The 220,752-nt window shown below is 46.2% G+C and overlaps 5 protein-coding genes and 3 long non-coding RNA genes across 16 annotated transcripts; 6 read left to right on the top strand and 2 right to left on the bottom strand.

Annotated features, from left to right (window-relative positions):
- Positions 1 to 3,795: 3,795 nt before the first annotated feature.
- CCDC77 (coiled-coil domain containing 77) lies at positions 3,796 to 24,948 on the bottom strand. Its single transcript, XM_055808373.1, has 11 exons — positions 24,565 to 24,948; positions 22,984 to 23,200; positions 21,554 to 21,696; positions 19,480 to 19,576; positions 18,094 to 18,160; positions 17,223 to 17,317; positions 11,606 to 11,754; positions 11,086 to 11,308; positions 10,063 to 10,188; positions 9,825 to 9,977; positions 3,796 to 8,020 (listed from the first exon to the last, which is right to left on the bottom strand). The coding sequence occupies exons 1-11, from the start codon at positions 24,615 to 24,617 to the stop codon at positions 7,874 to 7,876; spliced, it is 1,470 nt and encodes a 489-aa protein (XP_055664348.1). The 5' UTR covers positions 24,618 to 24,948; the 3' UTR covers positions 3,796 to 7,873.
- Positions 18,318 to 19,469, top strand: LOC114013372 (uncharacterized). The gene is made up of 2 exons (XR_003556300.2): positions 18,318 to 18,888; positions 18,922 to 19,469. It is a non-coding gene; the product is annotated as an uncharacterized LOC114013372 (long non-coding RNA).
- A 2,510-nt stretch (positions 24,949 to 27,458) lies between the features above and the next one.
- Positions 27,459 to 77,142, top strand: KDM5A (lysine demethylase 5A). Its single transcript, XM_055807294.1, is given in 29 exon segments — positions 27,459 to 28,124; positions 28,126 to 28,158; positions 30,049 to 30,126; positions 31,184 to 31,306; positions 33,459 to 33,629; positions 34,116 to 34,250; positions 39,467 to 39,572; positions 40,120 to 40,208; positions 42,242 to 42,400; positions 44,764 to 44,883; positions 45,992 to 46,150; positions 47,754 to 47,935; positions 49,706 to 49,868; positions 50,689 to 50,808; positions 52,045 to 52,239; positions 52,361 to 52,542; positions 52,797 to 52,921; positions 53,175 to 53,325; positions 56,168 to 56,285; positions 59,497 to 59,852; positions 60,363 to 60,501; positions 61,431 to 61,610; positions 63,020 to 63,181; positions 64,207 to 64,758; positions 65,545 to 65,688; positions 69,006 to 69,165; positions 69,460 to 69,680; positions 71,843 to 72,253; positions 74,447 to 77,142. Coding segments are annotated over 29 exon segments (5,079 nt in total). The 5' UTR covers positions 27,459 to 27,992; the 3' UTR covers positions 74,660 to 77,142.
- Positions 77,143 to 79,614: 2,472 nt separating this feature from the next.
- On the bottom strand, positions 79,615 to 87,164 carry LOC114013377 (uncharacterized). Its single transcript, XR_003556304.2, has 3 exons — positions 86,023 to 87,164; positions 82,868 to 83,043; positions 79,615 to 79,699 (listed from the first exon to the last, which is right to left on the bottom strand). It is a non-coding gene; the product is annotated as an uncharacterized LOC114013377 (long non-coding RNA).
- Positions 87,165 to 87,452: 288 nt separating this feature from the next.
- Positions 87,453 to 123,561, top strand: LOC101916279 (sodium- and chloride-dependent GABA transporter 2). 4 transcript variants are annotated; one of them, XM_055807296.1, is made up of 16 exons: positions 87,453 to 87,536; positions 90,839 to 90,903; positions 92,436 to 92,657; positions 97,125 to 97,259; positions 98,248 to 98,388; positions 98,999 to 99,083; positions 102,039 to 102,171; positions 106,087 to 106,221; positions 115,174 to 115,277; positions 118,161 to 118,285; positions 118,875 to 118,987; positions 119,134 to 119,271; positions 120,405 to 120,507; positions 121,153 to 121,253; positions 121,692 to 121,862; positions 123,055 to 123,561. In XM_055807296.1, exons 3-16 carry the CDS (start codon positions 92,441 to 92,443, stop codon positions 123,172 to 123,174), a joined length of 1,821 nt encoding a protein of 606 aa, XP_055663271.1. In that variant the 5' UTR covers positions 87,453 to 87,536; positions 90,839 to 90,903; positions 92,436 to 92,440; the 3' UTR covers positions 123,175 to 123,561. The 4 variants fall into 4 exon arrangements, with proteins under 4 accessions (XP_055663271.1, XP_005241822.1, XP_027648840.1 ...); XM_005241765.4 differs by lacking the exon at positions 87,453 to 87,536 and adding an exon at positions 87,895 to 88,103; XM_027793039.2 differs by lacking the exons at positions 87,453 to 87,536; positions 90,839 to 90,903 and adding an exon at positions 88,004 to 88,103.
- An 8,028-nt stretch (positions 123,562 to 131,589) lies between these two features.
- On the top strand, positions 131,590 to 171,552 carry SLC6A12 (solute carrier family 6 member 12). Of its 6 annotated transcripts, XM_027792963.2 has the most exons (17): positions 131,686 to 131,767; positions 137,576 to 137,694; positions 140,076 to 140,187; positions 140,978 to 141,174; positions 144,776 to 144,910; positions 146,277 to 146,417; positions 147,970 to 148,057; positions 149,659 to 149,791; positions 152,639 to 152,773; positions 154,874 to 154,977; positions 156,510 to 156,634; positions 156,928 to 157,040; positions 158,372 to 158,509; positions 159,865 to 159,967; positions 166,293 to 166,393; positions 167,481 to 167,651; positions 168,852 to 171,552. In XM_027792963.2, the coding sequence occupies exons 4-17, from the start codon at positions 140,982 to 140,984 to the stop codon at positions 168,993 to 168,995; spliced, it is 1,824 nt and encodes a 607-aa protein (XP_027648764.1). In that variant the 5' UTR covers positions 131,686 to 131,767; positions 137,576 to 137,694; positions 140,076 to 140,187; positions 140,978 to 140,981; the 3' UTR covers positions 168,996 to 171,552. The 6 variants fall into 6 exon arrangements, with proteins under 6 accessions (XP_027648765.1, XP_027648763.1, XP_027648762.1 ...); XM_027792962.2 differs by lacking the exon at positions 137,576 to 137,694 and having other exon boundaries at positions 131,664 to 131,767; XM_027792960.2 differs by lacking the exon at positions 140,076 to 140,187 and having other exon boundaries at positions 131,684 to 131,767.
- On the top strand, positions 141,352 to 142,554 carry LOC129784692 (uncharacterized). Its single transcript, XR_008747691.1, has 2 exons — positions 141,352 to 141,477; positions 141,946 to 142,554. It is a non-coding gene; the product is annotated as an uncharacterized LOC129784692 (long non-coding RNA).
- A 12,199-nt stretch (positions 171,553 to 183,751) lies between the features above and the next one.
- Positions 183,752 to 220,279, top strand: LOC101916548 (sodium- and chloride-dependent GABA transporter 1-like). The gene is made up of 15 exons (XM_005241767.3): positions 183,752 to 183,957; positions 192,900 to 193,243; positions 197,997 to 198,128; positions 198,823 to 198,923; positions 201,172 to 201,281; positions 201,686 to 201,818; positions 203,028 to 203,162; positions 205,022 to 205,125; positions 205,430 to 205,554; positions 206,374 to 206,486; positions 211,818 to 211,949; positions 212,683 to 212,785; positions 213,208 to 213,308; positions 214,087 to 214,254; positions 217,073 to 220,279. The coding sequence occupies exons 2-15, from the start codon at positions 193,003 to 193,005 to the stop codon at positions 217,175 to 217,177; spliced, it is 1,803 nt and encodes a 600-aa protein (XP_005241824.1). The 5' UTR covers positions 183,752 to 183,957; positions 192,900 to 193,002; the 3' UTR covers positions 217,178 to 220,279.
- Positions 220,280 to 220,752: the final 473 nt, after the last annotated feature.

The following is a 220,752-nucleotide window of genomic DNA, read 5'->3' as shown; positions in this document are numbered from 1 at the left end:
CTTGGTTTGGGAAAGTATATCTGGAGAGTTTTATACCTCCATGTGGAGGTGGAAAGACAGTGACGTTTGTCAAGATGGAAACACATCCTGTAGTGGGGGAGGCCGGTGAGCAGCTCTGCCCTTGGGCTCCCCTGCCTCCCTGGGGTCAAGGTCCATTCTGCAGCTTTCAAAGATGCAACACATTGTGTTCCTCCTTCCTACCTTGGTAGAGGCTGCAGGTTGCCTGTGGCACTGGTCCCAGCACAAATCAAGGTGCCTTCTCCTCCAGTGCAAACAGCAAGGGCCACCAGTGCCCAGCCACCACCAGTGCCCATGCGACTGAAAACTTGAAGCCGTGCACCAATTTAATCATTGTGCAGCAGAAATCTCATGTAAGGGTATGACGCTCATTGTTCGAGTTTTTTTGGTGGTGTGCTGGTTTGTGATTTTTTCAGCATGAGAAAAATAAACCAAGTTTTTTATATTTGTTGAAAAAAAAAACTAGGAAAAATTATAATAACTATAGATCTAAATTAAACTTTACCATTTAAAGAATGAGAACTGAATGATGTACTCTTAGCTGGAAGTTGTCTGCATTTCTTAAACGAACAACCTTAAGTCTGAAAAATGACGACTGCACTTGGTTGAAACTGTTGGATATTAAAATACTAAAATAAGAAAGCACATTTTTCTCTTGTGAACATGGTACTAAAATAGAGGGGAGGGGAAAATGAAATTATAGGCTAACAGGAGTATTGTTGACTCTTAAAGAAACAATCTTTTTTCTGATAGAACTATGCTATAATGAAGACACAGAAAAGCTCCTCTGGCTGGAGAAAAAGCTTAAGGAAGTGAGTGTGGTATGTTGATTTCTGTTACAATGTAGTTACAATAGAACAATATTAAGGAAGAAAATTAATCTGGATGTAATAAATTGTGCAATGAGGAATTTGCCTAGCCCTACACTGTACTTGAAGTAACTTAGTTTGGACCACTTACTCATTGCAGCAAGCAGTGGTGCCCAGGAGTAAAATCATTCACAGTAATGTTTTAAAAACACCTCACATAGATGCTTTTACCCCAAGTTGACCAGCAGTCTTGTATTCCTAATTTCTCAAGCATCCCAAGTCACACAAGTGCATGCCCAGACCTCCACATCTTCTCATCTTCACTGGGTGCAACACAGTAGTGGTGGAAACCACATCATGCAATCATGCCATACGCTGGAGTCGACCCAGTCAGGGAAGGAAACGACAAGCGAGCTGGAAGCAAGTGATGCAGGAATAGGGTCTGCGCCATATTTAGATGACTCAGGCAGGGAGCCGACACTGCTGATTGCCCCGATGACCATCCCTGAACATCTGACAGGTTGCTGCTTGCTTCAGGATACACCTCTCCTAGCCTACCCTAAATACCCGCTTCAAAGAAACTATTTGCCAGATGTGCCAACTGGAGTATTTTTTGCTTTATTGGGGCTTCTGTTTGTTTTGTATTTCGGCTACATTTCCTCATGATAAAAGCAGCCTTTGATATGAATGCAGCACTTAACGATGCGCATCTCCTGTCCCTCCCGGCTCCCCTGTCTAGCTCCATCTCTGTGCATCCCTGCCTCTTCTTGTTATGCTTTGCTTCTAGTTATCTAACAACTGTTTCTCTGTTCTGTAAATTACTTTTAGCTCTGTGCCAACATCCTTTCTCTGTAGGCTCCCCAAAGGTTCAATTATCTGCCACTTGCTCCTTCCCTTCTTTCTTCTTGTGTAATTTTAATTTTAACACTAATTACCAGCTCCACACCAAAGATACCCAACTGTCCCTAGCTTTCACCACCCCGGTGGCTCCATACCCCTCTTCCTGACCTCAGCCATGCTCTGAAGCACAAATAATGACTTCATCTCAACATTCATCATCGAAACGGCTCAAAGGCAGAAGTGTTTCTAAGAGAAAAAGGCAGTCTCTGAAGACACAGTTCCCCATTATTTCCCTTTTTGGCTCCTCAGGAACAGACTGGGCTCTAAAAGGCATTACTGGTGGAGCTACCCCAGAAACGTCCCTGTCAGTGCTGCAGTTTAAACCACAGTAAAGGAATCGGCACGGTCCCACAACAACTGCTAGCAAAAGGACCTTCTTGCCCAGTTAAGTTGTGCTGATATGGTGTGTTTTGCTAAAATGGTTATATTAATCAGCAATGGGATTTTTACCAGTAGTTATGCTGCCAACATTTGTGTGAACTGGCCTGAGCTGGGGTTTGAGACGTCCTCTGCTCACATGGCTATGCTCCCTCAGCTCCAACTTTGACTGACAGCACCATGGTCACATCTATTACTCTCCTACAACTTACTTGTCTGGGTGGAAAGCCTAATTCGTGAGTCTGTCTTTTCACTGTGTAACTCTTCTCATAGCTCTCAAGCCCTAGCTGTCCAGATAAAATTACACAGAAACTGCTGCCCACCCTTTCAGCTGTAAAGACAACACATTTTTACGTGAACACCACCCAGTACCTCTAGCAGCACCTTCCTACTGCAGGTCCTGCCCCACAAATTGGCCTGAATTGCTTTCTGCACATGAGAACAATCTCTCAAGATCTAAAGCACACATTGGCACTTCCAGAAAAAAAAAAATATTTTAAGTTGTAAACTTTCAAAAGACCTTTCAGGGTTTAGACATTTACCATAATGAAAGATATATCTACATATTTGAACATTCTGGAAATCTATGTTTTCAAATCTGACTGAAGTTTTGCCTAAATTTCCTCATTCCCCTATCATAAAGGTACCAGTACTTAGTTCATATTTTAAGTGACTGTGCTCATAATCCTTATGGTTCACAAAGTTCCAAAGTTGTGTCACAGTCATTTTATTAGGGACACTGCAGAATACAAATCCAAGCAGCTCTCCCTGTGATGGCACTGGGCAGACTTCTATCCACCAAACCCAGCACTGAAGAGGAAAAAACCTGTTTTACTGGACAGTTTAGAAGTGACTTTATACCGAGATAAACGTTTACAGTGAAAGGCAATTTGATCTCTGCATCAATACAGGAGAATCCAGCCCATCCTGGACGTCCTCCACCAGGGTAAATCCAGAGTGCCTCATTCAGATCAAACCCATTTCAACAATGAAACCCTTCATGCCTGCCTAGTTAATCATTGTCTTAACATTGAAACACTTCTGGGCTGAAGGCCTCTCTAGGTTTTCTGAAGTAAAAACAAATAATCCATATTTACACATTTGCAATCTGTCCCCAACCCAACAGCATCGCAAGTCTTAAAACATGCAATGTAGCGTAAGTGAATAGTCAACCGCACTGAGGGCTCTGTTTATAAAACTGTATTTTTGGAGCTTACTTGAAGGGCTGCCACTCTAACTCGTATTCAGAGATACCCTTTCTCCAAACAGTTCATTTGGTGCTAAATGGGAAATATCCAAAGTCCACCCCACTCTTCTCAAATACTCCAGGAACAGCCTGTTTCAGAAAAAGTCCTAAAACTTTTAATGGAGCATCAGAATCAAAACAAACTTTTTGTTCTTTGTGCCTAAGTCCTATGAATACAGCAACCAAAAGGAATCATCACAGCTTTCACCTCTCTCGCCTTCTGCACTGTATCTAAGCACGTTTTGGTACATAATCCCAGTCCACATGCTAAAAAATGTGTATACTTCTACAGCTAGACTTGCACATTTAAGAATAACTGTTTAGGGAGTAAAGGGGACATTTCTTACAATTCAAAGCAACTTGGGAAGATAAATGCAAAACATTATGGATAAATTAGGAAGAAAGCTCCTAAGTTCCTTAGATACAAATGACCTTTGATGCCACTTTGCATGGGGACAAATGAGACATCTTTATTAGGATTTTGACTGAGGAGGCACAAATACATTCATGGTGTAGTGGTATTAAAGGTGTTTGAGCACTGTAATTAAAAATCTAAATGACATAGCTTTTCATAAATATGAACTGATCTTCCAGAACAAAGTATACACAGGAATGTTGCTCCCAGCTAGTCTCAAAAAAGTATCTGAATGTTGCTCCCAGCTAGTCTCAAAAAAGTATCTGATTAACAGATAATTACTTCTTGGCCTACACACCCAGACATTACAATTCCAGAATATTAGGCTGCCCACAGAGTCCATCCATACTGGTAAAATGTGTGTGTTTCTGAATTGATACGACTTACATAAGCTATTGCATACAAGTATATAATATACTACTATTCACATTTATTCTGACAGCTATCAGAACTGTGGCTACTGTTATTCCACCTTTTAAGTGCAGTCACAGCGTCTTATCAATTTGGGAATTACTGCAAGTTGTGGTATAGGAAGATCACGAGGGATTTTTTTTTGGTTTTTCTTGGGTTTCTTACCTTGTGTAACCTTGCTGTGTAGGGTGAGCTGACATAGCATACATTCCTATAATTAAGGCAACTGCACAAGTGCTGAAAAACCCCTACAAATATTGCATCTAATTAAATCATAGGTTTAAAGCCAGAAGGAACTATTAAATGATTTCCTGTTCACTCATGTCATTATATTTCATTAATTTCTAACGTGTCAAACTCAGTAACTTATTAAAACAAGCCACCTTCTCCAGAGGTGCAATCATTTTTTGATTTGAAGGTAGAGATGGAAAATTTGTTACCCCACAAATAATTTGTTATAATGAGGAAAAAAGGCACAATCTTCCTGTTAAAAATGTGTCCTTTTTTTTATCAACTTCAGGTTCAGGCTACTCGTTCTTGCTAAGACTTTGCTGGGATAGAAGACCTTCGGTAGTTTTTCATCTTCAAAATACATGTATATTAATCAGTCTTCTTAATGTATTACAATACGAGTGCTTGCACAACCTTTTCTGCTGTGGTTCCATGCCTTACCCAGTATTTCAACATCCTTTCTGAAAGGCATGCACTCCCTTCCTTACCTAAATAAGGCTACACAACAATAAAGTTTATTCTACTGCTCATTTTTCTCCTGTTTACACAAGAAACACGTTAGTACCTTGGCTCACAATAAGAACATTTGTCCAGTTCTAACCTTTAATCCTCTGTAGGACAGTCTCTGTATTCCTAGAATTAGTCACCCTGGAGATCTTGCAAATTCTGTGCTCCTACATACATAACCTGGCATTTAGTTGTATTGAAAGGATACAGATCACACACTACTAACTTAAATTAGCAAAAAAAGCTAGTCAGTCTTTGGAGTAAATGCCATTTCTTGTTTTCTCCACAAACTGTGGAAGAAAATTGACCAATATAGGTCTTGGAACCTTTCCCAGGAAACCCTTTTGGAAATGCCAGTAATTCTTTACTGACATCTTAAAGGGTAGTTGTCAGTGGTAGAAAGCACTTGGCTTTCTAAAGCAGTTCTTGGCTTGAAGGTCCACATTTGTTTTGGCAACATAAAGCAACATTTCACATGATCACATGGTATCACACAGAAAGAACATGTACAATACTTGGCATTTCTTGCCCTTGGACAAAAATTCAAGCTTCCAAAGAAAATGGATTTTCAGATCAGTATTACCATCATTTCTCTACCACCACCCCCTTGAATAGGAAGTGTTCATAGCCTAGTGACAAATCAAGAATAAATTTCAAGCTGCACTTTGATTTTGACACACCAGCAGATAAATTAGGAATGCTGTCATTTTATTGTGTTCAGTCTTTCATGTAATAAAGAACACTGGTAAGGAAGACAGGAAATTCAACATTTACATCCTTCTTCCCCCAATACTTCCTCCCAATCTTACAAACCTGATTATCAAAGCCTATAGGCTTTATCCAGACACGCTTCATGGCTTTCAGGTGAGGAAAGTGTAATTTTCATAGGCAATTCTTTAGCTCAGAAAAGCTGAAAATAAACAGAAACCCATTTATTGATATAGGTTCAAGAGATCTTTTTGCTAGCTTCCCATCAGCTGAATCTAAGTAGATGGATCCCACTGAATAAGTGGCTATTACTTCATTATGTAGCATTTTTCAGAAGTAGTTTTCCAGGACCTGTGATAACTTTGATATCTCATCTTCAAACCAGCAGCATGTTATTTCAAATACAAACTCACTTTAATTAGCTAGACTTACCTGAGAAAGTACTAGTCAACTAAGAAAGAGTGAGACTAAATGAAGGATAATATTATTTAATAACAACCTTCCTCAACTGTCCATGTAGCATCAGCACCAAAGTTGTTCATCAGTCAGTTTCTGAGCAGTTCAGCATTTTCAGCTAAACTAATCAGTGCAATGTACTTTAAAATAGCCTCTTGTAAGCTGTAGTAGTAGTTGAGCGTCTAGGTACAGACTGTCAGCCACCCCCACTAAAGCCTGTTTGTGATGAATTTGACCTCAAGAATACAAATAAAATAAAAGCCACAGTACAGGACCATAAAGGACAGCAAGCTTGTCACAAAAAGGATACATAACTGAAGTGGGCATGGACTTCTTAAGGGAATTTCTTCTCCTGCATTGCTTTAGCTAGTGGAATAAAACCAATTCTTTCTCCAAACCTTGACAGCACAAAACTGTCGTTTGCGTATCTCCCCCTCCCAAACTCTGAACGAGGAACTCCATGGCCACTACCACGTCCAAAAGAAACTGCCTGCTTTCACGCACTAAGTTCTTTTCAACAGGAAAGGAAGTGCTGGAAGCCTCTAGGTGTACACTTCAGAAAAGTATTATTCCACTTTTGTCATGTCTAACAAGGTAGGAAAGGTACAGTAGGAAACAGAGGCACTGAAATCCCTTTCCCAACACAGATCTGCTCTCAGTCTACAAGGTGGACATGATTTGCTGATGCTACATTAAAAGCACAAATACCTGCAATCACAAACTGGGGTGAAGCCATGTTGTAAACCTTTTTTATGATTTCATCTGTTTCCTAGAATTGTCATGTCCTGATATCTGGTATGAAGATAATCACCATATAGCCAGAGTTATATTTCTCACAGAGCCACTAGGCACCTGCTCTTCCACCCCTATTTTAGTTACAGTTCAGTAGCAACAACTGCTGTAGCAAAAGTTGACCATGGTGTGTTGGAACATAACCATGACATTGTTTAAAGCTACAAAGATAGAGAATATGGTGGTTAAGGAAGATGCTAGATAACTTTTATTATGGGCTTACTCTGTGTGTTAAGATAAACTGGGAGAAAGGGGACAAGAAGATGACACTAGATAGCGTGGTATTTCTCTCCCCCGTAAACATTCAAAACAAGTGTAGATGTTGCTGGTTCTCACAGATGAGTTCTAGAACAGGTTATCTGTTTCCACTGTATTAGATCTGCCAGGTTTGTCCCAATTAGGTTAGAACCAAGTAAATGGTAGCCATTTAAAAATAATTATACTGTCAAGGGGAGAATCAGAAGTAATAACACTTTAGTCTATACTTTCTACATGCAATCTTTTTCAAAGAAAATTTCCAGTTACATCCTGAAGTGCCTAAGCACTAAAATAGCAATCATTAAAACCATTTTAAAAGCTGCTTCTCACATAGGAAAAGGTCAGTCAAGCAATTCAGATCTTGAACTAGATCCTTCTGTGATTAGTTTCATTACAACCATATATGTGGTTTATAGTACGCTCCAAATAAAGGTGAAGGCCAGTATACACTGATCCCTACCACACATTTGAAGGTAAGATGAAGTCATAAGCATATTCCTGATATATTGGTCATCATGTACTGTTTATGCTGGTCTTATCAGATGCCATCTTCCAGCTGAAACAGCAATATAATCTGGCACATTAGGAACAGCTCATGTACAATGCTGTGACATTAACTGCAGATTTCCTCAAGCCTTTTGTCACTGGATGCCAAGAAACAGGCAGGACCTGTTCTTGCACATGACTATTCAAGCCTAGCAATGTATCATTCCTAAAACTAGAATACCAGCTAATACGCCAGCTTCAGCAGACCCGTAGTTCATTCTCTAAGCCATATATTTTTGCTTTTAAGTTTTTTAGTTCTCCTTGAATTTTATGGGTTAGTCTGTTTCCTTGGCAGACCTCATGTAGAATTGCAAGATCCTGGTCTGGTCCAATATTCAGAGTCACCTAAAAAGGAAAAGAAACACAGATGAAGAAAAACAAAGCTGTACAGAATACAATTTAGAGAGTATTATGATGAGGATATGAGGGAGAGAACTCTAAAGGAGAACCTTTGTAGCTAGCAAAGAGGATGCTTAAGCTAATGTCACTAAGCTAATACATATCACCAATAGAAAGGTACTCCAGAACTAAAAATCAAGAACAAAGCTTGCATACATTACGGTGTTATATTACTGGCGAGGAAAAAAATCTGGAAATCTGGACACAATATAATCAAGTTTACCCATAACCTGTTGACTCCTTTCTAAGCCTTGTATTATTTAGAGACCCACAACAAAAAAAAGCAAGTTAAAATACTTATCAACTAACTTTTACCTGCTTCCAAGTACCTCACCTCCTATGATGACATATTGTCATCTTTTGCTACTAGAGGTAGAGGTGGTCCAACTGCTGTGGCCAGCCTGCTGCCTTCTGAACTGCAAATGATTCAAAAGCAGTTCAAGTGCAACGTGTAGTCTCAGGCCATGCCATATGGCCCATATCGAACTGAACAAAGGCTGCTGGATAATCACAATTCCTGATGGCAAGCTAGCCAGGGCTGCCATCCCCTGTCACCCTGGAACTGGATAGCATGCCAGCCCAGTCACTCAACGGCAGAGCAGCACAGCCTTGGAAGCTGCTCTCAAAGCCCTCTTTTCTCTCGATTCTTTAGGGTGTCTCATTGTCATCATGTAGTTCTTGTTCAAAGATTTTAATATGCAAATCAGAAAACCTAGTCATCTGTAGTCATTTTCACTTCAAATGATGAGGATTGAAAGATCACTCCGGAGACTTCTAGCAAGTGTTTTCTTCCTCCGCCCTCTTGTGGTTAAAAGCATAAAGAAATTCAGAGTACAATTAAGAGCACACTCACAGATACAAAATATACAGGCCTGTAGTGGTAAAGGTATCATAGGCAATTTTCCCCCCATTCAAATATGATGATTAGTACTTGAAGAATGAAGTTTCAAAACCCACAGCCAAAACCCAAAAACAAAACAAAGAGAAGCCTTTAGTGAAGACAAATGCGTTACTCCAAGTAAACTGAACTGTGTGCCAGAAGTACAGAAAACAAGTGAATTGGTGGTACTGCTGGACTACTGAGAGAGAGTCAGTTGGACAAAAGCTATGCCTAAGATCATCCTCTCAAGCATGTCTAAGATAAGTATCTCATCCTAAATGCAAGTGACATCAAGGCTGTGGCTTCTCTTCTAAGCTGTTTCTGATGCTCATTTACACAGCTGGAAGCTACCCCAGAGCACATGGCTTCAACTTCCAGCCAGTTTTTCTGCAGTGATTTTTGCAGAGGTACAAACGAGAGATTAATGAAGCAATAAACAGAATATTCACAATACTCAAGTCAATGATCTATCTCTTACTGGAACAAAGCCAAACACTATGACCCCTAGAAAGAAAACGAACCATCATTTACTTTGCTGGATATACTTCTGAAACTAACCACTGCCTTGCGATTTTGACACAGCTAAGTGAGCTACAGTATCAGCTATGAACTTAGTTGCAACAAAAATACACAGCTAATATATACAGGACAGTTCCTGGCAAGCTTGATGCCTGACTGATTAACAAAGACAAATCTTTGGCTTCATAAAGTATGTAAGAGGGCACGTTTTGTCAAATATTAGTATCTAAAGGAGCATTTAGCAAATAAATTCTTTCCTTAACTTTAGGGAAAGATTGCATTTAAATACTGAGAATACACCTCTGTAGGGTAAGCCCATAATAGTCTGCCTTGGAAATGCTTGACTCTTACCTTAAAAAGCTGGTTCTCTACATCTTTCAGCTTCTGCCGAAGCTGTTTAATGTCATTCATGTAGCCTTCCACTTCCATACGACGACGTTTTTCCAAGGCCTCATATCGCTGCATCATCAGCTTCAGGCGCTTCCCCATCTTTTCTGAGCGTTCCTACGGAGATGAAAACTCAATAGGGTATACAAAACAAAGGCTGCAAGACCATCACATTGCTACCAGATGATTACAGATGAATTACCTTGAAGAGTTCTCTGCCAACATCTCCCTCCTCACGAATCCTAGCCAGCTCACCTTCCAGGGTTATACACTGCTCTCTATACATGTTTGATAGGCGCTGTTCCTGTATTAGCTGTTCTTGTAGTGACTAGGACATAGGAGGAACAGAAAGAATCAACCCAAAAGCCAGTGCTCCGAAAATTTCCCCTGCTCTGGAAAAGGAAGTGTGATAAGACTGACAATATAACAGGCAAGTGAAAAATAACTGGAGCTACAGCTAACAAAATTAGTAAGGACAATATCCCAACACCACTTCCATTACTAAAACATTTTACTTAGGTTATCAGTTCTGTATGACTGCTCATCATCAGTTAAAGAATTCTCAGCTCTTCCCCTTAAAAATAATATTCAGCTACTGCTGTGATTTTTCTTTTCACAGCTGCTTGCCCAATACTGCTTTTCAGAAGCATCTGCATTCAGTGGTAGACAAAACCAATTCCCTATTGCTTGTTTACTGTCCAATTCCTTATTGCCTGTTTACCCACTTAAGATCTCCCAACTTCTCACTGAAAGTATGCTAGAAGCGGAATAAATATCTTAACTACTATAGAAGAGCTGGGGGGACACCAATTGAAAGGACTTACTTTCGCCTGACAGCAGCAAGGAAGATACAGACGCCATTCTAAGTCGATGAGCTGAGAGCATTTACACTCAAAGAAAGTCATGTGCAACAAGCAGGTTAAGAACTGTTGGCCCACACATCACGTGCCTTGCAGAAGTAGGGGTTTATTTTAGGCATAAAAGAAACTTGACAGTGAAGTGCTACCATAAATCCTAACTACACATTTTATCTGAAACTTGAAAGCAATGTTGATTTTGAGGCAGGAGGGTTTTTTTCTACACTAGTGCCAAACCCAACATAACATGGTGAGCCAGTACAGCTATGAAACAGGTACTAGCTACTGCCTATCCTGGCAAAATGAAGATGCTTGCAATTTTCTAGACAAAAACTGTAAAGACCCTCTACTTATGACAAAAAAATTACCTTTATTTCTCTGCTGTGGCGTTTCCAAGCTCCATCATCTGCTCGAAGCATCTTCTTGGTATCTCTCTGCTTCTTTTCCCTTCCTGGCTCCAGATCTTTGTCAAGTTTCCTCAACAGACCATCCTTCTCTGCCATCCATGCTTTCTCATTGGCTCGTGCATCAAACTTGAGCTGGAGAAAGTCACGGGTACTCTCATATAAGAGATTTTGGGTCTTATGGAGTCTGTAAAAAGGGATCCCAGTGGAGTTAATTAACTTCTTTCCTAGTTTTTACCTTAATTTCTTCAGTCATCACTGCAAGTTGGAAGAAGCATGGAAGATAAAGATAGGTGCTTTCCTAACAAGTTTAGCTCCTCTCATCTAATGAAATAAGTGATATTCTTCCAATGTGAAATAGAACTTTTAATATGTAGATTAATCCATTAATTTTCTTCCGTACACACTACCAGACAGACAGCTGCATATTATTCCCCTGTCTTCCCATCTCATGACTACATCATGGTCCTTCTCTCACACTCACTTATCTGTTATAGTTTTGATCTTTTCCTGGTCCCTCTGATGCTGGACCTGGGCTTCCTCCATGTGAATCCGCCTGTCCTCTAGTAGTGCCTCAACCTGTTCCTTGGATAATTGTGTCTGTTCTTCTATCTGAGCTTGCAGGGCTTCCACCTGAAAAAGCAAACAAAGACATTACTGAATAAGACCTCACAGCAGCTCTGCTCCTATCCTTGCAAGTCTCTTAAATTTCAAGATTCAGATCAAAGTCTCTGTAATCACAGAAGTATAGAATCATGGAATGGTTTGAGTTCAAAGGGACCATAAAGATCATCTAGTTCCAGCCTCCCTGCCATGGGCAGAGACACCTTCCACTAGACCCGGTTGATCAAAGCCCCATCCAACCTGGCCTTGAGCACTTCCAGGGATGGGGCATCCACAGCTTCTCTGGGCAGCCTGTTTCAGTGGCTCACTGCTCTCACAGTAACGACTTTCTTCCTTATAGCTAATTAAATCTACACTCTTTCAGCTTAAAGCCATTATTCTCTTGTCCCATCACTACATGCCCTTGTAAAACGTCCCTCCCCAGCTTTCTTCTTGGCCCCCTTTAGGTACTGGAAAGCTGCTATAAGGTCTTCCCAGAGCCTTCTCTTCTCCAGGTGGAACTACTCCAACTCTCTCAGTCTGTCTTCTCAGGAGAGGTGCTCCAGCCCTCTGATCATTTTTGTGGCCCTCCTCTGCACTTGCTCCAACAGGTCCACATCCTTCCTATGTTGAAGGCCCCAGAGCTGAATGCAGTGCTCCAGGTGGGGTCTCACCAGAGCAGAGCAGCAGGGGAGAATCACCTTCCTTGACCTGCTGGTCATGCTTCTTTTGATGCAGCCCAAGAAATGGTTGGCTTCTGGGCTCCAAGTGCACATCGCTGGGTTATACTGCGCTTCTCATCAACTAATACCCCCAAGTCTTTCTCCTCAGGGCTGCTCTCAATCCATTCTCCACGCACCCTGTATTTGTGCTTGGGATTCTGCATGTGCAGAACCTTACACTTGGCCTTGCTGAACTTCATGAGGTTCACACAGGCCCACCTCTCAAGCCTGTCAAGGTCCCTCTGGATGGCACCTCTTCTCTCCAGTATGTCATCAGCAAACTTGCTGAGGGTGCACTCAATCCCACTGTCCATGTCGCTGACAAAGATGTTAAACAACACCAGTCCCAATACCAACCCCTCAGGAACATCACTCATCGCTGGTCTCCACTTGGATGTTGAGCCATTGACCACAACTCTTGTGACCATCCAGCCAATTCCTCATCCACTGAGTGGTCTGTCCATCAAATCCATGTCTCTCCAGTTTACAAATAAAAAAGTCACGTGGGACAGTGTCAAATGCTTTGCACAAGTCCAGGTAGATGATGTCAGTTGCTCTCCCCTTAACCATCAATGCTGTAATCCCATTGTAGAAGGCCACCAAATTTGTCAGGCACAATTTGCCCTTAGTGAAGCCAAGCTGGCTGTTACCAATCACCTCCTTATTTTCCATGTGCCTTCTCATAGTTTCCAGGAGAATCTGGTCCATAATCTTGCTGGGCACAAGGTGAGACTGACTGGCCTGTAGTTCCCTGGGTCTTCCTTATTTCCCTTTTTAAAAATGGGGGTTATGCTTCCCCTTTTCCAGTCAGCAGGAACTTCACCGGACTGCCACAACTTCTCGAATACGATGGATAGTGGCTTAGCCACATCATCCGCCAGTTCCCTTAGGGCCCCACAGACACATTTCATCAGGCCCCATGGACTTGTGCACCTTCAGGTTCCTTAGATGTTCTCAAACCTGATCTCCTACAGCGAGCAGTTTTTCATTCTCCCAGTCCCTGCCTTTGCTTTCTGCAATTTGGACAATGTGGCTGCAGCACCTGTCAGTAAACACCAAGACAAAAACACTGAGTGCCCCAGCCTTCTGAATATCCCAGGTAACCAGGTCTCCTGTTTCCTTCCAGAAAGGGCCACCATTTTCCCTAGCTTTCCTTTTATCACTGATGTACCTATAGAAGTTTTTCTTGTTGCCCTTGATGTCCCCGGCCAGATTTAATTCTATCAGGGCTTTAGCTCTCCTTACCTGCTCCCTGGCTGCTCAGACAATTTCTCTGTATTCCTCCCAGGCTACCTGTCCCGGCCTCCACCCTCTACAGGCTTCTTTTTTGTATTTTCATCCAGGAGCTCCTTGTTCATCCATGCATGCCTCCTGGCACTTTTGCCTGAATTCCTCTTTGTTGGGACACATCACTCCTGAGCTTGGAGGAGGTGATACTTGAATATTAACCAGCGTTCTTGGGCCCCTCTTCCCTCCATGGCTTTATCCCATGGTACTCTACCAAGGAGATCCCTCAAGAAGCCAAAGTCAGCTCACCTGAAGGCCAGGGCAGTGAGCTTGCTGTGTGCCCTTCTCACTGCCCTAAGGATCTTAAACTTCAGCATTTCTTAGTCACTGCAGCCAAGGCTGCCCTTGAGCATCACATTCTCCACCAGCCCCTCCTTGTTGGTGAGAACAACGTCCAGCACAGCACCTCTCCTCATTGGCTCCACTATCACTTGGAGAAGGAAGTTGTGAATGCATTCCAGGAGTCTCCTGGATTGCTTATGCCCTGCTGTGTGCCCCTCCAGCAGATATCAGGGTGGTTGAAGTCTCCCATGAGGACCAGGGCCTGTGACCTTGAGGCTGCTCCCATCTGCTTATCAAGGGTCTCACCTGCTCGGTCTTCCTGATTGCTGGCCTGTAGAAGACCCCCACTATAATGTCATCTGTCCCTGCCTTCCCTTTAATCCTGACCCATAAGCTGTCAGCTCCTCATCCATCCCCAGGCAGGGCCCCATGCACTCCAGCTGGTCACTGACATAGAGGATGACACTCCCTCCTCATCTGCCCTGCCTGTCCTTTCTCAAGAGCCCGTATCATTCCATTCCAACACTCCAGCCATTGCAGCCATCCCACCGCATCTCCACAATGCCAGTAAGTTCAAAGCCCTGCAGGTGTGTGCACAAAGCTCCTTTTGTTTATTCCTCATGCCTTTATGCATTTGCATAAAGGAATTTAAGTTGGGCCCCCAGTGAACCTGACTTACTGGCTAGAGTAGCTGGAACTTCTCTGTCCTGCTCTTCAAGTGCTCTCCTGCTGACCTGCGATCCCCCTCCAGGCTCTGGGCAGCTCTTGCTGGCACTGGCATCAGACTGGTAGGAGTGGATGGACTGAGGTACCCTTCCCCTGGCAATTCATTTAAAGCCCTCTTCACCAGCTTGGCAAGCCCATGACCAAAGATGCTCCTCCCCTTTTCTGACAGACAGACCCCATCAGGCCCTGGTAGACCAGGTTTCTCAAAGTGACTCCCACGGTCTAAGTAGCCGAACCCCTGGCTGCGGTACCAGCCCTGTAACTATTTCTTGATTTGCCAGATTTGACCAGACCTTTCAATCCCCCTTCCTTTAACTGGGAGGACTGATGGAAAAAATACCTGCACTTCAGAGTCCCTTACTACTGCTCCCAGGGTTCTGTAATCCTTCTTGATACGCCTCAGACTGCTCTTGGCTGTATCACTGGTGCCCACATGAAAACACCACCAGTAGGTAACAGTCAGTGTACTGTATGAGGATTGGTAGTCTCTTGGTGACACCCCTGATACGAGCTCCCGGTAAGCAGCACACCTCCCCAGAGAGCACGTCAGGTTGGCAAAGGGGTGCCTCTGTACCTCTCAGAAGTCGCCTACTACTGTCAGCCATCACCTTTTCTTAGTCGTGCTGGTTGTTACACAGGGAGCAGATCAGGCTGCCTTACTCAGATTCGGTGTCTCTCCTGATGTGATGGGTCTTTCCTCTTCAGTCTGCAGAGTGGCACAGCAGTTCTGCAAGGCCGCCTCAGGCTTTGGGGGAAGTCTCTTCCTCTTGCAGGTCCATTCTTCTGCATTACTGGCCCTCCTCCCTTCTGTGTGTGCCGTTGGGGAAGATTTCAGCTGTTTGGCCATGGGCTGCGAGTCCACTGCAGACTGTGCTTGGAACGAACTAATTCCTTCTCAGTCTCCCTGATGTTATGCAGTCCTCTCACTGCTTCAGCCACCTGCTGCAGGAGGTCCTCCACCTGGGCACACCTTTTGCAGGCAGGTCTGCCGCCTGTCCCTGCCCGAAAGTCTTGGCACTTCCCACAGCCTGAGGTCTGCACTGCGGCCTCTCCCTTCAGCAGCTCCGTCTGGGTGGAGGCATCGGCCACCACTGGGGTAGATGGTGCCAAGCCCCCAGCCAGAGCTGCAGCCTTTGCTCTCAGATGGGTGCCCACCATTCTGCCTTGGGGGGCAGGTAGGATGAGTGTCCTTGACCTGTGCAGATGGTCACAGAACTGTGCCCGATCGCAGGGTTACGTGTACTCAAGTCTCTACACTCACCCAGTGGAATGCAGCTCTTGGAGAGCTCTAATTTCTCAAATTTTAATTTTTGTTTTAATGATAAATATTTGAAATAACTAAAATATTTTAATAAGAAAAAACACACTACAGGCAAGACAGGCATACTAAAAGCACCAACAATAGATTGAAGATATTAGAAAGATTTAAATTCCACACAGGATATGACATATCCGGTGCAATATGTGGAGATGGTTTTGTCCCTATACCACCACCTTCCAGTGAAATGGTGATATAAAAATACCTAAATTCTAGGAAGGCAGCTAGTCCACCAATCTTGAACAAAAGACATTACTCAATTGGAATCAATTACTAAATGTAAGCTAGATGATGAGCGAAGGAGAGGGATGCAAATAATCTTGATCTAGGGCACAGAGTCAGTGAGACAGACTGGAACAAGTAATTGAAAAATGCGCATCCGGCCTGTGTGTAAGAAACTATCTGAAAAAAATTTGGCACGTATTTAGGTTGCTTATTTTTATGACAATTTTGTATGACACTTTTGCTCCAGAAAAAATGTTGTTAGACAGCTAACTGGCCACTAGGTCAGTCACCACTGCCCTTGAAGGAAAAAAACCCAAAACACCCCAACAAACCAAAACACATCTATCTGTTGCCTAAGTGTGTTCTTTAATTTGCTTTTCTTCACTCATTCTTCCTCATGTTTTACATACACCTGCTGGTATCTTCCCCAGTTCATATTCTGTACATTTTATCTTTCATTCTGTCATGCCATCTACACCCTTATCTTACACTGAAGTCTAGTAAAGAGAACATCTCATTGTAGTACTGCTTCTTACCAGAACTGCCTTATTTCATCTCAGACACATTGCTTTTGACAATGTGTCTGACTTCCACAAAAAAGACTTCCACAAAATACCCAACCCTGCAGATCTTCTGTGGGCTTAATCTAAATTCATAGCCACAATCAAATTATGGGAAACAAACAGACAATGTGTGATCGATGTTAAGGGTGACACATTCCAGTTGACATTACTGGAACATATGCTTATGTAAAGCTTCCAGAATCAGATCCAAGTTCTTAAATCTAAGCCTACTGACAGAAAGTGGGAATCCATAGTAAGATGTGGCGACTGATAAAATCGGTATGTCTACATCTTATCTAAGCAGGCAGCATATTTGTCTATCGTAATTTCCTGGACAGCCAGGAATTTTGTCCATTCATTAACAATTGTTTTTACCTGAAGTAGAAGTGTTTGATTATCTCTCCGATACCTCTCAGGACTTGCTGGTTTCTCTCCTTTTGCTGCTGGTTTTGAAGTGCTCCTCTTGACACCTATTGCAGAAATTTAACAGAAGTTAGAAAGGTTTTTGCAATCTACGTACAGTATCTTTCCAAATATGAAATAGTGTATGTTCTGGCAGGCTTACAAGAACAGGAAAAAGCTTGCCACTGCTACAGTGACAAGGACTTCTAGGAGGGCTAGCTGGAAGAAGAGTTTCAGAACATATAGTGATCGCATACCTTTATCCCATGCTATCACACCACTATATTTAGACAACCTACTACTTTTCTTAGCATATACAGAAAGCAAACAAATTTTCTTAGATAAATGATGAATAGGTAGATGACACAGCTGCACAAGCTTCAAGCGTTGAATGAGTTTTGAGCTTGTTAGCTAATTTCAGTCAATTTGGAAGAGACAGTTCTTTCAAAAGAGAAAATCATTAAGTAGGCATACAGACCCACACTACTGTCTGCAATAAAGGCAGGCAGAACCTCACCTTGGAATGGCTGTGGCTAAGGATGCCAGTCCATTTGGTACCTGCATAGTTCCAGAACAGCCATTCCATGGTCATACCAACCCCTTCCTTACCTGAACAGATCATGGACATGAGAGCCAGTTGAAGGTTTTTTTGAAAGGATTTTGAAAGGAAGATTTTGAAAGGAATCCAGGAGTAGTGCATGTCTATGTATGTACACATGGATACATTCAGGGAACTTAACGGAGGTATGTCAAAGCATTCACAGTAAGGAATTATTTTGGTATACCAAACACAGAGAAACAAGTAGCAATAGCTGAGCTGCTGTTAATCAGCTTGGTGCGGTACCTGTTCTAGAAGCATCATTTCGTTCATGTGACTCTCTGGATTTAGCTGGCCTTTGCAGAACAGTAACCTGTAGAAACAAGATTAGGTATCTGCGCTGAACATCTGAATTCTCCAAAGTTGCAATGGTCAGGAACAAATCTTAAAAAGTAAAATGAGATAGCCAAAAGAACAGCATTACCTTACTTCTACCACAAGACAAGGAAGACATTCACAAGTGTCTTGTGTTGAAAAGTTTCCTTTATCATGGCTGAGTTTTGCCATTGCTGCCTCTATTTTTTTTTTTTCACCGAAACAACTGGAAAGTAATCCTGCCTTTGCTGGCTTCATTAGGATGAAAATCAGCACCCTCAGCAGGAAAAGCAGCATTTTGGGGACAGAGAGAAGAGGAAGGTGACGATGAAGATGATGTTATTTCCTTCTTTCCTATTCCTCCTTGCCTTAGCAAGACAGAGAAACATGAAGCTTCATTCATCAGCACATTCACTCAAGCTACTGAACAAGCCTGGAATAAAAGCTAACCAATAAAACTATGGAAACAACTCAACTGTTGAACTGAAACCCACTTAAAACCAGGAAGCCATGAGGGAGCAGGTTATAACCCAAATGCTTATCTTGAGGTTGATGCTATATAATAGACTTAATTTTAGAGCTACCCTATATCAGGGAATTTTAAAGCTTCTGCAAGATTTTAACTGCTTGAGCAGGGCAGAGCAACTACAAACAATATAGCATATCTCAGCCTTTTTCTGCACCTTATTCTAAGATAAATCCTATATTCCATCATAGTCTCTGTAAGTTCAAATCATTCATGATTCGTGACTTAAGTAGGTTCAACTACACTGCACTTCACCTGCAATGCCATGTAATCAATTCAACATTATTCACTGTATGTGATACAATATTGCCTAGAGGAGATGGCTCTTCTGCAGCCTTCTGGCCAGAAAACTCAGCTGCAGCAACCTCAGCGCTGCTTTATTCTTTACTAACAGGTAGGCACTCTGAGATAGCTGATTTTCAAACACTGTACCTGGGCATTTTCTGCACTTCCTTTTTTTCTTTTTCTCTTTGCAGTGTTCTCTCCAACTTCTTAACGACCATTTGTCAGATGGCTTCAGATTCCTCCTACTTGACATTTAGGAGGCTGATCTGGAAGTATGTTTTGAAGATACAAGGTGACAGCTGCTAAGAAGACCTACTTCCAGTGTGCTCGTTCCTACTTACCTGTCAGCAGCTATACTAAAACCTGATGTTGCTACAGATCCCTCCTGCTTTCAGCTCATTTAGAAATTTTTGACTTGCAGGACAGATTTGATCTGTGGTCAGCTCTGGGGTACAGATCTTCATATTACAATCAAAAGCAGACTTCTACAGAAAAATGGAACTTGCCTTATGTGGAGGCTCCTTGTGAAAATACGTAACTTCTCCTTTGTCTGTTCCCGCTAAAGCCAGGAGATGCTGAATTTTTTTTCTATCCTCCAACTCCCTGGAATTCAAAGAAAGTGGACAGCACATTGCTATTTTTAACTACATCAAGACATTGTGACACAGTCCTTCTTGTTAATTTACTCGTTAATGCTTACAAGTTTTCCAAACTGTTGCAGTCTTGAGAATACTGCTTTAAAAACAAACTCCCCAAGACATTACTGATAGAACACCATGATATAACACCACCACCACCACTTCTGCTGGCATTAGGGAGCATTCCTCTTCTCAAATATCACAACACTACATCGGCTGATACAGCAATAGCACATGTGGTAAAGAATTTGCATTCCAGAGTTACAAACTACCCAAAATCTTTTCAGCTATTTCATTGAACAGATTATAAGCATCCATTGTTTTTAAAGCAAACTACATTGAGGACTGTATCAAATACTCCATCACACTCCTGAGAAATGCAAGAACACACCAACACACATTTTGACTTAAGTTCTTAAAACTTTAACAGAAAACTTGGTATTATCATCCAGAATGTTCTGAAAGAGGTTGGAAACTCCTTTGTCAATGGCACCTAGTCTGGTACAGCAGGTTATATTCCAGTTCATCAACTAAATAGTAATAAAAAGGAGTGGCTGTCAACACTATCTCAGAGCCAGGGAAAACTATTCACTTTGATCTGTATTTTCTATTTGAGCTTAAGTGTTTTTAGGGCTGAGGGAATAAGTTTTGCCAGTCAGGTACAAGGTCTGCATATCGGGTTTGCGTGGCAAGGTTTTGGTAGTGGAGGGAGCTACAGGGGTGGCTTCTGTGAGATGACAGAAGTTTCCCCTGCGTCTGACACAGCCAATGCCAGCCGGCTCCAAGACAGACCCGCCACTGGCCAAGGCAGGGCCCATCAGCCATGGTGGTAGAATCTCTGTGATAACATTTAAGAAGTGAAAAGACAGAAGAATACGTGAGAGCAACAACTGCAGACACCAAGGTGAGTGAAGCAGGAGTAGGGTACTCCAGGTGCTGGAGCAGAGATCCCCCTGCAGCCCATGGTGAAGATCATGGTGAGGCAGGCTGCCCCCCTGCAGCCCATAGAGGACCTCACAGCAGAGCAGCTGGATGCCCAATGGAGGCTGTGACCCTGTGGGAAGCCCAGGCTGGAGCAGGCTCCTCTGGCAGGACCTGTGGACTCATGGAGAGAGGAGCCCACACTGGAGCAGGTTTTCTGGTAGGACCTGTGAACCCCTGGGGGACCCATATTGGAGCAGTCTGTTCCTGAAGGACTGCACCCTGTGGAAATGACCCATGTTGGAGAAGTTAATGGAAGATTATGTCTCACAGGTGGGACCCCACACTGCAGCAGGGGAACAAAACAAGGAGGAAGTAGCATCAGAGACAACATGTAATGAACTTGCTGCAACCCCCATTCCCCAACCCCTGTGCTGCTCAGGGGGAGGAGGCAGAAAATTCAGGAGTGAAGTTGAGCCTGGGAAAAAAGGAAAGGTGGGGTGCAAGGTGTTTTAAGACTTGTTTTTATTTCTCATTATTCTACTCTGATTTGATTGGTAATAATTTAATTTCCCAAAGTCTGTTTTGCCCATGACTCTAATTGGCAAGTGATCTCCCTGTCCTTATCTTGACCCAGAAGCCTTTCATTGTATTTTTCCAGCCCTGTCCAGCTGAGGAGGAGAGTGACAGAGCAGCTTGGTGGGCACCTGGCACCCAGCCAAGGTCAACGCACCACATTCTGCTTAAACCAGAACCTCCATATTCAAACTGGCAACTCAAAACCGAATCTATATGCAACTTCTTCCTTCTATCAGCAGAATAGGAGGAATAATAAATGGAAACATATTTAGCAGCCCAACAGACTGCATTCCACCTCCAAGATTGGTACAACTCCATTGGAGCTCTCCATGGGAAGCATGGCATAATTGCTTCTCTGAAGACTCCAGATCTGGATAAGAACTAGAACATAATGCATGCAATTGCTACTGCCAGTGACCCAGCCCACCATCTAAGACAGCACCTGATTTTCAGCCGGTCATTCTCAGAGTAAAGACGAAGGACATGTTCTCTCTCCTGGAAGAGGTAGACTTGCATATCACTCAAAGCCTTTTGCAACTCTGCAATCTCCTCTTCTCGCTGACGTACTTCCCATTGCAATTTGTGCTAAACAGAGAGAATGAGGTACTTGAAATGATACAGAACATTGCGCAACACTTACAAACTTCGAACTGCTTGTGCCCTGAGCGCCTGTAACTGGTATAGAACAACTGCTAGTTCAAGTGAATTATTTTATTCTCTTACAAAATTTGACCAGATGAGGGCACTATTGGAAAAATTATTCAAAAAAGAAATGTTTCAGCAGGGAGTTCAGAGCCCTGGGAATCACTGTCACTACACAACAGCCAAATAAGGCCTAAGCTAAGGTCTCCAGTTTCCAGTGGTTGTTGCACTTCTGCACTGACAGTCAGACTGGCAACAGGTATGGGAGTCTGACATCAACAAAAACCTAGCAAAGCCTCTGTAATAGCACTTATTTTAATTACTGAAGAATAAACATTAAAATATCTGTATGGTTTAGTTGTGAGAAATCTGGCTAGTTACTAAGTTTCATTAATGATTTTCTACCTGGTGTGGAAAACTAACAAACCTTTTAGAAAACCATTCCCGCAGCATCAAAGGCACTATTTTTGGAGCCTGCTCCTTTTCCCCATATGTTGAATGAAAATAACTTGTAGGCCATGTATGTTCTGAGGTCTTTCAGGCTGCTTCAAGCATGGCCAGTACTTAAGGAGGCATTTCAATCACCTCAGAAGTGATCTTTCTATTCCCAAAGGGTTATTCACAATTACAAAGATGACAGGCTACTAGACAAGTGTATGCTGAAAGGTGTATCAGAGCACTGAGTATCTTACACATACTCTGTAAGATTTCCTCCTCTTAAAAGGCAAAGATTTTTAGATTTTGGAGTTTCTTTTAAATTCACATTTATTTGCTGTGTAGTATACAGCTTAATAGCCTATGGCCAAGCTTATGAATTTCATTGCAGTAAACACAAACTATATCTGTACCTCAAAGCCCATTCAATTTGGAGAGAAGAGCACTCATTCTTCACTATGAGAATCAAGGGGAAAAAGTTGAACAACATGGGAACTGAACATCTAAACTCAGGATTTAATTTTAAAAAATCCAGAAACAAATAACCCACTGTGAAGATGTAACCAAACTGTAATAACTTAAGAATAGAAGAATATCCTGGAGGCATGTTTCAGTTTGCTTTGACAGAGGACAGACAGCTAGATTTTTACAATCACACTCTGACATCTCCTTATTTCTTCTTACCACATTACTGGTAAATCTCAAGACCATCTGTGCTAGTTTTCAATTGAAGAAAAATACTAAGTTTCTGTAAGGATACATAATCCATCATCATTCAAAACCTCTTTTCCTAACCTGCTCATCATACGTTTCTTTGTATCTCTCCAGCCTTTTTATCAGATCTTCATGTTCCTCATCAAAGTCAGCAATCTTCTTGCGGTAGTATTCCAGCAGCTCCCGGGAGGGATGGAGAAAGGCCAGGCGCTCACTGATCGAAGGGAGAGGAGTGAAGTCCTCCTGACTTGGTGATTGAGAACTAGCGTATCTGGATGAGACATGGGGGGTTGCCAGCCTGGACAGAAACAGTTTCTAATGACATGTAAGCTTCAGACATTAAAATAAGAAAACTTTCCAAAATAGTTAGAAGTAGATTTTCAATTTTAACACAGGTTCAATTCCAAACACAGTTTAGCTTGTCTGTGCTGTGGGTTCAACAGGAGATCATGGCATTTAGGAGAAACAAGAGCTTTGATACAGAACAGCTTGCATGCTTACTATACTGTGGATATGGGGCCCACTGATGGAAAAGGGAGAAAAGAAAAATGTTATAAAAGGAAAGTCTCATAAGATATTTGGGAAGGGTGAAGGTGAAAAGAAGGAGAAAGGGAGAGAACAAAGGGGTCAAAGTCCATTGCTGTGCAGCAAAAAAAAGCAGCAGCCCCTCTAAGAAAAACAGCAAGACATATCTGTGACAGAATCACTACCTGATATCCAGAAAAAAAGCACTTTCTAAAGAAAGACTGTTGAATAAAGACAATAATTCATGTTAGCTGATGCACCAGCCATCATAATTTAAGGTGTGCATTTAGGAATCTACATGCTTTCCTTTTGGGTGTATTTAATGTTCTTATCCACATAGCTTGTCCACCCCTGTTAGTGAAGTACAATATTCCAAGTTCTTCAATCTTAGGTTGAGGTATTAGATGGAAAACACACTGATATTACATAAATCAATAAAAGAATACGCATGTTAATTACATATTTCTTTTAAGCAATGTTTCCTGCATTCAGACATTTAACCTGCTCAAACAAACACCAAATTTGCAACAGCGCTGCACAGAGACTGCAGAATTATCTTGGAAAGAATTATTTTCATTATTTATGTTGATCTAACAAACAGGCTAAGTGGTAGCATGACTAACAGCATTCAAGAGAAAAAGCCTCTTTACTGAAGATCTGTTAACAGAAACACAGCCCAGGGCTGAGCGTGGAGCCTGTGCCTGAGCCCTGACGCAGCGTGGCCTGGCAGGTGTGACCTTCACGGGCCAGCTCACCAAAGCCGCTCAGATCCCAACCGCAACGCGTGGCAGCCACGGCCACCTGCCAAGCTCCTCCAGCCCTGGCACTCACCACGGGCAAGTATCAGCCACGCCGGGATCACTTCGTGTAGGAACCTTCCCACCAGCTGCGCCCAGAAACGTCTTAAACACCACACTTGGAAAGATGAGTAAGAGCAAGAGAAGGAAACGGGTAACGGAGACACAAAGCGAACGCTTTATTATCGGACTAGAGAGCAGCAGAAACGGAAAGGCCCAAGGCTGAAGCCGCAGAGCGCTGCGAGAGGGGCACACGGCGGTGTTAAGCCCGGCCGCCGGAGGGGGAGCGGGAGCCGGGGCAGGGCCCGCCGCGGGGTGGCCGGAGGCGGCCCCACGCTACCTTCTGGAGCCGGGGCCGGGGCAGGGCCCGGCAGAGCGGTCCGTCACGCTCATGGCGCCGCTGCGGAACGGCCGGGCTCACCGCGGGCACGGACAGGCGCTGCGAGGCGGGGCTCGGCGGCGGCGGGCCCGGGTACCCCGGGAGGCTGGCGGAGACGGGGGTGCCCGGCAGAAACACGAGCTAAGCCTCGCCGCGGGCCCCTGGCGAACAACCCAGGGACGAGGCAGCGCGGCAGGGGGCCGGTACCACGACACGGCACCACCGCCGTAGCGACCCCCCAACGGCCAAACTACCGCCTTAACCGCCACGCCACAACTTAAACGGCGAGGCAACCGGCCGACCGCCGCCTCCTCCAATCACAGGCAGCCTTCCATGCGGCGCCGACCGCCTCTACCAATCAGCGCTCGCGACACGGGCGGAGGGGCTCCGCGCGGGTGCGCCCGGGAGTTGTTAGCCCTTGGGTCGCCGGGGGCCGAGGCGGGGCGTGGCGTGGCGCGCTGCGCGTGCGCGGCGGAGGGGGCCCCTCGCCATACCGACCATCCGCGGGGGGCGGGCGTGTGCGGTCTTGGCTTCGTGTCCCTGTTTTTATGATGACAGGGCTTAGGGCTCTGGGCAAAATAAATGCAGCCTGTGGAGGGAACTCGTTTTATCAACAGCGTCAAGAAACCCGCCCAGATACCCACTTCCCTTCGAAAATGAACTGCAGGAAACAGAGGGGTTGCAAAGCAGCCACCAGAAGGTTCTGGTTCAAATTCTGGCTGAATAGCCAGGTGTATTTTTTAGGTCACCTTTTCATCCTCCCCCATGTATCTTCCCATATCCAGCAGTGCTTAGGAGTAGTCTTACAATTTACACTATACGTGAATTCCCAATTTACTTTCTAAATGTGCTGGGAAAAAACCTGCATGCTAACAAGTAAAGTTTTTTTCTCAGCAGCTTGTCTGAAGAAATGGACTTTTCATATTACCAAAAAAAAAAAGGCTTACTTACAAAATTATGAGGTTCTTCAAATCAATTTTCTCAATAGACTGAGAAAAGAGGAGGGTAGATAATGTCCTGGGCAAAGTCCCGAAGAGAGGCTGCTGTTATCCTTGGTTAGACTAGCTGCTCTCTCCACTACTCATAAAGCAACTGAATATATTGTACAAAGGGCTGAAGTTTTCTCTCAAGGAAGTGATAAATACTTCCAGATGACCAAAAAGGATTAAGATTGACAAGTCCCAGCATGGCCCAGTATTTCAGAGGCCAACAGCTCCCAAACCAGAGGAGGCAATGGAGAAAAGCGTGAAATTCTGTTTCAAAAAGGACATTTTGCAGATCTGATAAAATGAAAAAATGCCCCCTCACAGGTTGGCTGAGATTTTCAGCTTTTTACTCTTGGGAAAACCTTCACCCTTCCCAGCATCACCTTCCAGAACCCTCTGCTAGCCCAAACACACTAACACAAAACTGAAACAGCCTTGAGCAGTCTAAAAGGAAATCAGCAAAAGACTGGTTCCCAAAACAAAGCTCTTTAATGAATTAGGTCATTTCTACCATAGAGGTTTTTTTGCCTCTAGCATTCCTAGCTAAATTACTACTTATCTTAGAAACTGGGTACATTGGTGATTCTGCTGTTGGGAATAGAATACAGATACACATAACATACACATACAGATGCATTTCCTCAAATCTAGTAAAGCTTATCAGAAAAGACACACAACCAAATAATTAAAGAAAAAAAAAAAGGAGTATGTAGAAATAGAATTTCTAGATACTGGTAAGGAAACATCTGCATTCCACATGCTTTTACAGCCATAAAAGTATCAAGCATGCCAGGAACCCCCTGCAAAATGTAAGAACACATTTCAATAACACAATAATCACCGGTGAAGTCACTCAAGGCTTTAGAAGATGGTTTGCTCCTACCTATAACTTTTGTCAAAATTAACCATTCGCATTGGAGCCATTTGTTTCCCCTATGCACAATGTGGGCAACACCTCTTCAATCTGGCAGGGAAGCAATGCAGATAAATCTATTAGTCTGAAGTGGGTCTTGTAACCCTCATGCTAACAGGAGGATGAAATTAACTTTTTCTGAGACTGAAATAGGGCACCAGGACCAAGGCTGGAATGAACAGTAAGCATCAAGTGACATGTGGAGTACGGGGAGTGCTGAAGGCAGGGTTCTGGTTAAAAAAACCACGCAGTATCGTTCTGGAAGCCTGTGTTGTAATGTATGAGTGCTGAGGTATGGCGTCAGTCCCAGCTTTCAGTCCCAGCTTGTGAGTACTTGACGCTGGGAAGAAAACACTGTCTGGGGAGATCAGTAGCACATCTGTACGTAACGCAGAGGCTGGGGCTGGCTGCGGCGTACTGCACACCGCCTTGTTATTAACTACTGACGGGGCTTCTGAGATCGTAATGGAGGGGCAGCCAGAGGGACGCTCTGGGTCAGAGACCGTAGAGCTGCCAACAGAAACGGGTGTTGGTAACCGAGTGAGATTAAATGCCAAAGCGGCCCGGGCCGCCGCCTGGCGGGGTCACAAGGGCAGGCCTTGCGGGGGGCAGCCGGCGGGGGCCCCAGGGGCGGCTGGCGGCCCGTTTTCTGCAGGAGTGAAAAAATGGAAGATTTTGTATGAAAAACTGAAGAGTCCGCGTACACTCAGCAGCTGCCGGGAGACACGACCCGAGGGCTGGGGCAGCGCTCCCCGGGCAGCCCGGCCGCCCGCCCCTCCCCCTCCCCGAGCCCAACAGCCGCGGCGGGGCGGGGCCTGCGGGAGGGGGCGGGGTCTGTGGGGGCGGTGCTCCCGGCCCTGCTCCTGACGTCCGGCTCAGACAATGGGCGAAACGGCCCTTCAGCATCGGAAGTGAATGGCTCGAGTTTCGTCGTACATTCCTCCGCGGCGGAAGCGGAGGCGACCCCGCCCTCCGCGGTCCCCGGCCGCCTCCTCGCCCGGCCGCGCCGTAGGGTGCCCAGAGGGGTGGCGGACGGAGCAGTTTCGCTCTCGGCTCAGTCGGAGGAGTGTCTCCGAGAGCGGCGGGCCCAGGAGGCAGCCGGCTCCTCAGCTCTGGGATCCACCCCGCTAGAAGAGTGGCGGAGGGACTACTTTTTGGGTCGGAAGGCAACGCGTCTCCTGTTTCCGGGGGAGGGCTCAAAGAAGGACGCGTAACTTCCTGCGAGCTGGAACGCGAGAGAGTGGGGCTCGGCGCGGGGGGAGGCAGCCCCGGAGGACGGGACAGCAATACTCGGTAGGGGCTGTCCTGGCCGCCCCGCCGTCCTCATCCGGCAGCCGTCCTGCCCGGCAGCCAGCGTCGGAGGATGCGCCTCGGCCACCGGCCCAGCCCCGCCGGCCGTCCCTGAGGGCCCCCCGGCCGCACCTCTCCGCCTTGCCCCGCCGCGGCCCTCGGTGCGCTCCCCCCGTCGGCGGCGCCCTTCCCCTGCGGCCATGTCGGGGGGCGGTGGGTCGCGCTATGCGGCCGAGTTCGTGCCCCCGCCCGAGTGCCCCGTGTTTGAGCCCAGCTGGGAGGAGTTCAGCGACCCGCTCGGCTTCATCGGCCGCATCCGCGGCCTGGCCGAAAAAAACCGGTATCTGCAAGATTCGGCCCCCCAAGGTACCGCCCGGCTGCGGCCTGCGGTGGGGGTAGGGCGGGGGTTGGGGGCAGGGGGGCCGGGGGGGACTTGCCGTGTGCCTTGGTCCCTCCGGGCTCGGTGGTAGCGCGGTGGCGGTGGGGGCCCGGGCAGCCCCTTGTGCCACGGCCGGGGCGCGCTTGGGGTTTCGCGTGTCGCCTTTCCCAGGCCGCGGTGTCCGCGCCAGGGACACCAGGGAACCTGTATGGCCTTTGATCTTGGAGCTGGGTTGTGTGGAGGTTACTTTGGAGCAGGTGAGAAGCCAGCAGTGCACAGCGGTGCCCAGGACTTCACGCTCTTTTTACTTTCAAAAAACCCCAACAGCCTACTTAGAAAAACCTGTGAAAACATTGTAGGTGAAATCAGGCGTTTGTTCCAGGAGCGGGGGCAGGGAGGAGGAAGAGTATCTCTTTTTAATGGGTCATTGTTTATAAAAAAAATTTTTCTAAAAATAATTTTTCAACTGTTCATAGAAGTGCGGCCAACCTGTTTGTGCAGGGCAGTGATGTTTATGCGTAGCAGTTTAGAAGGTAGAAGCTTAATCTCTCCTGTGACTTGATCATTATTTTATGATGGCTTGCCCTGTGACCTGGTAAACCGTTTAGAGGAGAACATCAGGCAATTTGGCAAAAGGTGGTTAGATCGCTTAATAATTAAAGTATAAATAAACCTTAGATATAGCTGTAAAATGAGAGTTGAAAATACTGAGAGAGGACAAAACCTGAAAAGCAAGCGTGTAACTGAGAACAACTTGGATACAGGGGTTGCTGATTAGATTTCATGATCCTTCTTCTCCTGACCCGTCTGGGTTGCTGGAATCTGTTTAGTTAGTTTAATGACATGGTGAAAACTTGACCTCCAAGGGGCTGCCCTTTCTAAAATAAGCAGAATGGCTTAGGTTGAGAGGCCACAAGAAACTGATCCAGATCCTGTTCATTGAGAATAACTAGAACTTTCCTGGCCGTTGAGCGCATTTGTATCTCTCCATGATTGCTTAGCTGTTTGCATTGCAGGGTTTTGCAGGATGCATACGTCAGGTTGATTTGCAACCTGCAATAATGACTAAATCAGACACTTCATACTACCTGTACTGATTTGTCATTCTTTTCCATTATTAGAAGCTGTAAATATTTTACGATTGTGCTTGAAGCTTTTCTATGCTGCAGCAGTGCAAATAGTAAACATTGTGTGGCTTGTCCACTTGGAATGTGGTGTCCTTAGTTGTGTTTTCTGCCAGATAACACAATCTGCTATAACTTAAGGTTTCTTAACAAGTATCAAAAAGCTGAATTATACTTATTTTGATGTGGTAACACAGTTTTGAGAGATGAGGCTAGGAAGCACTTGTGGTTGAACTGACTGCTGACTGGGTTGAGAAAGTGACCATTGAAGGCTGCAGTTCTGTTAAGAACTGGACTCCTAACTGGTGGTCTTATCTTTATTGAAATGACTGTAGACAAACATGAAAAAAGTTAGATGTGTAATAATATGCTGTATTTCGTGTTTGTTGCTGTTGATGGTGAGAATTTTGCAATGTGCAAGATATATGGAACTTTAAAAAAGTAAATAATCATTAAGCTACAGGGTGATCTCATTTAAACTCAGTATGAGATAGTGCATACTGAAATGCTTTGAACCATATTTTCTTTTATATTTGTAATTTGTGAGGATCGCCTCCTTCAAACAAAAATATTGTGGGAAGAGTATTAAAAGCACAAGAATGTCATAAAGTGGGAAAAGCGTATTACCAGTTGTACAGAGAAGCTCATTTACTGTTGAGAGTTTGTTTACTTGCGCATTGTTAGTGTCTTCTGTTTTGTGCATTTTTTGAGAAGTTTCTGGAAGCAATAAAATGTCTTTCTGTCTCTGTTTAGGACTGGCAGCCTCCATTTGCATGTGAAGTACAAAGTTTTCGTTTCACTCCACGAATTCAGCGCCTGAATGAACTGGAGGTGAGCTTTTCCACTGCTGATACAATTTTGTGTTTGCACTGAAAGCAGTAGGTCTCCTTGCTTGAGATTTGTGTCTTGGCAGGTTCTGGATGGGGGAGACTTCATAGAGACCCATAGACCTCATCAGTGTTTATACTTGGCAGTGACAGAGTTCATATGAAATAACTCTCCATGACTTTGAGAAAAGTCTGGTTTTTATTTTATTACCCAAAATAACCACAAGTTTTTCACATTCAACTGGAAATGTCTACAATGAATGCCAAGTACCATGTTGTGTAGTAAGAGCAGCCAGTATCTAGCCTTCAGAGCTCCACAGGCAAAGAATTTTTTTTTCTTAAAATACTTGCTGCTCTTCTGAAGCCTCTGGGTACCTAATAATGTCTTAGTAATGCCTTTTAAGCCTTAAAATGAATGACTTTTAAATAAGTTTATTATAATTGGTTAATTTTATGATTCAAAAATGTATGGGAGCTTTCTGGAAAGCAGTATGAGTTCCATTCTGTCCTGTTTTTCTCATGGTTTTTTTTTTTCTCCCCACAACATTTCTCAAAGCCTTGCACTGTTCATATACCACAATGTCACGTATCATTTGGCTTGTAAATAGGTCTCCTTATGGAAAGTGACTTGAGTACTCCAAAAATACTCAAGAGAGGAGGCCCTTCTGCATGGTTAAGGCATATATAAAAACTGTTTGTAACTCTCCCCCTCCCCCCTGCAATGTATATTTTAATAATTGCTCTTGTGTTTCTCCCTGGAATGCTGATTTTTCATGACTGTGCATTTTGTTTTCAAACCAAGAAGTTGTTAGGTAGGCGTTTGGTTTATAGGGCCTTAAATGTGGAGAGAGAAGCATATACAATTTCCTATTTGTAAAGATTTTTTTTTCCTGTTTGTATTTCTGAGGTTTTTTTTACATGACTAAGAAATACCTCACTTGCCAAGTGGCACATTGAAAATGTAAACACTATAAGAACTTGTCATGTTTTTTCTCAGGACTGTAAGGTATTGTCACATTTGCTCTGGGACATACGTATTTGTTTTCCTTTATTGATTGCAGGCAATGACGAGAGTGAAGCTGGACTTCTTGGATCAGTTAGCAAAATTTTGGGAACTCCAAGGATCCAATTTAAAAATCCCTGTGGTAGAGAGGAAAATACTGGATCTTTATGCCCTGAGCAAGGTAAGCCGTTTTGGGCCTTAGTCAGACAGGGACCTCATTTTTTGCTCAAGCTCAAGAAGCCAAGCAACAGGGAGGACTTGTTTTACAGAATTAATCTCATTAATATGTTCATTAAATGACAGTGGGGAAAAAAAACAGTGAAAGAAAATTTCTAAATTAATGGTTGTGGCAGACATGGCAGACAGCTAAATCGGTTGTCTTTGGTTCTATTCTATACAGCATGCATTTGTTACCTTTTATACAGCTTGAACATCCTCCTGTCAGCTGACCGCTTGCTTTTTAGTTCTGTTTTACATATGGTAGAGCTGCAGGAGTTTGAGGTGGTTTCTGAGAAGGTAGTGGTATACTTGCATGCAGTTCAGCTCCTGACCTAGCAATTCTGTAATAAATTGTTGTAATTGCACCCTCTTCTCTCCCAACAGAGGTTCTCCACATTACATAAACATGCACCATTGAGAGTTTATAATGTCAGCTTCTGAATAATTACTTTTATTTCCAAAACAGGCTAGGTTTAAGGCTGGCTAGAACTTTATACTACTACAGTTCCTTGTGTTGTTTTTCAAAGTTTGCACACAAATAAAATCTGTTGGAATTTGCTTTTGCACTGGGAAGTGTACTATTATAAGCTTACCTGCTAAGGATGGATTGTTAATATGAATAGGTAGAACTCTTCCTGCAACGTAAGGAATTGATAGGGTAGTTTTAGTGCTTCTAGGTTAGAGCATCAGTTTCCATTCCCCATCTTTGTCTTAGGTAAGTAAAAATGTAAAGATCTGAGTAAATTTTATTTTTAAAGAAGTCTTTGTGTTTTGGACAGTCTGAAATTAAAAATGCAGAGAAAAGGGATAAAATACTAAAAGATATTTTTCTTTTATGTCTGTGGTGGTTTGCTGGAATATAGGGAATAGTGGTACTAGGAAATACCTGGGTCACTGTTATGAACTGGAACATATTAGTTGATCACAGATAATGTAGATCTAAGGTTATTTAGTTACTTAGTGACTTCTCTAGCCAATGTTCATGTATAGATAACTTCAGAAATTATTTTTTTGTGGACATTTTGAAGATAAGTTGAGATTTAGGAATAGTTTCATTTCAAATGGCTCTTCTAGTACTTTACTGTAAATATGAGGAAAAATAGTGATCAATAATATTTTATTTAAGTGTAGATATCTCTGATTGTAGGAGGAACCAGAATTAACTATTTTTTTGTCACTGTCACAGTTAAACTTTGAAATTACCTTAGCTTCAAAAGTAAGCCATAAATTTCACTGCAGTAACAAAACGTTTTTGCGTTGAGGTGTCTAACAGTCTGTGAAACATTAAGCATGAAATTTGGTCCTTGTGTAAAAAATGTAATGCAAAACTACACGGTTGCAGAAATGTTGTTAGTTTTACAATAACATAATTGAAATTACAATCTATTTGGGTTTTAATCTACTTGGCAGTGAAACTGTAATGGGAATGGAGGCAGTGGAAATGTGGCCGGTGTTTCTGAGGAAGCAACTCAGGCTGTTATGATCATTGCTTAGAGGCAAATGGTCTGTTTTGTTTCACTCTATGTATGTATTAGTTACGTGTAAGCAATGATAGTTCTGTATGCCAGTTACTAGACTCAAACCAATTGAAGTCAGGTGTAAAAACTGGACCGGGTTAATTGAAAGGTAAATTCAGTTTCTCCTCTTTTCACAATAGTCTCTTCCATTCAGGGCTTTGTGAGAGTTTTTGTAACTCTGAAGTTGTGAGTTTCCTTCTGCCTGGGGTCTGTTAGAATGGGTTTCACTTCTGGCCAGACTTGTGTTTTGCATCAGAGTACAAGTCTGGTGAGAGTTAACTTTTCAGTTCATTCTGATGGTGGGGTTTGTAGTCTTTCCAACACATCATAAATTTTAACTGTTGGACTCCTCCTGCCTAGGACAGTATGCAATTTACATTTACTAGGAAAATTGTCATGTTAAATATATTAAGTAATGAGGACAAGTAAGTGCTTAGTTATTAAAGTACTAGTCCTTCAGGAAAGAAAAACTTAATTCAGAGTTCTGTCACTTTTTAATAGAACCTTTTAACATTTAATTGGTTTAAAGGATTCCTGGTTTATGTGAGGTGGTGAGAGTAGCTCAAAAGCCTTAACTTTTTTATTTATGTGTTTCAGATTGTTGCCAGCAAAGGAGGCTTTGAAGTTGTCACTAAAGAGAAGAAGTGGTCTAAAGTGGCAAGTCGGCTTGGCTACCTGCCAGGAAAAGGCACAGGGTCGTTACTCAAGTCTCATTATGAACGAATCTTATACCCCTATGAACTCTTCCAATCTGGGGTCAGCCTTATGGTGAGACGCTTCTCTTTCACAGTGTGAATAGGGGACCCAGACTGCATATAGAGTGCTAGTTATTGCTTACAAAACTAGAACATAGTGTCTACACTTTTAGAAGCTTTAACTACGTAAACAAAGCTAGAACCACCCTCAGTATTTACTTGTGACACAGTAGTGCTAGAAGTTGTAATGTGACATTGTGTTGTCATTTTCTGGTAGCCATTTCTTTATAGGACTGAGGCCAACCCTACTGGGAAGGAAAAAAAGGCAAAAGATGATAGAGTTGATTGGAAAGGTGTCTTTCTGGATAAACTGGCAGTTGAGATTCAGTTTCCTTATTTGAAGGATGCATGGATTAATTGGCCTCTTGTCCAAATGGCATGTGTAATGCTGTGGGATTTCACTTGTCCTGTTTCTTAGCAAATAGAATGATTCACAGAGCATGGGATGATTGGCACTGCCTGATCAGTCAACCCAGCGTCTTGTGCTCTGATCCTCTAGGGCATCCAAAAGGCAAACTTGGACCTTAAGGAAAAAGTGGAGGCTGAGGACATCAGCTCAGATGCCCAGGCTTCCCCAAAGCAGGCTTCAAGGATGAATGTTGTGCTGAAGAGAACCAGGCGTGTCAAATCCCAGGTACCCCTGTTAATTGGCTCTTACGGACAGAGGACACTTAACTCCTTCCACCAGCACAGCAACATTGGCTGTGCACCAGCCTTTGTCTGGTTGTGGAAGTCTGCTGAAAAGCACTACCAGGGAGCTGTCTTCATTTAAATAAAACCCAGAGAAGGGTTTCTCTCTGAGGCCTGGTTTGCTTATGGTGAATGCACTATTTATCTGAAAACTTTTAAAGCTGTTTTTTGTTTGTTGGCAAGTGGGTCTGGGTATGTTGGTAGTGAATTTATCTGTGAAAACTAAACAGATAAGACATTTGTGAAATGGTGGTTGAACCTTCTGCTTGTGCAAAATTAAAAAAGTTTTCTAAAACTTTTTCAAATATGCCTTTTAGTTACATGAATACAAATGTAGTAGTATATAGATAAGTCTTTGTTAATTGTGGCAATTGCACTTGGGACTGATTACCTCAAGCTGGACAGACTGTTTTTGTGAAGAAATGAAATAGATATGTAGGGGGATGATCAGTGATTGCTGGAGCTGTATAGGATTTCTACAGTTTGTCTGCTGAAAAGCAGTTTCTTTCTGCTGGATTATTGGTGTTCTAGGAACTTCTAGTATTCTACTAGGCAATACTAAATCCTGGGAGAACACCACCCCCACCCCTCCCCCCAAATCTCAATTCAAACTGAATCATCACCATTTTAAATCTCTATTATTAGAAACAATGTTGGAGGCTTGTCCTAATGGCTCCATTGCTTCTCTTGCACTGTTTAAAGCAGGCCTGTGCCCTTTGTCAAAGATACCTGTTGCAGCCAGTATCCTAAAGGTGGTCTTGTTGAGGTCTAGTGACTCCTTGCTGGCCCATCAGCGCAACATGGATAACACAATATGGAACAAACTTACTACTTGCTTCCTGCCATTCTAGACTTAAACACCACAAAGTTTTTTTTTTTTCAGATGCTTTTAAACTGCTCTTTTTCAAATCCATCTTTCTCTTGTCACTGAGATACTTGAGTATCCTTTATAAATTTTCATGTTATTCTCTGATGTCATGATTGATTTAGAGTGAATTGTCTTTTTTTAGTCTGTTTTCTCAACATACTGAAGCTGACTTGACATTATTTGTTGTAGCCATATAACAATGCATCACACAAACAGTCCCAGGATGTGATCTTAACAGATCTCTCACATTGTGTATTGTTAGTGAGCTGACTTACGTAACTGTGCTTTGCGTTTGAATGAATCTTGGAAGATGCCAGTATGACCTTTTTCTCGTACATGGTGTAGAAGTGTCACCACGTTACTAAGATCCTGTGGGATCTTTTTTCCTGCTGATTTCAGTAGAATAGTGGTACTTCTCATTTCTCCTTGCGGGAAAAATGATTCTGTGGTGATCCTGGCCTGCTGTAGCTGCTTAATTTCATTTAAGGGGGCTGCATTTCCAAAATGAGAGAGACAATTTTACTTGGATAATATGCAAAAAGTAAATACATATTTAAATGCCTTTTATTAGGCCTATAGCTGTGCTGTCTTTTAAACGTTACAGTTACTAAAATGGCTGAAACAGGTGCTTTAATACAGGAAAACCGACCTACTTGCAAAGCCAGGAGAAGTATTTTTTGATTGTGTTTGAAGCTATGTGTAACTCAAGTAATCTCTGGAACTGCATTTAGAAACAGATTTGTCTTCAGTAGAAGCGTAAACATCTGGGGAATGCTGAGAAATTGTTTCAGATTTCAGTGCAGCTCCTTATTGTAGACAGGACTCTGGTCATTGTTTGAAGTGTATACTTGGAATTGTACCAGAGATTGTCTTCAGAGAACAGGTAATACGCAAGTAATGTAAAAACCTGTTAAATAAATGTCATTCTGCTCTAGTTGAAACATCTGAACGATTTGTGTGTGGTGTGCCCTGTAGTCCAGTGCCTGGGTTAGTGAGCACAGATAGCTACGCTGACCTCTGCAACTCAGTAGACTTTTTCCCAAGTGCTAAAAGTACTTTCCAAAAATGCTCTGCATCATCTTTTTGCAGATCAGTTACCTAAGAATGGGTGATAAATAAAAAAGCATAAAGAGAGTAAACAGAAATTACTGAAATAAACGAAGATCCTTAGCAGTAGAAGGGGGTGGCAGACTTTTCAAAAGCAAGTCTTTGAAGTTTTAGAGAAAGTGAAGAATGGAAGAGAACAGGGAATGAGAATTCTTCTTTATGAAAGATGGATTGGGAATTTTTGGCCGCTGTAATCAAATGTCATTTGAATAAATTGTCTCTGAATAGGAAGAGGTTAATTTGGTGATGAGAGATCCTGCTAAGAAAAAAAAACTTTAATGTTTTGCTCACTTCCTCTTTTCTCTGAAGAAAGCTATCACAAATAAATACTGGAGAAGGGCAACTGAATTCCTAAAGGCTTGTAAAGAAAATGGCAACAAAAAGTAGGATGAATTCAGATTAGGAAAAGAGAATATCCTTAAGGAAATACTAAATTTAGAAGAATACTTTTTCCTTAGAAAAAAGCAGTATATCTTCATAGATGATATGTTAGGGTATATTTTAACTGGCAAGGGATTTGTCTAGTGAGGTTACATCATCATGATTTCTGGTAGAGAAATGCAGTACTGTAACAAAAAGATAATGAAAAAGATGAAGTGCTGTCTTTTCAAAGGATATTAACCAGGGAATTTTCTGAAAAACTAAAACAAATTCTAAGTATATCAGTTTTCAAGTTTTTTTTACAAATTTTGTTGATTACAGAATAACAATTAATAAAATAAGCTTCCATTTTTTTACTTTGAAAGATTTCCTTCCATGGGAATAATTGTGTGAAACAAAAGAACACTGGGAGATGCTGACAAATGCCCAAAACATGTAAATATTTTGATTCTTTGTTGTAACTATTCTGGTCTTGAGCATTGGGGGTGCAGGAGTGGGGATGCAAATGTTCCAAAATTGGTGAGGGTAGGACAACAGAAAAAGGTAGTGTGTGAAGCCAGGGTAGCTGGTTCATGTTAGGATTTGCCCATATATGAGAAAAGCCTTAGGTCTGGACTTTCAGTGTAGAAGGTAAAAGAAACAAAAACATGCCTGCACCCTTCAGGATGAAGAGGAGCCGAGAATAGACAGTGGTTTAATCAAGTTCATTTCACTTATATGGAAACAATATAACGCAAAAGTGTGTTGGTTAGCAATGAGAAAATGGCAAGGAATGCAAGGTTTCTGCTTCCATATGCTCACAGTTTTAAGTTTGGTGGGTTTATACAGTCTTAAAGGACACCACAGAAAGGTGATTCAATGAGGCTTCTGAATGGTTTTGGTATTTACACCTTTAACAATATCCTGGCAGTGTTCATAAGGTTCTATAGGAATCTGATCTTTAAAAACTATTTCCATTTCAATATGCAATCTGTTCTTCTTGAAAACTGTATAGGTTTTTCCAGCTGAGCATGAACAGATTGAGTCCACTTAGGTTTAGTGGAATCCAAGTAAATACGGGCAACGGAGTTAGAAAAATACATTTAGGTAATATATTTTCAAACAATGCTGTAAAACTGGAGAGAGGTTGCTGCATGTTAATGATTTACTTTTAGTAAATATGATGGTAAAATTATTTTTCAGCTATCACTGAGAAAATTGTCTTAGGACAATAGTGGGAAAGAGAAATTATGGAGATTGTTCATAAATGTTGCTGAAATGATGAAAAATTGTACTGTGCTGAGAAGTGTAATGTGGGTTGATTCTGTCAGGTTCTATTAGTTGAGAGAATGGATGAGCTGTTAATGAATTTCAAATGGGAACTGAGGGACTATGTAGTCTCCAGGTGGTAGGCATTCTTGTACAGAAAAACATCAGTGTTTCCTTATGACTTGTTAGCCAAAAAGTGAGGAATTTATGAGAAAAATTTGCAGTTAGTGTGTAATTTGAGTGGGCTTACAAAGTTGGTAACATAGATCTGAAGTGAAATTAATTTAATAGCAAAATAGAATTATTTAATGTTCAGAATTAGGATATCAGCAATAGACAGTTTGCAAAGATGCCAGCGCACTGCATACACGGTTCAGTGGGAACAGGGACTCTTAAATATCACTAAAAATTCCTTAGAGTGATCACGCCTAGGAATCAGCATTCTTTTCTTGTTTCCAGATCACATTAAAAAAGCCAACTGATTTAGTCTGAATATGTGGAAATAATTTTAGTTTTTTGCTTTATTGCAAATGCATTTGAACTTACTTAAATGCTTTTTTGGAAGTTTTTTTTTTGTTTATTGATTAAAAACTGTGAAAGTGTGTCACCCCAAGGAAGCTTGTTTCATGCACGATATATCAGGCCATAACTGTGGACAATAAAAGATGAAGTATCATCAGGAAGTTACTTGAAGAATAACCTCTTTAGAATTAGATATCTGCCTTCAATATTGCTAGATTTGCTGAGGTCTTTTAAGGTCAGTGAATTTCAGGAGGAGGATTGCGAATGGTGGAGAGTTCAGAGGCAACATAAAGAAAAATAGTGATGTGTTTGTGTTGTAGATAAAAATAGAAGATGCAGGTTCTTTTTATTGTTAGGTTAGTGGCAGCCATATGGGAAAATGAGGTAGGTCGGTAATGGAAAACAGGAAGAAGTTCAGTTGAACAGATCACTTCAGGAAACAGCACTGGCAGGGGCATGGAGCTCTCACCTAATGGGTCTTTTCATCTCTGATTTTGAGGTTGCAAGGGCAGCAGGAGTAGCTGTCATCTCAGAGTTGTATTTATAACATCTCATCACAAATAAACCCAGGAGCAGCCAAGCTTAAGGAAGTAGGTTGGAACTCATTAGTGTCATGTGTATGTGTCTACTCAAGGAAGCCGATAAAAAAATCCTGTTGAAACAGTGTATATGTTAACATCCAAGCACTTTACTGAATCATGGTGATTTTTAGAAAACACTGCTGTGGCATTCTTACTTATTTTTTGCTTAATGTCAAACCTAGTTCTCTTAATTGCTGTGTAGGTGACTTTCTGTAGTTTTAGCTGTAATACTAAATGGGAAATAATTTGGGAAGTTGGGTCAAAAATGCTGTCTTTTATTCCATTTGCATTTTTTCGTAGGTTTTAGCAACAGAAAATTATGTCTTTGTGCCTCTGTTTCCTTTCTTTTGTTGAACAGATGTCGGAGGGGAGTGGAATATAAACAAATTATGAACAGACCTGGAGGGGAAATATTGATGGTTTGTGCTGATGTGGTCTTATTTTTATTTTTAGGCGGAGACAGGAGAAATGAGTAGAAATACTGAACTAAAGAAGCTGCAGATATTTGGAGCTGGACCCAAGATGATGGGACTGGCATTGGGAGCAAAGGATAAAGAGGGTAATTAAATCTTGAGCTCATTGCTTTGTGAAGTAATGAGACTTAAATCTTTCTGACTGTCTCTAGAGACAACATTAAGAAGTAAGCAAATCATTATAACTGGAAAAAGAAAGCTAAGTGTTCTAGGGTTTCATTCATGAGAAAGATTTACAGGGTGCTTCATGTAACTTGGCAGAGTTTCAGCTCTTTATGTATTATATTGTAACAATAACAATTAAGCAGCTGTTGCATGAGCTGAGTGACTGGAAGGGAAAACAGAATTTGACAAGACTCGAACTGATCCTGCAAGCTAAGTGCACAAATTACGGGTCTAATTCACTCTGTTTTGTGAGGCAGTTGGGATCACCTGTGAGGATTAGCAAAATAAGTTTTCCTAATCCCTGTTGATTTTAGACTGGCCAGGTATAACAAGGCATTTTTGCTTTCTCTAGACTGTCAGGTAGTTGCTGATATGAAAGGCAGGGTACCAGGCTGGATAGCTACATTTTTGCAAGTAAAGTCCACCTTTGCGTGATATTAATACAATTCAACTTTATTTTACTTCAAGATGAGGTGACACGAAGACGCAAGGGAACCAGATCAGAAGCATTTGGAATGCAGATGAGGCAACGCAAAGGAACTCTTTCTGTCAACTTTGTAAGTTTGATTTCTTTGCTGTGATTTCTGATAAGAAATTCATGAATTTACGAAGATTTTTTTCGTAAAACAACCCCCACTCCCACCCCACCCCAAATAGATGAAAGGATGGAAACTGCAGCAGATGGTACTGTTATGGGAAGACTAAACAGTATTTTGAAAAATAATCTATGCTCTAGGTTTCCTTTTTAACCTTTTGGACAGGGAGGGTGTTGCAACATGAAGATACTTGCTGATCATGGGTTTGTGGGCTTGCTTTGCCACAGGCTTCACACTTCTTGCATGCCTTCAATAGCTCACTTACTATTTGAGCTCTCCTTCGTAGAACAGTTACAATACTGCTTCCTTAAACCGTATTTTGAGGTGCTCCAGTACTTCAGTTTGTTTAAAGCAATTCCAGCCTTTGTGTCTTTTGAGTTGAAAGTAGTTACAGAAGTCTATGCAAGAGAAACCCCTAAGGGGAAAAACGGAATCTTTACCACTCTGATGTGTGACCATGGAAAAGCAGTGTATAGTAGTTCTTAACGTCTTCCATAGCACATGACTTTTTTTACTGTTAGTGTCATAATTTAGCAACCATGAATGGATATGCATGCTTTTAATGTCTTAAGAACTAGTCTCTTCAGTAATAATTCAGCTGTTCTTTTTTTATTAGCTTGAGAACACTTACAAGAGCTTATTTTAAATTTCAACCATAGAAGGCCAAGGCAACCCAAAGTCTCTAGTAATCATATTTTCTATGTGGAAGTGCCTCCTGGGGGAAGAAACGTGAGAGAAGTTGGATATTTAAAAAACAGATCATTATGCTGTTGCAACTAAGTTAGAATTTGTGACTTGACTGATTAATTGTGCTACTACATCTGAGTATATGGTGTTCCTAGGTTATGTGTTGTGACCATTCTGTTTAAGTACTTTAATGTTTAAATATTTTGTCTAGTCTCTGTTTCTTAATAGAAAGCTATATTTGTTTACTCTTTCCATTTACTCATATTTGTAAGAGAAGATGAAAATACTGTAGCAATAGAATTGCTGTTTTCAAATTGTATTGCTGTAATCTTGTGTAATTCTGTGACTTAGTACTATTTGGTTGCACACTTTCTTAATACTTGGATGAGAGGTCGTCAAGGAAAGAAGTCTTTGAAGTGCACAGGTGATACATTAGCCTTACATAACTTGTCTGAAAAATACTGCGGTACAGTTTTGTTTATATTTATCATTTATCTTTTTGTGAAATGCTAACTGTGAAATAAAGTACAACTTTTTATCTCCTCCCCTCTTGATACATAACAGTTGATACATACAGATAGTATCATCATAGTCTTACTTACATCTTACTTACATGTTTTATTACGTGACGAGGAGGCTTATTTGTGGTTATTGCATAATTGCGGATCTGCTTGTTATGAATATATTTCAGTGCAGTCTTTGTATCTGACAGATCATCACTTAGGCTAGCGTCAAGATTGCATATGTTAATATGAATTTGGAGAGGAGGTATTATCAGTGATAACTAGCAAGTGTCACAGAATAGCCTTCTCTTACGATCACCATTTTAATGCATTTTTAGTTTTGAGAAGAGAACCTGAAAATGTCTGCTAAGGTATCCTCCCACCTGTATATATACTTGCAACAAAACCCAACTAGTTTGGTGTTTTAGACATGATATTTCATGAGGGTGAGTTTGTGGATTTTTTTTTTAAAAAGGGAAAATGATATGTTGCTTAATTGAACTGCATTATTTTTTAAAATTAAGAGACCTGAAGCAATCTTTAGTATATTACTGTATAGCTAGGAAGCAGCATACTTAAACTAGACTAGTGTGGCTGAGATGGGGTTGACAGCAAGTATTTAACACAGCTATGTGAACCTAATCAGCTGAAAAGCACATCCTTCATTATCAGTGCTACTCAAGAACCAGGCAAGACTGCGTTGATGTCTGACTTCAGGATTACATCCTTTGTTTCCTTAGTTTAAGGAAGGCAGGTTCTGGATGAGGAAACTTTTGTAACTTTTTTCCTATTTTTTCTCCACAGGTTGATCTGTATGTTTGCTTATTCTGTGGCAGAGGAAATAATGAGGACAAACTGCTACTGTGTGATGGATGTGATGACAGCTATCACACTTTTTGCTTGATTCCTCCTCTACCTGATGTACCCAAGGGTGACTGGAGGTGTCCAAAGTGTGTTGCCGAGGTACAGTTAAAGAACTGCTCAAGCTTTATATGTATGCTTATGTTCCTGGAAAGGTCAGAAGAAGAGTAGTTTAGCATATAGCTGTTCCATCTGGGTAGAAGCTGTAGTTTTGTTTGGAATATTGTCTAAATAAGGGGTGAATCTCCAACTGTTCTTGGTTGATGAGCCATAAGGAGAGAGAAAAGTTCCTTCTAGAGCTTGGGCATAACCTCTGTTTATTATACAGCCATGTGACAGCTAAAACTATGGCCTTTGCTAAGAGCTGGTAGTCGGAAATTAGGGTGAGAACTGGGTTGTGATAGGTGCTTCAGCATAATGATGAGACATTGTTAACTATGAAGTAATCAAAGGATGTCATTTGGGCGTAACACAGAGCTTTGATTATTGGGAAGTAATTATGGCATTGTTCAGAACAGCTTGTAGCAGAAAGTGAAAGAACTAATTAAAAATTTGTAGCTATTTTAAATTTGGTTTAAACTAAAAAAGGAGTTCTTGAAGCTTTGAAAGTGTAAACCAGTTGAATTTCATTGTTCAAGAAAGGATTGCTACCAAGTTCCAAGACATAACTGATCAACAGCCTAAAGGCAGCAAACATAATTTGATGGGCTTGGTATTTGTCTTAAGAAAACAAATTTTGCAAGCTCAGGAAATCGGTAGATGTAGGATTCAGAGGAGGAAAGTTTACTGTTTCTAAATCTGTGATTTCATAACTGGCTTTAACTTTTTAGATTTTTTTTCAGAAGTGGCAGTTGCACACGTGTATATTATGCCCATTTCCCCCCACATCCTCCACACCCTTCCCGGCTGTAGGCTTCTGCTATTTTTTTTATAGTGATGTATGAATAGTTGTGCAGCCGCATAGTGAGGTGGATGAGCTCGCTGCTCTCTAACCCTTCACCAAGAGAGATTAGGTTGTCAGATGAACTCAGGCAAAGGCTGTTGTGAGAGAGGTGGAAATTCGTAGTTAACAGGCAAGGGAAAAGATGCAACTAACCCTTTGGGCTTAACAGAATGGATTAAGCTGCTTGTTTGTTGTTCCCTTGAGAAAGCAATAAAGGAATATTAGCGAATTACAGCAATCCAATGTTGAGTTAATTTAAAGAATATAGTAGTAAATATAGTGATTGCAGTGGTTTAAAAGTGTGGAAACTCACAAGAAATCTCACTACTACTACTACTAAAAACACGAATAGATTGTTCCCAAGGGAAAAATATGCATGTAGGGAAAAAAATCAGGAAAGTTAAGGTGCCAAGTAAGTTGTTACTAGCAAATTATACAGGAAGTACTTGAAAAATTGTGGAAAAGCATTGAAAGAGGAAGAAGGGAAAAAAATAGCTATATTATGTAGTGGAGAGTAAATAAATAACAGCAGCAGGATGTTTGAAATAGTGCTTTTTGTGTCAGTCTTTAAATGGTAATTGTGCACAGATGCTTAATACAATGTTAGCAGGGTGTTGAAACAGAAGCTAGGAAGAATAGGGTAAGAGTTCTTTGTATGTATTCAGGTCAACATTGTTTGACAGTGTTTACAGATGTAGATTCTGTTGCAGGCTCCATTTAAGAACTACTTTGATAAATGTTGGGTATAGTCTAAGTATAGTTCCTCTTGCAGAAAAAGAAACTACTGATCTCTTGAATTTCTTTCCAGTCCTGTTTGTTTATGACTGAACAGCTGACTATCAGATAGCTACGTGTCATGTTTGTGTTCAAATGTCTTGTATATATACACATTGTGTCAGATGCAAAGGAGCTGAAAAGGACACTGTAGAAATGGGTGGGGAGAGTAGCTGAAATGTGAACAAGTATTTGTTGTGCTCTTGGGATGAATGGGCACAGAACAGTGGAAGACTCGGAGGTTTTCTGTCAAGTGGATCATGTTTGTTGTTAGCTGTGTTGCACTGTTTTAATTTCATTCTTCCTCTTTCCTCCTGCATGCTTTCACAGTGCTAAATCCGTAGATGATTTGCTGACTTGATAAGACTGAAGCACTTGCAGGGTTTGTTCCTGTGCAGTTATTCTGCAGGTGCTTGAATCAGTGCCTCTAAGAAATGTTTTATGGTTGTCTAAGCATCTTGTGTGCTGTCTTACTCTGTGGCTGGCAGCAGTAGATGACGAAACTTAGTTTTGGACAGGAAAGCAGAAGTGTGTAGCGTTGGGGTTTACCGTGTTAGATTAGCTTCTGTACAATTAATTCTGTTCTGTTTCTGTTGTGGCAGGACTTCCTCAGCTGAGAAAAGCATTCAAAACTGATAGCTTATTGTGTTTGGTAAGGACTCAGATGGACACTAGGGGTTTTTTGCTCAAAATGTAACTGTGTCATAATGTGCTGCAGGGAACAGTATTTTTATGTTCTGTCTCCTAGGAATGCAACAAACCCCGTGAGGCCTTTGGATTTGAACAAGCTGTCAGGGAATATACTCTCCAGAGCTTTGGTGAAATGGCTGATAACTTCAAGTCTGATTATTTCAACATGCCGGTCCATGTGAGTTTCAACTTTTGTTGTGATTCCTTGTAGGGGAAAAAGAGAAGAGGTTTCAGCTGATCCTGGATTTTTGCTGAGGCATCTTAGCTTTGTTTAAAAAGGCACCATAAGCTTCAAACATGTAAACAAATGATTTAGCTTTCTGGCATCTGGTCTCATTTCAACTTCATTTCACCCTTTTCCTGTAATGAAAAGATAGCTTTATTTCTTGTTAGGGTATGCCTGATTAGCTGTATTCTTAAGTTCTTGCCCTTTTTGATTAATTGAACCAAGTATCTTGTTCTTGTTTGGCAAAGGGGTCTTCCTCCTGTCCTTCCTGTGGCTTTTGTTTTGGTTTATTTTGTTCAGAGGATAAATCATTGTCTTCCTCCCTTGATACATTGTGTTTTCTTGTAGACAAGTCAATGCACTGAGTCTGTCTGATAATCACTTTTTTTTGTTCTGCATCTTAGCACTGTTTTTAAAACTAGCATTTCTGCTTTGGCACACTTCCATGATTCCACTGTCCTGTAGATTGCATGTTAACACCAAGCTCCTTCTCCTCTCAGGGTTCTTTGGTAATTTATGGGCATTCGTGCTAAAACTTCTACCTTTTAAGGACTCCAGTTTCTGACACAACTTTGGGACATGGAGGAAAGCAAGGAACAAAGCTTATTTTACAAATAAACTTCATAAATGAGTATAGGTCATAGTTGTAGTAAGCTATATGAAGACTACACTCTTGAACACAGTGCTTTATCTGAATTTCCTTACTGTTACTCAGAAGTTCTGATAATTATCCTCTGAAGTAGTTTGGTTCTGTTCGTTCTGTTTGCTTCTTGGCTTCTGCTGGCTGTCTCCTTAGCCCCTTCTTTTTAGCTGTACTTCTGGTAACCCCATCTTGTTTTATTCATTATATCCCTTACGACGTGGCATCCTATTTCTGTTGTATTGCAGCTACCACTAAGGATACAGACTCAACTGTATGACTTTGAAGAGATGGAAGGGGGAGAGGGAGTGGCCTTGGTGTCTGAAAATTCCTGGGCGATTAGTAATGATTTACTGCTTGAATGATAACTTTTATGTTGGGTCTTACCTGCACATACACTGACATCTTTTCCACTTTCAGATGGTTCCCACTGAACTTGTGGAAAAAGAATTCTGGCGATTGGTGAGCAGCATAGAAGAAGATGTCATTGTGGAATATGGGGCTGATATCTCATCCAAGGACTTTGGAAGTGGATTCCCAGTGAAGGATGGCCGACGAAAGCTGATGCCGGAGGAGGAGGTGAGGAACAGGATATGCAAACTGACCCCATTCTTTGCTCTTCGTAAGATTTCACAGGAAGAATTTAGGTCAGAAATGAGAGTGGATTTTTTTCATGAAGAAATTACTTAAGGCTGTTGCATGCACTTAACGACATTCCTTTTTGGTTGGGCATTAACCTGATACTTTTGGTTCTTTTACAGATCTGGTTGCTGATAGATAAGCTACTTTTCATGATTTATGTCACACCTGTTTTGTATTACTTAGCAGGCAAAGATGTGCAAGTTGTTACAGTATGTTCATGTATGAGTGGATAAGATTTATTTTTTTCTTGTTCTGAACCTTTTCATTACATACTTGATTACAGAAACAGGATTCTTACCTCCTTAGGAGGTTCATAGTAGGTAAACCGAACTAATTGGATTTAGCTTCTGTCTCTGTATACTGTAAGAATGAAAAGATGTAGACATAGCATCCTATTATGAAAAATTCTATACAGAACATCTGGTAAATATATTACCTATTTTCTCCTCAGACCTTACTGTAGCATATCAATTTTATGGCTGCTTATATATTTTAAATTCAGACAAAATGAGAGTAAAGTTGTTGTTTTGTGATTGCACAGCCTCAGATCAACTTATACTGCTTACTGGAAGAGGTAATCCTGCTCATTATTGTCTTCCGTCCATACCTGCATCTTCCTCCCTGTACCTTTGTTGGCTATACAGTGATCGTGTAGCTGCTTAATGAGTCAGAACTGCTTGTGGATCTACTTGTATGAAAGCAGTAATTAAAAAAAGTATTTTCTAGCCAGATCACTTGAGTCATCTGAGCCACTGCATTGTCTTTATAGTGTCAGAGCAAAGGAAACAGCAGGAATATGTGGCTGAGTGTGTGACCAGTCCTTTCGGCAACTATGGGATATGCCTAAGATGACTGTGAATCTGTGCTAAAAGCTTTTTTTAAGGTGGAAAGCAGACTAATGTTGAAGCACAGTTGTGAGCTTTTAAGGCAGTCTATTTGGATTCTCATTTTTTTAGGTACAAATTGTGTGTATTTGAAGGTAAGGTGGGATCACTTGACTAGTGATGCTGTCTTCTCAGAAATGAGTGTGTAGGAATTACTTTTGAGAAAACTTTCTAAAGTAATATATAAAGAAGATAAGATAAACTGCAGTGCAGTAAAGCAGGTCTTCAAAAAGCTGAAATAATAACATAAATTTCACTGTGTTGTTTAGCATGTTAAGTTATCCTATTTCATTGAAGACTTCTATCCTTCGTTCTTCTGCTACTAGCATTGCTGGCATTTTGTTCCACCAGAAAACCATGAAACCTATAAACTTGGGGGGTGGGAATCAAAGCCTGAGTGTATTAGCCTTGGTGCAAAGAAGATGAGCTAAGCATGTTGAAATACTAGGACTGGCTTTAAATCTTAGTCTGATTAATTGCTAAGGTATTTAAGGAGTTATTTCCTAGTTTTGATGCTTCATTGTTGCAGAATATTGCCCACTATCTACTATAGAAATGCATAGGCTGATCTCTTTCTTTGTAATTTCCTTTTCTGGAGTTGGTGTCCTTACATTCTTCTTATTTGTTCAGAATTAATTTTCTTCTTTTTTTGGCAGGATTATGCGCTGTCTGGTTGGAACTTGAATAATATGCCAATTCTAGAACAATCAGTCCTTGCTCACATCAATGCAGATATCTCTGGCATGAAGGTACCTTGGCTGTACGTAGGGATGTGCTTCTCCTCATTTTGCTGGCATATTGAAGATCACTGGAGCTATTCCATCAACTACTTGCATTGGTATGGGCTCTCCTTTCTGTGTCTACCTTACGCTGCCCTGTTTGCTGTTATTAAATTTTTAGTTCTACTTCAAAGTGCCTATGCATGCTGATGGCGCTTTTAACCAAAAAGCTAAATGTCATGAGTGGTCCATATTCTGAGCTGAGGCTTATTAAAAGTGAATACAGATACTGTTTAAACATTCCAGTGTTTTTTATTAACTGATTAAATATTCTTATGTTGCCAAAAATCCAGAGTCACTATAAAATCATGTTGTACAGGCTCACATCTTTTCTAAGGAAGCTTTTGGTTTTGAACTGAGTTAACAGTTCACTGCTTTATGATTTAAAGTTGGTATGCTCCTATGCTGGAAATAGAGACTTCTGGCTTACACAGGCATTTGAGCTGACAGTTCCGCAACAGATCTATCTATACATAGAAATACTAGCCAAGCGAAGAGAAATTTGAAAGTAATTCTGAGTTTCAGAACAATCCTAAAAGTGTTGTGGTATTCAGCTTTTGTGTTTGAAAAGAATCCTGAAAGATAGTAACTGTTTGCAGTGCAGTCTTCCCAGTTCATCAGGCTCGGTCACAGTGGATGGAGCAGGGGGAAGGAGCGGAGAAGCTGTGTAAAGCACATTTTTAGAATACAGTTTGTTGTATGTCTGGTAAAGATGAGTTGATAGTCTTTTGACTGTGATTGCACGTTTCTGGAGAAGCATGTTTTCTAGCAAGATCTGATCCACAGACTCTGGCGGGGAATTAATTTTGTTTTGAGCTCAGTTCTTGTCCTCAGCATGCTGTTAACTAGATTAGTATGTGAGGGTTTATGTCAGCTGGTGAGTTCCAGCAGCCCAGATGCAGAGTAGTAGTAATTACTCACTGGAGTTTACTGGCTGTAAACCACTGTCTACCAGCAGGTGTCACTGAAGCCTGTAGGAAGCACAGAAAACGCTGTGCTGTGCCTCATCGAACTTGTGGGATGGTTAGTGACAAGATTATTAGTACAGTTAAATAGTGCTATGTAAATGGTTTCAGATATTTCAGCAGACTACTGCTTAATAAAAGTACTTCTTAATAAAATAAAATTATAAAATAAACCTCAGCATTATAGATACTAGATTATTGCAGTTTATTTTGGTTAAGACAGGACTGGAATAGTATGTTCTCAAGTAATTTTGTGTTTATTTTTGGTTTTGTTAAGTATGAGGGAAGAAAAAGATCAACCATTTAGGCGTCTCTTTTTTTTATCTTAAGAGTCCAGTGGGCCACTGGTTTTCAGTAATCGGTTATGTAAATTAGGAGGATTATTTCACTGCGCTGTCTGGTGTTTTATTCTTTCCACTTCTGCTTAGCTGGTATACTGTTCCATTGGTTTCAGGAATGTTACTACTCCAAGCCTGAGTGGAGGAGTACCATGATCTCTTTTCTCTTAAATGTTAGCTGTGACGGCCAAGGTTTTGTTTAAGCTTGCTTTCTTCTTCCTAAAGGAAAATAATTGCCCATTCTGTCTGTGTAGAGCATGGTAAATGACAATCATCTTCCATGTTAGGCTTTTCACGGCAAATCTACTGTCAGTTATTTTGAGAATTGTGTTGTAGTGTAATTGATTTTTCAGATCAGAATAATACATCCTGAAGATGATGTTTGTTGATTAAAGATACTTTTCTGTCTATATGCAAAATATTTGGCTTGTGTGGACAGTGGTGCTAGGTTTGAGGTGTACTTTGCAGTTGGATGGCATTATTACTTTCCTTTAATATATTTATTACTGTGGTTGTGTTTTATTAGGGGAGAGCCAAAGACATGGTATGGTGTGCCCTCTCATGCAGCAGAGCAGCTAGAAGATGTGATGAAGGAATTGGCTCCTGAGCTATTTGAATCCCAGCCTGATCTCCTGCATCAGCTGGTCACTATTATGAACCCAAATGTACTGATGGAACATGGTGTACCAGTGAGTAGCACATGAGCATTTTTTTACATAAGTACTCCTATGCACTCTTCATTCTGTGCCAGGTTCATGTAACAATGGTTTGGCATACTCTGAAGAATTTTTATGGTGGACGTTTATACATACTCAGTTCATTAGCTATAGGGTGTTTTTTCAAGCTGTTTTCTAGCGTCTTCCCTAGACTCACCACAAGATTTATATTATCTTATATCAGAAGTGAGTGTGCCAAGTTTCTTACATATAATATCTTACAGAACAAGTGTATGTGTGTGTTAAATTTTAATTAAAAAAGCCCTTACCCCACCATAGCAGAAAATTTGTCTGTGAAATGCTTTTAATATCTTTTGGTAGTAAAATACTTGTCTTGTGTTCATTAGAAATCTCAGCATTACAAAATGCTTTCCTGACCAAACATAAAATTGACTGCAGACCTTATTTAAGCAGCAGTCACTATCATTTGCTTTTGTCTTAATATAAATTTGTTCCCCTGGCAAATACCCCAACAAAGCAAACCATAAACTGTTTCCAGAAGCTTATGTACTTTGTAGTGCAATGGACTGAATGATGATAGAGAAACATCCTTTTGGGGATTTGTAAAGAAAATTTTCAACTGTTGGCTTATATATTCAGCTTTTTTGAGTAAGGCTATAAATTGAGGATTCACTTCAAGGATTGGTTCTGTCTTCTTACCACTGTTGGTGTAGCTGTATTGCCTATGGTGTTTTATAGGACGAAGAAAGAGGTGTTCAAACATCTTGTAATTATGTCTTAAACTCTGTTGTAAGTTTCATGGGGTTTTTTCCTTTCTCTTCACTTGTATTAGGTATACAGGACCAATCAGTGTGCTGGCGAGTTTGTTGTGACCTTTCCTCGTGCCTATCACTCTGGATTTAACCAGGGATATAACTTTGCTGAAGCTGTGAACTTCTGCACTGCTGACTGGGTCTGTTCTTTTGTATATGTTTGCTGTATCTCCGTGGTGATCTTCTCAAGAAGTGTGTTAGTGACTTAATTATCTGAAGAACAGTCTTAACTCACATAGCATGTTTTATGTTTATAGTTCCTGATACAATGGTTAAAGACTGATGTAAGTTTGCATTATGCAAAATAATTTTGATAAGCACGTAATTTTTAGCAGCTTCAAGCTGAAACTTTGGCATGTGATCTTATTTTAGGTATTGATCTAAGCAAAAAAGTGACATCCCACAGTGCCTTTAGCTAGTCCTTCTGTGATGCCTCTTTCTGAATTTGATACAGATTAATGTGCTATCTTGAATAGTCGTTACGTGAATGTTGGAGGTAGGCATAAAACAGTCTTTTGTTCTCCTTCTGTGCCAGCTCATTGTACATTTTAATCGTGTTAGTTCTTGTTCTAATAGCTGTGCCACATCAGAGCATAGCTTATGTGGACTCTTAAGTTGTCAAAAGTGCGTCCTATCACTGTCCAGGGCTTACAGCTTGAAGTTATGATCTCATTTGTAGTTTATCTCTCTCTAATGTCTATTTTGCTACTTTCAAATGGGAATTTCAGTCCTTAATCAGAGAAATTTATTCATTTGTCGGAAAAGTTATCTGCAGGACTGACAGTGTGTCAGTGTTCTTTTTCTCTCCTGTGCTCATGATGTAATCTGTGCATAACTTCTGTGAAAAATTGCTAAACTCACACCAACTGTGTGAAGTTCCCTTTGTTTATGCAAAATGTAACCAGAAATCTGTATAGCAAATTCATGTAGCAATTTATATTTTTTATTTTAAAAGGACAAAATAAGTAATATTGATTTTGGTTAACTCTAGGCATCTTGCGTTAAATGTTGATGTCCATGTGTAATATCCAGAGGGCAGTGCATTCACCTTAGCATAGACTAGATGACTCCTTTTTGGTGCTAGTTCTTTGGACTGGGAGTAAAAACAACTTAGGACAACTCTTACACTTGTGACTGAAAGTTAGGCACGTAATACGGTAGATGCCCCCACAACATGGGTACCCTGTTTGTCCTCATCTGTAACATGATTTAAGGTTGTTATAATTGGCTTTGTCCCATAAGATACGTCTCTTGGTCTCAGTCTTTTCTCAGATTTTGTCAAAGGAAGGAAAGTGGGAGGTAAGAGATCATCTTGAAAGGAGATCATCTTGAAAGGTCTTTTCCCAGTATGACAGATGTCGGGATTTTTTTTGTAGCTTCCCATTGGGCGTCAGTGTGTGAGTCATTACCGAAGGCTAGGACGTCATTGTGTTTTTTCCCATGAAGAGCTGATCTTCAAGATGGCTGCAGATCCAGAGTGCTTGGATGTTGGGCTGGCTGCCATGGTCTGCAAGGAGATGACTCTAATGATAGAGGAAGAGACACGGTTAAGGGAGTCTGTTGTACAGATGGTGAGTAACAATAGACAACTCTTACTTTGCTTGCAAAAGAACTTTTGGCTCCCTCCTGCTCCCCGCCCCCCTCCCTGGATTAGAGTTTTTATAGCAAGTGTCTTGCCTGTTTGTTTATTAGGGTGTGTTGATGTCTGAAGAAGAGGTGTTTGAACTGGTTCCAGATGATGAGCGTCAGTGCACAGCTTGCAGAACCACATGCTTCTTGTCAGCTCTTACATGTTCCTGTAATCCTGAGCGTCTGGTATGCTTATACCATCCGTCTGATTTATGTCCATGTCCCATGCAGAAGAAGTGTCTAAGGTACACAGAACTTTTTTCCCCTGCTTTTCTTCCATATTCAGTAGTTTGCTGGAGACCAGTGACCAAATACAACATTTGGCCACACTTCTGTCTTTACGGAGTATTTTTATCCTCTTTAGTTTCTTCATTCCAGGGCCACAGGTATTATGTATGTTCTGTCTTTCTGGCCTGGTTGTGGCTGGAAAAACGCAATATAAGCAATATCCTGGCTTTTGTACGGGCATTAATACTTTATTTTCCTTCCACATCTCCAGGTACCGTTACCCACTAGAAGACCTTCCTTCTTTGCTGTATGGAGTGAAAGTTAGAGCACAGTCTTATGACACCTGGGTCAGTAGAGTTACAGAAGCTCTGTCTGCCAGTCTCAACCACAAGAAAGGTCAGACTTCTGTTGTTCATAGTAGGATGTCCTGAAACTCTTACATTTCTTCTGTGTTACATTTAATGAGATAAATGCTGTGTATTGTTTAGTGGAAAAAAGAAATGAGCTAATCTGAGAGTGTAATGCAACTAATTGTGTGTTTCAAATTGAACTAGCCTTGAATGAGTTGGAACCTTGATTGAAGGCCTTTAAAGCAGTCTAAAATCTCTTTTGTTTTTGCATACAAATTATTTCTGTACTGTTATTACAGATGTGATTGAGCTGAGAGTAATGTTGGAGGATGCTGAAGACAGGAAATATCCAGAGAATGATCTTTTCCGCAGGCTCAGAGATGCTGTGAAAGAAGCAGAGACCTGTGCTTCAGTAGCACAGCTGCTTCTGAGCAAAAAGCAAAAACACAGGTAGGACAGGCATTTTTTTCCAACAGTTTCCATCTGTCTGTTTTGTTACTTGATTGGATCTGGAAACGTAAGAATCCTGAGGTGTCAGTGCCTACTAACTTCTGTCAGTGTTTCCTGTCTGCAGTGCTGACTCATTGAGAGGTAGAGGAGGCAGATACAGTGGAGCAGGCAGATACACAAGGGGCCAAAAAAGTGGACTTGGTTGGAATGTGTTAAACATATTCAGCTGACTTGGGTACTGAAATGTGAAAGCTTTTGGAGGAGGTGTTTGATCACTGATCAGGTGTTTCTCTGAATGTGTGGGAGAGTTGTAGGAAAAGACTAGAGAAAAAAATGCAGAGGAAGTCTTGACATGAATATATTTTAAGTAGCATGGCTAAGTACATAGCTTAAAGCCATGGAAAGAAAATCTGTTAAGACATTGGATTGCAAAGCAAGATGCTTGAGAACTAGGAAATACCAGTTATGGTTGATAAGGCAAGTGCAGCTGTATCTTACAGTACAGCATTTCTCAAAAATACTTATAAATTTGCCAGCTGTTCTCAAATTGCAGAACATGTTGTGATGCTGATGGAGTTACTGGAAGATGCAAAGGTTGCCAGCATTGACTGGAACAAGAGGATCTTGGGGAGCAGAGCAGTGTAGCAGAGCAAAAAGCCCTCACAGTTTGAGCTAGTCTTTTACTTCTTGGGAAGGACCATGGGAGGCAGTGATGTGTGGTTGAAAGTAGTGGCTTGCCTCAGTGACTTTGGGCAGTTTAGTTAGACTCCCTTGGTTCTCTGTATTGCCTGCCTAGCCTGTGGCTGTGTCAGTGTTACTCTGTCCCCTGACCCTACCTCAGCAATCTGCTGGATGTGTCCCTTTGTTCTGCTTTCATGAGCCTTCAGCAACATGTTCTTCCTTCTCTCCTACACGTTCTGTGCACTGAATAGAAGTCCCATTAAATGAATACCTTGTTAATTATAATACCCAAATTTGCTACACAAAACATAACACATATCATAATTGCTTGAACACTGAAATGCTAGAGTTACACCACAGATCCAAGTATAATACCTGATATGATTGGAAGGCTATTATAAAAGAGAGAAGCATTTTTACTATGTTTGAAGGGAAAGGAAGGCTGTCCTGTTTGGTTTTTATTGCTTGTTAGGATTCCACTACCATGGAGGTATGGTCACTTAAAATACTGGTCTGGGTGAGGGAAATGTGCTACAGGGGTTGCATTACCCTGTTCCTAATGTGGTTTAACTTTTTTGGTAGCTCGCAGGTGTTCCTGCTCTCTTGCTGCCTGCTCTTCCCTCTGCTGTGGTTGTTGGCCTTCTTTCAACAGACTTGCCTTCAGTTAATTATTTCCAGCACTACCCCAAGAAACACAAGGGGTGGAAAGATCTGACGATTTTCAATGCTGTGTCTTATCTAAAGCTGAGAGAATTCTGTGGGGCAAAAAAAAGGACTTTTATATACATCTGAGGGCTGTTGTATGCCAAATAGCAACATGTTACAAAATGGAGGTTTGAGAAAGATTTTTGAAATCTTTGAACAGTGCTAGGAAATTTAAATATAAGATCATGTTCAGCTTCTTTTAACATTTGTGTTCGTATTTAATGCGTTGAGAAGGATCACATTTACACAGAGGATAAGGTTATTAAAAAAGCAAAATAAAAATGAGTGCTCAAACAGAACAATTTGGCAGGGATTAAAGGAGCAGTAAACTCATGCTCAAATGTAGCAAAAGAAAATCTATTCCTTGTGCATCTGATAATATATATTAACCTGAAAAATAGGTGATGCGTACCTGTGAAGATGTATCCAATATTCCAGTTCTGTGTCTCTCTCCACTGTTGAAAGTTGAGTTTCCATAGGCAGGGACAGTTGTATCATTTTGTTTGTGCTGTGGCAGTCCATGGTTGGATTAGGGACACAACACCAGTGCAGTGTTTCAGAGGGGTGCCCTCCTACAGTGGTGTCTCGGAGCACCACACCATTCACTCTTCTGCAGGAATATTGGAGGCACAGCAGGCTCAGCGCAGCTACTACTCCATCCTGTCTGTCATCAGTGTTTTTTTCCCCTCTGAGTTTCAGATAGGCTGTAATTATATTTAATCATTAATCTAAATTTTACTTTTACAATTACATGTAAGTCCATAGTTTGAAAGATGAAGTTTTATTTTTCTTTAATGTTTCTGTAGTAATAAAATGTGGATTCACTAGCAGGGAACAAATCTTCAGTGTTTTCAAATCTGTCCTGTTGTGAAGTTGTGCCTGCCAGCGATATGTATACCAAATGTTTAGTTTGTGCAGTGTGTCACTTGGAAGTCTTTTACCACACAGAGCGGGCTTGTTATACTTTATTCAAGTGATACTTAATGGAAGTGTCTTTGCAGAGCACATCCTACTCAGTAGCAGTCTTCTCCTCTTGCAAGGCCAGTTTCTCTGGCTACAAGAGAGAGCACTCTAGAACATAACACTACTTTCAGAGCTTGTTGCTGTTACTTATCTCAGATGTCTTGTCAGTGCTTGTCATGGCAGTCAACCTCTTGAGCTGCCTAAAGGAGGCTTTTTGGAGCTATGTTCTACCTTTTTTGAACAAACTCAATTTGAAAGACAATGCTACATCTGAAAAGCAGGGTAAATTCTCTTGAAGATGCTTAGAGGAATTACGTTAGACTTAGTTTTCAAGATTTTGGAATACTTGTGGAGTTTGATTTCTTTAAACTAAGTGATGAATTTTTTTTTTGTAACTTCTCAGTAATCTTGTTAGTTTTGTCACTGGGAGTAAATCCAGGGATTATAATCTTAACTTTCACCTAATATTGTTTAATTATGTCCATTCATACAGCAGACAGAGCCAAGATAGTGGAAGGACACGGACCAAGCTAACTATGGAGGAGCTTAAAGCTTTTGTACAACAGTTGTTCAGCTTGCCCTGTGTTATCAGCCAAGCCCGACAAGTGAAGGTAAGTTTGCATCTGCTCCTCAGATGATGTCGTGCTTTTTACTTTGTTCTGTTTTTGTGGTTTTGAGATTTATTTAAACAGATAACGTTGCCTGGTGTAAAGGATGAAAGGCTTTTTTCTTTAAGAATCAGTTGTGCACTGGCAGAGGTGGATTGAGTGGGGTGTTTAATGTCTAGCTTCTCATGTAAAGCAGATAGCTGCTTTGCAATGATACCCCTGGCCTCAAGAAAATAAAAGACTCTGGAAAGATGTAGCTCAGTGTCTCCCTGCTTTACTGGGTAATCTTGCTGGTGTTACTGGAGTTTTGCTGATGATGTTGCTGCCTGTCCATAATGGAATGGTAACATCCGTTTCCAGTTCATTTATAAGCATGTCGCTAAGTGGGCAATGACAGCATTTGTACTTTCATGCCAGTATAGTCATACCATTGAATATGTAGGGCTAAATTTGGGACCTTAAGCGTGGGTATCTAGTGCCCTGTGAGATACTCTGAAGTATTTCACCTGGCCTCTGTTGCCATCTTCAAAGAATACCTTAGCTCTTGTGTAGCAGTCTCAGACAGTGTGGGGTATTGATGGGGTATTGCCCATGCAGTTGGCATTTAGGCAAGCAAACAGAGCACTTTAAGTGACAATGCATTCGTTTTCTAAGCTGCCTGTTGCAATGGGCATTGTCAGATGTAGTGGTCTCACTTCAGTTAAACCAAGGTAAAAGATCCCTCCCACCTGTCACTGTCCAGATGGCCCAGTTTTATCTCTCTGAAGCAGTTACTCCTATTCCAGCACTGTTAATGCTCTCTATAGTGGTGGAATTCCTGATTAAATCCTACCCTTTATATTTTTTGTGGAAACTTCTGAAGATTACATTGATGTGTTTCTTTAGGGGAGAGGGAAAGCAGTACCACATTGGCAATTGTTCTGTAAATACTTCTCAGCCTTGTTTTCCAGGTTACAGCCTCCTTAATCTGTATGCACAGCCCGTGTTTCTTGTCCTTCATGTATATATCTTTGCACCTGTCTTTGAATGGATCTAGACTAATAAGTAATCCAGATCGTACTGATTCCCCTGGCTGCTATTATCGTTTATCACTCTGGCAGTCTGTATCGTAGCAAGTGTTTTCAGCAGCAATCTTAATTTGTTTCTCTGTCACTGATGATGAAATGTTAAATAGTGTTTCACCTACTAACCAAGTTCTAGAAAACTCCTTCAAGAAACAATAAAGATTTTTCAGCTTGAGAAATGGTTCTTGATGTATGTTAATCATTTATTAACACACATGTTCTCTGTCAATAACAATTTCAAGAAGAACGTTCTATTGTGCTAGATTGAGGGCCTAAAATTCTAAACATTACCATATCTGCAGCAGCTACTAAATAACCAAACATACAGTTTAAAAATGTTAGTCTTGTTTGAGAACGCCTCTTTTCTGTGTTTACTAGTGTTAATTATCTCCATCTTAATTAATGAATTCTGTATTAACTTTTCCATGGTAACTCAATGTTGGTGTCACAGAGAGACTTTATATTGGACTTCTTGTCTTTACAATATTGGCATGTTGTTGCTGAAAAGAAGTACCTTCAGAAATCTGTAGGACTCCAGGATACAGATTTTCCAGGCCTGTTGATGATAATCTTTTCCCAGCAGCTAATAGTGGAAAGTATGTTGTTATCCTCATATGATAGGATGATTTTACTACACTTCTTTCCACATACAAACCAGAAATATTTACTAGTATTTACTCATGAAATTTTATCATCATCTATTAATAGATCTATACGATTGTTCTCAAAGGAGATTTTTTTTCTAATGTATTTAAAACCTTCTTATAATTAAGACATAATTCTTTGATGACAGAGCTGTGGACATGCAATAAACTCTTGACAGTTTTAATTGGTGTTTTTGTCTAAATATTTTCTCCCAACTATTCTCTTTTCCCACTGCTGCTCAGCCTTAGGAAACTGGTTCTGTTGAAGTATTCTGTGCGTGTGTATGTTCTTGAAGCTTCAACATAATCACTAGCCAATAAAATAAATATTATCATTTTACTGGTTACAAACCATAGTCTCCTAGTTTCTGAATGAAGTCAGATAATGATCATTTATGCCTAAGCACTCACTAACTTTCAGCATGGCATTTGAATGCAATTATCCATCATTATGAATTGCAAAATAATTGTCATGTTGGATGATGAGTATTTTCTAACATAAAAGGCATTATAATTATTAAACTTAATAATTTGTCACTATAAAGCATTCAGCATATGTTCCCTGAATCAAAATCTTTATAATGTGGATCTTGTTCTTTTTTGTAAATGCCTTCTGGTTTCCAGTCATGAAAAAACAACACCAGACAATAAGGGCAGAAAGCTAAGGGTTAGGTCAGGAAATGCAGGTTTTGCTCCTTATTGTGCCATTGACTAGCCATGAGAAATACCTGCCACTTTGTAAGAGACTCAGGAGTTAATCAATTGAGTATACTGGTTGAATGACCTTGAATGAATCTCCTGCAGAGATTTTCCTGTCTGTTTGCTGTCTTTGATTTTTATCATTGCAGTGCCAAAACATGAGGATGGGGAGAACTGCAGCAGTGCAGTTGGATTTCTCTGAAATTGTCTCCTTTTATTAGAGGATTTTGCATTTTCACTTCTTTCTTTTGTGCAATAAAATCCTGATGTGCTTAAGTGGTGGGCCTGCTTTAGGAAATAGTAATTACAAATTTGACCATCATTATTTTAATGATCTTCTGGTATTCATGTCCGTGTGCAACTCTGGTGTGTTCTTTCTCCTCAGCATGTGTTGTTCTGTTGTGTATTACCATCATTACTGTAACGTCATAATGCTAGATTGAAAGGATGATCTGCTTGCAGAGGTCTGCTTTCCCACCACTAGTTTGAAATTAACGTTGGTTGCACAACACTTAATACTCTGTTTTGTTGGGAGCTGTAGGCAGTTGCGGTCGTACTATTCTAGGTGCAGGGTTTGATGCAGCTAATGTGGCTAGTGTATGAAACAGGCCACCGAATGAGTTTAGAGGGTCTGTTACTTAATATGTGTCAGGCTTGTGACAGCTAGCTGGCATTGTATGTAGAAGCTGTGACTGATTATGTGATGATCACATACAAATTCACAGCTGACTGCTCCCTCAGTCAACTTTCCCTTTTGGTTCTATGGACATTTCTTTTCTAGTTGATTTGTACTGTTTGTTACTTCAGAATCTGCTTGATGATGTAGAAGAATTTCATGAGCGTGCTCAAGAAGCTATGATGGATGAGATCCCAGACTCTTCCAAGCTGCAAGAGTTGATAGACCTGGGCTCTGGCCTTTATGTAGAACTTCCTGAATTGCCAAGGCTGAAGCAAGAACTGCAACAGGCACGGTGGCTGGATGAGGTGAGATCCACCCTCTTGGATCCCCAGAGGGTCACCCTAGATGTGATGAAGAAGCTGATTGACTCAGGTGTGGGCTTGGCACCGCACCATGCTGTAGAGAAAGCTATGGCTGAGTTGCAGGAGCTGCTAACAGTCTCGGAGAGGTGGGAGGAGAAGGCCAAAGTCTGCCTGCAGGCCAGGTGAGTGTTCCTTTGCAAACTGTTCTTATATGTTACACACTTCTGGGATTCTCAGCCTCTTTTGAGGAGTGTGCTGAGAAGCTGGGGGCTTTGAAACTAGTGTATTTTGGTTTTTTTACCTTCCAGCAGTTTAACTGCTCAAGAGTTGGACTTGATGAGTTGCAGAAGAGTTGATTCCTTATCATGTTGCACAGTGGTAGGAGGCTGTGAGTGTTGCTGCTGTCTTTGGTATTCATCCCCCTCAACTAAAAACACTTGAGTATGCTACACAAGGCAGCTTCCTCAATGTTAAAGGAGCTCTGATGCTGTGCCCTTTTGAACTTGATTGTGCAAAGTCCGTCAGCTTTCTCACCTCTTTGTTCTTTGGTAGCCAGTAGCACCCTTGAAGAATAGAGCCATGGTATCCTGCACTGCAGTATAGTGATGAAGTTGCATTACCAGCCTGTCAAATTCATATGGATGTAGTTGACATATTGAGAGAAGGCTGGAATTGGGTTTTTCTTACCCTAGGCCGCGCCAAAGTGTGGTTGCTCTGGAGGGCATTGTGAATGAAGCAAAGAACATCCCTGCTTACCTGCCCAATGTGCTGGCACTGAAAGAAGCCCTGCAGCGGGCTAGAGACTGGACAGCTAAAGTGGAGGCCATTCAGGTAGGGGTTACAGCCGGGACTGGAATCTTCTGCTTGCATCCTTTTATTTAGATGTTGTTTATTCCTAGCCCCTCCATTCACAAAAGGTGACCTGAAGGGAAGCCTTGCTATAGCTGTTGAATGTGCTTACCGTAGCTCATGTGCTTGAATTTCTCTTTCTTTTTGTGCTTGTGTTTCCCCATTGGCTATCCAGTTTCTGTTTTCCTTCCTTTTATGCGTTTCATGGGGGATGTAAAAGCCGGCAAATTCATTATGATACAAATGTAACTCTTAAAGGGTGGGTATGTGGTATTGAAACTGTTCTGCGTACTGTCACTGAAAATACTTGGCTGCAGCAGAAGACAGTCTGCTCACAGATCTTCAGCTTTGGAGCTGGCTATGGAAATGGTTTGTTGTTTGTGATGTTCTCCCCAATGGCAGTGATGGCTGAAATTTTCTATCTGAAATAAAGTTATGACATCGTTAGTTCAGTAGCCTCCCCTTCTATCAGTAAACCCACTTAACTTGATCCAAAAGGGACATGGCTTCTGTCATACTTACAGGTGTTGATCTCTGGACTGCAACTGCTATCCTTATATAAGGTATTTGTTGGGAACTGAAGTGAGAATCCCAATTGATTTCACATCAGTCCCTGTACAATTCTCAGATATAGTAGCTTGCTGTTAAGCAGACAGCATTTAAGGCAGCCATCTAGAAATGGAATGTTATCTTACTCCCTAAGCCAGCTGGCCATGTCAGAATGACTTTTAAAATAAAAACTGTATGAGATGGGTTTTTTTAAATACCAGTAAGATTGAAACATTGCCCTCCTTTCCTTTCCTATGCAACTCTTATTTTAGTCAGTGACAAGATAGTGTATGGCTTGAAATTAAGCTGGCTACTGATACAATGGACGAATTGTTGGTTTAGAAACATTTCTTTTACTCCAGAATGGGAGCAACTATGCCTACCTGGAGCAACTGGAGAGCTTGTCTGCAAAAGGCCGCCCAATACCAGTGCGTCTTGATGCCCTGCCACAGCTGGAATCACAGGTAGCTGCAGCACGTGCCTGGCGGGAGCGCACAGGAAGGACCTTTCTGAAGAAGAACTCAAGCTACAGCCTGTTACAGGTGAGCAACAGACACTTCTGTATCAGCCTTCAGAAACTGGTCTTAATGGCCCTCTGTGGTCTGGAAGGAGCAGCTGGTTCAATTACAGTAGATTACAGATCCTTTTGAGAATAGAATATAATAAACTTCAGCTGTTCTCAGGTGAAAGGGGTGAAAAAGTCTGCTTGGCTAGTCTTGTTTTACCTATAGACAACCTCAGCTGTTACTTGTGCAGAAACAAATTAAAACTCTCCTTTTTGGGAGGGAAAGAAAAGGATTTATCTTTTTTGTGTAGTTGTAGAAATGGAGGCCTGAAATGGTCATAGAAACTGTCTTTGACAGGTGAATATTTTAACTTGTTCCACTGCTTAAATTCTGGGAGAATAGATATTTTATAAGCTGTAGTCACTGTCTTTGTTTTAATAAAAATCATTCATGTGTTTGAAGATTTATCATATCTGCTTGACAAGCTTCCCTTTTTTCTATGGAAAACAATTGAAGTTCTTCCAACTCTTTCTTGTAGTTTGTATTTTTCATACTCTTATCTCATTGCTGTTTCCTGTGGTTTGTCTTCACTGTTGGTGTGGTGTCCAAAACCAGACAGAATCCTCTCACTGTGGCTTCCCTAGTGCCACATGAAATGCAGTGATTGCATCTTGTGTCTCAAAGGCGATACTGCAGTTTAAGGTTTCCCATGGGATCTGCCCCTATTGCTACAACATCACATTTATTTCTGCTCAGTTTGTGATGCACTCCAGGTCCAAATTTTTTTTGCTGTATTCTTCTGCCTAATATGTTCTGGTTTTGCATTTGACTGTTTTTCTAAATGTATCATTTTGAACTTTCCTATATTGAATTTAATTTGTTAGATTTTGATTCAAGTATGCCTTTCAACTAATCAAGATGACTTAAAATTTAATTCTTGTTCTTAAAAATGCTTTGCAGCCTCTCATGTTTGATACCAAAAGGCTTATAGCATATTTTTTTAGTTTTTACATCAGCCAAATTTCTGATACAAATCGTGGCAGATCTTTAAGACTTGATGAAGGTGCTTGAAGTGAATGTTAAACTACTGATATCTGTGTACAGTATTTCAGTTAGCTATAGGTATGATAGTTTAATAGATATTTTAATTTAATCATGAAAACAGTGGCTTTCAGATTGACCTGCCACGTCATGCTGATTACATACAAATTCTATACTTCTGAAATAGTTGTATCTTTTTCTGTTTTTCTGCTCTTCCTAGCATTAAGTGACAGATATCAAAGGTGTTAGATTGCTGAGTATTTTTTGCTCTCTGGTGACTCTCTTGTAATTCCTTTAGTAGATGTTCTCATATATGTCCCTGAAATCCATAATTATGGATTAGAACTTTTTTCTCTTCTTGGCATCCTTGATTCTGATGCTATAAGTTTGCTTGGTGGTTACAGGTTCTGAGCCCTCGGACTGATATTGGTGTTTATGGGAGCAGTAAGAACAGACGGAAGAGGGCAAAGGAGTTGATGGAGAAGGAAAAGGAGAAAGATCTTGACTTGGAATCCCTAAGTGAATTGGAGGATGGGCTGGAGGAGGCCAGGGATACCGCAGCTGTGGTAAGGAGCAGTGAAAAGTATTGCCTCCTGGTAACGTGGATTTAATTTGTCTCTGATCTGTGGAGAAATCTTATGGAAGAACTGATAAATTAATTTCACTGAAAAAAATATGATGTTTGACATAAGAATATAGTTCAGCTTTAGCTGTAGTGAAAGTAGAGGGAAGCACGGTTCAGAGTAAGTGCTGCTATTTAATGTATTGGGCTATGGGTAAGACTTAAATGGTCTTGTGTTAATATGTGTAGCTGCTCATCTGATATTACTGGCACTCATTGACATCTCATCAAAATAATGTGGAATGAGGGACAACTCTCTTGAACAGTACCAAGGTATATTTGGTTAGGTTGATTTTGAGGGCAGCCTGTAAACGCTTGGCCATAGAAACTGGGCTGGGGGGAATGTTCTATTTGATTCCTCCTTGTTGGGAGGATATTGATGCAGCTTATCAGAAGAATTTGCTGTCATCTGGCGGCCCTTTCTCTGGGAACAAAGAAAGTATAAGCAGGGTCATTAACGTGGCTTACACACAGTCTGGTTTACCTTAGTATGCTTTGTTACAGTTACTTGAATGGAGACCCTGCGGAAATGCGAGTTGCTTCAGGAGATATGTGGCCACTCAGATGCTCCTGGTGCTGAGTCAACATTGAAACAATGCTCAGCTGCATTTTCTTGGTAGACAAATAGATGGAACCAATTCTGACTTCTTTCCTGGAGTCAAAACGCGTTCTTCAGGTGGCCTTATGACAGATTTAATTATGAACTTCAGAAACATTGTAGATGCAAAGAAGCTTTTCTAAAGTTTACACAAAATCTGTCAGAAGGACTCAGGGGAGTAATGAGTAATTGAGGAGAAGGTATTTTAGCTGAAGTTTTAATTAGATCACACAATTCCTAAATTTTGGGCTAATATAACTAGGAAGATCCCCTGATAATGTTTTTGTCTTTTTCTTTTCCTAGAATGCTAATAAAATGTAATCTCTCTTAGCTGTGAAAGTCATGAACTGTTTTTTGCCTTTGCTGGGTAGGTGGCCGTATTCAAGGAACGGGAACAGAAGGAGATTGAAGCTATGCATGCTCTCCGGGCAGCTAACCTGGCCAAGATGACTATGGTGGATCGAATTGAAGAAGTCAAATTCTGCATCTGCCGCAAAACAGCTAGTGGATTCATGCTACAGTGTGAGCTGTGCAAAGACTGGTTTCATAGTGGCTGTGTGCCCCTTCCAAAAACAAGTTCTCAGAAGAAGGGCTCTAGTTGGCAGGCCAAAGAAGTGAAGTTTCTGTGTCCACTTTGCATGCGTTCTCGAAGGCCAAGACTTGAGACAATACTGTCTCTGCTGGTGTCCCTGCAGAAGCTGCCCGTACGGCTGCCGGAAGGGGAGGCATTGCAGTGCTTGACAGAACGTGCCATGAGTTGGCAGGACAGAGCACGGCAGGCTTTGGCCACTGATGAGTTGTCCTCTGCTTTGGCTAAGCTTTCTGTGCTCAGCCAGCGAATGGTGGAGCAGGCAGCACGGGAGAAAACAGAGAAAATAATCAGTGCAGAGCTACAGAAAGCAGCAGCTAACCCAGATTTGCAGGTAGGGATATCTTGCTCTTTACTGTGCTGCTTTGTTCTTAGGTGTGTTGAAAAACCTTCTCTTTCTTAGAGAAGCTTGGGGGAGAGGAGAGGGAGGGCAGTTAAAAGCTGAGAGTTAGACATGTCAAAATTGTGTGGTTCGGTGCTCCTCAGTCTCGGGCAATGGCTGGCTTCAGTTAATGTGCTGTGCCAGGAACAGGTCTGTTGCTTTGTACTCATTGTCGATAGCAACTGCTGAAGGTGCTTGCAAGAAATGTCAGTTCAGACATAGCAGCTGGCTAAAGACCTGAAGATGTGTAAAGCAGTGGCTAGTTTGGTGTCCGAGTTCCATTTCCCTCTTGACAGAATCAGAAGTCTGTAGTTCCTCATGGATTGTCACTCTTAGGCATTTGGTGTCTTGTTAATAAATTTCAGTGAGGTCTGTAGGCAAACACTGGTACTTCCAGAGGTGGCCTTTTCATTTCTTTTCATTTTGAGATTGAGATTAGGTGATGCTGTGGTGAAGGAGCTTGTATAACCACAGGCTATAATTTGGTAGCACTGAACAGCAGTATCTAGATCTTTCTAGTCACTATTATTCAAAAACATGGAAATAAAATTAGAACATTTTCCTTGGGTATTTCCCTGTCTGTCTTCATGTCTTGCTGTAACTAGGCTTTTCTGTGACTGCCCAGGCAGTTACCCTCAGGCCAAAATAACTTTTCTTTGTTAGTAACTCTTTAGCCTTTTTATAGATTGTTTTCTTGAAAATTTATTGTTTCATTCCCATGTTCCATTTTTCTTCTAGGGACACTTGACTAGTTTCCAGCAATCAGCCTTTAACAGAGTGATAGGGAGTGTCTCCTCATCCCCACGGCAGACTTTGGATTATGATGATGAAGAGACAGACTCTGATGAAGACATCAGGGAGACATATGGCTATGACATAAAGGTGAGTAATCCAGTGTGGTTTGTCTGCATAGAATTAATCCGGAACACCTGGTTTTCTTATTAATTCAATTTATTTCAGACTATTTTTTTCTATCTTAAGCTATCTATGTACATTTTTCCCTGGCTCCTGTTGCAGAAGAGGTGGTACTTTGATTTTTATCTGACTGTCTCAGTTCTGGACTGTTGGGAAGTTTCATAATGTTTTTATTCAAAATTTCCGAACGTCCTGTTTGAGTTTCAAAAGGTGCTTTTTAGTGCTAAGTAAAAGGATACACTTCTCAAGGGATTTGTATTTATAATACCTTGGGAGGATGAACATTGCCTAAATTGCCCCATTCAGAGATACCATGAGTCATAAATATGAGTAAGTGTCTATATGGAGAGCTCTTCAACAGCTTTTGCTACAGTGAAAAATTAGTCTTTGAAAACTACATGCCCTAAAAGATGTTTCCTGATGCCAGTTTTCATACCTTTCTCTTCATTCAGCCCTCATTTAGAAGAGGTACATGTGTTCAATTTCGGATGTGTGGAAATAACTCAGGACTAGATGTCTGGATTCAGTTCAGAAATTTTAATTGCAGTTAAATGTTTAAAACACTTTAACCAGAGAAGAACTGTCATGAGGAAAATGCAATTGTAGAGATAACCAAGTGTTTTCAATATGATGTATTTCACTTCAGAACTTCTGAAATATCCTTCTGATACATGTAGAAACAAAAGCAGTGCCACTGTTCCTTCCTGTACAGTGTTTCCTTTTTAGCAGTAGTGTCATGTCTATCTTAAAAAAATTTGTAACTTCTAAAGCAGATTTTCTGGTTTATAAAGGAACAGTAAATTTTCCAGATACGATTTGCCTCAATCTCCTGTTCTTAGTATTTTGTTTCTAAGGAGCTTTATGCTAATACATACATTTGTCTTAACAGTCCCATGTGAAATGCCAACAAGAGTACATTGCAATTGGGTGTTAACTGCTGTTAATTAGATTAGCTTTATATTAAAAAATCCCAGTAATTTCCAAATTGTTCTTTACATCAGTGTCATAATAAAGCATTTCTGAAAGATGTGGTATTTTCTGAAGCTGTGATAAAGCGTATGTCAAGAAAGATGGCATATGCTTGTCAGGATATGAGGGTTTTGCAGGAGTGTAATTTCATTTGTTTAATGATTCTGCTGTCACGATTTCAAAATCTGTTACTTAACCATTTAGATTTGGGTGCCCACTACTATATGTAATTGTAAAAAAAAAAAACCTGAACGTAAAAATCTGTCGAAGCAAAGCTGATTGGGACCAGAAATGTCCTTTGTCAACTAACATGGTTGGAATAAAAGACAAATTTTCAGTCAATCAGATTTGTCAGGTTTAAACTAGGAGCAGCAATGTTCAAAAGAAATATTAAACTCTGAGAAACTTTGCATATTTTTAGACTGTTGGCTTTCAAGGGCTGAGTTTTTTCCAGTTTATGATCTATAAGCATTTTCCAGTCAACTAATGTGTTTACAAAAACCAACCAAACAACAAAACCCTGCCATGATGCCTCATGAATTTGCTCTCAGTAACTTCAGAAGTAATCCTTGGATCCCTAAGGGTCCATAGGCTATTTCAAAACCCATGGTCTTGGACATCTCAAGTACAACAGTGGCTATAAAAACAGGTGTGAAAAGGCCTGTTTGATTATATTGTGCTTTTTCTAATTAAAACATGATTCTTCTCATCAAATACTTCGTTATGACTGCAATAGCTAGACACTTGTAAGATTTGTTCCAAGCAGACTGATTCACTGATCAAATTTAATGTAAATTTTCTTCACCTTTAGTTGCTTTGATTTCTCACATATTTTTCCTCGTTCCTTTGCACCTGTTGCCTATGTCCACCAAATGGTGATATTTTTTTATTAATTGGTCTGTTGCTCCTGAATTTTCTTTAATGTAGTATAATACGATATCCAGAGCAAGATACTGTATGATATATAAACTTTACTTTGTAGGGGGAAATATCTTCCTCTTTCTGAATATACTTATTCTGCCTCTTCATCTGGGCAATTTAAATCTCAGTTTCCCAATTCAAGTTCTGTACTGAAATCATTAGTGTGCACTTCACTTCCTTTTAAACATGTAACTGAAAGCCAGAGAGAGATTACCATTCTTAAACTCCCTTTTTATGTCATGAAATGACAGTGTGTCTGGGTGGTACAATTTCCTGAGTTGGCCATTTTGGGACCCACACAGCTAATCTCCAGGTAAATATTGTCAATAACTGCTCTACAGCCTTTATCTTCTTTTAAACCAGCTTCTTGGGTTTTTTGTTTTGTGAAAGATTTCAGTCTTACACGGCATGCTAAAGGTGTTTAACCTGTTGGCCAGATTCATCACAAATGTAATGGGGCATCTAAGTTCTGGAAAGTGCTGTGGAAATAGGCAGCTGGTTGAGGAGATTATCTTTAATAATTTCACCTGCAGGGGTGAGGAAGAAGAGGGAGAAGTTAGTACTAGGAGGTGTCAGGGAATCTACTGAGATGGGCTTGTGCCTTCTGGATTCTCTGCTTAAGTCAAACAAAGCTTCTCCCACTGCTAAGAGATTTCTAATCTCCCTTCTTTAATGGATCCACCTGTACCTGAAGGCAGTGTTTCAGTGTGTGATGTATCTAGAAAGTCAAGCATCCCAATCCCATCCTGCACAATGCATTGAGCTGAGTGCAAGTCAATGCCATCGCTACTCTGTTCATGGAAACAGTGTCAAATATTACAGCCCTCTTCCTCCCACTGTTTGGTTCTATCTTAATATGGTTCAGGACTGCCGTAAAAGTCCCTATCCCAGGGCAACATTTGATTGTTTGCCATTATGTTGATATTTGTGCTGGAACACCCTGTTTTTTCATCTTCCATAAGATCTTCAATTGTTTCTTCCTACAGTAACTATTATTTACTCAGCGTACTTCTGCTTTACTAAAGATACCACTCATTGTGGTCTTGCAGCCAAATTTTTCAAGGAAAAAAAAGTTACGTAGGCCAAGAGTAAGCCTTTTTTCATTATGGTGACTTTTGAAGACCATACTTGAGGGACTGGTGAGTGAGGAACCTTGTCAAGCGTTTCTCATGCAGTAGCTATAAACCTATTGACCTATCTCCGTAGTTGCTTTGTTCATCCACTATTTAAGTAGGGATGTAACTTGTACCTTTTGCACATGGTCTTGTTGTCTCTGGTGGGGTGCTTCAAATTGTAGGGTTTTAGGAACAGTGAACTGATGAGTCTTAGAATTTACTTTGAGGTAGGTATTTTCTGGATCCAGATATTGCATGTTTTCTGTGGGTCTTTTTCAGGACAATGCCAGTGTAAAATCTTCTAGCAGCTTGGAGCCCAATTTGTTTTGTGATGAGGAAATCCCCATTAAATCGGAGGAAGTGGTGACGCACATGTGGACGGCTCCCTCATTCTGTGCCGAACATGCATATTCATCTGCTTCTAAAAGTTGCTCTCAAGGTATTTGCTTTTGTATACGTTGAGATAAAATTAAAAAGATAGCTGGGACGAGCAGTCAGTGAGGAGGGGAACCGCTATGTTACCTGGCTAGCTGTAGAGGATATGTTGCCTGTGAGAAGGTACAGTAGAGTTACATTGCAACTAGTTTTCCTGATGTCTGATATATAAACCTTTGTCAATGTTTTTTGCTTGGAATTGTCTCCCTACTTAGATTGTTGCTGTAGAAAGTATGCAATTTCTTTTGGGTTTGGTCTCTTGCTTTTGTCCTTACATGACTTGCCTCCTGTCTAAAAGGTTCTAGCACTCCAAGGAAGCAGCCTCGGAAGAGTCCACTGGTACCTCGCAGTTTGGAGCCCCCTGTATTGGAGCTGTCACCTGGAGCGAAAGCTCAGCTAGAAGATCTAATGATGGTAGGAGATCTACTAGAGGTATCACTGGATGAGACTCAGCATATCTGGCGGATTTTACAGGCTACTCATCCACCCTCTGAGGACAGGTTCCTTCATGTCATGGAGGTATGGAACTTAAGAAATATTTTGGTATGGCAAAAGCCCCAGCCACTTCTTTTTTTTCTTTTTTCATTATTATTATTATTATTATTATTATTATTATCATCCTGGGTAGTTGAGTGCTTAGTTACTTGACATGTTTGGATTTCAACTGGGGACTAGTAGATTCCAGAAAAAAATAATTAAGAGATCCAAAAATTCAGTTCTTGATCACTCATACCGTAGCACTGTCCTCCACAATTAACCGTATTTAGAACAGTTTTCTCAGGCAGTTCCATATGCAAACCTTATTTTAGGAAATGTAAGGTTAGGGAAGGAAATGCTGTTCTTGATTATATAACCAGAACTGATCTGCAAAAAAAAAATTACAAGACACAAGAAACGTTTAGGAAGATGGAAAGTCTACACTTAGCTTGTATGACCTGTATGTTACTGAACTTTTTGTTGTTACTGGGGAAAGAACATTTTTTTTTCAACAAAACATGGTTTGGTAATGCAGGTAGTAAGATTCCTATTATTCCTCAGGATAACATAGACATAGTAATTTTCTTATTAATATACTCTTCAGATGCACTGATCACTTTGCTCGGCTGACAGTGAATGAGGCAGGTTTATCTGCTGATTCTGAGGTCCAGTCAGAATCACTTGGCTTCATTCATGCGGTGGGTAAAGGATGTGTGCTGGAAGAGAAGGTCAACTGTTGTGCTGAAGAGCTGTACTGGAACCCATCCTTCATCATCTGTCAGGTGAAGTTAGGGGTCAGTTTGACCATGTGTGGTTAGGGAGTATATGATGGCTTTTTGGATTACTGAACTGCACAGGAATTGAAGATGGTTCCTTCTTGACTTTTTTGTAGTATACAGTCAATGTAAGATGGTTACATGCTGTGAGCAATGAGGTCAGATGTGCATATTAACCAGTTGTCTCATTTTCTTCAGTGCCATCCTTATACAATGGCAAAGTCAGTGTTGCCAAACTGCCATTAGTTAGGACAGTAGTATAAAGCAGACCCTGCCTCCAAAGTAGTCTGCTTTACCATGTTTTGAGCGAAGTGCTTCATAAGCTTAAAGTTCTTATAGTGGTTTAGGCATGGAATTCACTGAAGAACAGTTTGAATGCCAGCACATAGCAATTTATAAACAGCATGCCAGACTGTTACATTAATAGTTTTAAGCACAGCTTTTTTTATTCAGGGAAGGGGGCTAAGAGGGTGTGTGCGTAGTGACATATTCTGAGTAACCCTTATGAACGCTTGTTTGACCAGTACTGCTCATTTTTAATGGAATACCTTTCTACTTACACGGAAAACAGGTAGACTTCTGTAAAATCATCTTCAGAGGATTTGTTTTTGGGTGGAGGAGCTATACTAAGTAATTTACAATAAACAGAGTCTTTCTTTACTGGCTTATAGTATGTCCTTAATCTACTAATAATTATGAAGGTTACAGTATATAGCTGGATTAACTGAAACTGAGTCAGTCCTGTTTGTAAAAAAGGAGCTATACATGTGAATCTTCCAGATATATATAGGTCTTGTCATTGTGGATGATACCTGCAGCAACAGAATTTGCCAATTTTAAGCCTCGCTTCTGATCTGAATCTGCTATGTAAGAGTTGTTAATGATATTTACGATGTGCGTCAGTTTGGAAGCTATTCAAATAATGGATGTTACTTTCCCTTCTCTTGCTTGAGTTGATGATACATTTTAAAAATTCACCCATTGCTTTTTCTTAATCTCCAGAATAGCAATTGCTTTCTCTCAAAAATAATTACAGGCAAGACTGACCTAGGATGAAAAATAAGCAAGAGTATCTAACAAATGATTAATCTTCTCAACTTTTATTAAAAAGCTGTGCGAGAAGGGAGTTGTAATTACTGCTTATTCTGCATCCTTACCCTTGCTGATGTTTTCTTTTTCCACTGGACATTTCTGATTGATTTTACTTTGAAACAGTTCATGCCACTTAGGGTTTGGGTTTTTTCCTAGTATGGTGAAAATAAATGTGAGGCCCTCTTTGTTTAGAATTTGTAACAGTATGTTGCTGAATAGGTTTCTTCATATCATGTCATGGTAATTGGGGTGGTAAGTACATCTTCCAAATCACAGATTTGCAGTATATGAAAACTTGCATTAAAAAAAATTTTTCTTCTCACCCTTTCCATGAAGGATGACAGCATGGATGAGAAACCACTGAAAATGAGAGGGAGAGACTCTTCTGAGAGGAAGCGGAAACGAAAGCTGGAGAGAGCAGAGCAGTTCTTTGGAGATATGAAGCAAAAATCTAAAGAGCTGAAGAAACTTGAAAAACCCAAGAAGAAGAAGCTAAAACTCACCATGGATAAGACAAAGGAGCTGAACAAGCTGGCAAAGAAGCTGGCTAAGGAAGAGGAGCGGAAGAAGAAGAGAGAGAAGGCAGTTGTTGCAAAGGTGGAACTAGCAAAAGAGAGCACAGAGAAAAAAAGAGAGAAGAAGGTTCTAGATATTCCTTCCAAGTATGACTGGTCAGGAGCAGAAGAGTCAGATGATGAGAACGCTGTGTGTGCTGCACAGAACTGCCAGAGGCCCTGCAAGGACAAAGTGAGTTTTTTTCTTAGTACTGTCATAGGGCAATTCCATGCAAAGTCAAAAACCCTAATGCAGTTAAATAATTATGTTGAATAGCACAAGTAACAAAAGTGTTATGATTTAGAAATGAGAGAGAATTGAGTAGTACTTGGGTAGGTACTTAGACCTAGTAGGAAAAACTATAGCACTTCTTAATTCTCTTAGGTACTTTAAACAGGAGAAGATGATGGAAAATTAGAATCTGGGAAAAGGTGTTAGTGGGGAAGTTTAACCTCTCCAGGCTGTGTAATTTTTTTTTGCTGGCTATGTGGAACATGCATTGGCTGATTCAAAGGATTAATTCTTTGACTCAACTAGAAATGTTCCTGACTTCATTGTGTTTCTGAGCAGAAGTGGAATATGCAGTGTTCCTAAATGAAGTAAATTTTCTGTATTTCTTACATACAGTCTCTGAACAGTGATGCTGCAGACTGAGTGATCTACAAGCTGCAGTACTTAATTTTTCTTGTTGGGGATAAATAATCAGTGATTTTAGACCTAACTGAATTATTACAAAAGAAACTTGATCTGCCTGTGGCTGTGGTACTGCTTATCCTGATTGTCATCTTTTAGCAAGGACTAATCGATGATGAAAAAAACGTTAGTGTTGGAATTTTTTTCCTGTCTCTTAGAAGAAAAAAATTTGTTCTCAATGAAAGCTGGGATTGACACTCTACTGTGCTGGCTTGCACAAGAACGTAGCTATTACCATAAATATGAGAAACTTATTTCTTTTTTTGCAAAATTGAAACACGGAATTGAAGTAATCATCTGAATACTTAAAAAGACCAGTTAAAAGACCAGTTTAAGTTTAAAAGTTAAGTCTTAAACTTAGACCAGGGTTAGAAATTACCCTCAGTTGCTCTAAAGAAGTTTCAGTATTTATACCGTTGTTCTCTTCACAGATGATACTTAACTTATACTAGTACATTTTTACAGAATATGAGGTTGCAATAGGGAGGAGAGTGCCTTTAAATTCATATTATAAAGAAGGTTGTACTATATTTGTCAAATTTCCATAAATGAAACTGAGTAAAATTCCTGGTTGTATAATCAAAGCTTTTAATGGAATGACTGTCTTGCTGTGAGATTGGATGTATTTTTGTACATTTGACAGGTGAATGCCATACAAGAAAAAATGGCAGCTGTAAGAATGTAATGGCTGAAGCTGCAGCTGTTAGTGTCTGTTACTGGTCACTTTCAAAAATGAGTTCAGCAATAGTTTTCCTATGAACTAAAGTAAAATCTTGGGATGGTAATGTTTCTTCATTTTAGATAGGTTGCCACTACTGTCATTTTTCTAGTATATTTTCATTTTCACATGCCTCTGTAAGGTCAAAGCAGAACTACAGCAGTAACAATTTTCATAGCTCTACCAGTGCATGCCATTAAAATTAAGAATCTGTGTTCCTTATCCTGCAGATCTCTTTCTGCCCACTGACTCAAATTAACATGTACTTTTGCTCAGGGAGCTAGAGAAATCTAATTCATCTTTTTTCCTTCCTAAGTTTTAATTTGCTTTTTATGCCTTTTCTAATTGTTCTATAGCAAGTTCAGGTCAAAGTTTGAAATATGTTAGCTTAAACGTTCTGACACTTTGGAGTTACACTTTGTGTGCATTTTTTTGGCATTTGGTGGCCAGCTGTATACCCAATATTCAGGTGGTCGAAAAGTATTAAAGCTGCTGATGTCATGTGGCTGTTTTAGCCAAAAACATTACTCAAGTTCGTCTGTTTTCTGCAATTTTTAGGTTGCAGAAGGTACTGTTTGATAATGCATCGTAAGGGGATATGATTTAGGATGTGTATTTGTAGACTCTCTATGCTGAAATAACTGTCCTTTAGCATGCTACTATTTTAAATGTGTTCCAGTATTCGTGTCTTTCATGTGAGGAGAGCTGAGTGTCATCTTCTTCAACAGTAGTAGGGTGTTTGTATTGTTGCAGGCTAAGGATGCAAGAGAAGCAAGGTTTTTTGGAAGTGTGTTATTTTTTATTAAACTGAGGCAGCTTGTTAAAACAAGCTCTGTAGGGCATGATTTGTGCCAAAAGCTTTTGTGTTCTAGGTGTATCAGGTGGGTTTAATAGAAGGTATTTTCTTCATAGAAACAATGCCTGTCTGCCTTTCCTTGTAATAAACTATGTGTTGCTGATCTGATCTCTTGCAGGTAGACTGGGTGCAGTGTGATGGTGGCTGCGATGAGTGGTTTCATCAAGTTTGTGTTGGTGTCTCTCCAGAAATGGCTGAGAACGAGGATTACATCTGTATAAACTGTGCAAAGAAGCCAATGCAGGGACCAAGTAGCCCTGCTCATGCACCACCACCTCCTTTCTTACTGAGCTACAAACTACCAATGGAAGATCTTAAGGAGGCAAGTTAGCAGCTACTCGATGCCTGGAACTTGTTGGGAAATGGACCACTGAATCCCTACAGAAAGAAAGGGTTTGAAGCTAATGTAGCCACTGAGCTTCACTTCCAGGGATGTACAGACCTGCAGCAGAGTTGGTCCCTTCCTTACAGCTGGCTTCCTTCATAAAACGGGGATGTCAAGGCACAGTGGTACTGACTCATCTATGCAGACACCACCTGATTAGGAGCTCCAGCCAGTGTTTTTTGACTTGAGTATTTCCATCTTTGAGTGTGGCTTTTGCTCTTAGAGACTGAGCAAACCCGAGGCTGTTAGATTAGACACTTCAGGGTGTTAGAAGTATATGTTGGCAGTGGAGCTGGCCTGGAATTGGTGGGTGTAGGCTGGAGCTTTTAGGCCCACCAGGTTACCCTAAGGAGGTAACTTAGGAAAGTTCTTTTGCCTCCCCATGCCAACCCAGTGAGTAGGGCAGTGTCTTGGGAGAGGTAGGTTGCCTCCATATCCAGGCAGCTAACACTACATTATAAGGATGGGAGCAAGTGGATGAATTTTTTTTAAGTTCTCTTTTGTAGCTAAAGGGCAGAGGAGCTCATGATCTCAGAAATCAGCAAAGGTTCTGTTTACCAAAAAAAAGAAACCCAACTCTACTCCACTAAGCAAAATTTTCCTTAGTGGGGAGCATCTGATCTTCCTGTCCTGAGGAGGGCCAGAAATCATTGATAATGTCTAGCTAAATCAGAGCTTGGAAAGAGCAGAGTGCTTCCCTTCCCACAGGGGTGCCCTCTCCTGTTCTAGGCTTTGCATAGAGTTATGCACTCCTGCACATTAAAGTTGTCTCACGCAGGATGGAGCTGGCAAGGAGGTACAGCGCGCAGGGCACCTGCTTCTGTGATCTGTACTGAGGGATGGGAAGAAAAGAAGACAGCCCACTTACCTCAGAGGTTACACTGACATGTGCTTCTGTGAAAAGTTTCACTCACAACTGTTTCCAGTATCACCAGGCTACGGGCATGGCCTCAAGCAATACCAGCAAGCAGTCTGCAGATACTGTTCGCAGCGCAAATCCCCCTCCCTGCTGGCTTTGCTGGATGTGTACCAGTGTACAATCAGCAACAGTTCTTGTTTGAAGTTGCCCCTGGCTTTGCCAGAGGACCAGAGGGCTTGGGGTCATCCTGGGTGACAGTTGTTTTAGTAAATCCATTTTTAAAGAAGGACTTGTTTTTACTTTTTTCTAAATGTCTCAGACTACTGACTTGTTCTATAAATAGATTATTTTTCTTTGATTTTTTTATACTTACCACTGTTAACCAGCAGCACAGACAGAGGTTCACAAAGCAAAAACCTGCCCCTGGGCTTGGGTTTTTTTACTCCATTCCTTCCTTGTAGTACAAGGAATTAGCAGTTACCTTCCCCATTCTAGCTTGACCAGCTGCCTGTGTTTAAATAGGTAAATACATTTCATGTGCTACCTTTGTGTTTGGGTTTGTTCCTATTAGTGGGGCATCTGGGCCTTAACAACTCCAGTGGATGCTGGCTTTGTGTATGTGAATGTCTGAAGCCAGCCGCTGGGCTGTCTTGTCCCCCTCTCCACTCGCTCCCTATTGTGTTTCCATTCTTCTGCAGTTCTAGGAGTGTTGTAAGTAGTGTCCAGTCTTACTAGGAGCTGGATTGGGATTTAAAGAAATATTGACAAAAACAAGTGTTCTGTCTTGACTGTTCTGACTGTTCTGTGTCCCTTCTCTTGTTCTCTAATATTTGGAAGTTTATTTATCTGGCAGAATTATCCATCCAAAAAAAAAATCCAGCTCAGGTAGACAAACTTTATTGGTTTCTTTTATTTGTGCCTGCTACCTGGGAAGAGGAAGATGTGTAAAAAGGAAAATAACTAAGATGGAAGGCAGAAGACAACAGGGTCTTAGGAGCTTTGAGTGCAAATTTGGCACAGACTTCTAATTCCTGCTCCTTGAAGGCTAATGTGATGTTAAAAGTGAAAACAAGCAGTGATTAAGCATGTGGCTGAATGGGCACCCTAGCGAACTCAAGAGTATTATTTGTTTACTTATTTATGAAGGAGTCTATGCTATAGCTAGACATACCCTCTTTTTGCTTCCAGTTACTTTTTTTTTCTTCTCAATGTATGCTTAGTTTTGGTAAACTGATTTAAACAGATGTTACTTTCCTTCAAGCTTTAACTGATGGTACTACATAAATGTTTCCCTATATGGAGTGGATAGACTATCTGTCACAGATGTTTAATCGTTCCAGAAGTAGACTAGTACAAGATTTCTTAAAGAATCCCAGTGTTCTGTATTCTTTCCTGACTCCTAGAATCCATGACACAACAGGGAAAATATGGTTAGCATATCCTGTTAGCCACTGAGCATACCCTCTTAACCATTCCTACATTTTCTGTCGTGATAAAGTCATTGTTACATGTAATTACCATCAACTGGAAAAGAGATCCTTTAGTAAATCTGCATTGAGTGTTCCTGTTCCTCTTGAGTAGAAGTTGTGGTGGAGAATGTTAACAGTAGCACTAGTTACAATGAGACAAAAGCAAACCGCTATACCATGCAATGGTCAATCATGCCACTTATAACAAGCATAGAAGAGTAAACAATGGAATGAAATGTGCAGAAGGTCACACTTCTAGTAGCTGTTTTTCATATTATCATATGGAGAGGCTCTTTATTACACTGTTGAAAGGAGGTTGCCACACTTTTTCTAGTTATGGATCTCTCATCTGCTTTCGGGTAAGATGTTCATAAACTGAAGACCATTATTAGTTTTACATCTTATTGTTTAAGCTTATTTTTTTTAAGAGCATAAATCCTATCAAAGGATTGCTGATAGTGTGAACTTATGAATAAATGTTAACTTTTGGAAAAATCTGTAGATATGTAGTTAGTGGTTGAAAAAGCTAAAGCTGCAGCTGTGGTATTGTCTCTAGATCTTAGAGGTTTGAATCTTTATAAAAAAAACATGCAAAGAAGCAAGTTTAAGGAAATTTTCTTACGGGTCTGCTACAGCTGTAGGAAAAATCTCATGCTTTGGGGACAAAATCTCAGTATACACAAAATAATAGTTCATGTGTATCTATCTTAGTGCTATATTCTACAAAGGATGCTACCCATTGTTACTGTTACTTCACTTCAAGTATCTGACACAAAGAAATTACTTGAGCTGTTGTGAGGGGTTAAAAATGGTCAGGACTTGAGTTGTGTGTCTTATACAAACCATGTGGTTTCAAGTTTTGTTTTTTTTTTTAAGAACCAGGGCCTGGAATTGGGCAGCTTTACTTGCACAGAGGTAAATGTCACTCCTAAACTTCAGTACTGTTACTATTAGAATTTATGCTTTTGACAGATCATCTGTAGCTGAATGCTTGTGCAGCCTGGACTACTTGGTAGTGAGGGCTTAAGGTAAAATTGATGGTATTACGGAAATTATCTGAAGGGGTTGGAATATGGTCACACAGCGTAAGATAACAAATAGTTGTCTGTGTGTTATGTTAGCCACACTGTGAAACTGGCATTGACCTCTTCAGTTTTTAGAATCATAATTTAGTTTGAGGGGGACTTCTGGAGGTCGTCTGGGTCAACCTCCTGACCATAGCAGGGCTGACTTTGAAAGTAGGTCAAGTTTTTCAGGGCCATGTCCAATCAAATTTTGAATATTGCTAGGAATGGGCATTTGACAACACCTCTGGCTTCATGTTCTGGTTTGTAGCGTCTTCAGGGCAAACTTGTATAATGCACACTCAGATTCATTTGCTGTAGCTTGCCAAGAGACTGGCTCCGTATTTTCTGTAACCATCCATGAGGCAGTTGGAGGCTGTGGGTCCTGCAGCCTTAATTTCTAAGCTGAACAAACCCAGCTCAGCCTCCCTTGAGCCATGTCATGAGCTGCAGCCTTCTAAAAGTCTTGGTGGTCCTCAGCTGGACTTGTTGCATGTTTGTCAGTGTCTCTTTTTGTACTGAGAACCCCCAAATGGTGTGTTACTCCAGATGAAGTTGACAAGTGTTGAATACAGTGGAAGAAGAATTTCCTTTAAGCTGCTGGCCATGCTTTTACTATGCAGCCGGGTACAGGGTTGGCCTGTACAGCTGCAGGGGCACACACTGCTGACTCCTGTTCGTGTCCATTGTTAGCCCCAAGTCCCTTGGTTTATTATTTCTCAGGTGTGGGACTGATGAACTTAACACGCTTTCCATCAGCACATCACTCCAGCCAGTCAAGATCCAACTGAATGGGAGCCCCCTCCTCTCATGTTTTGGGTGGTCCTGCTGCTGTCCTCCTCCAACATATGGTTTGGTGTCATCTGCAAATTTCAATGTGCTCTATCCCACTGCCCAGGTGGATAAGATAAAACAGTAGTCTCCAGTACCAGCCCCTGAGGCACTCTGCTTGCAGCAGGCCACCTCCTAGATTTCAAATCTTTGACTACTGAAGTCTGAGCACAGCAGTCCACCCCATTTTTCACCCCCACTGTAGGTTGTCCATCCACTCTGTGTTTTTCCTGTAAAGGGTAAACATCCACTGCTCTCCGCTTGTTCGCAGGGCTCATCACAGAAGGCACCCAGACTGGGTTAAGATGGTAGTGGTGAGTTACCAGTCACCTTATCCTTCATGGGCCTGGATGTGGCTTTGAGGAGGATTTGTTCCATAATCATCCCAGGGACCAGGGTAAGGCTAGCTGCCCTGTAGTTCCCCGCATCCTCCTCATTTCCTCCTCTTTGAATGGGCATGACTTGCAGCAGTTTATCACAATCCATCAAGAAAGCGATATTCCATACAGATGTTTGCCTAGGCTTTGTTCATCGTTGTGGCACGTAAGATTCGAAAGAGAAAACCCAGGCTATTTGGATTGCTGTTTAAAAAAGGCATGGAAAACTAAATGGCAGAACCAAGCTCTTTTCATACCTCACACCTGAACTCCATGTGGGCTGGTGAGCAGTTACGTCAGTCCTATAAATGTAGATACAAGTCCAAGCTGGTCTGGTGGAAGTCAATGTTACTGATGCCTGGTCCTTTTGCATGCAGTTCTTCACACTGAAAGAAAGAAGTAATAAGAATGACTGTGAACAGGGGCATCTCTTCTTCTAGGAGTGAAACAGTCTACAGCCGTTATCATTCAACAGTAAGCTGTTTACCAGGCAGTTGTCCAAGGAGAGCTATCACCTTTTTTTTTTGTGGTGTTCTAATAAGTTACTGGAATAAGTTGAACACAGAGTTATTAGCAAAGTAAAACAAAGTATTCAAGATGCATCGTTGCTTATTGGACATTCCTTGCTGTCATTCTAGGTGCATGTTGCATACCTTTAAAAATAGTGACTGAAAGAACCACTGTACGCTAGCAGTCATTTTGTATGTTGGAAAAGGAAGATTTTTTAAAGGGTGGAAAAAGTTTCTTAAAATCATTCCTGAAATCACTGTTAATGCCCCTGTAAGAAGTTGAGAGTTGTGGTCTGCTAAAAGCAAGATTTGAGGCTTCCTGGAGTTAAATGGAAATGAAAAGCAGGGAGCTCCTTCAAATCCTCTCCAGCTGCAGTCACCAAGAATGTGTTTGGTCAGCCTGCCTGAACCAAACAGGAACTCCGCTTGGAGCGCCGAGGCAGCGGGGAGATGCAATAAATCCAGCTCTTATCAAAATTCTAGCCACACTGGCTTTGGGAGGGTGATAAATGCATAGGACAGCTGGAAACTGCACAGCAAGACATTGAGAGCATCGAGCCTTATGTAACGAGATGGCATGGTACAAATTAAGTTGCAAGGTAAAGGCAATGAAAGTAGCAAGGATTTATTGAAAAATGGAAATACTTGTTAGGAGACACGCTCTGAATGCCTTTGAAACAAAAGCCCTGCTGTAGTTAACAAGTTTTAATCCTAGATGGGGCATTGAGTCTCAGCTGGAGGCTTTTCAGAGGCCAGTTTTTGGCATTCTGTATATTGCTCTCCAGTCCGCCCAAGAAAACTTACAGCCAAGTGCCAGAGGGAGCTGCAGTGGGTAGCAATACCTGAGGAGAGCAGCCATCTCTGAACGTGCACGTCCCGAGACAGTTGATGTCACTAGCCAGCCTGGCATCTGCTTTTAACGGATGGGTGATGTGCCAGCATATCAAACTGCTGCGTCCGATTCCATGTTGATGCAGCCTTGCAGCAACCCGAGTCACCTGCCAGGCAAGGGCAAACTGCGTCGCTCCCCAGAGAAATAAGGTGTTTGCTACTGCTGTTACGTGGTAATAGCAGGGGAGCCTAACAACTCCAAGTTACGAATTTGAGAAATAGCTCAGATTTTAGTGGGATGTGATATGAGTAGCACATTCTGTTTACTTCTGTCAGCCGATGGTTTAGCTTTTGCCTTTCTCCAGCTGGAAATTTAGTTCACCAGGTCTTGTCTGTGTCTCTGTGATGGCATTATCAGAGAAAAATACTGTAAAGGTCAAAATCTGGACATTGTCAGTGTATTGATAGTGTTGCATCCATTATTTCCTTGCTAGCTTTCCTGATTATCTCGTGCAGGAGGGAAGCAGGAGATAGATAGATGCTTTAGCTTTGCCTAGAAACATTCTGGGGAGGGACAATCCCTGCACACCAGTGTCTTGGAATACCTGGTAAAGAAGTGGAATCATCTGGTAGCAACCCTACCTAATGCTGGTGAACCCCCAGGTGAGTGTGTGGTACCTCTGTTCTTCACCTGCTGCTAGAAGGTGGTGATCTACTGGTGCAGCTCTAAACCATTATCCAGGTTTGTATCGGTGCTGGTAAGGTTTAAAGACAGCTGGGTTGCTTGCTTTCAGGGCGTTCCCTCGCACTGCAGCCTTCTCTGTAGTTTTAAAGGGAGACTGGTGGATCATCAGCCCTGGCTGCTCTTTCACACAGTTACTGTTGCATGAAAGGAGACCTGTGGAGCAGCCTGCCGGAGCCTTTGCCCTGTGGAGTGGACGGGCTTCCTTGGTAATGAACGTGTGTGTAGAGCACCTGCTGATCAAGAAAGGGAAGAAACGTGACGTGGTCCAGCGATGATGGCCCCTTCCTTGGACTATCACTCCCTGCATCTGCAGGGAACGTAGGTGCAGAAGAAAGTAGATCCTAGTGGTTTTAAGAATTAAGGGTTTAAGGGTGTGCCTCCTATGATGGTGATACTTCAGTGGCTTTTCATATCTCTCATATTTTTCCAAGCGGCATTTGTTAGAAGGGAATGGGTGACTTGTAATGGATTATAAAGTAAATATGCAATAAGAGTGCTCTGAAGGGATCCTGGCCTGTTCCTGAATGTGCATGTGTGCACAGCGAATTGGAGGCTGGAGCACTGATTTCCCCTGGCCTCTGGTAGGAATATTCTTGAAATGGTCATGCCCTAGGATTTAGCGATGTTAAAAAATTGGAGAATACACAAAATTGAGCAAATATATTGGAAGAGAGTATACAGCATCAGAAAAGCTATTCACAACTGAAAGGTTGGGGCTTTTTTTTTTTTTTTATCTTGCTGAGTGAGGCAAGTCTAGGAAGCTGACGAGTCAGATTCCTGTTTGGAGCAGAAAGCAGACATGTTCTTTATGTAACTGCTGTTTACAGAGTGTGCAGAGAGTGCTGCTGCACAAGCAACACCTGAGGTTTCTGCAAAACCAAACTTGCTTTGCTTTGTTCTAAAGAACATCTGTTCCAAGTCCTTGTTTCTGTCTCTGCTCCAGTGTCCTCAAACACAATTGCTTCCTGTGCTTTTTGCTTTCTTCCCCTGGGGCCTTCCCATTACACCCTGGGAAATCTCTGCTCCCAGGGAAGTGAGGCCAAAGGAGATCGGAACAAATTCCCTTTGCAGGCTCTTTCTGCTCCTCCCAAACTGCTTTCCCTTCCTGTTAGGGGAAGTCTCACCTACCACCCTTCTAGGGCTGCCTGTCTACTTGCAGAGAAGCTGTGGGACTCCAAACTGCCTCTCCACACCCTTTCCTACCTTGAAGCTCAGTATTTCCTTACCCCATGACAGGGAAGCATGGAGCTGCCATTTCCCACCTCCAAGCTGGCGCATCTCCATGCAGGCTAGCACCTCGCTGCTGTCCCATTAGCCCTGGCTGATCCTGCGGCTTCTACACCAGCTGGTTGCTGGAAGTGGAGAGGCTCTGTGGCTCAGCCTTCCAGGCAGCCCCAGGCTGAGCTTAGGAATGGCATGGGGCCATGTGCATCTTCAGACTACTTTTGACAGCAGCTGTGAGCTATTACCTGTGCTGCCCATGGCCAGTGGGCTGTGTAGGGCATTCCTCGTGTTCCTCACTGTGGTTGCACAGACAAAGCTCAGGTTTATCTCTTTGCTGAGTTCCTCTCTCCTGCGGTCCCACTGGCTTCTGTCTTTCTCCCTCAGTGCTATGTTCATCAGCATCGTTGGGACCAGATTTGGACTGCAATAAAAAAAGAGCTGTTTTCTGGTTTGTTCTGGTGTAAATCCACAGCTTCTGTTCTAGCAGTAGGGCAGATGCTGATACTGCTACACAGTTCAAATGTTGCGATAAGAAACTTGTAGGATAAATAAGTATATCAAAACCTAGTCTCCTTTTTCTCCTGGATCCTAGTTACAGTGAATACCAAGAGTAAAGGTTTAATTATTTCCTGCATCTGGATGCATCACCATGGATGCTTGCATTTTTTTTTCTTTGATCACCATGAAAACTTTACATTTGGGCTGTGTCTGACTTAATGAAACCACATTAATAGCACTCATCAGATGACTGGCAAGCAGTGCCTGACCCTCTGCCTTAGCTTGCAGTGGCCAGGAATGAAGTGTCTTCTATCAAAAAGCAGTGATACTCTGAGCCTGCCTGGCTGAAGGAAAGAAAGTAGTTAATTCATGTTCACGGTGGAGATACCTTGTGTTTGTATGTATCTCTCCCTCTGACCTCTTGGTCAGGTCAGCCACTGTGTGTTTTACTTCAAGTGGGCATCAGTGTTTGAATTCCTGGTGACAAGAGGGTAGCATGGCTTCGAATTTGATATTAAAAAATTACAAAGAGTGAAGCACATGAGCAGCAGCACCCCTTTCATTCCCTCTGGAGAAGGCTGCACTCAAGCAGTGCCAGGAAGCCACCTTCTTTATTTAGTGTGTGTGTGGTGGGTTGACCCAGCCAGACGCAATATATCTGGCCCTGATCTCTGTGCCTAGGGCCTGGGCATGAAGCCCCTGCTCTGCTGCCATTCCTCCACTGGAAGGGTTAGCTTTCTTCAGGCATCAGTGGATCTAATTTGAGGCTTAGCTTTTTAATCTCTGGCACTCATGAACAGAAAAGTAAGATTGCCTTAAGTTACCAAAATTCGCTAATGACTTTTCACCTAAATTTTTGAGGAAAAAAAATGTCTAAGCTTGAAAGAAAGAGACTCAGTGCCATGATATGTTACAACTGACCACCAGAACAGGAATGACTTGTAGACAGGTCAGCTTTGGAGTGCAGCTTTCTTCAGGCAGAATCTCTCCCATCTGCCTGGGAAGATGTCTAAAGGCTTGAGATCTTGCTCGTGTTATGTCTCAAAGCCCCACTAAGCACTGGGCCACTTCGGTAGGTGAGTGGTAGGGACCACGTTGCCAGTATATGAGCTCCTTTTTGCTCTGCAGAGGTAACGGCGCCCTGGAGCACCTCCCTCCACTGACCTTGCAGGGACCTCAGCAGAGTGGCCCAGGGGAAGGTTGGAGAGGATGGGCAGCACAGGTCCCTCTGCTTCTGCCTGCCCTGCCCGAGTCTGCCGGTGATGGCAGAAGCAAAACTTGACACACAAAATGCTGCTGATGAGCAGGAGCTGGGAGCTGGCATGCTCTGCAGAGCCTTGCAGGGGTGCTTCTGACCAGGTAGCGTTTCAGGGATGAGCTCTGGACTCCCAGGTGGTGCTTCTCCAAGCACAGCATCCCTGCATGCTGTGTTGGCCCAGGAGGTTGGCTGGGACACTCCTTGTGCTGAAGTGAAGGCTGCCTGGATTGTTTTGAAGAGGTAACAACTCCTGGCAGTGCAGGGGTTTTCTAAAAATCTGCTGTATTTCTGATTTTTGGAAGCTGGAAAAACTGAACCCATGTTTTATTTCTTATTGACGTTTCTTGAAATACCAAAGTTTTCACTTTGTCATCTCTTAACTTAGAAAACTTACTTCTCGGAAGCTTTTAAAAACTTTCTCTCATTCTGTCCACACGTGACTATCCAACTATTGGATTGTCTCCCAGAATGGAAACTTTGTATTCTGAGTACTTACCAGCCCAGTAGGTCTCCTAAATTAAAAAGTATCCATTTACTTTTTTTAGAGTATGTAAATAAGTATGAACAGATGTTCTGAGAATACTGCCCAAACCTTGCCTGTTTAAAACCAGATTATGGGTTTTCTGTGGAAGCATCAGTTAAGCGGGTGCAACCCTGTCTCACCTCTGAGAAAAGCTTTTACTTTTTCCTGCCAGAACATCCCCCTTGCAGGCAGACAGTGCAGGGGCATGTAAATTCCAGAATTCCAGCCTTATCAATGGCTTTGATTTAATTCGTTCTGCAGACAGGCTGTTTCAGATTTATATCTTCACCCCAGAGAAGCAGGATGAGGAAAGACCATCATCCTGCTGATATACAGCTTCTTCTTGCCCCCCTCCCCAATCTACCCTGTACCTAATCAGTCTGCTAATTGCATACTTGATGGCTGCTTAAGCCATACTACTATCATTAGTAGCCTTAAATTTTCATTTCCTTTGGCATATGGTTCTTGATATGAAAATGCCTTCTAAATAGCTCCTTGGCTGCAAGAAGGAACTGGTGAGTTTTTTCTTGATGCAAACTATCAATTTTCACATCAGGAGGCCAACAACTAATCCTTGGAGGAATGGTGATTCTTCCCTCTCTCTAAAATGTGCTCAGGCTCTGTTTCCCCTGTTACTCTGTAAGGGTTTGTTCAAGCTGTCCTGTCATTGGCAAAGTGGAACTGGGGAAAAGCCCTGAAAAACTGGTAGTACTTGATGGAGTTGAGGGGAAAGAAGGAGGAGATGCTGAAAAGGTTGAAACCTCCAGGCTTAGGAGTCTTTGCCTGCTACTCAACTCTTGTTTATATTTTATGTTATAAGCATATATATAGGTACTTATACATATGTGCTTATAACTGCATAACCTTGCAGTGTTTTCATTTTTGTCCCTAAATGAATTTGGGATACTTTTGAACTCTGAGTGGAAAAAAAAAAACCTGTTTCTTGACACAGCTGAGACACTGGCAATGGGAATTGACAGCTCTGTTGCTGTCCCTTTGTTTTGTGGCTAGGAATTCATGTTACAGCCAAAGTAGGTCTGGGGACACAGTCCTTTTGGTTTCAACTTCTTTTCCTCTGTGCTTTACCGCTTCTGATCGGAGGTGCATAGAGAAGGACTCACCAGCATGTTGTCAAGCTTATGTGTTGAGCACGGTGCAAGCATCACCTTTAGCTTCAGCGTGCAGAGGAGCAGAGGGTATGGCAGCGATATCTGCAGGAAAGAGTTCTCCAGCACTGCGAGTGTGCTGTCCTGCGTTCAAGCTGGTCCCTGAGCTCTGGCTAGTGCAGGAGTGTCATCTATTTATCTTCTGTATGCAGAGCACGGTGTCCACAGACAGGCGTATCTTGCACCACAAACAGCCTGGGCACAAAAGTGAGGCCTCTGCAACTCTGCAGGCATCCAGTGATGACGGGGTTTTTCTCGCCTCAGGATTCTGGTCTTTCAGGTTGTTTGGACACGGGTATTCACTGGGGAGGCTGCATCTGAATGAGGCTGTCCAATGGCTGCAGTAGGACCTTCTGCCACTGCAGGAAATGCAGGCTCTTGCAGTGGCTTTTGGCTTCTGTCACTGTTGTTTAAAAATATATGTGCCTTTCTGGGAGGGAGCTTAGTGGATCAAGCAAGAGTCAATCCTCTGTGCTTACTTTGGCCTCTTTCTCCGCTGAGCAGTCTCCAGGTTCCTGTAATGTGCCAGCCAGTATCAGCCTCTATTTACCTCCTTTCTGTGCATATTTGTGACAATTTTGCTTGCTCCAGCTGTGGTCACTTCAGCTGAATAATATTTTCAGGTTAAAAAGGCCAGTAGCAGGGTGGTTATCAGATAGAGGAAATGCATCTTATTTGCTCTGGCCTTTGGTTCCCAGATAATATAACGGCAAATTGTGTTCCTGGAAGCTGGGAGGTGGCTTGCAAGATTACATGGCCCCAAAATGCATTGAAGCAGTTTGTCACATGTGACAGAGGAGTGGAGGGGGAGGTGGAAGTGGGGAGCATAGCTGCTCTCAGTGTTTAGCAAAGGTCAGACATGGCTGATGCCTTCTTCACATTGGCAATGCTAAAGCAGTGGCAGCAATTGTGCCCTGGCCAGTGTCCTGAAAGCACTTTTGGTTCATTTGATAAAGGAACATATGTTCATTTAAAAGTTGCTGCCGCTTGCAGAGCAGTAAGAGGTTGTTTATACCTCCTAGCAACAATTTCCCTCTCTTCTTTTCCCCCTCATCGTTCCTCTAAGCGTGTCCCTTTGAATCCTTGCTCCTTTTAGGTCTGAACGACCTCTCCAGGTGGCTGAAGATGGCTGGGTGCTTTGGAGGAGAGAAATCTAATTAGCACTCATTCCCTACTGAGCTAGACGTAGACATGAAGCAAGACCAGACCTGGGAGTAGATCCTGTGGTTCCTACTAAAGCATGCAGGGTCACTGCTCCTGTGTGTGGCCCATGCAGGATGGGGTGAGCTGGGGCCAGTTCTTGTGCACGTCTGACCCAGAAAATGTCAAAGTACCTCATTATCTCCAGAGGAAGCTCGTTCCAGGCTTGCTCTCTGTGGGCTACGAGCACCTCTCTGGGAGTGCAGCCTCAGCTGCTGGTGGAAGAGTGGGACCAAGCTGAAGACAGAAATCCTGGCAAATATTGTAAGGTAAAGATGAGCAAAATGCAGCATAAATTTCAAGAGAGGAATCAACAGCCTTTACGATCAGGATTTTCCAGCCCTTGTCCTGGCTGAGGTGTGAGGTACACTGTCAGAGCCCCCCTGGTCCAAAGCTCTTGCTTTTCGCCAAACTGGATGTTGGGGAGAAGTGGCTGAGCCAGCCACACACCACTCGTGCCCCGTGCACCAGTACCGCGCTGTTCTACGTCAGCAAGGCAGCTTGGCAGCCTGCCCAGGCCTGGAAGCTGCTTCAAGGACCCGCTCGGGGAGGTGTTGCTCTAGCGCAGGCTGTCCCGATAAACGTCAGATCATAGCTTGGCCACCTGGGACTGGGCTGGGAGGAGCACGGCTGCTCCGGCTGGCACAGTCTTCAGCCCTGTGCTCTGGGGGGTCACTAAAAAAGCCTCCCATTTCTTACCTGCGGCAAGGGAGGCCGCCAGCAAAATAACCCCCCTGTTCCATCCTGGGGGGTGGTGTGTGGGACAGGCACCAGCATCAGCACTGACACTTGCCAGCACTTGTAGCAACGGGAGGAAGATGCTCTGCAGCCACCCGGTGAGGTTCAGCTTGCACAGCTCTGGGTGACACATGCTGCAGCAAAAGTCCTTCCCTGGTGTTCTTATTCATGTGAATAAAATAAATGTATGTGTACCTACCCAAATATTTTAAAATGGCATTATCTTAGCATTTCTCAGGATTAAATTATTTTCCTGTTCTTACAGCATGCATGTTATCTTGGCTTGTTCCTTTGTTTGTTTTTCTTTTCTTTAAAAAAAAATCCACTTTCTTTCATCTCTCTTACTTGTTTCTTGCAAATCTGTTTCCTAAGGTTTTGTTTCTGACTGTCCCCGTTCTTCTACTAAGACCCAAAATTGAGATGTCATCCTTTGCATTTTTCCCTTTAGCTTTTCATTGCCTCTGATGGGCCAGTTAAAGTCCCTCCCAGTTTCTTTGCCTTTTGCAGTTTCAAAAATGTCTGTTGAAAATACGTTTTTCTGTAGTTTTAACTGATCCTTTGTGATGTTTGCGGGTTCTCTTCCTATCTTCAGTCAAAAGATTTGGTTGGTGTTGTTTTTGCTGTGGTTTTTTTTTAACCTCTCAAGTAACATCTCTCAAAGCCATATAGACTACTTCTTGTTTCACCCCAGAAGATTTGCAAGGTGATGTTTTACTTTAAATATGCTTTGTTTTGGATTTTCCAGCTTGCTTTTACACTTGCAGATTTAATATTTCCCCTTGTTGCTTATGTTTACACTGAACATTTGTTTTCATTTTCAACTTATTGTTGTGTTCAGTGCAGTCTCATCTCGCTGGGCAGAAGTCAAATAGTTTGCTATTGATTACACTGTTTCCTATCATAGTCTATTAGTTCCTGCCAATTAGTTTGTTGTCCTGTTGATAAGATTATTGCCATCAGTGCACTGTAGTGGTCGTGGTTATCCAGGGGTATTTGAGCAGCAATGCTGACGCATGCAGTATGAGAGTGTCTAGAAATGTTTCCTTATTCCGTCTCCTATCTCCTTACACCAATCTGTTGCATAAGGCAAAATATTATTTGACTTTGCTGTTCTTCTTTAATCCCTGTATACTTAGCCTAACTATCTAACAACTACACTATTTGTTGTAAGATGGTTTCTGCACAGGGATGTTCCCTGCTTCTCACAGTCTTGTGTAATTCCTGCTCTGGAACATCTCTGGTTTCCAGCAACCCGCAATTTGAGGACTGGAGCTGGCTTTTATTGGACCATCCTGTTTAATCGCTGCTATGCCGGAGCAGCCCTTTGTGAATTTCCCTAGTTCCTTTCCAAACAATATTCTGTGGCAATGGCCACAGGTACCATGTTTAATTATGCACAATGGGAGGAAAAAGTATTTCCTTTTGTTTTAAATCTGAATATTTTATCACATGCTATTAGTTGTTGCACCATGAGATGTAGTGAACAATGTATTCATCTTCTCTGTCTTATCCTTGTTTCTTAGACCTCTGTTGTCCCCTTCTTTTTATCCTAAGCGTCTCTTCCTGACATGAGGAGTCATCATACATTTGATCACTCTTTGGTTGAATCGGTTCTTTATCTCTGCCCATCCCTCTTCCCTTTCCCTGTTTCTCCTGTAGGAAGGCCGGTGCTGTGTGGGTACCCCATAGATTAACATGTGACACTGCAGAGTTTACTGCTTTGTTCCTGTTCCCCTAATACCTTCTCAAACTGCCTGTACACAGCTCAGGTTTTTCTGCTGCTTTGCAGGCCTGATACAGAGACATTGAAACCAAAAGTGTGATGGTTTTGTTCTCTCTTGCCCAAGATATTTATCAACAGATGTAATAAAAATATTTCACAACCTCGCCTCACTTACATCCTTGGACCATCACAGCTGTAACACATCTACCATGTACAATATCCCCTTCTGTTTGCCTTTTTCATGGCTTCAAAGTATGGAGCTAACGTCATCATTACCTGCAGTAATCCCAAAACCTCTTTCCCCAGCAGCCACAGCTGATTTTGCAGCTCAGTGTTGGGTATGCACAACTGGAGCTTGTTTTCTTCCTGCTGCATTGTTATTTTAATTTTTTTTTTTTTTTGTCTACTGCGTGATTGCCTGTGCCCATTGCAGCTTCTGAAGTGACACCCTGAGATGGGGCAGAGATGCTCCTGGGAAAGATCAGTGGCAAAGATCCCTGCGTGTGAGGGAAGAGAGTTTGCAGTCTGCTGAATTTCTGAATAAGGCTGTTTTGGGCCCCTAGTAAGAAGCAGCAGGGAGTTGAGCAGAGTTTATTTCCAGCTCGGGGCTCTGCTGCCCATCACTGCTGCAGCCATGGCACAGCCCAGCCGTCTCCCTGGGCAGGGTGGGTCAGGCTGCGATGCAGGACGCTGCCCTGTGCCCATGTGTTCTCTGCTAAGGAGAGACCCCGTGATGGGAATTCGCTGTGAATTTGTATTTTATCTCTTACCTCGTCCCAGTAGGTCTTGGGGCTTTGGCTCCCTCGGGCAGAGCTGTGGAGGCACCTGTGTGTGGTGGTCTCCCCTTTTTCCTGTGCCTCCAGGGACAGCGCTGGGCAGAGAGGTGATGGAGAGTGGGAGCCAAGCAGTCCCCGGCCGGGGAGGGAGGGCACTGGTGGAGGCAGCATGAGCCCTTCTCACAGGCGGGGGGAACGAGCCCCTTTGCACTGGCCATGAAATCAGTCATGTGTAGGTTTTTGTCCAGCCCTGGGGGGTGGGGGAAGGAATGTGGGTTGGGCGAAGTCTAGGATTACACCACCGCTGAATTTTTTCTTTCCACACTTTAAATAGCCAGCACCTTTCAGTCCTGCCTTCGCGTCTCCCGTCGGCTCCCGCCCCGACAGCACCGTCGCAAGGTAACACCTCTGCCCCCGTTTCCTTCTGCCCTGCTCCCCCTGTGCCCCGCACCCACCCGGGGCTGCCGTGGATGAGAGGTCACGGTGGCTTTCTGCCTGTTTAATCATTTTCTAGCGTGGAGGGGTCCTCCTTGTCCTTCCTTGTGGCCGCTGTCAAATGCCTGCCAGTGTTTCTTGCTCCTCTTCATGTCCCAAAGTGTTTTTATAGGGGACTGTGCAGGGGGAGGGGAGAGGTTGAAAGTGCTGCTTTGCCCTGGTTTTTTTCCTCTCCCTGGATCCAGGGAGAATATCATTTGCTGCCAGTGCCTTTTCCTGCTCTCCTGGTGAGGGAGTTGCAGGCGGGAATGAATGGCAGCGTTAGGCTGGGGCTCGGGGAGCTGCCTATGCAGGGCATGAGCAGGTTCAAGGGCTGGCACCACGTGGAAGAAGGTGTCCTCCTTGGCACAAGGTCCTCAGCAACCCACGTTGGTGGGAACGACGGTCCTCACTCCTTGCTCCGTGGAACTCGGCAGCCAGGGGGGCTGCCTGTGAGGAACAGGCTTGAACACCCCTGAGCCTCCTAAATGGCTGCAGCAGAGCTGGTGCCACCCGTGCTGCCCATACCTATCTCCTCGCTGTGCTGAGGCATCTGCTGTGCACCAACAGCCGTTTATGCTATGCCCTGGCTTTCCTAGGAGGAGAGGTGTTCCTCTCAGAGGTTTTTTGGGGAAAGTGGGACAGCAGGAGAGGTGCCCACTTACTCTGTGCCAATCTTTTCTCAGTAGACATTTGTTTAGAGATGGGAGAAGCTCTTGCAGTGCCAAAGCTTCCTGAAAGTGGTACTGTGGGGAGCCTCTGCAGGCAACAGGCAGCTGTTCGGAGGGGCAGACCCTGTGAGAGGAGAGATCCCAGATGGCCGTGACATCTGCACCCTTTCTTTTCCTGCTGTTAGAAGGATAGACCCTTTCTGAACAATCACCTTTTCTCACAGACTAGTAGATTGCCAGCAACAGTTGCCACCACCAAAGGCAGAAACTTGTTTGCCTCTTGTTTCAGTTAGTCTTCTTCCTGCATCTAAAACTCTAAGGCTTTCATTGCATGGTCTTTAAAACCAGACTTTGGTAAGCAGCAACAGAGGAGAAGAGAAACTCTTATAAAATATCTTGTCAAGTATTTGATCCCGCTCTTGTTCCCCTCCAGCCCTAAGTCTGTTCCCTGTACTGGCTGCAGTGGGAGTGCCAGCCTGGCTGAGCCGCTGGGTCTCTGTGTGATGCTGTGCTCAGAGGATGGATTTGCAGAATCAGGAGTGTTTTGAGAGGAGTCAGTTAAGAATAATGAAACTGATAGGAGCTTTTAAGGAGTCGTTTTGGACTGAACAACGATAGTGCATGCACGCTTTTAGCACCTGGCTGTGAGTAGTAATCGGTATAAGGAGTGAGAAAGGAACAGTTCAACGTGCACGTGTCCTCTCCCCTCTCTTGCCTCCTCTAGCCCAAATTTTTGGCTCATTGCATGGCTTGTTCTGAATGTAACGAAGGAAACTCCTTCTGAAGGTGGGATGGATTATAGAGTCCCCGGTGCTGTCAGCAATGGTGAAACGGTGCCCGCACACCCCAGCATGGAAAAGGAGAAGGAGGAGGATGAGGATGAGGACCAGACCCTGGAGCGAGGACAGTGGAACAACAAGCTGGAGTATGTCCTGTCTGTGGCTGGGGAGATCATCGGCCTGGGAAATGTCTGGCGCTTCCCCTACCTCTGCTACAAGAATGGCGGAGGTAAGTGCAGCCCTGGCCCCTCGGTGAGCCCCAGGGGCACCTGGTCACCAGCGTTCCTCTGTGGTCTCTCCTGCCTCTGTGACATCCGTGTCTGGGCCTGCTTACTGCTGGCAGCAGCCTCTCAGCAATGCCCAAGTCACGAGCCTGCAGGGAGGATGCCAAACCTGACAGTGCCATCTGTGCCACAAGCAGGGGTTGTTTTGACACCGTGGGATGTGGGTAACTAAGTGGCAATGTCCGGGGGTTTCTGATGGCTGTAGCCGTGCTTCGCTGAGGCATGTGGAGCCTTGATCCTGCTGGTGAGGTGGGTGGCCATCTGCAGGGGGAGGCAGGGGGAGCAGGGTGGGGGCTCGGCTCTGAGCAGCATGTCTCACCCCAGGCAGCTCTTCCTTGAGTTGCACCAGGCACCCTGTGCAAATAAGACGGTGGGTCCTGGCAGCGTAGCAGGGAGCAGTGCGGGAGGCCGTGGGGCACCCATGTCCTTGCAGGCACTGCGAGGAACTGCAGCGTTTCCTGGAGGCTCAGGGGGCCTCCAAGGGGTTCTCAGTCACAGGTCCTGGTCTGCTGTCTGACCGTGGAGGGATGTCCCCCAGCTGCTGGAGCCGGGTGGCAGGGACAGGGCAGAGTGAAGGGGTTTTCCTTGCCTCGGTGCAGAAGCACAGCCCCCCTCCTGTGCTCCACCGGCTTCTGCTGGGGCTGCAAGGGTGTGGAAGAGGGCACTGCTGCCTCTGAGCCGCACGGCAGGGCTGTGAGGTGTGTGGATGGATGTGCTTGATGGGGAGAGAGGGAGCAGAGTGTTGTTACTGCTGAGGTGCCAGCACACCGGTGCTGCTCAGGCTGTGCTCGGCAGTGACTGCTGGCCTGTCCCCTGCGAGGCTGGGCTGGGCTCGCTTTTGCAGGTGGGGTTTGCTGTGGGCTTTTACAGGTGTTTGTGGCTTCCTTTTAAGGGAGAAATTACTTTAAAAACCAGAAGCCTGTAAGCTTTTCTCAAGTTTGGTTCAGTGGCATGTAAAGAGAGAGAGCTGCTCTCCCTGTCTTGTGATTAATTGCTAATTAAGCTCTCCGGAAGGGCAGGGGAGAGGGGAAACAGTGCTTGGCTGGGAGCTGGTGGGGAGCAAGCACTGGGGACCCAGGGCTGAAATCCCCTAGCTTGAGCTTGGGGTAGTCTCATGGGCCTCACTAAACTGCTTTCATCCCAGTGGCATAAAAGAGGATTAACTGCTGTTTAGCTACTTTCATGCCGTGCCTTGCTCAGCACTTGTTTCTTTTCACCAGGTGGTCAAGCATTTTCTTTCTCTGTTGAAAAAGGAGGATTTTTCATGTTTTCTTTTTCCACAGGGAGCGTTTCTTGGCTTGCTGAGCCATGTCTGCTCCCACTGCTGCACCCTTCCCAGCTGCCATCCTGCATGGGGAGGGGGACCTGGGACCTTGTCCCGGCACCCCTTGCCTTGGGTGCCAGGAGAGAGCTCTGGGAAAAGGGGAGCTGCCGTGTGTGGTGGGACAGCAGGGGAAAGGCACAAAAAAGGGATTGATTTCTCAGCCTTCTTTCCTCCCGAAAAATGGGTCTGAGGCAAAGGCCCATGAAGCAGCAGAGACGATGTAGAGTTTGACATCTCAGTCAAATTTTTAATCTCCAGCCCTCTTCCCATGAGGTTAGAGCGAGGATGGGGCTTGAAACTCTTGTGCAGAGGGGAAAGCGTTTGCTGTGTGACTTCTCCTGGGGCAGGGCAGTGTGACGAGGCTGTGCAGGACTCGGGGCTCCCTCTTGCCTCGTGGAGCCCAGCCTACTGTGGCCGTTGCTGTATCAAATCCCTTGTAACGCCAGAATTTTAAAAGCTGCCAGAGCTTTTGTCTTGTACTCCTTTGGGTAGGCTGGTCCAAGCGCTTGCTTCCCTGCTACTTCAGTCAAGGTGAGGGACCTTTATTTACTTTCCAGTTCCAGGTCAGTCATGGCCAGCCTACAACCACTAGCTCCTGTGCCAGTGTTACCCTGTGGCTGGAATAGCTCTGCCGTGCTGGATGACTATTTCTTTCCCCACACTGAATTGTGTGTAGGCAGCCATGATAACAGCTCTCAGCCCTCGCTTTGCTTGCCAAAATATCAGGCTCTTCACAAAAAAGGTATCTGCAAAATCTGAGTTACGCAAAAAGGGGCAGCTGGTCACTTTTACTTTCTTTAGGGATGTCTCCACATAACAAAGAAAGAGTAATCCTAGTCTCTTACGTATTTAGCACTCAGTGTCTGATACCAACGCCCTCCATAGTGGAGGGGAAGAAAACACAAGAGCAACAAAATGTTCTTTTTGCTCCTGTTCGCTCTTGCTTTCGCCTCCCGTGGCGGGTCAGGCCCTCCTTGGGCAGGCTGGCCCTGCCGATTAGGAAATACTGGGGAAGCCTGTCTAGTGGTGTGGCTGCTGGTGCCTCCCCAGCATGGCCCGGAGTGGGCAGCCCCCAGGGCCCACCGCCCACGCATGCGCCAGGTGAAGGGGCCGTGGTGGAGAACACGTGTAGCGGCATTTCCCCCTTCACGTTCAGGCATAAGGGCTGGACCAGAGGGATGTCAGCCAGCTCTGGGGGTGCTCAGGCATGCTGATGGACCCCTGTCCCTGCTACAGCCCCCCTCTGCGGGTTCCTCACCAGAGTCACTGTGCAGGGCAGCTCTGCCCGAAGGCCATCCCGCATTGCCTGCTGCCCTTTCCTGCCTGTGCAGGCAACAGCAGCCCGCTGTCAGCTGAAACAAGATGGGGAGTGATGGTGGGCCTGGCATTGGGGTCGTCCCACCCTGCCTGACCCGCTACTTGGGGAGCAAGGGGAGTGGGGCAGACCACAAGCCCTCGCCCAAACATGCCTCTGCAAATCCCAGCCTAACTTTGCACTATTTCACAGCCTGCATGTCCGGACCCTTCAGTTTGACTTCCAAAGGGTGTAACCTGCCAGAAACAGATAACCTGGGGAAGGTGGGAGACCAGACCGCAGGCTGCAAATGAGGAAAAGAGGCTGGACAGCTCAGCCTCCCACCTCAGAGACCTCCCCTGGGGTCCCCTGGCTGCAGTTTAGTTAAATACAAACTTTTATGTGAGAATAATCCCTCTTGGAAATAGGCTTCACTTTTATGATAACAAGATTGCACACATGTTGGGAGTTGAGGGGATGGTGTTGATACAACTATTTTCCCTGTCCTTTGCTCTCCACCAGCTTCTATTTCCTGGTACAGCAAGAGCATGCGGGCAGATGCTCTCTGTTCTCCCAGGGCTGCCAAGCATCTGCAGTCCTTTAGCTGCTGTTTGCCCACAGGGAGCTGCCAAGATGCTCTCCCTGTCTGTTTTGTTGATTGCATTTTTTTGCAAGAAGGAGAGGGCTGTGGCTCTGTCCCCAGCTGGGATGAGTGTGGGTTGGGGCTTCTGGCCAGTCCCTAAAGCCCCCCTTCCCTCTCCCTGCCCCTGCATGCTAGCTAAGCTTCTTAATGAAATCTCTTGGGTTTTGAGTCTACTTGGGCACTGGGATTGTTGTTTCCCATATACCCCCACCAACATGACCCCAGAACCAGTCAGCATCTCACCAGCCCAGAAAAGGCCTGTGCAGGGAAAATGCGGTCAGTGGCTGGCTGGTTGCCATCTCCAATGCTGCACACCTCTCTGAGCCCACCACAGCCCAGCAGCCGTTCTCTGCTTGGGGGTACCCCTTTCCATGCCAGCCCCCCATCCTGACCCATGTCCCTGCCTTTGCAGCAGGGCTTGAGCAGCTTTGGTGGTGCGTGAGTGCAGCAGAGAGTGTGGGCCATCTTGCAGGGCTGTATCCTGTGCTCCGTGGGCTAGAAACCATCACTACATTTAACATTAGCCTGGGGTAATCAAAAGCCTGATGCATTTTATCTCTCCCTGCCTGGTTTCGTGACAGGGCTTGAGCAGGAGGGCAGCCCTGGCTGTTGACATGAGGTGCATACTTTCCTGCACTATTTGAATTTTTTTGGTGCATCTGCTGCTTCTTGGTGAGCAAATGATTGAGAAAACCCACAGGCTGGATGAAGGTGTCAGTCTCTATGTGCTGCTCGGTGCTTTGGTGTTGTCATCCATGAGCTAGTCAGCTTATTCAATGTGAAAGGAGTCACCAACTTGATTAAAAGTCACAATGGTTTTACAGCAGAGTGTTTTCCTGTATTTCTGTGCAGCTATTGCAAACTTGTTTCACTCTTTTCTGCATAAAAATCAGGCCTAGAAACTTTCCTTTCCTCTATCTTTTCTGAATGTTGAGTTTCTCATGCAATCACATCACTCCGGGAGGTGAAAAGTGAGAAAAATCCCTTTTTCCTGGTATCCTGTCCGTGGTCTTCCTGTTCCTGAAGCCCCCAACCCCTCCATGCAGTGTCATTTCCCCGGGGAGGAACTTGCCTGGTGCCCGGTTGGAGATGGCCTGATCCCAGTCACTCCATGGGGCTTATTTTTCCTATCTGCTGCTTGGATCTGCCAGGTGCCTTCTTCATCCCCTACCTCATCTTCCTCTTCACCTGTGGGATCCCTGTCTTCTTCCTGGAGACAGCGCTGGGGCAGTATACCAGCCAGGGAGGGGTGACAGCCTGGCGCAGGATCTGCCCCCTCTTTGAAGGTGAGTGGGGTAAGCCTGGGAGGGCATGGTGAGGTGGGGGAACCATAGGGCCGTGGGGGGATGAACAGTGACACCTCTCCCCACAGCTGAGGAGCACAGCCTGGGAGGGCCACTGGCTGCCCCTTTTCCAAAATCACCCTGGAAAAAATTGATTATATTTCTCGCCAAACAGTTCCCATCGTTACATTGCATCCCTGGTTTCCTTCATGGCCACGGTTTTGGCCAGGAGCTTTGCACCTAATCAAGGTTGTCCTCCGAGAGCTAAATCATGAAAATGCTTCTGGCAGTTATAAGGAACCTAAAACATATTTTTATTATTTTAGGTTAATGCTATGTAATTTTTTTGAGTTTGCAGATGGCTTAAAACCTTAGTGGTGAAAGGTGTCAACTGCCTTAATAAATCATCAGCAGTCAGATCTGCTTCTAGCACTGTTTCAGCACAGTCATCCAGCCTCAAGCTACTTTCCATGATTCCTTTGAAGGTCTCGGTTGTCTCCTCTACATGTACCAAAACTTTTAGATGCTCCTCCAGCACGTCTCAGAGAAGGAGTGTGCTGTTAATACAAATGCTTCCCAAACAAAAGTGAAAAGGGATGAATGAACAAAAGTGGATTTTGGTAGAAGAGGTGTTATTCAGCAGGTGGAGTGCCATCATATGTTTCTGTCCCTTTGGGTGGCTTTCCAACCATAATCTGACCATCCCCTACCCAGACTCCCTCCCATCACTACCCATTCACCAGGGAAGGCTGCAGTGGGGTTCCAGGAAGAGGGGATCCCTGGGGCACCGGCTTGGACCCCCACTGATGCAGCACAGTGGGCTTTGAGAAGGAGGTGATGGCTCTGGTGGCTGCCCCACTGGCATTCATCCAGCAGCACAGTCAAAAGGCAGAGCAGCAGATGTACATGTTGGGTGAGCACCTCCCAAGGGGAGTCCTGTTCCCATCCCCTGGCACGTGCGTCACTTGCCTTCGGGGCTCACTTTCTGCAGGAATTGGCTACGCCTCACAGGTCATCGTCGTACTGCTGAACTTCTACTACATCATTGTCCTGGCCTGGGCCTTGTTTTATCTCTTCAGTTCATTCACCATCGACCTCCCCTGGGGCAGCTGTGACCATGAGTGGAACACAGGTGGGTGTTGAGCCCCCTCCCAGTCCTCCACCAGATGCTGGCTGAGGGAAACTTGTTGCCCAGGGCCAAACCTCAGGAGAGTGGTTTACTCCTGCGTATGTGTGACCACCGGTCATGAGAGTGGGGAGTCTGGGTTGCTGCAGTGCTGCTGGTACTTTTGGGGAAGAGGCTCAGTTGATCTGGGTCTTTCCTAAAGGCCACCAGTGCTGCCACTGCCCAACCACTTGCAGCACCCAGCCAGTGCCATGCAGCAGTGGCCTCCCTGGTGGCTTCTGCTTTGGGCTTCAGCCACCATGGGCACCTTCCTTCCTGGCATCTTCCAGTCATCCTATGTTGTATGTTAGCCACAGACCCAGTGCTGATCGGGACTGCTCACGGTGGCCGCTGGAAGGAAAAATTAAACGCCATTGTCTTAATAGTCCTAGATTCTTTCCAAGCCTTACCCTGGAGGGGACTCCTTTTGTGCATCTTTGGGACTACACAAAATTTGTCTCAGAGTCAATGTCAACGAGTGTTGACACTGTGGATGGAAAGGGAGGAATTTTTCAGATCCTCTGGTACTCCAGCCACTGCTGCTTACACTCCCTCTCTCCCTGGGCCTCTCCTGCAGGGAACTGCATGGAGCTCCAGAAGGCGAACTCAACGCTCAATGTGACCAGTGAAAACGCCACCTCCCCTGTCATCGAGTTCTGGGAGTAAGTAAAGGACAGGCCTGTACCCCCCTTTCCTCCAGGTCATACCCTTCCTGGGCAAGGAACAAACCCTGCAGTGGCACATTCTGTTAACCCATCCTTGCCAAAAGAGGACACAAGAGAGGCAGCTGGACAGGTCAGAGTGAAGGCTCTCAGGGACAGAACCATCAGTCAAGGGTAACATTGCTAGGCTTGTGGTATTTATCTGGAGCTGTGCTGGCATGCCTCTGCGCCATCTGGCTTTGCCTTTCTCTGATGCTGTGTTCCTCCTGTCCCTTCGGACCTTTTGGGCTTCTCAGCCTCACTGACCTCTGTGATGGCTAGCTGAATGTGCAAGACCTTACCTCACTGATGCTTTTCCTCCTCTGGTCCTTGATATTTCATTTATTGTCCTTTTCTCCCTTATTCCTCCTCTGCTGTTGCACTCTCCCTTTCTCCCTTTGTGCTGCTCCTTTCCCTGCCAGCTCCCTTGTTCTTCATTGCCAGCTGTGAGCTTCCTTATACAGTTGTTTCCTCCTGCAACGTAGGTGAATTGACTGCACGTTCCCTATCCTGAAACTTTGGATCAGACTTACCCAGGGTGCAAACCTCAATAAAACCAGTGACACTCCCTCAGGATATAGTGGCCATTACTCTGTGGTTTGGATTACAGTTTATATACCTGATGGATTATCCATCGCTCTTGTTCTGTTCAGACCAGTCTGCTCCATGCAGTCCTTGACCTGCCTGGTGGCCGCATCCAGCGTAACCATGCTCAGGACATGGGTGCCAAGACTATAGGTGGGAGTGGATTGAGATCTGTGGTTATCCACAAAGCAGCAGCTCTGCGATGGGTTTTCGTCTGCATGTTTTGCCAGCTGTAGCATGTTCAGCTGTTGAAGAGGAGACCTTGAAGACCTGTGACATATTGCAGGAGTCCATGCTGGTGTCGCAGTAGGTGATCTCTTTCCTTTGAAACCCTGCTGCTGTGTGATATCAGCACGTTCCGAGGAGGATCTGGTGTGGTGGGTGGTGACTTCTGTATGTGGGCTAGTCATCATCTTAAAAATAGAAAAAGAGGTGATGATTTCAGTTTAGAGTGACTAATATGCAAGCTATCCTGAGGAGAGAAGCTCACCAAAATAAAGATGAAGTGCTAGGGTCAGTTTACTTCACACTGAAATTTTCTCCCTCATTTTCATTGTTTTATTCCCTTGTATTAGTTATCCTGAGGAGCAGAGTAGTTTTATTTCTGGCAGGAAGGCATAGCCCTGTTGTCTTGGGATCTCTGATGATCCTCAGCATCTCCTGGGAGAACGGGACCAGTTAAGCACTGAGCCCTGGCTAATAGACTGTGCAAGTAACCCCTCTCTGCCACTGTGAATTTAGATGGACGGATGGCTCTGCCCTCAGCAGCGCTGCGGGGGCTGTCAGCGCACGGAGCACACAGTACCTCCAGAGCATCCCCGGCTCAGCACAGGGATGCTGGCTTTGAACTTCAAAGTTCAACAATTTTCTTTGTCTCCTGCGTTCTCCCTGAGCCTCCACTCTCCCTCTGTCTGCTGCTCACATGTGATTAGATGGTGGCCTTAGACTGCTCTTTCTGAGACTGGCTGCTGGAAAAGATGGTGTTCACTGCTGTGACCATTGCTGTGTTACTGGGGGATAAGCACACGGAAATGGAAATTTCCACTGCCCGTTGCTGGTGATGCAGCACCTGTTCCTGCCCTCCCTGGGCAGGGAGGTAGGAGGCCACCATTTCCTCAAGAAGCACTGACTTTCCAGTGGGCTGCTGGCATGCTTCTGGGGCCTCTACTGGCTGCAGTACAGTGCCCAGTTAGTTACAGTCCGCTGGCACCCTTTCCCCACCAGTTACAGAGTCCATGTTCTTAGAAGCAGGTAAAAAGCAGCATGATGAAATGCATCTGGTGGAACAGTGTGATTTTTCTGACCCCGCTCTCATCCTCTCAATCTGCCCCAAGGCTGTGGGGCAGGAAGGGAAGCAGTGTGTCTTAGGCTGCAGTTCTCCGGGAGTGTGAGTTTTATTTTGTGGTAATTGCTGTCTTTCACAGCAGGGCAGGCACTGCTGCTGGGCCCCAGGGTGGTGCATGTCTCCCTCTGCCTGTCTCAGGCTTGGGGTTTTGGCACTTCACCATGGTGTTTCACACACAGATCCATCTGTGCAGTGTAGGAGATGGAGGAGGGTGAGTCCCTACTTTTGTAAGTGATGAAGAAGACTTGACATACACGTAGCATGGAAAGCTGCTATATGACCAGGGTGAGATAATAAGACTTTAGCTGAATCGAGGTCCATCTAGCCCAGGATCCTACCTCTATACTGGCTTAAAGAGGATGCCCAGGGTGGCCTCTTCTGACTGTGCAATGGGGATTATTTTGGTCTTGGTTGGGTCTTAGTCATGGTATGGGATGCTATGCTACTCTGGCTTCTAAGGTGAATTACGTAGCTAAAGACAGAAGTGTGCTATGGAGAAGGGGTTGGACAGCATTGCTTCCTGGGTGGTCCTGATGGATTCTGCACGGTAAGTGCAATGTATCATTCACTTTGAGCTGTGAAGCATGTCAGAAATGTAGGTGAACTTTGTAATGTGCATGAAAAAGGCCAGGGCAGAGCTTGCGTGTGCAAAGTGCTGCATGTTTTTGCAGGGAGAGAGCTCTTGCCCTGGAGGACAGGGTAGGTGAAGGGTGGGAGGACAGTGGAAGAAATGTCTTGGCCCAACAGGCCAGCACTGGAGTGAGCAGAGAAGCAAGTGTCCATGTGTGATCTGCCAGGCTGGTAGTGCTCTTAAGAGGGGAGCACTGCTTGATTGCTTTGAGGCTTGCAGCTCAGACATGGGCCTTGTTAGTAAGACAGCTGTTCTCCCCAGAGCCGTCAGTATGGTGAGAAGCACTGTGGTGTTGGGAATGTTAGTGGCCAACATCAGTGACACTTGGATGTTCCTTTGCTCCCCCCCAATGCAGAAGGAGAGTGCTAAAGATTTCCGACGGCATCCAGCACCTGGGCAGCCTGCGCTGGGAGCTGGCTCTGTGTCTCTTGCTGGCATGGATCATCTGTTACTTCTGCATTTGGAAAGGGGTCAAGTCCACGGGCAAGGTGAGTCTTCGGTTTAGATCTAGCCTCTTCCCTTGATCACAGCTGGAGCACTTGATCTATTCACTTTTTGTACTTTCAGAGAGGTCCTAGGGATTGCCTGGGAGCCACCCTCTGAATAAGCTGGCAGGAGCCTCTGGGGCTCAACTTGCAGCAGGAGTGTGAGCTAGGCTCTGTGTTTTGGGTAGGAAAGGATGGGAGCACTGAGACATCTCCGAGCATTAACTTCCAAGATGTATATCCACATTTGGTCCCTCTGCATCCCCATGCCCAGGAGACCCTGCAGTCTTCCTATTTATGGGGTGGTTCCATGTTCCCTTGCCTCCCACCACAGTGTGAGCAAGCAGCATGATTTTGTCTTTGCTGGCAAGTGCAGCTGGGAAATCTTCAATTTCATTAGATAGTAGCGAAGGTAGCTCTGATAGCCTCAAAGCCTTCTCTGCCTCATCACCATGGGGGGGGTGGGTTCCTTTTTATTTTCTTCTTATTCATCCCAGCAGTTCCTACAATTGCTCATATTCCCCAGCAGTAAAGGTCTCCTTTCTCCCCCCGCCCTCCCCCGATAGTCATCACAGAGATATTTATTTGAATGCTTCTGGGAAGGGTTGGTGTGAACTGTTCAGCCTCCATCCCATGCTCCCTCTGTTGCAGAGTGTGCCACTGTGGTTTGCATTGACCCCATTTCTTAGTTTCTGCTACTGCCTCCTGACCCATTCCCAGCCAGCTTTGTCTGGAGCCAGCAAGAACAGATGGAAATGACAAGGTTTAGTATGTTATCTAAATGGTGTCTTCTCTGCATGCTTTGAACAAGACATCGTGTGTGATGGGGTGTAAATTGTAGCTGCATCCATTTCCATCAAGTTGATGGCATGGATGTTAGCAGTTTCCCCTGCTTCCAGAAAGGTCTGGGATTATGAAACATGACAGGGAAATCAAGCAGCTTGCAGAGATGATATTTTCTGGTTTCTATGGAGTAAAATTAGAAGAAAAGAGCAATTGCTTGCTGTGGTGGCCTGGTAAAAGAAAGCAGAGGCAGTCTAATAACAGCAAATATGATACTAAGATACAGCAAACATAGTGTGGGAAGTGCTGAGAACAAATTCCATCTTATTTTAGATACAAGTTCTAGGTTAAATGCAAGTGCTTTTTAGCAAAAAGGACTAGTGATGGTGAGATCTTAAGTTCCTGAGAACAGAAACCTTCTTTCAGTAAAGCAACAGTGTCAATAGGTTTATCAACCCTCTGTGTACTTAATAATTCAACTAAAATGATGACTGTAGGAATACAACCCTGCTGGAGAAGAGATATACCTTGGTTCTGGGGATTTGCCTGTGGAGGGGCAAATGCCATGAGCTGAAATGACCCTACTCTGAACAGCAGCCGAGGTTCGCACCCTCCGATGCAGGGACTGTCCATCCCAGAGGAGCACTTACAGATGCAGGAGGTTGTCACAGATGGAACCACTTTACCAAGGCATGTGGATCAGATTCAAATAAAACCCTGGATGTTGTTGACCAGCATGTGACTGAATGATCACACTGATCCCGGCAAGGTTCCTAGTGATGTAGTTAGTGTTAACAATGCCCAAGAAATAAAAAGATTGGGTCTGAGCCAAGCACTGAGTAATATCTCATTGGATCCAGATGTTCCTGTTGTTAAATAGAAGTTTGACACTCTTAATCCAGAAAAACAGTCTCCAAATTCAAACCTCTGGTCCCAGTGCAGATGTGACTGACCGCTGAGTGAAAAGCTTCACATGCTAGTTCATGCAGACTGTAAAGCACGTAGGATGTTCCCAAAATTTAAATCCAAATCATATGCCAGACAACTGGCAGTTTTTATTCTGAGCTCCTAAAACTGATGTTATTTAGAGATCCAGCCAAGAATGTGCAACCTGACATCCTGGAAGAACATGCACCAGGGCTTTTCCTGAAGGAAAGATTTGGTGATTATACACGGGTGATTGTTAAACTCGTGGGATCTGCATATTTGATTAACTGTCACTGAAAAAGCTCTACATCGGACTTCTTGTAAATTTGAGAATGAAAGAAATAATGGTGGTTGTCTGTGCTGAAGAACACTGTCCCTGGGTTTCTTCAATATTCAGGATGCAGATTCAGAGGTACAGGGATGGATCTGCTCACAGAGACATCTCAGGCAATCATAAAACCCAGCAAGGAGGTATTTTTCACTGACCTCTGTGGTGTTATGCAAGACTGCGTAATATACAGAGCACAACACATGAAATGCATAGAAAATCTGGAGCTGCAGAGATATTTGTCTAATAGTTTCGTTTTTCAAGGATGGGATAACTCTCAAATCCTTCTGCCTTTCCACATCACAAAACTGAATCACTGGAGTGTGTGTATCTTGACTTAGAGAGGGGCTTGCACTGCAGCATCAGGTGCTTTGGACATTGCTTTATTCAGACAGAGTACATAGGAGTGGATCCAGAAAAAAAATCTCTTTTTGAATCACTGCTCAAATCATAAGGATTACCCATGGGCAGAGCAAAAGTGGTCATACTGTCCAGGGAAATCATATGCTCATTCTTAGTAGGACCTCCACTAATGCAGAAGCTGCTATAGCTGTGGCAAAGCTTGCGACCCCTGCTCAGGGGTGGTGGGCTTTAGGTGGATTTTGAAACAGCTCATTCTGGATGGATGGGGAGGTGTGAGAAATAGATCATTTCACATCATTAGGTTTTGCAGTTCCTCCAGAGACGAGCGTTAGCTCTGGTGCATAACAGCCAAAGCTGAGGGAAGGGCTGCAGGGTAGCATTCAGGTGAAGTGTGCTGATGCGAGTCATCACTCAGCACATCCACACGGGAAAAAGCTGAAGGAGCAACATTTCTCTTTTGGCCTAGCATGATACAACAGACCAAACAACTATTTTTCAAGGTGGTCAATAAGTCTTGAAGGTGCAGGATCAATGCAAAGGGATTAATGATACTACTTGAATTGCTGAGGAGGCTGCACCAGCTCTTGATAACAGTTTGTTTGTGTGGGAAACACAGGCATGCTACAACAACTAGCCTGAATGGTCCTGAAAGTACCCTGGTAATCCCCAAATTGAGTGTTATATTTACCAGAGGTTGGAGTCCCTGAAAGTATTAGCTGGCACTGGCCTGCAGCATTCCCCAAAGGAACACGGCTCCTTTGCTAGAAGGAAGGGATTTTAACCCTACCCGAGTACAGCTGCATTGCTTACGGGGCTAGGGGCATAAAAAGCAAGAGGGTAGATTTAAAGGTCCTGTTTAGGTCTGCATCCTTGATGGCAAGTCTGAGATGTGCTGCCCTGCTCTGCATGCAGTGCCCGTGTTGGGTATTTGAACAGGCGTCAGTCAGAGGCAGCGCCTGTGAGTCACTGCTGTGGGGAGCGGTGGGCACAGGTCAGTTGCCAGTGCCAGCCCTGAGTGGTGGACCCCCAGTGTTGTCCTTGCTGGTTCTTCAGTAGCAATCACGTTTCAGGGTGTATCTCTTATCTGCACATCCCTTCGCCCTTGCCACTAAATGCTGCGGAGAAGAGACTTTCCGTGTCTGACTCAGACTCTATTTGGGGTAGGGATGTACAGATGGATACCGGGGGGAGCTCCTTCTCTGATGCACATAGATATTACACCACTGGCTTCAGCAGAGCTGCTTTGACTCCTGGTGACAGCCTGGCTCAGGGTCTGGATTGCTCTTAGGGCTAGAAAGGTTTTCTCTGGCTGCAGACATGCCATGGCAGATGACAAGTTTCCTGGGTGCATTTTAAAATGCATTTCTTTCTACTGCAAGTGACATCAAGGTGCTCACCAAGGCAGCCTGACCGGTCTCCTGCTGCTGCCCATCTCCCCAGGCTTGGGGTTTGGTGCCGGCACTGTGTGCTCTGGCCCCTGCTGCTCACTTACACTTGTCCCTTCGTCCTCCTCACAGGTGGTGTATTTCACAGCCACGTTCCCATACCTCATGCTGGTTGTTCTGCTGATCAGGGGAGTCTCCCTGCCTGGGGCATCCCAGGGAATCCTCTTTTACCTTTATCCAGACCTCAGTCGCCTTGGGGACCCCCAGGTAAGGTGGAGGGGTGACTGAACGGCTGAGCTGTGCTCGCATGGATGCCTGTGGCTGTCCCCTCTCCTTTTCCTTTTCTCACTGTTTGTCTTCCAATTTCTTCTTTCTCCTGTTTTTCCCCTCTGTGGGTATAAGGCAGGGCTGTGATATTGGTGTGTACTCTGACAGTCCCCAAGCTCTCTCTCACCCTCAGTTTTCACTTGTGCTGTTACTGTGTTTTCTAGTCTGACTTGAATCTGAGTTGCCCAGGCATATGGGCAGTGGAATTTAACCCTTCATCACGAGTGGCACCAGCTGCCCCCCACCTTTCTTGAGGAGACTGCTGTGGAGGCAGCCAGTGCATGGGGTGCCACTCTCACCATGCCACCAGCTAATGGGGACAAGCCCCGCACCTGGCATTCGTGCTCTGGCTTCCCTGGGAAGCATGCCAGGTGCATGGATGGAGGGAGCCATGGCATGCTGCAGCAGCAGTCCCTGGGACCTGGCCACCCTCCTCGCCTCCCTGTCCCTGGTGAAAAATTCCTGCCTGTCTGACAGGAGGGTCAGTGCCCAACTGCTGCTTTTAATCTCTTTGGGACAAGTTTTTCCATGTTAAATCCTGGCTCCAGCTGAGCTGCTGTACCAGCCTTTGTGTGAAGGTGTTTCCAAAGGAGATTAAAGGGTGCCTGCCTGGAAAATAGGCCAGCAAAACCCTTCATAACCCCATTAACCCTTTCTGTTCTGGTCCCAGTGCTGCCTTGGTTATTAATTTTGTGATGGGGGGCATAAGTGTGGGAGGAGGAATGGTTATGGCTGATCCTGCCCTTCCTGATGGAGGACAGAGGATCCCTGTTTGCTGTGGGTGGGGGTAGCAGTGTGTCAGGGACTGTGGGACTCTCCTGGGTCCTGCCTGTGCCACTGGTGCTGCGTGGCTCTGTGCAATCAGTTTGACTTACGGCTTCCGATCTGGGGAGCTAAACATGAGTGTCCGGTTTCCAGCTCCAGGCGGTCTGGTTTTTATCATGGGAAGGACTCAGAGTTCCTGCTCAGCTTTCTGGAAGTTGCTCTCTGGTCAAGGCTGCGCCTGAGCAGTGGGTGAACAGCGTTGTTTCACAGTGCTGGCTGCTCTCTTGCTCTCTCTAGGAGGTGGGTACAGCTGGTACCTCGGTGTGAAGGTGCAGCAGGGCTTGGAAGGGGATGAGGACAGGTCTGTGTTTGGGGCTCCATTTGTGCTGATGAGGTGCCAGAGACTTCTGAAACGTAATAACATTTTTAAATGGTGCTCATTCACTAATGAAAAGTCCTGTTGTTACTGTGGCTGTGTTGCCCACGGGACTGAATTAAACCACTTCAGGCGTGGCAGGGTTTTACTTGTACTAGCTGTGTCCTCATTAGGTCCATCCTGGCAAACTTTTCCAATTACTGCCCAAGCTTTAGAAGCACAGCTTCTTTCCAGCCTGGAAAATGCTAATGCATTGGTGCAAAGGCAGAGTAACCCTTCAGAGCAAGAGGGTGGCTGGGGAAGGAAAACTTGCTCCGAACACCATCACTCCCCAATGAATGCTTCCCTTCCACAGGAAAAAAAGCAGGAGCTGGTAGCAGTGGTTGCCTTCCTCCAGAGTGCTTTAACCATCCTATTGAACCCTGTAGCAGAGCTTGAGGTTTCTTTTGCATTTTCCCATCAGAGAGGGAAGGGAAGGGTTAGTGCCCCAAGCCCCACACACCGTGGTTGTGCCCACCTCTCTCTGTGCAGGGACTGCACGGGTCCTGCCAGCGCATCGGGCCAAGTTGATTATAATTGATTTGTGCTCAGAGGGTCATGAGCTGTAATTGTTTACCTGCAATCCTGCACTGCCTGGAAAAATGGAAGATTCTTTAGTGCCTGTAAAGGGATTCTGGAAATAAAAATATTTCAAAATACCTTCTCCAGTCTAAGCCTTATGGTAAGGCATCTCAAGGGGAGGTTTAAACAAAGGGCAAACAATATACAAGGGGATAAAATCAAAACTCCCTTAAAGCGCATGAAAAACTAGGTGAAAAAAGGAGATGAATTATCTGGCAGATTCTACCAGGGGAACAGCAGCAGCTGAGATGTGATTAAGTGTCAGAATATCAGATTGGTGTGTGGAAATCATTGCTCTTTACCTGCCAAATGACCTTGGACAGAACTGGGAAATCCTGCCTATGAAAGCTCAGGCTAGCTGATTGATGGCGGTCTCCTCTGGCCATGAAGTCTACAATGCCCATGGAGTCTACGATCTTCCTGCATCTTCATTTTCTACATCTATGAAATGCTTGTAATTAGAATGATAAATAAAATGCATTTGATAGGTAGATCAGACTATACAGAGAAACTGCCAAAGGTTTTGAATAGTGAAGTCCACTTCTGCTCAAATACAAGCAGTTAACAGCAAAACTGCCAGAGAATCTATTTTGAACTGTATGCCCTCAAACTAAAACACCCAAAATAGGAACCCCATAGTTTGTTTTTTATTTGCATAATATTCAGTATTACGTTGTTAGCGTGCCAGCCATTACTAGACCTAAATTTCCCTCCCCTCCTTGATTGCATTTTCTGTGCTTCAGGAGGTTTCCACTTTACTCCATAGAGAGACTTGTGTTTTGACCAAAAGGGGGTCTTCAGGGTTGTTGACCATTTTCCACTTTTGATCACTCCATGCTTTGCAATTATCTTTGCGACAATTTTTTCAATTGTTTATTTCAGTAGATAACGCTGGAGATTTGTGGATGTGATTAAGGAGAGGGATGCACAGTGTGATCCACTAGCAGGAAGTTGAAATGAGAGGAATTCAGAGTAGAAATAAGGTTTTAAGTGTGGGAAACTTGCCATTAGAACTTTTCTCAGGCACTGGCAGGCTGTCCATTGCTTGATGCTTTCATACCACGACCAGGCACTGTTTTAATATACAGATTGATTTAAGGAGAGGACTGGTGGGCTTGATGCAGAAAGTGCTAGCTGTGTGTTTGTGTTTGCTTTAAAGGGAAGAGTGGTCTCCCTTCACTCTGGTATCAAGTCTCAAGCAGTTTTAGCTAAAATTTCATTAGATTTAATGAGTGAAGACGGAGAAGGAGTTGAATTCAGCAGCCCCTGAGCATATCCTTCTCTGGAAAAAGCAGCAAATGTTTCTCAAAACCTCCCACTCTTGTTTTCCTCTTGAAATTTCCCCAAAACCCACCACCTTGCTGTATGTCCTTGCACTTTATCCAGTCTTTGTATGAAGGAAGATCTTTGTGTGATGAGCCACTTTCCATCCAGCCTAGACATGCTGAAGGCCCTGGCGGGGGCTGTGCCCCTGGTCCTAGGGGCAGGGGAGCACTGGTGGTGCTGAGGACCAGCAGAGAACCCACAGCTCTGCAGATACCCTGTAAACAGTCCCCACTGCTGCACCTGTACAACACCATGCTGGGATAGCCTGACTTGCTTTGCACAGCTAAATTCAGAGATTACCTCCATCCAGCCTCTGCTTCTTGTTGTCTCTCCCTCTCATCTGCACTACTTTTCAAATAACCTTCGCTATATCCCTCTCATTTTCTTTCACCCATTTCCCTGCTGGTTGCTTTTTGGAGCAGCATTTGCCCCTTCAGAGTCCCCACAGGCTCCTGCTTCCCAGTGGATGTGGCAGGAAGGGGAGGCAAGAGGTGAAGCTCTGTGTGGGGCTGTCTGCTGTGTCCTGTGGCTAGGAAGGGGGGCTGCCAGGGTCTGGCTCATGGTTTGCACCGGAGTAGTTCTTGCTGTTGAGGCTGCGCTGAGGATAAGCCCTCTGGCCACCACAGGGAGCACGGGAGGTGCCTGCATCTTGCAGGACTGTGACCTGCTGGGATAACCATGGACCCCTGTAGCCATGCTGGGGAAGGGGTCAAAGCCCCCAGATCCTCTCCAAATTCAGGTCCCCCCTGCTGCTGCTCCACGGCCCGTGAGAGCTGCTGCTTCCCAGCAAGAGGAGAGGGTGACTGTAGGCCTGCTAAATATTATTTGTTCCCCTTATTTATTTTTTTCCCAGCAAGCCTTTAACTTGACCCTGTGTGCTCGGTTTGTGCTGTTGCCGGCCCCCTGCTTCCCCTTTCTGAAGGCCAGCATGTTTGTTTTTGTGCTGGAGGGTGACCCACTGTGCTTGTGCGTGGATGCGTGCGCTGGCAGGGCTGCTGCTGGCATGCTGAGCTGGCTCCTGCCATGCAGCATTGCAGCCTGGCCCCATGCCCCCAGCCCCGGCAGAAGGTCTGCGAGCCCAGGCACCGCTGCCTGGCCTGCCTGGGGAGTGGAGGGCAGATACCGGGCAGCAGAGAGGGACAGCTTGCAGCTCCCACAGCGGGCTGAAGGGGCTTGGGGCTGGCATCTTCTCCTCTGCCTTGCTGGAACAATGCATCTGCATGGGGTGAACCACAGCTGTATTTACCTTGGGGCTTCCTCCTCCTCCTCCCACGCTTCTCACCAGCCCTGCCAGCATGGGACCTGGGTGGCTGGCTGGCTGCAGCCATGCGGTCCTGCTGAGTCTGACCTCGGTGCTGACATAGCAGGAAGGAATAAAGCTCTCTTTCTGTCTGCAAGCATCAGGGCAGGGAGGACTGTAAAGTCCAGCTTCCCAGGTAGCAAGGAGCATCCCTCGGAGCATCCCTTGCCCCTCTGCATCACGCTGGGTCAGGCAGCTGTGTTCTTCAGGATGAACCAGAAAGCTGTTTGTTTTCTTCAAGAGGGATGCTGAGGTGCTGGAGTGTGTCCAGAGAAGGGCAACAAAGCTGGTGAAGGGTCTGGAGCCACAAGTGTTAGGAGGAGCAGCAGAGGGAAATGTGGTGGTTTAGCCTGGAGAGGAGGACACTCAGCGGGGACCTTATTGCTCTCTACAGCTGCCTGACAGGGGGCTGTAGGCAGGCAGGTGTTGGTCTCTTCTCCCAGGTAACAAGCGACAGGACAAGAGGAAATGGCTCAAGTTGCACCAGGGGACGTTTAAATTGGATATTAGGAAAAATTTCTTCACTGAAAGGGCTGCCCAGGGAGGTGGTGGAATCACCATGCCTGAAGGTATTTAAAAAGCATGTACTTGTGGTGCTTAGGGACACGGTTTAGTGATGGACTTGGCAGGCCCAGGATAATGGTTGGACTTGATCTTAAAGTTTTCTTCCAACCTAAATGATTCTATGGTTCTTGATGTGATTAAAGAAACCCCAGCAGCAGGGGAGCCCTCCTGGGTGTAAAATGTCTCTGTGGGTTGGCAGGTGCCCCAAGGTGTGTGAGTTACAGGAGGTTGGTGCTCTCTGGCGGGCCATTGCGGGGGCACTGAATGCCAGCATAGGGAGATCAGCTGGTGAGCGACACTGCCGTCCCACACTTGCAAGGAGCCCAAGGGTGTATTTTCAGAGCAGCTGGGGCTTAGGGCTGGGAACATGAGGCTTGGCTGGGCATAGGGTGGCCAGAAGGACCGTGAATACTTTACAGAAATGGCAATGCACTGACTCGTACCCCTCCTGAGGTAAAAGAGGATGAGGGAAAGCGTTGGCTGGGGCTGTGCAGCATGGCAGTGCGCTTTTTGCAGCAGGGCCTCAGGGCTGCCCAGCCTTGTGCCGCTGCAGTACTGTGGGACATGGACTGGGTCTTTGGGCTAGGGCCTGTGGGCCGGTCCTGAATGAAGCAGGAAAGACAATAATCTGGAAACTGTGCCCTGGGTGTCTTGAGGTGAAACCTTAGGAATCAGGATCTCCTTTTTTAAGGCTGGGCTGAAGCAATGGGTTTGTATGGTGCAGTGGGTGGCTGGTGGGTAGCACTAGTGCCACAGGCCAACTCGTGAGTTGTGATGCCAAGAGTGAAAAAAATGCTGGCTGAATCACAGCTCAAGACTTGGGGTGGTTTTTGCTCTCTGCTCAGCATTACACCAAGCATGACTCTCCACGCAGCATGTATCCACGCCGTGCTGCATCATCTCTGCTTTCTGGTGGGGACAATTCGGCACTTCTCAGCATGGCACCTGTATTTGATGTATGACATACACTGGAGTTCAATAACTTTTTGCTCAAAAATGGTCTTTACTGTTATTTCTAATGCTTTGAGATCTTCCTAAGGAAGGATCTGTTTCAGTACAGGGGGCTATTAAATTCCAGTACATGTAATAAAGCAAATATTGCTGAGAAAATTAAGGAGCAAAGAACATGTCCTCTTACAGGCCCTAACCATCTTGGATAATTGCAGCTCAGGTGTGAAGGCTTTGGCTAAAAAGAGAGAGTAGGAGGTTATTACAAACTGCAGTAAAAAACATGTTGAAGGAAATTGAATTATGAATTAAATAAACTGGGTGGCTTAGAAAACAGCAGACAACAATCAAATCAAAATGCCCATGCTGCCAATGTGCCAGCGAATTCTGAACAGGATAAACTTTACCAGCCTCTTTGGGAGCAGTGGCCAGAGAACAGCAGCATGCTTTTATCTTTGGGGGAAAGAGAGCCCTGCCTGACCCCAGCGAGCCTCTTTAGTCAGAATGGAAATATTAAAATAATGAAAGGCTGTGGATCAGCAGCACAGGAGGGAAAGAAGGGTTTTGGAAGGGTTGAAAAAAAACATTACTCTGAGTCACTGCAGGGAGAGAAATGAGCACAGTCAGCAGGTGGAGGGGGGAAGATTTGTGTTGCTGTTTTCTGGAGTGGTCTATGTAGCCCCCATGAACCCATGGTGCTGGGTGGGCAGCAGTGCTTCTTGTGAGGGGCTTGAGGAGGAGGATGGAGCACAGATGGGCTGAGGCCCCTTCTGACCCCAGTGATCCTGTGGTCCTGGGACCTGCTGCTACTGCTTGGCTCCCTCACTAGTGGGTCAGGAGCACCCTGGCATCAGTCTTGTTGCAGTCCATTGACCACCAGGCAACTTGGGAACTGCCAGGGGGCCAGGAAGAACGTAAAGGTGGCTTGGTCTTTGGCCCATGAGCTGCAGTAACCTTTTAAAATGGGAAATAAAGTGCACGCAGCCTGAGCTGTTGCTCACAGTCATGCTGACTAAGCAGGATCATAAGCTCTGCGAGCCAAGCTTAGCTTTATTTACAGTTTCAGCCAGGGGCTGCCTTGCTTCAAAGGGAAGCATATGCTCAGGCAGGTCCTATATTCCCTAAAAACATCCCTTTGGGGTTGGTCTCCCACACAGCCCAGTGAGCACCTCTGTGTTGGGCAGAGCAAGCAGCGGAATGGGGAGCCCGCAGACCCCATGCTGGTCTCCGCTGCACAGTCGAGGGTATCACTGGGTTTTAGAAATGAGCCACTTCATAAGGCACAGAGCTAATGAAGCTTGGTGTCTCGATTATTTGGCTTCTACCATGGCTGGTAAAGCACCAGTTCTTTTCCTGCCCCTGGGATATTTCTCTACAAATCAGAGGTTTGATCTCACTCCCTATGAAATTGTGAGCAGGGTTTCCATGGACTGAAGAGAAGATAGTGGGGCTGTTATTAGCTAAGTTGCTTGCAGCTAAGGATATTAGCTAAGTTGCTTGCAGAACAGTCAGGGAGAGCAATTTTCCCAAATCTAGCCCTAGCAGCACTTTTCTTTCTCTCCCTGTAGACTGTGCTGCTGGTCCTGCAGCAGTGGGCAGGGAGAAGATTTGTTCTGTGCAGCTGTCCCTTGAGCTAAAAGTGGAATTTCCTCCAGAAAATCACAGCTGATGGGATTGTAACCTCCCTTTGTAAGGCCTATCAGACTAGGAGGGAGAAGAGGTAAATATGAAACAAAACCTCTCTCCCCATGGTTACTCTTTGGCCAGTATGGAAGAGAAAAGGCAGAATCATGCATTGGTGAGGGTGGCCTGAGCAACAGGGGCTGTCAGGCGAGTTCTGCCTGGCTGACCATTGCCCCAGGACATGAGGTCTCGGCTGACATGTACGGGTGTGATTTGGAGCCATCAAAACTGCTGTGGTGCTTTCCATTGACTTCTGTTCTTCTCAGAGGGGATCCAGGGCAAGGCTGGTGTTTGTCCGAGGCTCACCAGCACTGCCACTCTGGGGAAGGAGGATATAGCCAAATGGAGACTTCACTCATTAAAGTTGCCCCCATACTACTTCTGCTTTTTTTTCATGACTAGCTTCTCTTTTGTCTCTAGAATGTGTCTACCCTTCACTTGAATAATTGTCTTATCTCTATTTTATAAACCCCTTAGGAAGAAAGATCTTAGAAAAAAGAGGGTTTAATTAACAATCTTTGTCATTGCTTCATTTCTCACCGTTGGTTCCTGCTTTTGCTGTTCTCTGTAGAAGGCAGTGGTTGCATTGGTGACAGCACACAGCTAGGCTTTCAGATCAAATTTGGCATTGACAAATGTCAGCCTTGGAGCACTGGGACATGTTACTGACAGTGAGAGCGAGGCGGAGTTCAAAGTTGCCTCATGGGACTAACTAACTAAGCGTTCTTGCATTTTCTTTTAAGAGCTGTCTTTTGCAAACAACTCTATTTATTTCTAGTATTCCTCCCCAGTTAATTTTCTTTTAAGTTTTGGAGCTTTTAAATTAGGTCTTGGAGAGAAGGGCCACCACCAGAAGCTGTATGTACCCATGCCACCCAGTGGGAGTCCAGGCTTGCCCAAATCAAGTCCACCTCCTCAGCTAGCAGAGGGCTCCTTCAGCTCTTGTGGAAAGTGCTCATCGGGCCTCTCACTGCTAAGAGGCTCTGGAAGGTCACGGAGTTCTGTAGATTTGTCCAAGCAAGAAAGGGATGATGATGAAGAGCTACATGTGTTGTGGATTTGCAACAGTCATGGTGCACCCCTTCCCTTCGGCACTTTTAACATCCCGCTGGGTGTCTCACTGAGCACTATAACTCCTGCCTCTGTATAACCTGCCCCTAGAAAAGGCTTGTCTAAATGCTGGGTACTGCCAGCATCCCGGTCACTGATGTTTCTGTTGGTTATGGCAGCCCCTGGGGCTTCGCATCCATGCAGTGTCTGCGCTCTGTGCTGGCCTTATCTTCTCACCTATGTTTGCATCTCCTTGCAGGTCTGGATGGATGCAGGCACTCAAATCTTCTTTTCGTATGCCATTTGTCTGGGATGCCTGACAGCTCTGGGCAGCTATAACAAATACCATAACAACTGCTACAGGTAACTGGAGCATGGCTCTGCTGCCTAGAGCCTTTCCTTCCCTGAACATCAGTGTACATAAGCTGGTGAACTGCTGGAGGCTACTGGCCTTTTGAAGTGTCATGTTTTCTGTTTCTGCTTAAGGCATAAGAAAAACTCTTTCCAGGTGTTTTCTCCCTAGATCCAGCTCTCTGTGCTGCCTACCCAAGGGAACTTTCTGCCCGTGCCATGGCTGACAAATCCCCTCTTCCACACCAGATGAGGCCCAGCAAAGTCAGATCCTCTTTGCCAGCTTTGTGACCCCAGCCCACACCACAACCTCCCCTATTACATGGGTGCATAAGTAGCCACAGCAGGAGCAGAGCTGTGAGATGTAATGGCTCTAGACTGAAGTCTTTTCACGTGGTGATTTATCCTTCCTTGGTCCAATTGGACCTAGTGTCTTGCACAGTTGTCAGTGCTCTGGGTTCCTATATGCTATCTGTGGTCTACCTGCATAGCCTGCAGGTATGACTTCTGTTTCTTGCGCACTCTCCTCATGCTGCACTGCCCTTGAACAGAGATAGGCCAGGTTACTGAACAGAATCAGGCTGTCAAGTTGAAATGGTCAGGTGAAAATAAACTCATTTTGCTGTAGATGTATCCAGCATCTGGAGCTGTATCCCCAGGGGTAAAAAGGCTAGCATGAGTGGAAGAGGCCACTTCTAGATAAAACTATCCACCTTCCTTCCCACTCTTCCTCTGCTGACTGTGTTACTCCTGGCACTGGGTCCTCCCCCATTCTTTTAAACTGAAAGTTGTGGTTGTTGCCATGGAAGGGCCAGACAGACCACTGGCTACATGGTTCTTGCTTGGCATCTTTCTCTTCACCTTAGGAAAAATTCACCCCTGCTGTAGGGATACCTCTCCAACATCAGCTGGGCTGGGATTGGATTCCTCTTCCTTTTCGTGTCCCTTCTTCCATATACAGTTTTGAGGAAAAAAAGCTGCAGGAAAAGAAGAGATAACGGATCTGTCTCTGGCCTGCTGCATGTCCTTGGGCATTACCTCTTTGCATCTTCAGTCTAGATGCGTGGCATAGAGGTGATGACAGGGGCTGCTTAGCAGCAAGGTTGTAAAGAGCTATTATAACTGCAGCTGGAAGATACTACAGAAAGGGGAGGGATGGCTGTTTGCACACAGACCTTTTATGTTATTTGGTTTTGCTAGGGAAATTGTTCTGTTTTGGAGTCAAATCTCCAACCAGCCTCTTCCCAGGCATGGACTCATTTTAATGAGTTGGTCCTGTGTTCTGCAGCCTTGGTTTGCACAGGAAGACAGGACCAGGCTTTAACAGGGCACAGGGACACCAGCATGATGCCCTACTCAGTTATCCCAGGCCAGGTGTAACCTTTGCTGGCCTGGAAGACAAAAAGATGTGGGCAGGAGGGACCATGTTCATATGGCAGCAGTCCAAGATGGCACCAAATGGCATAGACCATTTCTTGTTTCCTGGGCCAGTAAGGGGTATCATCAGGGCTCCCTGGCCCCCTTTTGGGTGCAAATCTTGAGAGACCTCTTTGCTCTGGCCGCTCCCTGTGTTACCTTCCACTGCAACACTCCTTCCCACCTGCCAGGTGACTGGAGAGCACCTTCCAGCCCATGCTTTTCCAAGGAGGGTTTGACCTGTCATGCATACATCCAGAGGAAAGAGGGAGAAACAGGGGAAAGGAAGAGGAACTATTTGAGATAAACGGTAATTAGTATAAAATGTCTGAGAATATAATTTGAGTAGAGAGCAGGCAGTTAATAGCAACTGGAGAAACTGGGTTCTGGCATGGGCTTCTCATTGGGTTAGCTGAGCTTGGTGGAGCGTGACCCTCCTTACCAGCCGGGAGATTTGCTGGGGCTCACTCTGCTGGCCTCTTTCAGCCTCTCCTGCCTTAGAAACCAAGCGCAAAGGCAGAGCAATGGTGTTAGGTGCTGTACAGTCCTTGACAATATGAAGAGCTGTGCTTTGGAAGGAATATTCTGAATTTGTATGGCATAGGGGCTCTGTGTGAACTGTGCTTTTTCCTCTAGAAATGATTGCAAACTGTGAATAGATCTAGTTAACATGCAGGGAGGAGCATGAACCCCCCCAAATGCTAGATACCTAAAGAAAATCACATTGGATTTGCAGAGTAGAATTTAATAAAGTCAGAGCAGGCCATGAAATGCCAGAAGGGGTGCATTCAGTTTGGTTCTGAATAACTTGGAAAGATGTTGCAAATGTTATTGTTGTCCCCAGGGTTGCAGTCAGAAGAGGACTAGGGAGACTGGAGCATGAAGAGGAATTGGATAGATAAGAAATGTTTAGTTTAAAGAGTAGATGGGTGAGAATGAGATGAAACAGAGACAAAAGGGAACAGATCAGTGAAAATAAAGTGGATGGCTCTGTTCGTTTTTTTTCTCATGATGCAAGGACCAGGAGATAACTAGTAGTGTGAGAACCAAGAAGATTTTAAATGGTCTGAGAAATCTATTGAGGAAAAAAAAAACATGTTCCCTTCCCAGACAAAAACAATATCTTGTACTGCCTGCTACAGGAGGGACCAGGGGAGAGAAAGGAAAAAAATTTAAACTCCAGGCATTTAGATGTGTAGCAAGGCTGTCTCATGAGCAAGAAGCTCAGGTGAGGAATGCATCTTTACACTGTCTTTAGAGAAGGCTTTCCCTGGGGGGAGGCTCCTGCTGTGTTGCCCACCCTGGGGCATCTTCCTGCAGCTCCTGGTGCTGAGCTGAGCTGTGGGGATGCTGGGAGAGAGGCTCTGCTGCGGGCACAGTGGCTGAGGCAGAAGAGTGTGTGCTGCCCCGGGGGGCTGCCACGAGGTGTGCATCGTACCTGGATCCCCACCTGGCTGATGCTGTGCCCCCTCCTCCCAGGGACTGTGTGGCCCTCTGCTTCCTCAACAGCGGCACCAGCTTTGTGGCTGGCTTTGCCATCTTCTCCATCCTGGGCTTCATGGCAGGGGAGCAGGGTGTGCCCATCGCTGAAGTGGCTGAATCGGGTGAGTGGGGACTGTGGTGGGATGGGGCGGTGGGGGTGCTGCTGCTTGCACCCCGGAAACAGGGGCATGCCTGCTGGGCACCCACCTTAAGGTGATGGGTGTTGCAGCTGCAGGTTCCCATCCTGGCAGGCAGCTCTGCTCTCTGCCTCCAAAAACCAGGCAGAAACGAGTGCGCACTCATGAAATATGAAGATGTAATGACTGTCTCTTGAGGTTAATATAAGCTGCCTCTAAGGGTAAGGGTTAGGGTTAGGCAGCTACTGTCTCTTGGTGTGGGGGTGAGGTGCCTGCATGGCATACGCCCAGGCTTGTCCTGTGCTCCCCTGGGCTCAGAGGCTTTCCTTGGCTCCCAGCTCTTGCAATGGTGATGCAGCTGGAGTTTGCTGTGTCGCCTTTCCCTCCCTTCCTGCTGAGCTCCTCCACCCCTCGAGGAGCCTGGGTTTCATGCACAGCACTGCTATAACTGGAGTGAGAGGCTGCATGGCTGAAGACTGTGCTTTGGCTGGGTGGCTGCCTCAGGCAGCTCTGCACCAGCTGTGTTGTGCCACTGCCATGCCGATTCCCACTCTGAAAACCATTCTCCCCCCAGGGCCTGGCCTGGCGTTCATCGCCTACCCTCGGGCTGTGGTCATGCTGCCCTTCTCCCCACTCTGGGCATGCTTCTTCTTCCTGATGGTTGTTTTGCTGGGACTGGACAGCCAGGTAAAGGTGCAGGTGCAGGGCAATTCCCTTCCACACAAAAGCCACTGTCTCTTTGGGACAGGCATGAACTTGGCTGAGGGGGTGGCAGTGGGGCTGGGGAACCAGTCAGAACAGGCTGATAGAAGTGGGATCTCTGCTTTTTGCAGTTTGTCTGTGTGGAGAGCCTTGTTACAGCTCTTGTGGACATGTACCCCACCATCTTCCGCAAGAAGAACCGCCGAGAGATCCTCATCCTGCTGGTCTCCATCCTCTCCTATCTGGTTGGGTTGGTGATGCTCACAGAGGTATTTTGGGCTCAGACCACCTGCATGGTGCTTGCTGGGTCTAAGTTCCCCCCCCGGCAGAGGGGGCCTGGTGGGTGGGGGGGTCCATGCTGGGCTGAGAGCTTGCTGGTGAGGCCCATCCTGCTGCACAGTGCCTGCGGGAGGCTGCCCTTCCCTCCCTCAGGTATTCACCTTTTCCCTTCCAGCCCTCGCCCCTTGTGCCAGTCACAGTCCTGACACTTCTCCTGCCGAGACTGATAGTTGGAGCTCTGGACAGCCCATATTTTGGTTATAGTTTTATCTTTACATGAACCAAACCTTTACAGCTGTAGCCTGTTGCATGGTGAGGGGAGCACCTTTGTCCTCTTTCCTCCTGGATGAAGCTACACGAACACTTCGTGTAAGGAAACTTGGTGGGCCTGAGTGCACCCTGTATCTATTACACTGGTTTCCTATATATTCCCTTGTTCTGATTAATTGCCTGAAAGTTAAACTGTTCTAGTTTAAAACCTTTAATTCCTCCTAGCACTCTGTGTGTGTGTGTATTGATGCTGCCATGATGCTCTGCATCTTCTGTTTCCATTTGGGCACAATTTTGAAAAAGCTGCCTTTGAAGTTGTACCTGCAGCTTTATGTGTGGATGTAACTGCGGCCCATTTCGTAGCCAGCCTGGCAGACCCGGGCGGTGAAACAGCCAGGCCGCCAGCCTCTGGGCCCACAGCAACAGGTGCTTGCAAAACTGCATGCACAGCAACTTCTCTTTGCAAATTAGGATGCTAAAGTAAATTGCACGCATTTTGTCTATTAAGGGGGTTTCCAACCTCACTTCAGCTACAAGAGTTGCTTTTGTCTATCTTCTAAAATATCCCCACCATCTCTGGCAGTCACTTGCCCTCCCCTGCTCTGCACTGGAATGAAGGGTTGCAGAGACTCCTAAGAGCAGGGCATCTGCATGTCTTCATCAGGCCTTGAGCACAAGGGATGTGGCCTTTGCTGTTGGCTAAAGCCCTGTCCCAGAGAGAGCAAGGTGCTTCCAGCTCTGGGGAAGACGTTGAATTTGTTTCCTACTCTGGCTGGAGCTCTTTGCCTGTGCCTGATTCCTCTCCTCTCTCTCCCTCCCCACCTCGCCTTGCTGCCCACTTGGCTCTTCCCAGGGTGGGATGTATGTCTTCCAGCTCTTTGATTACTATGCTGCCAGTGGCATGTGCCTGCTCTTTGTGGCCATCTTCGAGACTCTCTGCATCGCCTGGGTCTATGGTGAGTATGAACCAGGGGGGTCCCCAGCTCTGGTCTCTCAGGCTTTTGCTTGGTCCATCCTCAAAATGCTGGTCTGTAGCTCATCTTGGCAATTGCTTCACAGCGCAAGGCAGACCTCTAAACCCTTGCTTTGGTGCCCCTAGACTCAGCTGGTGAGGGCTTCCTCACAGCAACACCGTGGAGGATTTGTGTGGCCAGGTATCCCCAGCACATTCCTACGTGCCCCTGCTTTTGGGGCCCTCCTTCCTTGGGGACTTGGAGCTGGCTGGGAAATCTCCCAGTGTGTGTATAGAGGAGTCTGAGACCCTCAAACATTTTTGAGAACTCTCTCAGTCTTGACATTCACTAGAGATGGGTAAAACCTGAGTTCAGGTCTCAGCCTGGGTGCAGGTCCTAGCCTGGGAGATGCTGAGAGGCTGGCCCTGCTGACCCATCCACTCCGGGGCAGGAGGATGTTAATCCAGGACAAAGACTGAAGCTGGCCACACTCCTGGCAAACTCCCCAACAGGGCTGTCAGCTATGCTGAATTTACTGCCTTATCTTCTGGGGAGCATCCAAACAGTCATGAAGCAGGATCCTGGACATGCAGACCCTGCTGCTTTCCTTCTTTAGTAGCAGCAAGGCATCCTTCCCATCTTCTGCAGGTGCTGAGCGTTTCTATGATAACATTGAAGATATGATCGGCTACCGGCCATGGCCCGTCATCAAATACTGCTGGCTTTTCATCACCCCGGCGGTTTGCATGGTGAGGGCCCACAGGAAGGGGAGCTGTGGGGAGGAAGCTGGGCAGAGATGGGTGCTCTGAGATATAGTAGATACCTACATATATACAGAGGGATGTGCATGTATAGGGGTTGTGTGGCCTGTACTATGGGACCCTGTTGTTCTGTGTGTTTGCAGTTCTGGGGGCCAGGCGTAGGGGTTAACAACGGGGAGAGGGGCCTGGCTCAGCAGTGATGGAGGTGTCTGCTGGTGGGGCAAGTTCCTTGCTGCCATGCCCAGTGCTGCACATGGGGGCTGTCCCGGCAAAGCTTGCTTGACTGGTGTGCCCTCTGTTGCTGTCTTAGGGAGCTTTTTGTTACCTTGAGACTCTGTGCAGATGTGGACTCACCAGGAAGACCTCTCTTGGCTCATGTTGTTGATTTTCTTGATCTTTTTCTCTTGGTTTCTTCCACCTTGCCAGGCAACCTTCCTGTTTTCTCTGATCAAATACACACCACTGACTTATAACAAGAAGTATGTGTACCCATGGTGGGGAGACACCCTGGGCTGGCTGCTGGCCCTCTCCTCCATGGTATGCATTCCTCTCTGGATCGTCTACAAACTCTCCACCATCAAAGGCTCCCTCAGAGAGGTGAGGCTGGTGCTCTGGGATCAGGGCATGCGCTGTGCTTCTGTATTGAAATCCAGCCTTGCAGGGGGATGATTTGTGAGTTGCAAGTTAATTAGCAGGGAGCCTAGAATAAATTGATTGAATGAGTCCATTGCTATAACAGACTTAGTTTTTTTATGTTCTGCCTGGCTGGAGGGCTGCTCCAAGGTGGCTGTTGCCTCTTGGTACCCTTTGTTTAGTGCTTCTGCCTCTTTGCAAGCACCATTGGGAAAAAGTTCATTCAGTGGAGAGTATAAAGATGATCCCCAGTGCCTCAGGCCAGTTTGGAGGTTGCCCTTGACTGAGCTTTGAAGACTTGTTCTGAGAAAGCTCCAGATCCCATGAGTGTTGTGGGCAGCTGAGTTCCCCAGTCTATGCTGAGGCCATAGGGATAGAGAGGAAGGGATCACTGGGAGTTTGAAGTTTCCATCACAGTCTCAGTGCCCTGGACCTGCCCAGTTCTCAGAGCTGCTGTGACCCATTGCTGGTTGCCCTGAATGAGCATTGGGAGGGCAGGGAGCTGGCAAACAGACCTTGCTCCAGACAGGCATCCTGCCCCTGCCATGGCTCATGGTTTCAGGGGGAGGTTTCACAAACAGTCCTGAAACCCCAGGATACTACCTGTTCTCCCAGGATACCATCCAGGAGCACTCCCATAAGTGTTCAAGAATGGGTTGTGACAGCGATGGGTCCCTGACCAGTGTGTCCAGTACAGACAGGGAGGAGTGGGCACAGCTGCAAGAGCATGGTCTGCACCATGCTGTGTGACATAGAGGGTAGCCCCTTATGCCCTTGCTGTCCCAGTTAAAGACAAACCTGTGTGTACAGGCTCTCCCTTTGCAGCCTGTGCTGCTGGAGGGGATGACCTGGAGGTACTTGGGCACGAGCCTTTCTTTGGACTGCTTTCTAGCCCTGGCCTGGAGCAAATGGAGGACAGAGCTTTCCTACTGTCTCTCATGTGCTCTGTGCTTGTCCTGAAACAAGTGGTTGAAAGATGAGTTTATCCCCTCAGTTTCTGATGTGCCAACTGTCCTTATTTGGGACATCCCTGGCATTTAGGGACCAGGCCTGCAGCCTGGCCTGACTGGCTGAATGATACCCATGACTGGAAGGGGAGGACCCAGGTCACCTTTTGTCTTTGCAGCTGTGTTCAATGCCCGCCTTTGCCTTCCAGAGGCTCCGCCAGCTCACCTGCCCATTTGAGGACTTGCCTTCCAGGCCTGGAACAGGACAGCACCTTCCCTCCACCAGAGCTGACCTCCTGATGCTGACAGAGCTAGAATCTCATTGCTAGGATCAGTGTGGCTCTCCCTCCCACCCCCCAGGATGGTTTTTGTACAGCCCTTACCACCTTGGATAACGCAAGGTTTCTTCACTTGCCAAGGAGAGAGGGATTTCTGGGCTGAGCTCCCTTCTCTGGAAGATTTGAAGGGCTGAGGAAGAGGCTGCTGTGGAGATGGTCTGCATGGAGTTAACAATGCACCTTAACCCCCTCCCTGGAGAGGGCTCTGAAGGGGCAGATCAAGCACCTGTGTTCCTGAGTATCCCCAAGCTTCTTGTGGGCAGAAAGGAAGGACTGATCCTGAAGTGGAGAGTGGCAGAGAGCTGCAGAGGTGTGGCTCCGGTGTAGACTTTGGGAGCTTCTCCATTCATTCCATTAAATCCTTGTTTTTCCCCTCTAGACCTACTCTGTCTCAGTTTTGTCTCACCAACATCCCTTGCTCACAGCATGTTAGGTGGGATGTGTGGTAGCGGAGCTGTGGTGGGCATTCAGGTCTGGATCTCTCTTGCACTGGCACATTGGCACGGGAGGGTGGCCGGAGGAAGGGCAGCTTGGTTAAGGTAGGAAGGAAAAAAGGGGATGAATACCAGTTTGGAGGCCCCCATCAAGTGGTAGGCCTGGGGCACTTAGGTGGAGTAGAGAGGGCAATGCAATGCCACCTTCTGCCGGAGCCATCTCCAGCTCCCAGCCAAGAGAGTCACCTGGCTGATGAGTCACTGGGCTATTCCCGGGGTCTGGGAGAAGCGCGTGGGTCTGTGTTTTCTTCATACAAATGAAGCATTGTGGGGAAGTGTCCCTCCTCTCTGCAGGTCTATGTCTTTTTTGTGATGACTGCCTTCCAGGTGCCCCAATGCCAGTCATTTTGGTTTTCCTGAGTGAGGAAGAAGGGCTGCGTGGCTGGAGTGGGATCTGCATGTTATGTCAACAAACAGGGCCCCTCGTTTCCAGGCTGTTTGGGTAAAAAAAAAAATAAAAAATCCAAGAGCTTGTGTTTTAACTGCTGTAGCCCCAGCATCCGAGGAGGGCAGCCAGCGGACACGTAACCCCGGGAAGCTGGATGGCTCCCAGCAAACCCCGAGGACGCTGGAGCCCGGGCGGCGCTGAGCGAGCGGCCGGAGGTGCTCGGCTGCCCGCAGCCCACGGGCGCGGGTGGGCACCGCGCCGGGCCGAGGCTTGCGGTGCCGCGGCTGGAGGCAGCCCACGCCGGTAGCCGCAAGGTGGCCCCAGGGCTTCAGCGACCGCCGCGGGCCGGGGCGCCCTGCGGGGCGGGCTGGGGCAACGCGCCCCCCGCAGCGGGCCGGGGTCCCCGCCGCCGCCGCCCCCGCCTGGCCAGGCCCCCTGGGCTGGGTGGCTGGCTCTGCGCGCAGGGTCGGTGGTTGCCTGCCCGCCGGCCGTAGGGCTGGGAGAAATCTTCCCGGGGTCGCCGTGCCCCGGCCACCCGCGGAGGGTCCCTCCGCAGGCAGCTGCCTCCCCCGGCAGCCGCGGCCCGGCACATGCCGGCTGAGACCTCCAGGCAACAGCGGGATCTTGGGCTTGGTTTTCTTGAGCTTGGTTTGCCCAAGTTTAGTGTTGCTGAAGCTGGGTGATCCGAGATGGGAGACAGGCCGGTGGTGCTGAGGGCTCGCGGACTTCACTCCTTGAGACTGGGAAACTCTGATGGGCACCAAGCACTGAGGGGATGGTGCAGGTTTAACCTCCAGGGGAAAGCCTGCTGATCTGTGGTCCTCTGGGGCTTCATTGGCTCTGTTCCAGAGTGGCTGTGGAAGTAACATCTCATTTCCAGCCTGTTTTCCCTTTCCTCAGCCTATTTTCCATGAGGACCTTGGGGCGGGCAGGTTCCTTTGCTAGACTGCATATGCAACCACGGGTGAACCCTCTGTGGCCAGCCCTGCCACCTCCCCTATCAAAATCTCAGCCACTGAGTTTTTTCACGCCTCGATCCCTGCCTCTGGAGAACTCTGGGGGTGCTGGAGCCATGAGGCTGGGGAGCGGGAGGTCTGGGCTGAACTGGCTGTCACGATTTTCCTGGGCAGCCTCAAAGCCTCAGAGCTCCAGGTTCCCCAGCTGTCACAGTGCTTCATGGGGCTCGTGTGAGCTGAGGGTAGGAAAAGGCTTAGAAACCCAGGAAAGCCCTTCTTGGAAGAGACCCACAGCGTGATGGAGGATGGAGCCATCCAGTTGCCTTGCCGCTTGGGTACAGTACTAGCTGGTAGAAATTCCTTCTAGAAATGAGTGAGTGGAGTTCAATACAGAAGGGGTTTTTTTCTGTTGGCTTTTTGTGTGAATCATATTAGACACTCCAGCAAGAGATATTTTTATTCATGTAATTCTAATCTTAAACAGAATTATACTTTCATTTCCAGTAATATCTTTAAGAGGTTTGGCCCACTGGGAAGCTATTTTAACCATAACAGAAAATAGCAATTGTCCACAGCTATCTCCAAAAGTCTGCTCAACTGCATGTAGGCAAAGTGGGAGTCTGGTGAAAGTCTTTGTGGCTTTGTTTCAAAATAGCCTGGTGTCCAGTGAACAGGGCATGTGGTTTATCGATCTGGTTATATATGAGCCAGGAAACCTCCCAAGCGTGTGTTCCTATGTGACCCAACTGCTGTAAAAGCTTTGGATGAGCTAGGCAGGTCAGATAAGCAAGAAAACCAAAGGTTTTCCTGGACATTCTTAAATAAATGTCTTATTTCTCATAGGACTTTAAGACAAAGTGTTAGAACCTGGGATGCCTGGCTTGAAATACGAATCAAGTATATTCTGTATTGCTTATTGAGAAGGTTGATAGACTAAATCGGAAATTAATGTATTTGAAGCTTCCAGACATGACGTTTTTCACAACACTTTTTAAATCCCATGGTTAGAGGGAATTTTGGTGAAATTCAGAATATGGTGATTTTGGCATATGGTGATTGTTCATGATTTAGAATATGGTGAAAGAGATTTTCATTGCATTCAAGAGCAGCGCAGTATTCCTCTTGCAGTCTGTGGAATTTATGCCTACTCATACTTTCTTCAGCTGGGGAGATAATGATGTCCCTTTAGACAGGGGATGCATGGCTGTTGGAAATCTCCCACCTTCAGAATCCAAAATCTGCTACTTAGCCTGAGAATTCAACTCAGTATTTGCAGGAAAATGGGGATGAGATTGAAGACCCAGTTTTTTTTCATGTTTGGGGTTTTTTTTTTTCTGTTGTTTTGATTTTGTTTTGTTTCAAACGAGAAGTTCACATCAAAATAAAGAAGTCCCTGAGATTCTGCCCCAGGTCATTAGTGCTTGGACCTTTCTGTTCATCTGTCTGCAGAAACTAGGCTCTGTTTTTCCCATCCTGTGGTGCTTGCATCAGCGGTGCCTGGGAAAGAGTCTCAGCCCCCTGATCAGTCCTCCTTCATGGATGGAGATGCCCACACAGGGCAGGGGAGAGACTTCAGATCTCAGGGATGGACCTGTGGACCTGGATGCATCTGTTCCTGCGGGGAGCATCCCGAACACTGGGACTCCCAGCTTGTTCGAAGAGATGCCCAACTTGAGAGGTCCTTCTCCTTTGCCTCCAGTGATAATACAAAATAATTTTCTGTGGCTATTGAAGAATCATGTAATGTGACTTGTGTTGCACATTTTGGTGACAAGAAATGTGGACGTGTTGGGAGAAGACAGGCCATGGTGCATAAACGGAGAGAACAGAGGAAGATTAATGTCTTAACATGTGGAATACATAATCCTGCAAAGCAGAGATCCCCAAATAATCTGTTCAGGCCAGTGCAAATGAGCATATCCCTCAGAGCAGGGTGCTTGGCTGGGCCCTTGTCTGCTAACGTGGTTAGCAGCCTGCAGGATGGGGATCTGCATGGTGCAGATAAGGGAAGCACACATGTGGAAGCACAAAGACAGATCCAGGAAGCTGTTGCTTCTGAAAGTTGCCAGTGACTCGGTTACCCCCTTCTCCACCTGACCTGTCCAGAGTCACGTCACTTTGGGCAGTAACATGCGCTTCTCTGTCCCTGCAGAATGACCTTGTCCTTTGTGTCCTCGTGCCTCGTGCATCAGAGGTGTTTGCTGTCACAACACACGCAACAAGCTCAACTGCCCTGAGGAAGCAGGGAGGGAAAGCAGGAGCAAATAGGCACATACCCACGTGTCCTCTGCCTGCCTTTTTTCCATGGTCCTCCCTGGTCTCTGATCAACAGTGAGCATTGAGGTTAGTCTCAGAGAAGCTGTTAGACCACAGATGTCTCCCTAGCATTGCTAATCCTTGCTCCTGACGACCTTTATTGTCAACATTGGGCTCCTAAGCCATTTGCCCTTGCCTCATCCTTTCCCCCACCAGGGATGCTGTGAAATAGCTCATGTCTCACCCTGCCCATACCTCCAAAGATGGAGGCTCCTGACAGCCTCATCTTCTCTGGGAGCCTGGCACAGGAGCAGTGCTGCAGCTGCCAGAGCCCATCCTGGTTCTGAGGGGCCTTGTTAGCACTTGTGACTTTGGTTATGTTCACTTGTGATTAGTTACGGTGAAACTACTGTAGGAAGTCATAGGCTTACTTAAGCAGAAATTATCCATAAACATAAAAAATAAATTATACGAATGCCTAGGGGAAACTCCTCCACAAACATAGCATTCAGTCAGCTAGGCAAGTTCCTGACCAAAGAAGCAGTGGCAGGAGAACCAGTGTTTCTCCTGTTTTGTTAGGAAAGGTGTCAGTCATAAGGTAAATCAGTCTGGGCAAGTGCGGACAGTGGTGGCTTCTCCTGCAGGTGACCCAGAGAGGAGGGTGACCAGGGCTGCAGGCCTCTCTGTCTCCAAAACAACCCCCAGCGCCCACCTCCCCAGCCTGTAACATTTAGGAGCATGCAGCCACAGGGTGTCACGCTGACAGACTTTCTCCCAGGAGCTGGGCCAGGGAGAAGTGGACTTCTTTTGGCTTGAAGCCCTGTGTGTCTCAGTGGCTCGTGGAAGAGGGAACCATGGTGGGGCCTGCGGCTTGCTGCTGCCAGGGAGGTGTGTCAGAGCCGGCTGGAAGGGAGGGAACAGTGGGGAGACCCGAATAATGGGAAAAGCCAACACTTGCTCTGAGGGAAGAAAAGGGAAGGTAAAAAGGGAGGTAAGGGTGCACTGCTAGCCTGCAGGCAGGGGGTGGGGAGACTTTTGTGGAGGTGCAGGACATCTCTGAGGTTGGGATTAGTCATCCGTCAGGGCAAAGGCTGGTGCAGTAGGTTGAGTCCTGGTCTCCAGCCACCCTGGGTCTGGCACGCTGAGGGAATCAGGTCGTTTTGCAGAGAGTTTGTGTTGACGGAAGGGTGTGGAAACCCATGTTGCAGGCTCTGGGCTGGCAGCTGCAGAGGGAGCAGATCCCTCTGTGTGGTGGGACAGCAGTGCTTTCCCATTCCTCTCGTGCATCTTTGGGCACAGCGATGGCGCTTCCTCTTGCCTTGGCTTTGCTGCCTGCAAAATCAGACGCTGCCATCTCTTCCTTCACAACGCACCTCGTGATGCACTGTGGGGAGGGCTATAGAGACCAAGGCTCTGCTGGTGTTGGAGCTGCACATTGCGGGATCCCAGCTCTGAGAGGGGTTTATGCTGCCTGGGGGGGAGGATGCTTTGCATGTTTCCAGGTTTTGTTGCAAGCAGCACTTCCCCTTCAGGGATAGTGTGTTTAAGAGCAGATTCATTCACACTCTCCCTGTCCAAGCTGCCAGGAGAGCTGCTTCTCCCCCTACCAGCTCCCTCCATACCCTGTGTCAAGACTCCTTTCCTGGGGTTGGCATTTATCCCCCACCCCTGCCAAAGCTCCTAGGGCTCATCCCTGCCCACGTCTGTCCCCTGTGCCAAATGAGCCTTGGCTGTGGCTCCTCTCCTTGGGCTTGTGTCCTGCCACGTAGTCCCTCTGCTAGCCCCCGTAGGAAGCTGCCTCTGCCCGTGGCAGTGGCGGAGGAGGAACCCATGCCGTGGGGAGACCTGCAGTCAGATTGCCACATCCTTTATCAGTGCTGTCCTACCTACACAGCTGCACAGCTCAGTGCGCCTGCCCAGGGGCTGTCTCTGCCAGTAAAGGTGGCAATTAGTGGTCAGGGAGTGCGTCACCCCTTTCCTTGCACTCTCCTGGCATGGGGCTGAGCACAAGTCCGTATCTCCGCAGCTGGACTGGTCAGAAGGTGATTTCTGGTTTTCAGTCTGGGACATCACACTAGTGCAATCGCTTGCATGGAGGCTGCTGCAGTGGGAGAAAGGTGCCCCATGTCTGTAGCAGGATTTAAAAACACAGTGAATTAATGCCTGGTGGGAAACTCTGAAACCTGAGTGTACCTTCTGGGCTGGAAAGCAGAACTAGCAGCCTTTTTTCCTGCTGGAAAATGACTTTCACACATTGATAGATAAAGTTTTCATTTAGGTTGACTTTCTTCTTGTTTTACCTTAATGTCACACAGGTCATTTCCCATCTACGGTTTTGGAAGAAAACTGTGATGCTCCTGTGAAACACTTCAATGTGGATAAATCAAATTTTTAGGTCAGCTCTGCTTACCTAGGCTTATCTCAATCCCCTTTTCATATGTAGATAACCTCTGTTGCACCTTTTCCCTAGCTGTCCCGGGTCACACCAGTTCTCCATGGCAGGACAGGCAGTGGCCCTGTCCTTTGTTAGCAGGGACAGAGGCAGTGTAGTGCCCGTGTCGTGTAGCCAGCACATGATGTTCATCTTGTGGTTTTTCAGGACTTCAGAGACAGCCCCTGAAAGGCAGATGGTGGAGCCTGGCCCCTCTGATTGCCACCCATGCAAGGGAAGAATCAGCCTGTATTTCTTTGGGTATGGGACCAACCCACTCAACCAGCCCAAACGGTAGGTGAAAGTCAGGGCTTTGAAAAACGGCATGCTTGGGAAGTTTAATCCTGGAAGCAGGGTACGCTTTGGCTGCCTGTGAAGAGGCATTGCCGGCTCCAACTGTGACCCCAGCTCTCTGCCCTCATGGCCCCATGCCCAGCTGGGGCCTCTGGGATGGGGCTGGGCTGGCTTAGAGCTCCCCAGCCCGGGGACATCCTGGGGACATCCCCGAGCACTCACCCTGAGCTGGTCTGTGCCGCGTTGTGCTGCCCAGCAGCATGGGCCCAGACTGGCTCCCGCAGTGTCAGCTGAGGTAGCAAGTAAACACTCCCAAAGTAGAAGGAGATGTTTTTCCCTCCTGTCTCCAGCGCTGTCCTCAGTGGTTTATCCTGAGAATGCTGCCAGGCACAGGGGTGACTCCCTTCATGCACATCTCCAGCGTTGCCTGTCCCCAGGGCAATCGGGTGTGCTCTAATGCAATCTGATTCACTGGCTTCTGGCACCCATGGAGGAATTTTTTGAGACAACATTACAAATTACATCTATAGAGTGTGCAGGAACATAAACCTACCGCCTTCCCACTCTGCTATAGTGAGAGCTTTTGTTCAGCTCCCAGGTTTCCTACTGAGGGGGCTGGGGGGTGCTCATCTGGTGAGCCCTGACACAGGTGAGCAGTTTGGAGCATGTGCTGGATGTGTCCTAGCTTCTAGTCCTGCATGCTGCTGTGGTTTGACTATGTGGATACCTGAAAAGGTCAATAGGAATTTGGCAGGCACACTAACGGAAAAAGAAAAAGACAAAACTAATAACATTAAACGTAACCTTAAAAAAAAAAAAAAAAGAATGTGAGCTGAACTGTCTTGAGAAAAATGGCATAACTGGCATGCCTGCTGCTGGCGTTGGTCACGAGAAGCCCTGGAAAAGTGCATCGGGGCTGAGGTGGGTACAAAGAAAGCTGCCAGGGCAAAGGTGCAGAATTACTCACTTCTAGTGACCACAGACACTACAGAAACCAAGGCTCCAGCAGTATCTCTCGCTGCTGACAGAGCTCTCTCGTATGAGCTGTGTTTGCACTTGCAGTGTATGGCACAGGCAGGCACGGAGGGGTCTGTGTGAGCACGAGACAAAGGTCCCCCCTCCACCTGCTCTCTGCCTTTTGCTCCATCTGCCTGATGGTGTTGGCGAGTCTTGAGCTTGGCCACTGAAGAAGGTTTAGTGTCGTGGTCTCTGGAGATGGAGATAATAAATTTTGCATATTTGCAGGATGACTTTAAGGGATGCCACTATCCCACGAAAGTGCTGGAGCCCCAGAGCAGTAAGGCATGTGGCAGCCAGCCTGGGCCATACTGCGGGGTCTGCAAGCGGAGACCTCCCTCCTGCTGAGGTCGAGTGGAGCTGGAGTCACTCCACTGATGGCTGTGGTTGATCTTTGCAAACGTTGGGCCTTTACCCTGCCTGACCATGACTGCTTTCTTTTCTTGCTTTCCTGTCAGGGCCACAGTTCAAGGTCTGGAGAGGTATATGTTGTAAGGGAGCTGGGGAGAAAGTTCTCCTGCCTGCCTGGATGTACCTCCCTTCCTGCCATCCAACACAGAAGCTGGGTCATAATTTGGTGGGGTGATGTGGTGGAGGGGGAGGGACAGGAGGAGGAGAGAGGGGAGTGTTTGCCTTAACTGTTGCTGTATCTCTTTGGCTCTTGGTGGATTCTCTGCCTGGACTCCATTGGGACAGGACAGGACGGGACAGGACAGTCTTGCCTGGGGGAGATCTGTGCTGTGTTCAGGTGAGTTGGGTGTTAGCTCATTGAGCAGATCTGGCTGGATACATGTGTCACACTGGGATTGCCGGTGTCTCTGGTCTTCCTGCAGCCAGCTGCTGCATGCTAGCTGTCTGCCATGCTCTGGGGAGTGGGCCAGCAAAACTACAAGGGGAAAAGCTTCCTAATGTTAAGCAAAGGAAGAGAGAGCTGGAGGATGGGGAGAAAATAATCAGTTTGGATCAACCCAGCGAAGAGTTTTTCTTTCAGTGGTTCCTATAGGAGATGACATGCAGCAATTATGCTGGGAGGCTGCCGGTAAGCTGCAGAGCAAAGGGATGCCTGAAAGATGGGTAATTAGTACTGAAGGTTGTAGCAGCAGAGAGAGAGAAAGAAAAGGACTCGGAGAGCAGAGAAGTTGAGAAGAGAGCTGAGAGTGGGCCAGACAGGGGTGGGGATGAAGGGTAACAATGGCTAGGTGATAACAGGTACACGAGGAAAAGTGTTAGGAGTGAGGTAGGCTTGTAGGCATTTCAGTTCCTGCAACACAAGGCAGTGGCTCCCTCTCCTCCTGTGCCACTCTGCAGAGGTGCTGGGGCTGGAACACTGACTTGGGAACTGCAGCTCTAAACGAAGTGCCTGGGAGTGTGCTTCTTGTTCTTCTTGCCTCAGAGGCTACATCAAATTTGTTCCTGTGTCAGGGTGAGGCAGAGAGACAGCACAGTCTGTGCATATGTTAAACTCTAGGGGTCTGTGGGCATATTTGTGAGCAAGCCCAGGCAGAACACATCGGGGTTTCGTAACACCTGATCTGTGTCTCCTTAAATCAACAATTCTTTTAAAGTAATCACTACTAATCAGGGCTTTCATCCAGTGCCATTGGAAATGCCATTGCCCCAGTTTTTCTTCTTTGACAGCTGCTGATACACAAGGCCGAACCTTGGACCTGACCTTTGCGGCTTTGCAACAGCCCGACTTTGCTGGATTTGTGGGTGCAGATGTGGTCCTTGCAGAGGGCAGGCTAATGGGCCCTGCACTCTGTCTCTACCTGCCCATGCTCCTGGGCAGAGCTATAGGAACATTTTGGTGCCCCACGTTGGAGAGCAGATAGCTTGGCCCTCAGAGGGTGCAGGTGAGATGCAGTCCCAATCGCATTGCAATGTGACATTACCACGGGCGCTGCTAAGAGTCAGTCCGCAGGCACCTCTGCCTGTCCCAGTTTTACCAGATGCGCCTTGTCCTATGTACCAACTAGAGATGGATGAGCCTTCCCAGGGTCAGCCAGGTAGATCCCCAGCCTGCACCTGAGCAGGCTGCAGCGTCCTGGGCTCCCTGTGCAGGGCTGAACAGGGAGCTTGATGCAGGGACGGTCATTGAGGGGAGCCCATGCAGCGCTGCTCCACTGCTCTGCGATGGCTGCGCACGCATCTGTGCCAAGGCACGGGGCTCTGCCAAATAAGCTGTTGGCTCCCCTCATCCTCTGTGCTGGGAGGCATAAGGTAATGTGTCATGCCATAACCTCACCTGCCTTTCAGAAGAGTTTTGCTTGAGTACTCTTTTTCCATCCTCCCCATTTCTCATCACTGATAGCAAGTGTCCCCAGGCTGTGTCTTCGGGAGGTCAGGCAGGGTGTGCCTGCCTGGTGGAGTTTAACTAGAAGTGCCTACCTAGTGTGATGCCAAATCCCCTGCCGTGCTCTCCCACCTCCGAACCACAGACTTTTGGAGACACTGGCTGCCAGGAGCACTGGGTCTTCTGCTCTCCTGCCCTGAAGCAGTAGCCCCAGGGAAGTAACTGCTGGATTCATATTTTAGGCACTGCAGAGGTTAGGATTTTTGTGCAGACCCTCACACACCTGCCGCTTTGCTGCCCACCCTTCCCTAACCCCTCAGCCTCCAGACCCGGCTGATCTGGGTGAGCGGCAGGCAGCCAAGCCGCAGTGCTGGGGGCTGGCAGTCTCCCTCCCTTCACCTGATCTGCCCAGGACTGTGGAGTGGCGTGTCTTGCTCCATGAATTTGCTGCCTCAGTGAAGTGGCAGCCCTGTAGCCACTGTGTCTCCTCCTGTGGACTCTGCCCTGTTCCTGTGGGGCACCTCCAGGCTGCCCTAAAGGTCACTGCCCCATTGTGCCCCTGGTGTGCCTGTTTGCAGAGCGGGTGCTGGAGCAGTGCGGCTTTCACCCTGCGTGCCATTCACCTGCTCCGTTCCTCCAGCCCGTAAGGGGAGCCATGCTGTCCCCACACTTCAGCTGTGCATGGGCACCTCTGAGCAAGCCTGACGCAGCTGTGGGACTTCAGCCAGACACCTCCAGACAGTGGGTGGGTGGCTCTAGGGGTTCCACTGGGGCCAGGCTGGGGCCAGCCTGGCTCTGTGTTTGCAGGAGATCTGTCTCTGTGATGCTCTGTAAGAAGGATCCTGCTGTGTTTGCATGCTGCTGAAGCTCCTGCTATGTGGCAGTAGAATACAAACCTATGGGCCATACAGACTATGGACTGAGCGGAGGTCTTGAAGAGTATCTACCTTGGTGCAAAGGCTGTTTTCTGATCATATTTACACCCCATTTATGCACTTCATCAATTAGTCTTCATTTTTTTTTAGGCTGGAGCAAGAAACCACCTCTGTGTCTCTGTAGCCCAGAGCAGGGTTGGTGAGTTGCAAACACCAACAGAGACTGAACTGAACTGGCACTAAGAACAACAGCTTACACTGCTTTTAGCAGGGGATTTGCTCCTGATCCTCAGGAAAGTCCAACCACCACTAGGTACTTGTGAGGCTCTCCTGTCCTGGCAGCTGAGGACAGGGCAGGAGCCATTTGTCCCCTCCTGAGCGTGAGGGCGTGTGCTCTGAAGGATGATGTTCTGTAATCCTTGCAGCTTGTATCACAGATGTACATGTCATTAGTAAACTCACAGTTACTTCTTATCTCATTCTTACCGGTTTCAGTAAGCAGCAAACTCACTGACTGCAGAAGCGTTGCTCTTATTTCACGTTGGAGACAATGTAAGCAGGATCTGATCCTTGTGACAGCCTCCTGTGTCCCATGAACCTTGCTGAACAGATGCTTCGAGAATGCCCTGCAGCCCACACAAGCTGGAAGTTAATTAGAAAGTGTAAAGAAGCCAAAAAGCTTCCAACAGCTTGAAATGAAAGGCATTTTAATTTTGACTGCTGTCCTGGAGTTGATCAGTCTTTCTCTTGCTGCATCTTCCCTTGCCATTCTCCTTTTTGCAGCTGGAGTGAGCCGTTCTCCAGCAGCACTCAGGACTGGAAGTAGCTGTGGTTGAAGCAGCCATCCCTGCTCACGTAGCGGCTCTTAGATTGGCTGGAAAGCACTTACTTCTACTGCTAATATTTTCCTGTCCATCTTGCAGATATGACCTATTCCAGTAGCAGCCCCCACGCTCTATTCTAACCAGGTTTGTTTCTTAAGCCATACCTTGGCACTGCTGTTCCTCACTGAGCCCTGATTTTGTGTCTCTGCCCCCACAGCCGCCCCCGCCTCCTGTCATCGAAATGCGACGCAGGATTTCAGCTGCCGACTAACTGCTGGCTCATATTGTGCAACCAGAGAATTTTATGTGTCCTCCTGCTCCTTCTTTTGTAACACAGCCCGGTCTGCTTGCTTTCTGATTCCTCCCTCCCCACCTTAATCTGCAGTTTACGTGCTTGGTGCTGCTTGTTTCAAAAGGAAACCAAGAAATAGAAGTGCAGTGCAGCTGTCTGCATCATCACCTGCAATTCTGCCTTCTGCAGCTCAGGCAGCACCTATGAGTGTCCAAAGGTGCTTTAAAACTGTGCTCCCTCTAATAAGTATTATTGGCTGCTTTTTAATGACATCTCTGCTTGCTGTTCACTCTGTTTCACTGTTTGCTCTTGAGATTGTTCTTCTCCCATTTGCCTTAAGATAAAACAGCAGAGGAGGTTAAGCAGAGGATGTTAACGTCCCAGCAGTAGGAGCTCCTGTGTGACAGCACTCAGGAACAGGCAGTAAGTTTGTGGAAATAAAAGCTTTAGGAGCATTTCTAATGGCTTCTTCCTCTGATGCCAAAACCCAAGGTGGCTTCTCTCTAGTCTCTCCCATCTCTCTCTTGTTCCTTGTCTCACCTGAGCAGCCCTGAATAAGCCCTTTTTGCCCTGGGAGAGGCTGAGGATATCACCATGTTTTACCTTCAAAGGATACTTTCATTGTCCTCTTTCTCATTCCTGCCTTCCCCCTTTAGTCGCAGCTTGTTCCCAAATAAAGCCGACAAATGCTGTTCTCTCACATCATGCATCTGGTCCATCAGACCCAGCTGGTGAGTGTCCACAGCGCTTCAGAGGTGTCCTGGGCTCTCCTTGCCTTTTGTGGCCATACTTGAAGAATTTCATGTTGGTAGGTGTGGGACAAACACAGCCCAAAATGTGTGACCAAAAGGACACTGGGCTACCTCATTCAAATATTGAAGAAGGGAACTTGGTGAGGTCTGTGTTTATGGCTGCCTGCATGCTGCCTGCTCTCTTTCCAGTGCCTGGGAAACCTAGGTGTAGTCTTATTTTCTCATCAATAAACCTTGTAGAGGAAAACGTGGCTGCCTCCATGCACCAAGCCTAGTATGAAGCCCAGTACGATTTCATGCAGAGCTGCCTGTTGCACTGTGCACAGAGGAAGCCCCCTCTTCCCTGTGGGAAGACAACAGGCTAGGGGTCATGTCTGCAAAGGATACTCCAGGCCTTGAAAAAGGCACCTCCTTAAAGTGCTGAGGGTTGAAAAGACAGCAAGGCACCTCGAGAAGAGACTGGCAATGTCAGAGGGAACTGAGGAGGAAAGGTGGTGGTGGCTGAGTGGGTCCAGGAGAGGGGTAGACTGTGGACCAAGCCAGGTGATGTCTTAACAGTTGGAGAAACTTTATGGCAGAGGGAAAAAAGAGGCTGGGAGCAAGGGAGTCAGAGGATTTTTCTCCAAACTTTGGTGAAGAAACAGCAGAAAAAGTGCAGGCAGGCAGTGAGGGGCAAAATCTTTTCTCCAAACTCATGTATTAAGGAGAGGGGCATCCAAAGGGAGAGGAAGATGTCTGCCTGTTGGGGACGGTGTAACACAGTGGGTGGCTGTGGCTGCTGTGGGAGAGCCAAATTGTTCCTAGCTGGAAACAAGAAGTTATTTGAATCCCCATCTGGCCTGGGAACACATAGGGCAGGAGCACAGTAGGATTAGATGTTCAGGAAAAGAGCCAGGAGGTGTGTGAATAGGCTTTCTCATGGAAACAGCAGGCAAAGCAGAAAGGGAAGCAGTGGGGATGTGTAATGCTGTGCTTTGTCTGGGAAGGGAGAAGCCTGAAGGTCACGGCACAAGGGGCCAAAACTTTGTGCACTGGTTTAATCTACCACCTGTTCCCAGTTGAAAAGGTTCCATTTCATAACCAGGGTGCTTTCCCCCTTTTGGAAATAGGAAAATGAAGCCACAAGTGCCGTATCTCCCCTGCCAGTCTATGTTTGTCCCAGCCCTGTTCCCCATTGCAGCACTCCAGCTTCTGTCCTTGGCGGTGGCCTATTCAGGAGTCAGAGGAGAGGTGCACTGAGCACCTCAGAGGTGCCAAGTCAAAGCCCTGGTCCAGGTGTCCCTGAGGTGGAGGCTGGTGACAGGGCTGAGGCTGTGGGCTGGCACTCAGGGCATTCCCTTCCTGTTGTTGGGTGAGAGGAGGTGACTCCCTGATTGTGATTTTCCTCCACTCCCATGTGTGAAACAGGTCTAACACAAAAGCAGGTAAACCACAAATGCTAGTAGGAATAGGCTGGCTCTTGGACCCACCTTGCATTAGAAGAATAAAAGCAAAGGATTAACTAAGCCTTCTCCCGTCAGCTTCTCATGACATCCTCAATGAACCCAGACTTAAGCATCATCGTACTTGATAATGTGCCCTGGACTGCAGCAAATTGGAACGTGCCAAGGACTGTGGCAGATCAAACACGTTTCATTAAGTATGTGTTATTTTTTCTCTCACATTTGACAGTGCGTGGAGCTCTGCTCCTCTCAAAGATGAGGAGGCTGTGCTGCAGCATCTGAATGAACTGATTAGCCAGCTGGCAAGCCTTGCTGCAAGCAGGCAGTGGGGAAAGGAGCCTTCCCTGAGCTTTAGAAACTGAGAAAAGACTGGTGGGAGGGCCTGGTATTTCCACCTCCCAGTCCAACCCAGCAGGTGTTAAGTGAAGGGGTCAAAGCTGGGACTGGGAGGACCTCTGTGCTGGCTCTGCACCAGCCAGCATTTAGGGTGCATGCCTTGAATTCTGGATTGCACTACCTTCTTTAAATGTCGGGTTAGAGTTTTGTACAAGCCTGTTAGAGAACTGATTCAACTTCACACTCAGGTGTAGATCCACACATATTGTAGGACTTGGTGGGTTTGGGGCAGTGCAAGCAATGCCAGCCAATAGGTGCTTTCCAGCATATGGTACCGTAAAGGGCAAGGGCTAGCGAAAAAAGGGAGGTTGCTTCCTTAGTGCCCCCGGTGCATCTGCATTTGACACTGAAGCTGGCTGTGCCCACTCTGGTACTGCCCATATATAAGCCCTTACTGGAAAAAAAACTTAAAAAACCTCTCAAATTTAATAGGGGAGCAGAATCTTTCTGCGATGTTTTTGAAGAGGCAGCTCCACAGCCTGGAGGATGGCATTCAATGATTCCTGACTGTTCTCCTCCGTGGTTTATGCTCCCCTGTTCTTGCTGCAGCCCCTTTTACTAAAGGCAGTGTTAATCCTTTGCATGGGATTTGGCCCTCTGCATTCGGAGTCCACGGAAATTTGCCTCTAATTTCAAAGGTAATAGGATGGGGCCTTCAGAAGGAAGGCAGGTGGGGAAACAAAGACTGTTGTTTCCCTGGGCGTTTAGAGAGCAATTGGTGTATTGAAGTGTGAGATCTGGTTTCCTTTCTTTACTTGACTGACAAAGGGAGGCAACATGCCTGGTGCAAAAAAATGGCTTGCTTTGCTATGAACATTCAGTAGAATTTGTCTTATCATATGCAAACATCTTTCTTTGCCCCAGGGTCTGATATATCCAGAGGGTTAGTGTTCATGAAATCATTTAATTTGGGCCACTTACAGAAGCCAATGAGACATGGCAATAATGATGCTGCCTTGTGTGGAGTAAGTGCAAGCATGGCCAACCAGTTCCTGCTCCTGCTTCCCCCTTGCCCCATTGAAAATTACACCAAATCAGGTGCCGTGATGTTTCTAGGCTGCTGGACCAGTCTGATGTTAGGACTACATTCACCCTTATTCCCAGTTAGGTCAGACTCCCTGGTAGTCCCTACTCACATGAGATGGCTCATGCCCTGGTGCTAGTTCAGCGGGAGATGACTGGAGAGAGAGTACGTACAAGGAGGGAGGGAATAGCTGTCATGCTCCTGGTGCACCATCCTGGTGTAAAAGGTTGATGGATAGGTTTGGTGGTCCTATCAGGTAGAGGACATGACATCAAGGGTGATGAGGTCTTGCTCACCACTGAGTTGCTGACTGGTAACGGTCCCTGGCCTGAGCCACCTCCAGAGCTGTACTTGGACTTTGCCTGGGAGAGAGCAAGCTGAAGTGGTCCAGGGCAGCAGAAGAGTTAAGTAGTGTGAGTGATGCAGGTTGCTGTCCCTGCTGCTCCCTGGAGATGGGGATGTCCCCTTAGGAGGCGCATAAGGAATGATAGTTGTGCTATTAAAAAACCTATCAAACCACCAGCAAACCAAGGCTGTAAGCTGATGTGAAGCAACAAAGGCCTGATTTCTTAGTACTCTTAACTGGAGGGAATGGAAGCAGAGATGCTGTTGCTTTGGAGAGGCTTTGGAGAGACTTGTAGTGTAGTTCCCTAACCCTGGTATGGGAATGTGTATCCCTTGAGCTTCTGCTCAGTAATGCCACCAGTGAGATGTGGCTAGAGTTAGGACTTCCCTGGCACAGTTCACCGGCTACGCTGCTCGTGTTAGGTCTGTGCTTTCTGGGTGGACTCACATGTGCATCCTATCTCGCGTAACTCATCACAGCAAGCTTTTGAGGAGAATTTTTTTTAGCTAAGTAAAAGGGAGCTTGCTTTCTTCACACTTTAGTTTCTTCTCATAATCAAATGCCTGTAAACAATACAAAGATGTTGTGAAAAAGAACATTCAGTCTGGTCTGTGTGAATTTTGCCTAGTAAATTACCTAGCTAATTAAAGGACTTTGTACATGATAGAAAATTGTGTCTTGTACCAAGCAGCCACCAACTTTGCTTAATCAAGATGATGCTAAACATAATTCAAGAGTTTGTATAGACTGGAGGATGTCTTCCTCATACCACCCTAGAGGGCCGGTCACATTCGATGTGCTTCCTCCAACAGTGACTTCACTCCGTGTTTCCACTGCTGGGCTTTTTCCTACCAACATTTCCACTGCAGTAACTGAGCTTGTCTAACCTCAATACTCCTTGCCCAGACCTGAAACACCTCACAGGTATGAGGTCCTTTTGTTCATCTCACGGCTTCGTTTCCTTGCTCTGTATTCTTTGCACGGTTGAGCAAAGGTGGAGGATTGGTGCCCATGTCCGTTACTGAAGGGACCCTGGGTCAAATAAGTATTTTGCTGAAGTGGCAGGCTGTGTGGTAGTGTAATGTAGTGTCCAGGGGGTCAAAGACAGCACTCCTGGCAATGCCTTGAAGTAAGATGGCAGGTTGTCCATTCTTGTTCAGACAGTTCATTTGTAACATTTTTATCCGGCCCTCTGAAACCACTCCAGAAGGAGACAGTTGCTGTATAAAGCACATGTGGAAGGGAAACTCCTGCCACCAGGCCCTGCTTCAGCTCCAGCTCCTGTTCTTTTCCTCTGAACTGCTGTTTCCGAGGTTCCAGCCAAGTTTCCAGCACTGATGGAGACACAGAGCGGTTTAGTCAGGGTGCGGAGGGGCAGATGGAGGTACACTAAGGCTGGTCTTCTGGGAAGGATGAGGAAGGGGCTGTGGGGGGTGGAAGGGTGAATTCAGGGGTGAGTCCAATGAAGGGGTGGTGCAGGTGGGCCCATCTCACCTGACCAGTGACCTTTCCTCCATCCCTTCAACACTGACTTAACTTGGTGAAAATGCTTCATGCTGACACTAAAGAAGCCATTTTACAGAGGATAAGGGAACCTCACGGTGATATTAGGAACAGATCTGTTGTGGAGATGGGTCCCCTCCCTCCTCTTCCCACCAGCATGTCCTACAGTGGTTCCTTACAGCCCATGTCGTCTCTTTCCTCTGTCCCACAGAGCCATGACAGGAGCCGTGGCTAAGGAAGGAGAGGCCAATGGGGCCATTGCAGCCCCTGAAGAGATAGAAAAGGAGGAAATGGAAGAGAGAGGCCAGTGGAGTAGCAAAATGGAGTTTGTGCTGTCTGTGGCTGGGGAGATAATTGGTCTGGGTAATGTGTGGAGGTTCCCGTACCTCTGCTACAAGAACGGCGGTGGTAAGTTCATAGCATGCATGAGTTATCCTAGGTCTGTAGGCACGACAAGAGATACATGGATGCCTGACCCATTTCTCCTATGCCTCGTGTGCCCCCACCTGCACTCCCTTATTCTTTCCTCCAGCAAATCAGCTCCTGCAAAATCCACGAGGAAAAAAACCTGAGGGGTGAATCCAGCTCCCTAGCGGGTACTGTTTCTTAAAGCAGCTCTCCCAAATTCAGATGCCAAAATGAACATTAGTAACTCTTTAAGGCTCTTGGACATCTTGAGAAACAAGTCATCTTCCAAAACCACCAAATGCTGTGAGTGGTCAGTAAACTATCAGCAAAATCCTCCGGCATAATTCCCTTTTCTTACTCTCTGTGCCACCCCTACCTCTCTCAGGTCCTTGTTAGGAAAGGGTTTGGTGGTGCTGGTATCCTTGCCAAGGACTGATACCCCTAGAAGGACATTGCTACCTCTTCCCCAGGAACAGTTCTCCCAGTGGGCAACCCACCGCTAGGAGAACCCATCCCCAGGGAGGGTTCGTTCCCCTTCCCTTTTGTTTCTTGTGTGACTCTCCTTTTCCAATAATACTGCAATAAGATCATTACAGGTTGAAAATTAAACTTTCTCATAACAATAAAATGAAACTGGGACAGAGGAAGGGAATAATTGACTGTCACTAACTTTTCTTGGTGAATCAAAATCTAACTATATAAAACTAAAGAAGGAATAATAAATTACATGTCAAATACAGCAATAACTTCTCTTTTGTTCTTGTTTTCTAGAGACACCTTGAAATAATGCTTTGGGACTTGCATGTTCCCCCCACTTTAAACTTCCTTTCTCTGCAGACCATGCCACAAAGGCCTTTCTTTCCCAAGGTGCTGTGAGCTTTCACCAATGGATGAGTGATTCAGCTGTAGTTCATTCCAGGACTCCCAGATTCCTGTCCCCTGTGCTGTTACTGGAGTTAATCCAAATCAAACAGGAATCAATATAATATCTTCTCTGCACCAAATGGAGGCTGGATAAGAGAACGGTTAAAGAAAATGGAATTGAGTTTTTCTTGAACCTAGGATGGTTTTTAGTACATCCGCCAGTCTCCTTCTCTGAGGTTTTGATGGTAGGAACTGGAGGCACCAAAAGCAAGTCAGACCAGCACGGGTTAGTAAACACTAGTGGTGCATCTGATTGAACAGCCCATTCTGCAGTGGCGCTTTGGGAGAAGTCATGGGTTTTGCATGGAAAATTTCTTCCTGAGCTCAGATGATATCTTTGCATAGTTTATGCCTATGGTATCCAGTTCAGTAGTCCTTGCAATTTGTATGCTAATTAGTGTAAGTGAAAAGGCTACTTTTGTTCACTTTAGATATCTACTGAATAACTTTTTTTTTTTTAAATATAATTAAACTCCTTTGGAATATCTAAGGCTGTGATTCAGAAGCCAACAAGGCTAGGCTTGGGAAAGATTAGGATGGGACAGTCTTTCCCTCACAGCTCACACACGGCCTTTGCAGAAAGCATGCTACTACACAGAAGGTACCTTTCTCTCTCTCTCAGGCTCTAGGGAACAAGGTGGCCAACAAATTAGTATGGGACAAGGCACTGTCTTTCCCATGACACTCAAAGATATTGTCACCATTGGAAAAGTCCTTCAAATTACAAAAAAAGACATTTTCTACCTATAAATGCTGTGTCCCTGTGCCACCCTCCTGGTAAATTGGAGACTGCTGTCCTGTCACCTTTCTCCACCTTTGGACATACTGAGATGGATATAAAGCTGTAAAGACAGAGGGCATAAAAATAATTGTGCTAAATTGCTTTAAAGCAACCAAGTGTAAACTTATCTGTGGTTGACCTTTCAAATTTGATCTAATTGCTCAACATCCTGAACTTGTTACTGACTCCTAAGGAAAGAGAGTCTGTTTTAGGGGCTTCTCTCTGGGCTGAGTGTCCTCCAGTGGAGCAGCAGACGGGGGAGATCACAGATGGAGTTTCAGCTGGTAACTGCTCTGGGAAGGTTAAGAGCGACAAGGCAATAAAGATGTAAGAAAGCCCTCATTACTCAGAAACTAAAATGGATCAGCCTCCGGGACAAATGGCAACAGAGGAGAGAGTATGGGACCTGCTGAAAGGCCCATGTGTGTGCAGGATAATAAAACTGTCTTGTAGATTTGGCACACAGAGAGATGTCGTGCAGCACCAACAGCAGCAGCTGCCTCTAGTTCAGCATATGCAGCTCCCATTCCCTGCTCTGCAAGGCTGGACGACGCTGTGAACCAGCCTCCCTCCTTCCAGCCACAGGTCCCCTGTAGCTGTGGCACAGCTGTGTTTAGGGGGAATTTAGATGTTCCTTGTATTTGCAACATTATTGGCTTAAACCCAAGTTTAAAAACAAGAAAGCGTTCCTAGTTGCTAATTGTCACGGGAAGGAATTCCAGTGCAAACGCCTGTGCTGGCAGGGGAGGAGAGGGCCTGGGGAACAATGTCTGGCTCGGCTCTGGCAGTGGCAGCGGGAGGTACTCATGACCAAAAATTTACTCTATAGGATAGCAAAACCTCGACAGCTGTTCCAGTGAGGAAGGCAGTTGCCTTGGCCTGTTTGGAGGGGAGTAAAAGTGTGAAAACCTACACGAATGATGGGGAGAAAGACTGAGGTGATAGAAGGAAGGTCAACAGTGAAATAGATCTCAGAGGCAGTTTTGAGCGGAACAGTGAAAATGTTGGGTGTTTCTATTTGGCTGCAAAACTGAAAAGAAGGAAAAAAGATTCAGACAGTTTTAAACAGGGCATTAAATCTTTTTTTGTTTCCTATTTTGTTTGTTTGTTTGTCTTTTCTCATGCTTTGTTTTTGTTGATCATTGTTTCTGAAAAAAAACAACCCACCCTGTTCTCTCTCCCCTTCCTCTTCCATTTCATCAAGGGTTAGTTTGAGAGCTATTTCAGGCTGATTTATCTTAAGACATTTCTCTATATTTTAATAAAAAAATTGAATTTGAAGAGAGAAGTTAAACTTTTCCATTTTGAAAATGCTGGAAAGATATTCTGTTGCCCTTCCCCTACTTCCATTCTTCTGGTGCAAACTGCTTTTCAAATTTGATGTAAAATATGTCTCAAGCAAATTCATATCCCGGTAAATTTATTACTCATCAAGAAATGTCACCAGCCTCCAGGTTTGTATCCTCTGGGCAAGTGGGAGTTTTGCTGTGACTCCCAGGAAAAGCAGAACAAATGTGGTTATGTGAAACAAGGACTGCTTTTGCTTTGCCCGACTCCTGCTGAAAGTTAGAACAAGGTCAGGAGAGTGAAGCAGGGAAAAATCCTACAGTGCTGCCTTTTTTTATCCCCTTGCCTGACTACTCCTTACTTCTAGGATTTGGCTAAGACCAAATGCAGAAGTACTGCAGTAACACAAGACATACCATCCTTGGGCTTTTTTCCAAGCAATTATGGTGATGGAGACCTTGGTTTTTGAACAGAGGTTGCACAGTTAATTCAGAGAAATATTTGTGTTTATCTAGCTGATTCCAGCTGTGGCCCCAGGTACCGGGCAAGGGGTGATGGGAATAAGTTTTTAAAGAGGTTTCTGGGGCAGCATCTTACCCCTCTCTACAGGAGCCTTCCTCATCCCTTACCTCATCTTCCTCTTCACCTGCGGGATTCCACTGTTCTTCCTGGAGACGGCACTGGGGCAGTACACCAGCCAGGGAGGGGTCACTGCCTGGAGGAAGATCTGTCCCATCTTTGAAGGTCAGTCAAGTTATGGGCATTACTGGCAGTACTTTCTAACAATTAAGACTCAGAGCCTTTTTTGGAAATGTTATTCTGTTTTTTTCTCTCTCCTTTATACTCCCTCCCTTCCTCTCTCTCCCAGCTTTGTTATCCCTCCTGGTGACTGCTGTGTGTGCGGGGGCAGTGCCCTGTCCCCTCCCTCCCCGTAGGTGACTGAGGGTGTGTGGTGCTGGCTGGGGGCTGTGCTGGTCCAGCCGAGCCAGGGTCTCTGCTTTGAGATGCTCGGAGCTTGGGAGAGAGGAGAAGCAGGATGGCCAGCAAGCAGGAGGAGGAGGATGGAAATGTCAATACACAAACACTTGCATGTAGTCCAGGACAATACTGAAGAAAGAAGAGGATGAGGAAGGCTGGCTGGCTTATGGCACTTTCCCTGCCCGTCGCTGTGCCCAGGGCTGCTGTGGCAGCATTTGCAGGCTGGTGTCCTGCGAACTGGGGGGAATCACACTGCACGCACTGGTCTGACAGCCTGGAGATGGGCTGGGGTTGTGGCTAAGGCACGGGTGTAAGAACCAGGACTCCTGGGGCCCTGAGGAAGGTTGTTTAATGACATTAATATGTCAATGAATTTAACATCCACAATTCTCCTGTCCAGAGGAGAGCTCGTTACCCACGTTTATCAGACAGAGAAGCCCGGGCTCAGGCAGATTAAAGGCCTGGTTCGTTCCCTCAGGCGCAGGTGTGCAGTGCTATCTGAAATTCCCTGGGGAGTCCAGGACCTCCTGCACTGGAGAACCCTTGTGCTCTGGCACGGCGCCTGGAGGTGGACAGCAGTGGCATCTCAAAGGGCACTGACAACCAGTTTTAAATAAATAAATTGGGCCTTTCTGACCTGATTCCTTTTCTGTTGTCTCAGCGAGTGACGGGCACAAGCAGGATCCAAGTCCAGAGCTCAGCTCCTAAATCTGTATTTTTTCTCTGACACAGTACTTCATGCATGATGTGTATCAGCTGTGAGAACCTTGTTTGCCTGAGTGTTTCCAGAAGGAAGAAACTCACCTGCATTTCTTTTCTTTAAAAGCTAGAGCTGGCTTTCCTGTAGGAGAGGTAGTGTAATGCAGTACTATGGTAGTGGTCAGAAAAAGATTTTTCCATCAGTGAAAGGTTTTCTCTCTGTTCCATCATAGACTTGTCTAGAGATACCAACAATGTTTCCTGTCTGCACGTACAGTCACAAAATTCTCTCTCCCTATTCTCTAGTGAACTGTGTGGTTGGTGTTGCACCCCTCTTACCATGGCATAATCTATGTCTTTGTTTGCAGTTAAGCCTGATATGTTGGGAGTTGGTTGGCAGCCTCATCCTCACCTCCTCTGCTTTCCTTCACAGGACTTGGGTATGCCTCACAAGTCATTGAGTGCTATCTGAATATCTACTACATCATCATCCTGTCCTGGGCACTCTTCTACCTGTTCAGCTCCTTCACTGCAGTGCTACCGTGGGCCAGCTGTAATAACCCCTGGAACACAGGTACAACTTCCCTTGGTCAACTTATAGCTCCTTCCCAATTCCCAGAAATTATTTGGGTTTTGTAGAAAATATTTTTTATTCAGAAAAAAAGCTCTCCTAAGTTGATATGTGGTTTGGTACTCCAGCCAAGGTGACTGTCTTCATTCACCATGGGCAAGTGTCAGGAAGGTTGAGTGGTGTGACCCTATGCCTGGCAGCAGGGGACAGTAAACCTATTTCTGCACAGAGATGTTTTGGGTGTCGAGATTTCACTGAAAGATCTGCATTTTTTGGCAAGTGGAAGAGGTGGGTGAGTTGGGAGAGTTTTAAAGCCTGTCTAGAGTTCTCCTCACATGGCAGGAGATTTCCATTAGCTCTGGTACAATAATTTATCTTAGTGTCTCTTTGGAGTTGCTGGGACAGTTGCTGCCGTGTGCTGAGTAGTTTCGTTCGTTCACTCAGCTTTTGGCTAAATCAAGCCAAGCCTGTGCTGGAGGATTTTGCCAGTACAGGTCTCCCAATGCAGGAACCAGTAACACAAAACTCTAAAGGCACTGCTTGTCTGGTCTAATCACAACCATACAAGCCTCTATACCATTACACTGGCCAGGGGTCTCATCTCATCATGCCTACAATTTGCATAACTGTGCCCAGCAGAGAAGATCTGGCTTTAGTTTTATTTAATGCACTTGAGCTGTGCCTGGGAAGACGGAGTAGATGTGAGGTAATCCTCATGGATCTAATGTCCTTGACAGGCCTTTTTTACTATGTTCAATAGGTCGTTTTGCTCTCAGTGGAAAGCCAGACTGGAAACAACTTTGGCAGCAGCTCAGTACCCTCCCTTTTTCTTTTGGTCAGATGATTAATTTCTGTGATGTCTTCAATTTCTCCACCCCATGGGCCATTCACTCACAGCTTCCTCTGCCCTTTCATCCCAGCAGAGGTGACCAGCCTTTTACCCCAGCATGGGTTTCTTTGAGAGGAAAGCCACAGATATTCTCTAAACAGGCAGAAGCATCCCAGCCAGAGCTGGGCTTGCTCAGTTTTCTGGTGGACTGTCTTTTGCTTGCCAGATGCAGGATAAGGCACATTTCCTGGATGCGTGGCATCTCCTCCGGTTTTAGTAATTTCATGCTATGTGATAGGGTTGGGGATGGCAGAATGGAACGTGAAGGCATCTGTGGTGTGTGTGAACATATGCATGCATGTGTAGACAGGGAATGGTGTGTGCTGTGGGAGAAGTACGGGATTTTCTATCCTGGCTACTCATAGTGGCTATCCCTCAATAATCTCTGTTTTGTAGCCATCTGGTTTACATTTGGCAGGGAACTACTCTCTCTGTCCCCCTCCTGTTCCCGAAGCCCACTGGATTGGGATTCATAGCTGGGGAGAGCCAGAGTTTAACGAGATGCTTTAATGAGATGCAACAGTTTAATGAGATCCTCTATAGCACGGGGTGAAGGGTTCATGTGCTGCCAGAGTGAGGGTTAGGGTAGAGAGGGGAAGGAGCTTCCCATCATGGAGGAGCCTTGGAGAATTTCTCTGGCTCATCAGCTTCCTTTTCTTTTGGTAGATCTCTGTGTGGAATTTCTGAATAGATCCAGCCTGGACAACAGGACCTTGCCTGCGAACGCCACCTCCCCAATGATTGAGTTTTGGGAGTACGTGATTGCTTTCCCTCTGTTCAGGCTCCTCTCTCATCTAAAGGCTGCAGCTGTAGGAGTATCCGGGCAGAGGGCTGTGCGTCTCTGTAGGACCAACCGAGGTGCCACATGTCAGACACAAACACGGGCAGCACAATGCTCTGAGCTGCCGAGGAGATCAGCACAGAGCCCAGAGGCATGAGGACCAGATACACCCCGAAGGCTGCTCACAGTGCGCCTGCCCAAGGGTGCTCATGTGCACACACACACGTGTGGCATGTTCCCTTTCTGGCGCTGAGGTGCGTGGGTGAGAGTGGCCACAGAAAGAGGCACCAAAAGAAGATGAGGACTTGCTGTAAGCAGGGGATACTTGTGTTGGGTGTTGCTACTGTTGGCAGGAAAGTGTGAGAGGCCGAGGCAGACTGACCAGTCCTTTACAGTGAAACAGAAAGGAACAAAACTGCTTTTTCTCTTCTTCTGACCACATCTTGCTTGGTGTCTAAAGGAAGTGGTCCGTCAGGCTGCTCAGGCTCTTCCCTGGAGAGCAGGGGTCTGAGGTGCATGTGTGAGATGCCAAAGAGGAGCTCAGGGAGGTTTGGTGATGGGGCTGGAGGCAATAAGACACCTTTGAGGGGTCCTGCATCAGGCCAGATGGTGTTCCAGAGAAAGACGTCACTACAGCCTGGAGAGGATGAAATGGCTGCTGGGGCCACACTACACCTCCACACTCAACTGAGGAAGGTCTCACAAAGAAGAGGAATGCCAGGAGCTCAGCTTCAGCAGTTTTGGTGGATTTTTTTCCCCATTTATGGCTCCTGAAGTGCCTCTGAAAAGCTTGAGTGTCCTTTGCCCCTTGCAGCCACCACAGGGCACATAGAAGATGACATGTGTCCATGGGTGCAGAAAGTCTGCACAGTGCTGGACCCCATCTCCTGCCCTATTCTTTGCACCATACTATTTAGTGAGAGCTGTGGCCCATCTGAAATGACTGTTCAGGTTTTCTGCAGAGGTTGCAAGGGCAAGGAGACTCTGAGGGGACTGGTATGGAGATGGGTGTGCAAAGGTCTCCTAAGTGTGGAGTTGAGCTTCTGTGGACTGCATGAGCTGCAGTGCTGAGCTTTCGTGTGGCCCACCTTCATGACAGTGAGGCTTCAGGGAATGAGGCTGAAGGGCATGGGAATCATAAAGGCCATTTATGCTTACATATAGGGTGTCCATAGTATATGGGGAGGCCAGAGGAAGAGCAGTGACCAAGGGGTGATGATGGCATTGGTGGCCTACTTTGGATTGAGTGGTGTCCACTGGGCAACTGCCAGGGTCGGGGAGCAATGGGGAACATATGGTGATTTTGTGTTGCATAGGTCTGATGGGCACAGCACCGTGGGCTTGGAGAGTGGGAGGGCTCGGGCCAGCTACAGGACATGGTGGAGCAGTGTCAGCAGAAATGAGAGACGGGGAGCCCAAGGCAGAGCTGGGGTGACTTGCAAGGCTGGGAGCCTGGGCAGATGCATCGTGGATAGTCTGTTAAGTCTTTGGATGGGATAATATGGGAAAGGTCTGTATGGATGAGTGCGGTCTGGGGTGTTAATGCTTCTCTCCATGTCCCTGGACACCGGCAGGAAGCGAGTCCTGGGGCTCACGGATGGTATTCACAAACTGGGCACTGTGCGCTGGGAGCTGGCTCTGTGTCTCCTGCTGGCGTGGATCATCTGCTACTTCTGCATCTGGAAGGGGGTCAAGTCCACAGGCAAAGTAGGAATGGAGATTGTCCTCCTGTTCCATAAGCCTCCTTGTACCCATCTTACATTTCTTCCCCGATCTTTTTTCCCTCTTCATGAAGTAGAGGCAGGAGACACACTGCACCAAAGTCAAACCTAAAACCTGGTGAGGCCACACTGATTTACACCAGTTGTGTTTGACCCATAAAAGGAAGAATAAAAGGGTACGTGAAACAGGGAGAAGAGAACAGGGAACTGAGGGGAGTCTTGGGTCACCTTTTGCCTTGTAGAAACGCACAGTGGCTGATGGATACCTTTCAAGTGCTGTTAGAAATCATCTAATCACGTGTGTTGTCCTGGTGTGGCTTGCTGGAGTTTTTAACAAGATACTCTACACTGGCAAATTTCCTATCTCTGGCAATAATTAAACACTGGAGCAAAATAGACAAGCTGCTGCCTGTAACCAGCACAGTGAATAGATAATGAATCTCTCCTGCTTCTTTATCCTGCAAAATACTTAGGATGGGAGACATGTCTTTGTGCTTTCCTTTGTACTCTCCCCGGCTCTGTGGGTTTTGGCTCAGCAAATCACTTTCTGCATTTTGCTGGTGAGGCTGGAGCCAATGCTTCCTCCTGATGTTGATCCTGTACATCAGGTGGACTGGTTATCCTTCTGGACTGAATGAATGTGTGATGCTTTGGGGTTGGTCTTAGGGATGGTGCTATGTCCTTGACCTTCTTCCTTCCTGGAGATGCAGTGGGATGGGTGGGTCATTTGTGATGGTTGGGTCTTGTGGGTATCCAGGGGATGTCCCAATAGCAAAGGGAGGGGAACCAATTTCTGCAACAGACTTTCAAATCAGTATCCTTCCTGTTGGCAGATGCTCCCTGTTGTACTGGACACACATGTTTCAGTGTCAAATCCCATCTCCCACCTTAAAACCAGACTGGGCACCCGTTTTAACAGAGTAAGACAATAGCTTGGTCTGTGCACTAAGTTTCTCCCAGTCTTTGCTGATGACTCTGGTTCTTGGTGGTGCTGACCTGCTGCCTACTATTTCTCAAGGAGGGAGAGCCAGACTCCACGTCTACAGGGAGAGGGGATGCTCTGCCTTTTAAAACTTAAATCTCTGATGCTCCCTGGTTTGAATATCACAGCACCATCTTCACAAGAGGTATCATCTTGGGAGATTGGGTCTGAGAGGCTGTTTGATCTGCATGGAAGTGTAATTAAGTCATCACAGGTTCCCTTCAGCTCTCAGCCCTCTCCACCAAGTATTTCCTTTGCCTGGTGCTGCCCCAGCATGGAGAGCTTGCCTGCACAATGAGAAAGCTAAAGAAGTTCGATAAGGCTGTTTGGGCTGATAGAGTTTGGCAAAATCAGACCAGAAAGCCACAGGAAACAGTGAGTGTACGTAGTAGCTGGAATGGTTTTCCTGGGACCACAGAAGATTTTTCCATCACAAGTTTTAGGATACAGGGCTTACTTTTTACCAGCTAGGTGTTATTGACATGGTGCAGCAATGCAGGGTGGATTTTTCTGTCCTGAGACATACCACAGGTCAGACAGGCCAGCTGCCTTCTCTGCAGGTTGTCACTTTGAGTTCTATAGGGGCACTGTCAAAAACATCAGCTCCTTCCTTCTTTTTCCTCACTGACTACAGATTAGGATAAACAGTAGGGAGGTCCCAGGAATTCTGAGTAGGTGCATAATTTTCTTCAACAGCTGCAGAGCAAACAGGACGTTGTGCTTGATTGAGGGGCTGCTCTAACTGGATAGACCTGCCAGACCCTTGTGTTTATGCTTCTGTGATTTAAGGAGTTCAAACTTAAAGAAACAATAGCGACCTCAGGAAAATAATTTCAAATAACTCTGTGAAGACTCATTTTCTTTAAAAGCCTTTTTCTTTTATTCATTTTGCCCACCCTTGTGCTCTTTCTATGTTTCCTTTCCTTGGTGCATTCAGCTGATGTGTATAAATGTTCCCCAGAAGTGATTTCTGAAGATAGATTTTAGTACTTGTGCCAAAAGCATTCACACTCTCATTCAATTGGGGAATAGCAAAAGTACCACGTACTGTGACTTATTCGACCAATTATCAGTAACCAGGAAAAAATGTAATTTTAGGCCCCTCACTATGAATCCATAGAGTAAACGAGCCTTCACATTCCTTGGATGAATTTTAATAATGAATAAATGTTAGGAAGTTGCAACTTGCTTATGGATATTTTGCAAATTAAAAAAAAAAGTTACATTAGGCAGTGGATTAGAGATGATTAATTCTACTGTCGTATTTATTTACATAAAAAGAAATGAAAAGAAGATTTTACAAAAATAATGGTCTACATTTTCTTTAAAGGCTTTGAGGTACCCCCATTTTTCACCTGTGAGCTCAGAGGTATTGAAGGGATGAGAGTGCCGCATGAGCATACCTGGAAATGGGGCCCCTTTAGAGGTGTCTCAAACTGGGCACCAAAAGTTGCTATTTAATTTGGAGAACTCTTGCTGGGAATAGGACCATTTTAATAACTTCTCATTAAAACTCAGTGACAGGAAGAGATCTGGGTTTCTTCTTCAGCTCTAGAAAGATGAAGAGAACAGCTGGAAAGCAGGGAAATTACACTGACTGGAAAGAAAATAAAGCAAAGCAACCAGTGGCAGAGTCTTGGGTGAAGAACAAAGGGCAGATTAACTAAATCACCAGTGAGATGTAACCTTGATTGATTTCTTTCTCACCCATCTTCTACATAGCAGTAGTAGCTATAGCCAACAGCAGAGTCCAGGGACATTTGCTGGGGTGGGGGCCTGTGGATGAGATGAGATGATGCCTGCACCCCCTCCCCACTGACCCTCTCTCCTCTTGTTTCCCTACACCTGCAGGTTGTTTACTTCACTGCCACCTTCCCGTATGTGATGCTTATTATCCTGCTGGTGAGAGGGGTCACGCTGCCGGGTGCTGCAGAGGGGATCATCTTCTACCTGAAGCTGGACATTTCCAGGCTGGCAGACCCACAGGTGGGTGGGTGTCAAGCAAGTGCTGACACGGAAGGTTTCCAGTCCCCCTGCCCAGCACAACTTTTTTGCTCGTGTGCCTATAGCATATGGGCATATTAGGTCATTTCCACTCATGGGCTAGCAAAACCAGAAAAGTATATGAAATATTCAGCAGGTAGCAGATGGTTTTGCTGGGTCTTAAATGTGAATAATTAAGGAAGAAGTGGGAATGGTGAAATAATCTACCACTTACAATTTTTTCTGGCTTGGTTAGCACTTTGTTTGACTCCAACAGGGCCCTCCTGGGGAGTGCAGGGTTCCTGTGCTTGCAGAGACCACATGTGCACAGGTAATATGGGCTGTGCCCCAGCTGGGCAGCAGGTTCCCTTCACCCACCCTGGGGGCTGGTCCCATCTGCCTGGGTCAGGAGCTGCCCAGAGGATCAGCCCCTGCCACCACTCATTGAAACCCATGGAAACTGCACTCTGGCAGGGAGGATGCTGTGTACCCAGGGAGGCTAAGTCCAGATGAGGGCACAGGGTGCAGCCAAGCCCAGCACCTGCAAAGTAGCCCAGGTTGGCAGGAGGTGGGCAGCACCCTTGAGGGCTGCACAGGGCAGGCAGGAGGACCCTTTTTTAGAGGATCCCCCCAGGGTGTCTGCTCCGGCACTTTTCTGTAGCAGCAGGTTGCTTCCCTTTCCCACATCGGCTCAGCAACACTATGCAGGCTGCCTCTGCCATCCCAGAGAGGTGTTAGTGCAGACCCCCCACCCCGGGAAGAGCATTTAAATGACACTGCTGCTGATCATTCCACCACTGAATCTTTGTGTGGAGGCAGCCAAGCAATATGCTTAGCCCACAGTCTCAGTTTACCTCCCGCATCTTCCCAGATAGCCCCAAATGCTCCCAAACCAGCTGCTAAACACATTAGCACGCTGCTTTCCCCCAAATGGCTTTCAGATGCAATTATGTGTTGTCAGTACAAAATCTGTGGTGTGCTAAATGCAAAGAGCCAGCTGAATGTAAATGGCATTTTAATATCAAAATAAATAACAGGGGGATGACTGGGGCTGAGTGTTTTATTTATGGTCGGAGCTTATTCACTGAAAACCTCCCTGACTTTCACAGCCTAACTAAAGCTGACATGGTCTTTCCAGGCTGCTGCAATCCAGCATAGCAGGACTGAGAGATCTTGCTGCTGAGTTTAGGCAGAACGTGGGGCTTTGCTGTAAAGCAGGATGTGTGCCTGTGCCTGAAGGGGTCCCACGTACATGCCCATCTGTGAGACGTCCGTGTGAATTTAAGCAGCAATGCCTGGGCTGGGATTTTTTGAAGGCTGCCAAATTCCAGGTGCCTGGATGTTTGTAACTGAGTACGGCTTAGATGAAAAAGAGTATGAGAAGGAGCACACAGACAAACAGAAAGGTGGGCTGTTTTCCTGCCTGCCTGCTAACTCGCAGCTCAGGGCTACCCCTGGCAGGGCGTGAGAATGGAGCTGCAGTTCAGCCCACAACACACAGAGCAAAGGGACTCCTCCATGGAGGAGAGGGCTGGAGCAGCGGGGAACAAGCCCACTCAGCTTTTCCCATGCAATACCAGATCAAAGGGGCACCTGAGTGCATGACACCCCTGAAATCTCTCAGCCCAGGAATTTTCTGCCATTCATGCTGCACCACGGCCTCAGGGATGTGGGAAAGTAGGCTGGGGAGCTGGGAAGGGAGTACATTGATCAAGCAAAGGACTCACTGGCCTTCATTTGGGATGACTCACCAGTAGCTTTGCGGATCCTGAGCCATGTAGGGACCACAGACACCTGCAGTGTCAACTGCAGCCAGAGCCATTCTATCAGGGATTCTGTCTTCACCCAGAATGCAAAGGCACAGGGTGGAGAAGCTGTGTTACCTTGAGTGCGATGTGAAAATAACAGTCCCACCAGAATTCTCCTAGAGGACTTCCAGTCCTATAGCTCAGTTTTCCCAGAGAGGTATCCCAGTTTCCGCATTCACTGAGTCCCTCTCAGTCTCATGGGGTTTGTTCTGCATGGGTGGAGGGATTGCTGCTAGACAGGGCATTTGTTTATTTTGTTGCCAGGTCTGGAGACCACTGACTTTCTCTGTTCTAGGTCTGGATGGATGCAGGCACTCAGATCCTCTTCTCTTATGCCATCGGTCAGGGGTGCCTGACAGCTCTGGGCAGCTACAACAAATATACCAACAACTGTTACAGGTAAAGAGGAGCCTGGACTCCTTGCATCCTGGAAATTTGCTTAGAGACAAACATCACAGAACTGCATCTGAGGCAGTGTCTGTCTGTCCCAGGTGGCAGCCTTGGGTCATGCTGCTTTGACTAAGGAGCTGCTTGGAGCACAGAAGCTGCAGAGGACTCAGCCAGCGTAGGGATGGGGAGTGGCTGAGAGAACATAGGAGCTCCAGAAAATGGCTTTAGTAGTGCACTCCCATGTGAATCAGCCTGGAAATAGGAGACATTGGAGGAGGGGGAGGAATGAAAATGGAATGTTGTTCCAGCCACTGTGGAGACACCATGGGCTATTTTGACAGGGTGAGTGAGCAGGGGTGGCATGGCCAGCTCTGCTGTCACTTGCTAGGCAGGAGAGGTGGTACAAAGATGATGGCTGCGGCCCCTGTCTCCATCAAGGTAATGTACTGCCAGTGGCATTTCGATCCTATCAAGAAGATTAATCAAGTCTGGACTCCTCCTTGCCCTTGGTTTACAGATCTGTTTTATCCATGGCCTGACATGGAGCTCAGTGAAGCCATTAGGACCATTTCTGACACCTTCCACAGAGCCCCGAGGAGCAGAAGCTTTGTTATTCCATCATGTATTGCTCCAGCATGAATGGGAAAATGTAATGGTACTTGGGAGACATCAATCATCGCTCCTCTTCCTGTGTTCTCCTATAGGTGCTGCCACGGTTGTTGGTCAGGCAATTAATACTTCCCCTTGGCTCTCCTGAAATGTATCTGTCACCAATGGACTGGTGCACTGACGCCTTCCTCTAAAGCTTTAGGTGCCTTGGACTGGCAGCTTAGCTCTGGGTGGCCCAAATGTGCTGGGTGTCTACGCTGCTCCATAGCAGCTGATGCCGTGGTTCAGCTCTGGCAGCTGCCCAGACAGGATCCCGGGGTGTGGGGTATCCAGCCTAGCTGGCTCAGGCTGGTGCCCGGTTTTCAGAGTGAGCAAGTGCACAAATGTTTCAGGACAAGTGGTATAGTGTGTTCCAGCCTCCAGCTGAGCATACTTAACGCAGTGTAGACACAACCCTTGTCAGGTGAGGATTTTTGTTCACCCATTAGTCTTTGTGCTGAACCTAAACGTGTTCATGCTTTCAGATTCTCCTCTTTCTTGACTCTGTTTACTTTTGTGACCTCTTTCTTTTTCTAATTTGCAGTTTTCCTCATTTCTTCTGTTGTTTTTCTTATTCTTTTGACTCCTGTCAACTTTTTTGTTGCCATGTCCCTGCATATATCATTTTGGCATCCTATTCACGACCCACTGGTGATGTCCTATGTCTCTCTTTGTGCCACGTGTAGTCCTATAACTCCTGAACAGTGGGGTACAAGGTAGTAGGCTTATTTTTGGATCTCTTCTGAGCTTTTTACTTCTGAGGGAACTCAAGAGCAGCATCGATATTCCTTGGTCCATACTGTCCGACCGGGGAAGCTGAGTACAGACATGATCCCAAGTGAACCCACTCTGCAGTGGGAAACACTGATTTCTCTCTGGTCTCCCCCCTGCAGGGACTGCATCATGCTCTGCTTCCTGAACAGTGCCACCAGCTTCATTGCTGGCTTTGCCATTTTCTCTGTGCTGGGTTTCATGGCTCGAGAGCAGGGTGTACCCATTGCAGAAGTAGCTGAATCAGGTAGGTTTTGCTGGGAGATTTCAGAGCCAAGGCAAAACAGAAAGCCTGAAGGGGAGGGGACTTTTCTGCAGTGAAGTCCAGGTTATTATCTACATCCTCTGTTGCTATGGGTGTCTGCAGTGAGGTCTGTAGGACCAGTGCTCCCTGACATAGCTTTCAGCCCTGTGTGGGCAAGGAGCTGTGGTGATATGATCTTTAAAGCAGTATGTGACCTCAGCCTGTGCTGCAGGGTGGTGGTGGCAGGCAGTGGTGGTAGAGAGGCCATACCTAGTCATCGTGTGATCTGTTGGCAGGTCCTGGCCTGGCTTTCATAGCATATCCAACAGCAGTAACAATGATGCCTGTGTCACAGCTCTGGTCCTGCCTCTTCTTCCTCATGCTGATCTTCTTGGGACTGGACAGCCAGGTACAGCAAATGACCCCTCCTTGTCTAATGCCCAGGTGCCTGTCCCCGTCCTGAGCATTCCTCAAGGCCATGAGGAAAAAAACCATGGTTATATGCTTTGCTGGTTCCTTAAACACGTTCTGCACATTGTCCACAGCACTTTCACACAGTGGGAGCTCAGAATCAGGGCCAACGGGAGGCCTGTGGTTATGTGCACTGGTGTCTCTCTTTGGCATCCTTCTCCCGGTGTGTACATGAGGGTATCCCAGCAACACCCCCGCCAACCTCCGTGCCAGCACCGAAACCGTGCACACCATGGAGTGAGGCCTGGCATGGAGTGAGGCCTGGCATGGGAAGGGGAATGAGGCTGTTTTCTCTCAGGTGCATCTCACCAGAGCAAGCCCTGTGTGCTCTCCTCACTGCTGTGCCCATCTCTTACCCTCCCATACTCCTGTTATGCCAGGAGCAAAATCCAGCAGAGCACCCTGCGTAGCGTAGCATGCAACCCTGGTACTGGAAGGAGGAGAGCAGAGGATGCTCTGGCATGTCTGCCAGGCAGGATGCTCTGCTCAGGCTCCACTTTGCAGCACCTCAGCCCCTGCACCTGGTGAAAGAGGTCTCTTTCCCTTGTTTCTCTGGCTTGAGGTCCCCTCCTGCCTCACCTTGCTTATGACTCTGTGCTGGCTGAGCTTTTCTAGCAGTGGCTGATGTTCTCTTATGTACCCCATGGGTGACATGCTCTGTGGGACTGAGCGCCATACATGTGGTGATGAGCAGGCTCAAAAGGCAGCAATTCACCTGTGGGACCCATGACCACCTGCTTTACTGGGTTGTCCCAGGCAGTCGTGGTGTATTTTGCAGCCAGTGCTGCTGTACAAAGGGTGTGCTTCATGTTAGGGCTGAGCTGTGCCCCACAGTCACCTGGCTGCCCTTAGCTTCACAATGGCAGGGGGAGCTCCCCTCTGGCACAAGGGTTCTTTGTGCCATCTCAAGTGCTTCCTCATCCTGCTCGAGGGACACAGTCTGCTCCTTGCCTCCCCATTCCTTGGTCACTCCTGCTGTGCTGCAGCATGATCTGTTGGTTTGAGGCAGTTCCTTCTACACAGTTCACCCGTCCAGCATGGGACTGTACTTTTGACCCTTTGGTCTACTCCATAGGAGACCTCACTGATGTATCAGGCTGTGTTTGGGTCCCTAGCAGCTGCAGCTGGCCCTTGGTGGAAGCAAGACAGACAAAAAAAGAAAACAAAAAAATAAGGGTTTGGGCAGCTGGAGCATGAAAGGGCAGTGAGAAGGAGTTCGTGCTTGGGGAAGAGTAGACACTGATTTTTCTGACCTGTCTTATTCTTTAGTTTGTCTGTGTGGAAAGCATGGTGACAGCTCTTATTGACATGTTCCCGGGAGTGTTTCGGAAGAAGGGGCGTCGGGAGCTGTTGATCCTGGCCATTGCAGTCACATGCTACCTGCTGGGCTTATTGCTGGTCACTGAGGTAAGAAAAGAGTAGCTGGGGTATTAGGCTGAACACTAGAAACCCTGCTAGACTTGGGTAGAGACAGCAAGGTAATCTTTGATGCTGTTAATTGTCCTTAATTTCTGATGCATTATCTGGTGTCTTTCACAGCTGGTGCTGCTTTTACCCTGTGTAATGCTAGTGTACTCACTGCTTAACTGAGCCTTCCAGAGAGATGGTCCCTCAGCCCAAAGAGGCTGCCTGACATACAGCTTTATGCAAATACCAGGCCTGGTGACTAAAACAAGCTCAGCTGCACAAGCAGAAGCTCTTCTAAGGGCAGTGGTTGTTTGCTAGCTGCTTTCCACAAGAAGCTCTTCAGCAGCAGGGAAGGCTGGGGGCAATGGCTGGACTATAACCCTGCCTGAACCAGTGGAAAGCCTGTGATCCCTGGGACCAGAAGCAGAGCTGTGCTGGTACGATGCTAAGTGCACAGTGTTTGTCCTGCTCTGCAGCTAGTAGCCAAGCACCTCTTCCTCACAGTGGTGTGCTGTGCTGTGTGTGCGTGCCACACACTTGGGTGGGAGTCTCAGCACCCCTCTGCCTCTATGTTCTGTAAGTGACAGGTAATTCCTGCTAAACTTCTTAGGCACTGCCGAATGATCCTCCAACAGGATCCTGGCTAAATATTTGCTGAAGGCACCTCCCACTGCCATTGAGAGAGCTTTGAGTGAAACTGTGTTAAGGGTTCCCATGTTTTTTGCATGCCCCCTTGCATGGAGGCATCTAGTTCCACCATCGCAGGATGTCACCTCATGTGTGGTAGGATGAAGGGTGTTCTACTCTGGCAATGTCTAGAGCCCTTCAGCACTACTTGAAAGCATCTGTTTGACTCCTGTTGGAGAAGCCGTCTCTGAGAAAATACATGAAAGTAAGAGAGGGGAGTCATCTACTGACCTGTAGAGGCAGCTGATGGCAACTATGCAGGGCTCAGCTTGAAGGCAGAGGCAGCAGGGAAACCACATGCCTCTGCTGTTGCAGGGCTTGGACCTTGAGCAATATGTAAAGATGGATGCAGCTTACATGAGGTACCTAAATGTCCTGATCCTCAGGATTCAAATTTCTTGGGTGTGAAGTTCTCCACTGCTATGTGATGTTTTGAAATGATGCTTGAAACTTGCTGATTGATTGAAAACAAGCAAACAAACTGGATCCTGCTCCTATGGAAACCAGCCAGGCCTGACTGCCTTTTTGTGACAGCCCAAGAGAAGGCTCTTCTCTTTCTCCCACTTCTCTAGATGCAGTGTTTCTACTGCTATTCTACTTGCCTTAGTCATTTTTCCCTGACATGGAACAGTTTCGCCATAACTCTCTTTTCTTTACCTCTTCAACAGGGTGGGATGTACATCTTCCAGCTCTTTGACTACTATGCTGCCAGCGGCACGTGCCTGCTCTTCCTGGCCATTTTTGAAGTCATCTGTGTAGGATGGGTATATGGTAAGTGAAGGACAAAAAACTATGTTGCTTTTTCTCAAGGCAAGGATGGGGGGGGCTGAGAAATGGCAGTGAATAGAAAAGATCTTTAAGGGGCAAAGAAATGCTATAATTACCCTCTTGTCTGGTTTCCACTGTTTACTCACAACATTTCTTAATTGCTCCACATGTAGAGTATGAAAGTTTTTTCCTTCTCTGAATGTTCCACATGTTGAACTACCTGGCTGCTCTTCCCATCTGCCCTTTGAATTAGAAAATCAGCTATAGAGGACTGACAGCTATTCTTTGGTCTCTGTTACTGTCTGCTTACATTATGCCTTTAATTTAGCCATGTCAGTTAATTTAACACAAAATGCTGGGATGCAGACTTGCTGTGCGTTACTTTTGTGATGATACATGCTTCCTGTTTGCATGGGCTGTGACAGCACTCTTAAAAGAAATGGGAGGGAATGCTATGGCTCTCAGCGAAGTCTGTAACTAAACTACTTGAGACCAGCATTAAACTGAGCTCCACAAACTGTCAGAAGGAAACCAACTGCTTGTTAGTCTGGGCAGTAAGAAGAGTATCCTGCAATATCCTATGGAAGATCCCTTCCTGAGCATGCAGGCTGCAGTTCATCTCCCTGAAGCTCGTACCCTGGGGCTGGTGGTTTTGGGGCAAAGGGTCTAGATGTGTGTGATGCAGAGCAGCTGCTCTCTCTCCCTAGCTTCATGGAGCTACAGGGGCTCAGTACCTGCAAGGGTAGTGCAATGCTATCTTAGATACCAGCTTAGACCAGACCCTCAACACTTCACAACCACAAATCTGCTGGCTCCTAGCTATGCCAAGCAGCATGGACATCCTAACCTAAGGAAAAGACGTCAGGCATCACACTGTGCCTCTTTCAATGGCCAGGAGTGGATGCTCAGGAAGGAGTATAATAGCAGAAAAGTTAGCAATAATACTTTTTGTAAATATTCTTCCAGCTTCTAACAACTTATTATAGAACCATAGAATGGTTTGGGTGAGAAGCGACCTTTAAAGGTCATCTAGTCCACCCTGCCTGCCGTGGGCAGGGACATCTTTCACTAGATAAGGTTTCTCAAAACCCTGTCCAACCAGACCTGAACACTTGCAATGATGGTGCATCCACAGCTTCTCTGGGCAACCTGTTCCGGTGTCCCAGCAGCCTCATAGTAAAAAATGTCTTCCTTATACCCAATCTAAATCTACCCTCTTTCAGTTTAAAACTGTTACTCCTTGTCCTGTCACTACAATCCCTAGTAAAAAGCCTCTCTGTCTTTCTTACAAGCCCCCCTTTATATATTGAAAGGCCACAGCAATGTTTCCCTAGAGCCTTCTCTTCTTCAGGCTGAACAAACCCAACTCTCTCAGCCTTTCTTCACAGGAGAGATGCTCCAGCCCTCAGATCATTTTCATGGCCCTTCTCTGGATCTGCTCTAACAGGTCCATGTCTTTCTTGTGCTGGGAATCCCAGAGCCAGGTGCAATACTCAGCTTGTTGCCCAGGGATTTCCAGAGCCTGAAGTAAAATCTATTTATTTCTCTTCTGTTAATTTTTCAGTTGACTCAGGTAAGCATTTATCATCCACAAAATGCTGCAGCAAAGAGATCCATAGCTTGGTCAGGTGTTGTGTGAAGGAGTCACTTTCTTTTCCTTGTTTTGAATGCCACATGTTAATTTCATTTGGTGCCACCTTTGTCTTACTTAAGAAGAGCCTGTGAACAGTCAGTCCCTTTGTGCTCTCTTTGGTGCCTACAGGTTTATCGTGGTTGCATGGGCTACAGTGCAGTTGCTGAGGAAGGGGTTATCAGTTTCTCCAAATGCTTCATGTAAGCAGGAGCCAATTGCTAGTCTGGATGGACACCTCTCTTACTGAAATGGTAGCAGGTCCAACTGCTTGGGCTTTACCTCCAGGGAATGCAAGAAAAGCAGATCTGAAAGGGAGATTTATTTTAGAAGGATGCGCTGCAAGGGAAGCTCACCTCAGAGCTTGGAATAACAGACCCTGGCCACATTTTAATTTAGAGTTGCCTTCTACCCAGTCCCTGTGGGGTTTACAGGGAGATGGAGATTCTCATTTATCTGTGACAGGGCTTCATCATCACCATGCTTGGTTACATTAAACTGAGTTATGTTTTAATGTATAGACCTCCCCTGCCATTTCTATGGTCACACAGGCCACATGCCTTTTCTGACAACCCATGGGGAGGAGCAATGGCAGACCATGAGCAGCATGAGGTGATGCTGCCCCAGCAGCCTGGAAAGGGGGACGGAGCAGCTCAGGACTGAGAAATGGCCTTTCCCTTACCACCACTAGTTCATTTTTCCCACTCCACACAGCAGGATTTTACCCTCTTGGTGTTCTGCTTTGCATCTATTGGCCTGATTCTGGTCCAAAATGTAGTCAGAGTGTCAAGGTGAGGCATTTTAGTGGAAAAAAAAGTCTGGTGCCAATTGCTGTTCTTTTTCCCCAGCCTCAGAATTGGCAGAGCTGAGCCTCTTGCTTACATTGTGAAGAATTACAGCATTTTTGCTAACACAAATACGCGTTACGAGTTTCCCCTCTCGCAGCACATACGCCAACCACCCACCACCTGGCAGCTTCCCTCTGCTGCCAGGCGGCTGCTCTCGCAAAGATCTGAGGATTTCCTCACGTATTGCACTCTGCCTGTGAAAGGATTGTGCAGCATCGGCCCTGCTGATCACTTTCCTTAGAGGGGAGTGTTAGAGGGTCTGGGTTTTTCCCTCCCGCCCTTCTCCTCTCCTTTCCACTTTGGGACAGGCAGCCCTCATATAAGCAGGCATAGGTTTTGAGCACTGGGATTCACAATGTGATGCCACCAAAGTGGGCTGCAGGGAGGATATTTTCCAGTCAGACACAGCAGGCACATTAGGATTAGCTGTTCCAGGAGAAAGTGAGTGCCTCCATCACTGCGGGAGAGTAAGGCTGAAACCATTAGGACTGTTTACAAAGCTAAAGCAAAATGATGCCAGCGGGTACCTGTGGGTGGCCCTGGGGTGAACCCATGTTGTGCTGGTGTAAATCTTTCTCTCACTCTCTTGCTCACATGCAGCATGGCTACCAGCCTCCTTCTGCCTGGATCCTGCCTGTCAGGCTCACTCTGGCTGTGTGTGCTTTATCCTTTCAGATGCACTGGCTACAGGCAATCTTACATGCTTATTTATGGACCATAAGGGGCCCTGCTCTGTGCACTTGATACCCAAGGTGTGCGCAGTTGTTGCAGTGCCACAACACCTCTGCAGCTGGTTTTTTGCACGGGTTTGGCACAGGCGTTGATGCTGCAGGTTTGAAACAGAGAGGAAGTAGATATAAGCTTAGTGTTATGGCCAGGGTCATCATCTATTGAAATCCCATGGATGAAATTTGGTATAGATGAATGCAAAAAAATGCAGCTTGGGAGAAAAGATTTAAAAGGGAGGGCTTTTTCATAGATTCCAAACTAGCAGATCTGTGAAACTCACTCTTTCTGGATATTGTAAAAATAAAACAGAATCTTTGCCTGTTTCAGTTTGAGTATTACTTGCAGTTGTTATAAGCTCCATAAAATGAAAAAGGCTCCATAAGGACAAGATGTAAGGATGTAGGCAAATATCTGGTTGGGTTCATGTGAAGTTTGTTCCCATAAAATTATGTAGGAAAAGTAAATGATTTGCCAGAAAAGCGTGTAACATCTTGGAAGGTATATGGGATTGGTCAGCGCAAGAGAAGTGGAACCAGCACGCATGGATAACTGCCCTGCGCCTGCATACATTCTTCCTTATTTTGGGATATTGGGGATAACAGCAAACATTTTTGTTCATTCCAACAAAAAATGTCTTTGGGGAAATCTTTATGATTTTCTCTGCAGGAGTTTTAGCTGATCTTTCTAATGTGCTGGGAAGGAAAGGAGACTGCACATATCCTCCAGCTTCTAATTTGCTCAAAAAGCCAATGCTGAGTGATTGAACTGCTGACTTCTTAAGCTTGATTACTTTTCCATCTGCCTGCAAAACACAGAACATGTAAAACCTCCTGTTCATATACTCTCTGAGGACATTCATGTCAGTCCCCATTGTGTTTCATCACATCACCTGCTGACTGCCACAGTGGACATGGAAATGCGGTACCTGATCGTTGTACTACAGAAAATAGTGATAAGGGCAGGTGGAGGCACACCGTAATTAACAACATAAGTTTTGGGATGTTTTCTTGCTGGAGGATAGGTGTTTCTTCTGTCATTCTTTTTGTCTAGTATCTTTGTATTTCTTTAATTGCTATGTCTCTTCCACTTGATCCTAGATCCAAATTTGCAGTGAAACTTTGACTTCAACAAAGTTGTATTACAAATTAATTTATCTATCATGTATCATCACAGTGTGTTTCTGTGGAAACACTGTATGGTATAAGAGACTGTGCTATGCTTGTATTCTAAACTGCAAATTGTGTCATTTATATCTTTTCCCTTTTTTTGATCCGGTGGATGATTTTGGCTTTTTGGCAAAACAATTTTTTTTTATACCATCTCCCTTTCATCCCCAGTATATTTTCAGAAATGCTATCTGAAGCCCCATGATATTTAAAGCTTGGAAGCTTTAGGGTTCTGTTCTCTGGTGTAGGCTGAGCTCCCACACAAGGCTGTCTGTCCCTTGATATGCCACAGCTTGTTGTCTTTGCTTGAGGCTACTTGTTTTAATTTGCCAACTCAAGATGGGAACCATGAGATGTTCAAAGAACCTGCCCCCCGCCAGCCTAAATACTTCAAAAAGCTGTGTTTAAAAGAGCTTTCGTGCAAACATTAGTCATGGGATATAGAAAGTAATGGAAAGAATCACAAAAAAGAAAAGCACACATAATGTGCCTTTGTAGAATTTGTATATTTAAAGGAAGCATAATATGGAAATTTAATTCTAAGACGTAAAAAACATAAACCAAAATAAAACCCACCAAACCTCAAACACCTGCAAGTGTTGCCAGTCCTCTAAGATGTATTTTGCCCATCCCAGCCTTCTGATGTTAAGATGCAAAGAAGCAAGGTCTCATCCTGCTTGCAGGTGGGACCTGTGGCATGACCATGAGTTCACAGCTAGATGAACACCCCTAACAGCAGAGTCCTTCTTTATCAGCTAAGCACCATGATAGAACTTCAATAATGCAAATACAGTATTATTTCATCCCAGAGGTGCTGATCAGGGAACCCTTTTCCTGGACAGGCTAGGTCCATATTTTTTTTGTCTAATATTTTTGCCCTATTTTACCTGAGGCAGCCTGATATGGTGCCTCTGGTTAGCTCTAGTTAGGAAGATTATGTTAACTCATAAGTTAAGTCATCTTATGAATGACTTTTTGATTCATTTTACATCTCTTTCTGGCCAACATGAGGTGTTTGATCTTTGAAGACATCCTAGAGCTTAATACAAGGTCTGCTGAAGTCCGTCTGTGTTACATCGTCTCCTCTCTATACCATTGCATGTATTTCCTCTTTGTGCTTTGGGTTGGGAAGAGTCAACGGTTAGGGTCTGGCCAGTGGCAGGACTTTCAGAGGCTATTCAGAGGTGTATCCCACTCTGAGGCACCATGAGATTCAGGTGGGTTCCACATACTGTGAACAACATCACTTAGTAGGTGAAGTTAATGGGAGAAGGAGGACTCTGGGCACCTACAGGACAGCTCCCATGACAGTACAGCAGCACTTACAGAGGGAAAATTTGGTTTCCAGAGGAGTATGGATTTCCAGGTCTTCCAGCTTTATGCCAAAAATAAAACATTTTGTGGAAAGCAGGCTCCTGGTGACAGGGGAAATACCCAGCTCAGTGGGGATTCTCGACACGACTTCCCTAGGGTGCCGATCTGGTTACTAAGAGAAGGTTTTGCTTGGTGTCCCCCACGCTCTTTGTTCCTTTTAGCACTTGAGGCTCACACAATCCCATGTGCCCAACCTGCAAGAGCTTTCCTTTGTTGACCTATAAAACAGCTGCCCCTCTGTGTCTTGTGCTGGTCCTTACCAGCTCTTAGTGGCACATGGGCTGGCTGCACCCACTCACTTACAGCTGCTGCTGTCTGAGGGACAGGGCATTTCTTCTAGGTCAAGCTTTCTGATAGCTTGTGGCTGAAGTTAAAAAGCTCCATCTGTATTTAGCCACAGATGGGCCTTTTCAATGCCAGAAAAGCCTGTTACCTGCCGCTATATTATTAGGATAGCCGTGTTTTTGCAAGGAGTAAACACTGAGAATGAAGAAAGTTGGGGGATTTGGTGTGAATAGTGGTTGAAGGAAACAACAACGAACTGACCTGGGACTTTGTCTCTGTGCTGGCTGGTGGCCAAGGTGCCAACCGCTTCTACGACAACATTGAGGACATGATTGGTTTCCGTCCGTGGCCCTTGATCAAGATATGCTGGCTGGTGTTCACTCCGGGTCTCTGCTTGGTAAGTGCAATTATGACAATGCAGCATATTATTCTGGGTCCCTGGGTTCTCAGTAGAAAACATTGATTTGTCTTCAAGGTGCTGCTGTAAATTTTTCAAACTGCTATGGAATAGCAAAATCTTGTCCATAGTTGAGGTGGCTATTTATTTCCTTTATAACGCTTTATCTATTGTCTGAAAAATTAATTGAGCCTGAAAAGCCACTTGTTTATAATTGAAGGCAAAGGGAAATGTATCCTTAATTCTGGAGAGGTTTGGTCAAATTACTTTTGAATAGAAGACCAGTGAGAATTATCCTGTTCTGAAATACTTGCTTCAGCCTGTGTTCCTGTGACCTCCCATGGTTCAGAAACACCTTTCCATAGCCATTTGCTTTCTATGTTATTAAATCTTTTTTAAAAATTCTGTGACAACTGTGTTTAAGGAAAATGCACCCTAAGTCAGGCAAGTTCTTGCTTGTTTTGAGTTTATGTCCAGTCTTGCTCCACTGACTTTTACATGAATTCCGAGGCACATTCTGCTCCTGCATCTGATGTTGAGGGTTGTTTTGTTTGACCTCAGTGGGAAAACAGATGGGATCTATAGCTACAGCTTACAAAAAATTTCCTGTCCTCTGTCCTTGGGCTCCAGCAGGAGTTGACTATTAGGGAAATTTTCAAAGCAAGCCTGATCCAACCCAAATCATCTGAGAGCTCTGTGGCTAGAGAGTCCCAAGAGGGGTAATTCTGTGCCTGCGTAGTAGTTCTGAAGGGCTTCTGCCAGGGAGAACAACAATTCCTGACTTTGATATGAAGAAATTGCTGTCTCAACATTGCTGAACCCTCAAAGCTGCTGCCAACTTTACTTAGGTTGAACTTTTAGGAAGCCTGAAGGCTTTACACTGTGGAGAAGTGTGGCCCTGGCTCTAAGATAACTTCTTCCACAGCCAGCAGGCACCAGGCTCTGCCTCACTGCAGCTAACAAGGTCCATGCTATCTCATGCGAGACAGTATGCTCATTGCTACCCAGCTGGTGCTTACAGGGTGGCCAGGCTGCCTGGCTTGGCTGCTCCCTTTGCTCTAGCTATATTGTGTTTTCTGCTCCTCAGGCTGTCTTCCTGTTTTCCCTGATAAAGTACACACCTTTGAAATACAACAATTCCTATGTGTACCCACCCTGGGGCTACATGGTAGGCTGGCTGATGGCACTTTCCTCCATGGTCTGCATTCCTCTCTACGCCATCTTCATCCTCCTGAAAACCAAAGGACCCCTGAAGCAGGTACTGGAATGGTGGCCACCGGGTGAATTGCTGTTTCTTCCCCCAGGCAGCTTGTGGGAAGGGCCACAGGGAAGGTGCACATGGCACATTTCTCCTCGGAGAAGGCAAGGGAGGGTGAGGGTGGCTCCTGCCCAGAATGTCCTGCAGCTCTTATTGGCCATTTGGAGGGTCTGGAGAGTCTCAGCACAGCTCCCAGGGGATCATTGAATGTCCAGAGTCTTCATGAGACATTGTAACCACCATGCCCTGTGCAATACATGGACATATGCAGATTGTCTGTGACGCTGACTCCACTGGATGGCAGAGGACCCCCTCGGTGTGGGCTACCCAAGGCCACAGGCTGATTGATTTGGTTTATGGTTCAGGTGGGCCCACCGGTCATGTAAGTAAAGGTGGCATGCCACCACCTTTGCCTGCTCTTTTGTTACTGACTGGTGCCAGTGCAAACCAGGTACAAAACCAGGATCTGTTTTGCCTTACTTCTTGTCCCTTGCTCCTGCTCCCCTTTAAGTCCTGTGTCAGGACTATGTTATTTTCTCTGAAGAAATTATCCATGGTTATTAAAGAGGACATGCTCACAGAGTTGTAAAGGCCTACCCTGTGCCATGCCCAGGTCTGTCCTCTTTCAGTGCAGACACCTTGTCCTTGTCCTAGGAAGAATGGTGTCTAGGAAGACGGTGTTATGGAGATGACACCCCACCTGATCCATGAAGAAAGGCCTGAGTGATGTACAGTACATATACATTTCTGCGCAATTTGTTTTCTGGTCCTTCCCCATCTTCACTGGCTGTAGGCTCATCTGTGGCTGGTAGGGTCAGGGAGCAGGTGAACAGGGGATGGGAGCATCCCTGTGGCTGTGGTGTAGGTGTGACAGTCACATTGCGGGGTCGTGGAGAAGAGGACCCTGCACTGTCAACACAGCCAGGGAATATTCATTCTCCTCCCAGAAACATGTCTGTGAGGAGCCCTGTTTGTCGGGTTGTCAGTCCATGGCCCAGGTTTGAGTGGAATAATTGCCACTGAGAGCAGTTAAAGTGAGCCTGCTCTCCTTCCTCTCCCTTTCACAGCCGTTCGGTGGGAGGGGAGCAGGAGCTGGGACAGTTAGCTCTCCAGATGCCTTTGCCCCCAGCAATGGTTGTGGATCACTATTGGGTGTCAGTTTGTTTACCAGCTTAATTAACAGACACTTCCTCTCTGCAGCGGCTAACACAGCTGATTTCCCCAGCGGAGGACCTGCCGCAGCTGAAGAAGCACATGGTGGGGCTGTCCGAACTGAAGCACAAGGGGTGGTCCCCTCCAGTCCAGGAGGTGCTCAGTATCACAGAGAGAGAAACCCACTTCTGAGGCACTGGGAATGTCTCCTCCACACCCCGGACTGATGCGCTCTCTCCTTCCTGAAGTGGTTTCTTTTCTTTCCTGGGCTCTTCCCTTCTCTCCTTCACATCTGAGACAGAAGCATCCGGGACATTGCCTCCTTTCAGCCAGCTGGTTGCACCCACTGGGGACAACATTTCTTTTGACATCCTGGGGACAACTCTCCCTGTCAGCAGCTGGGAAGAGAGCAACACACTTTTGTCAAAAGTGTCCTTCAGTACTGACACTGGGGGGAAGAGAAAGACAACATACTAAAAAAAAAAAAAAAAAAAAAAAAAAAGAAAAGAAAAAAACCCAGCCATCTTGTTGGGAGGAGGAAAGGAAACCACAGTGGTGAGAGAGAGCAGAGAAATAAAGGTGTGCAGGAGCAAAGTTAGGGATGCAAAGGCACAAAATGATGAGGTGTTAGCATGGGGAATAAGTAAGTTGGTTCGGAAGTACATAAGAAGCTAGAGGATGACAAAAGAAAGTGCATTGCTAGGTCACCTACGTACGAGGGAGAGGGAGCCAGGAACGTATCATAGGCAATGATAAAAGGAGGCTGCAGCATTAGTAGTTATAGCCTCAGTTGTCACTGAAAGGGAAGTGAGTGACAGGATTCTTGATGCAATCATAGTTATTGATGGATCTCAAGGCAGTTTCAGGCTGGAAAGGGGGTGAAGAATAATTTTCTAGGGGACTCACTCTTGGTCAAAACTACACAGCCCAGTGAAAATGCATCCAAGAGTGAAACAGCTGAATATTTGACAATTCTTTCAGAAAATTCATGGAGTGCAGGAAAAGTCCCAGAGCAGTTGGTAAAAATTGAGCTGCAGCACAGCAGGGGAAAATGAGACCCTGGGGAATGCACACCCACAGATGTAACTGCACTGCTGGGGCATTTTGTAGATGAATTAATGAAGGAGTTGTTGGGCATGATTCTGTGCTGCAAAGTAGCTTTGGGGTGAGGGTGGGCAAAGGATTGTGCTCCCTCTGCTTTGCTGCAGATGACTGCTCAGGGGATAAGGAAGACATAATTGGGTGCGATTCTCATAAGCTCAGGCAAGATAAAGCAGTAATTAATAGGTAAGATGGGTTAATCGGAAGCAGATAATGCAAATTAAAGGTCTCTTGTTGCCAGGGTAGTCATGAACATGAGGCGATGGCTGAGAAGGATTGCACTTGGATGCGGTGTTTGGTGCTGTGCCAGACAGCTCTGTCCTGTGGAGGCTGTAGCTGTAAAATTCCCTGCCAAAACCTGCTTGAATACCCATCAGAACTTCACAGTTAAAAACAGGAAAAGCCAGTGGCCGGATCCCCCACAGGAGCTTTGCCATGGTCAAGGGTACACGCTGGTGCATGGCTGTGTTTCAATAGTGGTGCATCAAACCATGCCAAATAGCCATTAAAAAGAATCAGAGATGCCACAGGCTCCTTTCCTTTGTTCCTCATTCCAAGTAATTGCTTTTCCCTGTGCTATGTGGAGATAAACCACCAGCGCTGAAAGTAAGTGGGAAAATTAGGCCTCATCTGTGCAATGCAGTACCTGTTCCAATTACTATGGGAACCTTATCTTTTGCAGCTTCCTGTGAGTTTAACTGGTGAATTAGCATAGGAAAATCTTTCCCCCACTTAATTTCCTTTCCTTTAAAAACTAAAGACTGTTGGTGAAATGAACACTGAAATTCAAATATCAAAATTTGTACATCTCCGGGACACTACCGTTTGACTGCAGATGGTTTACTGTAAAAGGCAGAGAGAGCTGACAAAGCTCATTCTTGTTTCCTGCAAAGGACTGCAGCACCACGTAAGGTCCCATTTATTTTATTTTTATTTTTTAAAGAACTGAATGTCACGCTACTACAATAATTGTGGGAAGAGCTTAACATCCAGAGGCTTGCAGTCAGGTCTCATGGTAAGTATTCTGGTGTTTTCTCCTCTCCCTCCCAGCTGTGTCACTCACGATTTGGTGGTGGCAGCAGCTACCTGCAGCAGGTCTCTGCATGCAGCTGGAGCAAAAGCCAGTGGTTGCCACCAAGGAGCAGCAGTGCCAGGGTGGCAGATCCAGATTAGCCGGAGGTATCACCAGCCCCGGGAGTGCTGGCTGTCTGCTGGGTGCTCTGTGGCTGCCTCCCTGTGCTTGAAGCTGCGGCAGGGCTGTGCACGAGAGGTTTGATTTCAGGCATGGGCTGCACTTACCTGTGGTCAAAATGGTGGTGTGAGTTTTGAGAAGGAAACCTGCCTTTTCTTCTTCAAGAAACAGGAATGTTAAAGGACCAGGACTTGCCATTCACATTCAGTCTTAGGCATTAGCACAGGTTTTTTGTAGGACCCTTGGTAGGACATTTGACCTCTTTGCTCCTGCTACCATGCCTTCAAAGATGTGAGGTAGTCTCCTACTACCAGAGAAGTTCTGGAGATGTGTTCACTCCTTTTTCTGAGGTAGTTGGATAACACTGCAAAAATCCCAGAGAGAAATAAATCACTCTTCAGTTTGGAGCACAGACATGGAGCTGTGTTATCAAAAATAAATACTGCATGAACTGGTTCCTCTGTTGCTTGTGTATGATCTGATAGTAGCATCTCACCTTTGCCAGGAAGCAGCGTATTTTAATAAAGTCAGAGGAGGTATTGCTGTCTCCATTGAAAGCAGTTACAAAATTCCCTGGATGGAGAAATTAATCTAGATGCATTGGATGGGATTGACAGAGTCTCAGGAAGTTTAAAGGAAAGCTCAGTGACCCAAGTGCACCCAACTGGGGGAATAGCAGAAAATGCCACCAATGGCTGGCTTTTGCTATGAGACCCTCGGTGTGCAGGCATAGTCAGGGACAAAGCAATGATTTGCTGAACTTATACAAACCTCTCAGTCATCGCCGTGTGCATACAACAGATCTGACAGGTCTCCATCAGCCCCTGGAAGTGGGCATTTCTGGACATCTCCGAGTCTGATGGGAAACTGCTCCCTTCCTGCGTACCACCAGGGTGTAAGTACACTATCAAAGGAGTGGTACGGAGAGGAGAGAGAAGGTTTTTTTGCCTCTGTAATTGTTGATAACATGCCAAGACACAATGTTTTTGAAGCTGAAGTCCAAGGAAAGTTATAAGGTGGCCATACTGTGCTTCTCTTCCTGGGTGGAGGAAAAACATTGTATATAGAGGAAAAGACAGACATCTGCCAGGCTCCCAATTACCACTTTTGATTTTTCAGGGTTTTTTTCATTAAAAAGGCCGTTTGCACCCCTCTCTCCAGAAAGGAAAGTCAGGAAAATAGTTTGTTAGCAAAGAAAAATCAAGCCAAAAGGTCTTGTATTTTCCTCCTCCTCTCTTCATTCTCTTTTGTTTCTTCTCATTTTCCCCATTCCCTTCCCTTCAGCCTTCCCTCCCTTCTTACTTTGACAGTGGCAAATGGAAAAAAAAAGGAGATGATAGCTGAAAACTTGTACTGGACAATATTTAATGAAAGAAAGATAAAACAAATGGCAAACAAACCAAGGAAGTTGTTAAGGGTTATTTGTTTGACATGCTCCCCCCATCACTCATCCACCCTCTCAGCCAGAATGGATATGTCCATCCCTCTGTGCATCAAGAGAGCCCCTTCCCATGCCTTTCTGGCAAGTTTCTTTTACACGTGTTGGTCTTGAGCCTCTTCCCTTAGATTCTCATCTGAATGAGGGTGATTCCTGGTCTGGCTGGACTGCTGCCCCCTGCACTTGGTCAGGTGGGGAGACACTGTGGTGTCCCTTGCACGACCCTGGGGAACTGGCCGGGAAGCCCTTCCCATCCTGGCTCCGGAGGGTGCACCCAAGCTCTGAAGGACTCTCACAGCAGTTCTTCCACTTCTACCTCTGTCCAGCATAAAGTAATATGTATTTCTTCTCATCATCAGGATATCTTCAGTTTTCATGGCTTCAACACCCAACATAATTTCTTGGGGGGAGGAGAATTGGGGGAGGAGAATTTCAGTGGCATTTCATCTTGGCTGGAGCTTGGTTCTCAAACCTTCTCCTGCCCCAGTGACCATGGTAGCTCTCAGGCAAAGGACAGTGAACTTCTGTAGATCCCAATTATCTGGAGGTGCAACTGTGCCCTCCCTCCAGCCCTCATCTTAGCTTTTTGGGTGGAGAGAAGCTATGCCTGTGACAGCCCTAGTGCAGGGGTTAGCTACACTTGAAGCCACAGCTCTGTCGCGACCAAAGCTCTTGATTTTCCCTTGATCCTGTGCATGCCAGGAGAGGGAGGACACAGGGCAGTAGGGACTGAGCTGGAGGAAACAGGACATTTTTATTTGTGGAAGAAGAACAGGGAAGGCTGGTTTCTCAGATCTTAAGTCATGTGTGCCTTGTGTGAGTTATGGGTGTCTGCAGAGGCTGTGTGGTTTGTGCTTACATCTGGGGCCTTTCCTGGGCTTTTGCTTCCCTGGTGTGTGGCAAGAAGGTTTGGCGAGGCACTTTCCTGGGCTTGAAGGGAGGTGAGCCTTGCCCAGGTAGAAATAAGAGACAGTAGCCAAGCGACTTGGGAGTACAGCATGCAAGGGCCAGGAAAATCTGCAGTCATGAAGGTATAAAGAGCATCAGGTTGTCTTGCTGTTCTTTGCTTTATTAGGTTATGCACGCTTACATACGGTCACCTCTTACTAATAAGCTAAGTCTGGTTTGAACAGAGTAAGAGGGAGTAATGTTCATCAAAGGAGAAGATAAAGTAAGCTTTCAAAGAGTAAGGATTAAAATTTAAGATCCGAGAGACTGAGGAGATGTGTATATGCTGCTATCCAGTTCCCTCCACAGGGCTGCAGGGAAGAGCTGGGGCATTAAAGTCAAAGATTGTATTCCTGAATATCTTGCTGAGACCAAGGGAAAAGAAGAAACATGTCTAACAGTATTTGTAGGGGTGGTAGGGAGTTTGTTTTGTTTTTAAACTCAGAATAAAGCCTGGCCCCTTGACTGTTCTTGGAGCAAAATCCTGGCTCTGTATTGAATCCCTGACCCATGACTGAATCTGCAAAGGAGGACATGTATTTTTGGAGCTGTCTGTTCTGCTTTGTCAAGCCTGTGCTTGGAAAGTTATGTGGAAAGGAAAGGGATTCCCAGGGAGAAATTGTGACATGGTTTAGTGGTGGACTTGGCAGTCCTGAGTTAATGGTTGGACTTGATCTCAAAGGTCTTTTCCAATCTAAATGATTCTATGATTATAAGTGCTTTCAATGGCAGTGAAAAGCCAGTCATGGGCAACTCTATCCAGTCCTGCTTTTGGTGACATGCCAAGACCATGCCGTGAAATGGTCTCTTGATTTTTCTCTCTCTCTTTTTTTTTTTTTTTTTTTTTTTTTTTTTGTTTGTTTGTTTGTTTGTTTGTTTGTTTTCACAGGCTGTGGAATAGTTTCCTGCCCAGCCTGGGTTACAGCCTGGACAAGGAGCTTTACCCCACTAGCTGTCTAGGATGGCTGCTCTGGACCAAAGGCATGCACACACTCATTTGTTATTTGCCAGTGGCCACTAGACTTTTCCAAACTATGCTTTATTGAGTTTGAGCCTTTCGTTGTGTTATGATGTAGATAGTGGTCTCTGGAGAAGGATGAGTGATTACAGGAAGTCTAGTGCTATTCTCAACCTTGTATTTCAACAGGAGATGAAACAATCATCTTTCTTTCATGGAGAAATAGACCCACCTCCAAACAAAAAAGCAACCTGTTGCTTTCCCGTATTGTGGAGAGGGGCCATCACTGCATCATACAACGTGAGCCTCCCTCCCCATGCACAGCCTTTGAAGCGGGGATGATCTGAGAGCTGGAGCCCAGTGTTTCTTGACGAGGCTCTCCAGGAGCAGAGGGCTTTGTGCTGGGATGCTGCAGGTAGCACACAGGTGGGCCCAAGAGCTACTGAAGAGAAGTCCTACCAGTGGCAAGACACAGTGGTGTAAATGAGAAACCCTGGGTTAGCCTTTTCAGGGTGGCAGGAGGCAGCCTGGCAATGGGAACTGGAACAGTGCTGAGGCTTAATCTCATACCTTTGGGGAAAACATGTCTGGGCAGTGTTAGTTTTCTGTGTTACACTTTTGGATGAGGTATGAATTCTCTGGCCAGGCTGGGGGACTGTGGCTCCCATTGGCACCGGTGTGATGTGTACGTCAGTCATGTAACAGGGAGACAGGACTGCCCCATGCAGCCCTGTCCCATGGGTGCCTGTCCTGTCACCAACACGGGGCTCTCCCCTTCCCAGCTGCTTTTGTAGGGCTCAGCTTTACACCTGCTGCTTAGCTGAAGCCTAAGCTACCGGGCTAAGTAAAACCGGAGCCCAGGGGCAGCCTCCAGTTGTCCTGTCCCATAAAGCTCCTTGTCCAGGAGCCCAAGCATGGAAGTGTGTGTCTGCATGTGGGTGAGCAGTGCAGTCAGGCATGGCTGGGGTTTTTCAGAGTCTGTGGATAAGGATATTTGAACACTTTAAGAACATATTGATTTTACAGTGACTAGTTGGGAAAATGCCAGGAATTAATTTCCTTTTTCTTCCTTCCTTTCTTCCTTCCTTTCTTCCTTCCTTTCTTCCTTTCTTCCTTCCTTTCTTCCTTTCTTTCTTCCTTTCTTCCTTCCTTTCTTCCTTCCTTTCTTCCTTCCTTTCTTCCTTCCTTTCTTCCTTTCTTTCTTCCTTTCTTCCTTCCTTCCTTTCTTTCTTCCTTTCTTTCTTCCTTTCTTTCTTCCTTTCTTTCTTCCTTCCTTTCTTCCTTCCTTTCTTCCTTTCTTTCTTCCTTTCTTCCTTCCTTCCTTTCTTTCTTCCTTTCTTTCTTTCTTTCTTTCTTCCTTTCTTTCTTCCTTCCTTTCTTCCTTTCTTCCTTTCTTTCTTCCTTTCTTTCTTCCTTTCTTTCTTCCTTCCTTTCTTCCTTTCTTTCTTCCTTTCTTTCTTCCTTTCTTTCTTCTTTCTTTCCTTCCTTTCTTTCCTTTCTTTCTTTCCTTTCTTTCTTTCTTTCATTCCTTCCTTTCTTTCTTTCTTTCTGTCTTTCTTTCTTTCTGTCTGTCTTTCTTTCTTTCTGTCTTTCTTTCCTTTCTTTCTTTCCTTTCTTTCTTTCTTTTGTTCCTTCCTTTCTTTCTTTCTTTCTTTCTGTCTGTCTTTCTTTCTTTCTGTCTTTCTTTCTTTCTTTCTTTCTTTTTTTGAGTTACCTGCCGTAGCCAGAAGTAAAAAAAATCCAGCTTTTAAAAGTTCTTTGATGCCTCAAATTTTACATAATGTAATTTTTGGCATGACCCTTATCCCAGCCTCTTGCAGTTCAAGACAGATGTGGCATTTCCCCTGCATTTAGGGGTGGTTGAGCTCAGTCCCACTTCCCTGCTTCCCTGGTCTCCAGGCAGGTGGAGCTGGGCTTTGCTAGGGCAGGGGCTGCTGACCTTTGCAGTTACCTCCGGGGGGGTTCTCTCCAAGCAGCTCTCACAGCCTGCAGTCAGGGGTGGCAGCAGCAAAACCTTTGCTGTTCAGTCCTGAGGCACCCTCAAGGCTTTGGATGAGGAGGAAGGCAAAAGGGGGCCAGTCCCTTTCAGAAAGTTAGAGATATTGATCTCAGATGTTGCCCATCTCCACGGGGGTGTCAGGGCATCTAAGGGAGAATTATGCTTTGGTAGTTTTTGTTTCTTAATTACACCACTAATGTCCATGCTGTGACAGACTGGTGAGTAAACACGTTGCTGCCAGCGTGTTGAGTTTGTGAGCCTCTGGACCTTGACTGTAAGTAAATGTAATTTGTAATCTTGGTAAAACTTTCCAAAATTTCTTCCCTCTCTGGAAGGAAGGGAAGGGTGTTTTACTGACCATGGGCAGAGGTACCAGCAGCACCTTCTGTCTGTTTTGGCCAAAGTCCCTCAGTCGGGCTGACATACAGCACATCGAACGACAGCAAAGCAATTTCCCACCATCCGATTCTATCGATAGAAGCAAATCTCCCGGGGGGTGAAACACGATTGCTGCAAACAAGGGCTTGTTTTGGTTGTGCGCATCACATGGGCAAGCAGCAGCAAGGCTGCAGGCTGGAGACATTTTCCCTCACAGTGCAGGCACTGTCCCTTCTTATGTGGTGATAAATGAGATTGCACCTGCATGGCACTTCATAGAGGAGCCAGGGCTTTGCTCTTCCTCCTCCTCTTGTCCCCAAGGCCTGAGTACTTACCATGATGGAGCACCTGTGGTGGGCAGCGGTTACACTGCCTCTGTTGTTAACTTGCCCTGGCTTGCATCGCATACCCAAATCTGTCCTCTTTTTTCCTCCACAGCTATCACATTTTTCCCCATACCCCTGTGCTTTTGAGGTCAAACACAGCCGCACAGTAAGGCTTCTTCTTGTAGAAGAGCACTGCCATACAGTTGTACTGGGAAGAGGCATAAGCTCTATCAGTATAACTGTACTTACGCTGATTTAAAGCATATACCTCAGAGCTTTTATCAGCATAAGCCTCTTAATAAAGACGGAAAAAATCATATGCTCTCCTGGCAGAGCTGTACCAATGATGTAACTAGATGACCTAAGGGCACATTTACTTTAAAGTTAGGTTGGTTTAACACAGTATGTGATTTCAGTCAAATCTGCCAAAGTATTTGAGGACACTTCTATTTATGTTCCATTCACACTAATTTTAACTTATATTAAGTCCATCAGAATCAAGTTTGAGCTAAGTTGAACACAGTGTTACTTTTCACACTGCTTTGGATGGATTAGAAGCAATAGAGCTAAATCATCACAGTCCCTTGTGGGAGCAGTTTCACTGACAGAAAGATGCGCAGGTTTTTTATCTACATTTATCAAAAGAATCTGCAGACACAGGCACACTTTTATTGACGTGACTGTGTCCACCTGTCACTCAAATGGTCTTTGAACTGGAATAATCATGCTTGCAAAGTAGGCTGCTCTGGTTTAATTTAGCCTAACTGTTTTTGATTTAAATGGACAATGCTGGTTGCTTAAGTGTAGACGAGACCTACGAGAGCTCCTTGCACCGTAACCCTGCTGTTAACGAAGTCCTGCAAGAAGCCCTTCTCCCTGCAGAAATCCTGTGGCTGGTGTCCGTGATCCCTCTTGCTTCTGGTTCCCAGGGCCTTATGCCGCTTGTTGGTGTGCTGGCCAGGAGATGTACAGCATAGGGATAGTGGACACCCAGTTTCACTCAGATATCCCTGTGGCAGGGAAGATATCTGGGAAGATGGGGACAAGAGGAAACTCTGACATGCTTAGGGTCTGCTCCCAAATCCCACCATGGACATCAGTGGAACATGGCCTCCTGGGACCTCTGGGACCCCTGGAAACACCAGCGTCTGAGTGTCACCTGGACCCCAGGCATGCTTGCACCCCAGGAGCTCTGGCCTTTGGAGCATCTCTGGAGAATGCCAAGGGCCAGCAATCAGCTCAAGAGCCTTCTGGCAGCTCCTGGAAGGCAGGCGCTGGTAATTAAACCTTGCACTTTGGGAGGGCAACTCAGGTCTGGCTTTGCCCAGCAGGAAACTGAACCCGCGTCGTAGTGCGGTGCTACAGCTATCAGCACAACCAGGCAAATGGGCTGGGCTACCCATGAGTACCAGGCACCCGCAAGCACTGCGGCCAGCTTTGCTGCAGCCAGGGAAGGAGATAAGGAGATGTTGTGACGGCGCAGAGGCCTGAGCCTTCACTGTGCTTTAGCTGTTAACAAAAGCTACAGGCATGATACCCTGTGTGAAGCAGTGCACTTCTCTCCCCTCAGAAACTTCCACATACACAGCCCTATTTATTTCAATCAAATAGAAAAACTGGTCACACCCCTAGAAGTACTCTACCCAAACAAACGGGAGGTGAAGGCTTTCATTGAAAAGACAGAGTAAGGAAAATGCTATTTTGACCTCTCTGAATGCACGGATTATATTTTAGTGGCCTTTTCTTTCTCTTCTACCTAATATGCCCCTCGTCGCATAACATGTCTTAGGACTTGTCAGATTGATCTTCTTCATTTTGTGCTGGAGGATTCTTGATCCTTCAGGTCTCACTTGCTGACCAAAACTTGGTGCTGATAAGTCTTTAGCAGAGGAAGTTTTTCTCACAGTTTTTTTTCAGCCAGATGGGTTAAGGTGAAGTGCATAGGACAAACAACAGAGAAAACACTGAGCTTAACATAACTTGGCTGTTTCACAGCTGATGAAGTCTTACTGCCCATATCTCCAGTGACATTATCTCACTAGCTTTCCCTGTCTCCAGAGTATTACAGGGGAATAAAATGAATAGGCGAGCCCTGAACAGAAGTGCTCCAACCCAATCTATTTTTCTTTTGCAGGTCACCTTTAACCTCCTCCAGGGTGGAAATTCCTTTTCTTTTCTCGTACTTATTTTTCAGTTTTGTTCTTACTGTATTTCTTTAACATTTTTTGTTCCTCCACCATGTTGTGCTTTGTTTGTGCTGCTGGCCATGGAAGTGATTTAAAAATGCCCAGACTTTGAAACAAGTGATCTCCAGATGAAATTGCTCCCGAGGGCTCCTAGTAGTTGCAGGGGCAAGTGGGATAGATGTAGATTTAAGACCTATGGGTGAAGGCAACTGTAAATAAAAGTGCTAGCTGTGGAAAGTATTGGACAGGTTCCCAGGGAAGGGTATTTCAAAGAAGCTGTGTGCCCTGGGAGCATGGCTGGCAGCCTGTGGAGAACTCTAAATGTGTGGGGCGAGACCTCTCCCTATGCCCTAGGACTGGCTTGTCCCACCTTGATTGGGGGCGATTGCACAAGGTGCCCAAGATCAGGAGGAGCCTGGGTTCTGGCAGCTTTCCTGGGGAGATGAGGCCAGCAAGGCTGGGAGGTGAGTATGCACCGAGTACTGACAGCCCATCCACTGCCTGCAAAGCAACCCTAGACTCCACCATGGGAGTTTTCAACAGGCCACCTGGGTTGGGAGTCCTCTATAGCACCTGTGGGTGGAAGCTGGGAGGATTGAGCACAGGAATTGTCCTGCCTTACCTACCCTGGTCTTATGCATTTTCCCTGAATATACCCTACTGACCACTCTTTGGGGGAGGATGGCTTGGGTGGCAGAAGTCAGACCAGACCTGAGCTCTGAGCCTGCTCAGGGAGGAAGGAGGCAAGCCAACCTTGCCCCAGCTGCAGGCTGGCAGGATCCCTGAGGTTGTGGAGGTGAAGGCCATGCCTCAGAACTGGGCTCAAAAAAGCAGTGCCTGCCGGACCTGCTGTGCTGGCCAGCTGTGCTTCCCTTTCGAGGTGGTGGACTTGATGGGCTTAGTCAAAGGCAGGCAGCCTCACAGCTAGTAGCAGCTCTTTTCAGTGAGTGCAGCCCTATTCCTCTTTGCAAATTATCCTCGAGTGATTCTGCTTCTGCTTATTTTACAATGATTGTGCTAATGATTTTTGCAAATGAATTTTAAACCATGAGATGGCTAGCCTGATTATTTGGCTGCTTTTACTGCTGTCATCACATCCAATAGCTGTTATTCACAAAACACTCTTTGCACTTGTGTTTACTCACCCAGATTATATGGTGGGGTTGGGCTCATTTGCTGGATACCTCCCAAGCCAACGAAAGCTTTGGAGGTGGCAGCCCAAACGCTTCAAATGCAAATACTCAAGCCAGCGGGTATTTGTCTGAGTATCTGCCAAACTCCCATTTTCTGGGAACACGCTGGTGAATCAAAATTCAGTCTCATGAATGTTTATGGACAACAACCAACAGAACAGCTCCAAATCCCACCCTTCCAAACAAATTCTGTTTCTCTCCTAAAGTATGCTCCCAAACTCATTTGAGCTTACCCGTCCGTGTCTAGTTCTAGCCAGTTATGAAATATCCATGTACCCTCTTCTTTTCTTGGTCCCACTTTCCTTTCTTCTGGGAAAGGAAGGCGTTGCTCAGACTGATGCTGTGAGACATACTTGCTTCCCAGTGCCTTCAATACTCATTGCCTGCTTCTGCTTCTAACTTGCACAACAAATATTATACAGAAAACCTTTGTTGCTTTCAAATGCAGTTTTTATCCATTCAGTGGAAATGGCTGCTTTCTGGCTTGTTTTCTTTCCAGAGCAGCAGTGCATGAGGTAGGGAGACTGGGTTGCCATTTTTCAAGCGACAGGAGTGAATGTCTTTGCCTATGGCAACTGGTGTTTCCAGCTGACCCACTGCAGTTCTCTGGTGTTCCTCAGCCAGGACTGTGTGGGGAGCTGTGAAAATGCATGTAACGGGCTGGTTCCTTCAGGCCTGAGATCTGCACCTGCCCTGCAAGCAAACTGCTACCATCTCTCTCTGTCTTTTTATTTTAGGAGGTGTCATATGAGCAATGGGCCTTGAGGAGAGACTGAAGACCAAGAGGGAACAATGATGGACAGGTTAACGCTAGGCATGGCATGCTCAGGAAAGGGTGAGTTACGATATCTCGGTGGCTGAAGTTTCATTCCCTCTGACAAAAGGAGGCCAGGGGCTTTGCTGCTGGCTCCCCGCTGAAACCATCTGCATGTACCTACTCTAATTTGGTTTGTCTGGCTGAAGCAAATCTGACCTGGTAATACGGCATTGCATTTTAAAAAAGCCTGTTTCCCAGCTTGGACTCCGTAGTGGCTGCAAAGCGAAGACGAGGGAGAGCTTGGTTTGGCACATCCAGGGCTGTGCCCATGCATGCCCCAGGAGACAGGGGGAGCGCACCTCTCCGGTCCTGCTTTCACCAAGAGCTGTGAGGAAGCTCTCTGAAACACTGTGAGCCTTGGCTTACCAGACAGGGACATGACCTCGCTCCTGGGGACTCAGCTGGCAGCAGTTCCAGCAGAGCACCGTGGCACAACAGGCGATAATGAATTCCCTGTTCTGCACTTCACCCTCCCTGCCTTTGCAGGTCTGGGCAGTGCAGGCTGCATAAATGCAGAATAGGTTTTCTAGGCAGCAAAGGCAGCACAATATTTTTTATCCCAGACAAAAGTCTAAAGAAAAGATTTCTGAGACAGATGTAGTTTACCTCTCTTTTAACTTTGTTAGCTGCTAATTGAGAGGTACTCAAGCTCACAGAGTGGCATGGGGAACACAGGCTCCCTGGCAGAGGAGAGGGATTGGGGTGCTCTATCAGACCTACAGCTCACTCCCAGAAAGGATTCCTGCTCACAGAATTTGCTTCAGCTCAGGGAAGATGCCTTTTCATCAGGATGCTTCCAGCCTGTGTGCAATCCTCCCACTCAGCTCTCACACCCTCGTGGGTTTACCCAGAAAAAATAATTTTCTTTCTCCACTGTCCCTCTCACCAGCCTGGACAGCCCTCCTGGCAACACCATCTTTCTCTTTTAATGGCTGAGATAACCTGGTGGGGGGTCTTACTGCCTCCCCCATGCTCTTCTAGGGCCTTATCCTGAAACATGATTTTTAAATATAATCCATTGGTAGGATATTAGTGCAGATGTAGATGGGACCACAAGCACCAATCTCAGCAAAGATGTGAGGCAGCACATTTTCCCTCCCATCTGTACGGGGTAAGGGCTTCAGCAGATGAACTGCATTAGGTTTAGCTGTGATGGGATATGGGTGTGATTGCTGTCTCTGAGGAAAGGAGGCATGAGGGACCTTCAAAGGAGAGTTTTGCTAATGAGAAATTAACAAAACTAATTGTGTGGGATTGCTGGTGTATCCTCAGCCCACCTGAGCACCCAGGGAGATGGTATGGGGTCATGGTTGGGGTGAAGCAAGCCCTTGTGTACGGGCTGGGGCATACAGGGAAATCCAGGTCACTGGCTGCATTGTCTCTGCAAGCGCTGAAAGCCACTAAGTGTACTTTTGTCACTAATTTAAGCATACCTAGCTCTGCTTTCACACAAAGAGAGGAGCTGGTAAGTGAGAAGGTGTTATTTTTGCCAGTGACATCTGGGGAGAATTATACTTTAATTCACTTGGGCTCTTTCCCCTGCACCTCTGAAAATGCTGCTGCTAATGAGGTGATGCTTGCAGAGCCAGCAGCTCCTGCATGCTGCCTTTGAAAGAGAATTCTTTGTGTTCCTGGTGGATGCAAATTGTCTTGGGCCCCAGAAAGAAGAAGAAAAGGGAAATAAAGGCTCCATGCAACCCCTTTTAGAACCAAAGACAGGATTTACACATTAAGCAACTGGTCGTTCATGTGTGGCTCCTTCCCTTGGCTGGTGGCTGGTACCAGACACTTCAAATGAGGAGTATCCCTCTTCCTCTGCCTTCCCCCTTCACCCCAAAAGCCTGACCCACAGCCAGTAGTGCACCTGACTGGTGATGCTGTAGCGTCCTTTGGGACTATTCCTTCTGAGCCCTGCCTGCCCTGTTGCCCCTTTGCAGCACTGCGCTTTTACAAGCCTGGCCCTGTGCAAGGGCTGTGTCAGGCAGGGCTGTGTGAAAACAGAAGAGGCTCACAGAGACCCAGCCTCCCTGCTGTGCATGGTGTGCCGGACTTCTGCATCCTCTGCATGATTGCGGCCAACCCTGCTCGCGGAGAAGATGGAGACCACTGTCTGACTGCAAACACGAAGGGCAAGGGGTATGCACAGCACCTTTAACATGGCCTCTTAAGTGCTGCTGCAGCCATCCTTGCAGGAACTGCTGCAGCAACATGCATGCAACCAACGCCATGCAACCCACTCACCTGCTGCCTTCCCCATTTTTCAGCATCAGTCCCTTTGCCGGCGCTCCTGCCCTCCCTCCTGCCCATATGCCCTTGGAGACTCCTCTCTCCCAGCAACGTGTGTTTTTCCAGTGGCTCTGGGTATCCCCCCCGCACCACACCCGCGACATGCAGGGTGTTGATTTGACTGGACGTGAGCTCAAAGCTCATTAAGGGCTCATCGATACAGGCGATGAGGAGCTGCGTGGGGTGAGGCAGGGGTAGAGGGGCCCCAAGGCAGGAGGGGCTCATAGCTACCCTCTGTGTGGGAAAGCAGGCCAGTATGTGCCTCTCTGGGCTGGTGTCTCCGTGAGCGGCTCTGCGCACCCCAAGGACCTTCAACTGGCCAGCACCCTGAGGTAGGTGCATCCACTGGGACAGCACTGTCTGGTCTTGGGACATGAGTGCTGGGGTCAGAGAAAGGAGCATTGCAGTGGTGGTAGGGGACAGCTGCCTGCCTGCATGAGCATCCCTGGGGAAGGGCTGCTGCAGGTGCTGAGCTCTCTTCCATCCCAGCTGGGCTGGATGAGGGGATGAGGGGCTCAGCACCCTGAGGACAAGGCAGGATGAAGGATGGTTTCTGCCTCCTGAAAGGTGCTGTAGAGGTGAGCAAATGGAGGCAGCTCTGCCTGCCTGGTGCTCAGATGGGGGCAGTGTGAAGCAGGCATGCTGCCCAAAGCAGGAGCAGGCGTTGTCTATGCTTCACCCTCAGCTATACCACTGCTGTGCCTAAATTCCTTCTGCCGGTTACCATGGCCATTGCCATTGCAATGTGCCCTTGGTGAAGAAAGACACCAGTTACTGGGAAGGCAGCATCTTCCCCGTCTGTCACTCCTACACAGAGCTAACTGGATTCCCCTTGGTGTTAACAGGCAGTTGCAGCAACCAACCTCCACTTCAAACCCCTCTCACCCCCAGTAAAAGCCCAGGCTAGGAGGGTGTTTCTGCTGCAGTGTAGAAGCAGGTCACGAGCCACCACCCCACACACACTGTGCTGCTGGGGGGGACCTGCAGGTGCTGCTCCCTGCCCTGCTGGGGGAGCAGCCCCCCACTGCCTTCCGGGGAGCTGGTGCTGCCAGGTGGGTTGAAGGGGAGGACAGTTGTCCCACAGCAGCACCACCAGAAAGTGTTGTTGGGGGCCTGAAAGCTGAAAAGCTTCTCACAGTGCCTGTGGGCTGGGGGGAGATGTAGTGAGCTTAAATAATGGCTCAGTAAAGATCTTGAAACAGCACTGAGGTGAAACCCCAGGCAAGTTTCCCTGCAGAGGGTCTCCAGTGGATAGGGCTCAAGGGGTGGGCTAGGCGATATGCATAGAGGAGGGATCAGTATAGCTGCCCCTCCCTGGGGCTGGGACAGCCCTTCCCCACCTTGTGTGTTACAGTCCCAAGGATCAGCCCAAAACACTGTGTTTCAGGCTCTTGGCATCCCTTTACAGAGGTCCTGCAAGCTCTGGCTGTCTCTGACAGTGGAGCTGAGCTTACCTGCCTGTACAGCTGCTGGGGTGTTTCCTTCCTATCTCCCTGTGGGTGGTCAGGCATTGGAACAGACTGCCCAGGGAAGTGGTGGAATCACCATCCTTGGAAGTGTTTAAAAAACATGTAGATGAGGTGCTTAGGGGTCATGGTGGACTTGGCAGTCCTGGGTTAATGGTTGGACTTGATCTTAAAGGTCTTTTCCAACCTAAATGATTCTATGATTCTATATGATTCTATCTCCAAGACACTGACCCTGAAGGAGGTGCCTTATGCCCTATGTGAAGCCCTCCCCATCCCTCCTTTGTCTCCACAGCACTGGAGAACTGGTCAAACTCATTCACCCCCTCCCTCCCTCCCTTCCTACCTTCACCCTGCTCCCTACCCCCTGTAAGTGCTGCTTGGAGGGAGAGGCAGCCACAGCCTGGCTATCAAGGGCTCCCCAGTTTGCTGGTGACCTTGCTGCAATTCTGCCAATGCTTGGTGGACACCTCCAGGACATGTAATTTCAGTTCTTCTCCCTCCAAGGGAAGTTCTGTGACAGTTTGAGATTCTGTCAGGCCAAAGGCATGCAGCTGGAAATGTGTTTTCTCCTGGAGAAACTTAATGGGCACAAGGAACAAACAACTGAAATACTGAAAACGACTGATATAAGAACTGCTTATACTGGGGGTGGACCTCCCCATGATGCTGCTGTCTGTTTGCTGGGGATAGAGCAAATATGTGCCATGTCTAGCCCTTGTGGAGATGCTCGTGCAGTAAAGGCTGTGCCTGGCCCCGGAGGGTCAGTCTGCACCCCAGTACGGACTGGCTGTGTGAGCTGTGGCTCAGGTCTCTAGCCAAGGCAACAGGGACAACAGCTTTTCCTTCATCTGTCTTATCTCCTGATATTACAAGCCCTAAGGGAAGAGATGCTCCTTCTGCACCACTTGTATCATGCTTAGCCCAAGAAGTAGGGAGAGGAGAAGAAGACCTGAGTGTTAAAATAGTAGAGATAATAGTGCCCAGCTAGTTGCAGGCTGATCCTAGACGGCAGGGAGCGGTGCCCTTACTGGGTAATGAGCACATTTTCTGGGCTATTTCGAGGAAAACGTCAGCCAAGGGGCTGCCAGCTAGCAATGCTCATGCGTGGTTCCTGCAGAGGGAGTTGGCTCTGCCATTCTGTATTTTCCACCCCAAAAAAGCATATGAACAAATGGAGCCTTGCAGTAGCCTCAGGGCTCTGGGGCATGATTGTGTCTCTGGTTTCATGGAGAAGGAGAACAAAGAGTTTGGCATCTGAAAGCAGGACACAGTTTTCCTCTGTCTTGGCTGTGCTGCAGCAGGAAAATGATATTGTGTTCTGTGTGGTGAGCCTCTGGTCTTTCTTGGAGCTGGATACGCATGCCAGAGTGGCACCAGGCAGTGTCACAGGTGCCACATTTTGATTGAGCTCTTGGTGACTTGATGTAGTGCTCGTTAGCTGCTGTGATCCTGCCCAGAAGAAGCAGAAGTCTCTGTTTTGTCTCCTCCTTCTCCCATCTATCTTCCCCTTTGTGCTTTCAGCTGAATGCAGTAGCAGAAATTTTTGAGGCAGTGCCAGGTTTTCACCCGCTCATCTTACTCCAAGAGCAGCAGGTGCTGTCCAGTGTGGCATGGGCTGGACTCACCTGTGCCCTGCAGGTGGGTCATGTCCCCAGCTGCAAGCTTCCCGGCCGCAGGGGACATGCAGTGCCCAGTCCTTTTTTCCTCTGCCATGCAAGGTGAGGAAAGATTGCTTCCCTGCCATGCTGGACACTTCAAGGCAGTCTCTGGGTCATTCTCACACTTGTTTCTGCTCTTTCCATGTAATTTTTTTTCTTTATTCACTCTTTCATTACTAAATTGTGACAATAAAGTCCAAGATTACTTTCTCAGGTGAAGGTCATCCCTTTCCATTGCAAGACCAATTTCATCCAACTTGCTCTGTTCAATGACTTCATAAAAAAACCCCCAACAAACTAAAAAAAAAACAAACCAGAACATATCAAGGCCAATACAGCAAATAACCACTGACATTAGTTACAGTGTCTCTGGAGGTGCATCAAATCCAGCTCTGCAAGTATGAAGTACTTGTGACTCCTGGCGAGGTGGGGAAATTCACCCCTGTGAAGGCCACAGTCTCACTGAGGATGTTGCTGCAGCTCAGGGTTTGAGCTAAAATCTTAGCTCAGAGGCACAGTTTTTGTAAGGTAGCGGCTGGTGGGAGCAGTAACTCACACTGCATCGGCTGGGCTGTGACACTGCAGCCTTCCTGGGGGAAAAAGTGAAGGGGCCAGCAGGGATGCCCACCCACACTGCGGTGGCAGTGCCTGTATGTCATGCTGGGCTGTAATGAAAAGGGAACAGGAGGTACAAGATAAGTGAGAAATTCCAGCTGAAATTGCTGTCTGATCATTTTTAGGCACTTCTGCCCCAGCGATGTTCTCGGTGAAGTCGCTGGAAGGTTTTTTCCATTAGGTTCCCTGGAGCGAGATCATCCCTTAGCAAGGAACAAGGCAGGCAGGGGAGGCCAATGAAAGTTATTCCTGGGCTGTGTGTACACAAAAAGTGGAGAAATATGTGCAAAACATCAGCTTCTGTCCTAGAGGAGGAATAGTGAGTTGGGGTGGTTTTTTGCTCAGCAGAATTAATGATACCTGCTTTTATCTTCATAAGGTCCCTTGTCCCTCCACCTGTCGTGACAGGTCCCTGACGGCAGTGTTTGCTGTCTCTCTAGTTCCCCCCCAGCCCATCCCCAGTGCTCCTGCCTGTCTCCCATGTCTCCAGGCTGCCCTCCTAGGAGCTGCCTCCCTCCTCCCTGCCCCGTGCAGGCTGGCTGGCTGGTGGTGATGCGAAGTGGGGCACTCGTGGGGTCACCCCACCGCCCTTCCCCGGGAGAAGCACTAACCTGAGTCTCTTCCCTCACTCCATTCCCTGCTTCTTGAGGAACTTGATGTCTTTGAGGGCTGTGCTCCTTTTTCAAGTATGGGTGAAAGTACCACTCGCGCCAGGTCTGGACAGTCTCTGGGAGCCAAGGAAGAGCCCTGCCAGCTCTCCCCTTCCCAGGGAAGCTTTTCAGGTGCCAGAATGAGCCTTAAATGACAGCACTACAGTGGCTCAGAGGGTGCATCATTTGCATTATTCAAAAAAAGACACAAAGCCCTGGCTTTCCTTTCAGACAATGTGAGGTGGCCCCAGCCACTGAGGTCAGAGCAGCCGTGGTAGGTGAAGCACAGCCTGTGGCCTGGAGCAGGATCCAACCCTACTTCCCCTTGAGGGATGAGGAAACAGAGGAGATTCAAGTGGGCATCCGTAGCCAGAGAGGGCATTGCAAAAGCTGACCCAGTTCCTCCTGTGTGCATAATGCAAACATCAAGGTGCAGCTTGGCAAAGCAACCACACAGTAGGCTGTGGCCAGCACCAGCAGCTCAGCGGTTCTTTACCTGTTTTTTGTCAGGGCCATGAGGGACTGCCACAGCCCTCCTGGGATCACAGCCTGGGGCTGCGAGATGTATTCTGGCCCCATGTGGCTGTCTTGTTTGTTTAATATTTTATGAAACATGGTTCATGACCCTCTTGCCCCTTCTGTGTATCTACATAGGGTTGTGGTGTGGTGCCAGCCTCACCTCCCACAATTGTCTGGAGCGATGCTGGTCACTCAGGGCTGCTGGCGGAAGAGGGAGGTTGGGCAACAGCTGCAGGTCAGACTTGGACATCAACCCACATCTCATGCAGGAGTGTCAAAAAGGGGGGTGGAGGTGGAGGCCACCTCGCAGTTTCATCACAAAGGAGAGTTGATTTATTTTCTGCCCACGTCCTCTGTGAGCACTGATTTCTCCTGTAACCAAGCAGTCACCTCTCTTCAGGGAAAGGGAGATGAAAAGCTGGGAGGCTGCACTGGCTGCCTCTTAGGCAGCATATAGACAGGGCTGTGAAACACAAGCCCTGGCCTCCTGACCCAGCTGGGCAGGACAGCAATGCTCCAGCCCTGAGTGGGCTCCAGGTGTGGCCTGTGACCCACCAGCGTCCTCAGGCTCCCACAGAGGGGGTCTTCTCCAGACCCTCCAGCTTCCATGGATGTGGGAAGCTCAAGCACATGCTGCTACTGCAGTGAGCAGAAAATCAGCCAAGAGTCTGCTGTGCCCTGATCACAGCTCTAAGCAAGACGCAAGAGCCTTGGGGTTACTTTGTTGTCATTAAAATGGTGTGGATGGAAGGAAAAGTCTAATTGACTGAACAGCAGCCTGCGCTGTGTAATTAAACTAATTCTGGCTCTACCTGCAAGGGTCAGAATTGATTTGTGTGGCTGTTAAAGCACTGACAAATGAGAGGTGGGAAGGTGTGAAAGTATTTCTTACGTGTGTTTCCACAGGTAATTTTGCTGTTTCGTTTCAGGCAATTTTATGGCCTTGAAATTTTTGGTTTCTGTCCAATTTGAGGAGTCTGTTAATATTTCACACTGAAGCAGGGGAAAGCAAAAAGGTCACCACTGTTAGCAGCTTCAGGAGGCAGTGTTTCAAGTGGATATAATACTTTTCCAGGTCTATTTTGTTATTTGCAGTGGAGTTCCTCAAAAAAAAGGAGTGGAAGGGCTGTTTTCCAGGGTGCATTTCAGCCTGGCTCTGCACCTGCTGGGGAGCACACAATTGTTTATATTGACTTGAGCAGCAGCAGACCAGGCCTTCTGCACGACTCAGTGAAACTCGGGTCACTGCTTTACTGGCAGGGATTTATGAACCTAGCTTTTACTGATCGTTTTGAAAGTCCTGGCTTCAGAATATGATGTATTTGGAAGAAGCTGGATGAGGAACCTGCTAGTGTCATGTTTTAACTCTTTGACCTTGTTTTCAAGTCCTTGCAAGGCAGAGCCCACCTCCAGCTTGTAGCTCTGCTCTTATTGATTATCATTTTGAGTCCTTCAGGCATTTTGCTGTGCTCAAAGTGCTGTGTGCTTTTCAGAACAAATAATGTGACATGACAGAGAGCTGCTGAACCAACTCTCCTCTCTCCAGGCTGTCAGTACAGGGCAGAGCCCTGTCCTCATGCTGGAGGAGGCCCATGTGGATATGTAGAGGGGCTGGTGCATTTTGTCCCAGAAGGACCATTTGTCCAGCATGTGAACTAATGTCTAAACATAGGAGTCAAACACTAAGCCTGGAGCGACCAATGCCTGTACTTTTCCTGGTTAGAGCTGCGTGTCCAGGGAAGGACATGGTGTGGCTGGGCTGCAGGACATGTATGAGCCCTTCTGCCCTAATCATCCATCACTGTAGCAGACAGGACAGTAGGTGGGATAAACCTTCAGCAGGTCCTTTTGACTGTTTTTCTATTTCTTGACTGTGGAGACACCTATAAATCTAGTTTATTCTTTCTGAGCTGGAGATGAAGGACCTCACTTCTCAGGTAAGAAGAAACTGCCAGTACAGTTTGCTGCTCCTCTGCCATTCTGCCCCGAGAACATGAAATACGAGGTGTGACCATCTAGCTGCAGTATCGCTGCAGAACTGTGGCAGCAAGAACAAGGAAAAGAGCGCAGGGAGAGCAGGACATATACATACTTTTTAAGATAGCAGCTTACCTACCATTTTTTGTCTCAGAAAAAAAAAGTAAGTCAAAATGGCTTCTGCTGAGCTTAATTTGTTATGTCTCCAGGCATAGCTAATTATCCTGACTTAGCCCAGCTCTGAATTCTTCCCAGGGGTTTTGGTGCTATTTCTTCTGTTTTGATTTATAATTTTTCTTTATTTTACTTTCCTCCTACATTTCTGTATAATCTTTTTGCTCCCTGCCTTACTGAGGAGCAGGAGCTGGTGTGACAGTACTGTCACAAGGTGTAAGATAGAAAGGGGATCTTTTAAGCAAAGCCTTTACTTCAAGTGTCCAGAAATGCATTCTTCTGGCATCTGCCTCCCGGGCAAGGTGAAACAACAGTCTTTTCTCCCCAGAAGGCTTTTCTGTGCTGCCACTTACTTCTGGGCTTACCTGCAACCATCTTCGGCCTACAGGCGTGAGGCTCAGGGCTGGCTATGTAGCTCAGAGGACTGGTTACAGCCTTCATCCCACAGCAAGGAGTTTTCTGGCTTCTCCACTGACGTACCAGAACGAATTAGTTATTTTCTAGTTCGCCCATTCCCTTCACAGTTGACACAGTTTTTCTAACCTCAGCGACAAATTCTGTGGGGGAAGGAAATCCATCTGCTTTAATTGTGGGGTGTAAACTATAGTAAGCAGGAGCTGATACTGCTGTCGAGCCTGGGCTTGAAAGACCATCTCTGTTCAGGATGCTTTAGAAATACCAGTCAATGAGTGCCCCAAGCACCCCATGGGGCAAATGGGTACTGTTTGTTTAGGAGACAAGACTGCCAAGAGTAAGCAGCTGAAACAAGACCAGCTTTAACAGCTAGAGCATGCCTCCTCTTCATAGCATTGCTTTGTTTCGTGATATAGCCCTTCATTTTTTCTTTTTCTTCTTTTTTTTTTTTTTTTTTAAACATACATCTAGGAATGTTTTTGTCAACAAACTTCTCTGGCAGACTGTAGCACTGGCCGCCCTAATAGCCCCAGGTGGAGGTTTAAATTCAGCTCTATGTAAAATGGGCTGAGAACTGGGTGAGAGCCATTGCTATGCCAGCCCCAGACGCTCCATGGCTGCACATTCCTGTGGAGTATCACCTTTTGCTCTTTTCGAACCTACCACCTGTTGTCTTAATTTAATTGCCCATAGTTCTTGTGGCAGAAATGGTGAATACTCATATTCTATGATACTGATAAATTTATCCTTTTCCTCACATTTGAGCATCCTTTTAGCTCTTCTCCATGCTGCCTTCTGACTTTGCAATATCTTCAGTAAAGGGGAAGGGAGAACTGCACTTAGTTTTTAAGATGAGTGCTATATTGGTTTTGACACTGGTGTCACAACGTAGCCTGTTCTCACTTTCTTTCTAAATTTTTTTGGTGTGTTGGTTATATACTTCTTAGGGCCTAAAATCAATGGAAATGTTCATTAAATTTTTAGTCAGACTCATCCAAATAACCTTCAGGACTTTGGAGTCCTGATGTCATGGGATTTCAGTGGTTCACAGGCTGGCTACAGTCACTAGTGAGTGTCACCTGAATACACATGGTGATTACAATATCACATGCGACATGGTGTACAAGGGGGTGCTGAGCTGATCAGCGATTTCCTCGCCAGCCATTGCAGGTGCACAGCTGTGATCACAGCTGTGTTGCTGCATGACAAGGGATTAGAGCACGAGATTGCAATGTGGGGCATGTCCGTACCAGAGGTGCCATTGCAAAGCTATGCTGTCACAGCCATGCATGGCTGGCCGGGCCACATGACCTCTCAGATGGCTCTATAGCTGGTGTACTCAGTTTTGGGCCCCAGACCTGGGGGATGTGGCACCTCCATCATGCCCTTCTGCACTGTTGCTGATACATGCTAGATGTATTTCTGTGCCTGGACTGCTCTGTGGTGGGTCACCCACAGGCTGTGACTTCCCTGCATGCATACTGGTCTTGGAGCCTTTCTTGCAGAACAGGTGTTGGGGTGAAAAGGAGAAAAGATGAGAGTTGAGGCGTTCGCTTTGTGCTGGTAACAACCAGGTCTGAGCCTGTTGTTAGCAGCCTATGTGACCATGGCTCCTCAGAATGGTAGCTGTGGAGCAAGGCAAAATTACCCTCCTTTTTCTCTCTGGGGAAAGCAGGGAGGCATGGATAGGCTGCCCTGATGTGCACCAGTCTATCCAGTGAGTCCAGCTAAAACCCAGCAAAGCTCCTAAACCTGCTACACTAACACAGGATACCTTCTTTCTTTACTTTCTCATCAGGAGCTTTGCCCAGCACTTACTTCATCCGTGGTCAGCCAGGGTGGAAACTGCCCTTCCTGCTCCTCCTGCCCCTGAGCAAGAGTGGCCATACATCTAAGTCACCATGGGCAAGATGGACAACACCTCCGTGGAGCTGAGCTCCCCCTCCGAGGTGAAGGAAGCAGCTCTGGAGGAGTCAGAGCCCATCGCCCCCGAGGCTGTGAGCACTAAGAAGAAGAAGAAGGAGATCCCAGACAGGGGCTCCTGGAAGGGGAGATTTGACTTCTTGCTGTCCTGCGTGGGCTATGCTATCGGTCTGGGCAATGTTTGGCGCTTTCCGTATCTCTGTGGCAAGAACGGAGGAGGTGAGAAACGCATAGCACCTGCGCTCATCCCTGAGCAGCCTTTTCCCATGAACGGGCTTCAGTTCAGTGTAGGTCTGGACAAGTGGCTGGTCCCCTGGCTGAGAGCTCTCCCTCATGATGTGAGTTATTAAGTTGCCAGGCGACTAGTTCCCATGGTCTGTGGGCTTTACTAGCAAGTGCAGAACGGGAAGCAGGAGCCCAAAGAAATATAACACAGAGTTCGAGTTTTGTCAAGCTTCTCCAGTACTAATTTTCAGGGCTACAGCAAAGAGTGTCTGGGACCTCATTTATTTACAAGGAGGGCTATGCACATAGGCACCCAGCTGGATGCCGGGGCATTCCCAGGGAAATCAGGTTCTATCTGCTAATGGTGGGGTTCTCCTCAGTCTAGTGTATTCTCAAGGGGTAACAGCTTTGCATCTGAATTTGGGTCATGTGTCTGAGGAGTTTTGATTAGAAGCTTTGCATGGACCATAGCAGGGCCAAGCAGACACATATACAAGCATGCGTATGTATGTACATGTATACATGCACCCCTCCAAAATGGTGTTTTTTCTTCAGCCTTGCAGGGAGATGATTTAGTGAGGGGGCTGTGGGCTGCTTTGGTGTCTGTAGAACAGAGGTTCTTTACTCACTGATGCCATGCCCAGCTCTCCCGTTGTTTTTGCCTGTTACTAAAATAATGTTCTCTCCCTGCCTGAAGAGATCCTCCTTGAATCATTTCTCAGGCTTCCCATACAAGTCCAAACCCCTTTGCCTCACCTTTAAGGCTGTATATATAATTTTAGTTTTGCCCATGTTTTAGTCATCCCATGTTGCCCTTTGCTTCCCTCTTAGCTCTTCAATCCCTGTCCCCAGTGCCTTGTTCATTCACACTGCTCTGAGGGGCTCTTCTCATGCTTCTTCTCCACATCTTTTTTCCTTTCCTTTTGCCTTGAATTCCTTTTTCAAAACCACTTTGGTTTTGCTCTCATGACTTCTCCTTATGTTGCCAGCCCACTTCTGTTGTCCATGATGTAGCTGGTGTAGGGTGCTCTTCTCCTTTCACCCTAGGAAAAAAGAGAGGGGTCCAGCTCCCTGCAGCAGCCTATCCGTGTAGGTCCGCAGCATTTAGGGGGATCTTGGCCCTTTCTCTGAAGCGTGTGGAGTGAGTCCCAGCGGGAGACCAGACAGTCATCCATTTTGACAAGATTTATAATTCGGTCTGTCATTTTGTGCAGAGGCGCAAGTATGTGGCTGAGCCAGGTGAGGTTTATGGGAATCAATCAGATCTACCTAGGGAAGCCTGTGCCACCATAGCTAGAACCACAGTGAGGGTCTGCTGGTGTTTTTAGCCACAGTCTGGCACCTGACTGTGCTAGCCCTCCTCAAACAACATTAGCCCCATGGCTAAGCCACAGAGCTGGTTTTGAGCCCAGTCTCTGCCCTGTGATCGCCGCGCCTTCTGAAATATTCCGAATCTGCACTGCCCGTGGCTCTGTCTCCTCACACATAAAGGTGGGGATGACAATATAATGAGATGAGGAGTGTTTGGAAACTAAAATAAATTCTATTTATAAATTCAGCTGAGATCCTAGGACAGAGGCTGCTGGAGAGGTGTGGAGCACTACTGTTAACATTAGCAATGGCACAGGTTGATCTCTGCCCCAGCAGCTGCAGGCACACAGAGGGATCAGCCAGCTGCGAGCAAAAGCACCAGGCAGACAAAACGCAGGAATTAGCGCCTGCCTCCTCTCAAACACCGTGCCTCGCCGGCTGGTTCGTGCCATTCGTGGCAGACTGTATCTTGCTTGTTCCTCTCACCCCTACCCAGTCTGGCTGTTTGCAGGCACGACTGTTTCCGCAGCCGGCAATAATGAGCAGCGAGTGGAGGCTGCTGATGCCGGAGACAGGCAGGAGAGCTGACGCATGAGCGCGTCACCGGGAGCTGATGGGGAGCAGCGAGGAAGGGTGGCACCGTGCGGCGTCTCATTCGCGGTCGGGTGGGCACCATCTTGGCTGTGCCCCGATGGAGGTGCCGCCGGAGGAGCAGGCTGTGGGTGGGACTCTAATTTTAGCGTCCTGCATGTGCGCTGCTCAGAGCACGGTCGTGTGGGCTGCTTCCATTACGCACTGGCAAATTGAACTGAATGGAAATATTGTCGTCTCACTTACTGCTGTCACATTGTATCGGCACATGGCTGATTTGCTCGGCATTGTAATCAGGCGCGTAATTAGGGGATATTTGGTCAGGGTACAGCAGCCTAGCGCAAGGCCCGTCGGCTGCAGGGAGCAGGCTTTACCCAGAGCGGTTCCTGGGCTCCCTGCTGGCTCTGCACACAGCTGAATGTGCCCAGTTATGACTAACACGTCAGCCTCTACACCGGTTTCTAACCTCATGCAGTCCTGATGTCAACAGAATTTTACCGGACTCTAAACAGACTCTAAATGCAGCTCAGTAGGTGCTAAAAATTGTCTGTGAGATCCTGAGCTTGAATAACTTGAGAGAATAACATTTCTTTAAATAAGCATCATGCTTTTCTCATTTACACATCGAGACTCCAAGCAACAGCATGTAACAGCTTGTAATGCTCAACTTCTGAATCGTGGGCAGTGTTCAGCATTTTAGGGATTAATTATTATTGCTTGCTGTACAGCATTAGGAGCTGGAGACTAAAGGCAGACAGGGGGGCTGCACAGTGAGTGTCAGGCACTACGTGATTCTTCCCTGCCTCCAGGGGCTGGTGCCATTACCCGTTTGACCCATGGACTTTGGAGACAAGTTTGGGCTCTCCCAAGGTCACATGCAATCATTTGTAGCAGGCCCAGGAACTGAACCAGACCTTTCAGCAGCCTGTCCAGGGCCAGAGATTAAAGACCATCCCTTTCTGTGCCAATGATTAGACACAGGCATGAAAACTTAAGGTACAAATTTCAGAACTGATTTCCCCTCTGGCTGTACAGCACCCGGGGATATTATCCCTGCCTGCTCAGGGAGCTGACTCTCCAGAGTGGCAGTGTCATTGCCAACTGCCCTCAGTTCAAGGCTTTTGTCTGGTTTGTAGACTTTCTTCTATTATAGAGGATTTTTGTTAAGCCAGGATAAATGACCTGGGTCTGAAAGTTTGTTTTTTTCTCAACAGTCTAATAAAATCTTTCACCTACAAACCTTCCTGGCCTGCTATAGATAAAAAACGCGGGATCATCAGGGCTGTGGCCAAATTTAATTAGCTGCTTGCACAGAAACGAGCAAGGCACTATGATGGCTGATAAGCTCCGTGTCCAAACTCTACGGTAAGGCACAACAGTAGCGAGGCAGCATCTGTGTCCTCAGAGCAGACCCTGGCTTCCCGCAGGGCTCCCAGGGGGCTGGACCTTGTATGCTGCGGCAGCGAGCGCGAGTGCAGGGGAGGATGCTGAGCAGGCAGCACTCCTCCTGCAGCAATGCTCAAAGCTGTTCGCTCCGCCACAGGCTGCTGATGAAGCCGAGAGCCTGTGCTTCCACGCCAGCTTGTGATTCAGGCTCATGGTCATCAAGCTGCTGGCCTGGAGCGTGTTTTCTTCCCACCAGCGGCTGCCAGTTCCTCTTGCATGTTGCCTCCCATGCATTTCCATGCCGGGTGCTGGCACCTGCCTCTCCCAGCTGGGCTCAGCTCCCCGCTTGGCAGGCAGGCATCCCCAGCTGGGTGTCCCCTGAGCCAGCATCCCTGGCTGTGCCTTGCTGCTTCTCTGCCCTTGGAGAGCAGCTGCTGGAGCCTGGCTTTGCCAGGTGCAAGCTGAGCTGCAGCTCTCCGGAGTGGCTTTGCTTGCTGAATCTGTGTTTGCTTTCCCACTGATGTCTGGAGAAGAAGACTCAGACTGACAGCTCAGCCCTCCAGCTAGTGCAGAAACCAGTGCCGTCCCAAACACTGCCAGCTGCTTCTGAGCAAACTGAGTGTCCCCTCTCTCTCCCCAGCCAGCATCTTCTGCAGGAGTTTGTTCTCCTCAGGAATGATGGCACGCTCCAGCACATGCATGAGGAAGCTGGAAAAGGAGTTTTGTCCCAAGTCCCAGAAGTCAGGATGACCTGAACATGTACAGACTTTAAATCACACAATGAGGCTCTCCTATTCTATTTGCTCTTCTAATTACGAGGTGCAAGTAATAACTCTAATGAATGGCTGCACCACCTCATTTCTAGTGCTGAGATGATTTCCACAGGGTCCATAAAGAGGAATGCTTTCACCAGGAATTTTAAGGGTAAAGCCTAGAACAAGGGTGGGGAGGTATATAGGGCTGTTACAAGAGCAAATACAGTCTTAACCACACTTTCCTTAGAATACTGAAATAGCTATAAAAAAAGAAAGTAGTGCCCATTGCCAGATATTCCTGTGCTTTTTCCTTCAAGGTGAAGAACTGGGAGCTGCTGCAAGCAGTATAGGAAAGATCAACAAGAACAAGTTACCAATGTCGGTGTCCAAGCTTTTGGGTTTGTTGTCAGATTTGGCTTAGCATTTCCTAAATACCTAATGAAGTGAGACTGGCATCACATAGCTAGTGATGCCAGTATGTATGTATATATGATACATATATATCCATAGTGAACAGATAAGGGAAAGGCAGTGGCAATCTCAGTGGGCGACTCACTGAACATACCAACTCCAGTCGCAAACTGTCGCCTCTGAACAAATCTGCTCCTCATCACGTGGGTGCTGCAGAGCAAGAAACAGCAGCTGGAAGCATTTATTTCTTGGTAAAAGGGGAAGCCATCTGATAACATTGCTCCTTCTTTCAGGGGCCTTCCTCATTCCCTATTTCCTGACGCTGGTGTTTGCTGGGATTCCTCTATTCCTGCTGGAAACTGCTCTGGGCCAGTATACCTCTGTCGGCGGACTGGGAGTCTGGAAATTAGCACCCATGTTTAAAGGTACTGTACTGTAAGTTTGTGAAGGTGAAGATAATGGCACATAACTACAGAGAAAAACCCTTTAATGGTTTGGGAAGCAAATCAGCAAATCCATGGGGACTGGGATGGGGTGGTAGGTAAGGGGAGTTTTAGCCTTCTGTCTTTATCAAGCTGTCCTTGACCCTGGTGTCTGCAGTCACTAACATCACTGTGCTCTGTTCAAGCAGTCTTGTGCGGTGACAAGTTGCTTCATGAGCAGCAGGGACTGTGACAGAGGGGCACTGGTTGCAGAAGACCTGCCATAAGTGTCCCTGTATAGGTTTACTTTAATAATTATACATGGGAAAGCTGTAGACAGGAGATGTGAACCTGTTGCCATGTCTGGAGTGACTGCGTTCTGAAAACCAGTGGTGATTTAGAAATGTCTTGGATGTGGGAAAAGAGATTCTGCCAGGGAAGTGACTGGATCTTGGATTTCTTGGAGCTCTGTAGCACACTGAAGTGTAGCACTATTCACCCAGTGGAAACAGGTGGGTGAGAGATGTGAGGGAATGAGGCTCCCTTGCTGACCAGCTCACGGTGTAGGTGTAACACATGCTGTGTTGATGAGCTGATTCACTTTTTCTGGCTCTGCCTCAAAGCTCACTGTGGTGCCTGTGAGCTCAGTTGGGTACCAGAGACCTGGATTGATGCTGCTCTCTGCCTTCATTTGCAGGAGTGGGACTGGCAGCTGTGGTTCTCTCCTTCTGGCTGAACATCTACTACATCGTCATCATTGCCTGGGCTCTCTACTATCTCTTCAACTCTTTCACTGCGGTGAGTCACAGGCATGTCTACAGCGTGGCATTGGCTGTGTTCTGGGTCCCTACTCCCTGCTTTATGGAGAGTGAGTTGTTCATGTTGCAAAACATGCACTAGCTGCTGGTAGTTTGTGCAAAGAGCCTTTGTCGGCACCCTGCTGGACCCTTCCTGAGGAGTTTATCGACCCTGTAGGCAAGCTGTGTAGTGCTGATGGGCACTGATGTTTTTCCTCTGGAGAGGATGATCCCCTGAAGGGGATGGTCCCAGCCCCTTTCTGGGAACTGCTCCCCACTCACATCAGTCTTTAAAGCTCAGCCTGTGTCTCTGCTCTATTTCTAGAGCTGTGCGAATCTATGAGCTGCACATTTCCACAACTGGTTTTGTCACATGTTCTTATTACCCAGGATTTGGTATTGACCTTAATTAGTCCTCCTTTACGCTTCTCTTGATAAATGAAATCCCGGGGATTTTTTTCTGCTGGGAAAATTATTCAGAAAGCATTTAGACATCTGCTTGTGACTGTCCCTTAACACATGCTTTGGCATTGTGGTTTATAGTGGGTTCCTCTCCCATAGGAGGGTCTGGAAGGCTAGAATCACACCCTGCATTAATTTCTTGATAGCTGAATGATTTATTTCAGCCCAGAAGCTGGGAAGAGCTCCCTTAAGTAAATCTCTGAGCAACCAGCAGCCTTAAAGACATAAACCTGTTGGTACATTCAGGTGTCACAGACCCAGCTGGTGACAGTGCTCATATCTACACAAGCAGCTCCAGGTGTTCAGCTCAAGACCTTTTACCAGAGATAATTCCAGATTCCCAAAAGGAGCCAAGATGCGAATAAAAAACCTAGGCTGATGCCTGTCCCCTGTCTCTCCTAAATTTGACTAGGAGTATTCTGAATATGAATAGGAGCCCAGCTGCCTTCTGCAGTTTCTGTCCTCTGAAATTCAAAGGAAATAGAGCAGCAACGAACCATCCCCCTGCCTGCCCCTCCTTATAAGAGCTGTGCAGCATCTCTGATGTGCAAACTGCTCGGTTGAAGGGCTGCTGTGCAATGCTTGAGCCCTTGCATTTGTTTCAGTGCAATTAGCAAGTCCACAATGAAATCACTGAGTGGTGCAAACAGCCTGGGTGGCCACCGGGGTGTCCCCACCTGCCCTTCCCATAGCCCTTCTTCTGCCAAGCCACTGTGCACCTTAGGAGGTATCATTTGCTGGAGCGAACTGATTTAGAGCGGGGGGTGAAGGCAGCACTTAGAGGCACTGATGCCACAAAGCACTTAAAACACAGATAACATTTCTAAAGGGGGTCTGTGTTTGTGGATGAATAGGAATGGATACAAACATCTTCTTAAAGCTTTGTTGAGCTGGAGCCTGAGGTCTTATCTGCAGAGGGAAATCATCCAGAATAGCCGTTCTGCATTTATCTACATGCACTGCACTTGGGAAATGAGATTGCTGCACATGGAGACGTATCTGAGCTGCTCTTGTTGGGCTGCCTTGGCCGTGGTACTACACGGCATGGGTGAGTTGCCCTGTGTGCTCGCACAGCCCCTGACAGTGCAGTTTCATTGCTTGCAGCGCCAGAGCCAATTGTAATAAATCTGTAGCGGTGTGCTGCTGTCACACTGTTACTTACAGTGTCAACATCTCCCAGGAATCACTTTGTGCTGCTTATAATCAGGGCAGAGGACAGCATGAAATAGCTACTACCCTTTAAATTTACTCCTGGGCTTATGTTACAGTAGTTTATTTGTGTAGCAAACTGTTTGCCCCCATTCTCAATGCCACATTGCTTTTTAAGCATTTGAAGTTTAGTATAAACGAGAAATAAGAAACAAATCGTTGTTTATTCTTTGTGCACTGAATTCCAGCCACTTGTTGAATAAAGCTAGCCAAAAGCTATAATGATTATAAGCACAATATCCCTTGGTAGCTATTTTAATTAGTAGCTATTAATTACCAGCAGTTAATTGGAAATGGCTTTCTGTCTGGGGAATTGCTACCATTTTATTAGAGCTACAGTATTGCCCTAATCACGTCATGATATTGTTTCCTGGAAAATCCATGTCACTATTTATCATTATTTTGGGAAATCATTTCATGCTTTTGGCTGCAAGGTTTCTGCCCATTCGGAGAAGCCTCCCATCCTCTTTGCAAAAACAATGGAGTTTCAGTTTTAAAGAAGCAAAATTTCACTTCTTACCGCTGCCCTGTGGAGATGTCACATTAATTCTAACCTTGCTGTCCTTGTGCTGGCACAGAACCTGCCATGGCAGAGCTGCGGGAATGCCTGGAACACCAACCGTTGCTTCTCCAACTATTCCCTGGATGACACCACCAATCTCACCAGCGCCGTCACCGAGTTCTGGGAGTATGTCCACAGCCTCCCTACACCAGGTTTCTCCCCCTTGCTGCGGCCAGGCCATCGTGCCTGCTCGCCAGGGCTGCAGCCATGCCTGCTAGCACCTTTCCTTGGACAGCCTTGGCAGGAGGGCATCAGAGCCGGCCATTGGCTGAGGTGGACATGCACACAGGGTGCTCTGTACAGCCGCAGGTCAGATGGATAGAGAGGATAACAGCCTCTCTGCCTCTCTTCTCCTTCCTTTACCCCATCACGATGAGCCTCAGGTCCCTTTAGGGTTTTGCAGGCTCTCGTGCTTGTCTGCACCTGGCCCTTTGCCCTTCAGCCACCTCTGGGTTCTCCAGTCCCTCTGACCCCAAGGGTTGGACTTCCCCCTAACATATTCTTTCCTTAACGCCACCTCTGCCCCCCAGGAGGAACATGCACCAGATGTCTGGGGGCCTGGGGGAGCCTGGCACCATCCGCTGGCCCCTGGCTGGCACACTGGCCCTGGCCTGGCTGCTGGTCTACTTCTCCATCTGGAAGGGCGTGGAGTGGACAGGCAAGGTACGATGCAAGAACTGAGGGTTTCGGTGCTGCCTTGCATTGCCATGCTTGGGTCTCAGCTGTCAGAATGTCCTCTGGACTCAATTTTGTTTGAGTGCCTATAACTAAGGTTATGGTGTTTCGAGGCAGAATCACAGTAATAGATACTATTAAATTCCTGACATTTACCTTCCACGGCTGTAAAAATTGCTACCGTGTTTATGGTAATTTTCATTCTAAGCATAGGGAATAGCTCTTCCCTTTAAAGTCACGGGTCTGGGTGCTCAGTCTCTTTGGGAATAGACTTGGGAAAAGATCTTCAGAGATTTCTTACATTTTCTACCTTGGGAGAGCCCTTTGAGAGAGTGAGGTCTCTTCCAGGCTCCCCCTTTTGAAAATCACAGTCTCGTAAAACGCTGCTGATGGAAAAAACCCCACCTCTTCCTTTGAAATTTTTCCTGCTGCCCTTTAAGCATTGGTGGGAGACCTTCAGATCAGAAGCACGTTGTTATTCGCTGTGTAACATTTCAGGCTAGCACAGTGGAGAGGTAATTGCTTAGTTTAGTGAAACAGCAATGCCGAGGTACTGAGATGTGTTATTTAGAGCACAGCGTGGTGTAGCGGGACAATACTGTGAGAGTAATCTAGAGGAGAGATCAGAAAGAGGCACTTCAGGCACAGGTCACCTAAGCTGTTAACCTCCCCAGTGGCTCTCAGACAGGTGTTAGGTGTGCAGCTGCAGCAAAGCCCTGGCGATGGCTGGTACGGACCCTGTGATGAGGGATGGCATGTGCCTGAGTCCCTGAAAGTGCTGAGAAGGAAGCGGTGGAGTCAAGACAACTTAGATTGCTCGATGCATTGGACTAGAGAAACACCAACTTTAGCTCTGCAAAATAAGGATGTGATGACTTAAAGGGATTACTTCGGTGGAGTAAATTTATCCCTGTGCAATTCCCTTGTCTTTGGGCAATTCATCCAGACTTTAACATGCTACTTTTGTGATTAGTGCATCCTTGCGTGTCATTGGCAGAGAGAAACCTCAAACAGCCAGAAACATTATTAGCATGGGAATGGGAAACAGAAACAACACGGAAATGCTGCCCGAAGTGGCTGTGCATGGGGAGCCTGTCCTGCTTGCAGGGGCACATGATGGATGCAATGCCACCACAGGCAGGAAGGCTCCTAGGCACTGGTGGGCTGATGGCTTCTCTCCCATGGTGTCTTTCGCAGGTGGTGTATTTCTCAGCCACCTACCCCTACTTCATGCTTTTCATCCTCTTCTTCCGGGGAGTCACCCTGCCAGGAGCCAAGGAGGGCATCCTCTTCTACCTCACGCCTGACTTCAGAAAGCTCTCCAACTCCGAGGTTTGTAGCCTAGTGTGGAGGAAAGCTCTTACCTCCTGGTTTTCTCCACATTAGTCTTCCCCAGGTGATTCCCTTGAATATTTTAAGTATTAAAAACCCCCTTGGAACAGTTCCCTGTTCAAGCAGCCATGACCCTTACAGGTGCAGACCGAGTTGAGTAGCAGGCCCTTCGGGGTGGAAACCTGTGCAGCAGCTCGGCTGTACTCAAGCAGCGTTACCCATGGGCAAGGGTGTCAGAACTTGCCCCAGTGAAGGGAAGTCCCCTCTGGGCTGGGAATGCCTCATTTCACTGACTGTCCCAGGGCTGGTGATTTGGTCTTGATTCGGTGGTCGCAGAGAAAAGACGATGTAGTCGTACTGGCATAGGGGCCTCAGAAGCAACACAAACACAACAGCACACACAGCAGCAATTTTTGGTAGTGCTTGAATGATGAGTGGTGGCCAGTTATGCTGCCTTGGTCAGTGGAAGAACAGAGGGGACCCAGGCAGAGCATGGAGGTTTGCAAAGGCAAATATTTTCAGGAGACACAGACCCTGCCTTTTGCAGCAGCAATGCTTCCATGGCTCCAGAGTCACCAGTCACATGTGAGTGGGGACAACTGGACACCCATCATTTCTCAAGGGGCCTCGATGATCCCTCTTGCAGGACACACACTGTAACTGTACTGCCAGCTGCAATAGCTCTCATGCTAGAAACAGAGCCCTCAAGACCAGAAGAGTTGTTTAAATACTATGTAATTAAGAAATGAACACTCTGCCCCCTTTTCTTGTGCATTCTAGGCTTTAAGACTGTAAAGCATCAGGACCAGCCTTGCAAGCTGTTCTCTGTAGTTGTTTGCGCAAGAAACTCTATGTTGGAAAATCAAAGACATGCTAGTGGAATAGGAATGGAGGGGGTGAGCATGGGATGTGGGTCTCCGAGAGGAGCAGCACCTCTTGGGGGGCAGCTGTGGGAAAGCAAACACACACACACAAGTTCAGATGATGTGTGAGTCCTTTCTGACCTGCAAAGAGAACTGAGTGACACAGTCCAGAAAATGGGATGCAGGACCCTTCCTCCATCCTCATCCATCTCTGGAAGCAGCCTCGAGCCACAGGTTTTGGAGGGCTGGGGATGTACATCTGGTGCTGGGCTAGGCTGCACTTTTGATGTGCTTGTCATGTGAGAAGGCTGCAGACCTCCTGCTCCTCTGCCTCCTCCTCGGGGAGGCACTGCTCTCTAGCACGCTTCTTCCTGACACTGCAAGCAGGAGAGGCACACGCCACGTCCCTGACTCAGTGCCCTCTGGTAAAGACCCCTGGCAGCCTGGTTCCCCTGTGGGGAGGCACAGGGGCCCTGCTGGCCTTACGTAGCTGTGGGATGTGCAGTGGCTCCAGGAGGCAGCATGCTCCGACCACATCTGTGAGACACACATGCACAGCATCCCCAGCCCATGGGCGAAACGGGGCTGCACCCGCCATGTCTGTTACTCTCCTCTCCACTTGCACCCATCTCTGAGCCCTAGCTCGCCCTGGAGATAGGTGGTGTTCAGAAAGGCATGGAAATGTCTGCTCTTCAGACATGTTCACCCCAGTTGGCAGTAACACAGCTACAGGTTTCAAGGTGGCTCCTATGACATTTCTAGCCACTGCCCCAAACATTTCCTTGGAGCTTGAGTCAGCAGCCAGTGTTGCAGGCACCTGTGGCTCTAGTGGCATGGTGCCCTCAGGTCCTGACAACCCCAGTGGGCTGTATGGCCAAGTCCACAGCCCCACCAGCTGTATCCAGCCCTGTTGCTAGCCCTGCACTGGGTGCTGTAGGAGATGCACCTGCAGCATGCAGTCCCTCCTGCTGTACTCTCCCCGCTCCTTCTCCACAGGTCTGGATGGACGCAGCCACGCAGATCTTCTTCTCTTACGGCCTGGGGCTGGGCTCTCTGATCGCTCTGGGGAGCTACAACACTTTCCACAACAATGTCTACAGGTCTGTTGTTTTTTTTCCAGCTGCCTTCGTGGCAGGGAGTGCTCACAGGTGAGGTAGGGGGTCACGGTGGGTCTGGGGTATCTGATCTCCGACATCCCCTCGCTGGCAACATGTGGCCTCGGGGACACATGGTGATCATTGTAGCAGAGGTCCCCTGCCTGCAGGACACTTAACACATCACCTGGGCTGCCTCTCCAAGGCACAGGAACTGCTCTAGGCAGGGCTTGGACTTTTGTTTACCCACCCTTAGCTCTTGGCCTCTTGGTAGGGACCTGCAGGTGTTTTCTTTCTTTCTCTCTTCCAGAGATTCCATTATTGTCTGCTGTATAAATTCCACCACAAGCATATTTGCTGGGTTTGTTATTTTCTCTATTGTTGGCTTCATGTCACACATCACGAAGAAGTCGATCTCAGAGCTGGCCTCTTCAGGTAAGCCGAAACCCGTGTTCAAATGCAACAGCAACCTTTGAGAGAAAATCATCAGTGAGCATGGGATGCTCCCAGGGCTTTCTTGACTGGGACCCAAGTGTACAACCCTCTTTGCGTGTCCTCCCACCAACGTGGATCTCGGGCACTTGTGGCTGGTGTTCATCACACTGGCTTCAAGGGACATCTCCACCTGCTTTTAATGTTCACCTTCTTTTAGTGCTGAAGTTTCACATCCTTTTGCCATTTTCCTCCTGAAACCTTCCTATGAAGAATAGATACTGCCTATGTTTTCAGTAGATATGATAAAAAATTGGAGTCCCTTTTCCATGTGAAATTCTGAAATGGTAATCTCAGAATAATTTTTCAGCCAAGATGGGACTGTGTCATTTTGCACAAAGACATATTTTGAAATTGCTGGCTTCCCAGAGAAAGCCTTTATTTCAAGGTTTCTTTCTCTCAAGCATTGTGTGATGGAAAAAAAAAGACATCAGGGAAGTTATAACCAGCTCAGAATACCAGCTCATTTCTCTAGCAAAGTGCTCCAGCTCCATTCGGTAGCAATAATTTGATGACTTTCTTGCTTGCAGAAAGGAAAAGGCAAAGCATTTCTCTAGTCATTCCTGCCTCCCCATCCTACCCCTGTGCACCCCACCAGGCTGGTGTGTCATCAGTGAAGGCTCAGGTGTTTCTAGCTCCTATATTAAATACCTGCAATTCTTGACTGCAATCATTGTTTCTCTGCTCAGCTGTGGCCCTTAGCTCAGACTTCCCATCAAATGCTTTATAAACATGGGCTCATCCCTCTTTTCATTACTGCAGGCCCTGGACTGGCTTTCCTTGCCTACCCACAGGCTGTCACACAGCTGCCCCTCTCCCCGCTCTGGTCGATCCTCTTCTTCTCCATGCTGATGATGTTGGGTCTGGACAGTCAGGTGAGATGACCTAGGGACAAAGTGGGGTGGCATCCCCCTCTGCACCTTGGGATAGTGCTGAGCAGGGTCTTTTCTTGCTCTTCATCATGTGATGCAGCTGCATGAAACAAAATCTCCTGTGTGGCGTTCACCTCTGTGCTCTTCCCTAATGTAGGCATGTACTGCAAGCGTGGCTGTATCTGACCACTACCCAATGCACCAGCCCTTCTCCTGCTGCCAATTAAAAATAAGAGTAATGACTAGCTTCCAGCAGCCCAGAAGAACCAGTCAGCCTTTTAAGACAGTCACCACCTCCTTGTAGGAGAAGAGGATCTTTGGAAAACTTTTCTCTGTTCAGATCAATTTTTGGCCCTAGTGAAGTGCTGGTGCTGCTGTGTGGGCACAGCATGTCCCCATCTTACTGGGTGACACTGGTAGCTGAGCTCACAGGCTCTAAGTAGAGCTAGAGGCAAACTATCCCTGCCAAAATACTTTGGGGCAAGGGAAAAAGATTTCTTTCAACTAATAACTGCCTTGTTCTTGTAAGACACTATTTGCCTCACACCCAAAATAGGTGAAATGAGGGAAGTAAGTATTAATTGCTTCATTTCATGCCTGCATGGGAATAGTTTGTGGTCACTACAGCTCTCCTGGTATTTTGTGAGATGCTCAGTTTGAATGCTTTGGATCTTCTTACTGTGTCACCTTGACCAAACTGCATTTCCTGCGAGGCAAGAAAATGTCATTACTTTAGCTTACTGTCATAGGTTAGGGTAGAAAGTCTCCATCTTCTCTCCTCCCAGGAGCTGGGAGGAGCACCTCTGCACAAGGTACCACTCTTCAGCCAGACCCAGCGCTCTGGTGCAGCATCCACAGGTTGCACTGAGAAAAGCAGCCGTGTGGTGTTTGGATTAGGCTCTCCCATGGTGTGAGGATGGTGGTTTGATGCAGTGTTTCAGCATTGTTGCTAACAAAAGTGGCCCTGAGCAGAGCTGAAACACCCTGGACTGGTTTAGAGGTGAGCAGAGGAAGGTCCTGGCAGAGGAAAAGAGCCATGCCTTGGGAGAGGCTTGTGCCTGGGTACTCTGACTGCTTCACCATCAGATAAGTCTTACAAGATATTTGAGGAGGAAACAGCTGGATGTAGCAAAAGGTCTCTACCCTGCCCACTCCCGAGCCCTCACAAAACCAAAAAAAAAAATCACAGTCTGTGTTTTTATGAGCAGTGATACTTTTTTTTTTTTTTTTCCCCTGATAATTCAGCACAACAGTAGCCACCCAGTGAAGCAGTGAATTGCAGCGTCCCTCCCTTTTGAGTGCATCAAAATCAAAGGCTCCTTCAAAAGCCTGTGCTTGGTCTGTCACATCCTCCCTTTGTGCCCACATGCTCTGTCCTTGCAGGGCAAACCCTTGGTACAAAATGGATGCTCTTCTGGATAACAGGAAGCATTCATAAACCCAAGTCTAGTTCATAATCAGGCTCAGACCTATTCCTGAAATGTCACACCTGGTTTCCAGGAAAATCTAATCAACCAAATCTGATTTTCAATTATGGCACACTCCCATAAACATATCATAAATCTCATGTCTGCATTATCACAGATGTTATTTGACAAATAATTTCAAATAATGACTAAATGTTCCAAAAGAGGCTACATTTACAGGGGAAAAAAAATACTCTCTATGGATTATTTGCTCAGCACTGGTAAATAGTTTGAGACATGACAATAAGCTCTCTAAGCACCGTGTGGAATTTATTTGCTGCATTTGCTTTTGAAATATCATTTTAAATTCTCCAGGTCCCTTTTGACAGCTAGTCTTGCAGGGCAGGCAGTCCATGGGGGGCTATCATTGCATGGAGGAGGAGGGGGCTGTGGAAAGAAGCACCAAAAGGAGAACAAGCTTTTAAAAAAGCACAGATAAATACATGTGAAGACGCTTTCTGTCTGCATGCTGGAGCTCTGACAATTGAACACACTATTAACAGCATGGCAGCTTATGCATATAAAACAAATAACAGAGTGCATTGACAGCTAAAATTGCACAAGTATTTTGAAGCATTCAGTTAAAAAAAAAAGAGAGATGGTTTTGCTATGTGCTGATTAAGTATCGTTTGTGGTATTTCGCAAATGAGGAGCAGTTATTTTTAGGTCAGCAGCCCAGTTCATGAGGCGCAGCAGAGCGGTAGGACATTTCTTGTACCCTGCACCCCCAGGGCTGCTGGGCTGGGGCTGCGGCTTTTCACCAGTGGGGCACAAGGCTCCAAGCACAGCAGAGGCGCTCAGAAGCCTGGCTAGTGAAGGAAGGTAGGGCTAAGATCTGTGTTTGTGCTGCAGCAATAAGCCCCAACCCCGTGATGATGGCGGGAGTAGGTTCACCCGTGTCCATTAGCTTCGATAGTGAGCCTTCTGCAGATGCAGCACAGCTACAGCCCCCTAATTCTGCCAGGATGCTCATCTCATCTGCAGTTACTTGAACAGGACGAATGACCTATATCGATAGACACGCACCTCCCTCCTGTGCCCCCACTTGCTGCTCGTGTGCCTTAATGTTCACTCTGCCTCTGATCCATCCAGGCTTTAGCTTTTTTGCGTCTAGACCCTCTTGCATAATATGCTAATGCTTTCTTTTAACCTACCAGTTTCCAGGTCAGGCGTTTTCTCCCTAGGGGAGCTAGCAAGTCTTGTGACTGCAAGCCTGTGTCCGTGCCATGTGAGGCCGCCTCTCACAGGTTATTCCTGAGGATTTCCAACTGCCAACAGTAAGATGCACTCCCGTGGCTCCCTGCTGCACATCTGGCAGCTGGGGACAACCCCCCCACGGGCCCATGGGTCCTGGCCAGGGTGCTCTGCATAGCCAAGGAGAGAATAGCAAGCCCTTGACACTGGGAGATGGTAGGAGAGAGATTTTCCTTCAGACCAAGGTGCCACCTATATTGACTCCCAAGCCCAGATTATTGGATCCAGTAGCTTGTGTAATGATTACGCTCCTGAAGAGTTAAAAATGCAACAGAGAGAAGTGAATAGAAATACAATATTTAGGAGAGAAACAATATCCTGGGGCAAGGCGAGATGAAGAACACAATATGGACTAAAAATTGTGGCTGGAGGCAACTGGTGAGAAAAATGGAACTTTTTGGAAAGCAGATTGAAGTGTGTATCCACCTGTATGCACCATGACCAGATCCTCATCGCTCCTGAAAGCAGCGTGCTTTCACTCGGGTGCTTACTTACCTTGTGTGAGCATCTGAGTTTGGGTGTACGGGCTGGGAAATGTGGACCCCAGGCCAGCCAGGCAGCTGAGGTCTCCAGGGTTGGAAAGGTGAGCCTCCTCCAGGCTGCATCACCTCTGAAGCCTAAGGCTGGCATGAGGCAATTTTCAGTAAATAGTATGAAGGCAGTTGCCCCTTTTATGGATAGAAGAAGTAGTGTACAACCATTTGCTTCCCCACCTCACTGATTACACAGCAGCTTAATTTTAGTAGGAGGCAAAGAGATTTCAACTCTTAACCCTGTTCCTCATCACCTATCTCCTTGTCTTTCCCCCTGTGCTTTCCGACTTTGATCCCTCTTCCAGAACAAAAGGGCTGTCGGTTTTACTCCCTCCCAATATATGAGACATCTTTTTCTTCACTTCTTCTCTGCTGGACACCCCTCTCATCCACCCTGTGCCCCCAGCCATCCCTGTCTCCCCCTCTGAACCCTTTTCCCTCCCTGCCTTGCCTGGTGGCAGACCGCCTGGCCCTGCCCATGGCTTCATCAGCGCCTGGCCACACATCCACGTGGAAGGAATAGCATTTGACAGTGTACTTTTTGTCACGCTGGCTCTTCACACTGTGGTGCCAGCTCAGTCCTGACTCCTCCAGACAACGAGCTGGGTGGGACGGGGTGAAGCGCTCGCTGTCAATGAGAATAAAGGCAGCTTAACCCATGCCTGAATGGCAAAAGATGCTTTAATAGCACTTGTGTCCAGCATAAAAAGCTTAGCTCATTAAAAATTCGATTTGAAGCAGTTGAGCTTTGATGCTCTGGGAATACCAGCTTTCTGCACTGTGCCATGTGGATATAAAACCCTGGGCAGAAACATCACCCTTTTTCTCGTGCTGTCCCACATGGAAGCCAGCCCCAGCAGCTAGCAGTGTGCAAGTTCTTCCACCATCCCTGCCCAGCTATAGGCATGGCTTACACTCCCCACTTTTCTTCCACACATATTTCCAGCCCTCCGCTGCTCTTTAGTCTGTGTACCTCCACCTCTGCTCCTGTTTTTTCGGGGTTTTTTTATCTGCTTGTCTCCCTATTCAAAGCTGAATCTAAAAATACCAGCACTTTCTAGAGCACTCGTCCAGGGACAGGGAGGTCCCTGACATACAAAAGCAATGAAACCTCTCTCATTTTCGTTGCACTGGCTTGTATATTTATTGAGAGTGACCAGGGAAGCTAGGAGCTTGCTGCTGTCATAAACTTCCCAGGACTTTTTCTAGAGGCATCATGTGCCCTCTATGATCTCTACGTTACCAGTGGTTTCTGGGAGTGATATAGAAAGGTGAATCTCACAATTTATCAAGAAATAGGAGGGAAGGATGCACTTCACATATATACAGTCAAATTGCCCCCATGCAGAACTAATAGGAAAAATGATTTGAAGGTAATGCTCACAGGTACTCCTTTATGTGTTATGGTGCAGACAGCATTAATATACTGTGCCTGGGATAGCACTGCACAAGCCATCCAGGTGTTTTCAGCTCTAGGAAGACCATGCACTGTAAGGACGGGCTTTTAAAGTGCTACATGCCTTTAATGTAGCGTGCTTGAGAAATGAAATAAAGTCAAGGACTGGGTAGTCAGAGATGTTATTATGCACACGCACATGAGACTGGGCAGTGGGTAATGCAGCTCCTCCATGAGTGTTTTAGGTCATTGAACAGCACAAGCACTGCTGCAATAGGCTGAGAGCACACATGGGAAAGGAAGAGCAAGCAAGGTCCTGCACATGTGCCAGCAGCAGATGGACACACAGCTGTGACAGAGCTTGGCAGTGGTGAGGAAGCCCTAGAGAGTTTGGGGGAAGAAAGAGGAGACTTTCCACGGGAGGCAAAAGGCAGAGATTTATCTCAGCTAATTTTAGGTATTTAACCCCAGTGCTTCTAGCTCCCTCTCTGTTCAGTGGAGGTAGAGAGGCATTTTCAGAAGGTGGTTCAGACCAACTTTGTGCAGAGGTGCCCCCTTCTTTTCTAGGATTTGCAGAGCGCACTTAAAGCAATGAGATTCTCTACACTGGAATTAAATGTAGGTGGAGTTGGTGTCAGGCTAAGATGCTTACATGTATGTCCTTGGTGTATACCTTTTCCCATAGTTCTGCACCGTGGAAGGGTTCATTACAGCCCTGATGGATGAATATCCTAATCTCCTCAGAGCCAGGAAGAAGGTCTTCATCGCAGTAGTCTGTTTCATCTCTTATCTCATTGGATTCTCCAATATCACCCAGGTATTGTGCTTTGTACCTCCATTCGTGGCACCTTTCTAGTCACTTTGTCATAGCACAGCAGTACCAAAGCTTTGGAAGAAGTGACAGCAATCCTAGGAGCCATCCTAATGCTGGATAAATGGGCTTGCTCACCACTGCTACACCTCAAGTGACTTAGGATGCCTCCATAACTTTTACTACTATCCTGTTGTCAGTCTGGATTGGCTTTTTGCTATCTGCAATAAGGGCTCAAGCCAACAGAGCCCAAGCTGAGGGAATGCTTGGTGCAAAGAGTTAAGATAACGTAAAGAAGACCAGTCTTTTGGGGCCCTGAACCTCTGGGGCTGAAGCCAAGGCTCACATGTGTGGAGGTTAGCGTTGGGTGGTCTGGAGACTGACTGTGGAGCACTGTAGGCTCATGAAGAGGCAAGGCAGCAAAGCTCCCAGGAGGGGCAGAGCAGACTAAATTAAGTGACTCAATCTAGAACAGAGAAAATTAAGAAATCCTAGTGAATCTCTGCTCTCCTTTTTACCCTTGGCCATGCCTGAACAGGCTGGCTAATTGTCTGCAAGAACACATCAGTTTTGCTGCTGGGAACCAGACTCCAGTGGTAACGTTGCAATGCCGGCTCTACTGTCCAAGGAAATTAACATTAAAGCCAGGAAACACAGACAGTAGCAATCCAAGCAGCTGGCTGATATTGTTGACCAAAATCTATAACTAAACTCCCTGACCCTGGTTTTGTCTCTTCAGGGTGGCATTTATGTCTTCAAGCTGTTTGATTACTACTCAGCCAGTGGCATGTGTCTTCTCTTTCTTGTCTTCTTCGAGACCGTCTCAATTTCTTGGTGTTACGGTAAGCACAAAAGACCTTGTTCCTTTGTTTTCTCCATGGGCACGGTGAATTATTTCAGAAGTCTCCCACAGTGCAGCCAATAAAAATGTTGCCACTGAAAATAACTTAGGCTGATAACTCCAGAAAATCAGGAGCAGAAGGCTGTCATCTCACTTCTCCAGGCCCCCACAGAGACCTCTACACAAACTGGCAGATGCCTAGGGTCCTGCACTCTGGTCCTTCAAGAGGACACCAAGAACATGGAAGCTGCTAACATGAATTTGCTTTTATGTCCCTGTACCCCAACCACTCCTGATAATGCTTCTCATGCCGGGGTATTGTCACCCTCTTGCTGTGGCTGGCCTGTGCTGTGTCATAAGAAGAGGTGATGACCATGGTGCTGAGATGGGATGTTTGTTTTAAATACTCATTTCCTCTTGTAGGTGTGAACAGGTTTTACAGGAACATCGAAGAAATGATTGGCTACAGACCTTGCATCTGGTGGAAGATCTGCTGGGCCTTCTTCACTCCTGTTGTCTGCCTCGTAAGACCTGGGGCATCCTACCTGCAGGAGTGGATTCAGAAGGGCCTCTTAGTTTGGATGGGCTGTAGGGGAAACACTATGTTCTCAACCCAGTATAGATCTGGTGCAAGGTGGTCCTAGGCAGACTTGAGATGGGTACTTTAATACAGGTAACTCCACCTGCTGGAAACCACCTGTAGAAAGAGCTCTAGCTGGTTATTGTAGTATAAAGGAGGCCATCAGTTCCTCATTTTGCTTTCTGAGTTGCTAAAAGATAAGCAAATAACTGTTCTAAAAAGTCATTATTGGTTCTGGGGAAGGCTTTCAGCTACTCTAGCTCCAGCCTCAGCCCCTGATAGGCTTGTCAGAGCACAAGCTATCAGTAAATGCAGTATAACTGACCGCCGAGCAATTTTGCGTTTGCTGGTTCCTCTGCTTCCAGCAGGAGTGTACAGAGAATGGTGTGAGCAGGTCAATGACAGGAAGACGAAGGCTCCTGAGGCCAGCTGTGAGGGTGCTGATAACCTGCTTAGGAGCTGGTGTGGGGGCACTGCTTGTCTGAGTAGTGTAGTGAAGAAGCAAATCAGGTTTTCAGGTGTGTTCAAGTTCCAGCTTTTCACATAGGATAATAAGAAATTATATGAAATCACCAGTTGGTGGGCTGAGAGTATCTAGACCAGTTTAAGGAGCTGCTGGGTTGCTGTAAGACTGTTGGGATCTAAGAGGATAGTGAAGGGAAGAATGGATGGACCTTGATTTTGCACACCCTCACCTGTGATGACTGGTGCTCTTTTCCCAGGGTGTGTTCTTCTTCAGCGTGGTGGAAATGACCCCTCTGACACTGGGAAAATATGTTTATCCTGCGTGGGGACAAGGCATTGGTTGGCTTATGGCTCTGTCCTCCATGGTACTTATTCCAGGATACATGCTGTACTGTTTCTTCACCTCAACAGGGACTCTCCGGCAGGTATGAACAGCTTTACCGCTCCTCTTCTGCTCTTTGCTTAGAGTAACCCCAGCACTGAACTAAGCCTAAGAAGAGCCAAGCAGACTCTGCTTGGACAAAGTTGTCGGAGTACTTCAGGTTGGTGCGGTGGGAGCTCTGCACGCCCTCTCCTCCAGGAGGGCTCAGATCAGCCTCTGGCAACACAGGCTCACTGGAGAGGACTTGCTAGCATGACTGAGCACTGACATGTCTAAATGGCTAGGAGTGCTGCTGGGCAGCATGTGACTGGTGGTGCCTGGCCAAGTGGGTAGACCTTCAGCTAGTCTATCCTCAGGTCTGTTGTCCCTCATTGAGCTTTGTGTTGTCACTGTCACAAAACAGGAACCCTTCTCCCATGAATACCTCTTTGGTGCAGGGGGCTGGAGCCCTGGAAGAGACTGGGAAGAAATCCTTGAGGTTTCTTGACCCAGAGAAATCCCAGTTCCTGGTGGTCCCTGGCTATAAGCATGGTTACTTGACACTTCTCAGCAGAGAGATCAGCAGCCTCTGAGCGTAAAGCTTGAAATATCTCGGGGCTAGGACCTGCTAGCAACAGGCATACACAATGGTAGTTTGCCGTGTGTTTTGCAAAGGGCACTAAGTGAATGAGGGGTTAAGAAGCAAGGAAGACTTCTATGCAGGATCCACAATACCCACAACTCCGATCTCGTTTAAAACATTTTCTTTAATAATTTGAGAAGGGGTTTATGTAGCAGTGAATCATGGGTCTCTGTATGTCATACCTAGAAATTACTGTTTAGGTTTTATTTACAGTGTTGACAAGCAGTCTCGAGAGCCCTGTGCACAAAGTCCCTGGCTCAGTGCTGTCTGCTGCAAGATACAGGTGTCAGAAGGCACCGCAGGGGTGCTGATGTATGGCTTTCACAGCCCAGCTGCAACAGTAACCAGATGCCATCTAAATCCTATGAGTTTACTTCATGGATGCTGTATTTTGAATAATGTTTAATTCAGAAATGTTTTAGCTGGAATTGCTGGGCTGAGGCCAGCTTCAGGCTCCACACCTCTGAGGTCAAGTTGCAGGTGGTTTTGACTTTTCTTTCTCCCAGGTCTCCATTTGGATGGGTTCTGATGTGGGAACTGGATGGGTTTGGTGTCTCAGATCTGCTTTCAGTTTCTGGTCTCTCACCTGAGGTTGGGTTTAGGTTCTTGCCATTGGTGTTGAAACCTGCATTGGCGTTCCTGCAGGACTCAAGCCAGGGTGTTATATCAAGCACCTGGCTGATTTTAGGTTGAAGGCCAGCAGCAATTCCAAGAGTAGATCCTTTCTCAGATGTTTACAGGGTTTCTTGTTCCCTCATTATATGAGCTGGAAAAGGCAGGGAAGAAGGGAAGTCTGCAAATACAGGTATGGGTTTAACCCTTTACTTAGTCTCAATCCTGTTTCACTAGGGATGGTGAAAGTGCATCCTGGCATCTGGGGCGCCCAAGTTGGCCTGCAGCCTCCCAGGAGTAGCTCCACTCCTTCTGACCAAGGGCTTGTGCTGGTTACGTATGTAGCAAGTGTGGCAACACCAGCACTTCCAAGGTTCTGGGGACTCCCATGCTGCCCCAGGGGCACGGAGGGCAGCTGATGAGCATGTTTCCACCCATCCCTTCAGCATCTTGTGCAAGCCAGCAGTACCAGTCAGCAGCGTGGATGGCTGGCGTGCACCTTCCCTGGCTTGCTCTACCTTTAACAGTGCCCACACACATCAGGAGACCCAGACCTCCTCCCCATCATTTATAGACCAAGGAGTGAGCAGCAGATGGCAGCAGGAAGAAAGTAGGCTTGTGATGTGTGTGTGTTGGTATCAGAAAGAGAATTTTTGGCCTCTTATATGCACAGATCCTGGATTAGTTTGTAATAGAGCTGGAGCTGGAGGGAAATTAGATGCCAGTGCTGAATAAAGTGATTTTGACAGACAGGAAAGATTACAAGTAATTTTGATCCTACTGAGCATGAATGTGATGGGGGAAAAAAAAGATCATGAATGGCAGAAGCAGCTCAGTGAACATTTCAGGGACTTCACCCAGCAACAGCCACTTCAGCGGTATTGGAGAGAAGGAGCTTGTTTCCCTTTGCTGGAAAGAGCTTCTTCCTGACTTAGTGATGTCTATTCAGGTCAGGCTCAGTTCTCCTCTGCCTTCTCTTCTGCATCTTACAGCAGCAGTCCCTTCCTGACAGGCAAAAGTGATTCATTCTGCTCAGTCCACACACCTCCAGTAATGACTTGCCCCTCCATATATTTTTCTGGGTTCTTGCTTCACTTCACTTGGCTCTGCAATTTTCATTTGATGAGCTATGGGTGACAGGAATTGCTGCTGGTGCAAAGGTCTGTGCAGGTGGACGGGTCTGATCTGCATCAGCAGCACAAACTGTAACCTTGTTAGCCTGCTCTAGCTAGTTAGTAACGCTTTATAATCATCAACCCCCTTCGAAAAATGAGGGGAAATGGGAAAATGGGTCTGCTCTGAAGCGTGTGACATCACAGCTCTCTCTTGTTCCTACTTGCAGCTGGTACTGCCTGGTAACAGTTTGCCCACGTTATAAGGGTGATCCCTGTATTTCAGATAAAAAGAGGAGCTGCTGTGCTGTGCGCAGCACCAAAGCAAAGGTGACTTGCAGTGGGTTGCTGAATGATGCTGGAGGAGTAACTCCTGCCACATACACAATCCCCTGGCCCTGTAACTAGGGCCACCTCTGAGGCTGGGGGTCCCAACCTTCAGTTGCTGCCATGCCCTGGCTGTCCCACTGGTGCCACCGCTGGCTGATGTGCTCTCTCCCTTCATTCCTGGGCAGCGTTTGCAGAAGATGACACAGCCCAAGCCAGAGGTGCACGCTCAGAACAATGGCCTCCAGCCGAAGACATCCTTGAATGGGAGGGTCTTGGATGCTGCCGTCTAGAAGAGCCCAGACTTCCTCACCATGCCCTGTAGATGCTCATGCCACGTTGTCCCTTGAGCTTCTCCGGCACAGCTCGCTGTCCCTGGCTCCACGGTGGCTTTTACTTGTCAAAGAGAGGAGCTGGCAGCGGAACCCTCTCACATCTCTTCCTCCCAGCCCAGCTTACCAAAGCTCTGCGCAAGCAGTGACTGTCTTCATCCTGCAATAACCTGGTCCAGGCTCTCAGTGCCCAGGTCTTCCTCCTCATGACAAGTGGTGATGTCTCTAGAGAGCTTAAACTGATCACTGATCATTTTTCTGTTCTTCTTCTTGCCTTTCCAGGTGAACCTCCATAAAGCATCCCATAGCACACAGCTGTGCTGTCACCCCAGGGAGCCAGCTGACACCGCGTTTAAATCCCAGCCAGTTGTCGATTGATCTAGCATAAACCAACACTAGTAAACGTGTAACTGGAGGGGATATGGCAGAATGAGGGATTCCAGTGAGGAGCCCAGCGCGCTGGTAGCTGTAGGACATCGCTCTAAAACTGGAGAAGGGCATCAGGACAGTGTGTGCTGCTCACAGGTGCCATGTTTCAGCCCTGTGCAGTCTCCAGCCCTTTTCACTGCATCCATTGGGGCTGGCACTGTGAGCCAGAGCCTAGCAGAGTAGGCAGCCTTTTTCTTCCGGAGTGTCCTGCCCTCTGCAGCAGTGTGCAGTAGCTGCTTCCTGACCCTAACATAAGTGGAGGGCTCTTTGCTAGAGGCTGTCAAGTCTTCTACACTGACCACTCTCAGCCGCAGTCAGCTTTGTGCAGAGGCTAAAGACCTGTGTGTGATGGAGAGACTTTCCAGCAGTGTGCAAATCTCCCCCCGAAGCCAAGCCGGAGCAGGGTAGTTCCTGCCAAACACCCTCCCTGGCTGCGTCCCCAGGTGGGAAGCGGTAAGATGCATCATAGTGCCCATGGGTGGTTTAGCTTCTACCTTTGGCAGGAACTGGCAACACCTAAATCCCAGCTAGTGGAAGGCAGGATCTCCTGGGGGAGCCTGCAGGACATAGCTGCCATGTTCAAACCCACTCCTGTGAACCAGTGCTGACTTCCCTTGGGAAGTGTCTGTGCAGACAGCTGCTGGCGCTGGCACGTCCCGACTCCCAGCACACACATCACAGGAGGCTGAGAGCTGTTGCAGACGATGCTGGAGGAGTGTATAACACCTCAGAGAAGGCTGGGAAGTGTTTCAGAGCAGTCCTAAAGCAGCAGCGTATTTCTTAGTTCTAAAGCCTTGATAAAGGAGGTGGCTCATCATAACACCATGTGCAGGTGTGATAGTGATGCTCCCATTTGTGACAGCTTCCCAGTGACCCCAAGCAGAGGTATCTGTGTACTCAGAGTATTTGATGAGCACCTGTCATAGAAGTGCACACGTGGTGTAACTTAGTGCAGATTAGTCTCTCCCTTCCCTTGGCACTCTGACAGCATTGCTAGGTCTGTTCACGCTCCCGGGTTCAGCTCAGAAACAACAAATTCATAAGTAAGTGCCCAGGAAAAGGTGTGTCCCACTCATGCTTCCTACCAGAGTCTGGTCTTGTAGGTGCCATGTTGAAGTCCCCTGTGGGTCTCACCACAGGTGCCAGCTGAGCGGTGAGCCGGTGTGCAATTGCCCTGCACTCCAATAGGAGCTGAAAAATGATGCAGGTTGGTCCCATGCTGCCTGCCTCTGGTGCATGGGGCCAGCCTGCTCTTCTGCTGGTCTCCCAGACTCAGGGTCAGTAATGTAAAGAGGAAAGAAGTTGTCTGTTTAAAGCTGAATTCAGTCACCTTTGGGGTTGGGTTCCCTACCAACTCATCAATGCATCTCAATTAACATTGCTTTAGATGTATAACCAATTTGTATTTGTACATGTGGCGCATGCTGTGTCCTGGCTCTTAGTGGTTGTGGCTGCCAGGTCTTGAGTGCATGTTTTGAGGTCTCCAACACCACGAGCTGAGATCACACCCTCTCCCACATCTAATCATTTGGGTGTTTACATCAAAAAAATTGCAGCTGTTAAATAGACATGAGGAAACGCTGAATTTACAGGCTTGATCTTGTAAAGCCGAAAGCCAAACACTGAAAGCTGCAATCATAGTTCATCATAATTAATCTCAGCCAGTCACAGACATGTCAGCTTGCCTTTCCTTGCCCCTTAATTGCTAGCGCCAGTAGAGCTGAAATCTTCTATTTCACTTCACCTATTTTTATAAACCAGAGGACAAAGGAAACCACTCTTCATATACATATATGTCCTCTGAGAGGGACATCTGTAGTGAAAACAGATGTTAGCCTCTGATTGTTGCAGCAATGATCTTTACTAGAAACCTGCTTTTGCTCTGCATCCAGGTCACATAACCTCCCTGAGAGCTGCGCAGGTGAGTGATGGCCAAAGAAGTCCATTCTTGAGTGAGGCCTTAAAACCATGGAAGACCCAGATTTTTCCAACTTCACTGGGGCAGCTCAGGTCAGAGGTAGAACAAATCTATCAGTGTTCATTTTGTAAACTCTTGGCCAAAAAGCTTGGTTGTTGGGAGAGCTGTTCAAAGGGTTGGGCTGTCCAGGTTGTTCCTCCAAGAGAGTGGAGAAGGAAGGGTCCAGAAAACAAAGTCCCTTCCCTGGTGACTGAGGATATGCCTAAATCTCCAATTCCTTTTTGCTGGGAATTTAATCCCAGCATCTCTCTGACTTGTGGCTTTGCGTGTGACAGGCGCACATCACTCCAGGTACAGCAGCAGTGGCTACGCTGCACACGGGCTGCTCATAACAACAACAATATTTGATGAGATTTAGCTATTTGCTCAGTTCCCTGCCTGTGACCTTCCCATTTGCTCTCCCTCCTGCCCTGCTCCTTTTCGTTGTCTTGCTTCACTTCTTCCCCATGTCTATCCAGTAGAAATTATCTACCTCAGCGTACTTCCTGCTTTTTTGCTTTCACCACTGTCAAATTACAGCTCTCCCCCCTTTCTCTTCTCCTTTGTCTTCTTTCCTCATTTCTATCTCTGTTATTACCAGCATCACTCCTGCTTCTCTCACGTGCTCTCCTGTGGTTCAGCCACTCACTGTGCACACACTCACCCCTTCTGCCTGCTGAAAGAGGCATGGAAGAGCTCACCTTCCTGCAGAATCCGGTCCCTAAGAACCAATTTCCATCCCAATACCAAAATTATAATGAAGTTCCAGCTATCTTCCTTTTTGCACCAGAAAGTGCTCTGCCAAGCAATGCTCTCTCTTGGTGTTACTAGAAGAGACATTTCAACCCCTATTCCACCAGTCTCTGCAGAGCTGTGCCTGTTCTGAAAGATTTTGTGGCCTTTCCTGTTTTTGCACTTTTATTTTATTTCCACTGTGAATGTTTGGATCTACGAAGTCTGGCATTTGCAGTCTTGCGGGGAGGAATTTGCCCTTAGCCAAGCTCTGTCTAATTGACTGATCCTTTTCTCCAGCATTTCGAACTCATCCTGTCCTTAGTGTTAGTTCACTGCATGCAGGTTTCCCACCTAGTAAGAAAACAGGGCTGGGGACGGCCCCTTGAACTCATCCCAGGCCTCAGGAATGTCGCTA

The sequence above is a fragment of the Falco peregrinus genome, chromosome 6 (assembly GCF_023634155.1).
Source record: "Falco peregrinus isolate bFalPer1 chromosome 6, bFalPer1.pri, whole genome shotgun sequence".
Taxonomy (NCBI): Eukaryota; Metazoa; Chordata; class Aves; order Falconiformes; family Falconidae; genus Falco; species Falco peregrinus.
The sequence above is the reverse complement of the archived record's forward strand: the minus strand, read 5'-3'. Positions and strand labels throughout refer to the sequence as shown.

Coding starts and splice junctions, on each gene's coding strand:
- LOC101916548 (XM_005241767.3), top strand. CDS start 193,003: ATGGGCAAGATGGACAACACCTCCGTGGAGCTGAGCTCCCCCTCCGAG. Junction 198,129..198,822: donor ATTAGCACCCATGTTTAAAG/GTACTGTACTGT, acceptor CTTCATTTGCAG/GAGTGGGACTGGCAGCTGTG. Junction 203,163..205,021: donor GAAAGCTCTCCAACTCCGAG/GTTTGTAGCCTA, acceptor CCTTCTCCACAG/GTCTGGATGGACGCAGCCAC.
- SLC6A12 (XM_027792960.2), top strand. CDS start 137,582: ATGACATCCTCAATGAACCCAGACTTAAGCATCATCGTACTTGATAAT. Junction 146,418..147,969: donor TAATAACCCCTGGAACACAG/GTACAACTTCCC, acceptor TTCTTTTGGTAG/ATCTCTGTGTGGAATTTCTG. Junction 156,635..156,927: donor TGCAGAAGTAGCTGAATCAG/GTAGGTTTTGCT, acceptor ATCTGTTGGCAG/GTCCTGGCCTGGCTTTCATA.
- CCDC77 (XM_055808373.1), bottom strand. CDS start 24,617: ATGAGCGTGACGGACCGCTCTGCCGGGCCCTGCCCCGGCCCCGGCTCC. Junction 11,755..17,222: donor ATCAAACACTTCTACTTCAG/GTAAAAACAATT, acceptor TTGCTTTTTCAG/GTGGAAGCCCTGCAAGCTCA. Junction 11,309..11,605: donor ATCAAAACTATAACAGATAA/GTGAGTGTGAGA, acceptor CCCTTTTTACAG/ACTCCATAAGACCCAAAATC.
- LOC101916279 (XM_055807296.1), top strand. CDS start 92,441: ATGGATTATAGAGTCCCCGGTGCTGTCAGCAATGGTGAAACGGTGCCC. Junction 97,260..98,247: donor GATCTGCCCCCTCTTTGAAG/GTGAGTGGGGTA, acceptor CACTTTCTGCAG/GAATTGGCTACGCCTCACAG. Junction 120,508..121,152: donor CTGCATCGCCTGGGTCTATG/GTGAGTATGAAC, acceptor CATCTTCTGCAG/GTGCTGAGCGTTTCTATGAT.